The 288,358-nt window shown below is 40.4% G+C and overlaps 2 protein-coding genes across 5 annotated transcripts; one reads left to right on the plus strand and one right to left on the minus strand.

Moving 5' to 3' along the window:
- The first annotated feature begins 30,298 nt into the window (after positions 1–30,298).
- On the plus strand, positions 30,299–170,821 carry ADCYAP1R1 (ADCYAP receptor type I). 4 transcript variants are annotated; one of them, XM_056338255.1, is made up of 17 exons: positions 30,299–30,586; positions 63,260–63,427; positions 85,625–85,730; positions 113,951–114,058; positions 127,613–127,648; positions 128,291–128,332; positions 130,135–130,238; positions 130,797–130,894; positions 131,420–131,552; positions 133,737–133,890; positions 137,335–137,395; positions 141,518–141,587; positions 143,630–143,721; positions 157,768–157,851; positions 163,748–163,877; positions 164,100–164,141; positions 169,954–170,821. In XM_056338255.1, exons 2-17 carry the CDS (start codon positions 63,377–63,379, stop codon positions 170,161–170,163), a joined length of 1,521 nt encoding a protein of 506 aa, XP_056194230.1. In that variant the 5' UTR covers positions 30,299–30,586; positions 63,260–63,376; the 3' UTR covers positions 170,164–170,821. The 4 variants fall into 4 exon arrangements, with proteins under 4 accessions (XP_056194230.1, XP_056194231.1, XP_056194232.1 ...); XM_056338256.1 differs by having other exon boundaries at positions 169,967–170,821; XM_056338257.1 differs by lacking the exon at positions 157,768–157,851.
- A 13,339-nt stretch (positions 170,822–184,160) lies between these two features.
- Positions 184,161–216,139, minus strand: LOC130147317 (vasoactive intestinal polypeptide receptor-like). Its single transcript, XM_056334279.1, has 14 exons — positions 216,124–216,139; positions 215,251–215,315; positions 205,466–205,565; positions 201,687–201,794; positions 200,851–200,960; positions 197,976–198,073; positions 196,349–196,481; positions 195,749–195,902; positions 193,750–193,810; positions 191,789–191,858; positions 190,827–190,918; positions 189,866–189,995; positions 188,474–188,515; positions 184,161–185,998 (listed from the first exon to the last, which is right to left on the minus strand). The coding sequence occupies exons 1-14, from the start codon at positions 216,137–216,139 to the stop codon at positions 185,810–185,812; spliced, it is 1,368 nt and encodes a 455-aa protein (XP_056190254.1). The 3' UTR covers positions 184,161–185,809.
- Positions 216,140–288,358: the final 72,219 nt, after the last annotated feature.

A 288,358-nucleotide genomic window follows, 5' to 3' on the forward strand; every position in this document is an offset into this window, starting at 1 on the left:
TCCCACTGCCTTTGCAGGGATCTTTTATATCTCTATCAAAGCTACTTTTCCACTGGGAGCTTTGCAGCTGGGCCTGCCACGTAGCAGATGCAGGAGAAATACTTCCCTGATTCATGACCAACGTGTCCATTGCAATTGGCAAGACACATGGTGAGGGAACACCAGTCACAAGGAGAAGGGGCACCAGCTAAACCCTGTGTATGAACTGTTGGGATGGCTGGTTCTGTTGTCTGTCCCCCGGATGGGCTTCCCTGCCCCTCTCGTCAGATGCTTGCAATGCAGACATGGATGTGAGCTGCTTTCCCCGAGGCTTCCCTGACCACCAATGGACAGAAACAGGCAGCGTGCAGCATGGCTCACCTCACCTACATTAGGTGTCTAGTTGAGGATGACATGAATTGAAGCCTAGTGTCCATTGGCAGAATCGATCAGATCCTCTGAAGGAGCCCTGGGGAACTAGCTCAGGCAGAAATGCCTACTTTGCAGGTGCTTATAAATAGTAAAGGTAAATCCTTTCTTTTGTGATATATCTTGCCTCTTTTTCTTTCACACAGATGCCTAGAGTTAGCTATTTAGCCCAGAGCCTTCTGTTTGCTGTTTTAAATTAATTTTAATAATAATAATAATACTATTATTATTATTATTATTATTATTAAGAAATCTACACAGAAGATCTCTTTTTCTCCAGGAATTTCTTTCTTCTTCATTTTATATTCTCAGCTAGAATTGCCATATTTTGACCCTGGACTCATAATTATCTCCACAACAACTAATGGAGATTCTCAAACATAGGGCTGTTATTTCAGTTGAAAAATGAGCAGCAGAAGAAGATACATGACTGCAGCACCAGTTACTATCTGGTCTGCTGCTCAGAGATTTTGAGCATGCCCTGCTCTGTGTTATTGAAAGATATGACTCCAATGTCAGCTTGAGTGCATAGCCCTTTTCTTACATATTCTTGCTACTAAAAATCATTAATTCAGTATACACTGAAAAAAACCACTTGAATTCCAAAATATTAACTTCAAATTTAAATCTGAACTTCTTGTTCAAATGAGAAAAAACCCTAAAGATAATCCACCATGGATATGGAATTGTTTAAAAATTGTTTATTTTCTGATATGGTCAGGAAGGAGTAAGTTTTGAAGCTGATGCCTAACATTTACTAGCCAGGAAAGGGAAAAATATCATTCTAATATTTCACCAAAATGACAATGAAGGAAAAAGTAATACTTGCCATGTATAAAGGAACATGTGTTCCCAGTCGTCATGATACTTATTGTAAGTTTTACAAAGGAGGGTGAAGTTCATTTCTCCTAGCTATATAACAGCATCCAAACTACCTGTCTAAGCTCCTTCTATGGTCAGTGAAAAGCAAATGGAACCTCTAGTGTGTGGTTTTGCCTGGGTACCTTGTATCTGATATAAAAATTCCCTGTAAGATGAAATACTAAGTTTAAATAAAACCCCAATTATTTTTTTTTCTTAAAGCCCCAGTTCCTGTGTCAATAGGAATAGTGAAAACAGCTATAATTGAAAGGAAGAAGAAAAGTATCCACCTTTCCTGATTGGCACAGAAAGGCTTTAAAATATATCATGATGTCTCCATTGAAATCAAGAAACAAAATAAAAGGAACTATGGTATTTATTACTTCAGAAGTATTACTAGGTATTTCAGTGGTGCCTTTGAGTGGGGGTGTCCCTATAAAAGGTCGCTGTCATTTCAAGATCTTTGGGTGCAACTGCTAAGTAAGCATTCCTTCAGGGGAAAATTGTGACTTTCCATCCAGATCATATTTGACAGTGAAACCCTGCAGGACTGTAAGGTGGAGTGTTGACACATTGACTGGCAGTTCTTTGGATCCAGCCATCCAGTCAATCTTTGAGACCCGGGTGACCAAAAGGGACCACTGACTGCCTGTCAGGCACTTCATGTTTAGGCATTGCGTTGTTAGAAAGAAAGCTTTGACCGTGTTCAGACTCCAAATGCTTAACTAAAGTGCCCCTGTTACAGCAAGTCAGAGTGACCAGCTCTACATAGTACAGGGAATTGGGGGTGCAGCTGGATGGACACCTCCAACATCCATGCTGGCTGATGGACCTTACCCTTGATGTCACTGGAGGAAACCCTACTTTTGACCCAGACACTCTTTCAACTGCAGTTTATCAGGCTTCTCACAGGGGGGGCAGAAAGTTTGCCAGGGTGATTTCTTATTCAGCAGAAAGCTTGGTGACCTGGCTGAAGAAACAAATGATGTATCAGGTAAAGGTCATAGTGGTCACCTATTTTGCCAGGAAAAGCAATTACCTGTTCTTGTATAGATGTGGTCTTTGGCAAATTGGCAAATTAAATGATCAGCTACTGAGATGGAGTTTTCCTGGAGAACAGTTCAAGATGAAATTGTGCGTGCAGTGATCTTGTATCATCTCTGCTGTTGTAAAAGCAAAGAGCAGTCTAACAAGCTGGAAGTCCTTTGGTGAAATGATTGCTTTATGGCACAGCCAAAGGATCGCGAGTGACTGCATTTAGAGAAGCGACTATTTTTTTTGCCGCAGTACCACAGCTATGTGTTTACTGTTAGCTCCATTGGCCTGCAATCAAAATCAGTCCTGTCAGGACTGAAGAGCTCCCAGTTTATTTTGAATTGCCAGAAACTAGAGGTGTACGCATTGCCTAAAGTTGTATCTCATCTGTTAAGAATAGCTCATCAGCTGAGATTTTGTGTGGGTCCCTGCCCAGCAACTACACCTCAGACACTCCTCAGAGAATGGCTTGTGCTCATCTCTCAGCTCCCACAGTTTCCATCCATGCTATTGCCAAGACAGCTTGACTGAGAGGACAAAAGACCTTTGGGAACCCTACACCCCTCCTGAGTTGCTTTAGAAAAACTGGCAGAATGAAGGCAAGGTGGAGGAAAGACACAAACCACTTAAAAGCTTCAATATAGTGAAATCAAGGAAAAGGAAATCAAGAACACTGAGAAACAGAACCAGGTCCAGTCAGTGGTGGGACTGTCCAGTGCAAAAAGGCATAGATCAGGTGGGCAGGCTGCATCTTCTTCGACCACCAAGGATTTGGGCTTTGTAGTCTGTGCATATTTCAAGACAACAAACTCACAGAAACAACCATTTCTCAGGAGCAAAAGGGTAAACTTGGCTGGGCACAGACCTCATTGGAGTGGCAGATTTGGAGATTTCAGAGCAGCAAGTCTGCCTGATGCTGGTAACTTCTGCTGGGTTTAGAGAAACGGGACTGGATGAAAACTCCATGCAAATAGTTGGTGTTTGTTCACCATAAGGAAATAGTGAATGGAATGAAGTTCTGTGCCTTTTGCTGTGGTTCATCCAGAGAAATACCCTTAATCCAAGACTGTGCTTACTTCTGCACCAAGAATCTATGAATAATTATTCTGTACATTTGCACAGGCAACAACAGCATTTCTGAGATTCTAAAACTCCTGGAAATGGAAAGAGTCCTTTCTCTTGCAGTCTTAGAAAAAGAAAGATTTGGTGAAAAAATATTCAGATCCAGATACAGTAAGAATTTAAAATTTTCAACCAAGGACAAGATTAAGCATTTAATTTACTTACCTGTAAGAGGGAGTGCTGCTATTTCTCATTTCCTTGCTTCCCTGCTCCTACTAATAAACTATGCTGAAGGGTCTTCTGGAAAAAGAATACTAGGCAGAACAGAAATGTGTTGGCTGTGGAGTAGAGAGGTTATTCAAAGTATGAATCTCATCTTGGATCTCTCTCTACCTGTTGGTAGGATCCATATAAAATAACACAGAAGCCAGTTCATGGAGGAGACCCCTACCTTTATTATAAGTACTTACAAGAGAGCTTGAGAAAATAGTTTTCAGGATGCATAGACACCTAAATGACATATCAATTTGTCTTCTGATTTTTTATCTCTGTGGGGGTTAGGAGTATGACCTTGTTGCATCGTGACTTTGGAAGTTTGTAATTTAGGGGTATAATCATATTGGTTCCCTGCAGTGTGAAAAGAAACAACCTTTGCACGAAAGTTAAGCCTCCCTCTGTGCCCAGTCACATTTCTCCATTGCACTTATAGGTCACTCTTTAAGATCCTTTTACTAGAGGTCGCAGTTAGTAACTACTCAGAGACCATCTCAGATGCCATACTCTAAGACTGAATATACTCAAAAGTGGCAAGTGGTGTTTTTTAAATGCATATATGTTGACTTATTTGTGCATAATGTCTCAGAAATATCTTGAAAAATACAGCTTTCAATCCTTTGTGCTGGGTATCAGATCTTGCATTCTGCACAAAGTACACTTCACCGTCCTTTGCAATCAGAGCTGCGCTAAAAGCAGGATGACAACAAATCACCCATGCCAAACAATGCTGAGGAACCCAGGTTCCCCAATACCTGTCCTGGGGACCAGATCTTCATTCCTGTTAGTCATATAGTTAAAACATACTTTTTCTCTTTTCAAGATCCCTTTTCCCCCTGGACTAACAAAGAATGATCATTTGCATTATGATAGCCCATTCAGAATTCAACTGAGCTTCTCCTTCATGTGCCTTTAAAATGCCTTGTATGGGGGTTTGCTTCATTCCCAGCAACCAAGGTAAAGTATTTGGCATTTAGCTTTCTGTACCCTCCTCCTTGGCTTTTTGTAAGGAGTAACACAGGGGGATTTATTTTATTTTTTTACATTGGGGACCCTCTTAATCACTGCAAACTTTCAAAGAAGATGGAGAGTGGCAGCATTTTGTCAGTCAGTTCCCTGCTGGATACATCCCATCTGGCTCCAGGACTTGTACATGTCCAGTTTACCAGGTTCAGGAGTTTACCAGACTCCCAAATCCCCAACCCAGTCCTTGAATTTATTTTTTTCTCTGAGAAGAGAGATTTATTTTTTTTTGCTCCTCTCTGAATCCGTCAGCCTAATTATTATGAACAGCCACAGCTGAGGCAAACAATATCTACAACATTTCAATTAATGCTCTATTGAAAACACTTCGGGCTGCATGTATTCACTCCACCCCTTCCACTCCTTCTCCTTTCCGCCCTCCCAATCTTAAAACAAGCCAGATGGAAGTAAAATTGTGTGCAGTAAACCATACATTTCTTTCAGGTCACCACTGTAAGGCATGTAAAATGGATTGACATTGCACATAGCACAACAGAAGCTGATTTTACTGGTCTGTTTAGTCCCTACTGAGCAGCTGAATCTGTGCTTGACAGAACATGGCTTATGGTGAGAAGTGGCTTTGTCTGTCAATGTGGCACTTTGTTTAGCCCACCTTCCACTGTCCAAATATTTGCCTGAAACCAGGATGGGTTGTAGATGCAGTTGTCAATGAAGATTAGAACATATCCTGGCATGTTCTGTCTTTGCCCAACTGGCATATGGCCCTCAAAGGCCGTTGGAGACCCAAGTAAAGTCATAAAGTGCAGCTTGGGCTGAAAACACCCCCTTTCTGGCTTGGGACACCTGGGAGAAAGTAAAAATTTTTACCTCAGATAGAGGGAGATAGAGGCAGAAGAGCACAGCACATTTATTTTACACCAGACAAGTGCTCCCTGCAATGAAGAATTCATAGGTAAACTGCCCTTCTTCAGTCTGGGCCTTTTTGGGCCAATGCTACAGACTGAAAGGGCCAAAGCAAAAAAGGCGTCTGGTCTGTTACCTTCAACTGATGTTATACACTGGATGTATAGAGGATGAGCAGAATCTGGCTCACTAAAGTAACCACCAACATTACAGACATTTAACTCTGAGGTTGAGGCCGTTGACTGCTCCCTTTGTAGTCAAAGGAGATGTAGGGTAGGGTTCTGATTCCTAAACAAAATTGCTTGCTGATGTCCTGCCAGCTTCACAGCTGTTCTCCAGAAGGGCACAAAACACCTATACATCCTGCCGTGTTTGCCAGGCCTGGGGGGTGTCTGGTACCCTCAACATGAGAGCATCCCTAATGCCAGTAGGCACTTCCACGTAGGTAAATGGATCTCTCCCCTGAAGTTTGGTGTGGTAAATCCTACCCACATGGGCCAATTTATTCCCATTCCTGGCTGTGTCTTTCATTGGTCCCCACATGGTTAGAATAAGATTTCTGTTTTGTCAGAGGGGGGAAAAAAAATAATTGCTCCTTGATTAAGATGTTATTTTATTCCATTCTCAAAGGGTTCCCTAAATGACATGGGAAACAAGATGAAATTTTAACAATGACAAATGTGATTAATATGTTGGAAGAGCTAGTAATTTTACTTTTCTAATGAAAAGGCTTTCTCATCCAAACACTGGAATGCATTTAAAAATATATTTCTGGTGAAAAAATAGTCAAAGCTTCCTTTTTCTTCCTGGAAACACTTTTGTTCCAAAAAAAACTGGGGAAACAGAGGGATTACTTGTTGGTTTGCCTTTCTAGCTCTTTGCTTCATATGGTTAAATCACCCCTATAATGCTGAATTATGTCCCTATGGAAATGGGCTATTCAGTGTATTTCATGAAACAACCCAGCAAACCACATCTTAAGATACAGAAACTACATACTTTAGTGAGCCCCTTAGGATAAACTCACAAGAATATTAAATTAAACGAGTAATTAATAACACCTGTGTAGAAAGAGTAGAACCTATGCAGTATTTTACTTGAGAATCACTACACACAGTGTAGTGAATTTATCTGTATTAGCTTTGCTCCTGTGGGTCTCACTTTGCGACTAGAGCCTGTCCACCGACCTGGATGTGCCAGAAGATGCTGATGTGATGCAGAGATGCATGTTAATGCCCCCCAGCTACATATCAAAGCAAAACTATCCTGTTATGCTCCTTGACTTCTTTTGGCTGGAAGACCAGGCGTGCACATAGTAAAGAAAGAGGATCTTAAGGTACTGCAGGAATTCAGGATGGTCAGGATGACTGATCCAGGTTGACTGACTGATCTGTCCTGATCACTCCAGGATGGCCAGGATGATGACCTTCCTAGCAATTTAGACAAAGCTTTCCCTGATAGGCAGAAAAGCAAACACAGACTAGAGTGATATTCACTGTTCACTTGAGAATCCTCTAGATTTTACCAAACAATGGCCAGATTATGACTCTTTTTTTCCTGCAATTATTTCAAGAGAAGTCATGACCTTTTTTTTATTTTATTTTTTTTTATCTTTCTATTTATCTTATCTTTCTTAAGGTACACCACTAATAGTGCTGAAAAGGACCTGAAAAGCATGGCTAGGCAGTCCTTGAAGACATGGCTATGTATAAAGTTACCTCTTTTCCCACCTTAGTTTGCAGTTGCAGCTCTCAACAAAGTTACAGTTTGACAGTCGGATTATGCTGGTTTAACAAGGAAACCTGTACCTTTATGTTCTGGTAGGTGAGGGCCAAGCAGGAGACCATAAATGTAATTTTTTAGGTAACTAATGTTCCCCTTAATGTCTTCTTGGTGTCCTAAACGGTATTCTAACATCCTCCAGCTTCTGATCTAGAAGGCATTGGTCCTCTGTAGGTGCTGTGTAGTATCTACCAGTCCCATGTGGCTGTCTCATATAATCTAGGATGGCTGAAAAAGCATTAGAAGCTTGCATTAGGAACAAAGTTCTCAGAAATTAATAACATGGATTAAACTTTTAGCAAAGTTCGTTCATCTAGTTGTGAGCCCAACTGGAAGGGATTAAGAAAAAGGTCAGTAAAAACTAAAATTATGAAAAACTTAAAAATCAAAATTAAGGAGGACTACAAACCTAAAATCAAAGAGGATGTGACTAAGGTCTCTGTGTATTACCCAGACCTTCTGAAAATCTTATTTTCCTCCAGAACAGGACTTCAGATTGAAAATAAGAGAGAAATAAGGGAAAGTTCTTCCAGGGAAAGCAATAAAAATGACAACCTGCCAGAAAGCAGAGATGACACACAAGGGAATCATGATGATGATAATAAAAAACTTTCTCTGCATGTGAAAAATTTGGCAATATAAATGTTATTTACAGAGCACAGAGATGTCTAGAGTACTGACTATAACTAAGTACCTTGCTGTCAAATTATTGGCATTTTATAGAACAAAGGAGGTATGAAAACCACAGAAGAAGCCATTTCCTTTCAGCTAAGGTTACAGCTCATTTGTTTCGGTGTATATCTCTGGACTTCTTTCTTTCTTATTGCTATTCTGTCTCCCTGTCAGATGTTTTGCTTCCAGGGGCAGAAAGGCAGTTACAAATGCATGGCAAAGTCCCTGCCTGCCGAGGCTTGGGACCTATTGCTGCCGGAAGATCAGCCCTCAGGTCAGTCTCAGCACTCATTCATTTGAAGTATTGACTGCATAGAAGTAGAAAACAAGACTATTTCCAAGCAAAAGCAAGTGTTTGACATGACATTAGCGGTGTTAATGGGCCGCTAAATTCAAGGTGAGCCCTGGAACTTCTAGTTCCCCTTAAGGCTGTATACAAGCATCTTTTGGAGTACGGTAAATTCTTCCCTTGTACCTATGTTTCCTAAGGGGCTTAAAAGTTCAAAGGTTGCTTAAATCAAAGATATTTTCTGCATGGCAACATCTTTTGGTACCCTATTCTGCATCCACGTGTTCCGAATAAAAATCTTATGCCCAACATGGGCTGAATAAAATCACTTGACTTCTGGATGAGGTTTACAACCTTCTGTGGTTGAAAGCTCACCACTTTTTGAGGAGAGAAGCTTAAACACCAGAAAGTAATTCGGGGTAATTTTTCATTTCAGAGGGAAATGGAGTTGACAGCCACAATCTGATGTTTTCATGAAAGCAAAATATATTAAAAATTAAAAAAGCTCCATAAATGTATGACCAAAAAAAAATTTTTTCTGGACCAGGGAAAACAGGGGAAGAAAGGGAGAGGAGGAATAGGAGAAAGAATGTGACCAGAATCTCTTATTATATGGTCATAATTACAAATTAAAACTCTAGGACTCGAAGGTCATAAGATCTGTCAATTTGTTCTGCAAAAGGAGTCAAAAGTCTGTTTTTTGCAGAAAAAGAGTAATCCTAATCTCCACAATCCACAGATGGAGACTGCCACCCAGGAGTAATGAACACTCACAAAGTTTTACAGTGATCTTCCTCTGAGATCCTTTGCTTGAGCTCTCCCTTGTGCCTGGAAAGAAGTTCCCATAAGGATCCCCAGTATCTCCTGAACTTTCTGTAAATGTTCTTTTCATACATACCTGCAAATACATCGTTAATCTAGACAGCTGGAGATCGTGACCTACCTATGCTACTGATGGGTAACACTGACCAATAGCTTCTGCAGAAATTTCTTTAGAAATTAAATAATCTACAAACAAGGTTTTCTCTGTTTCACTGTTTGTTGTGATATAATGCTGTAGTTACTTCATAAACCTTTGTTCAGTGTATAAAAAATCCTAACTTTTAGTTGTTGGTCAACGACGTCCTTGGAGTCAGCTTTGTAGTTCTTGTCAAGGAACAAGTTAAGTGATGAGGGAGGGTTTGCAGCAGAAAAAGCAGGTTCTGGGCTTTGTGAAGGAGTGCTAAGTAGGGGATAAGTGCAAGAAATTAGGTGGAGTCCTGGGGCAAACAAAGGGGTGAAGAGGAGAAAACGACCAGACCATTGGTGACATTTGCACCATGTGGTGCTCTCCACATGTAGACTAATTTTAGGCGCATAAAATAAAAGCTTATGTTGTTCAGAATAACATTTCAGTCAACAGACAGATGATTTAAAAAAAAAAAAAAAGAGTTAATATAATCTAAAATAGTTTCTTGTTAGTCCATCCCCAGCCAGCACCAACTGATCCTGCTCTGCAGACAGGTTGGGTTTTGAGTGACCTAAGGGACCTGAAACAGCAGTGTCATGGGAGTAGAGAGGACCAGGCAGAGAGCCAAAATCTGCACTGCTATTTTTTGTAACACTTTTAAGAAAGACTCAGTGATCATCAGTGAAAAAATAAAAATAATAAAAAACTAAAATATTCCTGCAGGCAAAAGACAGATAACTTTTTTATACTGATGATGCAGTTGTTTAGTGGATAGTGGAATAATACAAGCACATACCTATAAAAAGGTTAATGTGTTTGACAAAATGGCAAAAACAGTCTTGTCAAACATGAGGTTGTTTTCCTAATTAATGACTTATAACATAATTATAATCCCATGTTTAGATCACAGTCAAGGTCCTTTGTTATAAATAATTCATTAGCCAGTGACCAAAATTCAGATGTAGCAGGTTATAGGATATTTAGTAACACTAGGTAGTGACAGAAGGTAGAAGCCAGGTTATAGGCAGCTAGATGTTTTGCTGAAACTTTGAGACATACGCAAGAAGGTATATGACCCAAATAGGATGATTTAATTAGTCTAAAATACTTTGTGAATCCTTTTACTCAGTCTCCAAGGATAAACGGGCATTTTGAACGATGTGCAGTATCTGCTTTCCTTTCCTTAAGCTCCGGGAAGACACTGAATGTGAGCTGCTTCTTCAGACCCAGACTTGGAAAACTTCTGAGGGAAAATGTCAAATTAAGCAGAGCTCCTCTACTGTCTTCCTTCTTTTCATATAGTGGCTATGTGATCATACTACCCCCACTAGCAAGGAAGAATTTGGTTCTTTGCTGTCTTGGATGGGGAGGACTTGGATCCACCAGCCCTGGGAAGATTTCTTAACCAGTAGCCCATGAGTTATGTCATGAGGGCTATGATGGACCTGTCTGCTTTGACTTTATTATGTTGCCCGAGTATCCTGAATGTAAAAGCCACAGACTTAGGTACCAGACCTTACCTTAACATATAAGCAGATCTGGGTGGGATCTTGTGTAGTTTGAGAGAAAAGGGACGTGGCTGTTCTGTGCAGTCTAGACTGCACTGGGCAATGTCCAGTGAAGGCACTGGTCCTCATCAGAGCAACAGTCTCTAAAGTTTTGCCAGAATTTGTGGCAATCACCATATCTTCCAAATATATGATATATTAAGTTCATGTTGTGTATCGTCCTTTCAAAGTGTTTGAGTCTCTGAATCATACGGAGAATAAGAGCCTGCTGAAGTGAACAGCTTGAGTTCTCTCTAAACCTACGCTAGAAAGTCTTTTAGTTGGTTTTAATTACTTCTGAGCCTTGGTATACGTCAGAGTTTAACACATATATTTAAAACAAAACAAAACAAAACAAAAACAAAACCGAAACAACTATTCAGGACAACTTCTTGTAAATCAGGAAAAAATATTCTTGATGAACAAGCAAAATGAATGAGCCTCCTTCTGTTACACAGTCTGTTAAGAAAGGAAAAAAGACAGAAACAGAAAGAAAGAAGGAAGGAAAAAAAAAAGAAAAAAGAAACAAAGTAGAAAAGAAAGAATCAATTGTCTTTATTTCAGATAACAGTATTTGACAGAGATTAATTAAACAGGAAATATAACATGATTTTTAACCTTGCATACCAGATAGCAATGATGAGAGCAGATCACGAGAACTGTGCTGCTGCTCTATCAGAATGTGCATCCCATTACAGATGGGGTAGGGCAATACAGGGCTTTCAGGAGTGCTTAAACTCAAGGGTTTAGGGTCAAAAATCATAACGTAACATGATTTTTCACGATTTAATATCATCCCCTGAATGCCCAAGTCCACCTTAGTACTACTGGCATTCATCCATGGTTGACAGGCCAGGTAAGTTGTGTCTTAATAATATTATAAGAAAAGCTGAGAAGGATCATAGTTGCTTCTTAGGACTCCATTTGGCATCCAGAGATGGGCAGCAGAGCTGGGAAAGGGTCTGGAGCACAAGTCCTGCGAGGAGCGGCTGAGGGCACTGCAGGGGGGGTGGTCAGCCTGGAGAGAAGGGGGCTTAGAGGAGACCCTGTTGCTCTCTGCAGCTGCCTGACAGGGGGGTGTAGGTGGTGGGGGGGTTCAGTCTCTTTTCCCAGGTAACAAGTGGCAAGCCAAAGGGAAATGGCCTCAGGCTGTGCCAGGTGAGGTTTAGGTTGGATATTGGGAAAAATGTCTTTACTGAAAGTGTTTTCAAGCATTGGATTGAGTTGCTCAGGGAAGTCACTGTTGCTCAGGCTGAGTCACTGTCCCTTGAGGTATTTAAAAGACACATAGATGTGGCATTTAGGGACATGGTTTAGTGGTGGACTTGGCAATGGGAGGGGTACAGCTGGACTTGATGATCTTAAGGGTCTTTTCCAACCTAAATCACTCTGTGATCCCATGATTCTATGAAACTCAACCTGTGCTGAGCCTGTGCTCCATGATTTGTGTCTGGCTAAAGCATCTCCTCCAGAAAGATATTAATTTTGATTTGAAGACATCAGAAAGGAAGAATTTATGGCTTGACTAAGAGTCGTTTAACATTTTGAGTACTAAAAACATGCTTTATTTCTAAAATTAAGTAATCTGACATGAACTTCCAGTCACTCCTCCCATGCTTTTACCATTAGGTTAAAGAGCTTATGAGAGGCCTGATTTCCTTCCAGTAGGGTATAATCATATTAGACCATTATCAGTCGTCTCTAAGTCATCTTTATGATAACCAAAACAGACTTTTTGTTGTCTTTCAGTCTGTGATTTATGCAGATTTATTTGTAAATAATCTTTTATAAGACATGTATAGGATTATATAATATTATAAATAATGCAATCTTTATAATTTAGTAATCTAAATAATAAATATTGTAAATAAGAATAAACTAATTTTTGCAATAGAAATAACTCTGCTGGTGTTATTCCCTCTTGCCTCTTGGCAGTAACTGGAGAGCCAGTGAAAACTGTCAGTGGAATCCAGGACACAATTTATCTCACCCTAAAATAAATATCTGAAATATGCTATATGGCTTCACCTGAAAAGTGTCTATTTCTTCCCACTGACTATAAAATGAGCCTGGTATGACCTGCTCATGTTTTGCAGATAAGTAATGTCAAACATTTTCTGTGAGCTTTAGTAATTTTTTTTTCCAGTGGCAGTGCACAAAGGCATGCAGTTTTCCTGGATGAATTCCATAGAAACAATATAGAGAGGAAAAATGATGGATTATTCTCCTCTTCATACATACAATAACTGCTTCCACCCTTTTTTGCATAGGCAGACAAAAAGGATCACAGTGAATCTTACCTTCTTTCCCTCTGAAACCTTTTTGAAATAACTGCTTCTCAAAACGCACACCCTGCTGTGCCTTTCATTCCTAATTGTCCGGTGTATAACTCTCCACAGAATTAATTGCACCGGTCCTTTTGGATTTAAGTGCCTCATTGGCTGTCATTAGATTATTTGCTGGGAAATAAACCCCATCTAGAAGTAAGGTTTTTTTCTTTCCATGAAAGCACAGATTAATAATGGTCAGCATCCTTGTTAATGCTGGTCTTACAGCTATCTTGCTCTATCTATCTACATTTAATCTTCCATCTAGGCATTATCAGGATGCTGCATTTGTCAGTTTGCCTCATTATCTGCAAGGAAAAATAGAGCCAGAACTGCTGGTTCATGTGATACCTTTAGTGCTGATTAAAAAAAAGATTTGGCCATCTGAAAACAATTCTATTTACAAGTGAAGAATTTGCATTTTTTTGTTACAGTCCTGAGTCCTTACCTGATCAATCCCTTTGTGTGAGCCTGGAAAGATTGCCTATACACTGTATGAAATCGTATTTACATTTATCATCAGTGAGCTGGATAGACAGTTAGCTTCTAACCTTCCCTCTTAAAGCTCTTGTATTTGCTGGCTTATGAACTGAAATGCTTTCCACATCTTTAATCTCCTTTAATAGATTTTTAGACTGTCTGCTGCCAGTTAGGATAGACAGTTGCAATATTTTAATATTACATTTTATTCTATTTAGAAAAACTTCCCAGGTTTGCTTTAATGGGAATGACATCTTTGATTCCTTCCATACCTCACTTTACATCGTTGAACAAATGTACACAGCAAGGAAATGCTGCTGCTGTTCATGAGTGATGTGAAAAAAACCCAACCAACCACACCACAAAAAATAAAACCACAATAATAATATAAAATAAAATACTATTAAAAAAATCCAAAAACAACCACCACAAAACCAAAGCTGTTTTGGAGCTTGGAGATCCCAGACAGCTCTTCTGTGCCATCATTGCTCTGCTCTTCCCCATGTTGCTCTGCACAGGCACACGATATGCAGCTCAGGGACACAGCAAGGCGGAAGTAACAAGCCCAGCTATAAACCTGCCAAAAACCAGACAAGCAAAACCCTCTGTAACAGATCCAAGGCTCTCAGGGGCAGTCCGGCTTCGATCTGCTGTGTGTCATAATTAGTATTCCAGAGCGATAATTCCCTGGCTTTAAGGAATATGTGAGGGTGGTGAGATACCGGCAGAGGTTGCTCAGGGAGGCTGTAGATTCCCCATCCCTGGAAATATTCAGGTCAGGTTGCACAGTGCTCTGAGCAACCTGGTCTAGCTAAGGATGTCCCTTCTTGTGGCAGGGGGTTGGACTAGATGGCCTTTAGAGGTCCCTTCAAACCCAAACCGTTCTATGACTCTTTCTCCAGCCATCCACTGCCATAGATAGAAAAGACTTCCATGATATGGGGCATGTTACTAGGCTCATGGAGGGCAACTAGATATTTTTTATTTTCTCTTGAAGCAGATGCAGGTACACATGTATGTCCTTGGCGTACAGTCTCACCACTACCCACCTCATGATGGGTTTATTTGTGGATGAGGAATTATAGCCTAGCAAGGTATTGCTGGATGTAATGAGTGATTTGTAAAATGAAATGTTACTGGGAGAAGGGGGAGATTTTCAGGCCGTGACTGAAGACACTGGTTATGAACCAAGCACCTACTCCTTGAAAAGGCCCTTGCCAGAATGAAATGGAATTTATTTACATGCTAGGAAACTAAGCCTATTTGATTGACATTTCTTTGAGATCAGAGGTGTTCTAGACACACTGGAAGTGTTTAACCTGACCTCAGAAAGAAGAAGCTGTAACAAAATGTGATTGGAAGTAACTGTTTCACTGACAAAAAGAGGATGAAGAGATAAAGTTGGGTCCCTAAGCTACACCACTGAGCAAATCTTGCATGATAAGACATTTGTTCCCCAGAGAAAGAAAGTCTGTTATGTTCAACATCTCTCTCGAACTTTATGTCAGATCCCTTCAATGGCATGGGCTATGGCATTTGCTTCCTACCCCTTTTAATTAGCTAATATTCAGATTATGCTACTCCTCCTTCTCAGTCTGAGTGTGTTTTATTTGGGATTGTGGCTTATTTGGTCCTTGGACACCATGGCTGTAGACATCGTGTTGTACAGAGTCTATTTGAGCCCAGTGGATTTGTTAGCATAGACCCAGCATGAATGTCGTGACATTGCCTTCAGGGTCACCTCTGCTCCCAGAAGAGATTATTGGCATTCACACAGCATGGAGCCCAAGTGTATACATTCTGAGAATCAAAGCTGGCTATACGCTGAGCACTACAAGCCTGATACCAAGACCCCCTTTTCCCAGCAGCTCTGCAAGTGGCCACTTGGGCATTGCTGCGATTGCTAACCCCGGTTCACTGCTGTAAACCATGTCTGATTCCTGAAAACCAGCTGGGGTGACTCTACACCGAGTCTCTTGGTAAATACTATCACTTTGTTATGTAGAGGGAAAAAAAAAAACAAAACAAACAACAAAACAACAACAAAAATAACCCCAGCAGTCTTCCTCCTTTCTTGTAATTTTCTCTCCTCTTCTCCCCGGAAAAAAACTGTGGTCAACTGTGTAAGATTAAGGGACAACAGCACTGTGCTGAGAAAATAAGAGCAAAGTAACATTGTGCACGGCCCTGTACAAACCTCTAAAGGTGAAAGTCCCAAGAGCATCACAAGAACCAAAGATGCTTTTTTTCACGGCCACCCTCCAGCAGGTGCCTCTCTGTGTCAGGCAGAGCTAACCACAGCTCTCCCGCTGACGGCGTGACCCCACGGCCTGACCCTGACCCAGCTTCCAAGGGGCTGGCTCAGGGGCTGGCAGCATAATTTCCTGGTCCAGTCCTCATCTCTTCCAAATTTTCCACTTCTTAAATTACTGCTTCTTCCACACTCTGTGCTGTCGTATCACACAGCTATGAATACACAGTTAACGATTTCTATGCACAATATGACTTTATTTTTGAACAGGGTAAATCCGTCTCTCTCCCACTGGCATCCAGAGCCTTCCTGGCCCGAAGGTGGGGCTGGTGTCATTGCACTCCTCCTTCCCTGACTATTCAGATTTTCAGTGCTCTGCAAAGTAATAATTTTGGATTATTCTAGAACAACTTTTGACCCATTTTCCTTGATGGCTGGTGGTAACTAATACAGCTGAGATGGTTTTCATTTAAAATTTGGTGCGTAGCACTGGAGGGAGAAAAAACCCCAGGGGTTCACAGATGAGAAGGTATTAAAAATCATTGCTTTAGGTTTATACTGGAGGAAACAAAAAAATTGGTGAACTGCTTACTATGGTTTTCTGGACTCATTCATGATGAAACAGCAACACTACTTCATGTTTCCAAGGCAAAGCTATTTAGGTAGCTCCCTGTAGGAACTGCTAGGCACCTACATGCCTTTAAAAATCCTTGCAATCTACAATCTGTCCTGCTAATTTATTTTTTTTTTCTCTGCCATGTCGACATTTATACTCACCTGTGCAGGAAAAGTACTTTTATGTTTGGAAAGAATCTAAATGCAAAGGGAAGAGTGCATGAGGCTATCTAAGCATGACTGTGAACATCTATCCCTCCTGTAACACTAAATTATTCAGGGGGTGATGTGCTGTTAGCAGGTACTGTGCTTCTCTTCAGAGACACGACTTTTTGGAGATGCAGGATATGAACCCTGTGCTGCCTGCCTGAGTGCATTGCAGGGCTGGGTGATGAACCGTGTTGCAAGCACAGGGGATAATTATTATATCACCAACACTTTGTTTGCTGTTCGGCAATCCCCAGGGTGTTTGGTTCCCCATGGAGCTAATTCCGATTCATGTCGCAAATTTCTCCTGTGATTTCTTCATAGATGCTATGAAGCACTTCAAATGAGAAACGATCACTGGCAATTTTACTTGGAGACAATTCTGTGCAGTGTGAAATGATTGTGTTAAGCCAGTCTGCTTGCCTGTCATGATGTGAGGAGCTCTTTGGGGAAAAAAAAACCAACACAAAAACACAAAAACCCCCAAGCAAACCACAAAACTGAAAGAGATGTCCACAAAAATTGCATCTCTACAGCTGATAAAGTCTTTATTGCTAGTGATGACATTTTGGGATTTTTTTTTTTCTAGGTTTCCAATCCATGTTCATTCAGAGCATTTCATTACAGTCCTAAGCGTAAAAGAGCAGAATTGATAGAATGATGTGCTTTGTTGCTCATAAAAAAGAACTAGGAATAAATAAAGGGAACATTTAGTGTTCAGAGGCACTGCAGCTGGAGTGTGTTTTCATGCTTATTGCAGAAAACTGCATAATGCTACAGCGTTATTGCCTCCATTGCTCATTGAAATATGTCTCTGCAAAACTGATGCTTCAAAATTATCTCTGATAGTCACAAATATATAGAGAACCAACTTGCATTTTGGCCTTTCCATGCTGATGGCAAATTCTTCATGGAATGTGGGTTAGCCTGGGCTGAAGTGCCGGTTTCTAGTCCCTGGGAGAAGAGCCGTGTCCAGGGGTTGTGCAGTTACAGCTGGTGTGTGTGTGGTCACATGCTGCCATGGGACAGGGGGAAAATGCTCAGATTTCATAGCTCTTTTGTTGGTGTTCACCAGCACCATAATTGCCAATTTTTAATGGGGAAACTGAGGAAAAGAAGGAGAAATAAGAATACAGTCCCTCAGCCCACTGTCACAACTTCTGCTCAGGTCTTTGACACATCAACTGTATCCATCACTTCAGAAAAAGAACAACCTTGGCTTGATTCTTCATGTAATTGCAGGATGTATATTTTTATTTAAAATATATTTATATATTTTAATTCTATAAATATTTATAAGTTGTTATATATTTACAAATATAAAAAGTATTTTTCTATATAATTATAAATATATATACATCCATTAAAAATACATGGAGAAACTGTTTCGGAAGATTAAATGGCACTATAGCAAATTTGTAGTACATAGACATATACCGTATTAGATCTAATAGTATGAAGTGTGCATGTACTTGGTGAAAAGCCAAGGATATTGTGGGAGACATCTGAGGGATGTATTTTAACTCTGGCTGTTAAATGCACTTATAAGCAGCATGAGCAATGTGTATTATAACAGAAATTATTGACCTTAGTTGTACTGAGTATGTGTACATATGGAAGAGGAGGCTGTAGTGATAGTCCCTCCACATTTATACATGTAAACATTTATACTGTAGACATCTTCACTTAGTGAAACAAACACATCTTATATTTTCACTTTCAGTGGAAACAAACGATTTAAAGAATCCTTTCACTGAGAGGAAATGGGTTGAATCCTAGATTTTTACCTCTTCCAGTGTTTCTGAAAGCTTTCATTCAACGCTTCTTGTAAGGATGTTGGTGAACTTGCTCCTGCAGGTGGTAAGACACTCAGCTGTGGCACTGCAGAGGGCTGCAGAGATAACATGAGTGAATCAGGCGGACATCTGACTGAGCCTCTTCTTTGGGAAGGTCCACAGGAGAATGAGAAGATGACAGAAAGGGGTGAAAGACAATACACAGGCAGATGAAACCAGCATCTTTAACGCAGCAGAACAGATGGGCAGAAGGCAAAGGAATGTAAAATACCAGAGGAATGCAAACAGCTACAGTTGGGCAAAGTGCAAAGATCAGAACTGACTGGAGAGAGGATGCTGTAGCCTTTATACAAGGTTTAAGACTAAAATGAGTAAGAAAGGAATTAGGCTGTAAGGCAGATGTTTGGTGTATTAATGATATGTTGCTGGAAAAAGAATAAAATTGTTTGCCCTGCACATAAGTAGTATTTGACTTTTGCTAATCTTGCTATTGCAGGGAAAAAAAAACCCTCATAACCCACTAATTTTTTAGGATGATAATGTGTTATGTCTACCTTATGTCATGTCAACCTGCTAGGATCAGACTGTGTTTTGATTGAACAGAGAGCAGAAACAAAGCTGGTCTTTAAAACAAGCACCATGTGAGGAACTCTTTATTTCAAATGTAGAATATGTGTAGAGTTAAGCTAAATTCTGAGATGTTATTGCTGTGACAAAAATACAAAAGAAGTTATATTAAACCTACCAATTTTATGTAGCTTATTGTAAGGTTATGTAAAAGAAGTTGAAGTGATTAATTAAAATGGAAGTTAGACAGTTCAAAGATAAAAGAGAAGGCTAAGGAATCATTTTTGGGAGCTTTTCTGAGACACTGCACCTTGTCTTGTTTCTGCCACGCTAGGGTGTGAAGTATGAGGTCTTTTGTTCTGCATGACTTTGATTTTAGTAATTAAGTAACTCACTTTCTGTTTTGCTTCCGCAACATGTATTTCTCTGTGTGACTCTAATAACAACCCTTGTCACTGTTCAAAGAGAAGTTTGAATTCCAGAAACCCATAACCTGTTTAAAGAAATCATAAGAACTTCAAAGAGCAAAGCAGTAAATCCCAGTATAGAACAGAAATCCAGATACAAATAAGAACGGAGGGTGGTTTGGGTTTTTTTGTTGATTTGTTTGCTTTGTTGGTTATTATAATTTACATGATAAAATAAGATGAATGGGTTTTATTTTTGGGAAGTTTGGAGAATATAGGGACCTCCTGATTATGTCAGACCCTTCACCTGTCTAACCAAGTCTTCATTTCACCTAAGACAAGGTATATTAGAGGAAAGTGTAAGAATCTAATGCCGAGGGTAATATGTTTTGCATTTTATTTTTGCCCTGGCCTTTAGTAATTAGGGACTGATTAAACCTTTCAAGCTGTAACATATCCTACTAGATTTATTTCATCATTATTATTGTTTCCTCTGGATAATCTCGGTATTTTTCTTATTTTCCAATTCCTTCCATTCTGATTTGTACTCTTGGTCGCTTTAATTTTTTTTAGGGAAATGTGTTCCACCACTGAAAACTTATCTTACAAAGTATTACCTTTGTCAGGGTTGAGTTCCTCACCTTTTCATTCGTCTGGCCATCATAAGCCACTAAATTTTGTTCAGTTATTGAAGTCAACAATGTGTGTTTGGATAAAGCATCTTCTGAAGGTGACAAATGTACCTGTCTTGAAGAAATCTAGAGTGGGATTCAGCTCATCCATCTTTAGATGTTGACAGCATAGGTACCTTTTCCTGATCCAAGGCTCCTTTAAAGTTAGTGGAGAGAAACACTTTCAGGATATGGTCTTTCTCATTTATTTTATATGCCTCCCTTAGGTTGTGGTGATTCATGGATTGACTTCTGGTGACTGTATGAACTAGATTTCTTCTGACTAGAAAGGGAAACAAGGATCAGTTCAGCCACAGGTATCTACATTGCAGGTACATCTAACCTTTGATCAGATGAATCCCTTAGAGATGAAGAACCTTCCCCTTCCTCTGGTACATTATTCCAGTGGTTGCTTTTTCTACTTATTTAAGAAAGCATTTTTTGTTTCCAAAATGCATTTGTCTGGCTTTTGCTTCCAGTCACTAGCGTTTCTTTTTCTCTTCTCTGCTAGGTTTGACAGACCCCAAGAAGCAAGCGTACTCTTGTTGTGAATATTTCATCTAATGTAATGTTTTCATACATTCATGTTCCTGGAGATGAAGACAGAAATTTTGTATGAGCCTGCTTTTGTTTGCTTGCATAGCATTTCATGGTCAGAGCAGGGAAGCGGATTGTCAGGGAGGCTACAGTCCCATGTAGGAGACCGCATTTGATGCCAGCATACACTAGACTGCAAGGAGTGTCATGAAGCATGGAAACAGCAGAAGAGATACCTACTAGAATTCAAAGGAAAAAAATTAGCTTTGTCATATTTGATTTAAGACAGCTGGCTTTCAGCCAAAAGTAAAGGAAGACAATTTAAATGGAAAAGAAAAAATACATATACAGGGAAAAAGCAGAGGAAAAAAGAACGTATCTGAATGTAATTACCAGTGTTGTTATGTTCAAGTGACAAAGCATATTCGTTTTTACAGTCTGGCTTACTAAATGATGACAAACTACAACTAGTAACAGCCACAGCTATTCCTTTGGTGCAAGTGTGAGCAGGAGATATTTTGTAATGGCTAAAGTTACATCTTTGTTCACTGCTAATGACTTCGACTGGAAGGTACTATTTCACATGATAAATGCAATGTAGCACCTAGGACCCAAGACAGTGTATTAAGAAAAACAAATATATGTAATAAAAAGAGTAAGAAATTCTTGTGGTGAAAAAGTCCTGGAAAAAATATAAAACAAACAAATTTCATTCTCTAAACAAAAGATGATTTCTTCATTCCACATCAAGAATTGCATCAGGTAAAACAGCCAGCAGGCATCAGTCCCACATGAGAAAGCTCTATGAGTGGCATGATGTAGCAATAAGCTCCTTCCATTAAAACCTTTTAATTATGGCTTGGCTTACACAGATCTGACACTCAGGCTAATCATACACCTTCTGCAGCCCACACTAGAGTGTTATTTCCTTCCACCTTCATCTCTTTTGAAGGAAAAGTGATTTCCTGGTTGTCTTCTGTAGCTGATTTTTTTTCCAGCCATCCTTCTTCAGCAGTAGAGAATCTCCCTCCAAAGGTATTTCATGCAAGACCACCAGATACTAGACTTAAGTAATTTTGAGTGCCGGAATTAATGCAATAGCCAGAGCTGGACAATCCTCACCTCACAAAGAGGAGAACAGAAGGGACTTCAACTCAAGACATCCTGTCAGAGAAATTAGAAGAAAAAACATTTGGCTGTAGGGTTAGGGGAGCCATATGTCTATGCCTGGAGATAAAGGAAGGCAGAATCATCCAAAGTGACAAAACCAGCTTATAAATCAAGATAGTTCAGATGGGAAGTGTGACCTTTGAATTTAGCCACAAGTTGGTCATTAATAACTCTAGTAAGAACTGTCTAGGGAGGATGTAATGCATCTTTCAGCTTCTGCAAAAGGAGACTGCCTGAAAGATGAAGGATGGTGTGTGTCTGTTGGAGATGGAAGTTGGATAGGTCAGTGACTTCTTCCTCAAATCTGCTTCACTAGTGTCTTTACTATGCTTTAATTAAGGAGAAGTTGTCTGGGTCAGGGCTTAGGCCACAAATTCTGGAGCCATCAACCTGCAGCACAAGAATTCTCATGTGGACTCACTTTCAACCACCTTCTAGGTCTGAAGGTCAAAGTGAAAATTTTCTTGGGTGGCTTTGGTTTTAAGAAAAGATTTAATAAATTCTGATGGGTATCCACATTCTTTGGATAGCATAAGCACCCTGAAAGGAGACTTCTGCTGATCAGTCACATTCTGATAAACGTCCATGAAGGTTTATGTGCTTGTGGAAGGTTCTTTCCATACTTGTTGGCAAGCAGGATCTACAGGCAACTTTCAGCTTTCAGAGGACACCTATTTCTTCTAACATTTTTGGCTTAGGCTTTTGATCTCATTACAATATTCACTATTCTAAGATAAATACTGTTAAGGTTTACTCCTTACAACTGTATTTATATAAGGCTGTATGATTATTTTTTTTTTAATCACAAATGCTTATTAATAGACTATTCATAAAAGCTTTGTGTATATTGAGCTTCTTTATATTTGTAGGTAAAAATTCAGAGGGAGTTATTTATTAATCTTTTTGCAGACCATAGCTACTGATTACTGGATTACAAGAAGGCACAGATGTATGTCTTGCTATATTAGTGCGCTTTTTCTGATTATTTTTACAGATATTAAAAATCTTTGGCTGAGAAATAAATCTTTTGCAGTAACTCTTTTAGTGAGACATGGGTTTGAATTTCTGTTTTGAGACATAACAAATACATTGTTACATTTTTTCTTATATCTGTTTTGGAAATTGAAAAAAAACCCTGAGTGAATTGTTGACTTCTGGTACTACTTAAAGATGACCCTCTCATCCTACTGTCCTGCCACTCCCCTCAACAAACATGACAAGCCAAGAAGACAACAAGAATATTTCACTGAAAGTTGCAATTTTCTCTTCTAAACCTCCTGCTGACACGTATTGTGCCTAGCTCTGAGCAAACTCACTAAATCAGTGGGAAGGCTCATGATAGCAAAGTGAAGGACATGAGGAAACGTTCTCAAGACCGTGACCCTAACAAGAGCCTTGATAGACATGGTGAGCCCTTCCCTGTCTCCACACAGAACATCTTGTGATGCACCTGTGCCTGCTGGCCTTATTTTCTCTGTGATGTGCTTGAGCAGGCCATAAGTCGCAGCTCAGAGGCTGGCCCTCAGAGCTTCTCAGCACTTCATTGCTGTTTCCATTTCTGACCAGAGCTAGGAAAACCCAGTGCATCTTCTTCTCCACCTCCCTACCAGGCATACCATGAATTTGTCTGTCATTATTTGTCCTTGGACACAAATGGTCTGAAAGCCAGACTTCCAGCCACAAAGTAAATTAAGAGAAATCGGTAGACTGGCTCTTATCTCAGCTGAGTAGAGGTAGCATCAGCTGCTGTCTTCTATGTGAAACTCGAGTATAACTTTGGGTATGACAACAGCAGGTTCATAGGCTCATCGTGACAAAACCCAGAGTCCCAGCCTGGCCTTCAAGTGCAGTTTGAACAACAGACTCTTTCTACACTCCTGTTGTATTTTAGGTTCTTATCATCAGCTTTGTTTTCTGGAAGAAGTACTGCATACTGCATCATTTTGTGCCCTGTGCTCTTTGAAGCATTGTATATCTATTCCTCCTGCCCTCTAATAAAGAAAATAGTGCTGTCAGAAGATAATACAAGTTTCCTTCGCTGAGTGCTGAGTATGGAGGCACACAGTGTAACCATTGTTGATCTCTTTTCCAATTCCAGTTTTATCCAGGTTTGGGAAAGAGAGAAACTCCCAGATGCTTTATCAAGGATATGGGAAAAGTTCCCCTTGGACAGCAGCATAGAGCTGAGTGGTAGAAGGTGGACATTATCTCCTGAGATTGTTCATTTTGACATTTCTCTCCCTTCCCCTTTAGCACTACCTGATGCCATGCTCCTTCTCACATCAACATACTATGGTTACATCTGCATGACTAGACAGCTCTTTACTGTCTAAAACAAAGATGCATCCACATCTGGTTATTTTTATTTATGCTACTCATGTTCCTCATAACTTCATTCCTCATGCAAAAATCAGAAAAAAAAAAAAAATAATCCCAGTCTCATTAAGGAAGGGGATGAAGTGGAGTTGAAATGAAGGAATACTCACTATAATCATTAACAACTGATTTATTTACACAACTTGTATTTTGTTTATTAGAAGCTCAAAACTGAAACAATTTTCATTGGTTTTGCCAGAGTTCCTGCAGAACTTTCGGTGGGTCAGACTGAAAGGCTGTATTGCAGTTTAGCAGGGCTAGTGAACCTTAAACCCTCACACAGGTGTGTGTTTGTACAATCAAGAAACAGAACTGTTGCAAAAATCAACTAACAATCAAACTAAGTTTTCTTAGGATTGCTATTGACTGAACATAAACATCTGAGTGCCTTCCACTCCAAAAATGCTTTAGATATTGTAATTACAAAAGTGGAGAGAGCAACAGACTACATTCAAGTAATTGAAACACTTGAGAGACAGTAATCTGTCTGAGAAGGTGATAGCTCAGCTACCAGAAACCCCACCGCTAAAAGTATTACTTGCAAGTTATTTGTCATGCCTAATCACAAATGAGACCTTCTTTTACAGATGGTACCTCTACAAATAATTTTCTCCTCAACAGTGATACCTATATCTTTTACCTGCAAGTGCAACTTGGGCTGTATATGTAACCACCATATGACACATTTGTCCCATATAACCCAAATTACTTCAATGCAATTTAGATACTGTGAGCTCTTTCTAACAGTCAGCGAGCAGGCAGGGATGTTTCAGAAGTACCTGGACAGTCACAGGAGGGATCCATCTCTAGAAACAGACCGTAGAGCATGGGAAGTCCTAGAAAACTCATTCATCTAAGTGCCTAAAATCGTGGCCCTGTAGTGATAGGGAGCTTATAAGTAGAACTGTAGGAATGCTGGAGCTTCAGTTCAGATTGAAATAGTAATTTACGTAATAAATTACATAACATACATTTATAGATCTATTTGTAAAATAAATTTTTATAATATATAAATCGTATATTTATATCGGAGTCAGATGAAGTGCCTGGTGACCGGAAAAAGGGAAATTTGCACCCATTTTAAAAGCAGTAGAAAGGAGAACCCTGGGAACTACTGACCTGAGCCCCACCTCTGTGCCTGGGAAGACCAGGGAACAGATCCTCCTAGAAGCTCTGCTGAGGCACACGGAGGACAGGGAGGTGACTCAAGGCAGCCAGCACAGCTTCACCAAGGGCAAGTCCTGCCTCACCAGCCTACTGGCCTTCTGTGGTGGAGTGAGTACACCAGTAGAAAAGGGAAGAGCTACGGATGCCATCTATCTGGGCTTCTGCAAGGCCTTTGACACAGTCCCACACACCATCCTTCTCTCTAAATCAGAGAAATAGGGATTGGAGGGGTGGGCTGTTCAGTGGATGAGGAACTGGTTGGATGGTTGCATTGAGAGACAAGTGGTCAAGAGCTCAATGTCCAGATGGAGATTGGTGAAAGTGGTGTCTCTTGGGGGTCCATATTGGGCCCAGACTGTTTAATGTCTTCATCAGTGGCATGGCCAGTGGGATTGAGTGCACCCTCAGCAAGTTTGTAGGTGACACCAAGCTCTGTGGTGCAGTTGACATGCCTGAGGGATGGGATGCCGCCTGAGGGACCCCGACAAGAACAGGTTAGCCTTGCCTGCACTGTAAACCAATTTTAATGTGTGTTCTCCCCTCATTTTTCTAAGTAGTTAACTACAGCATCTTTGCAGAAGAACATGTGTGAGCGAAGTGAGGGGAGTTGGTGAGGGAAGGTTGCAGTTGTTCTCCAATAAACCTCATTACAGTGCTGGGGGAGGCAAAGAAAGGCTGCATACGGGAATCAAGCAGGTTGATTCAATTAAATTCCCTTTGAGGAATTTGATCAACAGCCTCCTGTCCAGTCAGCTGGGAGTGAATTTACAGCACTTCAGCTTCTTACTAGCGGCTGCTATGCCACCTTCCAGCAGCCTGAGGTACACATCTCTGTGGGCTATGCTGCCTTACATTAACTAAAAGGTAAAAGTAAGAATACAACAGGATACCTGCTGCTCTTTAAGTTCACACTTGAAGATACTGCCTTCTAACACAGTGATGTAGACCTTTGCCTACACACCAAGTATGTCCCAGTTAATCATAGCAAGTGGGGTATTTAGCATTCTGCATTCTTCCCGTCTGTGGACACAGTTCCACTCATAGAAATGTCTTAAAACAGTACAGCTCGTTTTAACAGCTAGCAAGGGAACACATTACTGTCATTGTCTGCATAAATAGCTGTTTTCTCCTACTCTCTGCCTCTACCAGATCTTGTCCTCAGGAACCAGGAGATGTCTCTTTCTCACTGTTAGAAATCTACTGGTTGGTAGGAAGTGACTGAGGAATATGCAGAGCAGAGGGCTTCATCTGGCATGAGGGATTTCTCAACCTCACACCTCAGCACAGGAGATCTTTCTTTTCCTCTGGGCCTTTTTTTGATCCCCAGTACAGCTGATCATCACATCAGGGGATCTGCAGGCCAATAGGGTATGGCAGGTGGGATCTCAGGGTAGGTGGGAGGCTGTGGCACTATCCAGGGGTAGTTCTTGTCCTGGCAGAGGAGAAGCTGCCAGATGGGTGAGTCTCAGTATTTCAGGCTTGTCAGCTTGATAGTGAAAGAGGAATTAATCTCATTAAACCTTAGACGTCTACTTTGTGGGTGTTGCCAAGCTGGGCTAGTGCTCCCCTCGTGTCTGATGTCTGTGGAGAGAAACAGGTACATTTAGGACACAGTTCCTCCAAGCTTTCAATATCTCCTTGGGATGAGATGGATCTTGCCTTATATTCCTGTGACTGCACTGATCAGATCTGACCTTACTATGAAGGGAGAGATGGTTAGCCCATGCAGACCTAGCTATTCGGTTAACTAAATCACACCTGAGGTGTCAAAATAAAAGAACAACGACAAGGACCTTCCAGCAAAATACCTTTAACCCAGTCTCAATACACACTCCAGCAGCCAGCTTGCCCATGTCTTGCCCCTGTGCAGGATGGCAGATGGATGGCTCTCTAGGTCATTCAGCAGTAGCTCACATTTTTCTCTCAGGAAGCCGTCTCCTGCCCCTGTCAGTCTCTCAGGCCAGCCAGGGTAATGGCTATGATGCTTTACACACACTTAAATGATGAAAATCTATTTAATAGATGGCTCGTGAGGATAATAGTAAAGCCTTGTTTGCCTGAAAATGGCTTAATTGTTTTCTCCTAAAGAAAAGTGTCTTCTTCAGAGAACAAAGTTCTTAGGTAGACTCTCCTGATTACTTCAGTAGGAAACCTGGTATGAATATCAGCTGAGATCATCTAGGGCAGTCCAACTGCAGCTGGATATGGGCCACTAGATGATTCTTTTGGCCCATTGCCCTTCTCCGGGGAAAGAGAGGGAGCAGATGTTGGAGCAGCACATAATATATGAACAGCTGGGAGCCTTATTCCATGCTTAGTAACCCAAGACAACATTTCACAGTGGGGCTTCTGGTTTTTGAGGTAGGACTGCCATAAATTCTGGAAGTTTTGAGGTGACACAGCTGGGGTTTTGTTGTGGGTTTGTTTTTTTTTGCAGGGGGAAGAGATTCTTTAGGTCTGTAGAGCAAACATAGATGTTTTTTCATGAGTAGAACAAACAATTTGCTGTAGAGGTTTCTTTGTCCCACACCTTACCCTTTAGGATGCAGAAAAATAAGGCTTGCTGAGATACACTTGACTAACAACTCGGTGTCTGATTTAATTAATCTTGACTCCCTCAACATTTCATGAAAATATAGTCAGGTGTTTTATACTATGGAGACAGACAAAGTAGGTACAATAGATGACATCCTAGTAGTGCCTCTCTCATTCATGACTGTATAGAGTACACAGGCTGAATATCTCAGCTATACAATGTAAATATCTACATCTTTTGTCTGTTTTCTTTTGTTCCTGTCGTATTTAGTGAGGTTACTGAAAGCTGTGAGATGCGGCTAGAGAAGATGGCATAACTGGCAGAAAATGTGAAAAGGGAAGCTTTGAAAAGTCTAGCTGATTCTTTTTACTGCCCCATGGTGCTGGAATAAAACCAGAGCTGAATGCATTCACAATGTGTCTGTGCATGCTTTTCTGAAGAGAAGGCATCTCTGCAGCCAGGGGGCTGTTACGGTGCCAAGGGGCTGGGAGCAAGGCTGTCTGGTCTAGTGCTGCTCTTGTGGAGCTATGCCCCTCGGGCTCCTGCACCTGGACTGAGAGCCACAGGGACTGTAAAGTACAAGTAAGTAATTGGGTCAGGGATTTTTACACTGGACAGGTAATGGATTTAGATGTTTTTATGACCAAATTGCTTTTTTGGTCTCCTTTGTTTAATCTAGGAGCAGGGTAAAGGCATGGAGGATTTTATATTAATATACACGCAAAGGAAAATGGAAGATGGGAGATGCAGAAAATGAAGGGCAATGGGTAAAAGATAAGCAGAGGAAAGGGCTTCTACAAGAGGAAGAGCAACAGTGTCACTATCCCAGGTGCTGTGAAATTTCAGGGTAATTTGAAAAGCCTCATCATCAGGCAGCCGCTCTTACAGTGCGGGTGTCTGAGAATTTGGGGAAGGACAGGGGCATTCAGCATGTCAAGTGCTTGACATGGGTCTGTGGGGCCTGAGAGCAGCATGGCTGGCAACAGCAAAAGCAGTGTGGTGCCAAGTGTCTCCACGGGATGCCCTGGCAGAGGGCTCCTCGAGGCCTGCTGTAGATGTTTACCGAGCATTTCCCAGGTCTGGGGAGCTTCCCCTTGAGTGCTACCCTCTCCAGCCAGGAGCAGCGACTGAATACTTTTGTGCGCTTACCTTGCAGGAGTCATGTGCCACCCCATTCTTTTCCAGATACAAGTCCCAGGAACGAGCTGGACATCCCTTAGGCTCTTGCTAATCGTCTCAGCACTCTCTACAGCTCCACTTCACTGGTTTTCCTGCAACAGGTACCACTCCTGCACTGCCTTTGCAGGAATGCTGTTGCTGTGTAGCTCTGAGGCAATGCAGGACGGTGCAGATGCTGCTGTTCCTGTGCAGTCACTTCCCTTCCTGTGTGTGTGTCTGCTGTGGGAGGGGAGGAGATGCTTTCCACAAGCTCAGAGGGCTCATCCTGGACACGGGCCACCTGCCTATCCACAAATACCATCACCAAAATGATGCTTCCAGGTGAAATTCCTGCTCCACTTCCCCTCCGTTCCCCTCCCTGACAACTCCAGCTACTTTATAATTTTTTCTTTTTGCAATCAACTATTCTGCAGCTCAGGGAGAAATTGCCTCCCTTCTCCCTCGCTCCCACAGCCCCCTCTCCCTTCCAGCAGCAATGCCGTCCTCCTTCCTATCACCGCGTTTTGCTGACCTTGTCACACTAATTAAAAAAAAAAAAATCTCTAGGACGGCAGAAACGGTGCTTAGGTGACAAGGAGAAAGAATTTGGGGGAGGTAGGAGGAGAAAAGGGAACGGGGGTGGGGGGGTGTTTGATTTAAGAAATTTAATTTGAATAAACCCCTCCTCCTGCTCCTCCTCATTGGTTTCCTTTTCTTCCTCCATAGTAATGAGACCAGGCAAGGACAAGCTATTGGTTCCATATCCCCGTTCCTTTCCTCAGGCACTTGGGGGAGGAGGTGTTTGCATTTCTCCGCAGGACCAGCTCGCTTTGCAGAGCATTGTCTGGCTGTGAGAATCACACACACACACACACACAGAGAAACACAGGGGCGAGCACACCGTAGCCTTGACTCGCAGGCAGAGCATCTGATCCAGTTTGGAGACCGTCCTCCTCCCCCATCCCACCCCCTACTTCCCGAGCACATATAATCTCCACTAAAAAAAAAAAAAAAAAAAAAAAAGGGGGGGGGGAAGTCAGGGGGAAAAAAAGAAAAGTTTGCAGATCTCCTCTCTCCCTTCTTGATTTGTTTGCTTTTGGGTGGGGGTGTTGGCTTTTGGTGTTTTGGTTGGGGTGTTTGGTTTGGTTTTGGGGTTTTTTTTGGCTTTTTTTTTTTTTTTTTTTGGTGGTTTGGGTTGTTTGGTGGGGTTTTTTTTGGTTTTGTTTTTGGGTTTTTTTGTTGTTTTTAATTTAGCTATGGCAAATTCCTTCACGGCCAGGAGCTGGCCCATCCCCTGAGCAAAGGCAGCCTGGACATGACCGGCAGGCGAGGGAGGAGGAATTCGGATTCCCTTCGGAGGCGCCGACCCCTCCTCCGCCCGGTGCGAGCGAGGCGGGGGGAGCCCGGCCGCGGCCGCTCACTTCCAGCGCGGGCAGCCGGCGCTGGCCAGCTCCTGCCGGGGACCCGGCCAGTGTCCCCCGCGGCTGGCTCCCACGCCGCCCGGGCACCGAGGGGATGCAGCATCTCCAGCGCCGGGACGGATCCCTGCTGCAATGGTAAGTCCTTTTCGTCGGCCTCTCCCCCTCCTCCAGCAGGGGTAGCATCGCGCCGGCTCCGGGTACCGGGGTGGCAGCGGCTGCCCGGCTTTGCCCCGCTCGGGCCGGGTACCGGGGGGCAGCGGGTACCGGGGGGCAGCGGCAGCCCGGCTCTGCCCCGCTCGGGCCGATCCTGAGATGCCCAAGCGCCGGCTCCCGCAGCCGGCGAGGGAAAAGGAACCGCCGGCTTGTCTTAGAGTGACATTGATTTATCGGCTGTTCCCTCATCTTCCCCAGGACCTGGGAATACTTCTTTTGGAGGGGACTAGCATGCAGGCTTTCTGTCTTCAGCCAGAACTGCAGGCTTTGAGGATGCGTCCGCGAGATAGATTTGGTTCTTTTCAAACACATAAATCTCCTTTCGCAAGTGGTGACAGGTTAACGTGCTCGGTATGGGGATCACGTCTGTTTTTAACACAATATGGCTGGTAAATAAAACCTGATTGCTAACAGACCCGGTGCTGCTGTTGGCATTTTCGAGCTCAAGGCTCCCTTTGCAGTTCTGCATCTTCACCTGCCGCAGAAACTCTGATTCACCCTTCAAGCAGTGCACCAGGACTTCGCCGTTTTTACTGTGGGGCAGTAGTAAAAATTGCCTTAATTTGCCTTTGACCTCTGCTTGCATGCCTCTGTGCACTTCTCCTTATCAGTATTTGAACAGCTGGTTCTAGTAATATCTTTATGTAAAGCACATCTTAAGTCAGAGAGACAGCATACAGGACAGTGCTTACCGCTGGGCTGTGGATTGAACACGGGCACAGTTCAGGTGTGTATTGGAATCTGAAGAGTTTAGGGCTAAGGAGAGAAATGCAGCATGCTGTTCAGGACTGGCAAATGCATGGAAAAAAGAAAAGAGAGGTGGTTTTGTTTAGTGTCATGCCGGTGTTTATGGCTAGACGAGCATCCCACTTACACAGAAGCAGGTTTGGATGAACTCCCTGGAAGTCAGTGGCTTTCCTCTGCATCTAATCGGCTGGTAAACAGAAGCCTTTAGCTTGAAGAATATATTGCAGTAGCACTAGAGGTAATTATAATTATAATAACAATAATAAATTTTCGACAAAGTGAAAAAGGCAGCAAAGTGACCTGATTCTTTCCTAGGGTATTATGGATTACTGTCTGTCTTGTGTATTTTAATTACATTGCAAGTTTTGGACTGGTATGGCAATATGCAGTGTAACTGAAGCAGCTTTTTGGGTGGTGTTTGGGTTTTTTGTTTGTGGGGTTAGGTGGGTTTTTTTGTTTGGGTTTGGGGTGGGTTTTTTTTTTTTTGGTTTTGGTTTTTTTTTTCATCTGTTGGAGTGAACAAACAGCAAATGGATTTTCCTTTGCTGCTATTTGGGTACACAGCCATCTCACTTCTCCATTCAACCTATGCAACACTGGTCAGGTGTGGGGGGGAAATGTTTCCTTGGCTAGCATACAGTAATCAAAAGGCATGTATGGTTACTTAGGGTTACTGTCAGTGACAGCATGAAGGCAAACTCCTTACAGTGAGAGTGATACAGTTACAGAGAAAGAATGCATTATACAAACACCTATACTTGGCTAAAACATAACACCCTGGAGCTGCCTTGAAAGAAGTTGTCCTATGGGTTGAGGCAATACTGCTCCAGAGTTTGATGAATAATTAAGGAAAGCTATTCAGTGCAGTAATGGGAGTTGGATTAAAGTTGACGTATCTGCTTGCATGTCGGTTACAGTTCTGGGTTATGGTCTCCTACCTTCCCCCCCCCCTTCTATGTGCTGAGGGCAATGTTTGCTGCTTTGTTGTTCATTCAGGGCAGCTACAATACACATATTTGTCTTTAAACAGGGAACTAGCTTTGTGATAGCTTCTTGGCTTCAGCCTTCCATTATTTGTTGGGGTCTCTGAAAGAAAAGAGGGGGGGGTCCTTCTTCCCCATAGATTTAAGATGTCTGCTGTTTGCATGCTGGTGCCACAGCCGCATGTAGGTCTCTAGATCTTCTGTTGTCAGTGTATGTGTGAAGCTTGTAAACACGAAGGCAGAAGCTTTGTTGTGGGATGCTACCAGGGAGAGAAAACCCGAGATTTCTGAGATTGTGGGCTGCACTGTTGATCACGTTCAGACCTTTGTTCATCACATCTCTCTTCATTTGGCTGACTGAGCCAGCATCCTGGAGATATTTTTTCTGGGGTTGAGTTCCATATGTGCCTACGCCTTTGTTAAGTTGAGACCCATGTCCCCAAGCTGATTCATTTCAGTGTAGCAGATTTTGTTTTCCTTTCCTTCCTTCTGAGCACACTTAGTACAAACAGTCTAATTCCTAAATTAGCTCAGATTATCTTTTAATGAAACCAGAGTATTTGAGTTAAGAAGCACTGAGAAAAAGTAAACTCAGGACAGGATCATGCTTTAAATCATATCTGGCATTAAGATGGGCAGAAATGTCATGTCTTACAGTTAATCCTGATTTAACAGAAGTGTTATTTATTTGCCAGAGTTCTCAGGAGAGGTAAACTGATAACAGCTTATAGAAGTCAGTGGAGGTACTGAATTTTATTTCACCCACCCCACTACTTGGCCCAGAGAGTGCAGCCTCAACCTTTAAGTCGGCAAAGTGTATTTTTGTGTTGGCTTATGTTTCTTTGTTTCCATCCCCTTTCTTTCCACATGCAGCCATCCCATATCACTTGTGAAGACAGTGGGGGTGGGATTCAGTACATGCCGCAGTCAACAGGATTTTGGAGTGAGTTTTCCACACCAGTGCAGAAGTGGAACAACTCTACTGAAAGGGATGCAAATGCACCAGTGACTAACTTCCTCTTTTTTCCTATCTAGAACTTTAAAGTCATCTTTGTTCGTAATGTATCATCAAGGACAGCAACACCACTCTGTTTCGGAGTATCCTGCTACCCAATATATACAGCATCCTATGATGGGATACTTTTCCAGTTCCCTCAGTGCTGAATTTGTTTGTTCTTAAAAATGCTCTGCATACAGAAAGGTATTTGGTAGTCTTCCACAATGCTAACAAGTACTAGAATTCATGTGTCTGTGGTAGCTGTTGAAACGCTGTTTGGATTGTAACTGAGTGGACACAAATATATGGGAAGAAAGCCAGACTTTTTTGCAGAGTACTTCACGGCAGAATGTCAAGCCCTCACCCCATTGCTTTGCTTGTGCTTTATTCTCTGACCACCTTTGCTCTCTCAGTTTATTGATCTGTCTTCTTAGGCTTGAACTTTTATCTCCACAAGGCAAACTAGGAACTTTTTGTTGTTTAAACCTTGTTTACGTAACTCATTGCTGTTCATTGATTGTATCTCTATGCAAGCTAATGGGCTGATCTGTAGAGTAGCAGGACTAATAATTTCAGGGTAGAACTTCTCAGGAGGCACTAAATCATTCCATCTCCTGAAGAAAAGGTAGAAGCCTTGTCACACAGAGCATTTAAAGCTAACATGGCTGTTGTGCTGAGGAGTATTCCCTTGGAAAGGGATTCCTTGGAAAGGAAATATTCCCTGCAGAAATACACAGACGCAGTTACAGTGACTCTTGTTTGCTACTCTGGTTCTTTCTACAGTTGAATCCAAATTTTTCTGAGATAATCATCCCATAGAATGAGCTGCTTTGCATTTGCCATTAGAATTTATCTGCTCTGGAGACATCCTGACAGTCTCATTCCTGCTCATTCAGGTGTCACATTTTACTCTTGGATGGTTTAAGGTAGGACTATATTCTGAAACTGCTCTGATCTATTTAATAGACAGACTGTTTCAGAAATAAAGTTTTAAAAGGTGTTTAAACCTCTGCTTAATACCACTGTTTAAAAAAAGGCAAAAAAAAACCACAAAAAAAAACCAACCCAAAACTCCAAACCCAACAAAATAATTCTAGTTTTTCTTAGCATAACTCATAATTCACTCTAGTGCTAAAGGGGCAAATATTTATCTGGTCTAACTCTTCTTCACAATAGTTATGACAATAGCAATAATAATAATAATTTATTTTCTAATATTTTGGGAATATTGAAGTCTAAGTACTCCTTACTGAATATACAACCTTCTGCCACATACCTTTGCAGGTTTGTCCATCCCATGTTGATGCATTTCACAAAGAAGCCTCAATCACAGTGGCTTTTGCACTCCATTAGAGATGATTGGGTCATGATTGCTCAGGAGCTGCAAATGGAAGGATAATTATAGTCCCTTATCTGTGATTTGTTGGGCCTGCTAAATGGAGCTGAGGATTAGGGCAGGAAAAGCCCTTTTAATCTGCATGGTGGGTTAATAGGCTAGATATTTTTATTTTTATTCTTTAGTTCTGCAGAATGAGGCAAGTTTTGCTACTTTCATTTCCTGCAGGGGACAGTATATTGTCCTAGCTGATTGGGTGGGGATTCTTAAGGAAAAATGCCCTGCTGAAGGGAAATGTGACAGAATCAAGTTCTTTCATAGGGAGTAGATGTATCCTTAGGTCCATCTCTGAGGAGTGAAGGAGGTATAAATTTCCATATTCTCAAGGGGAAAACTTGGCCCCAAAGGATGCCCTGGCAAAATTACCATTCATTTCATGTGGAGGAAGGCTTTCTCGCTCAGAAGTGTTAAGCAGCCTGGGTGATGTTCATCTACTCTCACTTAAGCATCTGAAAACTAGGTGGTCATATCCAAGCTAATCACCCCAATCCACTATATGTGGGGAGGGTGGTTCATCTCATCCTGAAGTCAGCTGAATCACCCCATGGAGGCTCTTGCAGCAGCATCCACATCCAAAGTCAGTGGGATTAATCTTTCTGTAGTATCTCGGAGTGTAATTCCTCTCTTGCTCTCATCTGTGCTCAGGTGAAGACTGGTAATTTTTTGCTAGCTCATAGCAATAGCAAATTGTGATAGATGTTAATCTTTCTAAAAAGCCCAAGCTCTCTGTGGTAGCCCCCACATCTTCCTCACCCATATCTTCCCTTTATTCAACCAATGGCAGTCTCAGGCTGTCCGTTGCAGGGAGAATTCATGCCATGTGTCCCAGGCAACATCCTATCTATTTGTCTTTTTTTCTTTTAATTATTATTCATTGCTTATTTTAAATCTCAGTGGGTTCCTTCTGCGTGTATCAACACTTTCTGTCTTCAGAGCATCTCCAATTACAAAGACAGATTTGCCAACTGAAGCTTGTATATAATTTTGTGAACGGGGGGAATACATCAACACAGGCACACATCTAGGATGGCAACATGATTTTCTGCAGGCAGATGCAAGCTTGTTTTGCTTGTTCTCTGAGCTAGCCAGAAACTGTGCAATGCTCCAAGCTTCATCTAATACACCCTACTTGTGAATAGCTACACTGTAAGTTGCAAGAAGATGGAGATGAATGCTCACTGGACCTTATTAGCTTAGGGTTGCACCTTGTGAAGTACATTTTGACCAGCTTGGAGCACTTGACATGCTTAGGATTACATGATCTAAAAGCCGGCTTTTTGCCATAAATCAATAGCTCGATGCTTTTTTTTAATAATACATCTACCCTCTGTCCTAAGCTAACAAAATCCCCCAGTCGGTTGAAAAATTGATTTAACTAGCACCTTCCTCCTTAACTATGACATTTAAAAATATTTACTGAAATCCACATAATGAAAAAAAATATATCTGAACCTCCCAGAACACATTGATCAGTAGACTGGAATTAAAGTTGCAGTAGTAAGAGATACCCTTCTCCACTGCAGAAAGAAACTATATTTATTTAGAAAGGCAGTTTAAAAAAGCTAAGATATCCTTAACTATTAATTCTTTTTCCTGGAATGGTAAGACTTTATTAAGTCACAGCATTTCTGTTTCTGCTCTTACTGTCGCATTTTTGAAGTAGGTTTATAGAAGCTTTTTTCATTTCTAGCAAAACCATAAAATGGAACATTATGGTCATAAGTAAAAAGCATTTCCTTTTAAAAAGCAATTTTTTTTTTTGTAATAAGGACATTTATATGTGTATCTAAAACCTTAAAATAATGTAACTAGTACCAAAAGTCAAATATGAGCTTGGGCTTAGTACATTTCTGAGATGTTGGACACACAACAGAACTTCCTCTCTTAAGAGCTGGCCTAGAAACAAATTATATAAAAAAGCCAGCACAAGTGCATTATGTAAAAGCCCAAGTTAAAGTTAGTAAAGTTACTCATTTCCTGTGTTTTAGAGAGCTGGATCTTTGGATTCCTTCCAGGAGTTTTGTGCTCTAACTTAAGATGCAAAGGAGATGAGAGAGCATCAGAAATACCGCAGATGCTTAAGCTCTTCATGACTAAGGCTGTGAATGTGTCACAGCTGTCACTGGAGCCTTGGATTCCACAATCCACACTCATTCATTCGAGTTGCGTGGAGTTTGACATCTTGGGTGGTTTTGTGCTAGTGAATGGGTTAGTTAGCCAAGATGATTATGTACAGTGGGCGAACAGCTGGAACAAACTTCATCAGAGAATAGTACTCGGTGACTGCAGAGGAGAGAGCAGCATGAAAAGCCATCATGAGCCATGTTGAAGTTGTTTCTCTGCAGCAGTCAAGTCTCTGGACACTGCTCTGCATTCTCTTGCTTTTTGTTCTCCGACTTGTTTTTTGTACCACAGCTGGGTGTAGCACTGATGGTCATGGAAAAGAGCCTTCAAAGACTACAAATGTCTGCATGTTATTCAGAAAAGGAGAAGAAATTAATGTCACCAATGTTTTGGTTCCCCCAGCAAGTGTAGCCCTGACAGATTTTTACCTCTGGCATTCAGCTTACTCCCTTTCCTCTGTTTGGAAGACTTGCATGTCTTTTTTTGCTAGGATTGTTTCTACCATGCTGACCAGAAATGGGATTCAAGTCATAGATTAAGACACCTAAAGATAGGTGTGTGTTTTGAAATGGTTACCCGTACCTAAGGACAAAAGCCTCTGCTATAGTCAAAGGAGATTTAGGACATGGTTCAGCCCCCTGAACATAGGTGTTAGGTGCCATCTGAGGTTCCCTGGGGTATCTAAGATCTACCAGGGATCTGTAGGTACGATGCTTATGTACACCACATCTTTTACCCTCCGTATAAAGGCAGGTAAAATACCCTGGGGCATTGGTGACACCAAACACCAGCATTCAGGCTACTGATTCTGGCCCCAGGCCAATGCCTGATGTTGAGATAAACATAGGTATCTACTATAGAGTGAGCTCTGTAACTCATTAGCTTGGAAAGTCTTCAATAAATGCCACGGAGACAGTTTAATCTGCAGTCTAAATCCTGTCCTGGGTTTCTGATCCCTCCTGGTGATTTCAAATGAGACTGCTCAAATCTTGGCCTCAGTGCTCTTACCCCACACAGAAGGAGTTCAGCTGATTTTCATATACTCTGATGCAGGACTTGGAAATGCCCTTTGGTATTGCTGTCTTGGGACATCACAGTTAAGATACTGAACCACAAAAGAATTACTACATTGCAGGTCTATCTGTATAGCTCCACATTGTTCCTGGAATTATTTTCCCTGAGGTACCTTGAGACTGCATTCACCTTTCTCCAGATTCAACTACCACAAGCAGCTCCTGTGACAGAATAATCTAGAACATGTTTTTCTTCCTACATAATTTCATGGATACATAGAATGGTTTGAGTTAGAAGGGACCTTAAAGATCACCTAGTTCCAGCCCCCTGCCACGCGCAGGACCACCACCCCCCCCCCCCCCCCCCCCCCCGCCCCCAGCCCCGGTGGCTCCCAGCCCCATCCAGCCTGGCCTTGGGCACTGCCAGGGCTGGGGCACCCACAGCTGCTCTGGGCAGCCCGTGCTGGTGCCTTGCTGCCCTCGCAGGGAAGGATTTCTTGCTAATGTCTCATCTAAATGTACCTCCTCTTAGTTTAAAACCATTACCTGTTGTCCTGTTGCAAAATGCCCTGCTAAAAACTCTGTCCCCATCTTTCTTATAAGCCCTCTTTAAGTACTGAACGGCAGCTATAAGATCTCTCTAGAGCCTTCTCTTCTCCAGGTTGAACAACCTCAACTCTCTCAGCCGTTTCTCACAGGGAAGGGTTTCCATCCTTCTGATCATATTTGTGGCCCCCCTCTGGCCCCCCTCCAGCAGGTCCGTGTCTTTCCTGTGCTGAGAACTCCAGAGCTGGACACAGCACTGCAGGGGGGTTCTCACCGGAGCGGAGCAGAGCGGGAGAATCCCTTCCCTCGACCTGCTGTCCATGCTGCTCGTGATGCAGCCCAGGATTTGCTTGGCCCCCTGGGCTGTGAGCGCACATTGTCAGGCCATGTTGAGCTTTTTGCCCACCAGCACCCCCAAGTCCTTCTCCTCAGGGCAGCCTCAATCCATTCTCTGCCCAGCCTGTACTGATACTGGGGGTTGCCCCATCCCAGGCGCAGGACTTTGCACCTTTACGGCTGAAATATTCTCAGCCTATGCTTCATCTTTTATTATGTTGCCTTGTACAGCTCACTAGTCCATGCTGGCTCTGTCCTGTTACCTTAGACATTGTCCCTCCATCCATACATCATCACTGTCCTAATCTCAAGCAGGGGAAAAGGTCAATCCATGGCAGCTGTGCCATGATCTGATGTCAGTTTACATTCCTTATGACAGCCTGACTGAATATTCTCATTTTATCTTGGCACTTCTGGGTGTCCAAGACACAGATCTTTTGCTGTCCAACTTTCTTTCCCCTGTTACTTCTGACTAAATGACTGTATATTATATGCTGCCTTTATAGGCAGTGGAGTCCAGATCTCAATTTTTTTGATCCCAAGTAGGTTTCTAAAATAATTCATGTAAATTGGACGTCCTTTTTACCTCCATTAACTATGTGGGAATACTGGACAGTGAGTGCTGTGGAAGAGCCAGGTAAGCTAGACAAGATGATCTGAAAAATTTAAATGAGATCTACTGACTTAATCTGAATTGGCCAGATTGAAGACTATGCAGGCATGTCTGACTGCATGTCCAAGCTAATCCATATCACTCTCTTTAGCAACATGTACAAACTTGCATTTTGTAAATCAGCTTTGAGAGCTTTAACCCGAAATGTTAGAGCTTGTGAATCATGGGCTGGTTCCAACCTGTAAAATTTTTCTATGCTTTCTGCTGTGTCCTTGCCATTTCCAAAATGCATCACCCTAGTGTGCTACTACTTCTGTGTGTCCCTGAAAAATCACCAGCTTTAATGCCTCAGTATTTACGTTTAGCCTGGAACAGGTGAAAGGTCAGCCTGGAGATATAACCCGTACAACAGAAAACAATGTGCCTTTGTATCAGGAATGACAAAGATGAAGATGACAGACTTGAAGATGGCTGAACTTATCTTGCTGTTTCACATCTCTGCAACTGCTCTCAGCATAAAATAATCTCCATCTTTCCTCAAAATGCATCTCAAGACTTAGCTTCCTTGGCTGGTGGAGCAACTTAGATCAGAATGTTGTCCATCATCCTGCTGCCTTGACTTTCAGCACTTCTAAACATTGTATTAACCTTTGTAGCAGTTTTTTCTCCTCTAAGATCAAGAAGGCTCAGAAAAATGACTGACGTAAGGGAACACAAAGAAAAAAAAATCTAACAACATGCTCTAAATTGAACTGGTAGTAGTGACATCATCTGAGGCTGACCTTAGCCTTCCACAAAGACTTAGTCCCTAAAAAGATATAAATTCCTCTGTGCTCAGCGAAATGAACCATACTGATTTGCCATCCCATTTAATAATCACATGAGCAAAAGAGCAAACAAATGCACATTTCTCCAAGTACTTTCTGCTCCCTTAAGTGCCAAGTTTGTCCAGTACCCTTTTTGCTGTGTGCCCTCTTTGTTCAACTGGGATTCAAGCTTTTCTTACCAATGTTGTGACTTCAGCCAACATTAAAATGAGATCCATGGCTGGCAGCTCTGTATTATCGTGCCTGGCTTTACGAAATGTTCTGTACAATTCCACACCTTATTCTTTGTCATCTATATCTGTAGACTACTGTCTTTAGCGACCCCATAAGTAACAACAGAAAGCAGGCAAAGTTCAGTGTGACTTACGCATTGCTCCACCTGTTATTTTGCATTTTAGCTTCCCATGAGCAGTTTTGGAAGAGCTCCTACACAATGTTTTGCAATGAGCTAAGGGAAGGAACCATTGTTATTAATGTCAGCAATGTTGAAATGTTTGTCAAGTATATTCTTCTTGCTTGTTGCAACTTGGCCTTGCTACAATACCATTGAATCAACAAGATGACCCTGATTTCTTAATATGTCTGTCAGTAGACAGTCTACTAATGTTATTTTAATTCTTTTAAAGTAAATAATTTAAATAAATCAGTCTATATATTGAAACCTGTTTGTTCATTTGGTGACTTCTCCAACATGTTGCTCCAATAACAATGAAGCTCCATTGCAAAAGTGCAACAACTTATGCAAGACTCCTGGAGAGCTTACAGTTTAAATAAATTCCTACAATATATCTACCTGAGATACATCGAAGAAGCATAAGAATATAGGGTTCAATTAATTTTTTACCTGAAACAGTAATTTAAAATAAATCAGATGATGCCCCCAAATGATGTTTTTTCCCCACTGTCCATTAAGGGAGTCTGCGATCACTTGGTTATCTACAAACATCCACAATGTATATGTTTGAAGTTACTGGAGGGAAATCCGCTTTGATTTGCATAAAGACATAGAGAAAATTTGAATAAAAGCTGACAGCTGAGTACAATTTCTCTGAGGTTTTGTGTACTGTTGCTATCAAAACAATCTCTTAACCCTCTTTACAATACAAAGGCCTTCCATGTAAAGGATGAGGCACTAGGGTTAATAGATTTAAAGTAAAAAAAAGGTAAATATATATATATGTATGTATGTATTTCCTTCATAGATTTAGAGAATTTAAAAGTGGATACTTACTCTTCTTCTCCCAAAGGATTTCTTGAAAGTATCACTGTCATTATCCTAAATTGGTAGTTAACGAGGAATAAGCTGTGGAAAACTCACAACCTCAGAGCTCTTAGGTGCTCAGAGAAGCACAGACCCATTGCCAAACATTTATCAATTGCTTAGGTATTGCAATGTGCCTTTTTATTTTTATTATAGGGAAAGTCAGAAATTTCTGTTGTCTTTTCAAGATAAAACACAACTCCCTCTACATGGAAGAAATAGTTTTCAGTAAGATCTGTTCAGCAATGGTGCATTTGCTAGACTTAGCATTGGCATGAATACCAATTAGACTGAAAATGGTTAGGAAAACATAATCATTTACAATGCTGTAGTATGGGAGGGAAACAGGAAGAATCTGCAGTAACCGGGAGAATCTGATTTCCAAATGAGTTTCTCTCTATGCAGTGTTTAATAAATAGGATATATAAGAAATAAAGGCAAACACCACAATTACAAACAATGCTCAGGGAAAATCATGGCCCAGAGGGTGTTCTCATAGGCAGTTTGGGTGAGGCCAGTTTAATTTGTGGTAAAGCAGTTTAACAGGATGGGTAAAAATGATTACATGTTACTTGACCTCAAGGTCAAGGAACGATCCCAGACCCTATGTATTTAGCAGTGTAGCTGTAACATTAAAATCTGGGTTTTTTTCCTCTTCTGCTATGAAACCACCATTGGTGGCTGTTGGCTACTCAGTTTGCTTCTGTAAGCTCCTTATACACAAGCAAGGAGCTGACAAAACACTTTGATACAAAGGTAGATGATGAATTCAACATAAAAGCAAAGGCTCCTGGCTGGCTGGGCACGTAGATTTTTACCTTGGTAAAGGGTTGCTCTGTGGTTATTGAATTGTTGCCATTGACAGATGGATTCATTGTAGTCCAGCTGTTTACTTGGACATAACAGTTTTGCTTTTAGACCTTTTAAGCACTTTTGGTCTAGAGGCCATAGAAAGGAGCGTTACAGAGAGCCAGGTTACACTTTTTACACAAGAGGAAGTGGAAGAGAAGAGTAGAGACTGCAAGGAGCTAGGGGCCGCACCAGAAGTAAACTTATCTACTGGGAGATGTTCTGGTTCCTGGGGAAACGTAACTGTACATGAGACCTCCTTGACACTGCCAAGGAACCTTAGGAAGTGGGATCTGACATGGACTCCCGTCAGTGGTAATGAGAAAGTATTTTCAAAGCTCAAATGCTCTGAAATGTTTTTATATTGGTGAAGTCTTGCCATGTATTCTATTTGGACCATTGTCTGTAAGTCTTGGCTGAGTCCCTGGAAATTAGAGCAAATGATTCTGTTCCATAGTTGCTGCCTGTTATAAGCTATGTCTCTTTTCAATGGATTTAACTGCTATTTCATTTGCAGTCTGCAGGAGAACTGGTGACAGGGGATATCTGTGTGCATGCTCCTGTTTGAATGTGTTTCAGCAGAATATGTTGTTCATCAAGTTCTTCGGGATACAAGGGGCTCTAGGACTATGGAATACATTGGCTGTGCCAATGCTGAGAAATTAAAAACCACTAGGGAACATCCTGGACCTCTCAAATTTGGTCACTAAACTGTTATTAGATTATTATTAAATTAATGTTAAATTATTTGCATGGCATGTTGAAAGGGTTTGCAGACAGGTCAGCTAAGATTCTTCTTTATAATGCCTGCTCATGGTTCAGAGATTATCAAATTCCATATATCATTCCCAACAGGCAGTTTGTGGATGGCTACTCTATTTGAAGGGATGAAAAGGTTAAATAACCTATACATACCCTCTTGACCTCAATGCAAAAAAAAAGCATGCATCTAAATTATTGGAGGGGCAGGGGAAGAGGGGGTGAAGTATGGCTGAAAACACCACCACAAGTGAACAGACAGAAAAAATTCTGCCTTGTGCCTCCCACATTCCCTAGCTCCTGTGCTGCTCTAGGTCTCCTAACCGTGCTGTTGGACTGTAGCGGGGAGTATCTTAAGGCAAAATCCCTTGGCTTAGTCATGGCTTTGTTTTGATATCTCATGTTGTGGCAAATCTGGACTATGGCTTTTCTGGAGCATTAGAGTTCAATCTGCTTGTGAAGTAAGGACTCAGCTGAGACAGAGCAGGAGAGAGCTCCCTTGGTGGGCAGAACTGATTCTCCAGAAAGCTGGGAAGCATGTTGAAAGAGAGAGCTGGCTGCACATCAAAGCGTCTGTATACTCAACTTGCAGATTCCTAGGAAGTTGTTTCCTTAGTGACAATAACAAGAACAATTTTAGAGTATTTTCTTCATGCCTGTTTTAGTGTTTGAGATATGTTCAGATGTCAAAGATTACAAATGGCACTTCTCTGCAGAAAGGGGTTTTTTTTTGGTTGTTTTTCTTTTTTCTAGCTTACACATAGGAATTCTTGTTTAGAATAGGGATCTGTCTGTCTAATACTGTTAGTATTTTTAAATCCACAGACACTGTGGGAGCTAAAGGAACAGATCTTGCAGGATTCTTAATATGTCTAGTAAATGGTAGCAAGTTGGGAGGTTATCTCTGTAGTGTGAGTGCTATGGGCCTTGTAGTCTAGACATGAAGCTTACCCAACTCCAATGACAAGGTGCTCACCCACTCTCAAAACCAGGCTTCTAACAGGAAAGAGTAGGAAAGTGAGTGACATAGTAAAACACAACATTGTGTTTAAGAAACAAATCTTGACATAAGCCAGCAACCTCTGTATTTGCCACTATACACAGTAGATTTTGAAAACAAATTTTGGAACCTGTTTTTTGGGGAAAAAAAAGATAAATTAACTGCAGAATGGGACTGCTCTACCAATGAGACTAATTTCTTGGTTTAGTGTATGCTGAAAAAACCTGGTAGGATGAACACCCAAGACCCTGAGCATGAGCACAATCAGAGGAATTTAGTGTTGATTTCCAAGAAAAACAAGACTGACTGAAACTGGCACCAAAAAATGCAGTTTGGAACCTGGGAGAACTTTTAGAGGTCGCGAGGTGCCAGTGAAACAGAGGCATAACAAGGAAAAAAGTAAAAGGATTTGCAAGCTATGCCAGAAGGAAATCCTAAGGAGTGAAACCATGAAGATGGTACTAAAGAGCAAATTCTATTATCATGTCTGAATTAGGAGTGCAGTCAGTATAGGATTCCTCTTTAACCAAAGAAGAGAGCTAGGCATCTGCAAAGAGTGACTGAAGTCAGAATATGATTCATGCAATGGAGGTGTCTGACTTTTTATTAACAATGGAATTTAAAATATCTCTGCCTATAATTTAAATGCTAATAATTAACTGGAGCGAGCTCCAGTCCTGGTGACCAGAAGCAGTACAGTCAGTTTACTCACACCACATGATACTTTCTTTGTTCAGGACATTACAAAACTATAAATAATATTCAATGTCATGATAAGCTTTAGTTTTCCTCCCTCCGTCAAGGTAGTGGGCCTTAACACTGTGTGTGTGTGCATTTCCAAATGTGTTTTTAACTTCTGTTCAATTCTGACACAGTAAATCATGATTAAATTATCAATTGTATAAACTTGTTCAGAATGCATCATATGGCATGGTCTAATATAGCAAAATGAATTTTAAAATATTAATTAAAATATACATCCATTTAAAATCTTCCTGAAATACCTTCCCCAGTTACCAAAAAGAATTTCCAAACTGTATGTCCCAAATCAGTTATCATCAACCTTTCTTTTGGGGAAAAAAAAGCTAAAAATATAAATGACAAATGGAAATAGTACTTACGACTAAAATATAGATTGGCTATTTGCTATTTTAACACTTTGATTTGAACCATTAATTTCAATGGAAATCCCTGATAACTAAGCGGCAAGGTTAATTAAACTCAAAGTCCTGTTTTGGAGTACTTCTGCTGATAGTCACATTTCACACCAGTGGTTTGGAGCCAAATTTCAGTCTCTCTAGTGAACTGTTCATTGCTCTTATGCAACTACTTTTTTCAGTAACTCACCATTGTTCAGTGGTTCCAGCCTAGACTTAAATTTTTATCCTTTCATCAAAAATCTGATCAGGTTTGACTTGGCTCTGAAAGACACGGATGATAAAATCTGAGATTACAAACTGTGCACTGCATGTGTATTTTACATTAAACCACTCAGTAGTATCTAAGAAAATGAAAGTGATTTTTCTTAGCTTCAGCCTTCCGGGCTCTTTCATGGGTGAATGTATTAGAGCAGAATACCAAATTAGGAATTAAAAGCTTTACTAGGTTAAATCACAGAAAACCCACATGGGATGCAAAATGATACGTTAGTTATGTATTGAGGAAAGGGGAAGTAAGTGGGATGAAAAAAAAGAACCACAATAAGAGTTTAACAAATTAAACTGAAAATGGACCATTTAATGTACAGGATAAGAACACATTGATTAAATGGCAAATGAAATAGCAGGAGAATATGGTGCATATTTCTTACTGAAAAATGTTTCTCATCACAAAATTAGAATATATGCATGACGAAGACCTTTTTTCACCTGCTCTATCAGTAGTGGCAGAAGGAATCTACTAGTTGATAGTCAAAGTTATGAGCATCAGGAGTAAGGAATAATACATACATGAAAAAGGAAAAAAACACCACCCAAACAGTTGTGTATGGGAAGACCTTGGGTTTATGAGTTCTGTTGTCTGAAGTCTACGCTACGGCTGTGACGTCCTGTAGCTGTCTGAAGACATGACCACCTTTAGCCAAGTCCACCATCTTGTCACCACCTCTTGAATCTGCCAGCTGAGTGCCTGGTGTGAGTGCTTCCTAACCTGATTGAATCACATTGACCTTGGTTAGAAAAGCCTTATTATTTAAGCTAACCCAATTTATTTGGAGGAAATTGGGTTAGGCAACGCTCCTAGGATCAGCTCGGCAGGCAGATTGGAGGCAGTGCAGCACGGATTAGTGTCTCTAAGCTAACTGGGAGTAATGTTCTTTTCAGCATGGCTACAGCTGCAGAGAGATGTCCACAGCCTAATGCAAGTGTCAAGAGCTGGCAGTTGTTCGAAGCACTCCTTGGGGATTTATACACGTTGGTTGGCATCTCATTTCTACAGAGGATCAGCAGAAGGAAAGAATTCATGTTTTCATGGAGAAATCAACTACCTTTCAGCTAATGCAAATGAGTTCTATTAGCTTGCTGGAAAATAATCAAAAAGGAAAACATTTTGAAAGAATAATAAAGAGAATTTTGTGTTATTGCCTATATTGGTGATCAGAGGAGATACAGCTGGTATTCAGAGCTAAATTAATCCTGTGTGTATTGGTGATACTGGAGCTATCTAGACATGAAGTACAGGATGCCCTCAGTTCTCACTCATGTCACTTAGCAGAAGTTGCTACATTTGTTGTCAGAAATGTGGGTCTTTTATTTGCTTTATATCTTTGTTGACAAGCAAAATAGGAGTGGTAAGCCTAGGGCAAATATGCACTATATTTTAGTTGAAGATATATTCTTCAACTATTCAACAACTTCAGTCTATTGAATTGTTGATAAAATAATCTTAAAAGACTGCCTTCAGGATGACTTTACATGTGTAAGCAAACTGGGGAGGGTTTTTTTGCTTTGGGAAACAAATTAAAAGGTCAGAGTTAAAAAAACCCCACGTTCATTTCTATTTTAGAGACATGCTGATCTGTTTTAGAAGGCAAAAAAGGTGCTGGCCTATTGAACTGGAGCTGGATGACTGGCACCAAATAACATATTACTGTACTTGGGATTTATTCACCTACATGTTTATGACCTGGAAGTCCTACTGTTATGGTCTGGTTTAGAGGTTTTTTTTGGCAGAATCATTTCAATTTAATTCTGCATTATTTTGATTTAAAATTATGATTATTTTCATTACTGGCTTGAAGACAATACAGAATACCACCAGTCCTTTGCAGAACATAACCCAGAATTATTTCCATAAAACCTGTGCTACTGCCCATCAAGGAAGATTTTGTGACCAATTAGAGCCAAGCAATGCTGGATGAAATTAAACAGTCTAAAGGACATCTAAATCCATGCCACAAAAGTTTGGTTTCAGCTAAGTGGGAGACATGCACACACCCAAAATGTGCAAAATATTATTGGAAAAATTATTCTCTGCCTCACACAGTGTTTTCATTTCATGGCTGTTTCTGAATAAAGCAGCCCTCAATAAAACATCCAGTTCTTTGGCCATGTCTAATGGCAGCCAAGCTGTGCCCTGGAAAGTCCTCTAGTTTATTGTGCAGTGACTGGGTACCAGCCTATCCTGACTCCCTCACAAAATTCATTCTGCTTGTCCAAAACAAACTCACACTGTGCCGACTTCAGGTTATCAGACATTTCATTTTATTTGCCAAGAAAGGATCGTTCTCTTCCTTTATGTGTCCCTACCCTGGTCTCCTCAGCGAGTTACACATTTCAGAGCAACATACAAACTCATCCCATGCTTCATTTAGTCCCGCTGACAACAAACTCTAGGGACAGAAGTGAACTCTAGGACATGGTGAAAGAAATACCAAAAAATGTGAACTCACTTTTCTACTGCATGTGAAAGATTATTTTTCTTTGTGTGTGATTTTTTTGTTGTGCCTTTTTTTTTTTTTTTTTTCTTCCCTGGTGCCTCAAATGAAATGCCAGTCTTTGCTGCAGATACCCTCACAGGGAACAGCAACAAGAGACCCTAAGATGCCAGTTCACTTGTCTGGGCTGAGCCAGAAAATAAATGTAAAGGTAATTCATAGTTATTCAGAGCTACCACTGCCTAGTTCCTAAGGTTGCTTCCATGTTTAAAAGCAAGGATGCCTCAGAGGTTCTCTGGCTATTAACCACTGCACAGATGAACCATTCAGCTCTGGTATATGTTTTCTAGCTGGCTCTCATATGTCACTGGTGGTCTTTCCTTTACTTTTGTTGTCCTGGTCCATCTTTAATTCCCTACCTTACTGGCAATGAGAAAAGCCAAGAAGACTACTTGCATGCAGCTCTCTGCCATCTGCAGGCATGAGGGTCATTAATAATGCAGCCTGCAGAAATGAGGGCTTTGGGACATCTTTATTTCTCATCTTAATAAATTGCATCCTTCGGAGTCTGCTGAAGTGGATCTCCCAGTGCTAGAGATCAATATAGCTTTCTCCTTCCAAGGCTGCTTTTCTTTTTAAAATGTTTTTGTCAAGTGCTGACTAGGATGGGCAGGTACGGTGTTTTTGTGAGAAACCAACCTGTGAAGCGGTGCCTGCCCACAGCGATGTTATTGTGGTTATTTTAAGAGCTTAGAAGAAATCCTCTCCACAGAGCATAAAGGGAAATAGGAGAATAATGGAGAACTGCTGTATTATACACTACAGTGAAGTTGTGAAATCTTTGGCCAAATCTTTTGACCTAATAAGTTTCCAAAGGGTCAAAGTTTCATCCCTGAAGTCCTTGAAAGGCACATGATGATCATCACCATGATTGAGCCATACCAGCACTTTAAGGCACAGATTTTAGTTAGTTTTTCTCAGCAGCTAACATAAATATCTTTGCATGACTGCATCACCTGCTTCTCAAGCCGCTGTTCCTTCCGTGTCATTTCTGCTGAGCTTTAATTACAAATTTAACTCAAGATGGGTGCAGAGGGAGACCTGAACAGAATTTAGACTTGGTCTAATGTGTGGAAAGTGAAGGGAGGAGGTTAAACAACAAGAAAAAAACTTCTGTTACTGAATACTTAATGTTATTTGACCTTAATTTGCTGCCCAATATAAGATGCCACTAATCAGCTGAGTGTAGCTTTGGCAAACTTTTACTGTTTGGGCTGAAATGTTTTATGCTGTGTGTCTGTCTTAAATCTCTCTCTTCCTTTCCCTTGCTTCCTCTCTCTCTCCTTCCTGAAAGAAAACATAGAGATATAGGGCACAATTCATCTGATGCTCTGAGATACATAATTTAGGATGATCTAACTTGTGCTCTGAGCTCTACTGGATGTGCTGGCTATGTCTCAGTGACTATACAAGGAATCTGTGGAAAGTAGCTCATTTTCAGAGGGATACATTTTAATGAAATAACTCTCATCCAAGGCTCTGAAAGAGCACCCATGGGGAAGAAGCATTTTCACTGTGCCTTTGAAACATGAGTCAACCTATTTAAAACTGAGCAGTGGGCACTTTGGAGAAGGCAAGGATTTCAGCCTGATTGAATTTACATCCTTGTATCCTAGGTTTTACTGGTGTGCATGACAATAAAATGTCAAAGCTAGCCAATGGAAAGCAATAACATTTTGGTTGTCTTCTGGGCCACATGGAATATTCCAGTTCCACATGATTTTTGAAGGAAAATGTGAATCATACCAAGTTAGTTGCATCTGATCTGATGACCATCCTGTCAACTTTATCACCACACATCTTACTATCTACAGTCAGGGTTTTCAGCTTTTACCTCAACAGCCAAGTTCAATATGGCAAAATAACTCACTTTTTTAATGGAGCCCATTGACTTCTGTTCACACAGCCTCTGTATATAAGAAGAAACCTGCTGTAGTAGATTGGAGTTCCACAGAAGTAACAACCGTGCTATAATGGATACAACTGATCTCTTCTAGTTGTGTTTTTGTGCATTTCTTTTGTTTGTTTTTGGATATCTCTTGAATTAATAGAAAAGGAGAACATATACCTTGGCTAAAAAATTCTGCATGTAATTGTATGTTTATGTGTGTATGTGTGTTTATATTGAACTGTTTTGATCCTGAATTGTTCAAATCCTCCCAGGTATTCACTTAGGGCCATATTATGCCACCTTATAGGGCACCATAGGGGCAACTTATCATGGAAATCCATGAGCAGATCACGAAGATGAATACAGAAATCATCAGGTTAATCACAGTCTGAGAAGGTGATTAAAGGGAAATGAATAATTTCCATTTATTTGTATTTACTTTTTTCCTAGGGGTGGCAGTGCTGTATTTTTTCTAGAAGCAGTTTAATTCAGAATAATAGTGAAGCAGTGGTGTATGAATTAAGCTGAATGTTTACATTATCCAGATTTTAGTTTTTAAAAAGTAATGTCCCTAAGAAGCTTCACTGCTGTAAGTCATGGGTATTCATACCTTTTTAAGGCACTGGGCACCCTGAAATGTGACCTTGGCTAAGATATCTTAACTACTGTGAACCACGGCTTGGTAAATCAGTTTTACAGTGTGGAATAATTGTGCAATGCTACCCAGGTTATTAGGTTTTCTTTTTCAAAAGGCAAACTATCTAGAGACAAGGTAAGAGAGAGGGCTGAAAGGGTTGGAGTTACCTGCAACATCCTCACTGTGTCACCTGAGTGTCCTTGCTTCATGAGACAGGATGCAAAGGTCTTTGTGACCTGCTGAAATAAAGAAAAAAAAAAATAGAAAAAGAAGTCCATAACATTTCCTCTAGACTCATTCCTTTCTATGTCAGACCAAAGGACTGTGTGTGTACTTACACCTTGCGTGTAAGTAGGAGCTTTCCTAGGAAGGACTGAACTCCCTTGCCTGTCCATATGTCTAAGCTACCATCAGCCTCAGCACCCACTACCAAAAAAGCTCTGCAGCCTTCACTGCCTCCAGACTACAGGGAGCAGGAAAGACCAAGAACACGTTGCAGTCTCCTCCTGAGACACGAGTTCACTCTGTGCTTTAAGGTGGCTGGATGGGAGCCAGCTGTGAGTCAGAGGCCATGTGACTGGGAACCTATGTCTATTAGCACTGCAATAATCTACATATCAGTCGATTTACAAAATATTCACGTTACATAAAGTCCTCCTTTTTTGATTATCCTCCTACTTCTGGAAAGTACTTCCAGGGCCTCTTTCTGCTGATGGTCCAAAGCTTTCTTCTAATTCCCAGCTTAACATCTTCTTGTCCCAACAGACTTTAATTTCAATTGCTTTTCTTCCTCTTTTGTTTATACTTCTGCTATGCTTTTGGCTGTCCCTACTCGACAGAGTCTTCTGAGCTAATCAAACTGGTTTTCTGCTTTATTAGCTCTTTCTTTGCAGCACAGTGTCCCAGAGCAAGGCAAACCCATGTGCTGCTGAGGTGAATTGCTCATCTTTTGTTCACTGCAGAGGGAGCTAGGGGAAACTAGCTTGGATATAGATGTTTCACTTTTAGACAGCCAAATTTACGTGACATGAATTCCATCTCTGGTGTTGCAAGAACATGTGCTGTGGAAGGTCCTAATATTGTCCAAATGTAGTGAGTCCATTAACCAGAAGATGGGATACAGCTGGGCAAACTTAGGCTGTTTGAGGTGCAACAAAAAAGAGGACAATAGGATATGTAGGTGGAAAAAAAAGGAATTATGCAACTTGCTAATGCTTATGCAGTGACTTAACCTTATCCTTCAGTGTAGGAATGAAACTGCTGGGGGGGTGGGAGGCAAATATTTTCATGTTCCTAAGGAGAGAAGAGGCAGAGTTGTATTCTCAGGCTTGTTCTGGGACACATTTCCCTGAGAATTGGACATTATGAGCTTGAAGAATCGCAGTTGTAAGGGGATCATTTTCTCTATCCAGCAATAAATCAGGAAACATATTATAGCTGAGGTTTTGGGTTTTGTTGTTTGGTTTTTTTCAAGATGGGCTGAACCTTGGCCCATGAAAGCTTTCTATGTTGTTGTTTAGAAGTGTAGCGGAGGCCTATGGATATTCATCTGGGACATCACCATAGGTCGCCAGGTCAGAATGCTCAAAGAAGTACATGCTGTTGTATGCAGAATGGCTCTGCTGTTTGCATTGAAAAATGAGAAGTTCATATAAGGCAAAGAAAGATCATTTGGTCATCCTCTCTGAACACCCTGGCAATTTTTCCATACTTCCAAGCATCAGTCTTTCAATGCCAAGGTTATATCAGACTGTTTTCTGCACACCACCACATATTTATTCCTTTGGCATCAGGCAATTGCTCGTTGTATTTACCACCTTTCAAAGTAACAGGTAACTCCCTTTCATTGCTTATTTTACTACTATGGCTCTGCTTTCAGATGAGCAGGGTAGACTTGTTTCCCAGAGACAATATGATGTTGGTGTGCTGTTACTGCAGTTCAGAGACTGTCTCGCCCATGGGTCCATCACCAGCTATAGGGCCTGGAGTCTGCCTGTACTAAATAATGGAATGCCTTGTTAAAGATACCCCTGATATTTCCTCACAGCTGAGAGCACGTAGTACCTTGCACAGCGACTACCTTGGGTCTGGGGAGAAATGATAGTTTCATAATGGCAGCTTTATCTCAAGATAATCAGTTCAGCACATCAACAAAGCTAATTAAGGGTGTTAAGAGTGGCATCGCACTCCAGTAAATATATTATTTTGAGTTGAGTTTGAAGGTGCTATAGAAGTACTGCACTTAGGATGCTTTTCAGACACAATGGGAGTAAAGGGCTTTGGTCCAGAGGTGCATTTTTCTGCTTTTACTCTTTCCTCTGGCTGTGACAGATGTCTGCTCAACAGTGACACTGTTGAGCAGACATATATCCAGCCGTATATGTTCAAAGCAGAGAGTGATGGCGATGTTGATGGATGGTTAAAAAAGAGTTCTTACAAGTTCCTATGTAATACTGAAAAACAATAGTGAAAGCTATAGCCAGGGCAGAAAATGCAGATCACCACTTGAGGAAAGCAAATGAATCAAGTAGCTCTTGCAAAACTTTGATATGCCAGATAAAGAACACATTTTACCGGTAGCAGAGTAATGATTTTGAAGGACTTTGCCAAGCAGCACTTAAGCTCTGCTGGAATGGAGCAGCACGTAGTTACCTCTATGTTTCCATATTAGTTGTATATTAGCTATAAAGTTCCACATACACCACAGATGCTTCAAAAGAGTAATTGGCCTGCCTATGAAGATGAAAATTTCTCATATAATTTTTTACTTTACCTACTAATGCTTCTTAAATGCATGGTAGTTTATAAATATTTCCCTGCGACTGAGTATCTGTGGTCTTTAGTTAAAAAAGTCATGCCATTTCACCAGGTCTCTGGGGATGTCAACAACATAAGGCCACAATAAATCTGATAGATAATACAATAGAGAAAATAATTCCAATCAAGGCAAGAACTGCTGCATGCATTTTATGGGTGATGTTACATGGGAAATCTGCCAAGAATAGCAATCGTATGCACAGGGAGGGATGAATTGTGTTCCATAGTCTCTGCTTTCATAAGTCTATAGCTGCTCTAGTTGCAAAGACAAGCTAGAAAATCCTGATCTGTAGATGAATGATCCATTCATGTATGCCTGAATTTTCAGAAAACCTGAAGCAACAGTTCCAACAGACGTCCAAAGTCATTATAATGTCAAAATACTCAGATAGCTAGAAGAATTCTTTAGATGTCAATGACCTTCAAAGTTTTATCATACCCCTATGGGTGAAGCAGCATAATATGAAGGAGAAGAATTGTTATATCATATTTTTTTTTTAACTTATAAAAGCCAGGCATTTTAACTGGAGTTTGTTTAAAAACCTCAAGTGCTGTTTAGTTTTACACACCATGTCCAGAAAGGCATAAAATTTCAAAGTTTAAGAAAGGCTGGGTTTTATGGTCACACATATGAACGGATGAGATATAGTGAATTTGGATTTTCAAAAATTTTTTGATAATATTCTTACTGAAGAAAGCAGGCATCAGCTGGGATCAGAAGAGCCGAGTGGCTCACATGACTGATTTACTTTGATTTAACACATTTCCAAACATATGCTTACCTATGGTAACTTCTTATGTGAGTTCTTTGCCTATGGTGAACGCAGAAGAATGAAACTTAGCTTACCAACAAAACAACCAAAACTAAATGATCCTGCCTTGAATTTGATGTAAACCAAGAGCTACATACATATTTACTGTGCATCATCTCTGGCATAATAAGTTTGCAAGCTGTAAAAGTTTTGCTATGTGTCTGACCCCTAAATAAAGGGAAAACAAAGCAGCAAGAGTGTACAACTTTTTCTCAAAAGTAATACTGAATGCCACAAGGAGCTATGCTAGCCTAATCTGGTGTAAGGTCTGAAAGTGAACAATGTGATAGCAAAATTTGCAAATGATCAAGAAATGTATCCAATCTTCAGAAAGTGTAAATTGGGATATCTTTCTTAAATTAGCTGAGTGACGCTCATTAAATCTGTTCTAGAATAGTTTTGAGAGGTTTTTTTAAATGTTAGGAAAATTCTATAAAGCTAGAGGACTAGGAAATTCAAGAGCTGTCAGGTTATACAGAAATGATAAGGAGCGTACTTTGTAAGGACAAATTATAATACTCTTACATCTTCAGGGAATATCAATTTAATTGAAACCATTCAAAGGAAAAGAAAAAAAAAACCACACTCCACCAAAATTATAATCAGGGACAGCTGAAATAAAACATACATGGAAGTTATTAGGTTGTGTTAATAAAAGGAATAAAGATAGTACTGAAAATAACAAAAGGCCATGACACAGATGGAAGTCAGTATTCTGTTTTGCTTACCATTAGTGCCTTGGTGTCTGAAATGTTGGATATGGAATTTTCTTTGTTTGCCCTCATCGGCCTTAGTAAGCAGAGGAATGAAAAATAGACTCTTTCCAGGCAGTAACTCTTGTTGTCCAAAATTAGTTATCTAGCATTAGGGTATAGAATTGCTCCCTGAGGATACTTACCATACTTACCTCTTCTCCACTGACTGTAAAGAGAGCCTGGGTAGACCGGGCTGAACTATAATGTCTAACTTTTGAATGTGACCAATGCTGTTTAATGTTTTCATTAATGATGGGATGATGGAGCAGGGTGCACATTCAGAAAGTTTGGGAGGAGTGGTTGGTCATACTGTTATTCAGAGGGAACTAGACAGGCTGAAGAAATAGGCAGAGAGGAATTCAAGAAAGATAAATGTGAAGTCCTGCACCTGGAGAGCAAAAATTCTATGCACATGGACAAGCTGGGGATCAGCTGGCTGGAAAGCAGTTTTGCAGAGAAGGACCTAAGGCTCTTGGTGAACATGAAGCAGATCCTGAGCCAGTAATGTGCCCTTGTGGCAAAGAAGGCCAAAAGCATCATAAACTGCATGAGAAAAAGTATAGGCAGCATGCCAGGGGAGTTGATCCTTCTCTCTCTCAGCCCAGTGAGACACATCTGGAATGCTGGGTCGAGTGCCAGACTGTGAGTACAAGAGGGACATGAACACACTGCAGTGAGTCCTGCGCAGAGCCACAAAGATGATTAAGGAATCAGGAGGAGAGTCTGAAAGAGCTGGGCTAGCTGTTCAGCCTAGAGAAGACTCAGGGGGATTTTATTAATGTGTAAAAAGACCCAGGCTCCCCTCAGTGGTGGCCAGCAGCAGGACAAGAGGCAACAAGCACAAATATATAGGAAATACAACTGCAAGATAACAAAACACTTTTCTATTGTTAGAATGGTCAAGTACTAGAACAGGTTGTGCAGGGAGCTCATGGAATCTCAACATTTGGAGATAATCAGAACCTGATTGGAAATGGGTTTTGGATAACCTAAGCTACCTGCTCTAGCTGACCCTGCTTTGAGCAGGGATGTTGGACTAAACAATCTCCAGGGTTCCTTGCCAACCCCCAGTTCTGTGAATCCCCTGATCTGTTATTCTTCTTGCAAAACTGCATTGCTCTGATTTCTTTCCTACAGAAGTCCTCACAGAAGACAATGAAATTGATAATCCTACTTCAAGTAGAAATATTCAACCATCTGGACTCTCATATACATACAGGAGTCACAGCACCTGCAGTTTACCAATTCCTATTTTTGTAATCACATCTTTATCTTCATTTTTAGAAAGGGAGGACTAGAAAAATTCATAGGTGTTTTCTGCATGCTGTGCAAGGAAAAACAGAATTAACCCCCCCCATATTCCTCCAGATGGAAAAAAGACTATTGCTGAGCATTACTGACAGACTTGGTTATTCTTTAACACTGAAGTGTCTAAGCCAGGCAGCAGGTTGAATATGTTTCTTTCAACTATTTCCATGCAAAATTACTGCTAGCACTGTATCAGCTCTTTTTTAAAAATTTTGTTTCCTGAAGTCAAAAGCAACAATTTTCTTGAGCAGTGAAAACACTGGATATTAGAAGAGACTACCGGTTTGCATCTGTCATTAACGGACAGTTTGCAGCACTTGACTCCACAACAGTTTGTCTTAGAATGATGGCTAGATATCCTACAGTCTCCATTCCTCCTTGTGGACAATCCTGTGACAAAATCCACGTTCCTGGTTGTAGCTCTTTCAGGTGAAAGGGTGGCATTTCTGCCTAAGAGCCCCAGGATATTCACGTGGACCTGAGAAGTGCTCACTCATTCCTTTCTGTAGAGGGATGAAGGCAGTGGGTTGATCAGCATTGATAACATGCAGCTGTGGCCTGGCCTCGAAGGCAGTGGGTTGATTGACACGGATAATGTGCAGGTGTAGGTCGTTCCCCCTAAGTAGTTAAATAGCTCTGAGGAGTGGGGGAGAGGGGGTTGGATGGAGGAGATGAGACAGTATGGTCTGACCTATAGAGGAAGGAGAAACAGTGGGGACAGTAGACTCTGACTGATGGTAAAGCCTTGTTGCAGCCTGATAGCTTGCTTGTGCTGCAACACCTTTCTGAAAATCCACATCTTAGGCCTCCTGCTGTAGCTGCCCTTCAAATCCTGTTTTGTGATTGACAACAGACATGGTGAGTGGAAACAAGGAGACTAGGGTCTCTTCCAGTGAAGCATACAAAGGGATAAAAGTGAATAAATGACTCTTTGATTTTTAAAAGAAAGATAGAGTTAGATTCTCAGCTGCTGTGATCCATGCAGATACTTTAATTTCAGTGAATTTACAAAGATTAATGAAAGTAAACGAAAACAACCCAAAATAATTAAACTCCAAGAAATGAGAAGTGGTATATTAAAGATACTAGAAAGGCCACAATGTTAATCTTTTTGTTTGCTCTGATAGGATTGCTTTTTACAGGCTAGTTTCTAAAGGAAACTTTAGAGCTCTTGCAGTCTGATATTTAGTTAAATTTTCTTTTAGTTTTTCTGTTATCTTAAATATTTCAGTATCAATGTTTTGACACCCTAAACAGTCCAATTCCTTCTCAAGCCTTTATGGTAGGTCAAACTTTGCTATGTTGGGTTTCATATTGCTGAATTGTATACTTCAGAAAAGACTGGAAGTGGGGTTATTCTGTATGAATTTAGATATCCACAATGTATATGTCAACATATGAGGTAGCTGTTAAGAATTCCTTCACACTTAGGGAAGAGAAGTAGAAAGTATAAAGTACATACCTAAAATAGGTCAGACAATTTGCTTCCTTCATATATCTACTTTCCTCTGTTGACTACATAAAAAAAGACTTGACAATGAGCTCATATGTGAGTATGTGTCTTCTAGGTTTCTAAAATTAGGTGGTGTCCCAAGTCTCTGATGGGCTATTTCCCCAACCTGCTTATTTCTTGCTAGCAACTGTCTCAGTTGGCATGAGGAAGGTTCACCGTGCCATTTAACATAAATTATGAAGCTGTTATGCTACATTTGGGAAGTTTTAGGAGGGAAATAATAAAATGCACTGGATTTCACACTTGGTATTGAAAGATTGTAGAAGACAGAGGATCATCTATATCAGTATAATTACTTGTTCATATATAAGCCAAAGATGCCCATCTGGCTAACTTTGTGCCATAAACAACTGTGGAGTTCCCTTCCTTGGGAAGAACTTTGAAATGCCAAGGGAGCGGTCTGTGAGCCAGACTGACTGGTGAGGGCTGGAGTATTCTCCTCAGCACCTTTTTTCCTTTGCACCCCAATGTTCTCTACCCATGTGTGTTCTGCATAGGGAAATATTCCTCATGTCACTAGGAAGTACTGGGGTAACTGTGGAATGAGTGACTTTGTGCAACATAGAGTATTCAATGTGCAGAAGCTCGGTTGATCCTGCATGTTGTCAGAAGCTTTCAGATTTCCACACTTGTGTAGTGGCTTGGTGTGCAGGAGAAGGATGTGGGCAGCCTTGACTAGACACAAAATTAAGATTAATTAAGTAATGAACTTGCATTTGATAACTGCTGGTCTAAGCCATTGTGGGTCAGCTTTGAAATTTATTGCCTTCTTTCCAAACCACTGGCATGCATCCCAGAGGACCATACCAAGGAGCCTAGCAGATCAGCTTGTTTCTTTCTTTTGGGTGAGAATGCAGTTAACAGCTCATAACTGCCTTATAAAGTCACTAAAAATCATCTTTCATTCATCCTACATGGGTATGTGCTGTCTAAGATGCTGCATAACAGTTCCACCCATTACCTGAGATGGTGAGGTTTTGTTAAGAGGGAACCCACAAGGTGCTGCAGTTACTGGGGGTATCCCTGCTTTTGACAGGGAGAGCCTGCAGAACTGTCTGGTAAGAGTTCCTGCACTTCCTACTACTAAAAATAGTCATGTGGTAGCTTTCCCAAAGGGTATCTTGGGAAAGAAAAAGTCTTCTCAAGAAGTCAACATGTAGAGCTAGTCTTGGTTAGCTCACTTCTGACAGCGGGAGCCCTGACTTCAGAACAAGGCAGTATTTGCAAAACAACTGAAAAGAATAACTGATATGACAGGTAGTGATGTATGGCCCCCTGGGAGTGGGCACATCCTACTTGGGAAGGACTCGCTCTCTGTTTTTGTTGGTTACTGACATAATGTTTTGTACTTTACACTTGAGAGCTTCTGACTGTGTAATTCTCCTCATCAGCCTTTAGGCTTCCGTAAATTAGTCCACATATGAGCTAAGCACTCCAGAGCTCCTTTTTAGATAGGGGAAAAACGGGCACTTGTAGCAGAATGGGTTTTGTCAAAGTTTTTCCAACCTGCCCTTGGAGTACCTCACCACTGAATAATACAAAGAATCTGCTGTGGCACTGAAAGTGTCTACGAAAGTGTCTACAGTGGAAAAATCAATCCACCTTTGTAGGTGATGAATTTTTTTCCTTAAGTCATTATGTGACCAAAACAAGTCCTTTTTTTGGCTGAGTGTTTTTTTTCCTTCTTCGTATGTTTCAGCCATGCTTGAAATAGCTCCCTGAAGCCCAGTGCCTCTTAGTAACAATCAACTGATTTTCATTGTCAGAGACTTCAACAGCTCTTCTGTTTCATCAGAGATAATTGAAGTTTTTTTTTTTTATATTGGGGAACTGTTTGCATAACTGAAATGTGCAGCCCCCATGCTATTGGCTGTTCTGACTTCTCCAATTTTAATTACAGTAGCAGATGCAGGTAAAACAACAACATGGAGCACTAGTAGCTCTAATTTTCTAATGAAATTACAGGACTTGGCTACCAGTGACATCAGAAAACAATATGATAATTCAAGCATTCTTTCCAAATCCCATATTCATATCTTTATTTCTTTTTCCCCAGTACTGAATGGAAATGCTTTAAGAGCATTGCCTGTATTTTTAAAAAGTTTATTTTTCTAGTATATGATTGTGAGATAACAAGCCTTTTATTGGTAGTATGTGGACTCTGCACCTATGTTTATCATACATGCTAGGAGCTGCTAAACAATATATACAAGTTCACTTCAGGTCTAGGGCATAATTTCACAGAACTGGCAGTTGTTATTACCTAATAAACACTTAAGTCTCTGTGGGCGATATGAAGGCCTCAGCCCAGTTTTTGATGCAGGTTTCCATGACTACCTTGAAGGCAAAAATGAAGTCAATTCTTTTACTTTTTCGGCAAAATGTGAAAGAAAGTCAATGAGATGCTTTGCAGATGTTCTTGTCTTCTCTTTAGAAGTTTTTTAAAAACTAAGATAAAACAGAAAGCATCCACTCCACATCTCCAACCTAGTGAATGTCAGGGAAAAGTAAAACAGGATCTTCAAATATTGGAAACAATGTATTCTAGCAGTTACCACTTCCTCATGGGGTATCTGTCCATCTCTTTAGTCAGGCATCTCCTACCCCTCCACTGTATTTAAATCTTATTTTTTCTGATGCATTACAGTAGCAGAACCCAAGGATAGAATTCAATCTCCACATCACTCCCGCCTTTCTGGACTGGCCTGCACACAAGAGTGCAAATGATCAAGAAATAATTTCAAATCCAATGTCTGCTAATGCATCTTTTGTTTTTCTGTTGCTTCTGTTAATGGAGTGACTTTCTTTTTCCATCTCCTCACTGCTGAATGTCACCATGGATGTTTGCTGTCCTCCTCAGCTGAGATCTTATCAGTCCCTCATTATTTGATAAACCATCAGAAATACAGTTAAGTAATTAAATTCTGTACCAGAGCAGAGCAAAATTGACTGATTGAGTGAGGATGGAAGAAAGCAGATCAGTTTAGAGGGAATTTTATAAATCATTGTTCTCCATTTAGTCAGGGTCTTGATAGAGAAGACAAAAATTTAAAGAGCTTAATTTTCCTTCTTTTATTTTTTAATTGAAAGACTCCCTCCTTTCGAAATGCTAGTGTCTTGGCAGTATGTTGCAGTCAGTAAAAAAATTGAGTGTCCTGTGATCATAAAAGTTCTTTTACATTTGCCTTTGTCATTTTTTGTTTACTTTCTGTTTTCTTCTCAGTCTTTTCTCTGTTATATTTCCTCGCATTCCCTCTGATATTTTAAATGTTTTTCCAATGTACCCTTGTTTTATTCTTTCTCTAATTGTTTGTGTCCCTGGTTTGTTATTATCTATGATCCCTTTTCTTTTCTCAAATATTTACTTACTTTGTTTAAACATTTCTCTAGCTGTGAAGATGTATGTCAGTTGTGTTTATGCCCGTGGAGGTCATAGGTGATGGTATGTAGGAAACCTACATCAAACAAGAAGATTTTACAAGGGGCCTCAGCATTCAAAAGCTTCATTTGCACTTTGAAATAAAACAGATGAGACACCATTCTCTGGCTCCAAGACAAACTGGTGTGGCACAGCTCATGCCAATGGGGCTAAACTCTCATACCTTCCTGAAGCAGAGAGCTTGCACCTAAACTGCTGTAGACATTGCCAAAGGACTGCTGGCTGAGCTTACCTTGGAGGAATTAAGTCTATAGGGTAGAGATGCACTGAAGGGGTGTGGTGGGTTGACTTTGGCTGGACACCAGACGCCCACCAAGCCGCTGTGTCACTGCCCTCCTCAGCTGGGCAGGGCAGAGGAACTGCACCCCAGGCTGCTGGGCCGGGGTATGGGCAGGGACATCCCTCAGCAATGGCTGTCGTGGGCAAAACAGGCTCAGCGTGGGGAAACCGGTTTCATTTATTACCCATCAAATCACAGCTGGATAATGAGGAATGAAACCAAATCTTGAAAACACTTCCCCCCCCCCCCCCCCTCCCCTCTCTTCTTCCCGGGCTCAACTTTGCTCCCCATTTCTCTCCCTGCTCCCCACCAGCAGCACTGGGGATGGGGAATGGGGCTGGGGTCCGTCCATCACGTGCTGTCACTGCCACCCCTTCTTCTGCAGGGACAGGGCTCCTCACCCCCTGCTCTGCCCCAGTGGGAGTCCCCCCCATGAGTGCCGTCCCTCAAGCCCAGCTTGCCCCAGAGGTGTCCCCGCAGGGTCCCCAGCCCTGCCAGCAGCCTGGCCCCAGCAGCACTGGGGGAGTCCCTGCCTACCCCTGCCCTGGCGTGGGGGGCTGCAGGGCCGCTGCTCCCACACAGTCTCGCTGCTGCCCTGGCTGCAATCGCACAGGTTCCCCCCTGAAATCTCTTCTCCCCCTGGCGCTGCCACTGTGGTGGCTGGGCTGGGCCTGGACCGGCTGGCATTGGCTCCTCGGGCATGGGGGAAGGTTCTGGCACCTTCTCACAGATGCTGCCCTGCAGCCCCCACTGCCAACACCTTGCCATGCAAACCTGATACAAGGTGATCCATCTCAGGCAAGGGAGAACCGGGGAAACACAACTAGTGAATATGAAAGTATAACTCCATGTTAAAAACTAAAAACCTGGCTGTAGGTAGGGCACCAAAGGAGATCTCTGTGTCACCAGGATACCAAGACCTGAAGCAGGATCGTGTTTTACGCTGTTATGAGGATTGCATCCAGCCAGAGATTAAGACAGAGAGGTTCTCTTCAAGGAAAAAATGTTTGAGGAACCATCATGATTTGGAACGAGTGGGAATGTTTAAACACTGTTTTATGGTGGGAGGTGCTAGGACAAAGCTAATGTCAGGTGCAGAATTGTGTTATATCCTGGCCACCTGTCTAGCTTCTTGGCAGAGACCAAGCAATGGAAGTCACAGACATGCATGACCTTGTCATCCACATAAGTCAGTCCTGTCTAATGTCATGGATGAATCTTTAGCCCGGCTGTGTAATTCATTCTTTTGCACCTCTGTTGCTGAGTTCTCAAAAAGCTATCAGGCTGTTAACAGCTCTGGTCATGGATTTTGTTATCTGAACAAGAGATCTCTGGGAGTAAATTATCATGTCATGCAGTCTCCTAAAAAAGCCCCCAGACAGTTGTGCTTTTGAGACACTACTGAAAATCATGACGGGCAAAATCATGACTTCAGAAATGAAGCAGACAATTAGGTCCTTTTTCTGGTTAAAAATAATCCATCATATCATTTCCTTGGGGTACAATCTAGGTCTTCCCAGCTACAGAACCTTTTTCAGTAGTTTCTATGATACAAGTTACTCATCATACAGACATTGGCTTTGAATTAAGTATCCAAGACCATCTATAGCACCTATCATAGCAGCAATCCAGACAAGTATGGTTGATCTCTAATGTACAGCTCACAGTTCAAGTGCTGGGTTCTCTGTTTTCTGTTCATTTCTTTTTCATTCTCTTCATGTTTTCCGTATTTATAATAATGTTCCTCTTTCACTGCAGAGATCTGAGCCTTGACGTGTAGACCTTAACAAAAAGATCTTCAGAGAGTGTGTGCTTCAGCCCTAACAATAGTATTAACAAGCAAAACGTGACCAAAGCTGAACATTAAGAGAGACGATGGCTGTCAATTGGAAGATCTGCTTCTTCGCTCTCATATTGCTTCCAGTGGTAAGGAAAGATTTTTTGATTTCCATTGTACTGATATACTGGTCTGAAGGCCAGCACTTGCTAAGAGTGAAGGATCTGTTGCTGACACCGATTCTGGCTTTTCTGTGTGACCGCATAGCCTACATAAAGACTTTCCCTACTTTATGGATGCCCATCCTGTAGAAGGGCAAGTCAGTTCCTTGAGGGGATTTGTTCACTGTTTGTACTTGAGATTAAGAATAAAATAAGGTAATAATTTTTTTTAAAAAGTGGGGTTTCTGTTTCAAATCTGTTGGTTTAAGATATTTTTTTTTTCAGGCAAAGGGAATAAAGTTAGAGCTTCCCATCAGCCTGGTGAAACCTAAGCCTTGAGATATTTCAGCCAGTGCTTTTGGGTGCTTTTATTTTCAGAAGACCAATTTCAAGTAACCATAACCTCTAAAGATACAGGCACTCAAATTGTTTGGTCACATTCTTGAAGATCTTCAACTCTTTATGAAGATTATAGGGATTTTTTTTCATTGTAACTCTTTACTTACTATGTAACGTGTTATCCCGCGAATCACTCAGTCTGAACACATCTGAGGACTGTAACACTGTTCCTGCCCATTATCCCCCTACACATTGCGGCTGTATCTAGCCTCACATGACAGCCATAAGATCCCTGAATAAAGCATGCTTCTGCATTTGCAGCTGTGAGGTATGGTACACAACCCCTATAATAAACTCATCTTACATTTCAATCCAGTTCTTTGCTGGACTATTGATCATAACTGTGCCCTTCATCACTTCTCAAGAAGCATTGCACAGTGAGATGCTATGACACTAGTATTTAAATCCTTTATCTTGTTCTCATTAATAACCTTCCATAACTTCCATGCAGATGCTTTACAATTGCTTAATATACAGATACTCTCATGTTACTGCACTTTAAAAGCCAGGTATTTCTAAGAATTCTTGATACAGATTTTGTTTTTATTTTTTAAATGAGGACTATTTAATATGGTAGTCATGTGACCCCAGTTATCTTTCAGCAGATTTTACAGTTTCTTGCTCATGTGTATTGATTGTGTGACCTGTCTTTTACAGTCCATATTGGTCAGCATACAGGACTTATTTTTATTTTGGCACACAAAAACGCACATTCTTTCCTCTTAGGTCTTACTTAGAAGCAACTTTAATTAACTGCTTATCAGAAATGTAGCCTTATTCAGCTAAATTCTGCAGAATTGGATTGGAACTGCTAGTATACTTCTGTTCATCCAAATAATACAGTCCCTTACTATACAAATACCTAGTCTTTGAATTTCTTTCTGGTACATGACTCTTGTGAGCATTGCCTAGTTTTCCTGGTGAGGTAGAAAGCATTACTTATTAACAAAGTGAATGTGTTTAATTTTTACACTGTATCTCTGAAGTAGTTACACTAGATTTCCCTAAGCTAATGCAGAGGGAAAACACCTCTCTCCACCCCCACCCCCACCCCCCTTTGACCTGTTTTAGATGCTTATGTTAGCATGAGATTCCTGTATTCTTGACTATAGAAGGAGGTTAGCTCAAATTCATATGCTGGGGTTTTGGCCATACGTTAGATTATATAAATACACCTTGTTGCTTCTGGTTTGAGACCCAGAAATGACAATTGTCATGTCACGGTCTCTTAGGAGCTCCCATCTTACAGCTAAGCCTTTCTCATCAATATGTGTTGGTCAGACACATCCTACACCAGATAAAATTGCAAAGTAGATTGGTAAATGGCCATATGAATGGAAAGGCAAAAGCCTTTCTTTTTAAATGACCAGTGATCTTCATAGTTTCAAGATTTTTAGTGTTCAGCTTGAGACAGCTAAAAGGTGTCATTGTATTCAGAGGTGAACAATTTTTAATTAAGGGAATAGATGTGCCTGAACATACCTCTTGGGCTTTCAGATGGACGACCTTCCTGGCAAATGTGGAAGGACAGCAAGTTTCCAATTCCTAGCATTTCAGGACGTAACTGTGATCACTGAGCTGGATAATTAGTGATCAGCTTTAGCTTTTGGAAAGAACAGCTCTCTAATGAAATACTAGGAAGCAAAACAGAGCTAATAAGAACAAGTATGCCTTTATATATGCTGTTTCTGCAATGTTTATGAGCGTAAGGTTTTATTATGATCTCTTGCAGGAACCCAGATACTAAAGTTAACGATTTTACACACATGAACTTGTACACACATTTCTTTGGCCTGTGAAGAGATTTATGCCTATGATGGATTGTACCATAATTTGTATATAGTACTCATTCCTTGTTACATACCTTAAGTTTCTTTTCACTGTTCAGGAATGATATGTTATTTATACTTCTTCCCTCACTGGGACTCTTTTATAACACTTGTGTTAACACATTTTCTCTCCATTGGGACACACACTTTCTCTTCAAATCACCTTTAATGTGCTGTGCTGATGTTCTCAAATTGGTACTTTTCTGTCATTCAGATTTTCAGGTTTTCTACAAAGGGAGAATCTGCACACCTGCTTGGATGCCCAGGTTTTGGCTTCACCAACAGAGGCCCATTTTACCCACAGAAACCCAAAGCACTGGGACTAAGGGCTGCATTCATAAACAGATCAAGAAAAGGCAAAAAAAGGACAAACTGCATTAACAGAAAATTATTGGTGGCTTCAAGTATAGACTCAGAGCAGACAACAAGAAAATAATATGCTAAGATATATTTAGAAAAGGGCATGTCAAGCCAGTTCTAATTGTCAGAGACTAAGGCTGGTTAGATTTTTTCACGTGTTTAAGAGGCTGTTCTGTATTTGCTGACCACAAAGGTATTCCACCTTATTATTCACTTGGGACTGAAGGCAGGAACTAGAAGCATGATACCTGCTAGGCTTTTTAGAGGAATTCTTGAGCTTTATTTCTTTCCCCATTTACTAGGTATAAATGCCTATGTTGCTATTTCAGCTCTTTTTAATCCATTTTTTGTTAGCTAGCCTGCTTCTTTTCAATCACTCTCTTTTCTTTGTTTTCTCTGGACATCTCCTTTTTTTATTTGCACATCAGTTTTCTTCATCGTACCTATTTTTTGCTTCTGAATTCACTTTCACTGCCATTTTGATTGATTTCTCATTCTATTCATCTATGATAACAGTGGGCTTGGTTTTTTTTTTTGAAATATTAACAAAATTCATCATAAAATTGTTGAGGAGATAGTATCCTATACCATCGTTCCTTTGTCTGGTTCCAAATGTACTTGAGAAACAATGAAATTCATGACTCACAAAGTTGGCTTAGTATATGAACTGAATTTTAAATGTAACTGCAATGCAGGTGTTCTAACTGTCTGTAATAATTCAATCAGATGTATTTCTTCAGCTAAAACTTGGAGTTTCTTGTGGATGCATTTTTAATATTAATAAGCTTAAATGTTTCAAGTGATAAGACAGTCTTTGTAGGGTTTCATTAGCTGGCAAACATATGTTCACTGACTTCCTTAAAAATATATATTTATAAAAGAGAGAGATGAAAAAGAACAGTGCAAGTGATGTCTGTTGTATATCAACATTGAGTTGCGATCACTGTATGAGGGTCAGCTGGGCAAATACAGATTTGGATACACAGACAGCATCTCACAGAACAGAGTATGAAACCTCGATCTGATTATGTTTAAGCAATATATGAAGAGAAAAAAACTAGATCTGTTTGCTCAGACCCTGTTTACTGAAGGGGGTATATTTCTCAGTCTTTTAAGGATGTGTATAATTTACAGAGCAGAGGGCTGTCTGGATCCTCCATTATTCATCTGTAGCTGTCACTTTCAGTGCCAGGCTGTGTTCAAATAGGATCATCTACATTTCAGTCTCTGTCATTTTTTTAAAGATGAGAGACAGTGTATTCAGACACACTATTCCATTAGTTTCTCTCCAACCCTACTATGCTTGTTAGAGCATCCATTTTCTGCTGCAGCTCAAATGTGAGGTTCTTCAGGCATGGATGTAGATGGTTGTGTTGGTCCCGGCTCTTTAAGCAAACTATTTTTTTCCATGCAGCACTTAATGAGACAGCTTTTAATGAGTTTATCTGCCTTATGATTTGTAACATCTCATAACCCTATTAGAGAAGTCAAGTTCTCTGTAGGATTGCAACTGCCTCTAACATAATGCATAGTTACATGGGACTTCCCTGTTACTTATGTAATGCAAACATAATTATGTACAAATATAGCTAGGGAACTGCTGGGAATGTTCTCCAGAGGAGAAAAAAACCTCAGCTAGCCAAGACATTACTGCTGCTATAGCTTTTCCTTTTTAATATAGGGAGATGGTGCTGGGACAATCAAAGAATATAACAACCTCTTAAAAGCTTATGCCTGGTTTAAAAAAAAAAAAAAAGAAAAAAGAAAAAAATGTCTCAGGGTATGTAATATTGGGTAAGGTAGTTTTAAAGAGAAGGTTCAGAATTTCTGGTAAGTTGTATCACAGAAAGTATCTGAGAAAATTGGTGTTACAAAATGATGACAGTGCCCTTGATATCAACCAAGTTCAAGTACCTTTCAGAGGTGCAAAATTAGGATTCTAGGTTCCAGGTGGTCCTTAGCCTGTAAGCTAGGTGGGATAAGTACTTACAGAGACTGACAGAGTGATAGGTATCTCAGGGTGCTATCTTCCTGGGCTTTCCTGAGAAAGCCTTACATGTTGACACTCCTGTCTAAGATGCCTGAAGCTGGTGTGAGACCTTGATGTTGTGTTGGTGCTCCGTCTAGTACACTGGCACTTGTAATCTCACGCTGAGCACATCAGGTGTCAGTTATGGTTACAGCAGAAGCTGAAACTAGACACAATTTGTTAAAATGTTTGTAAAGTTATTAAGTTTATTTGCACAAAACATGAATGACAACCAAAAAAGGGAAAGTCTAGAAATACATGTATTCTACCAACACGTGGTTCACAACGCTATGCACAGGTATCTACAAGCAACTTTATTTAAGCAGGCAAGATATCTAGGTCTTAGAAATGCATGGCAGCAAGTTACAAAGCAGAGAAAATGGTTGTTCTACATTAATGTGTTGACTTTTTTGCCCTCTGGTACTAGTAATAATTTCTGTGACAGGCAAATAGTATGATGACAACATTGATTTAAGGACATTAATATGATTCTTGTCCTCGTTGGTTTCGTATTCATGAGTTTGGAGGAGAGTTGGATAAGCAGTCAAATAACAAATTGGGAAATGAAAAAAAGATTTCTTAGAAAAGGAGCCTGTAAAAAAAATAAATCACAATCAGTGATTTTTCATGTTGCTCATCTATTAATATCCAGCACCTGGAGGGATATTATTTAAGTCTCTAGCAAGTGTGCTGCTGGTCTGCTCTTCCTTCAGTTTGCTGAGTCAGCAGCCTAAGAAGATTTACTGTGGAGTCAGCTTGAAGAGATAGCTGTGATGCAGAACCCAAGCTGTCTTAAAAGGATGGGGGAAATGGAAGCAAAGGAGCAGGAAGAGAGGAAAAGAATATTAAAAAAAAGACAACCACATTTGTATCACTGCACTGTTAGGGATTTGGTCTTTTGTATGCCCTCCTGCCCCTCTCACCATGGCTTGAAACAAATACTTTCTTCCCAATCTGTGAAATAAACTCTGCTGCTTCTCAGAGTGAATGTATGTCCTACGGCAAGAACTGGGGCCGCCTGGAGGATCAAGTAGCTCTTGTAAGCTCCTGTAAGCCTGCCTGGGGGAGCATACAGGATCAGTGCTTGCCCCAGGGTTACACACCACAGGGCCCTCCAGGTGAACTGTCCAGACGTTGTCTATACAATAACCATGGGGTTAGGAAGTAGATGCAAGCCAGAGTGTACAGTGCTTAAGGCTGCTTCCAGGGCTGCTTTTGCAAAGCAGTTGCTATTTAATCAAAAACTATGAGGCCCGTTACAAAGCACTGCCAACCATAAAAGCCTAAGTGTTGCTATCCTTGCAGTCCCCAAGGGCATGGAACCCAACTCAATAAACCCCTCTTTGTTTCTCTGGGCAAGGAGTGAATAGCTCACTCCAGGCTAACTTGTGCTCATGCTCCTGAAAAGAAAATCAGGTTTCCCTCAGGTTTCTTTTTTTTTTCCCCCATGTGGAAATCACTTGGAAGTGAGGAATTTGGAGATATGGGTCCCGTTCTGTACAAAAATACAGTAATTCCTGTGATATGCTTATTCCATACAATATAATGCTAGTGGTGCCCAAAATGGATGGGACCTGCCTCTGCACTTTCCTGTGCATGTTAGAGGTGAATTGTGTCCCTAACTGATATCAGAAAATATACTTAGACCAATTTTTAGCCGGCTGAATGTCTAGATTATTTACTTATATTAATATATACTAATAATGTTTCTATACTCAGTGGCAAGGGCCAGAGATCTCTAGATATTGGTATAACCCATTCTGAAGTCCCCTAGTGCTCTCCATACTGCAAGTTCATCCAAAATTAGCTTTGACTAGACTTTGGTTTATTTAATATTTAGAAACCTCATCTTCATTGAGTAGTATGCTACATTTCATGAATGTCATGTGGATGATGAATAGATGACTGTAAGTCACTGCTGCCCAATTGATTGTCTTGCATTATCAACATCTTGTGACTCATCTTTGTAGGGCAGTTTGCAAGGTTATCACAAATCCTGTTTATTACCTTTCCTGGAATACATTTTTAAAATCAAGTATTGAATGTTTGTGCTTGTATGGGTGAGGGCAGATACCAATGGATCACTGTGTCTGTATTGAAAAATAGAAAATATATACCATTAAATATTCAGGATTTTTAAAAAATGAAAGAGGAACCATTTTAGAGAGAACAGGAAAAATATTTTCCCCACATTTTAGAAATATGCTGTACTAGTTTGATAGAATTATTCTTTCTAGTAAAGTTTAAAGAATTTAATCTCAATTTCAGCCACTGCCTCCCCCTTTTTTGTTCAAAATAAAATTTCTAAATAAATATTGTCTTCAAACAAGACACTATGGAAAGGGAGCACTTTATAATTCTCCCTCTTTCTAAAAAGGAACAAATAACATTTCCACCACCACCACCACTATCAGTACGGTTTAGACTGTAAACTTAATCAACATGCCGTCTCCTGAGGGAAAATACTCTCAATGAACAACATCTTTCAGCCAGACTGCATTTGTGTCACTTGGTGGGTTTAATGGTTTCCCAACCTTTGTACATACTCATTGGCTGTGGTCATTGTTCATATACTTTATATATGTACACTTATGCTGAAAAATTCTGTTGAGGATTGCAAAGTGATAAAGGTTTTTTACTGTTCCTGGCCTTCCCTACAACACATTTATGAAATATCCTTTTCTGTCAAACGTTGCTCAGCAGACTTATTTTGGAGCATAAAATTCTTATCAATTCTCTAAGAGCTTTAGACAGAAAAAGAAAACACTTTAGCTTCTGTGTACACTTCTCAAAAATGCTTTTGGTCCTACAGTCTCTCTCTGACTCAGCATCTGTGGCCAAAGGGGTTATTTAGACTAAATACAGAGTGTTAATTTGGTGGTTTGAAGACTCCTGAAATAGTTTCTCAATAATTTGAACTACAAGTATTTGCAGGTTTGGGAAGGGTAAGTACAGAGATATTTTGTTTTAATTATTCTTACTTGATAGCCACTTCTGAGCATGTTATATATTTTGGCATAAAACTATTTGGGACCTTTATTATTTGCTAAGGGCTTGCAGATAACTGATAATGCAAAATGCATGTTGGATAAAATTAGAGGTATGATAAAGCTCAGGGGTATAAATTTGTGTTTACTTCCTCACAAATATTAAAATGTTCTTTCCTGTTGCTGCCCTCTGGCTGAGCAGTTTTTAGTTATTATATCTGTTAGCCAGCTTTATGATAATTTGCCCCATTACTTAAAAAACATAACAAAATACATGACATGTTTGCATTGCAATAGAAACTAAATTCTCTTGCAATTTCAGGCTAAGCTGCTCCATTTTAGTACCTCTTCCAGCAATGCAGATGTACAAAACCTAAACCTTTTTGGCCATCATGTGTTGTCTCCTACGTCTGAGCTAATGCAGAAACACCAGGTGAACAAACCGTATGCTAGTTTAAAACAACTGTTGAATCTCACTGCATATTTTTAGTCTAAAAGCTTTGACATCAAAAGTGATGAAGTTACTATTATCCTGTAACTGCCTGTAGCTGTAGGCATTCCCTTGCACACTCCCATTTGCAGAGCAGCTGTGGGAGCATCAGGAATTTTTACAGGCAGGCAATATCGGTGGGAATGGACTGTGAGATGCTGAAGGGCCTTTGATACCCAGAGGAAAGCAGACTAATGTGATCACATCTATGCTTATGTATTTATTTTGCTATTCCTTCAGGTCATCTATTTACTCCTAAATCCTGAATGTGATGGGTGGTTTCAACTAAATTTGACAGGAGGACTACATTCTCAGACAAACTGATTTTCTAAGTTTCATATGATCATTTAAGCAAAGACAGAGGTTTTGTTAATTCCCTGCAGAAAAATGAACTTCAGCGTAAGCTCAAGCCTTATTGGACAGCAGAGTATCCAAAGAAGAGACCATCTAGAAGTCACTACTCCATGCAATCAATGGCTAAAGTCTTGTGCTACCACTCGCAGAACTCATCAGCTTTGGGTTTTTTTTTTTTGTTGTTTTTTAAATCTATCAACTAATTCAGGTTCCTAGCAATTCAGGATTACTGGCAATTAGGGTATTAACCTAAGGCATGAGAGCTTGGAGATCAAATGTTCTTATTGCCCCAGGTTAGTGCCTGACTTGAGCAATGCTGCAGCTTCTTGTTTTTCACTTCTCTGTGTCAAACAAGACCAGCTGCACTGCCCTGTCTCTAAAAGGTGTAGAAAAGATAAATCCACTTTATGATAAACTATGCTTAGGTATTAGAGCAATGATGCCAAAGACAGATGTATGACATATGAGAAGTTTGGTTTATCTTAGTGATGCACTATGGAGAAGCATGTGCTGGTGAGCTGCCTGGAGATCTGTCCGGGGTTAAGGAGCTCCGTGAGACACTTGGCTTCCAGAACATTCTGAGATTCATATCTTCAGTTAATCTGAAAAAAAAATAATAATGTTGGGTTCTGTATTCCATGCATTTTGCAGCTCAAACCATAAACAAAATCATCAGTCATATCTGAGTGAATCATGACATTATTTCAACAGTTCACTATACTGAACTGATGATATCAAGGATCCCAATTTTTCTTCCTTTTCTTTCATATTTCTTTGTACATGAACTGGTGTCTAACTTATTCTCACCCGTAAGATCCATGTTCATGTATAGTACATGTCATAGCAGCAGGGAGGCATCCCTGGGTGCTCTGGAAAAAGCACAGATGGGGATGCCCAGGGCAGGGCACAGTGCCTCTTGATTTTCTAATACTGGTGTGAAGTCCCATGTAAATTTTCATCTGATGAATGCCATAGAATCATAGAATCATTTAGGCTGGAAAAGACCTTTGAGATCATCAAGTCCAACCATTAACCCAGCACAGCCAATTTTACCACTAAACCATGTCCCTAATTGCAACATCTACACGTTTTTTAAACACTTCCAGGAATGGTGACTCCACCACCTCCCTGGGCAGCCTGTTCCAGTGCTTGACCACCCTTTCAGTGAAGAAGTTTTTCTTAATATCCAGTCTAAACCTTCCCTGGCACAAGTTGAGGCTGTTTCCTCTCATCCTGTTGCTTGTTACCTGGAGGAAGAGACCAACCCCCACCTGCCTACACCCTCCTTTCAGGCAGTTGCAGAGGGCGATAGGGTCTCCCCTGAGCCTCCTTTTCTCCAGGTAAAACACCCCCAGTGCCCTCAGTTGCTCCTCATAAGACTTGTACTGATGGAAATTATATTTTTCACTTTTGTGTTCATGAATTTTTCCTATATCTCTGTTAATAATAGCACCTTGAGGGTGACAGTTAAAATTCAGGGGGCAGGTCATCTTGTACTGAGGTCAGCTCCCCCTACATGGCCCTGCTTACGAAGGGAGGTTTTGGGATGCTGAGCAATGTGAAGTGGCAATCTTCTAGCTGTGTTCATGGTTTTGGGAAAAACCAAACACCAAACATCTGCAGAAGCCATTGTAAAATAACACCATTAAAACTGTGGAAGAATGAGATCCTGTTCAATGTATTATAACAACAAATAAAGGGAAAGTGACAGGGATGTGTATGAGCAACATTTGTCTAGAGAAAATTCTGTTTTCAGTACTTGTGGTTTGCATTTGGAGGTAGTGGCTTTTATTGAGGTTGGTTTTTGGTTTTGGGGGGTGTGTGGGTTTTTTTTTTTTTTTAGTATGTAAAAATGTGAAATATCTGTATCTGTTGTCAAAAGTGTAATGCAGAAATTTAGAACACAAGTAACCTTGAAACTCAAATGAATCACAGTTAACATACACTGGAGTCACCCAGAATAACACGAGGGACAATATAAAATAGGTTTCACCAATTTTACTTTCAAATCTCTGTTTACCTGAAGTATGACAGCAATTTGCTCTTGTGGCAAGGGAATTGCTTCTGTTTCTCATTGTCAGTATGTATTAGACATACAGTATTTACATGTGTTAATTTTTTCTGCTGATAGCAGGAAAACCCAAGCTGTCCAAAATATCTGCTCCCATGTCTGACCCTACCTTTCTCCATCGAAAATGAAACCACCTTTCTTCTAACTTCAATCTGAACCAAATTAAAAGATTACTGCAATTTAATGTTGCCATATCAAGGGTTTCAGAGCTATATTTCCTTTTTTGACATACTACAATTCAGAAATAATTGGAGAGAGAATGCTTTACACGTCTTTATTCCATTGTGCATTTATGGCTGTAGGATGGTTGACAAGGGTCTCAGCTCTGTGGCAAGTAAAAATAGTGAAAATTGATATCAGTAGAGAGCTGAAAATGAAGCTGTTACAGTTAATAACTGAGAAATTCTGGCCACTTCAGGTCCTGGCCAGGCATTTATGTGGGAAAATTCATCTGAACCTGAGCAACAAGCTTTTCTGAGGCTTTTGGCTTGCTAAGAGCAGCAATGGAGGGAAAGACACAGGCATGAACTCGTGGCTCTCATGCAAAGCAAGGCGTGTTTTCTGAGGTCGTGTTGCAGGTATTGTGTGGCTTTCACCCGCCACCACTGCTAACTATGGAACCAAAATGTGACTTGTACTGCTGGGATGCATACTACGTCAAGACACATCAAGATGTGAGGTAATCTAGCAAGGCTGAAGGTTTCCGAACGAGTTATCAGTGAGGCTATGGTGTGGTTATTGTCACAAATGAAGTAGGATCCAACATTTTCAAGCCCAAATACATAACATTAGGCTCTCTTAGTCAACATACAAGGATGCTATTAAATATGACATGTATAAATACTCCAGCAGAACCCTTATGTCTTTCTCTAGGATGCCAGTTTAATGATTCTTCCACCCATTTAGCAAATTAAATTTGGGAAGAGAGGCTTGAATGTATTGGCCAGCACTTACTATCTTTAGTGTAGGGTAGCAACCATATATGCTTGGGCTTTAAAGGCCCCTTTTTTTCCTTTCCTTTTTTTTTTTTTTTTTTGACGCTGAAAAATTGTCTCTTGTTTAAATATGCAAAAGATTCTGAGTCTTAAATGTCTGCGCATTGCAGTCAGCTGCAAACAGCACAGCTGAAGCATCTGTTAACCTCAGAGAGAGCCCCTGTGCCACCAGTTCTGCATCAAGAATGCCCTTGTACCTGCCAACTGAGGTGACTGGCTTAACACTTCAGAAGCCTGCTGCATTTTGCTGGAGCTGAAAACAACAGGAGGTGTACCATGTTAATAAAATGCATCCTGAATCTGTCTTTATTCAGTAAGATATTCCTTATCTGTGCAAATTTCTGTATAGCAGCAGAGCAGAAAATGCTGGAGCAGAATCTGGGTCATGACAAGACTCTGAAAGTGAGACCTGTGTCTTATCTGTCAGGGTTTGAAATGCATCCAAGTCCTGCTGGTTTATTTGGAATGAAGTCACCCTTTAAGGGGGAGATCTGTTCTTAGAAGAAGACCATCTCTATCACTGCATGTTGTCCCTCCTTAAATCAAATCCTACCCTGCAGTGATATAAGTGTAAAACAGGAATTTGAGATAGGGTAGGCAACCTGGCACTGTGTTTTGTTGTTTTGTTTTGTTTTCTAGTAATTTTACGATGTTATTTTTGAAACACGTTGTGTTTCTGAGTTACCTGCAACCTGCCTGAGGTTCAGCTCATGAAATATATTCTGGTCACTGGTAGGATTATCTAAGAGCACCTCACGAGCAGTGCACATATTGCTGCATGCATTTTATGCTGCTAACAGAGCACTTAGCAGAGCAGAAGCTGGGTCCCACCTATTTTCTACCCACATGATCATCTCATGGGCAGTCGCTGTGCAGCTTATCTATCCTCATGTGATGTGAAGCAAAGCTTTTGGATAAGGAGTCATGCAGGGATATAAATGACACTTTTTGGAGGAGATGGCAGCATTCTTACATCATGGTTCATAAGAACTTTGAGTTAGAGTTTATAATGGCAGAGTATTCTTGATACAAGTAGTAAATAATAATATTAGCAAATAAAATCTTGGGGTGGGTGGGCAAGAGGAGACTTTGGGAAGGAGAAAGAGGGAACTGTGTGCCTAACACATCTGCATCCAGAAATGGTTTTAAACACGCCATTCCACACCAGCTCAAACCTTTTATATAGTGTATTACCCTTCCAAAACACCATCTTTGCTTTTGGGGATCCTATCCCACAGCAACATGAACAAAAAACCCAAAACAAAACAAAAAATAAAAAGCAGGAGTGTTCAGGGTTGGTTTCGAACAGGGAAGATGTACTGGGGTGTAAGAAGGCTATAGCTGGCCCCCTGTCAGTGTGTGGTATTGCTGAATATTCTGCCTAGTGCGTGATGTGGACTGGAGATTTCATCACACATTGCTGGTTCTTATCCCTGCTTTCCTTCCATATAGCTACTGCTCTCAACTTCTCCGAAAATGGATTTAGGTTGGTGGATCTGGATTTTTTATAGTGTGTAAAAAGAAAATCCCGCATGTCACACCTCATCTAAGATGTTCTAGAGTTCTGCTCTTGTGATTAAAGAAAAGAATCGGGTGTGATTGTATTTCTGCATCTCTCAAGGTCCTGTGAAAATGTCAGTTATTGCTGTCTGCCTATTGTGGTTTTATTGTGGCTAACATATGGATCCCTGCTGATAGTGAGTCTGGGCATGTGCTTGTCTTTTATGGCATATATAAAAGCCGTATGTTTTTATTGTTCCTTTGAAATATCAGGAATAGGGAACTGAGATCCAAAATTGTACTCCATCACTCATTCACTGCATATTCTTGAGTGGGGCACATTTGAACTGCATTAAAATCGCAAGGCATGATCCTAGTTCAGAGGTGCATGTTCTCAGGTTTCGAAAATGTTGTTCATAGGATTAAAGGCAGAGGCCAAATCTCCCATTGTGTAAGTCCTTATTTGTCAATATACAGTAGCTGAGAAGTTGACTCCTTTAAGGAGACAACTACTATACAGCAGGTAATGTGGCTCCTTACCTTCAGTGACGCCCAGGGCATCTTTAAACACGTATCATTTTTGAGCTTACAAATGCCCAAGGCAGAAATGTTGCATGTGGCTAAATTGCTACAAATGACGAATGTGCCAAATGCCGTCTGCTGCCTCAGAGGAGGAAATTGTGTTGGTGGAAATGATCACCCCTTTAGCAATCACTTGTCTACCCAGAACGAAGCTACTCACTGTCACGATATAACTGCATATCACCAGAGATTATGTTTTCTAAGGATTACGTTTAAATGTTAAAGAGCTCTTGCCAGATATTTAAATACTGGTGAACAGCTGTGATTAAATTGTGTGCCCAATGACAGTGCAATATTTTTGCTGGCCTATAAAATGTGGGGTGCTTAAAGAGGAAAACCAATGCAAACACTACAGATTCCAAGCAGGATGGGGATGAGATTCATCAGTGCAACATCTATAGCTGCACAAGTCACCTTGGGCTCTTGTTTTTGTTACTAGCAAGAAACAAACACTGACACTGCAAGTCTTTCTCCATACCATGTCTTTCACCCAGGTAACTCAGACCATAAATATTGATCAACATAGAGTGTCCAAAACATTAAATAGCTGTGAGAGGAGTATCTGCTGATGCTTCTCAGCAGCACGGCATCGATGCAGGACTGAATACACGCAGATAAGGTACTCATCATCAGGCAGACAACCTATTTTATTAAATCACCTAATAAAGGTAGCATTAGCATCATTCTCTGTGGTATAAACCCACACCGAAGGATTACAGTGGTTAATAACTTTATACAAGAAAATTTTTGAATCTTCTATCATGTGGAAAACTCAGTTGTTTCAATATCTGTTGTCATCCTGCAGGAATATGTTCACATATCTAGACCTTTTTTTTCCTCTTTTTTTTTTTTTCTTTTTTTTTTTCTTTCTTCCCCTCCAGAGCAGATTGCATCACCTTTTAAAATTTTTATTCCAAAATAATAAGATATTTCAGTGACATCTTTAAGCAGAGCAAAAACTTTCCATACCCCTGACCTGGATTACTTGAATGACATCTCAGTTCCTCGACTGATCAGTGCAACATTTTATATCGTATTTTGTGTTTGTATCAATGATATATGGCTGTGAATGTGGCCAGCGCACAGGAAAGCGCAGCTTCATCATATTTTTGACAGTCTTAAATTGGGAGGTCAGAGGAACAAGGCACTTTACAGCCATTACCGTACTTTCTTCCCAGGCAATGTCCATAGCCCAAGGACAACCAAAGCTGGTCATAAATGCTCTTAAGGTGACTTTTCTCTTTCTCCAGTAACTTGTTGGTGTTCTTTTTCCTGTGTATGGCCTCACCAGTCATCATTAGGAAGTTTTCCTACATTGCCTCTCTTCCTTTCTAATCCCCTCTGCTGAGTTCCAATGCTGGCTCGTCTCACCCTGTTGCTACTCTGGCACACCATTCAGTCTGCTCCCTTCTTTCCTTCATGAATATGTACTTTATTCCCCTCCTTGAGTTTTTACAGCTAAATAGTGGTGAAACCCTCCAGAGACAGGAAGGAGAAAGAAGAGTTTGTTGAGAAAGCTACTCTAGGCACAGTCTTTTGTGCGAAGATTTGATTCCTTGTGGGATTTGAGTGGGTTTTTTCTGTTTTGGGTTGTGGGTTTTTTTTTTCCCCTCCACTTTGGCACAATATGTGAACCAGCGTCGCTTAGCACTGAAAGGAGGAGGGAAATTGAGAATGAGCTTGCTCACTTCCCATTACCACTGCTGTAATGAGCTCTTTGCCTCCCTTCTTCAGAATTATCCCCAGTCCTAAAGCCTCTCTGGGGAATATCAGAGTGAGAGCTGTAGCACGACTTGCTGGAGCCGCCTGCGGGGAGAAGTGAAAGGGAGGAACGTGTATGATAGTTGAGGGCAAATAGCTTTAATTTAATTAGTAGATTAATTAAAGCTTTCTCCCTTGGGTAGGGTATATGTGTGTGTGTGGTGAAAGTGTTTCTACACCCTCCTGTAGCTGTTCATCACACGTTTCTGTTCCAAGTGTGACTCAGATGGGGTTTCTATTGAACTTGCTTGGAGCCTGCACAAAACAAATTTCCTGTCTAAGATCTTTTCTCTTCAGGGTTTTGTTTAAATGTAATGAGGTATAAATGGGCAAATAATCACAAGTAATAACAAGAACTTGCCTTGCAAATGAATGTGGCAACATGGCAAATGCAGAACTCCTAAAAGCTTCTCTGTTTCGCTAGGTCCCCACAGTGAGAGAAGTCTTACATTAGCACAGATTCCTTCAGCCTTCAATGAATGAAAATCACCAAAAGTTTTTTTCAATGTGATAAACCATTCGAGACTACTTCGTACCCTTGCCTCTGCACGGTTTACATGGGTCCTGAGGAAAGGTTAAGGCCAACAGTGTCCTGGGCTGTATTAACAAGACAATAGCCAGTAGATACAGGGAAGTGGTTAATCCCCCTCTACGCAGCACTTGCTGGACCACTTCTAGAGTATTGCATCCTGTTCTAGGCTCCTCAGTGTATTAAAGATATCAATCAACTGTAGCAAGTTCAGAAGAGGGGACACCAAGATGGCCTGTAAGGAGAGGAAAATGGGCTTGTGTAGCTGGTGGAAGGAGAAAAACTTTTGGGACAACCTAGTAGCAGCCTTACAGTGTCTATGAGACATCATCAAGAGGGAAGAGCAATGCTTTTTGTCATGGTGATGGCAGGAGACAAATGGACTATGGTCATAGGTTGAAACAAGGGAGGTTTGTACTAAAGAGAGGCCTTTTTACCCTGATGATAAAGATTCTGGGAACCCTCAAACAAAAGGAAGCTTACAGATGTGGTAAAAGGGACAGGCGAGTTGGGAGGAATATAGGGATGTGGTCAGAACATGCAGAGATGCGACGAGGAAGGCTAATGTCCATTTGGGATTTATCCTTTGAGGAAAGAAGAAGGAAGACATGTAGCATGTGTTATTTGGAGTTATACTTCTAGATTTTTATCTTTGGAGAAGAAAGTCTCAGGAACAATAGGAGAAAGCCATTTTACATAATATAATCAGCAATCAGAAAAGGCTACTGAGCCTTTAGTTTCACCTCAAGCACATTATGTCTAGCAAGATTTAAAAAAAAACTTTTCCAATTAGTGGTTGCATCCTACCAGTGCAAGGCTTTGAGAAACGTTGCTTGGTATTGCCTGCTAATAGAGATAATAGGCTAAAGGTACACACTCGTTTAACTCAAGATGTCAGTTCCTGTGGAAGTTATCAACTATACTGAGAATGCCTCACCATACTCGGAAGGAGGTTTTTCAACTGATCTTCAAGATAAGAAGCTAGTTAAGGCAAACCTCGTGGTTTAACTCCAGCCAGCAACTAAGTACCATGCTGCCACTTGCCCACTCCTCCTGCTGGTGGGGTGGGGAGGAGAGTTGGAAAAAGGTAAAACTTGTGGGTTGAGACAAGAACAGTTTAATAATCGACATAAAATAATAATAGACTAATAACAATAATAATAATGGAGAAAACAAAAAAAAAAAAAAAGAGAGGAGTAAACCCCAAGAAATCCAACCGATGCACAGCACAGTTGCTCACCACCCACTGACCGATGCCCAGCCAGTCCCCAGGCAGCAATCAGACCCCCCAAAACAACTCCTCCCAGTTTATATACTGGGCATGACACTCTATGGTATGGAATGTCCCTCCAGCCAGCCGGGCTCAGCTGTCCTGGCTCTGCTCCCTCCCGGCTCCTTGTGCCCCTGCTCACTGGCAGAGCACGGGACACTGAAAAGTCCTCGGTTTAGAGTAAGCACAGCTCAGCAGCAACTAAACCATCAGCGTGTTATCAACATTATTCTCATCCTAAACCCCAACCTCAGCAGTGTGCCAGCTACTAGGAACAAAGTTAACTCTATCCCAGCTGAAACCAGGACAGCAAACTCAAAAATAGATTTACCCTATGTTGCATAACACATCTTTTGTCCAGAGTTACCACTTGAGAAGGCATCCATTGAGTGAACTGTTGATTATGCTGCTGTTATTTTCTAATCTGCAGTGAGACATGCATCTCTCTAGGAGCCATCAGTGTAGAAAAGTTACCATAACTTAAATTCATGTAAGACAGTTTGAAAGGGATCAGTGCCTTTTTTGGCAGTGTGCTCTGTTTGTGGGTTTTTTTCTGCACAATTTTCTTAAAACATAGTGTCAAAACTATGCTGCAGATTGTACAACTGTGCCTTGGTTTGAATAACTTCCTAATCGTTTTACCCTTTCACTTAGTCTGAAGTGTTTTGAAATTACAGTAGTTTGGGTGCTATTTACACAGGCAGACAAAAACGCAATCAAGCAACAACGTAAGGCCTTCCTGGAGACAATTTGTTCCACCGCCAAGCCAGTGTTGTGTGTACCAGTAATGATGTAAATCAGTTCTGAAAAAATCCAGATAATCAGAGCTCTTTCCCAAACACCTCTATTTTTAACACAACATTGTGCAAGTCTTGGCCCTGGTTTGACCAGTTGAATCATTGCTTGATAAGGGATTAAATCTAGTAATGTTTCCATGACAAAATAAGCTTCTTTGGGGAATGCTCACATAATAATGTATCAGTTTTTAAGCTAACTTTTTAAAACTGAAAGTCATGTACCAAAGTTTCTACGATGCTGTGCCTAATGTGAGGCACAGCCTGCGCTACACGCTGGGAAGAGGTGCAGAGCCACCACTGTGCTCTGTAGATCTTCGTGCACCGAAGCAGACAGCTAGGCATGCTGCCTTTCCAGTGGAGGAGGAATCTTGGGGAAAGGAAAAATTGCTGTCCAAGTTACCTTCACTTGCCTTGCTCCCACTGTTTGATATACTTCAACCAAAACAAGAAGAAAAAAGTTTATTTACATTTCCTGATGGAATAAACTGGCAACATGTGTTTACTTCCATGAGCAGGGAAGTGTATGATGCTCTTCTGATCCGCACAGCTCCTCCCATGGGGTTCTCTCCCTGAACCATCTGTATATTTGAGCAATTCCTTGCTTAAACATGACTCTAAAATTTGCTGATCTGATTTACCTAGCTGGGGCAGGTCTGGAAGCAGCAGAGATGTGTTCACCTGGTTCTCTGCTTAGGTGTATGTACCATCAATAGCTTTCCTAATGGAACAGTTCACAGTAAAGCAGTACCTTGAGGGTATGTGTCAGAGAATAATGTAGTTTGTTACCTAATGACATCATTGTTATTAACTTTACCGTAATGCCAAGGGAGCAACAAAGAGTTAAGTACTATAAGTTGCATGCAGCACATGCCGGGTTATTTTTGTGGTGGCCACCTTAATAAAAACAAATGAAGAAAAATGAAAGTTTTTAATTTGTTGTACAGCTGTAGTGCGGTAGCTAGCTGCTGTTGTCTTTTTCTGTTCCCTCACAACTAAACAGACGTCAATTCTATTTACTGTATTTGTATCTAGGCAAACATATGTCTTTTCAAAACAGGTGTGAGTCAAACTCCTTCACTCCACTGAGAGTAATTTTTTTTTTTTTTTTTTTTTTTTATAAAAGAGTGAATTTCATGCACTATCTTCTTAGTTTCTTGATTTTTCTAGTATGTGTCAGAACATTCTTTAACTGCACATATCACTGATATCTTCTGGGAAACTGAAACCAGCCTGTCTCTGCTGAACTCAGGAAATTGCAAATGTCCTTGAGGCAAAAGAAATGAAATCAGGAGGCCATGAAGTTCAATCTCACACTTCCATTTGAATTGTGCTCTGCAGGGCAGTTGTTGAAGACTGACTTGACAGATTAAAGGCTCTACCAGTACGTAGTTAATGAAGAAACACAAAACATGTGGATCCTTTCAGGAAAACGTGAAAACATTAAAGGATCTCTACATTCAACAGCGAAACCTTTTGCTATTAGGAATCCAAACCCTTTTTTTTTTTTTTTTTTTTTTTTATTAGCAAAGATGACAAGCAGCTTCTCTGGCACGGAGGTTAATGTTTCCTCCCTTTCTCTGCTTTTTGTCTCAGTTTCTGTGTTCCCCAGTGTTTTGGGGTTTTTTTTGTTTGCTTTATTTTTTTCTCCCCACGCCCCCCCTTTTCCCCTCGTTGATGAAGAGTGCCACAAAATGGCATAAAAATGATTATGGGAAGTCACATCAAAATAGTCTGCCAATAGTGAAAGCTTAGCTACAGGGGCAGGTGAAGCCCATCGCTCTAGTGCCGTTTGTGCCCAGCTGCCTGCATTTCAAATACCTCCTGAGCCAGACTTACTCAGATACAATTGACTAAATTTAGTCAGTTCAGTCAGAGACATCTGACCAGATGTGCCCGTCTGTGAGGAAAACAATAAAATCTGAGCTCTTATCCTTAGGCTTTCTTTATAATCAAATCCTTAGGCTTTCTTTATAATCAATCAAGTCCTGGCTTTGGCTTACCTCTACTAAAGCAGACACCAAATACAAGAAGGATAAATAACTCTTTTGTCTTTTCACTATAGATTGAACTGAAACCTTCTCAAAGGTCTATGAGTGCCCCACAGGACATCAAAATCTGGGCATGGTGGGTTTCTTAGTGTTTAGTATCCTTTGATGAACTTTGCATAAATACATACATGCATATATATATGTATATGTTTTGACCTCCTGTAACATTGAACATGCACAATATCAAGGTGAAAGGAGCTCTTCAGGTTAAAAATAAGTGTGTGAAGAAACATTTCTTTTTGTTTATTTGTATCCTGCTTGCGTAGACAATATATATTGTAATATTACTATTACAATTTTTATTATTATGACTACTATTACTACATGAGAACTTTTCTAACCTGTACAGAAACTTCCATATTCATGTACTGAGACAACCCTTAGATACTCCTTTCAGACCTGAGTGAACCAGCACCAGAACCCTGATTTACTTGCTATTTCTCTCTTATCTTTTTTAACAGACATTCTAAGAACTTGAATGTCAGCCAATGCAATTTTCCCAATCTTCTCTGAGGTTTAGGGGACGATGTAGCAAAAGCCCTTATGTTCTTGGGAGATCCTAGAGATCTGTGACAATATATATTTTCCAGGCCCATGGGAGCCCTTAAAACAGAACAGTGTTTGTTTTGAAGATAAACGAATATAATATGGTTATGCCTGGTGCATCCCACGAGGAAAATAGCTGAAATGTATTACTGGGATCTTGGAGATGAGACTATGTAGCATTATCAGTTCTAACAAATGGTGAGGAAAACTTCCCAACAGAGGTTCCTAAGGAAACCGTCGCTGTCTTTGAAATAAGGCTGGTGGCTTATAACTGTTATAAGGCCAAAAGTGTGCAAATGGCTCCACACCTCCTAGCACACCCAAAAGCACAACGCAAGCACCACCAAACTAGGATTACTTGTGCCTTGGCATTTACTGTAAGTGTGTATTGAGTGTATTGTGGCGTTTCAAACTGTTCACTCCATTCTGCCTATTGGGAGGCGGGGGAAGTGAAGTTGTGTAGACGGGGCTCCAAAATAAATTGAAGAAGATTGAATTCGGGTATTGCTTTCCCCGTTTGTTTGTTCCTACATAGCAGGCAAGGCAAAACAGACCACTTGGCAGGTCAGGTACGCTCTGCTTCCTCTGTAGTTCTCTATCGTCAAGAGTGAAGGAAATGGGATGGGAAATATGAAACAGCAAAATTGTTTCAGTGAACCAGGGTGACCTACCCCATCTTCAACCAGTGCACTGATTTTCACGGTGCTTTCCGCGGTGTGATTTCAACCTTAACAGTGCCCCTGTAAAATGATCTAATGAAACCTGAGATTGTATTGCCCTTTAATTGATACACTCTGGCCACTGTCTGTGATAGGAATGAAATCTTGTATTGATTTCTGGGAATGGGTCACATTTTGTTGCTGCTTTGGGATTGCCTGCACTCTTTTGGCTGCAATGTTCCTCTTATAAACTAATTTCTTTTTGTTTTCATTTGCTTTCCCCCCATTTTTTTTCTTGCAGTGGGCTGCCTTAGAGCCCTAAAGATGGCAGGGGGTGGGGACACGGCGGGGAGAAAAAGAAGAGATTTGGATCAAGTCACCTCACTTTAATTGGCATTGCATTCTTTTTTTGGCAAGAAAATTGCCTTGTGTTCACTAGGAATAAAGGAAGAAGGAAACATTAAGGAATGGACAGGGTGAAAGATGAAGAGAAAGAGCTTTTAATTTAATTCTGAGTCCTGAGTGATGTTAATGGATTGTGCAAGACTCATAAGAAACTGGTGTAAGATCAAACTGAGCCTCAATTGATTTCTGATTCTTCTTTAAATTATTTCTCCATTTAGAGGTACCTTTGCTTCAGCCTTATATGAGGAAGGAATAAAATAAAATAAAGCAAACACATTAGAAATTATAGTTTGGCAGGGAGAACAACATAAAACCCCCCAAACAATTTATAAAAATTGTAATTCCATACTTTGGCCTTAAGCCTCCTGGAAGAGGTATTGAAATAAAGGAAAGAAAAAAAAAGGAAGAAAGGTTTGTTGAAAGGTTTTCTGCACTTTTCTCTCTTACAAGGATGCTTTTATTTCTTTCGCATTTTAGAACAGGACCTCAAAACTTACTGATGTTTCCTGATAAACTCACTAGCTATTTTTAGTTTGTAATTATTCTTTCTCCACATTTTTTCCCCTCCTTTCAGGTTACAGCAACCCATTCCAATTGCATCATTAAAAAGGAGCAAGAGACCTGTCTAGAGAAGATACGGAGGGCAGCTGCCCTGAACCCTTTCAATGACTCTTCTCCAGGTGAGTTGCAGCTGGGGACAGACCATGTACGTTGAAGTCATGCGTTCGAAACATTCCTGTCATGTCTGCAGGGGGTTTCAGCAATGTCCATGCAAACATCTTACGGTAATAGGTGCAGTCACTGCAGCTGAATGAGCTTAGAGAGACATTATAAGGACAAAAAATCAATCAATGGGGATGTACCAGAACAATTGCTGGTTATTATCAGAGGTCAGGAACTTGCTTCTGTACTTTAGGTGATGCAGTGACATATGACTGCAAAATTAATTCAGAAAAAAAAAAAAAAAGGAATAAAAGAAAAGAAAAGGAAAAAGAAACAGTATGCCTGGAAAGGCCTTGGTAGTGTTTGTGTCCTCTGCTTGTGCAGGTGGCAAAAGTTATTGGGAACTGGACATAAGACTAAGTGCATCGTTGGTCTGTTCTGTGACAACTCGTTCCCCCTCATCAGCTCAGTGATAACTTGTGCCTGCCTCTCTCATGATCTGAAGACCTTTACAGGGATTAACATTGTGATGACCATAATCTTGATGAAGAATACTTGTGCTGTTGCTGAGCTAAGAAACTGAGGCAGCAAGCAAAGAAGAAATTAATAGTTTAATATCCTGTCTCATTTCCCACTGACTGCAGCAGCAGCTGCCTATGGCCAGTGCCAGTGAGAGAAGGGCAAAGAATGACAGAGAAACTAATTGGAAATCAGGGTCCATTTTCTGAGTCCTGTCCAAACAGCTTCTACTGTGACTAGAATTGGTAAAGCTGCAGAGGAAAGCAGATAAAACACATAGTGTGTGATAAGAAGGGAGATTTCTCTCCCCTTTTCCTCACCATGTATTTTAGCCCAGAAGCAAGGGAAGGCAGGATGCAGATATCTGTGTTATCAGAGCATCCTCTGAAGCAAGCTATTCCTGCATTTTAGCTGCTAGTATTTCCATCAGAGTCCTCCTATTATTCAGCTCATACATAAGGTCATTTTTGTTCTGCTTCCCAGCTTCGGGGAAACGAACTGTGTGGTTTGGCGAAATTGAGGAAAGCATGTACTGCAGGCAGTTCATTTCAGCCCCAGTGATGTGGGTTTAGGATCCTCTTTGTTCATTACAGAAGATCTTCCCAATTCTGCTGAGGTCCAGAAGTGGCTTATGCAGGGACAAAAGGGAAAAAACAACGTGTTCCTCCTCCTGTACCCCCAAAATAATGTCAGAAGCTGACCATGAGCCCTGCTTCTTATGATTATGCAATGACTAAGATTCAAGAATTCATAGATTTTCTCAGTTCAAGAGAGACCATTTTACCAGCTAGTTGGTACTTTATCACTCAAACCCAGAATAACCCTGGCAGTTACGCCTGTTCCAAATTAAAGTCCATTTCTACTGTTGCCTACTAGAATGCCTGTTCCAAATCCAAAGCACACAGCTCAGAGATAGAGGAGGTCTGGAGCCATCGGAAAGGCTTTTGCATCTCCATGTGATTAAAATGTATCACCTACTCAGGCAGGCAGGGACTGAATCCTTTCAAGTAGTAGCTCAGCAGCAGAATCCAGATGCTCTTTATTCTGTGCCCCTAGTAGTTTTAGATTGAATTACTGTATAGAAGATTTTCCCAGGCTTATTGTGCATCTTTCAGTTGTTCACCACATCCTGTGGCAATGAGTTCCACAGTTTATGTGGCTTTGGGTAAAGAAACCACATCACCTCCAAGGCATTTATTTTCCAGTGAAGAATTCTAACATGTTTCTTGTTTGAAAGACATTTCATTCCATGGATCCTGTTTGTTGCTTTTTCTCTCTACCTTTTTAAAATTAGTGTAGATGTGTTTTATAGGTATTTCATTTCACCTCTGGGACTACAGCATTCCACTTTATCCCCTTTAAGTCCTGACCTTCCAGACTCACCTTTCATTACATGATACTTATTTCAAACCAGATCTAGCCACCATCACTCCCAACAAAGCCTTATCTCCATAGTTAAACGATGGGACATCAGCAGAGCTCTACCACCCTCACTGTTTGCTCAACATCCTTGAGATACTACTTACTGTATTTGGAACGACACCTTGCTGCTGCCTGCTAACACGGGGTGTATCAACATGGGATACTCCATACATGATGGATTCACATACCACAGGATTTAAGAAAATACCACAGTTATCTGTTTACTCCAAAAGCACTTTTGCTCCTGGTCTATTACTGGAATGGAGCACTATTCACCACAACCGATCCTGGCTTTTAGGTTAAGTTATCAAGCATTGGTTGGAGAAGTTTTGTTATGAAACTCCCCGCAGACATAGTAACTGCCCATAAATTAAGCAGCCTTGTGCAGTGTGTTGATTCCTCTCTCTTTTCACTTGCTGCAGACAACCTATTTTTCACCTGGGAGAAGTGAAAATTGCCCAACATTTGTTTTTTGTCATTCATCTGTAGCAGTAAGACATGTTAATGATGGCGGGTAGGGGAGAAATATGATATTAACTTGTTTCCTTCAAAGAAAGAGAAACATAAGAAATAACTCCCTTGCTTGTCAGAAACAGCTGAAAGAAAGAAGAAATCCCTCCTGGCTGATGAATAAACTTCTGTTTATTTAAGAGCATGGAGAAGCACAAAACTGCCTCATCTCCCTTTGGACTATTTCTGCATGCAAATTTCCATAGAACATTTCAATATATATGTTTTTTTCTGAGGATTTATTTCTCCTCAAAGGGGCTGCAGGGTATAAAATGGTATTGTGAGTTTTTAGGGAGTCTGTAGAGGTTTGGGCACATGTTCAAGTTCCTGCAGCTTAAAAAAAACACCCACCAAATCAGCTGAACTACAGTAACCCATGCAAGCAAGGTAGCTACAGTCTTCTGTTGCATGTGAAACAAAGTCAAATGATCATGTATAACATTTGGGTCTGGGACATGAACAGTCCTTGTGATCTGTATTTCTAGTGTCTAGAACAATAATATTACACATCATGAAAATTATCCCAAGGTGCCCACGTGGTGCAAAAAATAATAACAATAATAGTAGGTTTTCTGCTCCTGTTTGGGGACCTTGTTTTCTGCACTAATATTTCTCCTGTTTAAAAGTACTGCATGGAAAGCAATGCACTTTGATGTCAAAAGAGAAGAACATCTTATGGCTTCCTACATTTTTGCAGTAATTCAACTCTCCTGCCTTTGCTTTGGCCCCTTGCTGTGCTCAGCATCTGTGAACACAGACATAAACTAAATGGTTCCCCAGAGTTCCTCTGGGTGAGGTCCAACCCAAGCACAATGTTGATGCTGCAACTGCAACCACAAGTCTTGAAGAGCAAGGCTGGCACTGTATTATGGAAGGCATCCAGCCCTGACTTGTCAGGGCTCTGATGTTTTCCCCTTTCCCTCCTGCTGTACCTCACATACCCAGATGTTATGCTCATTACTGTTTTATTCTTCACAGCACTGTTTTCTCTCCTTCTGCTGCTGTGTAATGCCTATAATGCTTCAGAGACAATGATTGCCTTGAGATTTCTGTTTGTTTTTTTCCATGAGTTTTATGACATCTTCTTCCTCTGAAATGCTTTAAATTCTTTAGGAGCCTTCATATGAAAAGAAATAAGGGGTATGTGCTGACCCTAGGTGTCCCTCCCTGCTCAGCCATCACCTACAGCCTGAATGAAAAAAAGAATTTGAAGAAAACGAAATCTCAGCAGGACCCAGAATCGGAGTCTTTTGTTCTGGAAAGGGAGTTAAAGAGATAAAGGGGAATAATGAATGAAAGCCAAAGGCCGAAAAGAAAGGAAGGAGGGTAATGATTACTTCATACTCAACTTCGCCAGGCAGTGGAGCCAGGCTATTTCTTACATCAGTGTTTCCGATGTCCTTTGTTTGAATTTTTGTCCTTGTTCTAGTGTAGAGCTGCCCCAGCTCCTGCTGGACCCTCTTGTAGCTGTCAGCAGTCCTCAAAGGACATTCTGCCAGATAAGAATTGATAAAGCTCACTGACAAATCATATGCATCCTTTTTCGGTTTTATTTTTTCCCATCCAGACTCTACTGACCTGTTCCCTGCCCTGGGGCTAGGAAAGAATGGCACAGGAGTTACTCAGATACTTAATGACAGTTTCCTGGGTTGTGTACACTTAGCATGGGATTCATCTAATTAAATGTTGATACCTGCAAATGCATCTGCACTATGAATGATGAAGTCACCTTGCTCATTTTGTAGCTCTGGATATCTAATAAGTAGAGCCTGAGACATAATTCATTTCATCCTCAAAGTAGATTAGATGATGCCCTTTTTTTCTCTACAGACATATGTGGAAGTAAAGGTGGCTATCTCAGCTGTAAATATTTACATTGTGGATGTCTACATTTTATCAAACAAATCCTACCTTTAGCATCTGGCTCTGCTATACTGAGTAGGTCACGCCAGAGGTCTGGATTACTCTATATTTACCATGGGATGTTTTGATGTGTAGGTGTCTTCTTTATGACATCCATGTACTAAACTGTAGTGGATCTACTTAGACTTGTGTAAACAAGTTTTGCAATCAATGTTTCCTTGAGTGGTGACCTCCAAAGACAGGCAGAGGTGTTCAGCAGCCTGCACATTCACACTTGCCACACACATGCACTGACAAAGTCAAGCTCCCAGCTGTCTTCCGCTTCCAGGTGGGTTTGTATCTTACCTAGCTGTAATTCCAAGGACCATACACATTTGTCTGGCTTGATCTGGGATCTGCTGAGCAGTTTAATCTGATACTGTCCATGGGGGCACAGGATCACAGCCAGCACACATGCCACTCAGAGAAATCCCATAATGGTAAGAGCCCTGTTGATGAAATGTAGATTTCTCCAGCAGTAGTTTGGCATAACAGACTTTTCCCAGCCTGTTACCTGTTTGTCTTTGCACTGTTGGAACTTGTTTTTCCAGACTTTTCCCCTGAATGTGGTGCTGTCTCAAATCGTGGGGGAGTTCCTTGAGTGATCTGCAGATTTGGGCCTCTGATTTAGTGTTTATAGTGCCTAAAATGCACTAATCTGGAATGAGCCAAGCTATGATAACAGTGAACATAGTGCAAGAATTTGAATAGAAATGGAAGTGACGAGGACTCATTGGTGATTATGTGGTTCATGACTCACTGTCAAATTAAATTTTAACTTGTAACCCTGGTAAGCTAGTCCCACTTCTGTCCTTCCTCTGAAAAATGTTGAAGGGCAGTTGCACTGCCAGGCAAGCCAAGAAATTCAAATGAAGTACTTGCAGGGATGTGATGTCTACAATGATCTTGGTTAAGAAGAATCCTATCAGCGAGTTATCCCATAAATCAACAGGAGGGAAACTGGTAGGGACACCAAGGGGGTAGGAGGCAGTAATTAGAAGATAATGGTGGTAATGCAGGGAGAGTAGATTCTGAAAAGTGTTTCCATGTTCATCTAAAGATGGAGCAGGTTTCTTTAGTTTTAGATTTTTATTGGGTGTCTTGTCAGCCTCCTGTTCTTTCAGAGCCTTTTAATTATCTGCTTTTATTTCCCTTGGTGCCACCAGGAAGACATTACTTTGTCGTGTGCCTGCCTATGTGTGGATGTATCTCCCTTATTGATGCAGCTGCACACAAGAACAATAGAACTAGGATTGTTCGTCTCACACTCAGCTTTTAAAAACTATTGAAATCCTGGAGCTGGGAGGGTATAGCTAAGAATATGTCTCTGTACTTAATTGTTTTCTACTTGGCTCCTATTTGAGCCAGGATGCTGACCAAGATAGCTTTGATCTGCCTGGATACATCTGTCTTTGGTCAAAGTGGCTTTTTCGTGCTGATGGATTTAGCCATGTGACACTGCATAAAGTGTCTTCTACTAACCTCAAGTTAGAGATGGTAGAAACAAGCAAAAAGTTCAAGGTAGATGTTAGGGACCATGTGGCACCAGGGTTAGGATTTGTGCTCATTTCAGACATCTATACTGTAGAGATCTGTATCTGAACAGGGCACCCATGCAACCATCTGTACCCAAGCTGTGATCAAGCTTTACTCTTTCTCAGGCAAATGCAAGAAAAAGAGCTTCACTGACCTCTGTTTTCCAAGCATTGCCAAAGATTAGCTCTTTGCTGAATGTCTCTGAGTTTATCAACACAACACTGTTTGTTCATCAGCTGCAATGGATGAATTAATGTTCCCTAAGTATGGGTTTATAAAGTAGAAAGGCCTTTATCAATGCTAGTTATTTAAACTGTACTTACGTGACTTAAATTTGCCTTATTTTAGACATCCATCTTACATTAAGTCTATGACGAGTGTCCATTTGTCTCCATTGCCTCTTAATGCAATCATTATGGAGATCTGAAGTTGGGTGGTATGAATTCTATGGATAATAATGTAACAGAACTGGAACGAACAAAATCTTCACAATCCAGGCAGAAACCAAGCTGCAGGCTTTATAAAGAATCTTGTTCTCAAATGCAGCAGCAGAAGCTAAAAAGGATGTTATGAGCCTACTATGAATTCGGTCACATTAGTGAAGCTGAAAGCCTGGAAGGGCACTGTTATTGAAAAAGTTCAGGATCAGCTTTGGTAGGGGAAATAAAGGGTGCTGTGTCACAGCCAAACTGCTTTGGAAAGATCTATGAAACTTTTTCTTGCTAGTCACGGCTGGAGAAAAGAGAAATCTCCAGTGGGTGAACCACTGGCATGTTCCTATTTCTTGGGAAAGCCTCTACCCTGCTTCTCATCCCTCTATAATATACAGCCAAGCTATACTTCTATGTGTGGTCTGACGGGGAAGACAAATAGTGTAAAAACAATAATTTTACTGGTGAAGAATTCCTAGTAACAGGGATTAAAACCCCATCCATGTACCCTAGATATAATGTGAAGCTGCACGTATTAATGCCAGTTGAGCTGGGGTGTTTATTTGGCGTTGTAACTCTCAGCTGGGGTCCTGGTCCTGGTTGCAGGAATAGTTTGCTGCAGGGCAGTGCTGTGCTTGTGCAGTCCTACAGCTTTTGCGTCCAGAGCTAGCTGGGTTGCCATTAGACTGGGGATCTCTGTACCTAATTCTTCATTAGCAATTACAGAGTCTTTGGTAATCTCTACGTGTCTCAGTGTCAAGAAAATCTTTCCTTAATGTACTATCCCTTTCTTTTCAATGCCATGTGCTACCCACAGTATAATGCTAACCCATGGCAAATTGGTGGAGTGTGTAGGGCCATAGGTGCATCATGCAGAACCAGAAGAGAATTCTGCCATGGATTTTTTTACAGCACATATGATAGGTATAGATACTTTAGTCTCTGTCCTGAGAGTATTAACCCCAAATCCTACTAGTTCTTACTCTCTGCTTTGTCTCCAGGGATGTGTTTTCTCTTGATTTTACTAACTAGCACCTCAATTATCTAGTCTAAACTAAGTCTAAGTAGCCACTGAAGAGTTGTGGGTCATTCCTTAGCGTTATTCCTTTCAAACTTCTATGAGTTCCTGCCATTTGTGGGATAAATTGTTCTCTGGAATGACCTTTTTCTTTTTACTGACTCCAGAGGAAAGCCAGAGGACAAGTTCAGCTAGATGGACTCTAAGAAAGTTAAAACTTAGGCGAGGTGATCATCAGCCTGGGAACTGTCAGTTAAGGTGACTCAGAAAAGATGCAAAAATTGCTGTAATGGAGCAGATATCTCTATTATCTCCTTGGGCAGCATGAACACATTCTGCCAACAGATTCAGCAGCATTTTGGTGGTTTAAATGAGGACTGCCTCCTTTGCAAGCCCTGCTAATAAATCTAAGTTTAGTCATCTTCTGAGCTTTTGCTGGACTTCCATTCAGATGGGAAACGAAGGGAAGGAAAAGTACTGGAATTTAATGCCTACAGCTCTGAAAGCCATTAACTGCAAAACATGTGTATAAGCTACTATTCCCATCCCATAGTATATTCATTGCAATAATTCCTACTTGGTTCTTTCAAAGCTATTACTTTTGTAATCTCCAGAATTGCCAGGAAGTCCTTCTTTAATAACTGAGGAACATAAGTTAAAAGAAAATAAAAAGCGGAATGGAATTTGTCTAGGCAACTGGGTAAGATATTGACTTAGATAAAATTAGTTTCTGGGAGCAGGGCTGTATAAAAATATTTTTCTGCAAGCAGTTTAGTCATTGAAAAATGCAAGTTCAGGTTAAATTCTTAAATAATTTACACCGAAAAAATAATAATAACCATTAAGAAATTTGGAAAATAAAAATCTATTGACATTTCATGACAGAACATTGTTTCAGAAGTATTGCTGGTTTAGTTAGGGTTAAAAAATCAATAAATGTTAAAATTAAAAATAAAAAGCTAAAAATAACATTTCTTATCTGCCTATCCAACTCTGTATTTCACATCAGCCAAAAAGGAAGAAAAAAAATGTCACTTAATTGAATAGAATGAAGGTTTTATTCTTCTTTTTTGTTTAACCATTGAAACAAAATATCAATTTACACAATTCCACTTGTGAATTGTGTAATTCAAACAGTAGTTCATTGTTTCTATGGTGACAGCTAGTTCATTAAAACACACCACCTCTCTTTTTTTGTCCAGAGTTTAATAACATCACAAAGTCTAGTCTTACCTTCTGCTACATGGCACACACCATGTGTAATGAGAAGCTGATCTGGAGTAAGCAGGGGCAGCTTCTTTACAGAATATGCAGAGGCTATCAGTAAGTGAGGGTTTGCTCCATATACCTGTTTACTTGGTTTTGGGATTTTTTTTTATTTGTTTGTTTGGGATTTTGTCTTTGTATTTCTTTTTTTTTTTTTTTAATGAACATTTTCAAATGCAAAGTGTAGTAGATACATTTGCAACAGATTTCACCTGTGGGGCAGGGGAATTGTTTTAATTCATGTTGCCCCAAACTGCAATTGTGAGCATTACATGTAAACTGCAAGCATGATATAACCAGGTCACTTTGGTTAAAAAATGAGCCATGAATAGCAGTAAAAGTTATGCAATGAAATGAGTGATGCTCTTTTTTGTGCTGCTGTGACCTGTTGGTATCTTCAGTCATGGACAGCTGGCAGCTGTGACAACCTACAAACATTTAACTTTTTAATGTCTACAGTACCATGGCAGAAAAAAATACCCAAAAGTCTATTAACATGTCACCTGAATTATAACTGAGTGACCGTCTATGATTTTAGTTAGAATTTCCTTGGATTTTATAGCTCTTTTTAAATTATGTGCTTGTGCTATATCCTGTCAGGCAGATGCTGCAGTCTTCTGCAGAACCAAATATGTTTCAGAGCTGAATTAGTTTCCTTGCATGCAAACTGTGTTTTCAGGAAGGTCCTAAAAACATGTTATATTTCTCTAAAAATGAGTGTCAAGTGTCAGACCACTGGATATTCTTTTAAAAGGTAATTCTGTGAAAATACTCTTTTGTTCCTATTCCCATGGCATATCCTGTGGCTGGCTGCTGTATTTTCTGACAAAAGTGAGTCTTTATTGCTTCAGTAGATTGTCAGTCTCATCGAAAAAAACACAGCAGCAAGAGTGAATTCGATTCTTGCTGGAATCAATGGCACAGTTGACTGGTTTCAAGGATCTTTATTTCTAGTGATGGAACATGGATTAAGACAGCACCGACTATCTTTGAATTTCTCTGCACTGGCAGTGACTACATTTCAGAGAACTCCTAAATGAACCCTAGGCTTTGCCTGTAAATTTTAGTGTCCAGAAAGTTCCTGAAGCAAAGGAATTAGGGAAATATGTTGGAGATTTTTAGGACCAGCTTCAGGTACACATAAACAGCAAGTGTCTCTACATTCCTCAGTGTATCAAGACATTGTGACACGGGGCCTACAGAAGATCTGTGTCTGTTGGGACTGGCAATTCAATCTCCTGAAGCATCTCAAATTGCAGTAAAGCCCTATCTTTGTGAAAATAAATCCTTTACAGTGGAAATATTTGATGTAGCTACGTAAAAATTCCATGTTCAGTCTAAGTTTGTCACCCCGTCTTCATCAATAATCAGTGATGAAAAACAGAAGACTTCAAAGTGCAGATCATTACCCGCAGACACCTTCATTTTATCACTGGAATTACTTTCAGGGCTTCAGTAAATACATCAGCTTGGTGGGCTATAGTGGAACCTGAGACACTGGGGAAAGTGTTTTAATATATAGAGTCAGATATTCAGTGTTGTCTGAGATACCCACACAGTGCTGGAGGAAGGCACAGGCATACTGGAGTAACAATATTGCAGTAGAAGCAGGAGGTCACCTCAGGTGGCACTGAGGCAGCTGAAGCCCACCTCAGCCTGCATACAGACATCTGTATTTAGGTTTCTTAGTCTGAACATAAAAAGCTATAGGATTCACTGAATCAGGGTGATGAAACATTGGAACTAGTTGCCCAGAGAGACTGTTGATACTCCATCCCTGGAAACACTCAAGGTCAGGCTGGATGGGGCTCTGAGCAACCTTATCTGGTTGAAGATGTCCCTGCTCGTTGCAGTGGGGTTGGACTAGATGACCTTTAAAGGTCCCTCCCAAATCAAACCATTCTAGGATTCTATGAACTTGATGGAAAGAAATAGGCATCTCCAGAGAACCAGTCATGCTTCCTAAGAGAGCCCTCTCAAAAAATGAAGGAAGGGTTGTTTGCTGAAGGATGTTAATCAACCTATGCAAAAATGCCTATCTTTTTGCATTGATTGCAGAGACAAAGAAATAATAAAAAATTACTGAAGTATTCTGAGCACTGACTAACAGAGATATGTTTGGTTTTAAACAAAGAAACCACAGGATTAATGTACATACAAACCCACAAAAGTTTGGTTGTATTAGTCTTACCTAAAGAAAGGAAAGGACAGTACAGCAATTATTCATGATCTCTGCTTGAGTTTCTAAAACCCTAGAACGATGCGAAAGATACTGGTACATATGGTGATAGCTAATAAAGAGAAAATACAAATGTTGATGCTTTCTGTAATTCCTTAGTTTTGGGCTTCTGTTGGTAACGATTTCATAAAGTATGGCCATGGAATATAATCGGATCTACACATACAGACTGAGAGTTGGATTCTTGGCTGTGCTAAGGGTATGATTTATCACCCTTGTATGATGAAGGATCTGTAATATACCTACTGATTCCCATTCTACCCGACAATAGCTCCTCAAGATAATGTTTCCTGTTGCTGGTAATGATAATCAGGATCCTTGTTCCTTCTTCTGGCTCTGTGATGGAAGAAGCACAAAAAGGGAATAAAGACACAGTGTATGACACTGGTTTTTCATCAGCTGACAGGGCTATGAACTTGTGGAATGCACAAAGCTTTTCCAAGGGAAGTGTGTGTGGGAAGCAGTGCTCCAGCCTGGGGTATGCTGCAGAGAAGCTTGACCAGAATCCCCCTTTTACTTATACATGGTGACTGTGGACATTTGCATAAGATGACAATGACGGTCGTCAAGCAGCATGTATTGTCCTCTTTCTGCCTTGTTTCTCACCAATCCTTCATTTAGTCTCTCAACAGAGGTAGATTTAATAGGCTTAGCAGTGGCACAGCCCAAGAAGCAAACTGGTTGGACCTGATTTTCTGGGATATAATGGGACTTTTGTGAGCTTGCTATGAAGGTGGTGTTGCTTGAAGGTCCTTTGTTATTCTTCTGTACTTTGATATGAAGATGAGAACAATATCAGCGTTTTCTTTCTACAGTGAGACAGCATGGAGGTTTTCTCATGGAACCTGAGATTTCTGTGCTATAGGTATTTTTATCTCAGCTGTTGCCCCAAAGCTGCCTTCATGGTCAGTGGACAAAAGTCGGCTTTTTGAGGGAATGACTCTTCAGACCTGTTTCAAATGTCTGCTTTCAGATGAGAGACATTGTTCTCTAGGATTGCCTGTTTCTATCTATTCCTACAAAAATACTGAGGGCTATTCAAATGTGGAATTGGCAACTGGTCATTTGTATCTCACTCTGGAAAGCACACTTGCCAATTACTGCTTGCTGTGTTAATGAGAGCGGTTGCCTGCACTTAGACCACTAGTGGGAGAACAGTAAATGTGATGGGAGCAAGAAGGGGTTAGAAGAAACTCCAATGGCTTTCTGTTAATAACTGTAAATGGAAGAACTTCTGTACACTCCTAAGAATCACTCCCTTTTCGCCAGTGTATGGGCTTCTGCAGGAACATTCTGATATACCATATTTTCTATATTTAAATTTCTATATTTAAAATCACTCTGTTTGGTATCTGTGTGGATTGCAGGATCACTTGGAAAGCTCTGGTCATGGATCAAGTGTTGTTAGACCAAAGACTCCAGAGAGTCATTTTAGCTGGTTCTTTACCGTGAAATGTATTTTTTCTTATAGGGCTTCAGCAAGTACTGATAGTCTCACATAGGTGGCCAATGACTAAAATTGCCCAACTGTACAATTTAATTTCTTTTTTCAGCTTATTCTGAGCTTCATCCACTACTTCTTAATATACCTTACAAACTTAAGCCAAGAACTTTATTACAGGAAACTACCTACTCAATAATACATGCAATTGAATAAATGTAATAATTTGGACTCCTGACAGGTTTTGCATATTGATTTTTCCTCAGCAAAACAAAACCAAAGAACAGTAAGTTAAATCATCTTCAGACAGATAAGCAAGTTACAGTACTATAACAAGTTATTAAATATATCCATCTGCTAAGTGGTAGAAAAATACTTGTACGTACTCCTCTCACCATGGCAAAAAGGACATAATTCAGATTTACTTACCCTCAAAAGCAGAAGTACGGAATAGCTCACATGAATAACAACACCTTAAATATCAACTCCTGAGCTGGCCCTTACTAAGCTCCATTTTTTCCACAAAGTTCTTCATATTTCTACTTCATTAGACACTTAAGCTATGCCATTTCTTTGGTTTGAAATTAGAGTGAATCAGATCTTGATCTCCTCTGCAGGATGCTGAAGAGATTTAGAAAGTGGAGACAGCCCTGCAGTATCTGCTGAACTTTATAGCCTCTTCCATCACTGGAAGAGTAAAGCAGCAGGAACTGCATGTCCAATATTAATTTTATTTATTTATTTATTTATGCATTTATTTATGCATTTATTTATGCATTTATTTATTTATCTATCTATCTATCTATCTGTCTATCTATCTATCTATCTATCTATTTATTTATTTTAGTTTCTTTGGCAAGGGAGGGTGGGGGTGGGAAAGGGGGATCCTTGGCTTTGTCCATGAGCTGCTAGCCAGCACTGCTGACTCAGAATGTGCATGGTAATTTGCTCCTGGCAAAAGGGAGGAAAAGAAAATGTGCAATTCTTTCCCCAAATTCCTCTCATGAAATAGAAGGAGCAGGAAAGGAAAAAGAGAAATACCTCTCAATCTCATGCACTTTTCCAGCCTTTTGTAAAAGAAATTAATAAAGAAGAGCTCTTCTCACATGTTTTGTTTTGGGGGACATAAAGCTTAATGTGCTGAAATATTTAATTCTAGGGAGAAGGATTTTGTGTGCTATACTAGAAAAAAATTAACTTGGCCTGTGCTGCTGTTATGCTTCCCAGCTTGAGATTTCATTTTCCACATATGTATTCCACCATAGAAATAAGTTATTCTGTGGTGCAGGAACACTTTAGCAGTACCACGCTGAAGTCTGAAGGTGAAATTAATCACACATTAGCTGGCTGAAAGCAGAATGTTTGCTTAAAGTGGACATGTAGGGTCCTCCATTGGGGGAAAAAAAAAAAAAAAAAAAGAAAAAAAAAAAGGAGGGGGTTTGACCAGCTTGTCTTTGATATATATTTTAAGATAATTTGCTAATTTTAGATGCTTCAGAAGTAGGGTATTATACCTTCTCTTCTGTCAATACGTGATCTGTTTTTTCTTCATTTCATATCTAAGGGAACATTGAATGCTAGAGTCCAATCCTAAGTCAACTTTTGGTTTCATTTATTTTTGCAAACATATGCATCATTCCAACAACATAGTTGGAAAGGAATAGAATTTAGAAAATTTGCCAAGCAGAATTCAGAATACTGTCAGTTAAAATAGATGTTCTTTCTTCCTAACGTTATTTCTGAATTTTGCTCCTGGATGCCATGAAGACTCATGATTTTGACAGCTTGATGAATACATAGCATTTTATAAATTATTTACAGATGAATCAAAGTAATTACCTGCCTCTTTCACCATACTGTAAACATGTAGTTTAGAGGCACTTTTGCTTCTAACATGGGTAGGTTTGAGCCTCAAGCCATCAGGAAATCTCCAAACAGACTCGCCTCCCAGCTAATAATATATTTATGACTACAATCGGCTAATTTTCTGAAAAGATCACTAACAAACTACACTTTTAAGACTTTGATAATTCTTAAACTAAGCTCACTACCAAAATAAGAGCAGCAAATACCCAGCCAGTGTGGGAGGGTTCTGCTAACAGCTCTTACCCTTCTCCCGGTGTAATTCTGCTGCTGTCAGTCTGCAGCCTCAACCCCCACTGAATTCAACAGGCATTTTCAATACATGTTTCAGCAAAGAGAACTGTACCAAGCTCTGTATTTAGGGGAAAATGGCCTCCTTGGGGAACAATTGCATCACTGGATGTTAGACATCTAATTTATTGGCTAAATTAGCTGGCTAGTCTCCTAAGACTCCTTGTGGAGTTGATAGATACTGAGATTTACATTCAGTTTACATATTAAAATATCTAAATTAAGGTGTCTTAATATGCAAGCTGAGTCCCACTCAAAGTGTACCCATAATCTCAAAGAGTTTAGCTGCCTATTTCATTTCCACAATTCACTATTTTATTTTCTGTCGCCTTTTTTTTTTTTTTTTTCAGTAGACTAAATGGGATCCCTACTCAACTAGTTTTGCCAGGTAAGGCATGTTCATGAAGCTAGATGATGCAGTGTTCACCCTTCAAAAGCAGATAGATGAGTCTTGTGGACAAGCACCTGGAGGTGCTCTTCTTATTGATCCTTTTCTTTGCCTTTCTGATTACGCTAAAAGCTGTTTCAAAGCTGTTTCAGGCTTCCTGAATCCCTGCCTTCCCAAATCGCTTGCACTTTTGATAATCAAGCCATAAATTTCATGCTTACACAGTTGCTAGAATTGATTGGTTTGCCTCCCTTTCAGAAAAACAAATCAAAGGAAGAACAATGAAACAAGGCTACCAGAAATCACAACCAAAAGACAAGGCAAGGTTAGAATAATCCATTATTGAGTGACTAACCAGGACCTGTGTGAAAAATAATACCAGACATAGAAGTCAACGCACAATTAAATGCTTTAGAAGAGAAAAACAATTATTAAAGTGTGCAAGAAGAGTATGCCCAAACCATGTGGCAAGAGCAAAGCCAAACTGAAATAATGACCACAAACAATTAATTAAAATGCACTGAAGGACAGTTGTATTTGAGAAATTGAGTTTGTATTTGAGAACATGCCTCACCTTTTTTCCCCAAGATGTGACAGTACTTGAATCTTCTCCAGGTTTTTGGTCATACAGCTAAATGACGAATATAATCCTACCCCTCCTCTGCTACCCTGCAAACTACTTAAAACAGGACCCATTGTTAGCATAATTGAATAAGCTAGAACAAAATTAAATACAGAACTACCAGTTAGTAGAACTATTTCAGAGTTGTCTTCATACAGGATATACCAAAATCACCAATTTGTTTCCATTATTCTTCTTGATTGAGAACTGATAAAGAAAAGTTCAAATGGTATGATAGCAGCAGCTGATTGTTCCTGTCCACATGAATAAGATTTCTCATTTGGGTTACAAAGGAGCGTTTTTTCCTGCACTTTCTAATTTTTCTTCTACATGTAACCTAAGCAGTATCTGAGGATATATGTAAATATATAACTCTATTCTATACCTGTATGAATACATACTTATACCTCTAAATAACTTCTACATCTAACTGAGTTTTACAGTAGGGGTAAATTTTATATCTGCTAAGTAATGTGACCTCTGTTCACTCTCAGTATATCATGAAGGAATTTGTTACCATGTTTATATATGACACTGATGCTATCAGAGTCCCTGCAAGTAAAAAATTATCAAATGATTCAAACATAAAGAAACTTCTGGACCTTTAGTCTGTAATTCAAGCATTCAGAATTGTGCCCTGTAATGTACTTTTCTCATCCTTTGTCCAGCTAATGAATGTCACAGACAGCGAGAACTCCCAGACTTCCTTTTAGATATTTTAGTTATGGTTTATTTTTCCTGGGTGCAAGGAATAATCTCTATGAACTCCACAGGTCCCTTTAGGCTTATTTTCTGTTTTTCTATAATTATTCTACATTACAATAAATACCACAGTGAAAGAATATTGATTATATGTATTCAAATTTTCATAGTTATTTATTACTTCAGAAGGGAGTGTAATTACCTGCTCACATGTATTTGTGAGTAATACCACAAAATAATTTCTCTTCCTAATAGGTCTTTAACTTTTTGTAGTAAGAAGAGAGGGATAAAGAATAATATAGTTAATGAATTTTTGTATTTCTTTTTTAACCCATCTCTAAATTCTCTACACCAATCAGTCTCTGACTTATAGCAGCTTACAGATGTTACATAGGTATGTCTCTGACTTACAAGCAGACTTATAGATGGTGTTGAAGAAAATCATTGACCATTGGAATTAACTCCTGTCCTCATTTCAGCTGGGATAGAGTTAACTTTGTTCCTAGTAGCTGGCACACTGCTGCGGTTGGGGTTTAGGATGAGAATAATGTTGATAACACGCTGATGGTTTAGTTGCTGCTGAGCTGTGCTTACCCTAAACCGAGGACTTTTCAGTGTCCCGTGCTCTGCCAGTGAGCAGGGGCACAAGGAGCCGGGAGGGAGCAGAGCCAGGACAGCTGAGCCCGGCTGGCTGGAGGGACATTCCATACCATAGAGTGCCATGCCCAGTATGTAAACTGGGGGGAGTTGTTTTGGGGGGTCTGATTGCTGCCTGGGGACTGGCTGGGCATCGGTCAGTGGGTGGTGAGCAACTGTGCTGTGCATCAGTTGGATTTCTTGGGGTTTACTCCTCTCTCTTGTTGTTTTTCCTTTTTCATTACTATTATTGTTGTTGTTATTATTACCATTTCTATTTTATGTCAATTATTAAACTGTTCTTGTCTCAACCCATAAGTTTTACCTTTTTCCGACTCTCCTCCCCATCCCACCCAGGGAGGGAGGAGTGAGCGAGCACTGCTGGTACTTCACTGCTAGCTGGGGTTAAACCACAACTCCTCATTTACAGGAGTAAGCACAAGGAAAATGAGGGTCTGCAGACACTTTTTCCCCAGATGTGGTTAAAATCCACATTATTCCCAAAATACCACTTCCTGCGATGACTACTGTAATGGCTTTTATGGAGGTGGTGACTAAACCAGCAGTGCTGGGGGTTTGAAGCATATCTCTATATGTTACTGATGTTACTGGTCATCTACCATAAATTGTTAAGTAGCGATGGCAGCCTCAGTACTCTCTGATGACTATCCCCTGTTTCTTCCTGTATCCTTCCAGCCTTTAGACAGAGAGACAGATCCACCACGCTTGTTCTGATCTAAGGGCAAGCAAAGGGAAATTATCTTGTCTGTAGTGATTCAGATTTTGCATTGCCACCACTGTAATTTTGGGCCTTTCCGTGTCCACTTTCTATGGCTTTCTGGGCATTTTCAGTTTCATCTAATGTTTCATGTGTCTAAACATCAGAAATGTTTCTGACCTCTTCCTGTGTCTCATAATATTTATGGGGTTTTGTTTTTCTTGTTCTTTACTACAAGCTCTTGGCAGATTTTGTATTTTGTACCCTACACAGTAGAATTGTGAGCAGTCTGTACACATTTACTTTTTCTGGATTAAATTTATATGGCCTCTGCTTGCTGGTGATAGTGCTGGTCTGGATGTGATGGCACCTCTCTTTTCATGTATTGATACTCCTCACATTGCCTTTTCACTGATTTAGGATTGTAACCTGTCCAGAACAAGGTGTATCTCTTTATATACATTTACTTTTGACAAGAAGGCATCTAGAAGTTGGGAATTTACTGAATATTAATATAATTTCCTTTAGTTTCTTTCATAGTGACCAAAATTTCCCAGACGTATGCAAATCCTTGCGAGGCTGGATTGCATTTAATTTTCAGTGTTAATTTTTTCTACTCTCTGAATACATTGCGGGCAGTCAGAGAAGTCTGATATGAAACAAAAGACGGGCTTTGTTAAATTCTGACATTGTTATTGAATCACACCTTCGCTTCAAGATTTCTTACTCAGTTACTCCAAATGCTTGAACAAAATACGGCTTCTGTCTTCCTGTTCAGGAGTATGAAATGTGATGTGTTAACATGCCTCTTAACAGAGTATGAACTGGCTTTTTATAATGTATTTATTTCCTTTGTTTCCTCCACTACATCATAAGGTCCCATGGGCTCTAATAAGGAATTTTTTGACTCACCAGTAGAACAATTTCCAGGAGAGTTTATGGAATTTACACACTGGAAAAAATTAAGTTAATTCAGTCATTGCTCATTCTCAGAAGATTTGAAGGAGTAAACAAGGAATAAATGCCTCTCAGGAGTATCAATGTTGGCATCACCCTGGTTACATCAGGAACGAATTTGGCCCAAGATCAGTTATAAGTTATCTGCTACTACAGAAGTGCCTTTTCCATAGATATAATTTTATTTATAAACAATAGAAAAGCAAGAAAGTTGGGATGACAGGAATCTGACTGTGAAGGGGCAGCTTGCTTCTGAGCTCGGTTACAGCTCTTCTTCTAGAGATTGTTTAGCTTTCAGTGCACCATTTATTTTGTTTTCCAGTTGTAAAAAGAGCAGAAAATCTTCTTACCTCCAGAGCTACCATGAAACCTTAATAATGATACTGTGTAAATTCCTTTGAGGTAACTTTGTATATGTATAACAGACTTTAATATAAGATTTTAAATTATCTGTGATACAGACTTAAGGTCAGTTGTTATTTTCAGTTCTTTCATGTCTGTCTACCTTCTTTGGTCTAATTAGCCTTTAAGAAACAAGTCATAAGTCCTGACAGATGTTATTGATTAGGCAACTGTTGATCTCAGCCTGTGCCTGAATAAGTCCTCTTGAAAATCCTGTTCTACTACATTGGGATTTTTCTAAGACTGAAGGGAAACCCCATGCCCAGAGACTGTTTCAAGATTTGTGTCCCATTTTAGTCCCACTTCAGTGATGCTGTGAGATTAGTTGGAAACTAACGAATCAAAAAGCTGTGTTATAATTTTTTTTCATTTGTGACAGAACAGATTTGAATCCCTGAATTTGTTACTGGGAAACCTCAATGCTCAGCAGACCTGCTAGTAAATCGTCCCATCTTCTCCCATGCAACCAAATGGTCTCTCCATTTTCAAAGGCAGGCATACTCCAAAACACCAAAAAGATGCTGCAAAAAAGCTCTGCTTCCTCTATATCCATAGAAACTAGTTATCCTAGTGATCTTTACAGATGTTTTCTTCACAGGTCCATAAATCTCATAATGGGCCAAGTATCACGACTCAATGGGTGGTGCAAGTGGCAATGAACTGTTCAGCTGTACAGCTTGGAAAGATTCCTTACCTACAGCCCGAGTTGAAAGCCAGGGTTCACTGTGAGGTATTTCAATACTTGTGGGGAAATAGATTAAAAAAAAAAAAAGTTTTAAAATATATATTATATATAAAAATTATATATAATATAAATATAATATATACATATATTTATATATATTAAATTCTATCCAGCTGCTCCATCACCACAACCAATTCTAGGCTTAGTTAATATTGTTAATTGAAACTATTCAAAAAGGTAAGATGCAGCTGATGGCACTACAACCTGTTGTCCTTAGTTAATCGCTTTTTATGGGGCAGGTTGTGCCTGTGAAGGGGAGGATCTATTCGGGTAGGAACTGACAGAGGAAGATAAGGCTTTGTGGAAGAGGAATACATCTTTCTAGTTCTTACTCCATTGCTTTCTTCTAAACTGTGTCTTAAATTTGCAGACTTCAGCCAGTATTTTTACTGTGCTCTTCCCAGAAATTACTGTGAGCCCAGTCACTCCAGGACTAAAATTTGTAGCATTGTGGTGTCTTGCGAGGCACTGGTGGAATCACCTCCTCTTGTCTCAGCTTGGAGAATTAATGAAAGACAGATTTGATAAAGAAAATTCTTTGATCTCCTCTTCTTCTAGGAAGGGAAGGAAGTGAGTCAGAATGGCGTGGTGCTGGGGTAGAATGACAGTGGTTCCAGCTGCCACCAGCAATTAAAGAAGTGAGGGGTACCAGCTGCTGCCAGGCAAGGCTGCCTCCAGCAGTACCCCATGATCTCACATAACCCGTGGCCTGAGTGATGCCAGATCACCTGCAGCTGGTGAGCTTGGCACCAGCTCAGGTTCTGGCAGCTTGTAAGTGTCATTCTGTCCTCCAGCAGTGTTGGAATAAAATCTCCCAGGTTTTTGGAGTAATTTCACGGTCTCTCTACCTCCAGAGCAGCAAAGTGGTAACATTCTTGTAAGTGAATAACCAGTCTTTTGTATTGTATTTAAAGAAGGTTTGTTTTGTTGGTGGTGGGATTTTGTGTGTATGTGTTTTGTGTGGGTTTTTTTGTTTTTTGGGGTTTTTTTTTTTGTTTGTTTTAAATACCTCTCCATTTCCCAGATTATTGGCTTTTCAATCTTCTGTATAATTAGACAAATAAATGTTCCAAGGATTTTGCCCAACTGAAGTTTCCCTTTAAAACTCTCCAAAGCTCACCTAAGGCCAATTGGTTGGCAGCACTTAAAGCATTCTGGAGATTTTCTTGGCAAGTAACAATGCAAGAACAGCAATAAGCATGAGCTTAGAATAAATATCCTGTGATTGTAAAGAATTAAACAGCTTTAGAAGAAGGTTTATACCTCTCTAATTACAGATAACAGCTCCTGTCATTTAAAGGCTGATCTTTTTCATGTATAAAATGTTCAAGGGGAAAAAAAACCCACCACCTTGGTGTTAACATTTCCTTTTGAGGTGTGAATGTTTCATGTGGGACATAGACAAAATGTTTCATCCTTTCGAGGGCGGTAGTTCTAATGGTTCAATTTTTATACGAATGAGGTCTTCATTCTCTTTTTGCCTCTGTAGATCATGGTCAAACGGTGACTTGTGTGTGTATTTGTAACTACTTTTCCCCCCACAAAAATAGTAGGAATAAAGATAGAGTTCTAATTTATAACGTGGTGTGTGGCTCAGTCCCAAGGTGGTCAGAAGGTGAACCAAGGTCCCCGAGTGATGCAAAATATCCAAACCAGGTGACATTATCTCTCAAACTCTGGTAAAAATTACTAGATTTCAGTTCTAAAATACGCAATTTATGCTTGGCAAATGCAAAGCACTGTTTGGGAGCTGAAGCCTGCTATCTTCAGCTCATCTTTTTTAACTGTTATACTATGAAACCCACCATTCCAATCAAAGAAAAGCCATGTTTCTATTTCTTTCACTTTTAGTTTTTATATAATCTAGGATTAACTTGGTACATAAGAAGAGAAATATGTCAAATAATTTTGTCCAATGTTCTCCTTCATAAATTAAGCTGATATTTTAAATAGTTCTTTGAAAACAGTGCTGCATTTGATGTCTTAGATCTCTGAAAATGTCATCCCATAAAACAACTCACTTTACTGATAATGATGTACCAGTACAAAATGCTATCATAGTTTATATAATTATCATTATGTACGCAGTTGCTTCTAAATAGATATCATATATATGGTTGCATAACTTTATACCAGTGGCAGCAGCTGTCTAAAGAAAGGTAATGGAAAATATTAAGGTGAGCCGACTGCTGGTAAGCTTTACCACAGTTTATTTTTTTTTCATGTATGGCCCTAGCTGAGTCGCACTATATATGTTGAATTCCACAGATCTAATTACAGCTGTTTTAAGCCTAAGATTAAGCTTTCTCTTTATGCCTCTTCTAATCAATGGAAGAAAATATGTATTGCCATAAGATAATTTATCCTAGAAACCCTCTAGCAGTGCCCTCCAGAGATGTCTGTTTTTCTTCATGCGCTGTAAAAGCAATGTAGAAGAACTCGGCTCAGGCTTACATATGTATTTTTTTATATCATTAAGATGAATGAGTACAACTAGACCAAGTAACAGTACAACAGTAACAAAATTTGGACAGATGAATAAATTCTTAGTGCAATAGTTGGTCCAGATGACATATATGCTGAGAGGATCAATAGGCTTTGTTCAAATAATTCCAAAATCTCCAATCGGGAGCAGAACTGGGAAGGAAAAAACCTGTCCTTTTTCGCTGCTCAGCTTCCCCTTGTACTCAGTTTTTCATGCCAGCTTTTTATATAAGACATTTTAAGGAAGGAATAACTTTTCTTTTTCCCTGTACATGATCAAGTATTCTCTTTTCCAACGTGAAATGTCTTCCTTTAGTATTTTTTCCCACTTTTTGTGGGGGATTTTTTTTTCCCCTCCCCTTTTATAACTTGGTCTAGAACTTCAGTTGATGTTTCTTTTCTACTCTCTTATGGCCTGGACTTTCAAAAGAGGTTATTGAATCTGAAAGTGTTATAAACTTGCTGCCTGACTCAAAACACTTATAGAACCACCACCTCTGTAATAGAGGCTCCTATAAGATACCTTTACTTTGAAATGTCAATTACTTTTGAAAATCTAGGCCCCATATCCAGGCCACACTTAAACCTTTATTTATTTTGGTATTTACCTAGATTTATGAAAGAACAGAGAACATCTAACCCATATTCCCCCTCTCTGAAAGGCTTGATATGTAGTATGCCCTTTCAAAGTTATTGTGCATCGCATAATTCAGTTTAATATGCTGGCTTGTAACATTACGTTTCCTTTGATATGACTCTCCTGAAGGCAATATGACCTTGAACGTAATATTTTAAACTAATAAATGAGGAGAGGAACTGAAAATCAAACCAAATGCTGTAAGCCAAAGGGATGGATTTTCATCTCTAGGCTTTTTTTCCATACACGAAAAATACAGACGTCTAACATTTATGTGTTTAATTTTTTTCTTGATTTTCCAGGGAGAGATGTTTTATGCAAATTCTTGTCTATTCCCTTTTGTCTGTGTATGAATCTAGAAAACCCTTTGGCCATTGTCCTGCCATCCCTTTTTTCATTTCCCCCTTCCACCCAATAATTTTGAGTCCACTGAATAAAGCCAGCAACATCTGACAGAGGTGAACTACTCTCAAAGCTACAAATTCCTATATAATTTGTGAAAATGGTGTACTGAGTGCAAGAAAGATGTCAAAATAATTATTTTCATGGAGAGGGAGACAGGCAGGACTTTTACCTGCTTTATTAAGAGGAGTGAATGGGTGAATAGTGAATTACTACCCAGGGTCTTGCCATCCAAAAAAATACATCACTCTTTTTGCACGTTCTCTTGCCAAAAAGCAGAGGCGAGAAGGAGGCGTTTTGCACTAGGGCAGGATAAAGACCTGGGAGGATGTCATGGATACTGTAAAGAGGGTGGAGTGTAAATGATGGTATTGTGGTAGAGGCACCATGAGAAAACATGACACAAATCTATAGAAAAATAAAGGTTTGTACATAGTCCTGGTGGTGTAATGGCTCTATGCTGGGGGAAGAAAACAGGCTTTATTATCAGGGGCTTTAAACTGAGGTCTATTCCTTGAACTCTGTGAACTTCAGCTATGTGGCTGCCTAAAACCTGGTTTTAAAGCTAGCCACTCTCAAGGCAGCCCTAGACAGAGGAAAAAAAGAAGGTAAGGGACCATAAGCAATTTCAGAAGAGCTCTTTATTACTGCTATTCTGCCAGCATGGCTTGTTTTGCGTTTTAATTTTTTTTTCCTCTTGGTGCTTGTCCAGATCTTTCAGGTAAGAAGGGAGCATTTCAGCTACTAGAAATAGCACGTTCAAGAGAAAGTGTTTTGCTCAGAGGTGCCTAATTTGAAGCACAGGATGGGATCAAGGTTTGTGTAAACCTTCATGGAGAGGAGATGACTAGAATGGTTTTAGTGCTAGGTGTAACTTTAAAAATGCATAAGAAGATCCTGAAAACAATAAATAACATAGTTTCCTCGTTATGAAATTTGGCCTTTCTGTGAAAGTGTTGTTCTATTTCAGTGGCTGCCAAGTCAGGTCCATCCTTAGGTATATAAGGCAACGCCTCAGCTTCAACAGTATTGAATTTAAACTTAGGTGTCATGGGCTTCATGTGAAATCTATATTAAATCCATGTTGTGCTTCAGCTGAAATCAGGACTCTGTTTTTTGCAGTACATTTCTCAAGAACAGTAAAAAGTGCATCCAGCCACAGGGGCTGTGCAGTCTAAACACAAGTTTTATCTTGCGTTTACAAGAAGAAGCTTGAGACAGAGATGTAGGGTTTATCATGTGACTTTTTGTAAGCAGACACTGTGGTTTGCCTGTGGTTCCGATAATAGCTCAGGAGCTGTATAGCTATGCTGGCACCATTTACGGCCTGCAGCAACGTGTCTCAGCCCTCACCTGGACTCCTTCGCTCAGAATCAGAAGGTGGCTAAGGGAGGCTGCACAGCCACTGGCCAGCCCTCTGCCCAGAGGGCACAGCTGGTTCCTGTCTCCTCCAAAAAAACGCATAGACCCTATAGGGAATACAAACTATATATAGGGAATACACACTCCAGCCATTTAATAGGCAGCTGTCTAGACTGCGCTATTCCCTAACCTTATTCTACCAAGTGTAGTCAGTGGAGAGATGGAATTAGACTTTACAGGGTGGTTCACCACCAATGCCACCTTGAAAATGGGGTTATATCTATCTGGAGTTTCTCTCTCCATGAACAACAGAGGAAACCTTGTTTAGCTGAATAGGGTAAAAGGGTAAGTCTTAGCCATCCAAAGTTAAACCAATCCTGTGTAAACCTATAGTAGAATCATCATTTTGTGTTTTCTCAAAAGTCGGTGACAAGGAATACGGACTCACAAAGAATAATCCAGCCCATGGAAGAAGAGGTAACTAGCTAAATAAGATGAAGCATTCTTCTGTCCATGCTACAAAGAGGGCATAAGTACTTACTCAAGACCAGATGCCAAGCTTTACACCACCTATGTTAGCTGAGATGAATCACACAGCGTTTACCAAACGAGAATTTCAGTCTGCAGGTTGCAGTGCAGACATGGGAAAGGAAGCACAAATTCTGCCTTCCTGCACAGTAACTTGTTTTCAAGACCATCCTATAGTAAGGTCACCGCTTTTAATTTCTTTTTTTCACGCTGGTCCACATGAAATCTTAATCTTTAGAACTATTTCTTGTTACTGATTTCTAACATGCTAAGAACAAGGAAAATTTGCCCACTTGAGCCAGCACCTTGCTGCTTGCAGTATCTGAGCTACCTCTTTCAAAGCTAGCTTGGGCATCACTCCGTCACACGGCAATGGAGACATTCTGTCAGTGCCAGAGGAGAGCCCCGCTGTGCAGTTTCACACTCAAGTCACATTGATTTCCGTGGGCAGATTTCACCCAGCAGGAGTTGCTGGCTATATCATGGTTTACAAATGTAAGGGGATTGTGCATGCTGACCTTTATTCCATGTAAATTTTTTGTCATCTTTTTGCTCTTCAGAATTGTTTGTTTCAAATATACTTTTCCAGCCAGGATCAGGCAACATTCTCACTGACAGAGAATTCTTTCTGATCTCCATCACTCACGTATTTTAGTAACAAATTACTTGACTCTCTGCTTCTCTCTCTCTTCCAGTGTCAGCACATCAGTGCTTTCTAGCACAATGAACTTATAATGTCTTTTTAAATGGGGTTATTTCTTAGCTCTGCATGATATTACCACAAAAGCAGCCACCTGGCATAGCTGAATTTGATACACAGTGCTATAAAATATGTATTCCATGTCTACGCTATCCTTTTTACAGTATGAGGATTTCTTTGCGTTTCTCTAGGAAGATTTGCAATATCTATTAGTATCACAGTGTTTGGAAGACAACCGATGTCAAAGTAATAATAAGGAAGCTTTCCCTATTCCTATCAAGCCCATTTAATTTGAGCAAGCAAGGCTAGCAGGTGTTTCTCAGAAGATCTCATTAGCCACTTTGATTGTCTCTAACACCTCTTGTAAGCAAATGTCTCATTACCATGGATATTTACATATCCTCTACTTTTGTACAGATTGCCGTACATCAGTAAACTATAAACCTATTACTGCATGTCTTCAGATTTACATGGTAAATACAGTTCCTACTGTGTGGACAGACACTAGCTATCAAAACCAATAAAATCTAACAGCACTCAATGTGATCTTGATTTCCATCTTTAGTATATTAGCTGTATCATGAAACTTTTCAAACGCCAGTGTCTGAGCCTTTTGGAGATATTCTAGTGAATCACAACACTTACACAATGAGATCCTCAACTGGCAAAGGAAACAACCTGGGGTAGGAGTAGAAAAAAGGGAGGAGGAGGAGGGGGAAATGTAAAGGATTCCTTTTTGCCAGCTCCTGCGAGGATTTAATGAATATTTTTTCAGTAATATTTTATTTTGGTGGGTCTGGCAAGGCTGAGGGATTTTTATCGAATAGGGCCAGGATTTTATACGGTTATTAATTTATACTATGTAATCTGACGCTGCATCCTTTACTTGGAAAGCGTGATTATCAGCTGCTTAGCATATGCCATCATTGTGACATCCTAACAGTGTTGTTTGACCCTGACATAATTCTTAAACACTGTAACTGCCCTATCTACCACACATGGTAGTATCTGGCTTATGTTTTTGTGAGAAAACACAGGGCTTGATTCCCTGCCACTGAAGATGATGGAAAAAATACAATTCCAGCTCTGTCAGCATACATTCTCCACTGACAGAAATCTGCTACTATCACCGAAGTTGAGAAAGCCCACACTGTTTTTATAAGTTTATCACCCATACCTCATTATATTGTACTTGTGCCAGTCTGAAAGTATGACACTTTGCAGTAGTATCCACTTTTACCAAAGATCTTATTTTTCTTGGCACATAGCCAAAGAGAGAGCATATTAACAGAAAAACGCTTAGAAAATCCTGGAGCTCGCAGCTTTTAACAGTTGATAAGATGATGTTATCTTAACCTCAAATGCAAATAAGCAGTGGAGATATTCAGATGCAGTTTTCCTTTCTTTTCCTGCTGAGGTAGAAGATGATTCTCATTTGAGATTCCTGCACTAAGTCATTTTTGTAAACATAAATAGGAAATCTGAGAGATTGTGCTGCATTTTTTCTGTGCAATTCATCTGTCTTCTGGGTTTGTCAGCTTGGAAGATGGAGGTTTACAAAATTACTGGAGGGCTTTTGCTTCCTGAAAGGTAGTGATGGTTTGTCACTCTGACACAGTGATCAGAAAGAAGCAGGAGCTGGGCTTTTTTATTCTATTTACAATAGCACATGGGACCTGAATTTTTCCTGTATACTAAACTCCCATCCACAATGGTATCACCTCCTTTTTCTGCATGCATGTATCAGGAGACTGGTTCTTTATCCCTCAGTTTTTAGTTCAAAACTTGTTACCTGAAGCCTAATCCCTGAACAGTTGTTAAAGGCATGACTCTGGTTTTAGCTTGTGCAAGAAACCATTAGAAGTCAAAATCATCCTTTTGACATCGTGAGTTTATAGTCTCTAGAGCAAAGACCACAGTAAAGAGAGTGAATGATATTATAACAGTTCTTTACTGAGGAAGGATGTTTCTATTCCCAGTATTTTTTTTAAAGAAAATAGCATGAAAGAGGTGATCTTCTCTCGCATATCCACAAAACTGGCTGCAGGATGAAGCAGAATCAGTTTTTCAGTTTCCAGTCATCTCCCTAGGTCAAATTCCAAAATGTGCCAGTACCCAACTTTTGACGAGGATTAGGGCCAACAGAAATTCATAGAATTTAAAGCAAAGGTGTGATCCATAAATAAAGACGCCTTAACCCAGCACTACTGAAAAATAGTTAAATGGCAGCAGATTTTATGCTCAAGGGAAATTTTTTTCCTAGTATATGTTAGAGTGATTTAACTGGGACTAAGAAGTGTCATATGTGAGGGCAGAGCCTGGCCATTAGTGTTCCATGCATCTACATATTTTATGCTATTTCTATGCTATTTATTCCAGGGATAGCTTATTAGAAAATTATTATTCTAAACAAGAGCATTTTAATATATAGAAGAAAGAACCAAGTATAAAACACAACTATGTGAAGGAGTGAATTTCCATCACTAATGTATATTATTTCTCCTTCACTTCTATAGGATGCCCAGGAATGTGGGACAATATTACATGCTGGAAACCTGCAAGTGTGGGTGAAATCGTCTTTGTCAAGTGTCCGGCACTGTTCAGGTTTATCATCTCTGAAGATGGTAAGGTGCTTTCTCTTTGTTCTTTGCCTCTGCGTGGTAAAGCTGCATGACCAGCATGAGTGTAAAAACCTCACTTAGATACTTGCTATAAAGGAAATCCAAGAATACCACAGTGGCCTGGATCTGGGATTCAGTTAAAAAAAAATACTGTAGAAACCCAGGATGTTTGTGTGTAGAGATGTGTGTGTGTGTGTGCAAGGCTGGGAGGGAATGTGTGAAAAAAGTCTTCACAGACTATACAACATGAAAATACCTCCAACTCCGGTTGCTACAGGGGGTGTTCTGTCCTCGAGTCTCCAATGAAATCAATGAGACCTGAAACCGTGTTTGGGTGTTAGATAACTAATCACATTCAAACCTATTTTAGAAAATAACTAAAACTCAGAGTGGGTTCTGCTCATGCTTAAGGAGAGCATAAGCATGAGATGATCAATGTGAGGAGCTCCCATGTTGGGAGTCCAGGGAAGAGTCAGTGGGAGTTAAAGATTCCTGGAGAGATGCAGAAGGTCCATCGTGCCTTTCTGTGGTCTGTAGAAATTAGACTTCAGCGTCCTTCTGTCCCTTGCAGCTGGCATCAGCAACTAAGCAAGCAAATGAAAGATCGGAAATGTGGGCTGTTCCTGCTTCCAGAATGCATCGCTGTCTAACAAAGTTGTCCCTTGTCTTGCAAAAAATACTGCAGATGGTCAGCGAGGCTGGTGCATTTTCTTCTGCTACCACTTCAAGCCTGGAGCAAAAGTCCCATGCACTCACCATGCTTGTTAACCAAACTCTATTAGACCCCAGCTTCAATCCATGTACAACCAGTCACTGTTCCCAAATGAGCTGGTATTAAAAGGAGAACATATCTTAGCAGTAAGACTATTTGACCTAGTTAATAATATTATGTAGTGCTTTTTAATGGGAAGCATCTCTGTGCAAACTACTGTTTGCATGATACAAAAAAACCCTTGTCCTTTCTCGATTGTTTTCTAATTTTTTATTTTTATTTTTTTACCTTTGAAATGCATGAAAAATTGCCAGGGAAAAATGCGGATATGTGGACAGGAGGCAATAACTATTAAGTTGTTCACAGCAGATATATAGATTGATTAGATGTTCTTTTGAAATTTTTTTTTTTTGTGTGTGATTTCATGACATCTCCTTCCCAGCTGAATGACTGAGAGAGGCTGTCCTCCCATCAATGTATCTAACAACAAGCTTTTCTTTGCAATTAACACAATTTTGTCCATCACCTCCCAGAACCCATCTCTGCTACTGCAGATCACTTTATTGTCCATTGAGAAACAAGTTCATCATTGTCCCCAAGGATCCTTTTCCCTAAAGATTATTTTCCCAATTAATTATTCATTTATAGTTTTGAGTCCAAAATTTGCCTTTTCTGCATTGCCACACACAGAACGCTATTTGTGGGAGATGGTGTTTCATAGACAGCTCCAGGAATGCTGAAATCCTCACCTTTACATACATCCATTTGAACTCATCCAGACACTGAAGCAAGTAGAAATGGTCTTGTGAAATGGAAAGGAATTTGATGGTGATCATTATCTCATCTAAATTTGACCATATGAAACTTGAGGGGTTTAGCTATATGAGTCCTCTAGACTCCATCTGCAGTCAGTGGAGAGAAAGAGACCCACAGAGGGCAATTTCTGTTATTCCAAGAGACACAAGGCGAATCATGCCTTGGAGATACTTCTTTATCCAGCAAGTACTAAGGGCAATTTGCTTAAAATAGGCACCTAACTTTTGAATGGGCGAAGATTAGTTCCTCTTTAAATGATCAGGTATAAAAATATACTTTATACTGTAATTCTGTGTGTTTTAGTTATAGCCAGTATAATTAAACACAATCTTTATTGCTGTAATATTGGTTTAGTATTGACTTGGTGGGTACAATAGCACTTACTGAGCTATCTGTGTTTAGCGATAATAGAAAAAAAACATCATGCCAGCATTCATTAGGGTTTGTATCTAGTGTGGGTAAGGAAACGTCCATCCCTCTTTCAGGCTGGTTGCTTTTTGGTGGGTTTGGGTTTTCTCAGTTTCAGTTCTCTGTGATTTTGTAATCAATTTTTGTTGACTACTTGTCATTCAGCCTGATGGTCAAACCAATTCTGGTCATCCTTAACGCAGGATACACACCCAACCAAAAGTTTTCACTATCTGGTTAACAGTGATGCTTGCAGCCTGCAGGCAAAATACTTTAATGTTATTTATTGCACATCAGCAGATGGCTGATACATTGTCATCTTCTGATATAACTGCAGGAGGCCTGTTGCTCTAGACAGTCCGTCTGAATTTCCATTAGGACCTCTCCTTTTCAATGGTTTGTAATCTAAATCCCCTACATACCCTCAAGCTACAGTGTGCTAACACATGGTAACATCACTTTTCTCTCTCTCCCTGCCTGTTTCGGATGCAATCACTTTTCTCTCTCTCCCTGCCTGTTTCAGATGCAATGCTTAGCGTTATTGCTAATTTAATACTATGGAGAGTAGTGCCATGTACATCTACGGCACAAAAAATCTCCCCCGCTGCCAACCAGTCCACTCAACTCTGCCATGGACACTTTAACTATTCTCTATTTCAACAGATGTCTCTGACACTTTAACTGAGCCATGCCAGCCTCTTGCCTTCCTTTCCTGTTCTTTTACACCTGGTGATCAAGAGCTCTTGCACCCTATGGAAAGCATCCTTAAAGATCTGCCAGCTCTGTTCTGCCCCCTTGCACCTGAGGAGCGTTTCCCAGGGGTTCCTATTAATTCCTTGAACAGCTGGAAGGTTGCTTTCCTGAAATTCAGGGTTCTGACTTTACTCTTTGCCTGACCCATATCCCTCAGGACTGCAGACTCCACCAGTGCATGATCACTGCAGCCCAGGCTGCCCCTAATCCCAACATCACCAACGTCACCTAACCCATCTCCCTCCTCAAGGACAAGCTTAGGTCACTGTGATCTGTTCCAGAGCTTAACTAACCTGTTAACTGTTAATGGGACTTTTTTTTTTTTTAAAAAAAAGTAATATATGCTTAAATATATATATATATATAAATGAAAAGCTCTTCATAACTAGAGCTATGTAAAGTAACAGGCTGAAATAATATTTTTAAATTATTTGCCTAGGATTTACAGACTTGTTCACATACTGTACTTCCCATTTGACCTGTAGCAGGGTGATAGTATGACCCTAAGGGAGGAGTAGTCAGTCCAGTGTAAACATATGTCCAGATTTTTTCATCTCCTCACAGGATCATGAACAAAAGCGACAGCTGTTACCTCTTATAGTGCTGGGTTTGAGGGGGTTTTGGACATCTGTTCAGTAGGAACAAACCCAAGATTCATAATTCATTAGATAAACAAATAAACATTTAATCTGGAGTAGTTTGAAATCTCTACCGATCCAGCTGGATTTGCACTAGTGACCCCAAGGTGGAAATATCTACATCCATAATCACTCTTGTGGTTGAATCAGCATGAATTTTTACTATCATTGTTGCTAATTATAATTACCTGAGTATATTTGTTTCAATGAGGGCTTAATGAAAAAAGTCACATTTTATGACGGTTCCTTAAATAAAGGGTTATTAGATAACTAAAATGTTTCAAAGACACAGCTAATCACATTTTATAGATTGTTATAGTATCCTCTGGCTGCTGCTATGTTTCTAGAATATGTAACTAGGCTAGGCACTGACACTAATATTTAATAATAGTGCCTTCATTTTTTTTAATACAGCAAAATTTTTATATGACCATAAATCATTTTTACAAATAGTAGCAATAACTTTAAATTATACTTTTAAAAAGTTTGTCCTATGAAGCACTGAAGCACCAGCTGCTTGTATAGGCAAACCATAAGATATGTCAATCTTAAAGAGGGAGTAGGACTTATGTCACTTGGTTTTGGATATCTCTAGGTTATATTTGTAAGTCTGAACGGATCACCTGAATTTCTAGTTTGGTAAATGGAAAGCAATGGGTACTTGTAGAAGATGTTTCCTCTGACCTATCTCAAAGGTTTATCTTAAGATGAAGGAAATCGCTGGAAGGGGCTGTCTGTTTTATGAATTTCAGAAAGGAATTTGGCTGCCTCGGCTCAGATGTCTGAGTTCCATATGCAGTAAAATGGGAAGGGAAAAAAAAAAAAAGACTGAACTGTCATCTGGAGAGGTTTTTGTTGAAAAAATATCTATGGATTTGGCTAAAACTACCAGCTGTTACTGCTTTTAATTTTAATTAATAATAATTATTTTAATGAACAAAATAAAATGAAATAAAAAATAATAATTATTATTAATAAGAAAATCCTGCTCTAGCATTCACTGCAAGTGAACTGCGGAACAGCATTGGAGCTGCTGTCAACATCATACAGAAAGCCTAATGTTAATTCCCGTGTGGTGTGGTTGGTGAGCCTTACTTGAAACATTTCATTTCACCTCTCTACTCCTCCAAAATCCCAGAATTTTTAATTTCTTTTCAGATGCAGAATGTGAACAAATATCTCCCCATGAAAAAAACATTATTGGGTCCTGAGAGTTTTCTCATCTAGTAGGTTAAGGATTTACAGTGGCATTCCTTCCAAAGGGTTCCTAAATATTAATATATTTTCCACTTCAGCACTGATTCCTTTGACTGATATACGTGAACTCAGTTTTATTCTCACTGGGAGCTACAACCTCCATGGTGGTGCTGTTGTATATCACGCTTTCTCTATGCCTTCCCGGTACTGACTCCAGAGACGACCACTCTAGAACTGGGTATATTTAAAGCATTCTAAGGCATCTTTGCAATGAAAGGGAAAAAAAATAATTGTGTAAAGATGTGATGTTGCATTTCAGTATGACATAGCAAGACCTAGAGATGGTCCCAGCATAATGATCTGTGTTCCCAGCTGCAAGTTTTTCTTTGTTTTGTTCTTTTTCCCTTTTTCCTACAGACAGAGGTGATACTGCATGGCAGTGGAAATCTACAGAACAAGTCTGTGCTTTTCTTTCTTTGCCCTGTGCAGCTGAGACATTCTGGAACATACAAAGCCACATGACTCATATGGACCAATGGAAGAAACCCAATAGCCAGATCAGAAATGAACATATTTTTAGATCTTAGATTTGTAGTAAAAATGAATACAAATTATAATAGGAAATTGCTGAACTCCACCCTGAGAAAATACTTTCATTCACAAATTCAAATAATATGATTAGCTGTTACTGAACCTTCCAGCAATTTAGAATATTTATCTAGTGCTCAGTTTAGGACGCTACCTGCTGCACCCAAAACAGTATTGCTACAACACCTGGTGTACTATGTAAATGTACATAATTTTTACCAAAGACATAAACCACATCTTATCTTGATACCAGGATTAAGGGGTCCTAATTAAAATCCAGTAGAATGAAGAATGTAACCAGGTATTATAGAATTTCAGAGGGAATTATATCCTGTGCTCACCTTTTAGAACCAAAGCGATTGGCTCGCTGCTATTCTGGAAGTTGTATGGCTTCCGTGCTCAGCCAACAAGATTTATTGTCCCTGTGAACAAGGAACTGAAAACAAACTGTTACTGATCCCATCAAAACCACTGGGAGACACTCAAGTACTTTGTCATAAGAACATCAAGCCTCGTACTCTGCACTAGAGATACCATGGGTGGACCATGGGATTTATGAATCAGGGTTAATTGGATTTGGGAAGCTATCTGTGGGCTTGCTTTGTTTTGTTTTCTCTCCTGTCTGAGTTTAAGTGTTATCCCTAATCAAACAGAATAAGATGACAAGAGAAGAGTTAATGAGAAGGGAAGTGATATTGCATGTTCATATGTGAAAAGCCTTTCTGTATCATTTCTGGGGAAATAGTTCTGGTAAAGTCTGTCACTGCTGTCTATATACCACTATGAAAATAGTACCTAACTCCCAAACTGGGTGAAAAGACAAAAGTCATTTTCTTCCCAAGGTGAAAGCTGCTGAAAATATTTGCAAGTCACAGTTTCTATTAGTTTGGGTTATGTATTGATATTTTTTGATACAGAGAGAAAGAAAAGGTGACTGTTAAAGGTCAGGGGCCTTCTAAACAACAAACTGTATCTGGAAGATTGTGCATTTATTTTCTACTGAAGTAGAAGATGTAGGTTCTCTTTGCTACTAGCTGTAGCATCGCAGCAGACTGAAATTGGAAATTACATTTGCCTATCAAGTAGGCAAGGCAAAAGATCAATGCAAAGGTCTAGATTTCTATTCAAGTATATCTTACCCCTGGTGGGTATTTCAACATCCTGCATGAAAACCGAGGGAAGGAAAACATTGGAACCAAGCAGTAGTCTCTGAAAAACAGACATGACCCATTCCCTAGCGTTTTCATCATGGGAATAATAATGAGCCATCAGAGCTTTGTTAGTCTTTGAAGCAACCAGGACTCTGTGCATACCTTAGTTTTATCCTTGGCTTTGTAGAAGATCCTATGAAGCATTCAGAAGCAAGTTCAATACAAAAGTATATGGGTTTATATATATATATATATATATATATATATAAAATGCGCACACGTATATATCCACACAACAGCTAAAGGTTTTCGGCAGCTTTCAAAGCTGTCTGCAGATTGCATATGTGTTATTGTCGCTTAGTGTTCAGCAAGTCCTAGAAAGAATTGTGTGAAGAACAGGTACAAGAGACCTACCAAGTGTGGATGTAAGAATAATGCCTTGCCAATAACCAAGATAATAGTGCTTACTAGATAACAAGTCCTTTCCTGCTGGTTTTCACCCCTAGGCTTTTCACAGGCAGTAAAGCCATGGGATTATTTCAGCTTTTCCAAGGCAAGGAAGACAACCTGTAATTAAGCATACCACCTCAGTCACAGCACCGAAGTCTATCTGCAATGCAGAGGGAAAGGGGAGGAAAACATTGCCATCAAAGAAGAGTAACTTTACCTACATGTCCAATCAAGTAGTTAAGGCCTTGCAGATGCTTTTTACAGAAAAAGGACATTTTATGGCCTTTCCAAACAACTTATGGGAACATAAGACTCTGTGCTTCTGATATTCGAACATACAATGTGACCAAGAGCATTTCAGCTAAAGGTCAAGTCTTTGGTCTTGGCAAGAGGACATCCTGCAGTGGCCAGGCGAAAGCTGTAATGGAACTCAAGACCTTTGTCAATATGATTTGAAAGCTATTTTGACCCTGAAAAATAAAAAAAATCATGCTCCTCTGGGAAGCATGCAAGGGTAGAATGTGCTGAGAACCGCTGAGTAGTTTGTGGAACACCTGGACAGCAAAAGGCAGAACACTGAAGTATCACTGTACGTGCAACATGGGCAAATGCTTCAACCTTCACTAGCAGTCTTTGCTCTATCCTTGTTTCTCCTCTTTATTCAAATAAATGAGAAAAGAGTTCCAGTTGATTGCAGGATTTTAGGTATGGTGGGCACACATTCTTTCTTGCCGTTAAGCACATGATATAATATGCTTTCTTCTCTGGGACTTATTTCATAACTGATAATCTTTGTTGGACACATTTCTTATTTTCTGTGTTTCTTGCTTGAAAAACATTTGCTTTTCTCTGAAATATGACCCCTGCCCTCTTCAGAGCTAGAAGACCCTTCAATAGTATTTGTGTTGATCTTGTACAATGACGGACACTCCTGTGACAGCCAGCCTCGCAGGCAGGATACAGATAATGTTTAGATGATGCCTAGCAGTTGCTATGGTGACCTCAGGCCACTGCTAGTTTCATAGCTTTTGATAGGAGAGAGGAAGAAAAGAAAGTCGTAATTTCTCTGACCTGTTATTGATCATAGCTGTATGCCAATCCTGCCTCAGCCAGCGCTATGTGCTATGGCCTGTATGTTCTCCATATGGGACTTCCCTGGTATTCTTCTGTGATCTCCAGGCATGATTCACTGGGTCTTCTTGTCCCTATGTCATGAAACCATGTGCCCTGAAATTTGTATGACGTATAGGAAGAAAGGGCTTGTATATCAGTTCCATCACTGCCTTTACTGCAGTGTTTTGCACAAACCACTGAAGTAACAAAGTTGCGGAAACTAGTTCATCTCATACTATGGTAGATGTCTAAAGCAAACCACTTAAAAACAAACTTCTGGATGTACCAGTCTCTTAACCCTTTATGGGAGGAGACGTAAAAAAACAGATAAACCTACATTCAGCTGAACAAGTTGGATGGAATGAATTTGCCCCATGGGACAAGTTCCTCAGATGTTCTTAGGCACCTGTTGCTATTCAAACATACAAACATGGACCAGGCTTCCTAATCTTACCCTTAATTTCCCTCTGCCTCAGTTTTCTTGTTTTCTAAATACATTTAGCAATTCTACATACTATTTAATAATAGTATTTAGTATTAAATACAATAAAATAATAGTATTTAACAATACTATTTCATTTCATGATGTCTCTGTGTGAGGACTATGTTCACAAATCCCTCTGACAAGGCAAATGGCAGTATATGGTAAATGCCAAGTGACGATAATGACTTGCAACCTGTAGTTTAAAGTATTATCTATAACGCTGGAGAGACCAAACCCCCTGGAAATAGTGAAGGGAAGCACATAACATAAGGAAAGGTGTGGGAACCTCTAAGGCCATGTACTCTGTAACCTTGCCTGGCTGCCACTTTCCACGGATCCAGTTAATGAGATTAGAAAGACCTAGCAGCTGATCCTGGATCACTTTCCCCCAAAAAAAGAGTTGTAATGAAGGGACTGGGATGGTTGGATAGTGTGCATGTGGGATCATCTGTGCTCAGATCCAGGACTGGGCAGAGGGCATTAGGAGCAGCGGGCAGAGTATGCAAGGCGGTATCTGTGTGAGGAGCTCAGAAAGCCCCAGAAAAGCTGCTAAGTAGACTGCTGTTCCCAACTGCGGCTTTGCCAGCCGGCTGAACAGATTGCTGGTGCATAAGAGCAGCATGCAGCAATGAGGAAGGGAGTGAAATGGCGCAGTGTGGTGGATGCTGTGGAGTCGGGTGTGAGAGCTCGCCGATTTATTTCATCATTATAAATTAAATGTTAAGCTTCTAATCAGTGCTATATAAAACAGGAAAAAAACGGAATTCCTGCCTCACCAGCTCATTATCCACATAGCTGAGCAGCACGATAACAAGCGATTGTAAGAAATGTTTTCTGTAACCTCTCTCTGCCCCACTCTCTGCACTTTCTGAAGGGACAGAATTAACATGCAGTAAAAACAGTGTGAGCTTTGCCCATTGATCTCAGTGCTGTCAAAATCCAACCTTTTGGAGTCTAACCTATGTGGACCAGTCCTCCAGCTGATAATACTGAGACGGGAACAACAGGATCAAGAGAAAAGTGTGGGCAGGCTGTTTCAGGCCAGAATAGTTCTGGAAGCCCTTCTTTCCCCAACCTGCCACTTATAAGGGACAAATGCTGGAACAAAAGGGTTAAATGCAAGTTGTGTTCAGATAAACAAACCTATGGGAGATAAAGCAGTTGCCATGCCAGCTGACACCAAAAGCAGCCAGCACAAATTTGGCACAAAGAAGATCTAAAAGGCAGCACTGAGCTCCGAGGCTCATCGCGCACAGGCTGTTTCTTGGCTTTAAGCTTTGCCAGTCCTGTTCAGTTTAAATCAGAAGCAACAATTGCTTGCATCAAATTTCTTATCAGTTGGAGGATAGTGAGGAGGTAGTTATGTTTTCTGGGACTCAGCAAATGGAAACCAAGAAAGTAAGTCCCACAAACATGCAAGAAAAGGGCATGAAAGATCTGGGTCTCTGCCACTAACTCTATGGGAAGCCTTTGGCAAGTCCTTTGACTGGGTTGTTGGGTTTTTTTCCTTCTTTCATCTCTTCATGTAGAAAATAGAAATTAGCAATATTGTATGTATTTTAATTCTGTTTTGTCTTTGGAACTGAAAATTCAGCATTCTGATGGATCTTCTTTAGGTCTCTAAGCAGTACTGCAAATAACATCTAATTAATCATGGCAGTTTAAACTCTAAAGGGAGATTTGCCTTACTCCCCCAAAAGTGACACTTGCCTGTTCAGACTGGTCAAACAGTAAATTACACTATCTGTCAACACACTGGATAAACCATCCTTTCTCAAGGATAACATTAGCTTCCTCAGGAGTTTATTGACTAATGTGAGCAAGTATTGATTTAATAAATGGTGTTCTAAGATACCGTTTAATGTCCTTCCTTCTGTAGTTTGGGCTGTGCCGTTATTTAACCACATGTGAGGAGCACAGGTGTCATTCACAGAAGCCAGGAATGTAATCCCTGAAAAATGGATTTGCAGTGAAAATGCAGATGAAAAGCACATTTTAGTTATTCTTCATTTCTGGGAGAGTAACATATTCCATCTAGCCTGTTGTATAATCATCTTGACGGGCTTTCTCTGCGTCATCAGTGAAGTGTAATGCACCAGTTTCTCATTGTTTATGTCCTGAGTAAGGCAGTGAGAGGACTTGTGTGAAAGCCCATGCAGCGAGGTGCCCTACGGTTTTGCCCATGACATCACTGACACCAGAGTAAATTTGCTGAGGTCTTTCTAGAGTCAGAAAGGCACTCAGGTGAAAAAAAACCAACACAAGCTCAAAACCACAAAAACCGAGTTTTTAATCGGAGAAATGAGAGGAACTGCCCTATGTCTGGACTTCCTACAACCCCAGCTCAAATGCAAGCTCAAGCCTTCTCATATATGTAGGCATCTTAAATATTAAGCACAGAAATAATGCAAATTAACTCCCTTCGCACTGTCATGCATGTGAGCAAACATAGCCATTGGCACAGTTATCTGTCATGTAAACATCTGTATTCTGGTGCAGGGGACATGAACATGTGGTGTCAGAGAGAAGGGCAGTGGCAGCACACAAGAATTTTAAGTCAGAAGGTGGCTGCATGTTCCCTTGTGTACCTATATACATATATATGTGCATACACACACAAATATAATTGTGTATGTGTGTATGTTATCCCAACACTCATTAGACAGACTTTGGCTTTTAGTTGTAATTCAGGGCATAATGTTCAGTGTAAATCTAATTGACTTTCCAGTAGCTTAATTTATTATTGAAAATTAGGGTGATGGATCAAGCCTAAAAGCCTGTATAGCAAAAGGTTGTACTGGAACTTTCTTCAGTACGTTAACAAGGACTCAGATGTAGAAAAATATGGTTAAAAAAGGCCAGTTTGCTCCTACAGCAATCAGAAAATTAACATTGTCAAAAATATTAACCTCTTCCTAATGCCCAGAGTTAAAATGCAATCATTATTTAAGTATATATTAAAAAAAAAAGCCTCTTCATTTCACAAAACTAATATGATATTTTGACTGTTATCACAGATGTAATGAAATTCAAAATGAACTAAAATCTAATATTTTAACATCAGTGTGACTACCACCGATTATTTAGAATGAAATAATGGAAATTTTTATTTCCTTCTTTTTAGATTATAGGGGGAAAAAAGCTCAATTTAAAACATTTAAATTTCAAAAAAGTTTTTTTTCTCAGTCATCAGTGTAATATGCCAGGATGCGAGGAACATCATGCTTCAATGTACTTTAACATTGCCTGGTCTTTCTCCAACAAGAATTATGCAAAGTTTATAGTATCATGTCTCAAGATGTAAGCCACACTGTACAATTGATAAACTGAAACTGGAGTTTTATGAGTCCAGGAGGTTTTGCAGCTTTTCTTGCAGCTTCTTCTTACCCTGCTTCTGTGGGTCATTGTAAGATACAGGCTAGTGAGTGAGGTGACATCACGTAGGAGCCAGTGCCATTATAAGCTACTTGATTTGAGTGGCAGCAGGCTATGAAGAACATTATGAAAGGCAGTGATAAAGGAACAGCAGCTTATTCTTTGATACTCTAATTGCATAATAAAACCACAGATAAAATTTCCCACAGGATATCCTAAACTTGCTATTCTGAATTCAGATTTTAGCAATATAAGCATCTATATCTGAGCTAAATCACTGTTAATAAACCTGGGGTTTGGTAGACTTGGGAGGGAAACTGATCTGTCCACAATACCCTGCAGAGGCATCCCTGTTATTCTGCCAAGAACCTGGAGCACAGCCTTAGCGCTTCTGCAGCATCTGGTAATTTAGACTGATGCAGCAGGTTGAACAATCTTTGCTGGAAAATGTTTGCTCAGAGCATTGGTGACTTCTCTTCAGAATTAGTGGACTTACCCAATATTTGCAAACATCCAAGAATTCTCAGATATGAAATCTCGAAAGCAGCTGGAGTTGGGTGGAGAAGCCAGGAGACCAAGGGTGTTCTCACCATGGTTTTCAGTATTAACCCTCTAAAGTAACTGCTGGGTTGAGTGTGTAGGTTTGATGTTGAATACATCCACTCAAAGACACGCTACAGTCTGCCTGATGCTGCAGCTTAGTTTTCTAGACTCCCTCCATGATCTTCACACTAAATCCTCTGCTTTCTGTCTCAGAAAATCAAAGAGCATATCTGATTTATTTTAGAGGAGAGAGAGAAATCAATGAATTTAAAATTCTTACATGATAAGGATTTTGAAAAAAAGTATAATAAAATAGGAAATGCATTTTATGCTGTACTGAGAAGACTGCCTTTACTGTTTTGTTTCCTTAGATGCTGTCTCTCTCCTTTCCCATAGGACCAAAATCAATCTTTGTTTGTATTTTACTTTAAATACAAACCCTCTCATGCAAATTGGTGAATGGCTCTTCCAATCCCTAGTTAAGACCTGACCGTATGTTCAGGGTTAAAGAACAACCTGAAGCCCTGTGGTTACTCCAGAGGATACAGAACTAAAGCTAATCTAAACCTTTAACCTGCTGTACTGGTCAATGAAATGTTGGAAACAGTTTTGTGCTGGTGGGAGGGCCACTGGCAGAGCTATTTGCAGGCAGCTCAGTGTCTGTGCACGATGCAGCAGCACCACTCGCTGGCATAAGGCAGCTCCTCTTGGTGCATCTCCCTACACCCAGCCTGAGCCAAAACCCACTGAGGTGTTGGGAAAGTCTGACTTTGGTGCCATTTGTGTGAAGTATTTACTTGGGTGTGGGGGAAATTGGTTTGAGATAATCCCCAAAATATATTTTGGAAGGACGAAAAAAAGGAAAAGGGAAATTTTTAATGCGAACTTAAACTTTTTTATCATTACCATTGTAATATTTTTATTTTTAGTACACAAATCAGCATGGATTTCAACACAATATTTTCGATATTGGTAGGTCTTTCTTATTTCAGAACCTCCCCCCTCCTTTAAAAAAAAAAAAAAAAGAAAAAAACCCCAAACACAAAAATGCTTCCTCATCTCTTTTTCCTATCTTTCCTAGAGTCTGATGAAAGTCCGTGATAACCGGAGATTTAACAACACAAAGCAATCGACCATCTTCCGAAAACTGTTTTCCAGCCATAAAGATACAGCACTGATTTTGAAAAATGGATTTAAACAAAATTTTTTTGCAGTTCTTCTCTGGCCTCTGCTATAGCCATTCCTCATATGGAAAGCAAACTGTTATCAAAATCAAATTGCAAAGCATTATCAAGATCAAATTAATTATTTTTATTCTTCTAATTTCAGGTTGGGAAGTAGACAATTTGGGCCAAACCCATGCAGGTAAGAACCAGTTGTGCTGACTGCCTCCTAAGTACCTCTGTTCTCAAAAATTGTATGCAGTACATAATTTCAGGTTATTGAAAAGTTGTGTATCAACCATGATGATGATGAATACATGTAGCTGGTTGTAACACCGATAAAAAGTGAAAATAAGTATCTAATAAGTTTCTAGAAATCATTGTGCTCTAACCTAAAACCATAGAAGTATACTATCTCACTTAATATCAATTAATTATTGCTTTTTGTCATTGATGGATGGAAATAATTTTTCATTAATTCTGTGAAAATTGACCATACTTAAACATCCATGGATTATAGATGTAAATTTCTAAAGATACAATATTTGACTTCTATATTTTTACAATAAAATTGGTCCTGGTTTGATTGTATGTGTTTTTAGCTATGTGCTCACTGCTTGTCATAGCAATTTTCTAATTTCATAGGTTCAGCTTTGATTTAAACTCACAAGTAAAACTGTGTTTACCTCCAGAAAAGACAGTATCAAGTATTTATTGCCCTTGGGCCGGATCCAAATAAATAAAAATCAATTGGATTCTATTCACTGATTTCCGCAGAGACCAGTTTGGGTCCTAATAGAAAACACAATCAAAACAATTTCATACCAAATTTCCACTTTTATAGGTGATTATGACCTGCTGGAAAGCACAGCCCAGTCTCCCCTAGGTAAGAAACAGAACCGCGGAATGTTTCTCTTTTTCTTTTAACACTGTTAAAAAGGAAGCTCCAAGATATTTCTCCTACCATTTAGGTATTATTTTCTAATCAGTTCTAATTACAGTGACACATTTTCTGGTATGTTACTTTTAGCAGTATTATGAAAATTTATTCCTCCACTATTAAGCCTTGCAATCTAGCAAGTATGATGTTATAAATTATATCTACCTGTTTAACAGTAATTACTAAATGGTGTTAAAGAAAGTCAACACCATGATTCAGTGGTTATTTTCCACAGGAAAACTGGGGATGAATGTGCAAAAGCAATTTATCAAAATTTGCCAAGTAATGCAATGTTCTTAAATGAATGCTGTGATTAGATAGATATATTCTGCCGCATGGATGGCAAACAGATTCTCTAAAAATAAGGTCACTGCTAGTGTTATGAGCTACTTGACTAAACTGCTCTAAGAATGTGAAGCAGTATAACATTAATAAATAAATAATAATAAAAAAACAACAAAAAAAAACCCCAACAAACAAAAAAAGTCCCTACAACTTGGAAATTTCCATCCGTTTGGTCAAGGTACAGTTCATACTCCAGAAACTGTAATAGTTCGATAAATGGAAACTGTTCTATCACACTGGAGAGCAATAACTGCAGCCAGCAGCCCAGCTCTAATTTTTCAACCAGGTCACTGAGCTCTGGCAAGAATAACGGTGCTTAAAGAGGGCACCACGGGGGCCATCCCACCTCGGGCAGCCTCAGCAGCAGTGTCAGTGCCAAGAGACACTTTCCTCTTCTACCCCCAGCTCTTTCTTCTCCTTACAGTTATAAGCCTTTTCACGGTTGTAGCGAAAGCCATTTAGGAGCCAGCCCTCATAGGAGATTAGCCAAAGAGAGGAAAAAGAGAGAAAAAGAGGACGATGTTTTCCCTGAGCCAGTTTCGAGCCTCCTTGCAAACACTTGCTTTAGAGTAAGGTTGTAAGCTGGGATTGGAACGGATAATAGGCAGAAGAATGTGAGAAGCTCTGAAACAGTTTTGAATTGTCAGCTGAAGCCACACTGGGCATCTGGAGATGTAAATGAACATATTGCTGTGAAAACAGAGACGGGAAAGAGATTCCCACTCCATCTTTCCTTTGTTTTCCTACAGAACCTTCTCACAAAGTCACTCTCAGATAAGAGCCTAGGCTTGAAGATAAGTGAGTGGGATACATCTCATCTGGCTATAGGAGAACAATCCAGCTGCCTCACCATAGATGTATAATAGCTATTTCAGATATCCTACAGTGTCCTGCCTGGCTTCCAGCAGCCATTCCAAAAAATCACATTGGCCTTGTGGTTTTTGCCAGTCCCACACATATGCCTCAGATACAGATCATATTAAATACCGCAAAGTGCCTGTATTTAAGCACTGGACTTACCTTTTAGCCATCTGAACCATAGATGTCTAAGTCAAATCTGTATTCCCTATTTCAGAGTCGATACAGGGAGATGGACTGACCCCTGTTTTAGGTACCCACTTGACAATGAGAACCTTGGTGGCCTGGAGGCACTCACTATACTGCTTAAATCACTGTTGCTCTCTGGTGACCAGCTTTAGCAGTAGACATCAGTAGGTGCCTGTTGTAAAACTGGGACATTAAAGATGGCATTAAACTTTCAAGATGCCATTAAGGTCTTCTACGGACAGGCAGATAAATAGCACCCCCAGTAGTACTGTGGGGTTTTCTTTGGTCATGTACCAAAGGGGGGTGTCCTGGGGTTTGCTTCAATGATATCACATTCACAACTGTATTTGGCATAGGGGACATCAGCAGAAATTGCACTGAAGATGGCTGGTCTGAACCTTTTCCTCATTATTATGATGCCTGTGGCTTTGATGAAAATGAAACAGAGTCCGATAACCAGGTAGGAATTAATCTTATAACTAAAGACAAATGAAGGGGGGGGGAGCGGCAGGCTGCTTTTTATCCAGCCTCTAGACATGTTCTGATTTGTTGGTGATGAGAATGAAACAAACAGGTATTTATGGGCATAAAAATTTGAGAAACAAGATTTAAATCCTTCCTAGCCCTGTACTGAATATTGCATCCACAACATGAGTGTTTACTGTTGATACAGCTTGTAACTTCTAGAAGCATAGGTTAGCCCCCAATTCTTCCCCTGTTGACTGAAGAATCCCTTAGCCAACCACTTTTTTTCTACAGATACATGAACAGTGGTCAAAGAAATATAGACAGCCTTTGCTAGCTCACTGACAAATAAGCTTCACGGTATGCAGACCCAAGGGCATGCCAGGCACAGAGGAAGGCTCTAATATATGGTGAGATCTCAGGGGAGCCAAGAGGAGAAAACAACAGGCTGCCCAAGAAACAAATCCTGCCTGTGGTTGCGCCTGCACGTTGAAAGGGTAAAGAAGATGTGGCCGTAGACAAACGGTTTAACGTGTGTTGTTTGCCTCCCAAGGATTACTACTACCTATCTGTGAAGGCTCTGTACACGGTGGGATACAGCACTTCTCTTGTTTCCCTCACCACCGCCATGGTGATCCTGTGCCGTTTCAGGTGAGTCAGGACATGAGCAGTGAGCTGTTCAGCCACTGGAGGAAAAAAAATTGGAGCTCATCTGCCCAAAACCATGTTTAAGCTTTTAACTCACCAGATGTAAAATAAGAGAGAGACAACCCCTTAGCAACGTTGTTCCCCCTGCTTGGACACACTCCAGCAGTCACATCTCAATAGACTGTAAATGCAGCTGCAGAAGCTGTGGGTCTCTTTTATGCAACTGCAGAAGCTGCATCAGACTGGGTCTATTTTATAGACCTTTTATATATATATATGTGTGTGTGTGTATGTATACATATATATATATATATATATATATACCCCCTATATGCTTTTGCAGGAAAATCACCAAATCCTCCTCTTAGCCAGGTTTAGTGTCAACACTATCCACAGTCCTGGCTTTCAGACACTGCTATTCTTAGCACCAAGGTGCTCTGGCCATGTGTGTTATTTCCACAAAAGAAAAGTATTGCCTTTTTTCCCCTCCCCCTCTTCTTTTCCTCTCCCTTGCTCTCTCCTCTCTAGGAAGCTTCACTGCACTCGAAATTTTATCCACATGAACCTCTTTGTTTCATTCATCCTACGTGCAATATCTGTATTCATTAAAGATGGGGTTCTTTACGCTGAACAGGATGGCAACCACTGTTTTATCTCAACGGTAAGTAAAACCAAAGCCAAAACCTTTTCCTTTAATTTTTCCAGCATGAGATAACAAAAAACAGTGAGGCAGGCAGCAGTCTGTTGAGTATCATAAGCTGAGAAGCTATTGGGGGAGAAGGTTATTGGTGGTAAAATTCCCTCCTGGTTCACAGCAAAACTGTGGATGTATCATCCTGTGAAGTCCTCAATGTGCAGCCGTCTGTCCTTCAGGACAAACCTACGGGTTTTGGTTTCTGTCTCCAGTCAGGTTGTTTCTCCCTTTCACAGATCTGCACAGTGACAGGTGGGATGAGAACAGGCACAAGCAATTTCCTTCATCTGAAGGTCTGGTTTTTCTCCAGAGCCTAATTTTTTCTGGATGTCAGGCAAAGTCATGTGTAAACAGGGTGACCATTCAGACATAGAAAATACTCCTGACAGTCACACTCTCAAAAAATCATTGGTATTAGCCAAGTGTTTGCCTCTGAAGTGTGGTTTCATGGAAAGCAGTCTCCCACACAGATGCACTTGGGTATATATTACATGTAAATCCCCATTCCTTTCACATTTAAGGCTAGTGTTTGATTTGATAAATCAGCTTACTGAGTGTAATTATGGTGGAATTACAGTGAGTTCCCAAACTGAGATCTCCTTTATCCATCTAGTTATGAGCTAAATTCCCTGTGAGTCACTTCCACAAGGAAAGTGCAGCTGTGTAATTTCGTCAGCCTTTTCTTTGTCATTTAAAATAGTTTTTGCTTTTAATTCTTCTCCATAATAATGCTGAAGCCATGTTAGATCTGTAGTTCATTTATACCACTTTTCTGATAGTGGCATCACCCCTTTTTTTAAAAACACTTGAAGGATAAACCACATTAAAATCAGCCATCTTGTGTCTAGGTCTTCATCTGTGGTACAGCTTCTATGAAGAAACTCAAGATCTGATATCTCTAAACATACTGGTTGTAGATTTGGCCCAGAGGACGGAGTGCAAGTAGGAACTAGTCAAAATTATCAGCCTTCCACTGCCCCAACCAGGACTTTCCAGTTTACACACTGATTCTGCTCTGATCTGTTGAAAAGTCCTACTTTTGTAGGATTAACGATGTCTCACTAGGATGTAACACTGGAAAAGCAAGTGTGTCCTACCTTACAAAGTCAGGGTAGAGCTCCGTTTCCACCTAAGACTTTCTATCACAGAAACACAGAATTGTTTAGGCTGGAAAAGACCTTTAAGACTATCTGGGTCCAGCTGTAAACCTAACACTGTCAAGTTCAGCACTAAGCCATGCCCCTCAGTGCCACATCTACTTGTATTTTAAATACCTTCAGGGTGGTGACTCAACCACCTTCCTGGGCAGCTTGTTCCAGTGCTTGACAGCCCTTTCAGTAAAGAATTTTTCCCTAATAATCTATATCTCTCCTGGTGCCACTTGAGACCGTTTCCTCTCGTCCTATCGCTTGTTACTTGGGAAAGAGACCCCCACCCGCGTGCCGCAGTCTCCTTCCAGGCAGCTGCAGAGCGATAAGGTTGCCGCTGAACCTCCTCTCCTCCAGGCTGCACAATCCCCATTTCTCTTCCCCACCCCCCTCTTTTTTCCTTTTGTACGCTGCTTTTCCTCCCCAGCAAATGAATGAAAGCTGCTATCAGTTTTTTACAGTAAATCACTCTGCTTTCTTTACACTTCAGCTTACTTTCATTTTCTGTCCCTGAGTGACAATACCCACAAATAGCAAGGCAGTGCAGTTCTAAACCTCGCACAGGAGGGAGCATCTTTTCTGATCCCACTCCCAGGGCTCACCACAATCATCCTGCCATTTCACATCCTTCCTCAGGTTTCTCAATACACAACTGGATTCTTTTCTTCTCTGCACTTAATCCTTGGAAGGGGCCTTAAATCTAGCAATTAGTGTTCATTGACGATGTGAACTCCCACTAACGCATGATGTTCTCAAGCTGTCTGCAGACGCTCATCGACCACCTCCCATGGGTAAAATTGGCTACCTGCCCTTTCAAGCTTTGCTCCCTAAGTGGCACCTCACATTCTTCTCATGCTTTTAAAACTTTACTGTTAAAAGTCTATAATACTAGTCCCAGCTGTGTTCCATTCCATTAAGAGATTTGGAGAGGCTGAAAGCATTTTCTCTATCTGTTAGGAGGAAACAACATGGAAATAACTTTGTTTTTCTTGATTCTCTGCAGGTGGAATGCAAAGCGGTGATGGTGTTTTTTCATTACTGTGTCATGTCCAACTACTTCTGGCTTTTTATTGAGGGATTGTACCTTTTCACTTTATTGGTAGAAACCTTTTTCCCAGAGAGGAGATATTTCTACTGGTACACTATTATCGGCTGGGGTATGTGCCATTTCTTCTCTAAAATGTGTCTCAGTGTGCAAGAGATCTCCAACAAACTACCTAATATTTCCACATAGATTTTCAAAGTATAGTTTTAGTCTTCATACAGAAGTACCACTGCAGACCGAACCGTGTTTTGCTTTTTTTGTCTGTATAGAGTTGAACTGCAATCTGGACAACTCCGCATCTTTTGCAGAGATGTAGTCCACAACTGAAAATTGCCTTCTCCAAGATATGATTTTAATGCCAAGTTCTTTAGCTTAATCAAATCTGAAATGCTAAGTCTGGTCCATTTTCCAAGACTTTATTTGTGCCTTTCTTCCAGCTAATAGCTAAACTGTAAATGTTTCCAAAGGGTAACGACATATGCTCATCCTACCTGGATGGGAAATGGAAACTTGCAGTGGAAAGAAACAAGATTTGTTTCAGAAAGGCCAGCTGTATGATGACAACAGATGTAATTATTTTTTGTTCTGGCCTTCTGGAGATAAACTAATTCCTGCAATATGTTATATCAAGCAGTTCTTTGCTGATGTTTCTGTGCAGCAGTCAGATGGTGAAAGCAGAAGAATACATTCATTTTCAATGTACCCTAAGAAGGTTAAGCTCAATTTTTATAGTTAAACAAACGTATTTTTTAAATAATCTGGAAATAATCCTGTGTATTTACGTGTAAAGTCTACAAACAAACCACATGCCTTCAACTATTGTCCTTTGAAAAAAAACCATCTGCATGTAACCTGAACCTTCAAGTAATCCACAGCTGGTTTTGGGTTTTTCCCTCCTGAAGCAGCTGTATATACACAAAAATTCTCATATCCTGGCAAAGTCTTCCTACAATAAGAGCAAAGGTATAGAGAAGAAGTAAGAGGGTAAGTGATCAGAAATAACCTATGGCACAAAAAGGCTGTTGGGAAATGATGGCTGTTGGAAAAGAAACCATTGGAAAAGGATGTTCAAAGTTCCCTTTGTACTATCCACACATGTATAATCACATTACAGCTGAGATATAAGGCTGTTTTAAAAGACAGCTTGGGGATTATGTACATGAAAATGTAACAATTACAAAAGAAAGCAAAGTGTAAATCTTTGCAATATGAACATAAATCAGAGGTTGAGTTCCTTTAATTAAGTTTGCACAAATTTCATATCTGTAGTTTTTTCTGAATGTCAGAATATTGCAATATAGCATATTAAGTGAATTATTTTTTTAAAAAAATCAGTCTCTGTAAAGAAAGAACTACACAGATTAATTCATTCGGTAATGCAACCTCAAGATATTTGATCTTGAGTTGAATATCATAAATAATTTCTAGCTGTTCAGTTTATAGATATCACATCATATTCAAAGCAGCATCAGTAACATCCTTTAGTGACGTTAAGAGAATCTCCAGATGTGGATGGTTTGGTTTGGTTTTGGTTTTTAAACCACATTTTCTCAGCTCCTGCGTATTTCACCTTGAATAGCAGTTCCCCTGACCTGACAGGAGCAATTGGCACTTGGCAAGAGCAGAAGCACTTTCAGACTCTGGATGCGAGCAGCCCCTCAGCTCAGAGCTGGTGTGGAGGGGGTTGCACTGAAGCAGCAGTAAGCAAGAGCTCGGCATTTTGCAGCATCTGGGTGTTTATCTGTTTCTTAAAATGTGCTGAGCACGTCAGCATCCTCATTTGATTAATGAGAACTGCATATGGCTGTGCTGATCCAGACAATTTTTTCCTCTTAAATATCCAATATGCTGGAAAGTTCTCCGATAGACTGTTGTCGTTCTGGGATCTCTCCTAATGCCCTCTCCTAACTCAGGGCAGAGTCAGAGTCAGCAAGAGTAGCTCTCTTCTCAGCCTTTGGGGCTTCTCTGTTTTCTAATGGTACTTAAGAAGCTAAAAAGAGTGTGATAAAGTTATGTATCTGTCTTTGGATGGAGAGAAAAGTAATGTGAGTATATGCATATTCATATAGCAGATGGTTCAGAACTCCAAGCTGATCTAAAATGTGCTTTTTGAACTATATTTTTATGAAACATTTAGGATAAATCTGTCTTCCTGACCATGTTTCAGACTTGGAACGCTATTCATACCATCCAAATTTCAGTAGTGCAAATCAGTGCAAATTCTAGATAGCACATAAGACTCAAGTTTGATTTTTATTATTTTTATTATTGTGTATCTGTTAAGAGCGCAAAGATCTCTATGTTTTCTAGCTAGTCTCATGTGAGAAAATCAGCCTTCCATTTAAATTAAATATGCATGATTTCTTATCCCCAAAACCTATCATTTTTTTATTCTTATCATTTTCCTTTCAAATATTTCTCTGTGAGCTTTTTTAAAGTAGGAGGGCTTCATCAGTCACCTAGGTCTAACAGGGATATTTTTATTTCTGATAGAAGGAATATTGGATTTGACAGAGACTCACTTAAGTAGATTCAGTCAAATGACTAATTAATGTGACATCAACACAGCCTCGCAAAATGTATGAAACATAATTGTTCCTGTCAACTGACGACAGTCTCGCTCACAGCCGCACGCTGGGGTTATCAAGGGCCTTGTTCTGTTTGCTTTTTAGCACTTTATCATTCCAGTGGTGCCTGAATAGATGTAGGCAGCCTCCTAGTCAAAAATTTTATGTGCCATAAAATGTAGATCCAACTTACCCAGAGTTGTCATGCAATATTGCACTAATTTATAAAAATATTTCCAATGAAAAGCCACACTTTAAATGTTTTCAGAAAGAAAAATAAATCCAGATTTTTCAGTGGTTTCTATTGTTTTGATTTAATTTGTATTTTACATGCATTTTTTAAGGAGTAAGGAATTTTCTGAAATAGAAATTAAATTCTTGCCCTCAATATTCTCCTTTGGGGATTTTGGTTTGTTTGTTTTGGGTTTTTTTTCAGGGAAAAAAAATGAAATATTCCTGTGAGTAAAGGAAAACTATCCTCTATAGATTTGGTTTGGTTGAATAAGTAAAGAAAAATCAGTTTTTCACACAGTAACAGAGAAAATGCAATATATGCAAATCATTTACAACAAAACCACATAAGAACACAAAGAATATAATAATGTCATTACAGCTCAACATCTGCCACTCCGCAATTATTGCATAATTACAGTAGCTCTAGACACGGGAGCTGATGTCACTGCTTTTATTTTGTACAGACTATGTTTTACTGTTCGTGCAACAAGATGCGGTACAAAAACTTCAAGCACTAATGACCTGAAACACCATTCTTCCCCCGTGACCAGTTTTGCTTCTTCAATCCCACCAAGACTAACCTATCCTCTGGCTGAGATAGATGTTTCTAGAATCCTGAATTAATGCAATGCATTGTTTTCATGCACAAGTGCTATTAGGAAATAAAACCTCAGCGGAGAGGATGCAAAAAGTGCTGATTGCTAAGTATTAAATGTGTCTAGACTGCTAATGATATCACCATCTTACCCCTGCAGGTACCCCAACGATTTGTGTCACTGTCTGGGCAGTGCTGAGACTTCACTTTGATGATACTGGGTAAGTATCGCTGCATGGGACATCAAGTGCATTCAGCATGGTGGCAAGGATGAAACAGAAATATGGTGATCGAAAGACATGACTAATTTCTCCTTCCGTTTCTGACATTGATTTGTGTAGTTTAGGTCCAGTGTTCAACCTGTTTTCCTATTCATCTGCATAAATAGCCATAGTTTGGGGTTTATGGCCCTATTGCACCAAGGAATTCATAAAAGAAGATGTAGGCATCTACCCTGTAACACACAGCTGAGCCAGTGGCCCTTCGTTCCCTGCTCAGTTAAATTAGTGCAGCCCAGGATACGGTTTATCTCATCTTAACAGGTCTTTCAAGTGAATCACACCTGTGATATCTGCTCCTTTCCAACTGATTATGAAGGAAAATGAAGGTGGTGAGCTCCGCTGTAGAAATTACTGCAAGTATCTCTGATGTGAAAAGTGAAATCTGCACAAGGTGGTGCTGAGCTTTGATTTACAAAGGCAATTAGGAGTTTAGCTTCCTCTGGAAGAGTTCTTTTCCCACAAATCTAGTTCTGGAGATGAGTAGGGGTGAAACAGAAATTCACACCTTGTCTTCTGTGCAAAAAAAAGAAACAGTGAGGGAATGGAATAATTTCAGAAAGAAATCAAAACGGTAGAGTTCACCCAAATGGTCTCTTTCTGTAGGGAAAGGTCCTGCAAATGTCCTGTATCCTTTTCTAAAGGACCAGCAGGAAGGGCTGCTCCCAGAGCTGGTCCCGCACCTCCCAGTAGTCAGTAGATTGCCTGGTCTGGTAAAGCAGCAGACATAGCTGGTAGCAAAGAACGTGTATGTACACTCTGAAAATACAAACTTAGCAATGTTTTTTTCCATGACAGCTATGTTTGAACTTGGTGAAATATTAGAAAAATGCTGGAAATGAGGGAAGCTGAACAAAACTTCAAAAATCCAGCAATGGTTCTTTGAAAACCCTGATTTGAGTGGAAGACATCATTATGTACCCCATTTCCGAGAGATTTAGGTTTATGTTTTAATTTTGCCTTATACTAGAGATACCTGGATCCAAAATTTGCACAAGACTCACTGTTCTGTCAGGTTTTCTTCAGGTTTTCTTCATCCTTCTTCTTTCATGCTCTTTTTAGAAAGCACATAAAGCCCTTCCTCCAGTGGGGATGCTAGTGCTTTGACCCAATGTTCTATTTTGACTTTAAGACAAATTAAATTATTTCTTTCCATGCAAAACAAGCCAGAAACCCCTGTTGTGTCATTATTATGATCACAGCACTGGTCCTAAGTGCATTAATTTCTTAGGAGCCCAAACAGTCCTTGCATTTTGCGGGTAGGGGGAATGTCTCACAGAAGGAAAAAGGAAGGAAAAAAAACAACCAAACAAAAAACCCCAAAAAACACTTTTCTTTCTTTTAGCCAGAGAAGCTATTTAGCATGCAACACATTTAGACAGATTCTAGCTGAGCGTCTCAGTGGTTACTTTTTAAAAATCAGGAAGCATTGTTTTGGGGGTGGGGGAGAAGCCAGCATGAGCCTGAAAACATTGCAGAAATTACTGAACTGGGAAACCACAGTCGCAAAGGCATGGACTAAAATACAGACTCTGAATCTGAGTCTGCTCCTGCTTGTTCCTTATAAAGCTGGCAGAGCTCCCTCGACTTCAGCTTCTGATTCACATCACTGTAAGTGACACTTCTGTGGAGATAAATGCAACTGTCTGTTTATCCAGAGCTGTGCTACTGAATTCAATGAAGTTATTCCAGATGTACACCAGAGATGTAACAGAGATCAGACTCTGGCCTTTTTAAATGAAAATCGCATCCCTCCCCCAGCCTTCTGGCTCCCTTCATCCACTCTGAAAGAGCTCTGTGTGTCTGACCTCTGCTGTAGCAATGCATTTGAAAGAAATTAAGGAACCTGTTTACGTAGTACAGCTTGCTGGCTGATGCTACAGACTGATCTGTTGTGCATTGCTTGTTTTTCCTTCCGGTCATGTTCCATCTGAGGAGAAGATGGTGTTTCTTCTAGCACATCTATCCTATAGGTGTCTCAGGGACTGGATGGAAAAAACCTTTGTGTGAGCTTGATCTGATTCATTCTTGACATCTACAAGGTAGAAATTGGCAGCTGAATTTTCTGGGGACATATCCTGTAAAAGGAAAGGAATAGGTCTAAAAAGAACAAGCATTTGTAGAGGATGATATATTGCCCCAGCACACACATTTAAAATACATCAGTGTGGAAAAAAACCCACCCAGCCTCCAAGTGTCTCTTTTTCTTTCAGGGTAGGTATAATGTGCACCTTAGAGAGGCTGAGCTCTGCAAATAGCGGGTAATTTTCAGAAGCAGCCTATTTTATAAACACATACAAATAATTTAAAAGATAATTGGTGATTTTAGGTGCTTTTGTTTTGTGGCACACAATTGTTGATGACTCGAAAGAGCCTGCTTTCCAGACTGTGGTTGACTGTGGGTCACCTTTCCAATATTTTAACTTGAGCATCCATAGTAAGATCACTCAGAAATGTTACGTTGCATTTGAAAATCTCAGACATCAGTCCTATAGATTTTGGGAGATTTTAAGTTTCTAGGCTTTGCAGACAGAAGCAGAAATATGTAATTTTGTGCAAATTTGACACCCTATCTCCAAATTTTCATTCCTCACCAGCTCTACCACACACATCCTTCTTGTTAGTTTTATGGGAATCCAGTAAAATGTTGTTCAACTGAAATATAATATTGCTCAGCTGAAAATATATGTTCCACTGAAGTTTCTAAACCAGACATCACCCAGAGAAATGTGGGACTTATCTCACATGCACTTTGATGATGGAATTTTAGCTCTGCCTTCTCACACTTACACATGTATATAGTTTTGTTTGAAGTAAGGATTTCCACTTTTCCCCCAGATGCTACCAGACTACCATTTAAATGACACAGAAGTTGCATTAAGCTCTTATAAGATCAGCAGTGGTTTATTCCTCTATGTTCTTTCAAAATTGTTTCTTGGCATCTGACAAATGCACCATGACAACCACTGCTGGGACTTTTGGCTGTTGTCCCAGTGGGAGGGAAACCCTCCTTCTCAGAACTGCAGGTACAAAGCAGATACTTGTCTGTGATTTTATTGGGTTTTTTAGAGGGAAGCATGAGGGGAAGAAAGAGAAGACAAATAAAAGAAAAATTTTAAATGACAATCAAATTCTTAATGACTTAAAATAGTGTAGCGGGGGTGGCGCAGTGTGACAGGGGAAATAAGATTTTTTTCATTATTCTTGTTTTTCTAGCTTTAAAAATATTTGTTAACTTTAAAGCCCTTTATGTATATGGGTCCTGTAATTCGCTTTCTTTACAAATGACTGTCCAAATGCACCTATATGGAATAAACTTCTGAAGAATCCTTTGGTGAACACAGAGGAAGATTTTAAATGCTGAGGTAGAAATGTCAGCTTACTTATGATCACTCACTCCCAACAGCTTAAAAAAGCAGCTGATATTCAACTGTTGCCCAGTACTTGAGCCTTCTCAGATGAATCCTGGCTCCTTGGTAGGACTTGAACCCAACGACTGGAAAATCATTCCTATATGTGAATACAACCAGTATCTAGTACACCCTGGTGTACTAGATGTGTGTAAGAAGACTCATGTCAGGATCAGGAAACGATATTCATATCTGTTAATCCTGGAAAAGTAACTGAGACATCAAACTTTGGAATAACCTTCTCTTACCCTTCGAGGTACCCCTATCTTTCCCTGCACTCCCACCCCCCACCCCTGCCTTCCCCTTCTACAGAGAAGTTAGCTTGAAGGGAAAATGCTACAGTTGCATTGTAGACACAGAAACACACATAAAGGCTTTTTCCAAAATGTCTAAAATATTTAGTAAAAGGTACCATGGAAATTGCCACAAAAATATTCATTTTACTTTCAGATAAGTTGGGTTAAGGCTGCAAATGAAAGCTACAACATGGATAAGCTAAAGAACCTTTGAACTCAAAATAATGTAGCTACAAGACCAATCGTCTCCTATGCTCTGCTCCCTTAAAAATTGTTGTAAGTTTATTAACTCCCTTGTTATATCTCTATCTTATCTTTCTTTCTCTTTCCCCACCCCATCCTTTCATTAATGACTGCAGCTGCTGGGACATGAATGACAACACTGCCTTGTGGTGGGTGATCAAGGGTCCTGTGGTTGGATCAATTATGGTAAGTAGCACTTGGAAGTGTTTCCTCAACACTTCTGAGGGCAAATAACCAATGCAAATAGCTTCAGATGGCTTTACAAACTATGCTGCATGAGCTGGGCTGGACTACTGGCCAGCTTGTCTGAGTGTCCATCATTTGCCATCCACAATGCCAAGTAACTCCCTTGTCGCAAAGAAGGTTTAGCACAAGTTAAACGATGGTGCACTGCCTACTGCCTACAAGCAAAGACTATGTAGACAGGGAGTATTTCAGCTTCTTAAACATAGATACCAAATGCCATAAGTAAGACCCTAAAGTATATGGAGCATTTGCCTGGGGCTGGCAGATATGACATAGGATGTATGGGGATCCTGTGCTATTTGGGGTGGCAGCCAAAGGGCAAGTGGGACAACCCAGGGCATCTAAAATAGTACTAGATACCAGTGACTAGGAAACTGGACTGGGAGTGGTCAAAGGAATTAATTTCTTAGCTACATTTATTTATCTAATATTAGCTTTATAATACTCTTCTGAACATAGTGCAAAATGCTCAATTGTCCACAAGGTGTCTAGGCTCTCTTTAGTTGACGGAGGTCTTGGATTTGACTCAAATGATGCTGGATACCTGTGTATGGATGACTGAGAGGTTCTGAAGTACCCTGTTCAGGCTCCAGCTGCTGCCACAAAAGAATACGGGAGTTTTTAAATGGTGTCAGGCTCCTCCAGTTAGGAAGTTGAATTGAGCCCCTAAACAATGTGGTTAGTGGCACCTGAAAAGCTGTTTGGCTTACCACATGTAGGTGTCTACTGTGGGCATGCTAAGCTGCTCTTATGCCAGTGGCAGCATTGACAAAGTCTTCATTGACTGTTGTAAAAATCCAGACATGCAGCTCACAGGTAGCTGGCTGCAGGTAGGGGGGTTTGTCAGGTCAGGTTCCTTGTAAGTATTTGGACAGTTTTTAAAGTACAGTAACCTTCAGACACATTAAAGGCAATTCAGCCAATAACACTGGAGAGCATCAAGACGGAGAGGGTCCACTGGCCTGTTTTTTTTGTGAAACTGATGTATGTGAATTTCCATGCTTTACAGACATATTCTATGAAGGATCACATTCTAGCTTAGGGAAATCAGTTATACCTGCTTCTGTTGAAGGCATTAAAGATTAAAGCAACTAGCAAGGAATGACTGGGTGTCTCCATTTGTCTGCAGTTCTCAGATTAGATAGAAAATTCTGTAAGAGATGCTCACATCTGGTTTCAGTTCTTGGTCTTCTTACAGGAGCAAAAGGTTGTTAAGAGACCAACTTAAAGACCAAATTTCCCACTGTTTTCTTCTTGCATTAAGAAACTATGGAGTTGGTGACAGCCAAATCTGAAGCCAAAGTATCAAAATAAACTGTTATTATTAATCTCCAGATTTCTAAATCTATACCTGTAATTACATGAGTCTATGAAAGAGAAGATGCCCAGGATGACATAAAACTAAAAGACAGGAGGATGTACATTAACACCCATGCCCCCCCCCCCCCCCATCTCCCCTCTCAAAAATATGAGAGGCCATGCCATCCTGGGCCAGATTCAGCCAAGCAGAGGGAAATTGGCACAGCTTGGGACTTTCAGGAAAGGGGAGACACTAAACTGTGGCAGATAAATACTGCTAAACTGAGAAGGACCTGAGTTCAGAGAATGGGAGTTAAAGATGCTTTTACTGTTGAGATCTTTGCTATCTGGTTTTGATATTCAGGGATCTTTCTTTTTATTCTTTGCACTGGCTGATAATGAAAAACGTTGGAATCTTTTTGTTTATGCTTGTCTTATCTGGTGCTTGGGACTGAAGAAATTCTGTCTTGCTTTAGCTGCTGCAAGGGAGATATTTTTGCCTGGAAAAGGGGCAACAACACCCTCGTAAACTTACCCCATTACTCTTGACCCTGTAAAACTTCTAGTCTACAGTTTGGAGAAGAATAAGGCAATGGAGCCAGCAAGTCACTGAGAATGTCTCATTCTCATACTTTAAAATAAAAATATTACTGTCATCATTTTTTCCTTTCTTTTTCCCCTAGATAAATTTTGTGCTTTTTATTGGCATAATTGTGATACTTGTGCAGAAACTCCAGTCACCTGATATCGGGGGCAATGAATCCAGCATTTACTTGTAAGTACAAATAAAGCACTAATCAATTTAGATTTCTAATATACACATAGGAAAAAAGAAAAAGTAAAAAAGACACCTCAGCTGAATCAATCTGATTTTCAAAAAGAGTCACGGGATCTATTAAATTGCTTTGGTTGATTTTTCTTTCTTTCTTTTTTTTTTTTTTTTTAATCCAAAGGCCATTAAAGTACATTTTAAAGTACAACTTTCACCATTATTTAAAAGGCCTAAAAAATAAGCATAAACAAAAGATTAAAAAAAACAAACAACAACAACAAAAAAAACACACACCCAAACCTGAAAATTCTTTACAGGTCAGTTATCTGGAAATTAAAATGCTGACCAGGCATAAATATTATACTCATGGGACAGTCTGCTGTGCTTCATACTTTTCAGGGACATTTTGCAAAATTCATTGAAAGCAATAAGATTTGGTGAAAAGATTTCATTAACTTTGGACTGAGTTCTACTTGGGGAAGATCTCCCGAAGTTGCCTATGTTCATGTTTATTGCAGCCTTGTATGCATTCCACTTAAAGCAAACAATTCCCCCAGACACCCAGAATTGCTTAAAAAATGCACATCAAATCCTAAAATCTTCCTTTAGAACGTTTAAAACTTTGTTTGTGATTTACATTTTTTTTTAAAGCCAGCATAATTTGTATTAGTTTCCACGTCATTAGAGGACAGAGGCTGGCCATTTGAGATGGCTGTCATTCCCATTGGCAGTCATTCTCCATATACAATTATATAATAATTTTGAATAACAAGGATATGTGGCAGCATATTTGGTGTTTCTTGGCTTTTCAGCCTAAACATCACACACATTCACTTTGCAATTTTTTGTGAGCCCTAGTGATTTCTAGTGCTCATAAACATAGGTAAGGCTATTTGATTTAACACTGATTTACTAGTGAAAAAAGGCAAGTCATGCAGACCTTAAATAAAAATATCAGCTGCCAGGGTAAAGTAGGAGATGTTTATTTTGTAATTTACTTTTTTTGTAAATTACCCGGTGATCAGTTTCACCCCAAGTAACCAAACTCATAGTAAAATGATGTCATTCATGTAAATGACAATTTTCAGGGAAAAATATGTCCTCCAGCTGCCTATTTTTCCCCCTTTCTTTCATGTTGTCTTGTTTGCATTTACATGAAATGATAATACTTTATACATCACTTTTCCATGTCCGTAGTCAGACATCCACTTACTTACCGGAGTGCCCTTGAAGCTTGCTCTAAACTGTGTTTCCACAGACAAAAATAATGCTTTAAATTCATTCTGCAGGTGGATATATCTCTAGAATTCCAAGTCAGGAGAAAGTGTAGCGAATAGGTTAACTGTATGCATGGTTTGCCTAGGGCTTGCGTGGGGACTTCCCATGTCTCCCACCTATTCTTAGGTTGTTATTAGCACCCAAGATGTGCAGAGCTAGTTCTGGTTACGACCCAGTGAGTGCATGTTTGGTGCCTGCTGCACACCTCTCACATATGAAGCAAAGCATGCCACAGACTCCAGTGATTTACCTAGATAATAAAACATCCTTGTCATTTTTGATCAATATGGTGACTGAGTTTTACTGATGTTTTTCCTATGTGTATAGTTAGCCACCAAAACCAAAAGAAAACATCATATTTTCTGTTTCATTCGCTGCCATTATTTTTCATATTTTTTTGCAACTTTATAAATGGGTGTGTATAAATTGATCTTGCATTTATGTATGTGTTATGAAGTGGAGTGTTGTTTATCCAAACAGATTCAACAACAGAAAAGTCACACAAAAATGATAAAAAAGAAATGCAAACAATAAGTCTGTGCAGATATACAGCAGACATACTCAGTATTTGTGCACACATCTCCTGTAAAAAGAAGGCTGTTGTAATGAAGGAAAAAGACAGATCATAGTATGGTTATGTCACCATATTGAAATCTCTGTGGCATTTAGACTGTGGCCCATATTAAGCATTTTTCATGCCCTACTTTCAGTCTATTAAACATCATGCCATTAGAGCAAATTCTCCATCTGGATCTTTATTCCACACCATATTTAAGTACTTTGCCTTTAGCATGTGAGACAGCCCTGTTGTGGTTGAGGAAGGATGTTCAGCCTGTTTCTGAAGGTTATATCATGTGGTATCTGCAGCAGTTATTGAGATTTACTCTACTATGAGTCTTCCACTTTCTGGAATAAGGCTTTATCTAGGACTTCCAGCATCAAAAAAGAAAAGACCCCACAAAAGCTTGAATGACTTTGCGTAGGATTTATTTTCTTATATGTGTGGTATATGTTTATGTTCAGGCGCTTTTAATGATCATTTTTCTTAGGAAAATCTACTCCAGTTCTATTTCATAGACACCGTAGTCATGGTTCTGCAAATCACTTAAGCCTGCATTTGACTTTAAAAAGCCTTGGGGATGTGTTTCAATTCAAAGATTAATTATATATTGTTACCACTGTGCATTCCTACTAGCGATGTTAGCTGCGAGCTAGGACAGGCACGCAACAGAGGAGTGCACTACTGGGGAGCTAATGCTTAATTAGTACAGTGTAGCCAATACAGAACATAAGACTTGCTTTAAAAAAATCGAACAATAAATTGTATGATTTGCAGCACAATAATGCGTGCTTTACTCCCCTAAACAATCAGACTTTAAATAACCTGATGGTCATTATATGCAATAGCCTTTACCCTTAGGCTGACAAAAACTTGGGAACATGTAGCTAATTCCTAACAATTTTCTGCAGCAGTCAGATGCTTTAGGGATTATAAACTTCCATTTTATCAACTTGTATGTTCAGTCATTCATTACCAGTCTCATGCCCAAGCGACCTTTCTTCACACATTTAGCTCCCCCTCAGAGCTGCCTGCAAGCTGCTGATCCCATTTCAGACGGAACGGCTCAAAACCTGCCAGATGCTGAGAGAACAATGACCCCATCTTTCTTTTACTGATGTTTTAGATAGAAACTCCTCCCTCTTGCTGAAATGACTGGGGGCTAGGCATCAAAAATATCTAAGCAGCTGAGGTAGGAATTAAAAAGGAAATAGAAACCACCTTTTTTAATATTAATTTTAATTTTATGATAATTTTTGTGTGTTTGTTTTCTCCCCCCCCCCGAGAATCTTAAGCTACTTTCATACTTCCTCCCAGTAGTCATCATAATCATTATTTACTTGTTAGTGTCAGGAGTGAAGTGCCAAAGGCATAACACCCCACCCCACCCCGCCCATGTTTCTATTTCTTGAACTATGTTCTGGTTTCAGTTAATCTTGTGTCAGTGCTAAATAATTCCACCAAATTAAGCATCAAACCGAAGCAGGACCAGTGAGAAGTTCTGAGATCCTCAGGTGCTGGCGAGGCATAAATTGATATTGATTGTATTCCTAGTGTAATTAAGACAGCTACCCGTACAGTTCAGTCAGGTTTCTTGCCCCATCTGGTGAATGAATTGTAAAACGATTGTAATGTGCCATGTTTGTACACATGACACACTTAACCTTGTAGTAGAAATGACAATGTCTTGTACTTGTACCTGTATATTCCATCCAGTTAGATTTTATTTAACGGGCTTCCAAACAGAAAGCACTGCCTGATTATTAGCAATCTCTAATTGCACAATTTGTAAATATTTTGAAAAAGTGTAGATTATTTAGGGACACTGGTCCACCATACGCCGCAAGCCAAGTAGCACCACGACAGAAGCCCACGAACCCAACGTGCACTCGCAGCTCTGGGGACTGGGAACACGTAATGACAACCCTGCTACAGCCGGTTCAGCATGCAGGGTGTCACATCAGACCCACATCCTTTGCATGGATTTTCATACATCAGTTCCTTGTCTGGAATTTTAGGAAACGGATAATAAATTGGCAAGGTTTCACTGTTTTTTCCATAAGAAATCCAGCCACTAGTGTGTAACGTGGTATGTCAGAATCTGCTTTCAGGCATCCTGGTTTTGGTCAAGTTGTTGTAGAGAGAATACATTCACCACCACCCCTCCACAAAAGCCATATCCTTCTAGAAATGCCTACACAAAGCTTAAATCCATGCTATTATTTTCATGAGCATTTTTGCACTGTTGAAAGACTCATTATAGGTAGAAAATCATCTAACACTATCACTACCATAAACCACCACAGTGTTTAAGTAGGTATGCATGATGTAGGTGCATGCTGGGATAACCCTTAAGGTTAAAAAGGCCCACACATTTCCATCAAGTCTTTGCTTATTCATTCGTTTTCAAGGATCAACACATTTAAATGAAAAAAATCTACTTTTTTTTTTAAATTTTATTATTTCCACTTTGTCATGAATAGTATAATTTGGGAGGGGGAAGCTTGTTTCTGCTTTTGCTTTAACAGATTCTTCATAAATTTTGTATCACATGTTGAAAACTCAATGAAAAGAAAATAAACCCCACATATATCTAGCTAATTCAGGTCTACGTCATTCCTCCACTCAGCATCTTGCTGGAAAGAAAGGAGAAACATGGCATTTATCATAGGTAGGTATGATTTTACATACGGTGCAACCTAGAGGGTTAGGGCAGGAAAAGCAATGTTGTAACACAAATGTTTTGGTAAACAACACTCCTCTACAGCTCACCTATGGAGTCACTGGACACTCAATGATTCATTCTGCTACCGCTTTGTCTTGCTGCAAGTGCTCAGACTGCCAGCATAAATAATTATTGACAGGGTCTTGATGCCAAAAATCTCATTTTTGATGAAAAAAATGGCAAATGTATGATGGACAGTATATTCGTTAGTATGGCACTTTAATTTCTCAACCCCAGCTACTACCAGTTGAGTGCTGGAATGCCCACTCACCCAGCAATGACAGGAGCTCATGTCCCTGGGCTGATCCTTTTCTGTCACAAGAAAAGACAACAGAAAATATAGACGATGGTCATTTGGTATCAGTGCATGATCAGCAAGGACCTAGTTCTCATTTCTAAGAAATACTAGGAGAGCAGGTGTTTGCTACTGAGAGTAACACAAATTCTACTGTAGAGAAAATGCTCTTGTTCACAACTACTATACTTTTCATTTCCATTTCCCAAGACAAATTATTATTTTGGGTCTTGGCTTGAGGGGATTTTCATTTCTGTTTTGGATTGGGTGGTGGAGGTGGTATTAATTTGTGTCAAATCTTTTCGGATAGTGATTGGAAAAAAACTGAGTGTACTTATTAGGAATGTAAATTCATATAGGCTATGTACCATAATTGGCAAGAGTATAATTATACAGGGGTTTGTTTATTCTCAGATAAAGTAATTGAAAACCCTATTCTGCTTTGATTATCTGTCTATAGATTTGCTGTGTTCTCAACTACTATAAAACCAAACAGCACAGAATATTTAGTGTGTTTATAACATTCCTGTAAGCTGCTATTCCTGCTGAACAGCTGATACACAAAGGGGGCTACCCAAAATCCCCACCCCACACCTGTGGCAGGTAAAGAAACATGAACATACATTTTCAGTTGTCAAATCTAGCTTCCTAACCAAAATGCTGGCCTCTCAACCAGTATGCATCTTCAACATTCTTATGGTGGTCATGGGATCAGATCTAAAACGATGTCCACCTTGAAAGTGGTTTTGTTATTTCGTGGGTCACTTGCCAAAGAGATGTTCCAGAAGAGCAAATCAATATTTTTAAAGGAAATTCCATCCCTTTCCAGTGACATACAAGCACTTAACTGAAGCTTTGACAGGATCTGATTTGGAAATCATTGATCGCAAAACTTATTTCTTGTGGTTACAAGATCATATGTGAAAAGTGTAGTGTTAAAAACTCCTCTGCTTCTGTTATTTGGAGATCCTCAGAAGGTGGTTAGAGTGCAAGTCCATTGCGCCTTGGCCTGCACAGGTGATGTCTGCATGACGGACGCTGACTCCTGTTATTTTCTATTTTGAAGTAGTAATGAAAAATAGGATAACTTTGTCTTTAAACACTATTTGTGCACGTTGCTGTAGGGCATTTTGATGGGCAATTTTATGGTTTCAGTGAATACACGGACAGAGGAAAGGGTACAACACTGATTCATGTAGCTGATGAACTAGCTGACTTTTTTGAAATCTGCCTGAGTTTCATGCTTAACAATTCTCTAATGGTGACTTAACATTTCCACTTGACTCCCTGCTCTGGGGCAGCCTTAGAGAGCAAAGCTCTTTGTCCACAGATTGTGTGTAAATGAGCAAAGCACAGACTTTTTTCCCCATCTATTACAAGACCAAGCCACAAACTGGAAAAGAGAAGACACTAACAGATGGTCCTTCTCTAGAAAGATCAAGGAGGTGCGCAGGTTAGTGAGGGAGAAAACAATGCCATGTTATATTTAACAGCATGGTTATCTTGATAGAAATGTTCCTTCCATTGTGTAAGAAGACACAGTAATGCAATGCTCAATGTACCCTCAACAGTTCTATTAAGGATCGGATTAGCTCTAACAGGCTTGGTTTTAAGGAGGTTTAGGCCCCCAAAAAGGCTAAATAGTGTCTTATGAATTCCCCATGAAATATTAGTATCATGTATCTGGATATTTCAGACCTAAATGTCTTTCAAAGCCAGTACCTAAAACATTGTGGCTTGACTGCTGTAACTGGTTCAGAACAAGACTCATCTGAAGGATCAAGCCAGCGTGATTTATATGTAAGTGTTTGTGTCTGTTGAGTACCTGTGCAAATACAGGTCTTTGCCTACACATGTACTGTCTGAAATGCTATCTCTCTCTCTCTCTCTAAAATTGTTCCAGCACTGCTTTTTAAAAGTTCACAAACACTTCAGCAAAGTGCACAAAATAAACTGACTACACTTAACCTCTCTGCAACATTATAACTTTTGCCACATATTTAAGTTTACTGAGTAGCGAAAATAAAGTAGCCTTCCTAAAGAAAATGGGGTAGAGACATCCAATGTGTTTCTAAAGTCACTGCAGTTCATCAAAGTGAATAACCTAATTTTGATCTGTATTGATAAACTTCAGCTGTCACGGAGCCCAGCAGACTAGAGAACATCCAGTGCCCAAGGCCAAGGATCTTTATGAATTACCCGTGGATTTGGGTGCAGTGTTGTATCCTTTGTCAGGGTAGCTTACTTACTGGGAAAGACAAAGGTTTGGGAGATACAGATAGTTTTTCAGAAACCTCAAATCGAGAGCTAACTTGGGAGTACCCAAATTAGGCCCTTCTGGCTGCTTTCCCTTTCCCTCCCATGTTGCTCATAGCTAGGTTTGCTGTCTTGACTGCATAGCTAGGCTGAAAGGGATAGATCTGGAATTTTATTTGTCCCAAAATCAGTTTGTAGCTTTGCTTCTTTGAATTGGTTACTTAGAGATAAATGCAGAGTTGAAGCAACTTATATGGAACTATGCTTATTATTATTATTATGCATAATAATAATAAAAAAAAAAAGATCTCACATGCAGCAGTTGTTGCGAGACTGCAGACAACGGGGAATAATTCTGACATCTCTGATCCTGAATGTGCTTTCAATCCATACCAAAGCTTGATGCACACCAGCATCCGTGGTCTTCCATTGACTTTTTTGATACTATTCACATTTTTGCCTCTGCCATATGAGAACCCAATAATTTTCCCTCGGTCTCTCTGCTTCTCCATGCCATTGATCTCTTGTGTCTCACTTCAGCAACTAGCATGCTTCACATCCAGTGGTTTTAGTTTTACGTCTGAAGAATTATCAGGATGTACTCCAATCAGGTACATAGCCTTTAGAGCCTGCAGTGTGGAAGGGACAAGAAAGACGGTGCTGTCACAGTGCAGAAGGTTTTTTGATCTGGAAGGGTGAACTTCTCATAGGGCTCTTGTAACTAACACTGTGCATAAAAGGGACTGTGTGGTGTAAATGAGGAAATTGGTTAATTGCTCAGGAACAAATTCTCCCTGCCTTGGAGAGTACACACTCAAAGGCTACCAGGTCGCAATGGCTTAATATTGAATTAAGACTCAATGAAGGTGGTTTAAATAAATGTATACTATCCAGATTGGACATATCCAAAGTTGTGCATATGGTTCATATCATAGTCTTAGTGCCTCATTTGCTGTGCACCTGTACCATTACTGAGACATTTCCAAACTCTAATTCCTGTTGTATATTTTCAATGGAAACACTGGAGATGTTCAGCTGATTACACGTCTGCAAGCCCAAGCCTTTTCAATAAAGGCAGCATTCTTTTTTTTCGTTAAGGAGGGTTATAGAGATGGGTTGAAACTTGGATCGTTGTCTGCGGCGATATCATGTAACATGTAAGGCAGGTGAGGCAAAGCAGTCTGACTGAAGCTTCAGAGCTGCAAATTATCTGCAGTCAGTGTAGCTATACTCATGCTGAGCTCTGCGGGCTGACAGGACCAAGACCTGTCTGTAATGCTTGAAAATCCACTTCTTGTGGCAGACTGTGACAACAAATACTCTGTGGGTTTTGCTCATTTGTTTAAGGACAATGAGCTAATCACATTCTCAGATAACTTATGACTGGATTTGGCCGGGCATATTGTTAATTCAAAAGAGTAAACCTATATTCAGAACCATTTAAGAATTTTCATTTGGTGTAGTACATTTTTCTCAGTAAACATGCTGTTGTCTCCTACGCTACTGTTATGTTACTGCACCTCCATCAGAATTATTCCGTAATGCATGGCATCAGCCTGTGCTCTGGAGTCAGTGAGAATAATCTAGCTTGTTAAAGCAGGATCTCCAGAGTTAATACAGAGGAACGATCAGGACACATAACCTTGAAGCTACAGTCCACTGAAAGACTGCTTCTGATGGAAGTATTCTGCCCTCTACTTTCTTCTCTAGAGCACAGCTAAATATTAAGCTTTATCTCTTCATTATTTGATCTCTCAGTAATAGCAATGGCTTTCTCCATCCTTGTATGCCCACCCTGTAGAAGTTAGCAAAGCCAAGAACAAACAGTGTTGAGATGATTTTTGGCTCTCTTTGAGCATACCGTTTCATCTTCAAAGCTCAGATCTGCACAAAGGTCAGAATTACTGGACAAAAAGTTCCAGTTCAGATTCACAGTTGTTAGACATTCGTTTCCAGCCACAGCTACAGTCTGCAAGCAGTAATCCATCCTCAGCCTCTGGAGAGGTGACAGTGGTTTCCTCACAGACACACTGTTCCTTTGTCAGATGATTGTTGTAATGACCACGCTAGATTTCAGTTACAATAGATTACATCTGACTTTGCTGGAATTAAAAGTACACTCATGTAAAGTGTATAGAGAATATTGAATGTTCTCTGTAATACGGGAGCTTTGAAATCCATAAAAGACCCTTGGAGGCTTCCTACATACACCCAAGGTTTTAGCTTGAAGTTTATTGACTTTACAAGTACATAGACACAAAAGATCCAAATCTTCTTTGTGTTCATCCAAATCGCTGAAGGGAAAAAAAAAAAAGCAATCCACTGGGCTGTGTAAGACATGCCTACTCAAAAGTGAAGAGCTACTCAAAAGTGAAGAGAAGCAAAGCTGACCTCTTACATGTTAAACTAATGCCAGAGCCTTAAAAAGTAGCCACTAAAACATCAGAAGAAAGAAAATTACAGTCAACTGATTTGAATGCATTTTGGATAAGGACAGTAAAGGAGACTTCACACTTTCGCTTTTTTTTTTTTTTTTCCATCTTGTTTTCACATTATTCCCAAGTGTCAGAAGATGATCCTGGAATACCTCAAACCTTTTAGAGAGGTCAGGGGAAAGGTGTTGCTGGTTTTTTTGTTTGGTTTTTTTTTTTTTTTTAATTTGGTGGTGTTAGCAGTAAAAAGTAGAGTTATAGGTAACAAGACTAAGACTTTTGGATTTGTTTTCAATTGAGGAGTGGAGAAAAAAAAAAGAGCTGCTTTTTTTTCCTGAAGAGCCTAATAATGGTTGTACTTTTAGCAAGGCAGCATGGGACCCACCTGATTTAATAAAATAATCATACAGGGCTCCTTCCACAGTCAGTAGAGATCTACTCAGTCCAGAGAATACAAACATTAGTACAATTTATTTTGTTCTGAACAAGATGTTTAAAATAGGTCAGATAAATCTCACTGTACAGTGTATTTCTCACCACCAACTGCAAAGCTAGTGTGTGGTGACAAGGTAAAAGACTATAACATTAACTTCAAAAATTAGATGAGATGGAACTAGATAACAACTCTACTGGGAAGCATCCATGCTTATTCTGTGTCTGGGTGAGAGAGGTGATACGAGTCCACTTGCACAGAGCGGACTAGGGGCCATGGTCACCACTGCAGGACGGAATTGTATAGTCTGTTTTCTGCTCACAGAACCCATTCAGTTTTCCAAACTGCTTCCATCTGATCTGCAAGTCCAGGGTTTTCAAAAATGTAGTTGGTGTTCTGGCTAGGAAACAAGTTTGGCTTCAGGGAATCCTTGCGTATTGAGCAGCAAAGAAAAAAAGTCCCCCAGCCTAGAGCAGTATCAGCTGTATGCAAGTAGGTATGTAGAGTAACTGATAGGCTATATGGATCCACTTTTCAATTGTTTTCTCTCTCTTCCATATAATCTTTCTACTTTCACTTTGGTTAACTTTCTGCTGTATTTTCAGTACTTTATTTCACTGATTTTTTCCCCACATTCCTTCTCCTACTACTACATGGTTGCCTGTGCTACTTGTAGTGAGGTTACATAGAACTACTTGAGCAGGGTGCTCAAAGACTCTTCACGAGGCACAGTTTTAATTTGCGTGAATCAAATTCTACCTTTGCTGTGTCTCCTAAAGGATTCCCCTTCGGCATATTCAGAGACAACCCACAAGCTCTGCAATTCCCTGTGTGTTATTAGTGACCTAAACTCACGTCACTAGTTCATTTCATTTTCATGATGGACCTACATGGCCTTGGTAAGAGAGAATAACGTTGTTCCCCTGAATCAGCATGCTCATTTTAATTCTCTTAAGCACCTCTTAAAAAATTCTACAAAGTCTTTTGAATTGAATCGCAACTACTTTTGCCTCAAATTTGTGTACTCTCTCATTTGCATTAACTTGCCAGACGTTAACATGCTCAGTCTGACAAGATGGTTATCAGCCACATCATACATCACTCCTTTGACCCTGGGAATATGTAACTGTTTTCTTTCCCCTTCCACCCTAGCACTCTCCCTCTTCCTCCCCGAGGCAGCTGCACTCCATGCACAGGACACATGCGGTGAGACTCAGCTTGTTTGCCTTTAGCTGTCTAAAGTCTCGTATTTAATCTAAGCAGTCTAGTCGTCATCTGTGGCGGAGCTGAGAGACCCGGGCACCTCTGTCAGACAGTGCATCCATGTGTCTGAGGTGCCTCTGTTACACAGGTCAGCTCAGCCTCTGGAAGTGGCTGTTTCTTTCCATGAGTGAGTGAATCAAAGGTGACAGTTTGGTTTAAATTCGTCTTAGGTACATATAGTTCAATGTGACCGACTCCATTCTGTGTGTGCCTACAGAGATCTAGGGATCCTACCCTAATTCATGTAGTGTTTTGATATTTATAATCTCATTTATATTAATTTTCTCTTATTTGGCTATTTTTTCATCCTTCCTATTTCTTTCTGGTTTCTGCATTTTCTGCCTCTTCTCTCTTTCTCCCTTTCCTTCCACCAATGTTTCTGCTTTCATAATAAATAAATAAATAAATAAACAAACGAATGAATAAAATAAAGAGGGTTTTTGAAAAAGGGAGGGGTGTGTGGAAGGAAGGAAAACTTCAATCAATTCTGTATTCAAAAGATTTTGAGTCACTGTACAATACCTAACATCAGACAGATGATTCTACCTAAATTAGATGAGTGGCAGAAAAAATGCTAACAGCACTAAAATATGAATGTTTTCCTGAGAAGTGCTAGCAAAGTTTTCCATCACAAACCCATGGGTAAATGTCCCTTCATTGGATAAGGAGCAATATTAATTCTTAGATAATATTTTCAAAATCCTTTTTTTTAATAATTCTTGCAAATATCAAGTGCAATATCATGTTAGGTTTACTCACTAGAAAAACCTGTAATGAAAATTAATCCCTGCCAAGTAAAACAAGACATAAGCAGTAAGGGAATCGTGGGTGGGGATTCTTTTTTTTTTTCCAGATCACCACAGCAATATTAAGCATGTAACTGAAGAACACAATCCTTTACAACAATCCACAGCTAAGATTTTTCAAAGTGATTATTGATTTTTAGATGTTTCATCTTCAGGTTATGTACATTAAAATGCCTTCATAAGCACTGCTTTTCAGCACATGCTGAGCACCCCTCTTGTGGTAAAAATCGGTCAGATAAAATATAATTCAGATCAGGTGATCCAAAAAAGAGTGAGACACTCAAAATCCATAGTCACTTCTGAAAGTCTCAGTCACAGTAAAAAGCAACTCTCTCTAAAACTTCCCTCCTTCTTTTTGATTAGTCTTAGCTGACAATTAATTCGTGACTCAGCTCTCTGAAAAACAGAGGCAGTGCAAAATTTTACCACAGAAGTGAGACTGTAAAAGGAACAGTCATTTTCAGATGTACTTCCTTAGCATCATCCAAGAATTGAGATTAATTTTGTAAATTGGAACATAATTACCTTTTCTATTTGCTGGATGTGTGCATGCCACAATAGTCTGCTTTCTGGCTCTTAGGCTACAATCTTTAATAACAACACAGTTTTCAGGTTTTGATTACCCAAAAGGAAACAAAACAAAACTAAACAAAACTCTAGTAAATGGGATTAGCCTAAAGGAGTTAAGTTAATCTGTTTTCAATTCAGTCTATTTTACTATTCAGTTTATAAGCTGTATCTTCCCCTTATTTAGGTTAGGTGAACAAATCTTGGACCAAGCATATTAGCAGAGCAACAGAAACAGAGTTTGATTTGTTTGAATATTAGGTTTGCCTTGTAGGCAATTGCTTTTAAAAATCATCTTTTTTTCCTGTATAGTCAATGGTGATTTAGTCAGGATAAGCAGTGGTGTTTGGGATGCCGTTCATCCCATCCTAAAGGGTCAGCTGAAGGAGGTCAGTTATAGCCTGAACAATAGCTGTATATTTCTCTCTTAACTACTTATTCTCTCTGATGATTCTCAAGGGACTAAGGATGTCCAGTTTACTTAGACATCGACACTGTAAATATCCAGTCTTCTCTGAGCTGAATCCCACCAAAACAACCATGTGTTGAAAACAAAAGAGAAAAAAAAATCCTCCCCTTAAAAGCTGACAAGAAATTAATGTTTTCAATTCTCATGTTTTTCAGCCCATTGTAACAGCTATAAAATCTGTTACAAGATCCCTCACAACGCCTTCCCATATTGTTTCAGATCACCCTTCTTGACAGCTGATGTAAATTAGCCTCTCTCAGGCTGGTTGTAAATGTTTCTCCATAGCAGCTCTTTCTAGAATACAACGTGTAGAAATGCTGGTCCTGGTTCCTAGTAGATGTGCCTGCTGCTTTTATGACCACACCAGTCTTAGTGTGTGTGACAAAAAATGAGCGGTCCCTCTGAATTACCAGTCAGACATGCAGTTTCCATCCTGAACTTCCCTCCCCCTGCATCACAGAAGCTGGGCAAAAAAAGTACTTTGGTGTCCTTACTAGTACTCTTCAGTAAAAAAGGGATCCACACTGTCCTGGGTACTTCCACCTGAAAATGAGGAACAGTAGATCCAACTTCATCTTAGATTAATCTTCATCCTACAATTCTATGTTACTCTCTGACTGTCCTGCAGAAGCGTGCAGCCAACTTTCCTTGTCCTGTCACCCTCCGCACGATACCAGACTGCCAAGGTCACGTGTATTTTGGATGCGTAACACTGCCCGCCTGCCTCCGGGCTGTTCAATCTTTGCTTTGTCTGTGAATCAACACATCACAACCGCCAGCAGCAGCCAGTGTATTTTAATTTTTTTGTTTCTTTTTGCTTCGGTCAAGCAGCTGGTGTTTGCTGTGATTTCGTTCTGTCGTATCCGCTTTCCATCTTTGTGATGTGTCTCATGAAATGTGTTGAAAGTGACCTACCTTGGCCTGTTCACAATATGCTGAAAAAAATGCTAATCTTGTCATATTTAGCAGCTGCGTTCAGAAATGCTACTGTAAACCTAAGAGGGCTAACCAGCACTCTTGCAAGATGTCAGAACTATCCACCATTACCCTGTAAGTGTATGCAAACCTGTGACATTACTGTGTGTGTATGACGCATGTTGCAAGTAAATGACTGGATAATTAGCAGAGGGGCAATAACCAGAGAGCAAGCCTTCCCTTATTTCTTGTTGCATGTAGAATTTTTTATTGTTCTGTGCTTTTGCTGATGCATCACGGTCAAGTTTTTTTAAGGTTGGTTTGGTTTTGGTTCGTTGTGTTTGGGTTTTTTTGTTTTTTTGTTTTTTATAATTTTGTACTTATGGCTGATGCTATTTATAGTTCTGGGTAGTGTCTGTATAGAAACTATTAATAGTTGCTCTTTATTATACAGCAAAGAGGTGAGCACTGGTCAAACTGAGAGTAAATGTTTCACCCAAAAGTTTGCTAGAACAACCAGGGCAGGGCAAGGCTGGTTGACTCAGCTGGTGTAAAGCATCTTATGTCCATTTAACTGAGTGAAGTTGTGTTAGTATACACACAAGGGTGAGGAAAGGTTAAGGTAAACCAAATACTAAAATATTATGTGTCTAGTCAGAAGGTGTTGTCAAAGCTACACCTATGGAGAGTGAGGCATCTAGAAAAGTGAATAAATGCCATTTAGTCTAGAGACATGTGGATTAATCACTCTCTCGTAGTGCACCTCACTCTCTGTGGCTTGTGTGAGAAGCCCACAGATTTGTTTAGCTGAGGTGTACCTTTCAGAAAGATGTTTCCTGATGAACTTCCCCCTGAATTTCACAGCAGCCTTATAAGTGCAAATCAACACTTTCAGAGATCTCCTGCCACACAGATCCAACAGCCCAGCATTTTGCTGAAGAATACTTAGCTGTTATCTTTGACGCCATTAAGGAAAAAAAAGGCTGTTTTGTAACACTACAGCTGCATATGTTGTTTTCAGGTAGAAAAAAAAGTTAAACATGAAAATAGATTTCCTCTGTGATTTTGCATCTCCTCAAGGTTTTTAAGGAATAGACCAATGAAGATGCTTAAAAGATTCAGTCAACAGACTAACACTGTGCAAAAGCAGATGGAAGAAACAGAGCACAGGACAGTCAGCGGGTCCGTGTTCTACACTGAGAGAAGCTTGAAGTCTAAGAGCAGTTAGGTAAAACTAGGACCTGCATTTAGGAGGAGACAGTTTGAAATATGAACTTTACTACTTAACCTACAACCTGATGCAGCACAGACTTCACACTGGGCCTTTGCAGAGAAACAAATTTCTCTAGTGCAGTGTTTCAGAAGGATGGCAGACTGACAGCTCTGTAAGGTGAAATCCTCTACCCAGTCAATGGGAAGTATTCAGCCTAAACAGGAACCCAGGAAAAATCTGTACATTTCCAATAAACATAATTAAACCTTATTTTTTTGTTAAAATAGGGAAACCTCAGTAAGCTTCCCCTGCTTTTCAAGTCCTTAGTCTGCAGATGTGATTTATGCGTTGGACAATTCAAAAGCCATAACCAATTACTGTATTTAGGTGTTACCTCAGGTCTTTGATCTACCGAACTAATGAAGCATTTGGAAAAGACATGTATCTGAAGTTCCTGAAAGTCCTGTTAACCATGCTTAGCATCTCTGTGATAAAATAGCTACTTTGGTTTATTAAACATGCACTACTTTAAGCATTTCATCACTAATGGCATCCTGTGTCTTCATGGTTTGCTCTTTATCCTTCTATTTGAGATATAATCATGATTATTTTTTTTTACATATTCATCACTGAGTTACAGCCAAAGAGATGGGATTCCTCTAATCTAAACTACAAGCCTACAGTGCAGCAATTATATGACAAACTCACTCCAGATTTCCTCTGTAGTCAGTGGAGAGACCTGGGATGCGATCAGGCCTTCCTTAGGGACAGATGAGGGGCAGCTGATTCGTCCTTGTGCCTAAGCGCCTGTTACTCTTCACAGAAAATAAAGGGAATGTAGGTGTGGAATTAATTTAACTAAAATAGATATCATCATTGCAAGTATCTAACAACTTTAAGCTAGTAAATATACACAGAATAGATGCATTCAGTACGTACCCATGGAGTTTACAACAGGAGTCAACTCTTCTTTAAAAGCCATCTATAGCAGGCAAGAAATATGCCTTGAAAGTGCTTCTTTATTATTATTATTATTATTATTATTATTATTATTATTATTATTATTATTAGCTTTAGAGACACTAAGTTAATAATTTTACCATAGATTATTGACATACATATCTACATGATGTATGTCCAAACCTTGGTGCATGAATGCTGTTCTGCATGTCTACCACAGACCTTGACGTCTTCACTGCAAAAGTTTATTTGATCAAATTAATTTCACTTAAGACTTAGCAGACTACTACACAGTCTTCTTCAAAGGCTGTGGTTCAAAGATCTTTTGCTTCCTTTGACAGTCTGTGATATTTTGTCTCAAAAAAGTTGGATGGTGAGAACCCCTAAGACCAAGGCAACAAACTCTTTGCCAGAGTAAAAGTTATGCTGTATTTTATCATTAGCTTAATAGCACTGTGTCATCTGTCAAACCTTATGCAAGTTACAAGGGCTTTTTCGAGCTACACAACTTTGCAATTAGTCCAACAGAAGCAGCTGCAGTCTGAGCAGAAATGGCACAAGACACGTCTTCAGCGCAGTGGAGATACCTGGAACTGATGGAAGAGTAAGCTCAAAGCTACGATTTTCACCTCTCTCTCAGAAAAGAATGACAACCACAAATTTCCTTACACAATTACTTCTGGAGCTTCAGGTCTCCTGATGTAGAGGACCCATGTTTTCTGATGGCCTCCATTCATTCCAAATGGCATCAGCACGTACCCAGCTCAGCAGTTCATACTGTTGTGTCTGCAGGTTCTGAAGCTAGAGACAGATCTTTGTTCCATTCCATTCACAGGAAGTGGAAGAATCTATTTAGACCATTTAGAATCCATTGTTCCTTGTTCCCTATTGCACAGTTGCTCAAAATATAGTTGTTGGGTGGGGATTTTTCCATCTGTTATACAGTTACTATGTTTGCCTAAATCACAGCATTATTTTTTCTTCTAGAAGCCTGTTTTTAATTGCAGAATAGGAAAAAACTGGAATATTCAGTAGAAATCACTGGAAATTTTACTCAGCAATGCCATGTGATTTCCAATTCGTGCCCAGTTTCATCCTATGTAGTATCCATAGACACTTCAGCAGTCTCCTTAATAACCATGGATGTGCAATGGAAAAATGAAGACATGGTTCCTTCAGATACTCGTCAAAGTTCAACAGCCATCCTACTTTCTATCCCTTTTACTATAAAGATGTCTTTTGATAATTCTATAGAGGAGTGAGACAAAACAGATGACACCATTATCTGTGTCTTTTTGTACTAACACTTTATGGAAAGGCCACATTCATAGCCATGCTATTGGAGAAAATCTTACATTTAAATTGTTTTTAAGGAAAATAACAGCTGAAAAATGTCAGCCTCAACAAAAGTTGAAATACAACCTACTTTTTTTAAAAGTAACCTTAAGACATTCCTCTACCTGTTATAATGTGATCAAGGCTTTTGCTAGTCGTTTTGGAAAACATACTGCTTCTAAACTGCCAGTTGGAGCCCACCTGAGTAATTATTGCCCTCAAAATTTTTTGATCTATCCCCTGAGTTTCTTGCTTGTCTGAAAGAGTGTAGGAAAAAAAGACAATTAATATCTTTGACTATTACAATCCTGAGAATTTTGCTCTATCCTTTAACATTTCACCATTGCACATAAATTTACATTTCTCACGGGTGCTGCTTTAAGTCTTCTTTCTTCCTAATGCAACTGAAAAAAACACAATTTGTCATCATCCACACAGTAATTAGTATCTCCCAAGATTTTCTTACCATTACAATCTTCTTCTCCACTTTATAGATCTTAATGATCTATAAACTTCATGTGTTATTTCTTACTGTTCAGGTATTGTCTTCCTGACTTTTATGACAGTATTGAAGGCAGCATCTCAAATCAGTTGAAGACATTATATTTCATGATTCTACAAATGAATTGCCTGATTAATCAGATATAATTAATGCCAGAAAACTGACAATAGAAAAAGTCTTCCTCCACACTTTTCCCAAAGTTACTCTCCTATGATTGCGGTGAGATACAACATACTAACAAAAAATTCTACTCTGACTTTCAAATCAAAATAACTTTTATCCTTTTGTTATTGTTGTAATTAATTCTGAATATAAAATTTAACAGATTTTGAGAGGCAATACTTCTTTGTCCAGTTTACTACCTCTTTTTTTTTTTAATTCCATAGCTAGTTTAAGACACTTAAGTTTTTTACATACTTTTTTTCTTTTTTATGGAGATAGCTGTAGTCTATAATCTTTTCCACAATGCTTCTGTTCCTTTTTAATTATCTGATTACATGTCCATGGAGAAAAAGCACTAGAAGGGACCCTGAATGTTTTTTTAGTCCATTACACTGTCCATTATACAGGTCCCTCCTGTATAGCTTGAATCTTCTAGAGTTTACCAAAACTGGAGACTCTGCATGATCTTCATCAGCCTCTTCCAGGGTTGTTCCTTTCTTATGAAAAAAACAAAACACTTTCAGTCAATGTCTAACTTGTTAATTCACAAGAACTGTGTTCTCTGGTTTGTTGGGTTGTTCACCAAGACCTGAGATTTGGTGCACATCAGATTAATGACTCATGTTTCGTAGAACCTCAGGGCAAGGGCTGTGATGTGTTTATCACCATTAGTGCAAAAAGTATGACTGAGGGACACCAGCAACGAACAATGTCCCATTTCCAGTTTAGTGTTGGGTGTAATATGTTCACAGAGTTCTTGGAGATGTATTATCTCCACTTTCAGTAAGACAAATACCTTGTTTGGGGGACATTGTTGAGCATGTATTAACAAATTCAAACATGTCTGCAATATACAATATAGATATAATCAGTGTGAACAGTTGAATTTTAAAAAGTATGCTGCTCTTGCAAAAATCTTTATGGCTTTTTAGCTCCCTTTGTCCTACATCCATCTCCTTAACTTACTTGAAGGAAATCAGTCATGTTTTTCCCCTGTTGAAAATGTCCTGGCAGTTATTTCAGGCCACTTTGTTTATAACAAAACACTTGCTTTAAGTTCAAATCAACACTTGCCTTCTTTTGGGTCTTTTTTGCTGTTCAATCAGCAAAAGACACAGTCTAAAACATGTATGTCTTGGCTGGACCCCTGTTTTGGGGGAATTTCATCCATACTGAGTTAAGTACTTACAGGTACATACCTTCGTTTCCAGCCCTTTTGTTTATACCTACTGAATTTGATTTCCCCCTGAAATATCTTTATTCTGATGCAATGGAAATTAGTTACACAGTGGAATTACACTTAGGTTTCCAACAGTATATATGACACCAAAATCAAGACCTTGAGAAGTAGTCATGAATATGAGAATATAGGGGGGTGGTGGTGTTTAGCTTTTTATATTGTATTGATGTTCTGGAATTTTTTGCTATGCAGAAATAAATTCACACACACACACAAAATGATTTAAAACACTTCACTGGGATTAAGCAATTGGGTGAGAGGTTTATTATTGTGTTATGGTAGCAGTCTGAATCCCTTAGCAAGATTACCCTTCTCATGTTTGGCACAGTAGAAAAAAATCCTGCTTATAATAATGCAAATTAAAATAAAAGCACAGAATATTAAGCATTACTAACGTGCTATTATTTTATCAGTGTGAAGAAGTGGGAGCAAACTACAGTGTGTGTGAAATCACTGTTTGGGAACAAATGGGAATGTTGTATATTTGTTTGAATAATTATACAGTGTATGTATTTCCCAATAGGCAGGCAACAAAATATTTTTCTGTTTTCTTCTTTAATTAACATGCAAGTTATTTATTACAAGGCTGCATTAAAGTTCTTTCACTCTATTATAACAGGAGGCTGGCTCGCTCTACACTACTGCTTATCCCCTTGTTTGGAATTCACTACACGGTGTTTGCTTTTTCTCCTGAAAATGTCAGTAAGCGGGAGAGACTAGTGTTTGAATTGGGACTGGGATCTTTCCAGGTGATTATACAGTGAATTCTGCTTTTGTTAAAAAGAAATCTCTGTTCATTATAACTGCTCTGCATGCACAGTTCTCAGACTGTGTGTTTATTAATTTATGTAAATGTTTAATATACAAGGATTTTGGTTTTGTTTTTTGTTTCTTTGCTTTAACTCCAGCTATTTTCTGGCATTTACTGAAGCATTTGAATTACATTTTTTTTTTCTCTCCCATTTACCTAGGGGTTTGTTGTTGCTGTTCTCTATTGTTTCTTGAATGGGGAGGTAAGACTTTTAATATTTAACCTCACCCACCCACCATCTCCATCCCATTTCCTTGCGGGAGTAACTGCTGTTCTAAACCTTCACTGTAACTCATCATCTGCCATATTCCTTTATACCTTAGGCTGGATCTCACAATGTCTCAGCAAAAGAAAGAGGATGTATGATGTCTTTATTAAACCAAAAAGTTGGCCCTGCCAGAGGTGACGGCTCAGATTAATGCTCCATGACAGGGGTAGGGACTGTACTGGTCTCTTTGGTCATGTCATCCCAAGTGCAGAACTTTGCACTTGTCTTTGCTAAACTTCATACAGTTCTTGCTAGCCCACTCTTCCAGCCTCTTCAGTTGTCTCTGTAAAGTGGCTCTCCCTTCTGACATGTCCACCTTGCCATCCAGATTGGTGTCATCAGCCAGCTTGGCAAGGGTGCTTTCAATCCTGTCATCCAGAGCATTTATGAAGATGTTGAAGAGTGTGGAGTCCAGCATCAATCCCTGGAGGAGCCCACTAGCAACAGGCTGCCAGCCTGACTAAAAAGCATTGTTCACCACCCTCAGAGTGTGTCCTGTCAGCCAATTTCCTACACGTCTTGCAGACCACACAACCAATCTGTATCTTGCCCGCTTGCTTAGGAGAAGGTTCTGGGAAACAGTGTCAAACACTTTGCTGAAGTCCAGGTAAACATCATCTCTCCATGCCAACATAAAACATTATTTTGCTGCAGAAGATGGTCAGGTTAGCCTGGTATGATTTGTCTTTGGTAAATCCTGGCTGGCTTTTCCCAATCACATGCTTCATTTGGTCTGTGGTAATTTCTGGGAGGTTTTGTTCCATTATTTTCCCAGAGACTGAATTAAGACTAGTAGGCCTTTAGTTTTCAGTTCTAGCTGAACCTTAGCCTTCCTGACTGCATCTTTACATGCCCTAGCAAGGTTCTTGTAGTCCTTGATGGGTACTTGGCTGCCTTTCCATGGCTGGTATGCTTCTTTTTTTGTTTTTAAGCAAAAGCTTATTGTTAAGACAGTTGGTCTCTTGTTCTGCCTATTTCCTTTCCCTTTGTAGGGAATGAACTCTTCTTGTGCTTCCAGCTTCTTTGCTGTCCATGGATACTTCCCATGGAATCCCTTGCAGTTAGGCCCTGAGCATATTGAAATTGGCTTTTCTAAAATACAGGGTCTTTGACCTTCTACTGGTCTTTAGTGGGCTCAGCAGCACCTTAAACTCCACAAAGTTATAATCACTCTCTCCAAGGCTAGCTTTGGTAGTCAGTTGTGCTGTGAAGTAAGACTCAATTTGTGAGCAGTAAATCTAGCAATCAAAGAATCGTTTAGGTTGGAAAAGACCTTTAAGGTCATTGAGTCCAACCATTAACCCAGCACTGACAAGTCCACCACTAAACCCTGTCCCTAAGTGCCACATCTACACATCTTTTAAATACCTCCAGGGATGGTGACTCAACCACCTCCCTGGGCAGCCTGTTCCAGTGCTTGACAACCCTTTCAGTAAAGAAATATTTCCTAATATCAAATCTAAACCTCCCCTGGTAGAACCTGAGGCCGTTTCCTATTGCCCTACTGCTTGCTACTTGGGAGAACAGGTCAACACTCACCTAGCTACAACCTCTTTTCAGGTGAACAGCAATGTGCTGTTCTAGTGGGTATATCCAGCATCTCTAAGTGGAAGAAATCCTCAGTACACTCCAGGAACCTGCTGGCACTATGTTGTTTTCCCCACAAATGTCTGGGTTATCTGAGTTACCCATGAGAAAGAGGTTCTGATGGCCTGAGACTTCTTTAAGCACCTGATGTAAGGTTTTATCAGCCTTGCCATTCTTCCTGGGAGGTCAGTAACAGATACTTAACAAAAGATCCCCCTTGGTGACAATTCCTCTGATCTTGATCCAAAGGCATTTCATAGAACTTTCATGGTCTCCATAATTCACCTCCAAACACTCAAATTTCTATTTTACATAAAGTGCAACTCCGCCTTTTCTTCTTCCTTTCCTATCTTCCCAGAATAGTTTGTAGCTATCCATTGTGGTCTTCCAGTCATGTGAGTTTTCCCACCAAGTTTCTGTGTTTTCTATAATATCATAACTCTGTGACTGGGCATGGAGCTCCAGTTTCTCCTGTTTGCTGCCCAGACTACACACATTGGTATACACAAACTGGAGGTGATTGGACTTAGGGGTCTTGCCTTAGAGAGGGCTGGGGGACCATTCTTCACTACTCTGATAGTAGCTGAACGCATCCAACCTGCTGCTTATGACTAGGCAGATGTCACAGCTTTGGACACTGTTCTGCAAGTTCATTAGTTTAAAGCACAATTCACTGAGTCAGCCAATCTGCTAGTGAAGAGTGTCCTCTTCTAGGTGGGTGTATCCCATTCCTCCCCAACAGGCTGTATTCTTTGAAGAATGTCCTATGATTGTAAAAAACAAACCCCTGGCAATGACACCAGCCACAAAGCCAGGTATAGATCTGCACGATACGTTGACTCCTGCCTGCATCCCTAGCATCTCTGGCAAGACAGAGGAGATCACTCGGTCATCGGTCCCTTTCACTGGCAGCTCCAGGGCTCTGAAGTCCTGCTTGACCTTTACCCAGGCTTTGTCTACTGTGTCATTGGTGCCCACATGGAAAAGAAGTAGGGGGTATTAGTCTGTGCTCTTAACGACTTGTGGCAATCTTTCTGTGACATCCTGCATCTTGGCTCCTGGCAGGCAGTAAAGTTCACCTGACTGTATGTCAAGCAGGAGCTGAATGCCTCAGTGCCTCTCAGCAGACAGTGACTAGCACTGGCCACTACCTTTCACAGCTTTCAGAATGTGCTGCTGGTGCAGTTCCTCCCTGTGAATATTGCTTATTGGTTTTGTCTGCTGACAAGGTTTAATATCTCTTGCTGGTTGGTACATAAGAAGAAGGAAAGTGAAGTGATAACCTGCTCCCACGGGTCACCAGGGACCATGGCACCTCATTCTCCAAGGTGCTGTCTGTTTGCTATTAAAGCTCTTTGTCCAGTAGTCCTTGGAGGTCAGTGCCGCAGGGCCCTAATATGTCTTTTTGCAAATTCTCAAATAATTATCTACTTCTTATTTACCCTCTCTAATATAGCATAGCCTGCTAACTTCCTCCTACAGCTCTTCCACCTGCTGCTGGAATGACTGGCTCCATGACAGCCCACCTTGAGCAGGTGCAGCTTCCACGCTCCTCCCCAGGAGGTGGGGTCGAAGTCTTTGCATCCCTCCACCTGAACAGCATCTTTCCTGATAGGAAGCTCTGGGTGGCTGCCTCCACTCTTCCCAGGCTAGCCTTGCTAGATAGCTGATTCCTGTCTGCTGCAGAGCTCAGCCCTTGCCTGGTCACTACCACTATGCTTCCAACAACCTCAGAGCACTGCTTATAAACCCTTCAAATTCCCTGGTGACCTCAAGCTGCTTGATGGGCTTTCAGAGCCACCAGCTAGCTTGGGTGACCATCAGGGCTGCAGCCTAAGCCTGCAGGTAAGTAGAGCAGGCAGCAGCCCAACAACTGGCAGAGTGCACAACCTTTCCTGCATGAACTGCTGCACAAACTGCTGATGCCACTCCCAACAGGTGCCATGTCCTGTTGCTGATGCTGCACCCAGCAGACACCATGTCTTGCTTGCGCTCCTGGTTGCTGGTGTTCCCCAGGAGCCAGTCATATGCGGCTTTTGCATGGTTTGACCTGGCTGTGGGGACAGCGGGCACCACCCAACTGATCTTGTAAGACCTGCCACCTACCAGCCGGTCCCTCCACACACACAGCCCAAGGGTGTCAGATGCCCAGAAACCCCCTCAGGCACCCCCTGGATCCCTTGCAAACCTCACACTCCTCTCAGCACATGGCAACTGCTGCTGCTGCTGTTAGTGTCAGCTTCCCACATTTGTTTTTTTTCTGATTGACCCATTTTGATCTGCAAATTGAAATTCCCCTGCCTTTGCTTATCAGACTGAGTACCTGAGATAACCATTTTCTGAGTTATTGAAAAAAGGCTCCCTCCTCAAGGCTGCCTTAAGAAGAATATCTACAGTTCATCCGTTCCCTCCTCCACTGATACACATCTATTGTGCAATTCAACAGGAGAAGATTTGTCCTAAAGTCACCTTCTTTTTTTCTTTTCAAGGAGGCTGAAATCATCTATTTCTACCAGGTTTAGTGCAGTAGGTGTTCTCTGCTTGTACACACATACATATGTGTACATACCATGCCATAGCTGGTCTCTAGTACAAAAGGTCTGCACCTCCTTGATCCAAGTGATCCCTTCTCAGATAAGCATAACAATCTCTAAGGTCATCAAACAAACTTATTGGTCATCTTTCCTCATAGGCTTAATCAAGGCGACTGTTAAAGGACTCGCAGGTCTGTTAAAGCACTATTCATAGCTCTGTCCTAAGCAGCTCAGAAGGTGAGTTCTGGATCGTGTCTTGCTGGAATTAGTGGCTGCATTCATACTTCACCAGCTGGTGTTACTGGATATCCGCCTCTCCCACCTACAACTGTTGTTTCATCTATTATCTTCCATGAGTGCTAAAAGCATAGCCAGAAGGTCTTGTCTAAAACCAGCGTGGAGATAAACACCTTCCAAGGTAACATGCAAAGTGTGTCAGCTATCCTGTAACCCCTTGCAGGGGGTGTGATGGTGGTTCTTAGCCAAACAAACACAACCAGATTAATTAAAACCATTTTAATTCTCAAGACATTAGAGAATGTCTTGTGCCTCTGCTGAATTGCTTAGGGTAATAAAGAGTTTACCTTTGGTATATTATGCTCTTACACATGCAAACACTTTTCTTTATACAAGAGTAATATAACTCCATACTTTACCTGATTTATACCAATCTATACTTTAACCAAAATAGGAATTTAGAGCTACTAGAAGGAAAATGTAAGTTTTCCTTGGACTTTTACTCCCTGTTGTTCGTGTCCATGAAGTTCAAATGCTAGTTTAGCATTTTGGCATATGCTGATCCATTTTGACAATTGTATTAATCTAGGAAAATTTAGCAATGACTGTTAACAAGAACATCTTTGACACAGCAGCTTGTTGGAGACTGGAAGAATATATTGGGAAAATATCTCCACATCCTTACTCATTCTTCATTCAGAAATATGCTACAGGGTCCTGTCAGGAATGAGTAATAGACCAAGTAAATGTTGGTCTGAGCTAGTATGATCTTACTGATATTAATAACTTTTATAACTTACATATAGACATACACACATGCACACCTAGCAGGATTGCCAGGAAATTGGTGATGAATGAAAAGCAGAAAAGCTGCAGAATTATGTGCTTTTTTTCCCAATTGAGCTTTCAACCGTGGATTGTTTTAGTCTTGGTGATTCTGTGGGTGCCCATGAAAAAATCTCAAAGGAAAGGAGGTCACAGGTGTCTATTAACCCAAAAGCTGTTGTCTGCTTAGACATTTCATTCCTGTCTAGTACCTTTTTGTTGCTGGTTTCTTTGGCTTCTTGTTATGTAATTGGTACTGGCCATTGATGAAAACAGGATCTAGCTCAAGAACGTTGGAGTTTGTGTAGAACAGGTCTTCTACGCACCTCTGGGCCAATCTTAAATTATCTAAAGTCAGAGACACAGAGCCTGGGTTGTTCCCCCTGCATGCCTGGATCTCTTTCAGACATGGAGAGGTCACTTCAGATTTTGCTGAAGTGAGGAGTTTGATAATAGTCTTAAAAATAGTTCTTCAATTTGTGGTTGTTTTTTTTTCTTCTAATCTTGATAATTTGTCAGCATGTCCTCGAGCAGCTAAGTACATAAAAAATGACCTTTTGAAGTTTCTCCCTAAAGGTGCAATCAGAAATAAAGAGAAAATGGAGGAGCTGGAAAGTCAACCGGTATTTTGCTGTGGATTTCAAACATCGTCATCCTTCTCTAGCGAGCAGCGGAGTGAACGGGGGGACACAACTCTCCATTCTGAGCAAGAGCAGCTCTCAGATTCGGATGTCCAGCATAAATGCGGAGAACCTAGCGACATGAGCAGCTAAGGAAAACAAATCAATCAACAAGCAAACCAAAAACCATCCCTCTAAAATGAAAAGAAAAAAAAAATCATAGTTTTGGTGGTGGTGTAGGTCTCCTTTCCCTTTCCCTTTCCCTTTCCCTTTCCCTTTCCCTTTCCCTTTCCCTTTCCCTTTCCCTTTCCCTTTCCCTCTCCGTCTCCCTCTCCGTCTCCCTTCCCTTCCCTGATGTTTGAAGAGGTGAAAAAGCAAAAGAAACGTGTGTATATATCTCTTTTTAACAATCACTGTAAATACCCAGCCGTACTCGAGGCCATTAATGGAAAAATGTTTCAAAGACAACCAACAGGCCAAGCCCACCCGCTCAATGATTTACATTTCAGAGCATCTGCAAGTAGTCCGTTGTCAGTCAAAAGTAACAAGTGATCGCTGTGCAGTTGTGATCCTCGGTTGCCAAACTGATACTAATCTGTGAATGGACGTGACCACTGTTATTTTTCCAATTGGTTTCCATTATGGTTTGGATTTGCCTTTTTTTTCCCCCTAGTCAAACGTATCTCAGCCTGTCCCTGTCTTTTGGCATGTGAATTTCTGCAGTGTTTCTCTTTTGAGTCTTAGGATGGAGCTAACATGCTTGGGTTAACCAAACCAGCCAATTTGGGAAGAACATCAGAAAATTAAGTTCAGGGCTTAAAGAAACTGCTGTGCCAATGTGAAGCTGCATAGCTTCCTATCATCAGTGTGGGGGCTCCAGGCAAAAAATGGGATCAGCTGGCTTTTTCCATACCCAGGGATGCTTCTGAGAATGCTTTATGTTCTAGCTAAGCTGTGAATTTTCTAAAAGGGCCATGCAGTTGAGATATATCTATATTTTTGGCATTGACTGGCCGATTGATTGATTGATTGGATTCTTTGAATACTAAAAATAACTGTCCCCTCCCTCCCACCTTAAAAGCAAAAGTCAGTTCCAGGATGGCCTTTCCCCCCAAGTAACCTTGAAACCTCTGCATCTGTGTCCAAACATGGCACGGTTTTGGGTAGTGCTGTCACAGAGTGGGGTGCCTTTGTAACCTGGTTGACTTCTGTGTGTTGACTCTTCCCTGCCAGAACAAGAGGTACAAGGAGGACCTGGCATGATCATCTCGGAAGGTAAAAGTCATCTGCACTTGGTGAGCAACTAAAGTGAACAATAAGATGGTATGGAAGGAAAAGATAGACATTGGATGACTTCCCACACCTGGCAGCTTTCCCAGTCTGTGGCTATTCTGTTTGTTTAACCACCAATGGTCTTGCTGCTTTTCTTTGAGAGGAACTAAAATGTTCGTTCAACCTTTGCCTTGTAGTAAAAGCCATGACTGGTACATATCTACTTCAATCAAATGTCGATGATGTCAATTCTTAAAAGTCTTTATACAGTGCATAAAGGCTTTGAGGACCGTCCTAGAGCTCAATTCATTTTGGATTTATGAGCCGATATATATATATATATATATATATATATATGCGTGTATGTGTATGCATATATTAAAAAACAAAAATTAAAATGACATTTTAAATGTGAAATTTTGAACTGAAGCTAATAACAACCAGAAATTCAAAACTGAGGTTTGTCCTTTGGTGTTACTTGACATGATCATGCACTTAAAAAAAAAAGAGAAAGACTTGGAATTTTAGTGTCAGCTGAGTGTGAGCCCTTAATTTCACTAGGTTTTGTTAGTTTAGGTAAAAAAACGTTTTAATGTCATTTTAAGCATAGTTTTTTTAAAAAAATAATGCTAGTTTCCTTATTTTTAAAAGGAGAAAAAAAAAAAAAAGGTCTCAAAGTTGTGAAAGAAATGTTAATTATAGTTATACTTAACACATATAATGCTCTATGGGACATAATCTGCTCTCACCTGCAGCAGTGTAAATGAATGTAAAAATAATTCAAAACAGACGGAAGAGTTGACTGGCAGCATATTGGTACAGGAGCATGCTCCTAAGAGATGCTTACAGCCCTGTCAGGTGAAATTACCCTTGAACAGAGGACCACCAAAGTTTAAACCACTTACATTATACTCCAGTATCTTAAGTGGGAGTTATATGACCCAGACAGTCTTTTTTTTCAAGTCTTCAGCACTGGTTTGCTGCTCTGAGAGCAGGATTTGTCCTCCTCTTCCAGACGCTCTGCAAAAGTCACTGAAGTATTTTTAACGGATAGATCAGAACTGCCTCTATCATGAGCTGCTGCTCAAAGATATTTTAGAAAGTTTCCCAAGGAACCATGCACTTTGCAGTCCAGAAAGATGCTCCCAGAAAATGGGAGATGGGGACAGTCAGATCTATCAGGTAAAGGCATACGTAGACATTTTTTCAATGAAACTGTCATGTTAGATGAACAGATAACATTTAGTTTTGTATTTTCTGCAGAATGAGCTTTCACAAGGTATTATATTGACAATACTGTAAGTGTATTATTATTTATAAAAAATCAAAAAGTATATTTTGCATGAATGGCTAGTAGCCAAATTTCAAGCATTAATAAATGACAGCTTTTGAGAAAAAGGTGTTGAATAACTGCCTCTAACAGGAGACTTTTTGTCATGCTTCAGTCCAGAGCCAGAAGGTATTTGGATATATATTTTTTTTCCTGTGGAGGCTTTTTCTGAGCTTACTTTTAGATTCTGTCGTTTTCCTGGCTATTGTACAGTGCTCTGCAATTTGAGTTGGTGGATCTCAGTCCAGTGCCTCGTGGGCAAACGTCCACATCGCCAAAACCACCCTCCAGACATGCACACTGGAGACCAGGTCCTCAGCTAAATTAAAATCAATACAGATAACCGTTATCATTAGAGCAAAATCACCTCACTTTGGCTTGGGATTTGACCTTAGCACATTATTATTACTATTATTTTTTGATGGTCTCAGCAAACTTGGACTTGCCTCTTAAATTCCTAGAGCCAAAGCTCAGGAGCAAGACAAGTTGGAGGGCAGCGGAGGGGAAATTTCTGCTGTTGCAAGTCCCTGTGTTTCTTGTTCAGGGGACAAACTGAAGTCTTTGGTACCTTTCACCAGCACTGAATTTACTAGAAGAAATGGTATCTCTCAACATATTTAACATACACAACATTATACAAGCAACCCCTTTCAGTTAGGATTTTTTTTGTTGGAAGTGTTGATGCACTTGCAACTGTGTCTTTCCTTGGTCACTCAAACTTTCTTAGTGCTACTGGAAAGATCATACTTCAGGTTTATAGAGTTATTTAAACCAGACTGTGATGTCATCACACAAATTAGCTCTCAAGAAATTCATGCTGAATGTAAGCTGAAGGTGCTGGACACGCCTGGCCACCATTCACAGTGGCTGTCAGTTCTATTTGTTTCAGGACGGAGGAAATCAATGGATGGTTTGCTTCTAAGTGTGTGTAAATATCAATTAAGTGTAACAGTGCTTTGTTTGATTTTTCACTGTGAAATATATTTTGGAGCTAGAAAGACTGTGTTATTAAAAATAATACACAATTAAAAGAGAAGCAAGTGTGCAATGCTCCTTGAGCCATTTTTTCTACCATGTCCATAATGTATTTCTTGTCTAATTTTCTTATTTTGCTTTTGTAAATGTACAAAAACTTTCTGTGCTGCAGCTTTTGTGACTATTTACTGTATCTAATCACTGTTTGATTATTGACTTTTTGATGTGGAGTGCTGGTACTACAGGACAATTAACATCCCAAAATGAAACCTACCACCTATATTTCAAAGGTCAAGGCTTGTTTCATTGCTTCATGGTGACCTCACCTTTTACCTTCACTCACATTTATTATAGCTAGAACTCAGAGCCCAGATAATGAAACTTAAATGCTTAGTTGTGGGAATTTTTATTTCAGAGACAAAAAAAACCCAAGTTCCTCTGCCTTATTTAAGTATTTGTATTTGAAAACCAGGTGTTAAAACGGGTGGTGGGAGAAGGGAGAGAGATGAAGGCAGGTGAGTCCAGAGTGAAATGCTAAAAGTGCAGTTTGGAAGTTAAATTCAGACACTGCATTTGCTGTCTAGCTCCTCCTTTTTAGCAGCTGTCCATCATTGCAACTAAAGAACTGTGTCTTGCAACTACAAGGCTAAATAACAACCAGAAGTGGGCAGGAACTGACTGTGCTGAAAATTTTAAACTACATTTGTAAAGACGACTGTCCCTAGACTCTCCATCATCAATGGCAAGTGAGAGACCTTCCAGAAGGGAATGCAGAACAATTCACAGAATCATAGAATCAACAGCCCAGGCTGGAAGGGACCTTGAACAACTGCCTGGTCCAACCTTTCATAAGAAAGGGAGCCTAGATGACGTTATGTAGCACATCTTGAAAACCTCCAGTGATGGGGACTCTACCACGTCCCTGGGGAGGTTGTTCCAGTGAATGGTTGTACTCACTGTGAAAAATTTCTTTCTTAAGAAACCACTCCTGGTGCACCTTGTACCTGTTCCCCTTGTCTTCTCCTTGTGAAGAGGTAGCCTCCATCCTCTTTGTAGACACTCTTTTAGTATTGGAATACTGTGAAGAGGCCCTCCCTGAGCCTTCTCTTCTCCAGGGAGAAAAGTCCTAACCCTTCAGTTATTCCTCATCGAGCAGGTTGTCTATCCCTTTGATCACCTTCATGGTCTTTCTTTTGACCTTCTCCAGTCTCACTGTGTTTTTTTTGATTTATGGGGACCATAACTGGCCACCATGTAGTGTTTGTTAGACTCTTGTTCAAAACCTGACCTGGGAGAATCTGATCCTTTTCAGCAGTGATGAAAGGATTAGTTGACATAATATGCCTTGTCCATGTCATTTTGTAAAATTGCGGCTTTTCATAATGTTCTCATATCAATGATGGATAAAATTCTGCTTCTGCATTGCATATGTTCTGTGCTTGCATATGAAGGGCTATGCAGGACCTCTGGTTATCTCAAAGATTCAGTTTGTTGATATTTTTTTTTTTTAAATAAATCCCTTGGAGAAAATAAATCAGTAACTAAAAATATGCAAAGCCAAAATGATCAAGAACTAAACATATTTAGCAGAGTTAGAGCTGTTGGACTCTGATCCTCCGGCGTTCCAGAGCAGCACAGTGCCATAAGGACCCTTAATCTGAAGGAAACTCTGTAACTGCCGTTATTTTCACAGTTTATTATTCTCATTCCTAAACTGATCAACTCCCCTTTTAAAATTTACCAAGCTTTTCTTATTCTCACCTTCTCCTTCCACTGGAAAGTTATTATAGAACTTCACTCTTCTGGCACTTAGAAACCTTTTTTCTGAATGCTAAATTAAAATAATTCCTGGCTTGCTTAAACTCCCTGTCATACTAATCTCACCTCCAGTTCCTTTCTCCCTTCCTGAAATACAAACAGCTTTATTTCAGATAAAGTCTATAGTTTATCTTTGATTATGCAGCTGGAAGATAATCATGCTAAAAATAATCATGCTATTAAGATGCATATGTTTCAGCTGTAATCTCAACTTGGGCGGCAAAAACAATGCAAAGAAGCAAATACAGACATCCATTGAGAACAGCAGGAAAATTATCTGGAAGCAGCATGTGAAGCACCCTGGAAAAATAAAGAGGAACAATAAAAACTAAGAGAGGTATTTCCAGTTCTTGAATGTATATAAATGAGATTTGGGTTTTGAGCAGCTTTCATTCAGTCAGATCTAAAGGGAAATGATCCCAATCTTCTCCTTTTCTGGTTTCAGTTATAATCTTGCAAATGAAGCTGTATTGCTGCTGTTTCCAGTCAAAGTGAGAGGACACTCATGCAGTCTGCATACTCACACTGCAGGAAATCAACATTCAAGCGGGCAAAAATACACTGTGTCAGCTTGCGAGGTTTTAGTGCTCATGTGTCTGACACTGCTACTAAATCCCTACTACAGCTGGCCTGTGAAGCATGCAGATATCTAATTTCACATTACTTTTCCAGCCCAACCCTGCCAGAAATTAGATATAAAATTTTCAGAGTGTATAACAAAAAAAATATGTCCAGAGTGACTTTAGTAAACACTGGCAATAAAAGGAATGCAAACCCCATTCATTTAATTGGCTTTATCTCGTTAATTACTTTTTTTTAAAAATAGTTTCAGAAACAATTGCTTATGGCAGAGGTTTTCGACCTGTGGTCTGTGGAGACTTCACAGCCCGTAGACTATTTCTGAAGTGCCCACAGAAGATAATTAAGGAAAGTAAGTTCATTCTTTGTATGTAGCAATATATGCTTGTTAAGGCTCCTGAAGGGCTTTTGTCTTACTTGCAGTTATGTGAATGCTCCTACAGATAAAAAAAGGTTGAAAAGTACAGCTGCAGACAGTTGAGGATGAGTTACAACAAGCTATTTTGGCAGGAGAAGCTAGATGATGGTTTTTCAGATTGTGCACATAGCGTCATCCAGTCTGGTGAGCCTCTCAGTGCCTCCCATCCAACATCCACTTCGACAAGTAATGTCAGAGAGGACGCGGCGAGGAAAGCGTGACCCCTGATAGCCAGCTATAATCACAAGGAGTATCTACATCACAACATTACCGAAGGGCCGGGATGAAAGAGCAGTGTAACCAGGTCCCTTCGTAGCCTTTTCACAGGGAGTGGCTGGTTTGAGAAGACACAGGTAGGACAGGCGCTGCACCCTGGATGAAGCTACTGTACTCACACTTCTGTGCCCTCAGCATCAACAGAAACATGCAAGCTGTGATTACACAGCTGCCGTGAAGTCCTATGGAGCCTTTACAGGATCCAAACGCCAAAGGTGATCCTCAGTTTCCACAGAGTGGATGCACCTAGAAAGTTCAACAAGTTAAGCTTTTCCTCCTCAGTTTGATTATCTGATTTCATGACATTAAGGAGCTTTTTTTTTCCCCCCCCCCAGAGATTTTCTTATGTGGGCAAGGCTTCCAGAGAAATGTAGGATGCTTAAAACCATCTGCTACTTGACACTGCAGAGCAATAAATATGACCTCAGCAGAGCTATTATAGTGTGAAGGTCTAAAGTGAAGCAAGACAAGGTAGTAAGAACAGATAGAGCAGGATATATGGGACACCTCATGGGATCCTGCTTGGCTTCCAGCTGCCAGACAACAGTGGCTCCTATAGTTCCTATTTCGTATCTATGAGCTCTGTGTGGATATCTAGGAAACTCAGATAAACCCATGGAGTGGGATTCAGCTTCAAACTCTTATAGCTAGACCTGTGTGAAGGTAGTGTCTCTTGGACTCCTGAGTCTACAACTGTAGAAATGTACATAATGCAAAGATACAACCAAATATCCGGTTTAACCTGACTTTCTTTCTTAGAGGGTTAAATATCAAGGGCTATATTAAATATGTGTCCCTTTCAACATCCAGCACTTTCAGCATTAGGCATTCTGGCTCATAGGCAAAGTCCTGGAAAAGATCCTGTGTCACTGAGCAGACAGCTAAGGAGATATCCACAACACTCCACTTCAGACATGGGTAGTGAAGATCTCTTCCTTTGATCTAGTTTATCTACCTTGCCTTTGTAGTCCCAAGAGAGAAATGAGCAATTTTGTAGTACAAGCACCAAACGGATTTTTGAAATCTTCTCAAGGGTGATGTGATTCATACTTTGCAAGTATCTGTTCCTTTCCACCAGGAAGTCTTGCTGACCAGATCGGAGACAGATGTTGACACTGTGGAAGTCTACATGTAGATGACTCTTCCCCTGGCAATTTTGCCTGGTCACCGTTGTTCTGTTTCATGCATGCTGAGAAATAATGGTCTTGAAAAGCTTGGGGGTGGCTTCTGCTGGGTATTACCAACCAGATTTGGTGGAGGTGCATGCCTGATACAGTCTTGGTAGCTCTCACCAAGAGGAGTTTTCAGGAAGTCTTGTTCTCTTAGTCAGGTTGTGTCCATATGACCAGCTCTGTGTCCAGAAACAATCTATGGTATATAGTGCACATGCAGTGAAAAAAGTGAGGATTTCACCTTCTGCTTTTAGCAGTCAGGCACATGCAACCGGTTCAGAATTGCATTTAAGAGTAACATTAGGAAGATCTGGAGTATGCAGTAGTAGTTAATGATGCTCTGATGTTAAGCTCCGTGTATATCTGTACTAAAAAAGCTAAGTTCAGCTAAATACACATTGTACTTTGTGTATGAAAACACACCAGCAGAGCTTGAACTACGTTTTGATCCTTGTGGTCTTACACCTTCTTATGATTAAAATTGTAATTTCCCATTGGCTTTCTTTTGGGGAATTCATCCATATCAAGAATTACTGTGTGATATGACACTGTGTGATATGACACTCTTCGGTGTCTAAAATGACTTAGGCTTCTGGACATGCCTTTCCCAACGGACTTTGTGTTTGCAGAGAAGTCTCAAGAGGCCTTTGTGTACCGGTATAATCTGTAAAAACAACTGTTTAGTGTGTTCATTCTCTTTCCCTTCTTCTTGTCAATTTAGTGGCGACGCAACATGCTATAGCTCTAAGAGAAGTATGAAGTTATGGGATGGAAAGCTGTATTTTGGCTTTTGACTGTGTCAAGGTAAAAACTTACTGGCCTGTTGGGTCTAACACTGACCTTTTTTGGTCAATTTGGTTTAATTGGTAATGGGATCCGAGGTTATTCAGCTTTGTTATGAGGTGGAAAGACAGATATCAATTGCTGCTTTCTAACTTTTTTGTGTTTTGAGAAATTGTTTTTAACATGTATACTGCTGTAGATGACACAATAAATGTATTACCATTTTGTATAAGTCTGTTCTGATATAAAATTGCACCAAAGAGAATTTTTCTTTTTTGTCTGTGAAGGTACAGGGTAGCTTATTTCTTCCTGAAGCAGCAGGGTGGAGCTCTGGGGGGCTAAAAGGGTTATCTTCCTTCCTCATGGGAAAGACTTTCTGGATTCTGCTGGGCAAAGTCAATCCTGGACAAACCAGGTGTGAAATCTTTGCCATTAGTGGGCCATGCACACTCCTCCTTCATCATCATTCAGAGCAGTTACACGACAAATGCATTCAGCACACTGCATCAGTATCAAGCATGGCTGTGGTCTAATATTGCTGATACAGATGCAGGACACTCTCCATCACAATTAATAGCCCCTGTGGCTCTGAGCTTTGATCCACAGGTCCTTTGGGGCCTGCATATTATTCCTAAGAGGCCTAACAGGAAAAGAAAGTCCGTTGGCCTCAAACAAAGGCACTGCCCGTTGGTAAAGGTGGGACAAGATTGGTTTCTATAACATCTGATATGCTTCAAGACTTAATTTCTTTTATAGTCAAACCTCAAGAGTTTTATGATCAGGTTCATTTTCAAGAGATCAGGTACATCCACCCTACTGGAACCGAGGACTCCATGTTAGGTGACCTGTTTCTGTTTCTTCTCCCATCTTCTTCCTTAGCTTCAGCTACAGTAAGACTTTGTCTGGCCCTCATGGATCTCTGAACCCTCCACAAAGGCCACATCTTTCCACGGCTCTTCTCCCTCATCGTTTACCCACAGTACAGGGATTTGGAACCTTGACCTTTCACAGGAAAGTGGACATATATCTATTGAAACAGGGGTAGAGATGTGTCAGGGAGCAGCCAGGGCCAGCTGATCCTAAGGGATGGGAGCTGGGAGACAAGGGGCATGGCATGGGCCAGTCACAGCCCCTGTGAGGAGCCAAGAAGGGCCTGGAGACAAAGAGCGGGTTCAGCCAAGAGTCCCGGCAGGCAAGTTCGTGGTGTCAGTGCCAGGCCAGGCCAGGCCATCAGCCTATGGATCTGTCCCAAATCCGTGGAGCCCTTGGTGGGGCAGGGCTGTTGCAAAGCTGGAGATCAGCATCCTACAGCATCACTGAGGCAGGGCCTGGGCTGAAACAGGGTCTTGGGCCCATGGGCAGGTTGAGAGCTGAGGGGACAGGGCAGATGTATGGATTTTAATTTTTGCTATATTTTAAATCATTGTAAATACTGTATCATAATCCATTTATATGGATTTACTAGGTGATCCGAGGCAGCCTCAGCCACTTCTTTGAGTGATAGAGGACAGGACACAGGATGTGTCTCCCCTTTCCACCATGTGCAGAAGGGCTGTATCAGTCATTCCCTTACAAACCATGGTGACCAGCAAATGTAGATTAGGGACTCTGTTAAAGGCCTTATTTTTAAAAGTTACATCTAGTCTAAGTGATTTTTTTTAGGATCATTTTATACTTAAGAGGCACAGAAAGAAAAGGCATCTCCAAAAGCATTTCAGGCCACTCTAAAAGTCCTATGGTAAGTATCCACAATTCTGAAGAAACAATAGCACACTATAGCACATTTACTCCAAGAACCAGACACTGGGAAAAACTCATTTACTGGGTCTGTCAACACACTGAGAAGAGTACTGCCTCAAATCCAGCTGTATTTTCTGAAATAGAGAAACTCTCATTCAGGTACTCAAAAATTTCTTTTACATATATATATATGTATATACGTAATATATATATACGTAGAGGGATTGTGGAGGAATGAAGGCAGGTTAATTAACATTGATAAAACACAGCTGTGGGCTGGCTTCAGGGGCGGTGGGCTGGCTGACGTAGATAAGATGCAGCTGTGGCTGGTTCCTACTAAGTAGTTAAATAGCTCTAAGGGGGGTGGAAGGGGAGCACTGGGTGAAGGGAGACCTGGAAGAAGCAGAGGGAGGAGAGAGTGTGCCCTGGGGATGTGGGAGAGACAAGGAGAAGAATGCAGCAGAGGTAAGCAGGGTGGATTGGCCCGAAGAGTATGAAGAAACAGCACAGACAGTAGATGAACTTTAGAGACCTTGTGGGGGTTTGAGAGCTGTGCTGGGGCAAGGTGTGCTAACTACTTATTGAAGTAACCTGGTATGGGGTGATAAAAACCTTGTTGCAGCTTGATAGTTTTGATAGTGCTGTGACAGATATATATATCATGTAATTTCTCCCTATCTCTAGTATAAGTTTATTTTAAAGCACTCTTTAACCCTATGTTGTCAAAACAAATCAGGTTTCTGACTTTACCAAAGGACTGTGTCTGGCAACCTCTAGCTAGCAGAGCACAGCCATCAAACTGTATCTGGCAGTTTCTGTCACATGTTTCAGCTGCTGAGCTATCAGTGACCACTGGATTTCCAAAAAATGTTGGACCCATGTGCTTCATGATTTAGTCACTTATCCATCATTGGACTAAGCTCCCCTAAAGTCTGTTTGTAATCCTGGATGTGGATTCAATCAGCTTTGCCTGCTCAACATGACTTGAGATGGAGTGTGTTAGGGAGGAGTTATTTTTGCACAGCAGTTTAGGAGAGGACAAGAAAGTCATAAGGTGCTTGTGATGCAACTGCACAGGTAGCCTTAATACACAGAAATCAAGCTGTAATGCTTCTTTAATGTGCTTTAGCGTAGGGTGGGGTTTGTCTCGCGAAGTAGGACCAAGGGAATAGGAAGGCACGTGCACACAGAGTAGGTGCCCAAGCTTTCGTTACAGTTAATAGGCACCAAAAGCAGGAACTGGCTGCTTAAATGCAAGTAGCTAGTGTGATTCTGGGAGCTGTGTGGTGTCCTGCCTAGCCTCCAGCTGCTCTTCCAGAAAATGTGTCCAAAAATCTGATCATATCTTGAGGACAGCACAGATGTCTTGGATTTCCCGAGATATCTCAAATGGCTTTTGGTAGTTATGTTCATGCAACAGAATCTAACTCCAGATCAATAACCAGTGATGTCTAGCCAGTTCAACAGCTGGCCAAAAGCAGGTGCTTACTTTAGGGAGAGCTGAGTGGCTCATGGATTTCACTGACCGGATTGCTAATACTGCCACCAGCTTAGACATCCGAACCATACACAGGCTGCCACACAGATGCCTAAATTTAGCTGTCATATCCTGGGAGCTGAACACCACCTTTGCTTTGCAGAAACAGTACGACAGTGGATATTTCTCATCACCACATTTCAGTTTTCCTCTGTCATGCCATGTGTACTTTTAAACTGACTAATTATTTCATCATTTACTTTGAGATGCACTGAAACATTTTGTGGTTTTCAGGCCTTTGTTTTTTTTCCAGTAGCTTCTACCATCCCCCTGTACTGCTCTGAAAATCCAGGTCTAGGCGGGTTAGACAACCTTGGGGAAGCTCAGCATTGGCAAAGTGGGTAAAGCTGCTTGCTGGAAGGATTACTTTGAAACTGGAGCCCACACAATCAAGCTTTCTGAAAAAAATGCTGACACTGTAAGGGTTAAAAATGTACCCTTGGTGAGAAATTTCATTTGTAACAACCTGTCTTAGTTGCAACACCAAGAAAAGGAGCTGGAACAGTTGTTTCTGATCTTTCCAGGTTTTCATGTAGTCTGTAAATGGATTTAAAAAATAATACTTGAAGAGCTAAACTGTGTAAAAGATGGCAGGGGATGAGAGAAAGAGCAAGCGGCTTTTCCTAGCTGATATAACTTAATGATATTGCAGCTGTCATCTGATCATCATCCCAATCTCATTCATGAGAGGGAGTATCCGCAGCTCACATGGGGCGCCCTGGCTGTGAGTGGGGGGCAGTGTCTGGGGGCGCTGCCCGGGCTTCTGCTCTCCCCCCCGCCCCCGGCCGGGCCAGCACACAGGGTACCCCACGAGATGGCAGTGCCTCCACGCAGACCGCACAGCGCTTCCACGCAGCCTGCAGGAACCCTTGGCTGCCTTCACAATATATCCCTGAAGTGTTCCCTGCTCCTACGCGTGCCAGTGTCCTCAGATATGCCATCCAGCAGGGATCAGCAGCCTCTTCACAGCCCAAACATGAAACTTTTGCACCCTCCAGGATTACTAACTTCATCATCAGGTTGTCCCAAAGTGTGCCCTTTATAAAAATTATGTAAATAGTGGCTTTATATATATGCACAATATCTTCCTATAGCCCTTGTTTCCAGCTTACGGCTTACACATCCTGATCCAAAATTTTTGGAAAGTAAAAGGCTTGGCAATGTCAGAAGCACTGGGAGGGATGCAGGGACAGTTTAGACAGAGGACAGGTAGAGCAGGTGGTCGTTGTATGGCTGAGGTTGCTGGAGAACATTTGAGGCACTGGATGGATCTCTGCGAGATGAGTTGTGAGGGCAACTGGAAAGAGCTTGAGGCAAAAGAGGTTATCTGAGGAGTTAATGCAAGCTGAATGCACATGGTGGTGGTATATGGGTACGGACTAGCTGGTAGGGTCTAGTAGGAATGGTGGGGTTGCTCAAGCTTCTGAATTTTTATGAAGAGATTGAGCACTGAATGGCTGATGGAAAAATCCTTCATGGTGCACTGGGACCTGTCGCTTTTCTTTGCCATTGTTTTTCCTTACTCTGGTTCCTTGGTCCAGTAAAGACTTTTCCTAGTAATAAATGGTGTATCATGAGATAGTTGGCCTTAAAGTCACATGCAGGCCATCCTGGCAGCCCAGCTGGGAAGCGGGATTGCTGTGTGACACAAGATGGCTGATACATGCACCAAATAAATGATGAAGCTAGGTGGGAGAAAAAGTAAAGGGGAAATTGTTAGGGAGACTTCTTCTCCCAGTACATAAAGCCTTAGCCCAGGTTTGGGGTGTTTTGTTTTGGTGGGTGGGGTTTTTTTTTGGTTTTTTTTTCAGAAGAAATGTTCCCAGGTCAGCTAAAAGCAGAAACGTAATTCACTCTAACTTTGTTCCTCCCCAAAGGCAGATGAAGAGATGTGGGTCAATCTCTTTTTCTAGAGAACTCAGTAATGTTTACCACAACTATTTCCTCAATAAAATATTCAGAAGTAGTCAGATACCTGAAGTAATGGTCTTCTCTCAGAAATGGATAGAAGCAGGGCACTGCAGGCATGTCTTAGTGACAGTGTCTTTGATGGGGAGTGGGGCATTAACTCGGGCTGCAGGATCATGTAATATTTATCTTTTCTTGGATGGAAATGTCAAAACTGTACATATTAATTGGCTTCAAAACTATATCCATACTAAACACAATTATAAGATGGTCCTTTTTTATAAAGTCTCAAAAGAAGTATCCAAAGTGACATAATTAAAATTTACAAACTCACAACAGCTGTAATTATCACTCACATTTTATAGATATACATCATACAAATGTGTTCACATCACTATGCTAGGCAACAAATTCAACACAAGAGCAAAGGTCATTTCTACAGGAAAAATTATAAGGAGGTCAGAATAGACAAAGTAATGCCTTATAGAGGGCATCTAATTCATCGGGACAGATGGTTAAATGCCTAATTAATAAAGGACTAATCTGAATCGTATAGAAATCTGGACAATTAGTCTCTGTTCTAGTAATGGAACTAGAGATGAAGCACCTAAAATCAACAAAGAGGTTTCTGTGAACTGTCTCCTCACCTAAATTAACCAAGAGCAGAGTAAAATGAGGGGCTGGAGCCCTAGTTTTTGAAGCCAAACTCAAACTGCAGTTCACAGAAAGCCAACATGTACTTCAGTGGCCACAGTCTCTAGCAGCGCTTTCAAGCCTGAATGCTGGTTGTCCTGGGAATGGTCCTATCTTGAAAGGAACCGTAGCTATGTCTAGTGTACCTTGCGTGCCCTGTCTATACTTTTGGAGGGTTTGAGGTAAGAGTCCAGCTCAGTCCTGAATAAAGAAGGCAGCCACCCAAAGAAGCAATGCAAGCACAACATCGGTTCACTCTGGTTTACTAGACCATACTTTGCGTCACTAGACCACCCTGCTGTGTTGGTAATTCTGACCCCAGGAACATCACTGAGTAGTGTGATAATGAGCTGAGAGAAGATGGGCAGGACTGAGACAATCACAGCAGGTTAGTCCTCAAAGGGAAGTCTCCAAAAAAGCACAATTTAATTGTGTATTTTGATGGATCCAGCCAGTCTTCAAGATTAGGTTGGCAGAAGGTCTATTCCAGCTAGGCAAGGGCCAGCATCTGGGCACTGAGATAAATTATTTTTTATTTCAATTAAAAACTTGAATTTTGAGTAATTTAGAATAAAATAAATTCTGAGCTCAAGGTAGCCAGGCTGGCACACTGTATTGGGTTTGCTCTAATTTCTTCCTCCATATGCACATAATCTGCCTAATGTTCAGCTACTCCATGTTTTCCCACAGGGAAGAAAAGGTTTGTGGTCCTCTGGCCTAATTTAATCTCTGTTCAACAGGCATGGAAGAAAAAAATCCTAGCAGATAATGTAATTTGTTCTCTTCTTGTGTCACCCTTGAGACACCTTGAGATTCCTGTTGAAGGAGGTTGCTGCTCCATAGGTAGGTGCTTAGCAAGTTTCTGTGTGTAATTCCCACCAAACTGGCTCATGTTTTCTCAAAACAGGTAGTAAAATGACACCAATCACTACAGAAAAGTAATGGTATCGCCACTGTTTCAAATGAAGATTAGGAATAATGCTCTTGAAAATTGGAAATTTTGGGAAACACAAACATGCTGGGCCTGGAGAAGTTAATGTAGTTCCTCTCTTTTGGGTGCTAACCTGTTGATCCACACTAGCTTAGAGTCTGGCTTTTTACCAGATAAATGGATTTTATATGCTTAAGGGGAGAGAGAGACAGGGTTGTGACACTGATCTGGACCTGGTGAGAACAGCAGCTCAGACAAGAAATTCACAGAAAGCTCTTGACACCATGGAAAGCTGTAAAGGATCCAAGTTGCCCATCTTTTAGGTAGTATGTTACAATGTCACAACAACTCCTCCTGCTAGAAAGTCTCAGACAGAAGTTACACCATTCTGGCACACAGATGTTTTCCTTTTTGGACTAAGTTTTTCAAGCAGTGACAACTGGGTGACATAGTTGACTGGACTGTTTTCTCTGGACAAAGTCCCATGTTTGTGTGTGAAGTTCAGGTATTCTTGATACTGCCATCTGCACAGCTGTTTCTTCAGTTCACTTTGAACCTATGGAAAAGGAATTTAAAAACAAAGAATCAGAAAATGAAGTCCTGGTGGACATTGAAGGTAATATTTGCCAAAATGTCTGCCTGACTACTTTGCCCAGATGCACAAAGGCACCCAAATCAGTCAGGATTAAGCCTTAACACATTTTTAGAACTTAAACTATGACCCTATTCACTTTTGAAAACAAATAGGCTTAATTTCCAAAATTCAGAGGGTGAGTAGCTTTTGACTGCAGTTTCTTTGTTTATAGTTGTAGGTCTGCTTCATAAATACTTTTATTTTTCCATATAACTTCTATTTTTTCCTCATACTGAATCTTTTGTGCATCCTGGCTATGCCCATGTATGGGTCCCCCTCCAGGCTGTCAATTTATCCAGATTGAAATCCCTCTTAAAGATCCCTTACTGACTCTGAAGGATGCTGAATCAACCACAATACATATTACACTTGAAAGAAATCTCAGGGATGCTCAAAAGCATAGGAAAACTGACTTTTACCACCTGACAAACAACTGACCCATAGGTTGACCAACCTGAAGGTCCATGGCTTGCTGTTGACATTACCAAGACTGCAATGAGGGGGCAGGGGGGGAGGTATGTCCTGCTGCCCTCCACTGAGCAGCTCACACTCAAAGCTGTAGCAGAAGGAGCACAAGCAGCTGCAGGAGACATCCAGTCCTTGCGACCATTCACACAAGCAGCCTGCTCCTGTGAATTAATTGTTTGCCATGCCCTGTTACCACTGCTCATGTTCAACTTCATTTCTATTTGCTTCTCCTGCAAGGGGGGTGGCCCTGCTGAATGTCCAACAAAGTGACTTACAAACCCCATCCTAAACTGAGAAGATGGGTCAAATGCTGATAACACAGCTGCCAGCTTCTGACTGTCATTAGTGCTGAAAATCCTATGATTGTCACCGCTGTAGCACCATTAGCACAAACACACTCCAAATTAAATGCAGAACTAAACTATTAAGTGAAACTGTGAATTGTTATAGGGGACATATGTAAGGAAAAATGTGATTTAAGTACCTTGAGCTTAGGAACTAATCTAGTAATTCTGTTACATAACCCTCTGTTAGGTATGGTCTTGACATACAGAAAAGAGGGTGGGACATGCAGAAGTACATCTTGGATGTCAGGGCTCCCTTGAAGTCACTGGCAATATTTGTCATTGAGATGGCCCCTGTCCTGCCTTTATTCTCCCTGTTCACCACACAGAACATACTCTGTCCTCTGAAGCTTTCAAGACTCTAAAAATTAAAAGAGGGGCTTCCCCCACCAACCCAGTACTCCAGTAGCATCCCAGTAAGCTCAAGGCCCTTCAGCACTCCTGCATACAACACCCGCCTTCAGTTTAAGCCCATACCACCCTGCTTGGCTGCAGCAGTCTCTCACATTGTTGCAGATACTTTAAACCAAAGAAATACACACAGAGAGAAAATACTAATTAATTTTTTTATGATTGTAGGAAGCTGTAACAAATGCACTGCCAAGCTGTAATGAGTGGCCAACGTTCCAGAAGCAGTTATCCCTAAGCAGCATGGATGCAAGCCAACCCACACCACTTAATCCTAGGGCCAGAGATCACTCTCTGCCTGTCCTTTTTTAACACCTAGTAGGTCTGGGTGTTGTGTGGTCCAATACACAAGCTATTCAAATGCTGTTGGCAAGGAGTCTATGTAGACAGAAGGCAGGTGGGGAGTAGAGCATTCTGTATTTACAGTAATCTTGAAGGTACTCTCTCTGAACAGCACTAGAACAGCCATTATAAATTGCTTTCCTAAACAGCAAACATATTTTAGGTGTTATTCATCCTTAGGTAGGATTAATTTCAATTAGCTATCCCTATGAGAGGTGTCCAGCCTAAGCTAGTAGGGAAACTGAGGCACTATTAGTGGGTCACTCTTCTCATTCAACCTACACACTTTTCTGAGGATGTGTTCCACGTTTTCTCTTGGCTTTTGATTCATTTTGCTTTTGGGGGGAAAGTGCAAGCAAATTTTTTTAGGTTTTATAATGATTGGTTTTCTAAAATGTACTGCAGGGAATTTATCCGAGAACCAGGAGAGAAAACCTTTGATCAAAACTACTGAAAATGCACAGGCTACCCAAGGAAAGGAAAAGTCACTAAGAGAAAATAAACCTAGAGAAAGGAAGGAGTGTTACAAGCTTTCCATTGAGATACCATCATGATAGCTATCAGACATAAAGCAGAAAAAGTCCCCGTCAGGAAAGTCACCAACTGTTTGTAAAGGGTCATTGCTTCAAAGCTTATTTTGTGTCCTTCTGTCAGAACTGTAGGAATACAAATAAAGTCAACAAAGGTACCAAGGGAAAAAAAAGATATGGGTATTTCATGCTTTCAGGAGCAGATCAAAGCACAGTTCTGTTCTGGAAATGGGGGGGGGAGATGCAAAACAAGAAAGGCCCATGAGTTTAAAAGGTTTTGATAATCTAACGTACTTGCTACTCACCTCTGCATTTGAGAAGCAATATAGAAGAGCGACAACAAAACCCTAGGAGAGGTAGGGCAGGGGAAAAAAGCCAATCATCAGGATTTATAGCACAGAATCAGAGAAAGAAATCAGGTTTCATTCAAAATTTAAGTAAAACAGTAAAAAATACCTTTTTTTTGGTTTTTATTGTTCCATTGGAATTCAGGTGATGTGGCACTATTTATTGGGTTTTCATAATAGTATTAAATTCCTTAATGGACTGGCAACACTGTATGTACATTATTGCTCTTGTGTGGAGACACTAAGGACTAACTTACTGTTTACTGTATCCTACAAACAAGTTCTCCCTCAAATGAGGTAGTAGGAACCTCTGCCTTGTTCTAGTCTATACTTACAGTAGTGAATAAAGTGGGTGAGGACCTGCTCTTGGTTTGCATCTTTAGTGCTAAGCTATATTCTTTCATTCACAAGAGGTTGGTTGGGTTCAGCCAACAACCTATTGGGAAAAGTCTTGGGTTCACGTTCACCCAGAACTGCAGTCGGGCACTGCCTGGGGCAGCGGGAGCCAAGCCGTGTCACAGGCTGTGTTAACACCGGCAAGCGCTGCACAGGGTTACACTACATGTGTAGTGATAGTAAACTGGGCAAGGCGCAGCCCTGGATACTGGCCTTTGCTTCTCTGTGTTGTTAAAATGTCAGCACGGCCCATGACACAGCTCTGGCTTGGGCCAGCAAGTATTTTCCCTAACAGTCTGGCCATAGCTGAGAGGTAAGTATGGAAGAGGGATGATTTTTCAATATGCATCAATGTGGACAAACTATTTGGGGGTAGAGGGGGAAAAGGGAATTAAAAAGACCTCAGCTATTTATTACAAAATGTACCATGCCCAGGCCCTGGCTCTCTTACATCCAAGACACTGTTCTGAACAGTGGTATAGCAAAATAAACAAACAAAAAAAAACACACAAAAAAAAGGTATCAATGTGGTGGATTCACTACTGCTAAAAGGATAAGGGTAGAACAGGTTGTTACATATTATCCTTATTTTTTCCTTCCTCTTATCACCTTTACTATATGTGGCATTAGTTTCAATCAGTTCACCTTAGTCCATAGACTGGTCTTCAGGGCACTCTGTCATTATTATTCAATAAAGGTAGATATTGTATTGTTTCTGTGATTATTAATATGAAGTCTGACTCAGAACTCTAAAGCAGTGTGATATTTCAAATAATAAGATAAGGGAACAAACAAGAAAAAGAGTTTGCAAAGGAATAAGATGGAATGTGTGTGTTGAATTTAGACGCATTATTAATACTACTCTAATAATCAACCTAAAAATGTAAAACTCCTAAGAGTCTGGTATTTTCAGACCAAACCTCTTAGGACTGATAAACATTTTGTCCATCTTACCTGGAAAGAACCCAAGCCCAGCTCAATATAAAGGCGAGCTTCCAGGCCGGTGCTTTCTGGGAAAAATGCAAATACGATGTAGTGCACTCCAAAGAGGGGAATTAAGAGTAATGTGGATTTAGCAAGTCTCCTGGCAAACCAAGAATTGAAGAACAATGCACTGTTAGAAACAGGGAATTATTGACAGCAATTATATGTCGGAACAAATGTTGATACAGAAGAAAGCTCCATAATGGAAACTACTACATCCAGCAAAGTTATGGAAAAATTATTTTCTGCCACTCCCACCATTGACACCTGGTGAACAAAGCTGAACAAAGCAGCATGCAAGCTTTCTGGATTGAACTTTAAAGGTTCTTCTCCATACTATACATGCAAAACCAGAGGCACCACACTAAGTACTCTGATCTGCTCTCCTGAGACTAAACTCCAGCAGGTGTAGGTAACCTGTGCCATAACCAACAGCCGTATCTTATGATGAGTTAAATAGCTCACTAGAGTTCTCTGACTGCAGAGATGAGATCCCCATTGATTGCCAAGGGGATCATACACAGGAAGGTCTAGGTTCAGTCATCAGAACATCAGCATCATGTTACTGCTACGAATTTTAAGGAAATTATCTGCAACTTTCTCTTGTGGCCATTTGTGTGGAAACGACTGGAAGCAAGATGGATGGATTACCTGACATTTAGCGTTTATGCTTTCAAGCTAAGTCCTTTCAGAGTTGTAACACTTTATATTTTACTTTTCTCATTGTTCCCAGCACATCCACCCCACCCTTCTTCCCCTGAAGAAAAAGAGAGATCTGATATTTGGGATGAAAAGGCAAGTTTACGTTGTTATTTCTTCTGGGGATTTCTCTTTCTATTAGTAAGGAGTAGAACATTCTGTGCTGCTGCCCATAGAACATTTCTTAGAGCAGCTAGAATGGGTCAGTATCAAGGGACCCAGAAATACTCACACAAAGTGGCTTGAATGGCTCCCTCCTCCCTCTTGAGATTTCAATTTATGGACTAGAATTCTGATCACATTAATAAAGATAATAAAATTAATCTGAAAAGACAAGACAAAACCTGTAAACTTACTACAAATCAGGACATATCTTCAGTTGATACTAATTAACTAAAAATCCCCAGGCATAGGAATTGCACCACTATAAACTGGTGCAGATCTGCTCTCAAATCAAATCAATGGCATTAGAAACAGTATTCATTTTCCCCACCAATATGTAGCTATAAATAAAGATATGCTGAAAGTAATGTTCCATTAATATAGACCTACCTATCTCAATATTGGGTTACATCTGATATTAACCCCTTGTACTTGTTGTCAGGACCTAAGCAGATCTTATAGAGCCCCAACAGTCCTCCCTGTTCCCTTCGTTGTTTGTAACAGAAATTATAACAGATACAGACCTAAATAACATACTCTTTCCTCCCTGAGTTTAGATGGAATAAATGTGTGCTGGGTGTGGGTGTGTATGGTTGTCTTAAGGTTACATCCAAAGAACTCATTTTAAAAATATACTAGATAAAATTATGTATTTGTGTTTCTTGTATTAAATCAGTTTCCTGTTATCTAAGAATCTTGCCAATATGGATTGCTTTTCTTCAGAAATTACTTTAAAAGACACAGACATGACTGTAGTATGTGGAATGCAGGTGTCAAGATGATTCCATTATGTCTAGCATGATTCTAGAAAATATAGGATTTACTTTTTAGGTTGTGATTTATGGTGGGGTTTTTTGGGGAAAACCCAACAAAAACAACAACAACAAAACCACATGCTATACAATAAAGTCCCGCTATTTGAAATTCCATACCATAGCATGTGCTATTGCTTTTCTACCAGCTTACTGAAAGGAGATGCTAACTTAGCTTTCCCATTTCAAAAGAAACTCAAGACAAAATGAAAAAACATACTAATACAGTCAGCAGGATGGGGCCTTTGATGATCCATAGCACCACTCCATGTTCATCATCGTCCCAACATCTGAAACAACAAGGAAAGCAGTCATGTTATCTGTCCCATGTGAGATTTCCACAACACATGACAGTTCTGTCACAGAATAGGAAAGTGATGGACACTAAGTTTTTAATCACTATGCCAAAGCCCCTGCCAGTACTGGTATCCTGATAACTCTCTAAAAGTCCCTGTGCAGCCTGATCTAAAGGGAGTTTATTCAGTAAGAGGCAAGGGTTGGAGAACCAAAGCAAAGTCAAGGAACGCACATTTGTATTTTCAGGCATCTTTCTTATCAGCCTTTTTTCCTCCCTGTTGAAAAAGTTACTGTTTTACAGAGTACAGATTGGAGACTAAGCCACTGTGCACCCACGAATGTATTGACTTTGGGGTCTTGAGGAAATAGGCAAGAAAAATCCAGAGTCCTAGTAAAGGTGCCCTGAAAGGACAGAGCAGAATGGGCATTTAGTCTCTGTTTTGAAACTATTCATGTATTTAACATCAATAACAATGCAATTTAACTCCCTCCAGCCAAGTGCCATACCTGCTAGGTTATATTGTGCTCCCTCTTCCTGTATCTTCCCTTCCAGTTCTGTGACACTGAATATTTGGCTGCGTAACAAGAAACCTTACGGATGGTAGCTTATCTCAGCATGTCTGCACGTAAGGTATCTTTGCAAAGTAAGTTCAGACCAGCTGTGTCTGAAGAACTTGGGTTTCCCATTTACTAGGTGATTAGGTAAAAGATGAGTGGTTCTGGTAGTATAGGGGTTTTATACATCTAATATTATAAGACCAAGCAAATGAATGGAGGATCTGCAATGAAATTCCTCTGACTGTAGATGTCTTCATTGGACCTGTTCAACTGTTTTTCCTTTGCAGTCAAAGAAGATCAATACAACAGGACAAAATTCAACTCATCCAAAATACTTCAGAGAAGTAAACTGAGCAGGTCAGTGCTTTGCTGGAAGAGTACCCGAAGTTCAGCCACTTTTCAGCCCCCTCTAAGCCTGTGAGAGCTTGTCGGAGCTTTTGTTCCTGCTCTCCACCTCCCTCTGAACTATGTAACTGGAGTATCTTGTGCCATATTCTTCTGCTACAGATCCAACAGATGAACCCAGCAATTCTTTGGAAAAAATGCCGTGGGAAAGAAGGAAAAATGAAATCTTCCTTGCACCTCTCCTGGCTACAAAAAGGAAGCATGTGGTGTGGAAATATAAACCACTTCCACTTATGAAACATTACAGTAGAGAACTTCTACAGATGTTCTCCAGTAATATTAAGAAAGGAAAACAGGATGTGTCAAGTGTAGTGGACCATAGAACTTACTGCTTCTACATCATTAATCCGAGTCCTGAGGTGTAAAATAATATCTTTTTGAATTGACCATTGATGTGAAATGACCTGAAGGCCTTCAGGGCATGTTTTAGTAAACAGTCAGCTGCTTTGTGCCTGGCTGTCATATAAAAGATAGAAATAATAAAAAAAACCCACCACCAAAACAAACCAACAAAGAACTGAATGGAAATGAAAGAAGAAACTGCTTATCAGGACATAATGTGGTTGTTTTGGGAAGTACTTATTTGAAGAGATTAGGGTTAGCAATTTATGGCTGATTTTTAACAGAAGCAGAAACTTTCTTAAAACATAATTATTTCAAGGACTAGGAGTTAGGAAACGAAATGATAGTTCAATATTCACTATGATGTTTCCAGGTTTTATTACTCCATATATGCACATCAAAACCAGAAGGACTGAAATTATTTTCTCACTTACTTGCCTATGAAGTGTAAAGATTAGAGGCACAACTTTGGAACAATTTCTTCTGCCTGTTTTTTATATATACTCTTTCCCCACCAGAAAATCAAAATACAATACAAAATAGGATATCCTTGACTTCCTTATTCAAGCTTTAACTTACCCAGTATTTTGTTGATGGATTCTTGTGAGGACCCAAGCAAACATCACAGCAGTGGGAGCTCCTGGACAAATCAACATGGGACATAATATAACTGTTTTGAATACAATGTCCCATGGAAACTTTATTTCATGAAGTTTCACAGTGCAGCAGATTGGATATACATTAAAGGTCAAACAGTGGGTCAGGCAATTTTAAGTAACATTACAACAGAACTGAACTTGCAGTTCAGGGAAAGAAAAAAACCAACCAAACAAAAAAGCAGGAGAATGATATCAAAACGAAGGCAAATAGGGGATGCTGTGAAACCATGATGTCAAAAATAGCAGCTGATTACTTGAAGGTTTGGCCATGAATTACAGGCATTTGTGAAGCTGGAAGAATCACTTATTTAGCTAGAGCTCTTTTATCTTGTGAATTGCAAGCATGCAACTCTTTGTACATTAGCTGGAAGAGTTCACAGTTTTGTCCGGAGGACCCTCTATTAATCATTCTAGACCCATCAGCCTGTGAGCATTCCATGAGAATTTAGCTAAATCCAGGATCTGGTGATTTCTAGCCTCACTTTATCACTGCTTACCCTTCTACATTTATGACTGAAGAGCTATTAGCTTTTTTTTTTTCCTCTCTCCTCTTTTTTTTTTTTTTTTTTTTTTAACAGGCCTATAAAATAGCAATTGCTTCTGGTCTTCTCCTGTGGAATTGAATTCCCAAGGACTAAGCGACTTTCAAAGCTGCCACAAAAGGGACTCCAGTTTGAAGCGGGTGACATTTTCACTGATAAATCTATAGAAATATAGGTTATATCTTTCTAAGTATCATTTGAGATCTGTAGGAAAGGCCCAGAAGTTGTCCTTCCTAATTTTATACTTTTCTTCAAGGCCTTTAAGCTGGGACCACATTCAGTTCAAGTTACCTTTCTAATTAAGGAAGAGAAATATTTACATCCTTATCACCCAAAAGCTGAGTTGCCCCTGAGATGTAATAATCCTTATCTCCTTCTATAATCAATGGAAAATGAGAGACATTATTAATTGAGATGTTTCCTTTGTTATCTCAAGTTAGCTGTGATTAGTCAAGGTCTAAGCATCTAATTTCAGGCAATCATAATTAAAATAGCTCAAAAAATTGAAATAAATAAAAAAAAAGTCTGATAATCTGAAGATTAAGGATAAATATTTATTTCAGAAGAATTTGGATTCCATTTCTAATCCAAAAATCTCAAAGTCACCACTGAATTTGAGTGCCTCTACTTTAGAAAGCCAAGGTGAAGTGAGGTACAAGAACATCTGATCAGTGAAAGAAATGTAATGTATTATATGCATATATTTTGACCATCAGAGACAATATCAGTTTCTGCAGAAACTTAAAAGCTAAAAACTTAAAGCCAAGAGGTCTCTGAAAAAAACCCAAAATAAAGTATCATTTGATTACTGGGCCTGAACTCACATGGTTTAAGATTAATCTATCTAATTCTGCTTACTCAAAGCAAAATGTCAACTTGAAGTTACTCATTGAAATGTTTTTCGTCAGTGGAGAAAGGCAACATATTTCCAGGGTGTTACACAGCCACATTACTCATCTTGTTGGGAACTGGACTAATCACCACCACAGCATGCATGCCTCAACTGACTGCAGGAGAAACCTGGAGAGATCATTTGGATTAGATGGTTAACATTAAAATTACTGTAGTTGCAAGAAATTACAGCCAATGATAAAGATGAGTGCTGCAGTCTTTTGAGCAGGCATATCATAGTGCTTCTAGTAACACGTCCATCCTATCCCCTCCTTCAGATATTTGAAGGGTATAAGTATCTAACAAGGTAAGAAGAAAGACAGTACAATAGTATGGTTTTGGTGTAGTAGTACTGGATGAAGAGCCAACTTCTATCAGAAAGGTGGCACCTTTGATAGGCACCTTCTTACCTCAGAACAAATATTTTATCTAGTTCTGAAAGTAGATGACAATATTAAATAGCACAAAGCAGAAAAGAGTACTAACCCCAGCCAGTAAATATGAACCAGCATACATACTGCTTGTCCGAAACAAAGGTCAGCAGAAGCAATGTTTGCAGGTATATCCCTTCTATAAGAAGCCAGAAGAAATTGGCTAAAATGCTAAACTGGAAGAATGCCACAGCAGCTTTACAAGCAACCTGGAAGTGCAGAGCAAGAAAAAAAAACACCAACCTATTAGATCTGTTCACCATTGTGTCTGGATTTTCTACAAGTAAGGACAAAATTCAAAGTTACCACACAAGAGTGAAGAAATCATTACAAGATTATAGTACGTTTGGGATTCTATAGTTTCAATGGACTTCACTTTAGGTTTTTTGGAAGGGAACCACTGGCCCTTTCTTATAGATTAATTTCGTTACTGATAGAAATTGTTACAGCTTCATTAGAGTCAACAGACCTGCACCTTACATATCAAGACTGAGTGTAGCCATAGCACTTGGTCTTTGGGTTTGTGTAGTATTATTTGTTTTAAGATTTCACTTCTAGCAAAGTAAAGAGAAATAGGCTTAAGAAATCTCCATGTTCTTTTCAGGTAAAGAATTAAATGTCAAATCAAGGATAAGAGAGAGGCGAAATTTAGTACCGTTGACATTAGGCAGTGGTCCATAGTTTCATCTGCAAACAAAACAGCATCTTTGGTGAAAACAGCAATTGCTTTCAAGATAAAGGAGACAAACAGGTGCATATGGATGTAATTCCGTGTACAGTGGAATTTTCTGACATGGAAAGAGAAAATAAGAATTATTCTTCGAGAGAAATTTCCCACGGTCTTATCAAAACTGAAACAGGAATACACATGACTGCAAACACCTTCCAGAGAAAATAAATGATCTTTCACTATTTGAGAGGGAGCTAGACATAGGGGAGCAGAGCAGTTATTATCTGTTTAAGCTAATAAAAGTGCTAGTATAATTGTCCTTGAATCACCACACATTTAAAGGAGATGCCAGAAGAAGAGAGTAACTCTGGGACTCTTGAACTACATTACAACAATGCCTTTTAATTATTCTAAATATTATTTTTTTTTTGTTGAAGAAGCTTGCAACAGGCTCTTCAACCCTTTTCTGGCCAGAGAAGAGTACTGAATGGGTGTCAGCTGTGTGTTGTGGGATGGCTGAGAGGGATGTAGTTGTCTTTAGTCTAATGCATTAGTCTAATGAGGAGCACCTGAGAGCACTGGGGGGGGTCAGCCTAGGGAAAAGAAGGCTCAGGGGAGACCTTCTCACTCTCTGCAGCTGCCTGAAAGGGGGTGTAGGACAAGAGGAAACAGCCTCAAGTTGCACCAGGTCAGGTTTAGATTGGATATTAGGAAAAAATTCTTCACTGAAAGGATGGGTAAGTACTGGAACAGGCTGCCCAGGGATGTGGTGGAGTCACCATCCCCAGAGGCGTTCGAAAGACATGTAGATGTGGCACTTAGGGCCATGGTTCAGCAGTGGATTTGGCAGCATTAGGTTAATGGTTGGGGTTGATCTTAATGGTCTTTCCAACCTAAATGATTCTGATTCTATTTCCCTAGATTGCCCTGTCCCCAGTTTTACCTTGAGCTGAAGGAATCTCCTTCAGGGTTTGAACATATCGCCTTCTTGGTCCTGGGCCTCTCTGTAAGTGATATGACCTTTGGGACTGCCAGTCCACACCAGTTAGGAAGCTGATTCTGTGCTCAGCACTCCTGTCTGCAGAGTAAGCTTAAGGCTTTTGTTCAAGTGCATTGGAACCGATCAAACCAGGATCCATTTCCTAATATCCATCATCAAACACAACACTTAAATTTCTTTAAATCTCTTTCTAGAGCTCCCAGTTATGGAAGCAATGGTCTTTCACAGAGAGAATGGACAGTTTAGAATTACTGCTGGTTCAGGGGCATGAGACATTGTTTCTGCAGGGTATGTCCAGCTATGCACTAGAGGAACAGTTCTCTTATGTTAACAGTGATAACAGGTTGGAGCATTTCCACTGTACACTGTCATTAAAGAGACTTAGGCAGACTTCCCAGCCAGCTTTATTGTTCTAACAGCTGCAGGGAAATGCTACAACATGAATAGAGAAGGACCCATTGCCATAACATCAACAGTGTTATGCCTGAGAAGGATTTGAAAAAAATAAAAAAAAAAAATAATTCCCACAAAACAAAAACACAGAGGGTTTGAGGGGAATTAGGATGAGGCTCTCTTAAGACATCCTGGAAAAGAGACCATTTGTTTTTTTACCTGAAGGCAGCAAAGACAATTAGAGCTGTAGTGAGTGAGGTCACTGATGCTGCATAGCCAGCAGTGTAGACACGCCAAAATGCAGAATAATATGATTTCTATGAGAAAAAGAGAACACAGACCGATGCTGGTGGTTGTGCAGCATGCATGCTGGTGTGCTTATTTCACTAGGATACATTTTCCCCTGCTAGTCAGTCCCATCACCTATGTGCTGCTTTGCACGCTTGAGATCTGCTTCAGGTTTTTCCCTCTGTTGCTAACACAACTTTTATTCCTGTTGAATCCTACCTAACCTTACACGAGACAGGTTTCACCACCCAGGTTCATCTGCAATAGTGACCCCTCTGAGCACGTTCAAAAGGAAAATGTTAACTTTAAGCAATCACATTTTCTCCTATAGGTACGTAAAGACTCTAGGGTGCTGAAACCTGCTGATGGGTGATTGGTGAATCCATCACTTTAGACCTGGGCCAGATTCAATAAGTATTGGTTCTCATAAACAGCTATAGATAAAAGAAACACAAAATTTACATTTTTCAGGTGAGGAAACTGAAACACTGTGAAACAGTAGAGGCAAGAATTTTAAAGCCAAGAAAATGACCTCACAGTCTTTAATTCTTTGGACAAACAGTTCATTCAGTTGTTATACACTATAACACTCTAAATTCTTTATAGTTAATTTGTTTGCTTCTTTTGTATTTAAACAACCAATATCCTAAGAAAAATGAAGCATGTTTACATTGCTTTATCTATGAAAATTTTATTTTGATTCACTACAAGATTAACTGATTATTTAATCCCAAGAAACTAAATTCTCTGAATCCAGGCGAATTTTCTCCTTGCAAATGCAATGGACACTTTGTTCTCTGATTAAGCCAGACTGTGTTTATCCAAAAGATAAACAATTAGCAATTTTAAATAGATCCATAAATAAATCATGCAACCCTGGCAACCTGGGAATCATCCTGATGCTTCTGAAATAGTCCTAATCTTTTATACAGTATTTTCAAAACCCAGGTGAAAATTAGAAAATGGGTTTCTCAATTAAACAATTAAGTATTTCAAGGCATTTTATCTGGTTTTGTATGGTAGCTAAAAAAGCCCACTACTATGTGCAGAAGACCTCATAAGTCCTCACTGCAGATACAAAATGCAAAACAAGTGGTTCTCTTAGAATATAAGTGGGATTCTTCTTACTTGCTTCCCTATGTTTACAATGCAGCAGAGCTTACTGATCTTATCTTCTGTTTGCAGATCTTGTGGGTTTGACTGGAATAACAAACTAAACACAGCCGCAGCACAGGCATGAGCTCTGCCCTGAAATCTTCTGTAATGTTAAAATGTAAATATAGTCCTTTGCTTGATTTCAGCCTAGGCCAGCTACAAACTGCCTGGCTTAGCACAAGCCAGGGACAGCCTGGAGAAAGCCACCCTGGAGAGTAAGAGTTTAGTGGGCGAGAGCCATGCCATGGCAGCTGGCCCCAGGGCTGGAGAACTGTGCTCCAGAATACAGGCCACCTTAGGAGTCCTGCATCCTTTCTGAACTCTTTTGCATGGTTTCCAGCACCTTGCCAGAAGTTCTTTAAGCATCTATCTTTCTAGCTTCCCTGAAGTGTAAAGGAGTACAAATATTCTTAGCTCACAGGTGGAGAATTGAGCTCCAGCTGTCTATACTGTCTGTTACAGCTGTGCCTGAGTTTCTGAGCCCATGGAGCCAAATGGCTGAAGCCAACTGTGTCTACACTTCCTAAGGATTCAGATACCTGAACTAGTACTTCTGTGCTTGAACTCACATGCCGGGAGAACTGAACAGTTTATTCCAGATAACACCCAGATTGTTAGTGATGATAGCCCTCGCCACCTTACTGTGTCTTGCTCTGACCTGTGACAAATGGCCTTTTTCCAGTGTTGAGTCATGACTGCACACTGGCAACGAGCTATGTGACTTTTTTCTTTCCTACATTGGAAGGAGTCCACCGCTTCTATCAAAATACCGCAATAGGAGGAGGAGGCAGTGAGGTACCCCATCTGGCACTTACACAAGCTGTATGAGCTTTGCCCAATACAGACTGGAGATGAGGGGATGGAGACACCCCTATTCTCTCTTGCTGGAACTGCCCCATTTAGCAGAGGCCAGAACACAAAGGCAGAGGTGGTAAACGTGTCTTTGTTAATCAGCAACCTTCAGCCATGAGACAAAGTTCACCACTGAGGCACTACCACCACCACCAACGATGTGTGAGACGTTCCCATCCTCAGGCCCAGTACAATGACGACGAACATGGGAATTTAAATCATACGAAGTTGTGGGTGAAAGAAATGCTGCTGGAGTCTAACTGACATCAGATAGGAAAACCAGAGGTTCACTTCCTACTCCACTGAAACCAAAGATGAAGTGTGGCAATACTCAATGGCAGCCAAGAATAGCCTCCTAAAGATGTGCATCGACCACCATGCTATAAAGTTATGGAATCCTTTTCTCTGGCTCAAAGAAAATCTGGGAAAAAAAATCAGCAGGAGGGATCTAAAGGAATTTTCCCTGAAAAATTTGCCCCAGACAGGTTGGTAAGATTTCCTTGGGAGATGGGTGTGTGAGGAGGATTCAAACCACCTCTGTCAGAGAACCCAAGTCCCTGTTAGGCAGGACAAGTAAATTAATCATTACTCTACACATTAGGTGGGGACAACTGTATGGAGATGAAAGTGCTACCTGCTACCCCTTTGCTTTCTATTAAGCCTAAATGGTTTGAGCTTACCACTGAAGATGGGTAATTACTAGATTCTGACAGGGCTCAGGTGTGTGGGAGCATCCAGCTACTCAGCCCACTCAGAAGAGGGTGCTCTGGAGATGTCCACAAGCAGCAAATAAACTCACCTGTTCCTCAGGCCCTTTGCTGGAACCTTCATCAAATCCACAGGCAACAGTGTACGGTGGGAACGGTTCTGACCAATACGCCTCCTGTGTACAGTTTCTCTGAAGGAAGCCTTTAATGGTAAAATATATCAGAGAACGAATTATGGGAGAGTGTTCTTTAAGTTTTGGTGAGAAACAACACATTTTTATTCCTACTTCAGTTCTTAAGCACTTACAGGTCTAGTCATGTTCAGCAAGATTAGCTACAGTTATAATATTCTATATATCTATCACTTGAGAAGTTGAGACAGATGTTCCCATTCATTTCAAGATGCAACGCAACTTACACATTTCACATAGGAAATTCATTCTGCAGATTCTTATACAGAAGAAATCAAATTATGCGGTCTGTCCTGCATTTCCAACATGATTTGTGCTTGTGGACAAAGGCCTGATCCACCTGATCTAGCTTTGAAGTTAGATACAGTTTTTGAACTTGGTCCGGCTGTGACTGGAGGATTGGGCTAGATGACCTCAAGAGGCCCTTTCTAACATTAATTACTCGATGACTTTATAAATCAGCAATTCTATGACAGATTCCTTTATAACCTTAGCAATGTAGTGCAATTACCCATAATTTTTAGACCAAAGAGACTAGACAATTCAGTACAGCATAACACAAAAGTGTGTCAGATATTGATCACAAACCAAAATGAGTATATGGATAATCACTTTGTGTCGACTGACATAAGACAGTATTGTGAACCAGGAAAATATGCAAGTTACTGAATCTTTAACTATTAGAATTTGGTTTTAAAAATAGGTAGGGATAAAAAGAACATGAAAAAAAGCCTTGCCGTGGATATTGGTGATTTCTTCAAAAAATCTTGGACAGGGCACTTTAACCACTTCCCCAAAAGTGGCTCTGGGCCAGCAGGTTAGCCCATCCCAATCTCTGGTGCATCCTGAAAAAAAAAGCGCCTTTAAATAAACAAACACATACATACAGAACATCACACAGTTGATCTTCCACAGTGAGATTGTGGTTCCCCCACTAATTCACATGCAAGAAGAGCAACAACAGAACATGCAGCTTTGCAAATGAAGGATTGGATTATTTTCCTCTTCTTGAATGCCTTTCTCACATATGCCTTTGGCATTCCATCTGGACCTTCCCCCACCTTATCTCATGGCAGAATGTACCTGCAATTCAAGTAGGCACAATCTGAAAGTCAAATCAAGTGGAACTCCTTTTATTGTCAAAACAAAAGTCACCAAAATCAAAATATTGAATAATTATTAGCACTTGAGATTTCTCTTTATTGGTTTCAGATTCTAACTGAAAATCATCAGACTTAAAAATTAATCCTCAGTCTCTTGATTCCATGCTCAAAGTCTACCAATTTCACCCAACTTAAAGAAAATAAGGGCTGAAGTCCTGGTCTTAGGCAATCAATGGCATTTTTACAATGGACTTCAACAGGGATTAGATTCTTCCCAAACGAAGAACATATCCCAGCATCCTATAAAATAACCATCATCAGGAGTAGGTCTGACTGGTTGGCATTCACAAGGCTCCCTAAACTAGACACTGCCAGCTGATGTTGCAGGGCATGCTTCTAGCTACGAGTCCAATAAAAAGAGTTTTCAGAAGTTATAGTTGATCACAGCCTTGTGGCAGATGCATCACATTGAGACTCCAGGTGTGGTCATGCAGTGTCTGCTGGCAAGTAGGTGTAGGTGCAGGACAGAAAAATGATCAGCGCGTAAAGGTGCCTGAACCAATAAAAAAAAGCACCGTGTTGTAACTGAAACTAATCTCTAGGGGTCCTAAGGTGGGTATAAAGCAGTGCACGAGTTTCGTTTGGGAGGCGTTATTTTCTTTCACTGATTCTTTTCTGTTTCATCTGTGACTGATGACAAGGCAAATCTAAAATTGTTGAGAGCTGAAACGTGGAAGCAATATTACTTGCCTGTAGCTGAGCAAAGTTACTCTCTGGCTTCCAAAAGGATAGTCCTGAGAATCTCCCACAGCATTATCCTCACATCATCCTTAGGAGGCTGAAATTCCTGGTATCCCAAATTTGCCAGATGGGAAAAATCGAACCCCTGCTTCATTATCTCTAATTTTAATTGTTTAAAATATGTCAGCTAATCTTAGCTATGTTCCCTCTGCAATCAGTAGAAAGAGACAGGGACTTCCAGCGCATGATTCATCCCATACATTAGCGGCTCCTTTCTGAGAACAGGATGAATCACCTACTGCAAATACCTAGGTCTCTCTGATGATTATAGCCTAAACTAGGCTGTTAATTTTCAAATTAATAAAGTCAGGTATTATGAGTCCCACTTAGACACGCAGTGGCACACACACTTTGACTTAGGGACTTAAAGGGTCTGTCTCAGAGGAACTATAATACCTTTGAGGAGCTGGGTCTAAAAGTCTATCGCATTTGGCAATGTGGGGTTAAAAACAAGAATCAGGTGACCTTATGTGGGAATGGAACTTGTATGTGTTAAGTCTTAGTTTCCAGTGACTTCTACAGTTTACATCAAAGAAACCACTGAGCACAAAAGCAGCAGGAGCATTTTGCATGCTGAGGTTCTCAAAAGACTAGCGATTGTCCAGGTCACCTGAGACTCCATAAAGACAACTGCAGCAGGAACTGTATGAAGTAATGTTGACTTCATAGTTATTTAAGTCTTTTTTTTTTTCGGTAACCCAGGGCTCTCTTTTTCAGACAATGAAGAAAAAGAAGCATTTTTAGAGCTTGATTCAATTGACCTATTTTACACATCTACTTCAAGATGACAGGAATTGCACCCTGGACTCTAACGATGACACTCATTAGACACTGCTCTGTACAAGAAGAATAATGTGGAACTGCTTTAAATTAAAAAGCCTGCAACAGACTAATTCCAGCACGGATACTCTGTGGCTACTGAGAAGTAACTCTGTACAAATTGTGATCCTTCAGTTTGTCTCGTTGCATTCCTGTAAACTGAAATGCAACCTAGGGACTTCTACCAATTTTAGTCTAGTTTTAAAATACCCCAGATGAAATACTGGTGATGAATTGTTCTTTAGGATCTAGTGTTTCATTTTAAAATATATTGAGAAAGTCTGTAAATATCAGAACAAATTTTCATTAAAGTCTTTCCATCTCTAGAGAAAAAAAGTCGGAAAGGAGAGGTTTGAGAAGATCAGAATTGACAAGGTTGAAGAGTTATAAATAGTTTAAAGAATTTTGAGGGATTTTTATTTCTTTGAGTAACCTTTGCTACCAAGAGGATTTCAAAATCATGTTAATTATTTTTCCAGTAAAGAGAAAAATACTCAGAATGTCATCCTGTAATGCATGTAATAAATCATTATTGAAAACACCTGATTTTTGCCAGAACATTTTTGGGTAGGTTACTGGGTATTCCAAGTGACAAATGTGTCCAGGAGGTATTCTCAGCTTGATTAAAGGGGAAGGGAAATACTACTAACATAGAGTAGGCAAGTACAAGAAGAATATCAGACACAGAGGGATTGGAAAGGCTCTAGGAAAATAAATATGAAGGTAAAGGAAATATCCTAGGGGTTAGTCTCTAAATTTCATCTAAATTTCGATGGGCTGCTAAAGGCAAACTGCCAGGTGGTTGCAATACTTCTGTTCATATCAAGCGCATGAGGCATCTTTGTCTCGTAACTCCTCTGCAGAAAATGAATATTCAATACTTCATGTAACTGAAAAGTCTCACTGAGGTGGATTCATACTTTTCTAAGCAAAATTGGCCAGAAAGAATATGACTGAACTTTTGAAAGAGTTTGAACATTTTGAAATATCACTTGGAATCAATTCAAAACATGTCTCCAGAATGCCAAAACCCCAGCAAAGAGAACCCCCTCAAACAGCACTTTAAAAATATTTTACAGGCTTTCTGAAATGTTCATTTTCAAAATTTATGTTTGAGCATGTAACAGATTTCAAACCACCACCACAATAAATCTTTTTTTATAAAAAGGAAACAAAGAACCTCTAAAAATATAGACACAGAATATTTTGAAGTTGGGATGATGTTTTTCTTTTGGTTTTCCACAAAGAACATTTTCACCAGATTGGAATGATTTGCAGCAGGAATAATTTCAGTGTTTTCTGTGGAGGCTTCTTGAGAGTTTTGGATAGAAGTAAAGAACACATCAAATACTTTAGGAACGTAAGACATGCCAAGTAGGGTTTTCCTGCCCTAACTAAGCATCTAAACTTGTCAGAATCTGAACTAATCACCTTAGTCTCGTTCTTTAGTTAGTAAAGAGAAATACTATTCCAGAGAATGATTCATCTCATTCTAAAGTAAGCATCTAAACCAAAGGTCATGAAACATATTCTAGGGACACCCATCTTCCTCCATTTACTTTAAGGGAATCTAAGACGACAATTAGATTGACTGACTTAGACATTGAGCTTTTAAAGATGTCTAAAATGAGGTAAAATCCCAGCCTATAGAAGGAACACTTCAAACTATGAAGAAACCAAATAAAATAAGAACAAAACCTTGACTCAAACGAACAAATGGCATCTTTATGTTGTGCCCCTGAAATTATATACAACGGATATTCACATCAGAGCTCAACGATCAGGACTGTTACCTTTCAGATCAGGTGAAACAGATTCATTCTTTTCTAAGCACAAAGCCTCCTCTTTGACCACCTGCTGGAATATCTTGCACTCCGGATGGATTCCCACAACCTTGGTGAGAGAAAGACAAAACAAACAAAGAAGTTCTGTGACTAGCAGAGTAAGAGGAGCCAGGTTTCTTTCTGTTTTGTACCTTGTGGCTGGTGCTTTGAGGTCTTAGAATGTGAAAAACCCAGATGAAGATTTTTCTGCAAATAGGACATGTAAACAACAGGAGGAGGCTGTGTTCTCATCCATTTATCTTTTTGTATATGTGCCTGGATATGCCTACTCATATGGATTCTTCAGTGTATCATAAAAGTTAAGGTCATGTAGCACCTCTTCTCCAACCTGGACATACACACCACCTCTCCTTTACACCTATGTTTTTCACAAAAGTCCAATAGATTTCACAGTCTTTGGATCTCTACCTCTTTGTCAACTGGCAAAATTGGATGAATCAATCAGCTACAGGAATATTCACACCGAGTGCCCCAAACATACATGCAGTCAGACCATATACATGTTTCTTCCCTGTAAAACAGAATCAAAACATAATTTATTTAAATAGACATGCTGTGGTGGCGGGGTTTTTTGGTTTCTTTAGTAAATTTTTCTGGTGTTCAGAACTACCTATTGGCAAAATATTACTATTTCAATTCTTGGGAGCTCTCTTTATTGGAGAAATTAGCCCCCAAGTGTGATAATAAAGTCTTACTCATACTTCAGGAGGGTGAGCCTCCTCTGCTTTGATGGTGATACTAATAAAATAGGCTCCTGGTCATCTTTGAAACCTTGAGATTATGGCGCCATAGAAATCACTCCACTGGGAGACCATGGTGTAAGCTCTTCCTTTGTGAATGCAGCTGGTATAATTATAAAAATAGAAGCAATAAATACAAGCTGATGTTTCCGGGTCCATTGGGGCTTAAATAAGAAATACTGAAGTCCAAGAATTTAAAGAAAATAGAAAAATTGAAGTCTTGGCCATAATTTAATCTGAGTGATTACAAAATTTTATCACCATGCTATCTGAAGATGCTACACGCTCCTTAGAGGCACTCTTTCCGTTTTACCAGATGAAGAAATGAGAAAAAAATCATGACTTTTTTGGGGAGCTTAAGGAATTTTATTTATCCCACAGATTAAGACACGTACATTTAAACAGCTAAAGGGATTTCTAGACATCAGTTGTTGAATGGGGTCTACATTCATCTTAAATACAGATATTTAGTGTCATTTAGCTGCTGTCATGTATTTTGCTCGGCCTCCATCTCACACTCCATAAAGTTTCATGTCCCCTGTAGTCCTGCATCATATCTGCTGCGACTGTGAAGATGTTCTTAATACCCTAGAACACCCCCAAATTGCCTCTAGGAAGGCAATTAAATTCTGAGAAAATCTACAATGTCAGTGTCTACATGTGATCTTCTTACCTGAGCTTCTTTTGCAGTCCATGGAAATTCAAAGGATGTTTCACTCATGCAGGAACAGTTAGTGCTGTCTGGGCTGCTATAAGATATCTCAACCCTCTTGTGCAGATAGATTCTGCATTAATTTTGCCAGCCCCCTACAGAAGTGTCAAATGCATTATTTGATGTCTGAGCCATTTCTACACACCCATGTTTAAGGAACTGAACTAAACCCAGAGACAATAGAGTCAACGGAGTCTAGAAAGCAGCGGAACTTTATTCAGACAACTGAATACTGCACTGAAGCCTCCTTTGGGATATTGGGATCTTCAAGACATAGGGAATCTTACATGGAGTACAGCAGATGGTTTGCTCCTTTGCAAGATATGCTATTCAAGGCAGAGCCAGGTGCTCAGGGGGTGGTGGGTTTAATGGGAATGATGGATTGAAGGCTTTCCAAGACATTTCTGAGGAAGACTGTAGGCCATTCTAAACCTCTAATGACTTTGAAAACACAGTACAGATGAAAACATCACTGCTATATTGCCTGTTCAGTCTCAGGAAATTGAGTTATTGGCCTTCAGCATGTTTTGTGAGCAATGCTACCAGCACTTCTTTTAGCCTCCACAGAAACGTTACTGGAAGTCATGTGGACTGTTACATCTTAGCAATAACATCTGCCTAGGGGAAAAAAAATCAGACCACAACTTTATCCTTAAAAACCTTTAAAAACTCTGCCTGCAGTTGGGTTTTAAAGTAGCATAGACAGACTGCTTTTAATTATGAGGCTCTAGAGATTTTTCAGACATCCTAATATTAGAACAGAAAGAGGATTAAGGACACTGTTTGAAAAGAAAATTAAGACACGGCTTTTCTCATGCATTGTATTCCTCCAGTGGGTAATTCAAAATACATTTTATAAGTCAGCATGAGTGACTCTTAAAATAGTACTTCTTGCTGTTCAACTACAGTAATACAATTCCAAAATTTTTTTTTTTCAGGTATTAATAGGATCCTTGCTCATCACTTTACATTTTATCATACATTTCACTTTGCATTCACCCTACATAACAAACAAATTAGTAGTAGCAACAAAATGATTGCTACATAAATCTCTCACTATTTCAGTTTATGAAGGTGGATTCATCTGGACAGGAAAGAAGCAATTTCTGTGCTTTCTGGAATATCTGGACTCTGTTATTGCTGAAAAACTTTGTATTGGGAATATTCTTAGGCTTGATGTTTAAAAGTCATGACAACTTGATGTGCTGCTATACAAATTACCATCTACACTGAGTCCTCTGGTAAAAGGCTTGAGAGCAATGCCATTCATAACCCAAAATGAAATCCAAATCATGAAAAGGAGATCTGAAATGCCTTTGACAAACTAACACCTGGGAAACATGGGTTAATTTGACTCCCACCTCATGCCTGAGGTGCTGGAAATGGTGGAAACAGACACGTAATTAGTTATTAAAAGGTTCAGAGGAGGAAGGGTTATCTTTCTCCAAATGTCAACTTAAGCAACACATGCAGCTGATGCAGGTGGAACATAAATGAGGGACTAAGCAGCTGAGCTCTCCCAAATGGTACATCAGACACTGAATATGTACGCCAGACTGCCTGCTGCTCAAAGTAGGCTGCATCTCCTTTTTGCTCTCCTTTGGTAAACCTCCACATGCTGAACCAGACCCTCAGTCACCATAATTCAGCAGAGCTGTACTGAAATCAATGGAGGTCTTCATTTACTGTGGCTGGGGAAGCCCATACCCTACCCGTAGGGAAGCTGTACTACAATGGTTTTACACATGACAGAAGAATTGTTGTAACAGCTCAGATCCCTAGTCCATGTAGTCCAGGCCCCTGCCTCTGAAAGCAGTGATGAATCACCAGAAAACACGATTTAATGATTTCTTCTAGAAATCCTAACTGACTGCTGGTGATACCAATGGTGAGCCTGTAGTCAATCCCACTGCCACAGATAGGTAAGCAATTAATCAGCATGTTCTGTTTGCTTCTGGGTTGCTGGATTTAGGGTGGGGGTGGCTATACCCACCAGAGCCCAGATTTTTTGTTATATGCCAGTGCACAGGTTGATTACTGACACTTCAGTGTTAGAAAAGCAAGTGCAGATGTAACCTACAAACTATCCTGTAAGAAGCAAAAATGAAGCTGGTGTTGTTACATTACAATCATGTAGACATACTGGCAGTAATCCCACTGTTACAAAAAAAAAAAAAGAAAAAAGGAAAAATGACACATACACTAGAAACTGAGAACAGTGATGATGCTTCAATTTGTTGGTTTTCCTCAGGCTTTAAGAAGAAGAAAGACGTTAAGCTATTTTACAGTTAAAGAAAAGCCTTCTGGGTGGAACTTTATTTGTGATTTGTTGTCTATGGCTTACTTATTTTTTGTTCTTCATCTTACATGCCCTGAAAGAAAAGTGCATGCTGTTGCCCTAATTTGCATACAAATGTTAGGTGATGGGGTTTTCTAGAAAACTGGGGCTCTGCATTTGTTACAGAGACATAGCATTGTGATTTGGGAGGCATCTGCTGTGATGTCTCAGCTCTTACAGGAAAAGAACAGCTCATGTTCCCCTTAGAAAAGGATAATTTAGGAACCAAAACAAAGCAGAGCTTTCTCAGGCAGGGATGTCCAATCTGGCAGAATCTTCCCTGCCACAGTAATAAGTATAAGAGGCTGATTTAAAATGCTACTTCTTGGATCAACATTTCCTAGTAGCTAGGTGGTAACCTGGCATGAATCTTACTGAAACCCACAGTGGGGTGCCTTCACCCCAAGGCTTATACAGAAAACTTAGAGGTTTCATGCAGTGTTGTAGGCAGCACTCAAGGAATAGAGCTTTGCATTGCTGAGATCGTAACACAAAGATCTTTTTGCTGGCTTGAACATTGGTGACCAGCCAAAATTCACAGGGGCGTTTTGATTCTAAGTCCTAACCACAGAAACAATCTTGCCTGGAACAAATCAATCACATAGTGAACATCAAAATGTTACCTGTGACGGGCATGCTAAAAACCTGAGACAGTCTAGAGAACCTTGTTTTTAATTTTAGACATTTTTAAAAAAAGTCTGTAAGGTTACTGCATTGAAACCTTAAGTGGTATACTCACTGATATTAAGTATAACATCATTTCATATTTCCTCTGTTACACAATAGTTTCTTTGCCCAAATCTGAACAGAAAAATCACAGAACGGTCAGGGTTGGAAGGGACCTCTGGAGATCATCTATCCAACCTCCTGCTCAAGCAGGTTCTCCTGGAGCAGATTGCACAGAATCGTGTTCAGGTGGGTTTTGAATGTCTCCAGGGAAGGAGACCCCACAGCCCCTCTGGGCAGCCTGTGCCAGGTCTCTCTCACCCTGGAACTTCTTGTGTCGCGGTTTGTGTCTGTTGCCCCTTGTCCTGCCACTGGGCACCACTGAAAAGTCTGGCCAAATCAAGCTAATGCTACTTTGGGCTTTGATCTGCTCTTGCTGGACATCAGACTTAGCAAGGCAGTGCTAGCAACTTGCTCCTGCTATACTTAATGCAACTTAGTTAAAAGCAATCTTTCCTGAGAGCCCACCCAAAGATGGTGCCCCTAGGCTGTTGCGGTAGTAGATAATCTTTAATTTAGATGTCACACAAAAGACAGATCTTCACTCATTAAGAAATCCATTAGCACACTAGGGGAAAGGTAGGGACATTTTCTGTGCTCTCTGAAAACAAAGGAATTGTTTCAAAGCTGAGCACCAAATAGATCAGTCACTTTTGAAAAAGCAGCTCAATGGGATCAAAAAGCCAGAAGTAAACTGATAACAGTCTTTTTGAAAATTAATCAAAAATTGAAGAAGTAGCTGAATTCATTGGCAAGATGGGAAGGTTTCAAGAACTTGAAGGGTGCTTCCAGTGGTCCAGTTTGGTTGCTGTGCAATCCTAAAACCTCACAAATAGGTTTTGCGTCAAGTGCATAAATAATTTACCAAGAATATTCATCACTGTTCTATTTGCCTCTGTCTCTACAGCTTGCATTTGTGTCTCAGATCTGCTCTGAAATCATCTCTGTACTCCCTGTTCTCCCTGTCTGTGCTTCCCCTGTTCAATTTTTCTGATGTGACTCTGATGCCTGGATATTTTAGCTCTCCCTTATACAAAACCAGAGTTTTCTGCCACTCACATCACATGCTGATTCCCAGCTTGGAGGATTAAAACTCAGCTGGTATTTTAGGATACAGAAAGGCACAGCAAAGACATTTAAAACTCATGCATCCCTTGCCGATTTATAACTGTGGATAGAGTGTTCAGTCAGTCCTGAATGTTGGCCAGTCATGCCAAAGATACCGTGCAGAGGACTAGGATATGCTCTGGAACGCATATATTTTTTTCAACTGAAATTTTGATAAACAGGAAAGGCTTATAGGATGGAAGGAAGAAAAATGTCAGAGAGTTTACACAGTTTGAACAACTGAAGACAAATAAAACCTCAGCTTTTTTCCTAGACTTCTCAGTCTGCTGAATATATCTCATCAAAATTTTCCACAAGGCCTGTCTCCTACGATCTGCTTAACTCCTTTCTCAAAAAGCCAAGTGCTAATTAGAAAGCTGTGAGAGTGGCAAGCACAGGTCACCAAAGTCAGGGCCAATTTTCACACGTGCTTTGAAGGGAGCTGGGACCAACCTCCAGCTCCATAAGCCCTTGTCCATTTCAGTACAGCTACATCCACCATCATCGCAATAAGGATCTGCCTATACACTGTGCCCTGTAAGTAGTTCTGGGGTATTTATAATGTAATATATGTAGTATTATGTTCCATCAGAAAACTACAAGAAACCACCAAAAATAACCGAAGATTGACTATGCAGCAAAAAACCACCACTCAAACGCACTTGTAAAAATAGACGAGCATCCAGTTTGTTTCTACCATACCCAAGCCACGTTTACTGCTCTGGATTTTGCCTGACTGTAAAGCATGAGGTCACCACAGCAGTGACATGACCCCAGCCACCAGCAACATATTTAGCTGTCTTAGAAAGTCCTGCCCTCTGGCACAGTCTTTATCCCAGAAGCTTTCAACCCCAAAGGCAAAGACCTATTTACAGTCTTTCTCTTCAGCCAGTTAAACAGATTATTTCAGGAGTCTTTTTGGCTGAAAACGACTACCTAGAGGACGTTTTCAGTGCTTGTTTTCTCTTTCTAACTCGATTACCTATGGAAAAAGAGAGCTGAGACACTGATTGCCTTACAGTCATTTAAAGGAATATCTTTTCAAGATTGTTTTTAAGACATTTGAGTAATGCTTGAATGCTCTTCTGTGTATTGGATTGTATTTATCTGACTGTATTTAACTGCATGGCCTTATACAGAATAGTATTTGTTATACATACAAATCCATGTATATCATTATATATATTTACTTGTAGGTATTTTGTATGTGACAGTACAGCCATACTAATTTATTTTGTGTATAAACCCTATGTAATTAGTACTATCTTGAGAAAAATGAAACTGAATTTATTAGCTCCATACTAAATTTGGTAGAGCATTTAATTATCACTAAGACTTAAAAAATAACAGAACTCTAATAACTGAGGATCCTCATTTTCTGCTATTGCAAATATTCCTCCAAATTAAAGAGAAATTTTTCCCTTTCTGAATGTGTAGCACGTTGGCCTAAAGGTGGTGCTCCTGTCACCTGATCCCAAAGAACTGAAACCTAGATGTCAAAGTCTACCAGCAAGTTCCTCAACTGAAGCCATAGCCATTGTTCTTGGAGTGTTTCCACCTCTTCCCAGTAGTAATGAAGGAGGCTAAATGAGTGGCCTTAGACAAGATTCTTAATTTTAGATGATTAATCTGAATTCCCCCATCAAGCCTCCCTTAACAATCAATGAAGGCAGACAAGCAGTTGCAGGGAAGGATTCCTCCTGCCTCTCTCAGACACCTATTTGAGGACAGTGACTCACTGTACAGGAGCCGTCTCCTTCTATTAACTCCCTCCAGGCTAACGAAACGCCTGAACAAACTGATTCTTCCACACCTCCAGTTGCTTATGGAGGGCAATTTAAGGTCTGTGGGGAATGGATCCCTAGAAGAAGCATGTACATCCCTCCAACACAAATTAAACAGTCCTGGCTCTTGGGCACCCAGCTCTGTTTTATTGGGAGCTCAGCATCTTGCCATGCAATTGGATCCATATGCCTGTTACCACAAGAAACACTTTGTTAAAGCAAATGTATAGCTCAGCAATAACCCATCTATATTTCCATTTGTACCTCTATTAGATCAGGCTGGACCCCTTCCCCAGAAATGTGAAAAGCTGTTATGTGTTTGAAGAGAGCAGTTTAGCTCAGCAGGAAGGACAGGGAATGCAGAGTTCCCCATTCTGTTTCCTGAGACTCTGAACTCTTTAAGACAGAAAAAGTCATTTTTATGCATTTCAGCACTCACCACTGCTCTCAGTTCCTTGTCACTTACAAGTGAATGGTAATTTTTAATGTCAAGGGCTCTATTCTGCCAGGCACAAAGTATATCCTGTGCCATACAGCTCCCTGTGGAGCTGGTAGGAGGTAAAAGTACCCAGTTTCACTAAGGAAGTTTTCAAGATCACCCTTCTGCTTTATTTTCATATTGGAAGTACAAATTATTTGCAGAATCCACACTAGAATTATTTGTCTGCTCTGACATAATCCTTTGAAAAATGAAAGGACTGTTTACTCAATACATCCTGTGGATCTCTAGCCTTCACTGTCTAACTTAGGGTGCAAAACTTCCCACGAGACTAGTCTGAGACACAAAAAGCACTGACATTTAGAGCACTGGCTCTTACCAGACATGCGGTTGGAGTTCATATATGAGCAACAGTTTGAGGCCGAAAGCTACGCAGAGCATGCCGTTTGTAGAATTTCTTTTATTATGGGCACAGTCTGCTGCAATATGCTAAAATGTTAAGATGACGTGTGGCAGCCCACAGATGTGCATGATACATCACTTCAGGTTAGCTCCACTCTGCTGACAGCTGCAAGAATAAGTTCTGCCTTTATTATGGATGGAAAGGCTAGTCCAGATGCCAAAGTCACTCTACCTGTAGCACTGTAACACTTCAGGCTGACTAGATTTCCCTGAAAGAAGGGCGATACACATGATAATAACCATATGTGACAAGATTTACATAGCAAGGACCTATATCCTATCACTTGTACATAATGCTGTGTAAAAACAGAGGAAAAAACAAATCCCAGAGGATGCGAGCTGCAGGTGTGAAAATTTCCATCCCATCATCCACCTTTTAAAACCAAAGGGTCAAGACCAGTCTGTAACCATCTAGGCTCTCTCTATTACCAGTGGAAGAAATCAGGCCCTAGAGAAACATTCACCCATCTGTCTTCCTCAGGGCAAGATGAAATGCCTTGACTAGAGCCAGAGCCTGAATCCCAGCCTACACTAAACATTTAGCTGTGAAATGGCTAAAGTTAGAATTAATGAGTCCCTGGGAATCACACCCATAGGGACGTTTTCAAACAACTCTGAGGCTGAAGATTGAGGGGAAAGTATATAGGTATATAGTCTTATATATGTATATACTTGTACTTACACTAGCTTTTGCCAACCAGCCCAGGCAATGCCAGCAGTAGAGCATGGGGCTTAGGGAGGAATATACATGCTGGAAGAGTGTCTCTGTGCTCATACATCTTCCCTGATATTTAACGTTACAATTTCACCTGCTGCCTCCAGGGCATACCAGACATAAGACAGTTTCTGCTCCTGCTCGATGGTATTATAAGCAGATGCCTTTAGCAGTAAAAACATCAGTGCTCTCTCAAAGAGGTAAATGTCCCAAATCCATCAGGCAGAAATATTTGGGTTTAGGTATCTTCCTCAAAGTTGCCTTTCTCAGGGCAAGTGGTACAGCAAGCTGTCCCCTTCTGTCCCTCTAAAGCCACGCTACAGCTATTCTGACCTAGGGATGCTTTTCTGTCCTTTGGAAACTGCAATTCTAGTGAATGGAATCAAAGACCTGTGTTAATAGCATCTTAAGGCTGGGAAATTTTAAGGAAAAGAGCTGTGCCAAACCTCTAACTCAGCAATATTTTTTCTTACCTCCCCTCCTACCTCCCTGTTGTCCTTTTTTAATCCTTTCTTTATTTTGCTTTCTTTCTACCTGCTCCCTATTAGGAGAAAAGTTACCCTGCCTCTGCAGACACCCCCACCACCAGATCCTGCAGGGCAGCTGCGGAGCACATCCAGCTGTGGTCAACGGTGTCAGAAGCCAGATGTGCAGTGCCCCACCCCTCTCTCCCCAGCCCCGGACCCAGAGGGACCGCTGCCAGGCACTCACCAGCGGCAGCAGCAGACAGCACAAACTTAGCATCCTCCGCAGCAGCAGCCAGGTCCTCCCTGCTCCTTATGCCTGTTGTGAAGCTGCCAAAAGCCGATGCTCAGCCCGCCTCCACCTGCCCAAGACCCGCCCCGGAGAGCCTTGCACCTCCCTTGCCCAACACCCGAGTCCCTCCTGGGGGACTCCAGCACCCCCCCACAGGACCAGGCTTGGGGCAGAGGGAAGGGCATCCTCCAACATCCCTCAGGGATTTTGGACCTAGCTCTATGAACCTGTACTCTGGTCACCTGCCTGCAAAACTGTGGGCAGCTGGGGCACAGACTGGTCTTTTTAGGGTGGATTTGGAAGCACATGTTTTCTGTGCAAGAAGAGATGCTGGATTCACCCCACCGTCTGCTAACGAGACTATGCACCTGGCTGGGGGTAGCAGGTTTTCAAGTGTTCTGGGTTTTCAGGGTCTGACAGTGTGGTAGTCCCTGGGGACTCTTGGAGATGGAGTTTCCAGGGTTTGGCATCCCCTTCCTCTCAGATGGAAAAATTTTGAGCAGTGACAGAATTTCCTCCACAACTTACATAAGGTCTTTCTGGCCTTTGTGTTACAAAGGTGCCTCGGATGTAGCTTTATGTCTTGGTGCAACAGGTAAAAGCTAAAGTTCTTCTTGCCTACAGCTTGGATTTTGTGGGGTAAAAAACAAAGGCAAAAACATGATTTTTTTTTTTTAAATGTCAGGGTTCATAGGACCTAGGCACCAGTTCTGGGGTTTTGCCACAGTAAAAATTGCACCAAGCTATTTTCAGGGCCTGGGAGAACAGGAAATGTGGACATGACAAAAACATCTTTTTTCTTGATAAGATTTAAGTGCTATTTCATACCTTGTTTATCATCCATTACTTCCCAGAGGTGTTAAACACAAAAGTCCTGTATAGTCAGAAACTCAGGGCTCAACTAAGTTACCCCAAAGTAGGCATCTAATACCATTAGAAGAAATATATATTCCTGAAGCTTTTTGCATAAGTGTATAGCTCTCCTGTAAGTCCTGCATGTTGTTTTCCAGCTCCATCTAGATATTTCAGACATACAAGGTCACCTTGAGTGGCATTCCTTACTTATGTCTAAGAAACTGAGTCATGTCAGTGGTATCTATTAATTTCTCTCTTTGCACCTTGATAGTCCTGACCAAATCACTCTGTCGTGATGGGAACCTAGACAACTTGTCTATGTGTGGACAGCTGTATTTAAATGCTGAATTATGAGTGCTTTGTATCAGCACGTACCCTACCTCAGTCTTGCAAATCAAAGGGATTTGGGTCTAAAAATCAAATATTATCCCTAGGTTCATGCTAGAGAGACATCCAGTTCTACAATCTTTGCAGAATAAAGAGGGACAAAGGGATAGGTTTGTGGGACAACATCTGTAACCAAACTCTCATTTGCCTCCTCTTCTCTGTTTGTTTTTCATTAGTGTATAATGGAATCTGATCGCTTACAGATAAGCCTCAAATGCTACTCCAAAAATCAAGTTTGTTATAAACCAAAGAGATTAAAAGCTCAAAAAATAATTTGAAGTCTGATTTTGGCTGGTTTTCCCTATCTGTAGTGAATGAGTTAAAGCTGCGGCCAACTTTTCAGTAAGGTGGTTCTCATCATAGTGGAGTAATTTTTAGGTTCCCACTACAAGGCACCCACCACATGGTATCAGGCAGTTCCTAACTCTAATGCAAAAAAAAATGCAAAGTAGAGGCCTATCAAATACCCCCAGGATAGGAACAAATTATAATTCCTGCTGAACAGTATTCAACCAACTTGGGTCTACAAGATCACAGAATAAAAGAACAATTTAGGTCCGAAGAGACCTATGGAGATCTGGTCCCCAACCGCCTCCTTCCCTCGAAACAGGTCGTGACATGGGTCAAGTTGCTCAGGGATTTCGTTGCTGTGTTTCAAAAAAAAAAAAAAAAAAGATTGCTCTTTGAAGCTGCACTGTAAAGTCAAAGATACAATTAAATGAATATCAGCATGACATTCCAGTTTACAATATTTCAGATGGATTCCATCACTTAAAGCCTTTCATGTCACGCTGATGAAATCTTTTAGATCATCATAACCAATCTCCCTGTTTGGAGCAAAACCAAGTAAGAGCCATTTCTATCGGTAGTTTTTTGTGTAGTTTCTTGATATGGGTGTTCATAAGCTCTCATTAGAAGCAGACATTGCTTCTTTGACTAGGCATGATTTCTCAGTGCTTGCTTCCTTATGTATTTTTTCTACTCTGTCTGCTTTTCCTAGCTGATCTCCAGCTGATGCAAAAACCAGGCCACATTCCAGCCTTTGAGGTTTAAATTAATTAGCTGGAAACTCCTCTTGTGTTTTTGTCCATGCTAATAAACAAAACGAAGTCTGCTCTTGGGTTTTTGTAACATCTCACTGTAGTTAATGTTATAAACCTTGCCTACATTAACGTCTCTGAGTTCCTTAGTCTAATCCCTTCATTACTTTCAACAGATCCTTTTGTAGGTTAAAACCTTATTTAGGCTAAACCCTAATTTTTGTTTATCATGTTCATTTGCTTTATTCATTCTACTCTAATTTCTCTGCATGTACCCAAAGAAGATCCAGTCATGAAATAATTCAGGAAAGCAACCATACTTCTCATAATGTCTTGTATACCCCAATGCATTTTGCTACTTTTTATCACACAGGAGTTCCTTGCCTGGTAAGCTGGCTATAACCAAGCATTTTTTTTTTCTTTTCTTCACCAATTATAGGATAACTAATCTAATCTAAGAACCAGCCTTGTCTTCCTCCTGCTCCACAGCACCAACCTGCGCTCAGAATATAACTCTGATGTGTATAAAAATGCCTTTTTGTTCGCATCAACAAGCAAGCTAGCCATCATGATGGAATGAAAATTAATCAATAAAGCAATAGACTTGAGATTCTTCCTAATCCCCATCATGGATATTGTGAATCAATTGATGCCATTTAATGAAAATGACTTGACATTTACTGAGCTGCTTAGAACCTTTGTAGAAGCTGGAGAATGTTTTTTCGATACCATATGCTACCTGAATAAGGCTTTTCCATAACAGAAATATTTCAGAAATGCAACTGCATTTCCTCCATGTGCATACACAAGCACCTCCTTAGACAAGAAAAGTATAGAGGACCAGCACCACGCCACAATACCAGCCATCAGCCAGAGAACAAAGGTGACTATATTGACATTTCTAAACAACCTTCTGATAAATCTGACTAAAGATGCAAAACAAAAAGCCCCAGGAGGGTGGGAAGAAGGCTGCAATTACTAAAAGCATGTATGGTTAGGTAGAACATGACATTACTGAGAAACATATTGCAACTATAATGACAAGCAAAACTCCGCTGTATCTAAAAAACTGAGGGTATATAAAAAGACTAGCTTTATTCCTGAGGCTGATCTCTGTGTGATGTTTGAGAGGGTGGGGTGAAAGCAGGAACTGAAGGAATTGGTTTTGAGATACTAAAGAGGTAAGGCACCAAGTTTCAGAAAACAAGTTCTTAGAGCTGCATGAAGATGGCTGGTCCAATTAATTTTCTTTGCATACGTTAGCTGTGTTATCTGCTTACTATTTTTCTTGAGTAAAACTGACTCCTGTCATGTCCTAGGCATCAGACTCCGTATGCGCCCATACTCTGTTACTGCTCCCTGGCCTGACTCCAGGGACACCACAGAAATACAGGCAGGGCTTTGTCAGGCAGTCACGGACACCTGGCTCATGTGGATTCTGTCCCACATGTTTTAATCTGTAAACTCAGTTCTGCCCGAGCATCTAAGATGTTTTCTGAAATTGAAAAATGTATCTTATCTGTACTTATCTACTCATCAGATTTTTTAAAAAATCAATTACTTTAATCTTTTCAGGTTTTCCACTTAAAAATAAATATAAAAATCTGTCAGCAATCCCTTCTCTACTTCTACTTTACTTATCTGTTGAATAAGAAAGTAATTTTTTCAAACCTAAGGGAAGGTACTTTTCCTAGTGACACACAATGCAATCTTCATTCCTATTAATAGTCTCTGAAGAGTTGACAAACCAGCTGTTCCTATCCTCAGAAATAGTTCTATGCATTACATTATTCATTTTTTTTTTCTTGCGTTCCTCTGGCTGTTTCAACTCAAATTCATTTCTGTTTGTTTTTCAAGATGAGTAGAACAACACTGATTTTAATTCACTAAAACGTTTTAAGACTAAGCTTGCTCCTCTTATAGAGGCCAAGAAAAGATCTGTGTTTCTCCTATATATAGGTTGAGCTTACAAAATAGAGGATAGGTAAACATGAGTAACATGGTTTTTATTTTTATACAATATTTTTAACAACATAGAAGTCAGTTACTAGCGTATACTGGTCTCTGTTTCTTCTATTTTTAACAGAGAGAAGGGCATCTTTTGTCAAGATTATTCTCTTTGCTTATGCCAATTCTTCGACAGATTGTAGAGGGGGGTCAAACAGCTCGCTCACCCCACACCCCTATAATTCCAGACATTAAAAGTGTAAATGTGAACCGATTATTCCAGGTTACTTTCAGTCACAGACACTGTTGAATGCAGTTTGCCTGACATAATTTAGATGTCTACAAAGGACAAGATAATCAGCTCCTCAGGGCACACTCCTCTCCACCATCTCTGAAAGGAGGATAGGATCATTGTTGAGATGTAGATGCTTACTTTCAGTGTGAAATTTCACACACTGGTTTTGATACCTAATGCAGGCATCCATCTGGATGTGTAAGCTGGAAAAGTGAGCTCCTGCTGTGGTTAATAGCTAGTCTAAACTAATTAGCTAGGCTGCCTTTACAGTTATGGAAAAGACATAGAAAGTTACTGCTAGAAATTCATGTTACTGTACTGTGATAGCAGGTACTGAGTCCTAAGCCATTCCAAGTGATTTTAAAGGGAGATGTGAGGTGGAGGTTGTTAAAGGCATTGAGAAATTCAGAGATCAACATGTGGACATCCAGATGCAGACTGGATGTTTAAGCTTCCATTGGGGTCAATAATAATCTAAAATGGCACCTTCATGTAGTCTGTTGAATGTTTTTTTAGACTCCATTGACTAAGATCCTGTATAATTCGGCCTTGAAGTTTACAAAGTTAAGTTGCCTAGTAATAGGTGACTAGTGCCAACTGAGATGCCTTAGTATACTAAGCATCCACAGGAGGCTGGTAGGTATGAAACATGGGCACTGAAGCCATGGCAGGTTGAGACTACCTGGTGTAAATGGAACTAGATTCCTTTGTGTAGGAAAATAAATTAAGTCCTGAAATCAAATAAGATAAATCCCGACCAGGTTGACTTTTAACATTCATCTTCAGTAAGATGAATCCAATGCTATGTGTTTCTTAAAGATGATTTGAATTCCATCAAGGCCTGGCTGCACTCCTTTACCTAAAGCTGGTTTTCACACCATCACAACTGTTTATCCTTAGGATGCTAAGCTTTGTGCGTGGTTGTATCATCTGGTTATCCTACACTTCACCAACAATTTCACCTCCTGTATTTAAAGCAATCTCTTCTATCTCACCTAAAAATACACACACACACATATATAGTCTTTTGCTGTGGGGACATTATAATTAGATTTTAGTTTCTTGCTTATTGTATTTCTGCATATTGCAAGAAGCCACTTAAGTAAATTTTGTATTACTCACAGTTGGACTCCCAGTAAGAAAGGGATGGTGTCCATGACTTTACGAGCACACCGTTAGCCCCTTCATATATACTAAAGAGCTGAGAACATGTGAAGGGCCCCAAAGTGTATTTTCTTCTTCGGCTTCCTAGGTGTGACAAAATACCCACTCATAACAGAATGTAGTTTGTGATGACTGTAAGGATGCATGGATGTTAATACAAACACTTGCAGTTGAGTAAGTATTGTTGATGTCACTCATTTCTCTTCTTTCAATGGACGATATTACTGTATACTTCTAACAATCCCAGTGCGCGCACAACGCACAAAAACAAGGCTTGCAAGGGTAGATGATAAGAAAAGCAGACCTGTCACAAGAGCTGTATCAGGAGATCAGTGGGATCTACAGAACTTTCTGGCAGTGGCAAGCCAGAGTGCTCTGCTGTCAAATCTGAGGGTAGAGCCATTGTTGCTGTGCCTCCCTGTGTTACTGTTCCCATTAAACAAGGAGACATGGTCAGCTCTGTCACGCATGTACACCAAGAGACAAACCCTTCTCTGAACAATGAATAGGATACTGGCTTTCCACCACTGATTTTTCTAAACAACAACAAATGCACTCCTGAACATCATTCAGGAGATAAGGGCGCAAATATATTTGCAGAAGGTTTTAATGTCTACAAGAAGCATTACTTCAGGGAGGAACAGTGTAAAGAAAGTGATATATGGGTGTGATGCAAACACCTTATGCACAAGTTAGATGAGTTGGCCAATTTCTTAATAGTCATAGGACAGTGTAAAGAAAAGCCATCTAGGAGAATGATTAGCTAAGAATTACACACAGAACAAGATGGCAGTATGTAAACACATTGATTCTTTTTTAAAGGACCAGTTACTAGAAAAATAATGCAAAATATCTAAACAACAATAAATTTGGACACCGTTCCCAGGCGATCAATTCATCCTTGATCCCAGAAATATGAGTTAAGTTTTTATGTTTTAGATATGTACATCTGAGCTTCTTGTGCCATAGCTTTATTTGTAATGAAAGAAGAAAAGCAGACATGCTTAACTGTCTTTTTTTCTGATTTTTTTTCTGATACTTTTATTTTAGCATTAGACCAATTGGATCATGTATGCCACGGGCTATACTGATTAAATTAATCCAATACATAAATCCTTTATGTGATCTGCCCCTTGGAGACTCACTATACTGAGTGCTGGCATTTTGGAAAAGAATTAAAGAAAAATGAAATCATAAGAGGTACCAAAAGCTTTCCTGTGAGGGAAATTTTGTGTGCGCAAGCTAGGCGTAGGGGGAAATTAGTTTAGTTTCTGGGAGTGCAAAATACTGTGAAGATTTCCGAGTCACAATCCTCAAATGGGACAGAATCTTGCAGGGATGAAATTTTCTTGCAGATCTTCCAGCTAAAGTTGTAGTAATCAGAGCACTAGGTATTTGCCCTAAAAAGTAACTACTTTGGGAAATCAGGAGGGCCATCATTCTCCAGGATTAAACAGAGAATTATTTTGGTATCTATGTAAAACACATTCACATCAGCCTACTCTCTTCAACATAAATATTTGGCCTATGGAAAGAGAACTGTGAATTACATCCATTTACATTTAATCTTGGATGAAAGTCATAAATTAGTTTCCTCTACAAAGGCCCAGTCCCCAGGAATGCCAAAGTTAGGCTTCTGCTCTGAACTTTGTGGAAAGGCATCTCTCTCCTTTTCTACTGACTGTGGGGTACCAAGGGAGACCCTCCCCTTCTGTAACACACCTCCAGTTTGACAAAGTGGATGCTACAAAGTGTATTCCCTAAATGCTACTCCAAGGAGCATATGTGAGTAACTGCACAATCCAAGCCACCACACATCTCAGGAATAGCAGTCCCTCCAGCCTCTGAGGAGCTGAAGTGTTTTCTCTTTCACAAATAGTATCTGACAGGCTAATAATGAAAAAGGATCAAATATAAAACATTAAAAAAACTCACCATCAATTTTTACTATGAAAACTACTACAGGGAGACCTTTTTTCTCTTTTATTCTCATCCTTATTCCCCCCTCCCTCCATTTCTTTCTCTTTCATTTGCTCGTATACGAGTTTTCCCCCAACCAGGGGAGATTAAATACATTAAAAAATATATCTTATGGCTGTCAAAGGGTTTTCAAATAACTGCTTTTAGATTTGATGAAAACCGTATTTCAAATAACACATCTAGCTAAAACCACAATCCAAACCAATAAGTAATGAACAGGTCCATTTGTTAGTGGCAGAACAACTTCATGAAAAATCCATGACAAAAGCAATATGGAATCCCTTTTCTGCCCCCCCCCCCCCCCCCCCTTTTTTTTTTTTTGAGCTAGGCTTTTGTTTCATGTTAACACAAGTGTGGTGGGGCCAGATAATTATCACCTTACCCCTGATACATAAGTGCAGGAGGAAAAAAATCTATGAACATCCTCCGGGAATAGACCAATGAAACAAAGAAGAGTTTTTATCCTTCAAAAAATTTTGAACTTCCAACAGTTTAACTGATCTGCAGGAAAACTGTAAAAAATTAAATTTGTCACTATTGCGGGGTTCATGAGGAAATTAAAAAGAAATCTTGATTTGAATCAAAGTGAGAATATTGTTTAAACTTCTGGCAAATCAGTAAGTCAAAATACCCTCCGAGGTAAAAATTAAGGCTGTAATTGCTTAATTCAGATTCTGTTTTGAGCAAACAGTATTTCAGAAATATAGATTGAATACTTTACTGCTGTATCTGCTACATTTTTTTTACCATTAAAAATTTTCTGTAGTAACTGAACAGTATGAGGTATTAAGGGTAGAGTGGATGCAATTTTGAATGCTACTTGGAAACCCTTATTTTAAGAAAACAGTAGTAGCAGAAGTAGAATGCCACGTGAGGTAATTCCGCAACTCAAGTGACATTATTTGAATCCTATCTAACAAATTGACCATTGCTTGATTTAATAATTCTCAGTGATCAAAATCTAACTGTACGGGTTTTTGTCATGGCTATGTGGGGTAGATGCTCTTCTCTAGTTATGTTTTTGTGTAGAGCTTGCCCCTTGTTACCTTTTCTCACACAGTTTTATGTCTGTTATTTATAATGGCCCCTAGAAAAATAAAAGTATCAAAGCCATTTTCTTGCTATTAAAAAAATCATGTAATTCAAACATAAGGTGGTTAGGGGTTTTTTTTTTTCCTTTTTTTTTTTTGCAAGAACTGTGCAATAGTGACAGTACTGCACAATTATATTCAGAGAATTAAACTATTTCCTACAGCATTAGTTGAATAATATGAGAAAATTCTTATTGTAAATACCAATGAAAAATAGTTGCATGAAAACCAAGCCAGCATTAGGATTGATCTACATCCAGGAACTAATGAATAGAAACTACATAAAAACTAACTCAGCATTATAATAGGTTTACACCCAGGAGAGCAGGGCTAAGAAGCAGCATAAGTGTACCACAAAGCACAAAAAGCAGACAGACACACAGACTTACCCTCTGGGATTGTGAGGTTTCATCTTTTCAGAGATCCTATCATACAAACTTGGTTATTTGTCAAAAATTCACTTTCTTTTAAAGGCAGCTGTGATTGCCTTCCTCTACTTCCTCCAAAAATATTTCCAAACTAGAAAAAAACTCATCTGACTTATGATAGTCAAGCCAAAGCACATACAACTTTAAAGATCCTCTTACGTAGGAGTAATTCCATTTATACTTATAATAGCTAGTTTTCCATGCTGAACAGTTCATCATTTATACATATTTACTGAACCCCTTTTCCTGTTACTTTTTTCTTTATAAATGGGTTTTAATTTTCCTACGTTAATTATCTGAAATGCCAGAAGAAGAAGAGGAGGAGGAGGAGGAGGAGGAGGATGAAAACTAAGATCACACACCACCCTTAACAAATACCTGTTTTTAATAGCAGTTAATTGTCAATTTATAGGGCCAAATGGATCAACAGGTGTTCAGATGTGACCAGCTGAGCCTAATATATTGTGTTTAAGGTGATTGACTTGTGTAATAAATAATTAAGGCATTGACCAATTTGGCCCAGAACATTTTCAGAACTTGCTGAGCTGTAGATTGCTGGAAGTCAGCCAGATATTCTTGGAAGAATCACTGCATAGCTGTTGTGCTCTTATACCTCTACTGAGTTTTCTGCTACAGCCACTGTCAGGGAAAATAATCAGCCATTAATGCCTTTGCACTGAACTGTACCACTGTTTTTCATGCTCTTCAGTTTTAAAAAGGAACAAAAAACCCCAACCCCAACAAGCCAATGTCTTTTCTCATTTTAATTATGCCAGGATTGGCAGGTTGATTCCACTATTTAAATAAAAGCTATTTAAGCAATAATATTTTTAATATTATTAAATAACAAAATAAACAAAATAATGTTTGCCATTAAGAGATCCTGATTTTTTCTTTGAGATATTATTTAAGGAAACAATAAAACAACATTCCTATTTACACTCAGTAGTAGATCTTCCACTCTTGATGCAAAGCTTAACCATCAAATCAAATTAAATAGAAGCAGAATGTAGGAAATGGTGAATGCACAGGCCAACACAGGCTGTTCTGCATTGTTTATTCTTAGAATTGCTTTTCAAGCAGGCATATGAATCTTGAAAAGATACATGATTACATCCTTGAATACAGGTCGGGCCTGGGTACACATCTTCAGATCTTTTCTTGGAAACGTCGCCACCTTAATTCAGGTTGAAATGATCCAGTGATTAGTAGGTTATTTCTGTAGCTTCCAATTACAAAGGATATAACTGTCAGTTGCAAATACAATCCTCTTCTCAGAAGGACCAAAACAGCTCCTGTGGCCTCCGTTAATTAATAGATGGCAATGAGCGTTGTATCAAGGACTTAAATGTTTCTTCCTAATGCAGGGTTTGTTGTTATTATTGTTTCTCCTCCTGACAGTGGAGAGCTTATTATAGTGGAAAAGCTACTGAGGTAGAATCACCGTAATTAAAAAGACATTTCATGAAACACCAAGCAACAACAGGAAGACTGTCCTCTTTTGTGTTCATTAAACGTAAAACTCCCTAGTGGCCTGAAGAGGCTGAGGGGCTGGTGGTATGTGCCCAAGTGCTGTTTGGGGTGGTGTACTAGCTGTGATGATGAATTAAACAAAAAGAGATTTACACAGCAGAGAATTCAAGGATCTAGTAAGAAAAAGAAGGCAGAGCTGGTGACCTTTAAAGAGGCTGATAACGCAGGCAACCCATGCAGATCCCCTTGCTGCTGCTTAGGGCATGTTCTCCCCTGTACGTTGCCTTCTGCAGCGAGCCCTGACAGGCAGGTGGGTTGGCATCACCTCTCGTTAACAGCTTTGTGCTGCTTTGCTCTCAACTGCCTGTGTAGAGACAAAGGTCTTACATCTGACAGGGAGCTGACACCTCAATCGTGTACTACCAGAGAGCAAGTGCTGTTGGTTAGGAAGGAAAAGAAAAAGAGTATGCCAGTTAGGGCACTACTGAACTGAAATTTTTGAACTGGAGGAGCAGGAATAATTTATTTTACAGCTTGCTGTCAATTCTTATAAATGGAGAAGGTGTTCAGGCCAACCTGGCTGGTTTTTCCCCTTCAAGTATACCAGTGAACCAAAAAAAAAAAAAAAAATCCAAGAAAATTATAGGTCAGAACAAGTAGGAATAGTTTGCTTAGATTGTATTAATTCTCTGTTTCTTAAGTAAAGTTCATGGAAAAATCACAACATGTGAAATGTTGCACGATAAGTATCAACATACTGTAAACTGAAAACCATACATAAATCCTCTCTGATATATTTATCACCTTAGTTTATCTCCTAATACCTTTGCAAAGCTAAAACAAGAAACTAGGAGCCAAATACTGCAAAGTGTTAGAATATAAATGCTATATGTATGTGCAAAACTGAGATGGGTCAAGCACTTGGAAAGGTCTTACGAGCTCAGAAAGATGCAAGAAAAAAGATGGTTTATTAGCATGCAGTTGCTAACAGAAATCACATGGACTAATTTTAAAACTGACAAGTGATCATCTTCATTGTGGAACCCATTACAGAAATTTAGGTACACCAAGAAACATCCACGTAATGCACATTTATAAATATTTACTGAACCCCTTTCCCTGTTACTTTTTTCTTTATAAATAGGTTTTAATTCTCCCAGATTAATTATCTGAAATACCAGAAGAAGAGGAGGATGAAAACTGAGATCACAGTTTGTACGAGACCAACTCTTTAAAGATTTGCTCTACATAAATGCTAAAGACAAAGGAAAAAACTACAGACAAAATTAAGTCATAGATAAAAGAATCATAAATAACTGAGTTTTTTTGAGAAGAACCAATTAGCCTGATAACAAAAAATAATCATCAGATTTTATTGTTGTCTGGGCTTTTCAGAAAGGGTGTAGGTATCCCATCCACGGAAAGCATTCATTCACACTTTGAATCCTACATGTGCAACCAGACCAACAAGGTGATATTTGGGGACACACCCTATGGACTATGTCTTGCTCATCACTGTACCTTTAAAGTATGATTTTTCTTCTGATGCAGTATCCAAAGCTAGATCTGAAGGCAGTGGAAGTTGGTTATTTTTTCACTGGATCCAGCAGAACACCACCAAAGGAAGGCTGACTATAATCTAAATGAAGTGTCATTTTATCTTCACCCCACTTCCAAAACAACCCTAATACAAGCACTGTGCTTTAAAATTAGATTATAAATTTTCCAACTAGATAGAACTTTTTTTTTCCTCCCCCAAATACTGTAACTTATTTGTCCATGTGTTTTTTGTGAGTGCTTTTTTTTCCTTAGGAAAGAGTTCAAATGCGTCACTGAAACCCCCCCAAGTCAAAACAAAAAGGCAACATTCTCACCACAGATCTGAAAAAATAATCTTTTTTTGGTTTTCTCAGGAAACTGCTTAAAGAGTAATTCAAGTGCCTAAGGATGGACATCTGGCCCCATTTGAAATACATGAGGACATTCTGCCTGGCCTCCAGCTGGGGCTCCAGAAGGACATACAAAATCTCTGTTGAGATTCTGTGGCAGGATGGGGGAAGAGAATTGGAAGGGTAAAAGTCCAGAAATTCGTGGGTTGAAATAAAGACAGTTTAATATGGAAAGCAAAAGCTGTACACAAGCAAAGGAAAACAAGCAGCTCACTCACTACTTCTCACTGAAAGGCAAATGTTTAGCCATTTCCAGGAAAGCAGGGCTCCATCACACATAATGGTGACTTATGAAGATAAATGCTTGTAGAGGAACTGGAGAGGAATTGTAGAGGAATGAAGGCAGGTTAATTAACATTGATAATACACAGCTGTGGGCTGGCTTCAGGGGCGGTGGGCTGGCTGACGTGGATCATGTGCAGTTGTGGCTTATTACTGCTAAGTAGTTAAATAGCACTGAGGACAGAAGGAAGGGGTGAAGGAAGCAGGGAAGAGAGCCCCTACATGTAGGAGAAGAGGGGTGGCTGGAGGGAGGAGGAGCTGTGTGGTCTGGCTTCTGGAGGAAGGAGAAACAGCATAGACAGTAGGTGAACCTTTGAAACCTTGTGGGGGATTGGTAGCCATGCTGGGGCAAGGCACGGTTTCTATTTATTGATGTTAACCCAGTATAGGATGGTAAAAGCCTTGTAGCTGGCTAGTTTTGATAGTGTGGTGACAAATGCCTGAACATCCCCCCCATTCTCCTTCTTCCCCTGTACAATTTTCTAACTGTGGTGCTGTATCTATTTTCCTTGTGGAAGCCTCTGAGATGTCCCTGGACATCAGCAATGTGATAAGATACTCAATTTTTCATGTCTGAACTGCTTCTGTACTGTGAAATGGATCATCAATAAAAATGGTTTTGATTAGAAATAACTGAGAAAAAATAAATCCATATTTGCAGAAGTAGAAACCAGGCCTTCTAATAAGTTCCAAGTACTGGAACAAAATCTATGAGATGACAGCAAAATGCAGGCTGAAATTGGTACGGAGCATCTTAAAATGAAAATGCTCTGTGATCTTTTCAGTGGTTTCATGGCAGATAGAATGCATGATCCCTGTCTACTTGTCTGCCCTCACCTGTTCTCTCTGAAAAATTTTAAAATCCAATGTCCCGTTCCAGCCACTTCTCACAAAGTAACAGAGGCTGAACAGCATTAGGTTTTGCCCCTTTTAATAACAAAAAACCAACATATAGGGGAGCATGACTTTAGCACTCTTTATTGAGAGAAAGAGCAGTGCATGAGACCAAAACTTAGAAATCACAGAAATCAAATGAGAGTTCAAATTTTCAGGCTCATTTTCATTAAACACCAACATGTCCTTCACTGTTTCCGCTAGTCACAGAACTACTTGTGTTATTTAGGCTCTAACCATTGAGTATAAGGTGATGATCTTTTTTATTAGGAAGTACTACTGGCATAGAAAAAGATCACACAGCAGTATCATACATGTCAGCAAATCTTTGTCTGCAAAGACACCCTTGTTATTCATGAAATATCTGGTTACTTGAAAATGGCAGAAACTTTTTATTTATGTTTGCATTGAGGCACTGTTCACTGTTTCCTCTACCCAGTTTTTCTGGGGGAAAATACAGAAATAGGCTATAAAAATAAGCCATTAATGGGGGGGAAAGAAGGTAAGCCTGTCATGCTAATTCATTTAGAGATGAATTGTCCTTCTGACAATCTGAAACTTCAGTTTGATTGACAGAACACTTTTGTGAAATAATGGTAACTTCACCATTTTCTTTCAGCTGAATAAACACAGAAATCAGAAGAAATATTGAGGGGTCCCACACTGTAAAATCTTTTGTTTTTAAGTCAGAATAAGCAACTGCTCAAAATTTTCTGCTTTGCTTTCTCTTCTGTAATCTTTGGGGAATTTCAAACCTTGAGTTTGAAGAGACCAAAAAGAGCTTCAAATCGAAATGGTACAACCTTTCAAACATGGAAAAAAACCATCAGGTATGTTCACATTTGACTTTGACTTTAAACCCAACGCTTTTCCTAATTTCTTAGTAATGAAAACTAAACACAAAGTCAGTTATTTACATGGCTGTATTTGCACACACTGAACGAATACCACTGGGTGTAAAATCAATTTTGCTTCAAGTTCGAAGTCCGGTACGTCTGACCTCTGCCTGCCTGTATGTATCTTACACAGGATTGCTTGTACATCTTCATGGTCATAGGAAGCAACCACAGATTTGGGAATAACTTGGCTCACACTGAGCTCAGTGGCTTGTTCTTCTCTGCATAATGTCATTGCTTCAGAGGAGAATGGAGGGGAGGTGCCCCTAGCAAAGGGCAGCTCGCTGCCAGCAGCAAACCTGCCTCACTGGGAAAGGCCAATTTGAGTCCACACAGACTGAGGTGATGGCTGCTCTGGGCTATCTCCCAGCACGTGTGTGTGCTCTAAATAAATACCTATTTCTTTGAAGGGAGAACTGCACCTCCAGAAGCGTTCTGTACCCTGCATCATTAAGTGACCTCAGAACATCTGCAAGCTCACTAGAAGCCTCTGAGAAGGATGTCAAAGAAATTTCAGTGTCAAAGAGCTGTCGGTTTGGGGGTCTGAATTGGACATGATGATGAAGGCTAAAACTCCCTCAACACAGGAAGACTGAGTGCTTCTAGGAATGAAAAGAATAATTAAAACCATGGTAATTTTTTAAAAATCGTGTGTTTATGGAGTTCTGGCCTATTCTGTACAGGGATTTTTTTTGGAACTGTAATTTGGACATTGGTACTTAAATTTTTATAGTTTTTCTGTGAAATGGCTCCCCTCTCCAGGGTTGAGTATCTTAGGTATGTTCTATAGTTCCAAGTACTCAGCCTTGCTCCCATTGAATTCTCATGCTGTGCTTTCCACTAAAGGCCCAACATGCTGTCCCTGGCTAGGAAAGCTCACCCCAACGGTACTGCACTCCTGTGAGCCGCTCCGTATCTCCAGTTCTTGTAGACATCAATTATCCCTTGCAAAGATAACGGGGCGGGGGACGACACCTGTAGTTGCAAGATCTTAGTAAGATAACCCTTTCCGAAATTCTGTTCTGGTTACGGTCCCTCGCTCCGTGTCTGGGTGACACTAGATGGAGCTGCGGACCCGCTGAAGGCGCCGGGCTCCACCGCTCCCGCCGCCCGGAGAGGGCACCCGAGCGCTTCCCAGCTGCCCTCGCCCTTCCCACAGCGGGATCGAGAAACAGTCCTGTGACCGAGTCAGGGGTGTGGAGAGGGGGGGACTGGCAACAAGTTTGATTCGGTCCCTCTGAACGATGATGGTCCCGAGGGGAATTTTTCAAACTGGGTCTTGAGCAATCCGCATTTTTGGAAAGCGACGGGGAGGATCAACAAGCACAAAGCCTTTGCTGTGCAAATGTAGTGTATTCGGGGTAAGCACGGCTTTGGGATGCTTTCCCAAGCTGAAGAATGCAAGATGGGAAAGCAAAGCACAGGATGGCTAAAAGCAGGGTGTTTCAGCAGCTGCATCTCTGCAGAAGTGTGGGAGGCAGATGGATTCCTCCCTGCTTCCCCCCACCAGCATGGCTGGGGGGACAGCCCTGAATTGCCATCCCAACGCCTCTGTTATTCCATCCTCTCTCTTTCCTTTGCCACTTTCCACCAAACTACAGAGCCGGCTCATGCAATTCTGTGGTCTCAAGTTTATCCACAGCTCCTTCACCTGTGTGCAAGGTCTCCAGAGACCCAAGATACTGGTCCATCTCAGCACTGCCCCATTTCAAAAGGAAATGTGTGCAGCTGCTCATCACTCAGGTCCATTTCTAGTCTTCCTACCACCTGGTTATGTCTATTGGGTTTGCGTGGCAAGGTGTTGGCAGTGGGGGCTGCAGGGTGGTGTCTGTGAGAAGGTGCCAGAACCTACCCCATGCCCAAGGAGCTGATGCCAGCTGGTCCTGCTGCTGGCCCAGCTCAGCAGCCACAGTGGCAGTGCCGAGGGGAGAAGAGATTTCAGAGGGGGGGGAAATAGCAGGGGAGCAGTGAGACTGTGTGGGGGCAGGGGGCCCCAGGCACTGCAGCAGAGGCTGCCCCCAGCCCGTGGAGCCCCCGGCCAGGCAGGCTGTGCCCCCAGCCCGTGGAGCTCCCGGGGAGCAGCTCCTCCCGCAGCCCAGGCAGGGACCCCCGGGGCAGGGGGTGCCCGAGGGAGGCCGTGACCCGCGGGCGGTGGCGCTGGGGCAGCTGCGGGCAGGGCCTGTGGCCCCGCGGGGAGAGGGGCCCGGGCTGGGGCCTCATTATCCGGCTGTGATTTGATGGGTAATGAATGAAGCGGTTTCCCCACGCTGAGCCTGTTTTGCCCACGACAGCCATTGCTGAGGGATGTCCCTGCCCATACCCCGGCCCAGCAGCCTGGGGTGCAGTTCCTCTGCCCTGCCCAACTGAGGAGGGCAGTGACACAGCGGCTTGGTGGGCGTCTGGTGTCCAGCCAATGACAACCCACCACTCAGTAAAAGTGGTGGAACTTGATAAAGAATGGACCAGCTTCAATAAGAGGGCTATAAGGTGATCAAAGCTTCCAGGTCCGAATAACATGATGCATGATGATAATAAGATACAAAATGGCAATTCTACAGCAATGTTTAAAGTTTATTTCCCATTTCCAAAGTAAATCAGGCAGATGCACTTTGTCCTTATCAGATGATAAAAGCACTGTGAAAAGATTTAATGGCAGATGGCCCTGGTAAACCATACACTTTGTGTAGTTAACTAGTATACAAGCTATACAAATTGTATAGGTCTCTGTGTGCTTTTATCCATGTATATACACATCTGTACATATTTACCTTCCATTGAAGATAAACTTTGCCATGCTTACTGCTTATCCAGCTTAGAAACAGCAGTCACTAATTAGAGGATATGTTTGTGGAAGAAAATTAATTGACTCTATTGCTCTGTCTATCATGATAAGAAAGTTAAGCAAACTTGGCAGCTGTTGGGGAAGACTTTTGCTTTTTCTTTTGCTGCATGATTCTGATGTAATTTTTTGGAATAATGTATAGGAATTCTCATTTTGTAGCCCTCAGGACATTTTTTTCCACTGACTTCATACGCAACAGGTCTCTGCCTTAATGACATCCAATAGGCCTCACTTTGAAAAGGGCATATTTGTGAGTAGTTTGACTCACACGTCCATTATCTGTTTCGTGCATGATGTTCAACAGCAAGACTGCTTCCAGCTTTAATGAAGCAAAGCCTGGAAACACAGGTGAAATCTTTCATTAGAGTGGCAGGCACAACAGGAAAAGCAAAGATTTTGAGCACTCTCTTTTCTTCAAGTCTGAAACAGCAGTAGCAACAATGTTCAACCTAGGGAGGGCTAGTGGACAGTTCTTCCATGTTCAGCTTAGTTGTGCTAATCAGCCTTAACATAAGCAGGCCCTGGAAAAAGGGAGAAGTCATGTTTCTCTCAGTGTTTCTTTACTCGCTTGCTGGTAAATTAGATGCCTGGAATGGTTTTTTTCCTTAAGTGTGTTCATTTTTTGGTTTTTATTTGGAAAAGATGATGTCATTAATCTTTTTAAATCAACCCACATTTGGTCTGCAGGCCAGGTCAGGTGGTTTGTACCAATCCAAGCTGTATTTACCTTTCCATTATGTAAAGTCCTTTGGACAAGGAAATAATGAGTCATAGAAACAAAGTTCCTTTAGAAAAAGGAGAAAAAAAGAAAAGAGGGAAATGCCTTTTAGCAGGAACTCTAACAAGTTACCAGGCTGGTTTACTGCCTTCAACTTCTGTACTGCTCCAGTGCATCATAAAAAAGGCATGTGTTGCTGAAGGCACCTCAGCAGCACAACCAAAATCAAGTGGTTTGTCCCATTCCTTAAGTGCTAAAGCCCGATAGCTCCTTCAAAAGGAACGTAACACTAAAGACCAAAGAAACACAACAGGGGAGATTCAGAAAACCAGGTTTCTGCATTCCTGTTGCTCCTGGAGAATAGGAAAAGAGCTCCTGAGGCCATGGAGCAAGGGCTACTGAAATGTGTTGTTTCCCCACAGCAGGGCGGCTCCTGTGCCTCCAGCTTCTGCCCTTCTGGGGCTAAGCAGGTAGCAGAGCCTTAGGTTCTATTTCTCTCTGTGTGTATTGGAATGTTGTTTGTCTTTGGGACACTTCACTTACGCCTTTAATTGGCTAATATTTGGAGACTGATCTTTCTTAAACACCAGGGAAGTTTTTTCCCCAGCGAGTCCTTTTTTTTTGTTGTAACTGAACATTAAACAACAAAATACAATTCCAACCAGTAAGTCCAACTATGATTTCATGCCATCAAGTTAATTAGAGGAACAATTTAATAAGCTTACACAGGATATGCTCAAAATACGGGGATGCTAGAGACTTCGGAGAGAAGAGTCAATCAAACAAGTTATGGATCAGGGAACATGTCTTGGTTTGTTTTAACTCTAATGGGTACATTTTTGTGCTGAGTGCTGTGTGAACTGACTCTTTTTATTTAAGCCTTCTGCCTGATTGCTTTGAATATCTTTTATATACCTGCTCGTTGGTGAAGCAGGAAAATATTTCGTTTTAAGAGTCTTTCCTTGCATTAAAAAAAACATTTATGCTTTAATCTAGGATGACCACTGATGGCAGGAATGGAATTAAGACCCTAATTATAAGGAACCCATGCTGAGTGAGGCACTGATTTCTCTTGCTAGCAAGACTCTCAGAGATCATTTATGTTTCCAGTTTGCCTGCTGATGATTAAGGGCAGGCTGGCAGAAGAAGGGACCAAGAAAGAGATCAAGCTACATCCATAAACTAGCACAGTTGATTAAAGCAAGGCATGTGAGACCTTGATATTTTTAAATAAATTTTTTAGAACTTGCTATGTTTCTATTCATTCATTATTATTTTTATTATTTTATTAAGTGCAAGCAATTTTGCAATCTTGCTGATTATTTTTTTTCCTTTCACATCTGCCTTGTGTTTTCAGGAAGTTGATATAGAGACATAACAGTTTTTACTGTATATGTTGACATATAAGGAAAAAAGCTGTTCTGTCAAACCCCAACACCATCATAGCTACAGCATTACACTGCAAAAATAGATTGTCACGGTGTATTTCCTTCCTTAGCGAAGCCCACTTCAAGGTGTTGCCTATATATTGCCAGACCTTAAGTTCCCTTTGACATTGAAGGGATAGTCCCAAGTCCAGACTTCTCTTCCACATCTTTATTTCTCACTGAACTGAAGCCAAAGAAACCTAAATCTATCCAACCAGCCCATAATTGGGGATTTTTTTTCCCCAAAAACAAGCCTATGTATTTGTGGATTTTGAGTAGCAGAATGGAAAAGCAGAATTAATGTATATGACTGCCTTTACTGACAGGCATGGAAGTTCATGACCTCCTTAGCCCCAGGCAGTGTATTTGTCTTTCTCAGTGCTTTGATGCTGCCTTCATACGTGCTGTCCCTGTTGTTGACAGTTATTGTATCTGCAGCCTAACACAATTCAGATGTTAGCAGACCTTGAGTCCACCATGTGAAGTTACCACCAAGCAGCTGTTGGCTGCTGTTCCAAAATAAAATATGAATTCTTTCAGTCCTGGAGAGTCACCGTCAAAGACAGACAGAAAGCTACATCAATTTGTTATTAAAATAACATGGACACATCCCACACCAGTAGAACTGGACAGAGACAAGGGAAGTCAAGTCCAGTCAATGTCATCTTATTGATATTTTTGGGAGATTTTGGTATGTTTCTATTTTTGTTATGTATATTCTTTATTTTTGAAAAATAGAACTGGGGGGAAAATAGACATTTCCTATCCAAAAATCAACAGGGTGATAAATGTCATCCTCTCACACAAATGGAGTGAATGAGGAATATTGAAGGACATGTTTCAGCTCTTTGTTTTAAACAATAATAACAGATTTGTAACAAGGATAAAATCTGGATGCAAGGTCTTTAGGGGAAAAGTAGTAGTATTTATTTTTCCAGCTGTGATGAAGATAAATGAAAGCTTGTCCATTTTTTCCAGCTGTATCAGCTGCAGATACTGAATGCTGAAAGGAATCTCGTCTAATTCTTGTATCTTTTCCCCCATGTACTGGAAACAGACTGGTGTGATAAATGAACTCTTGGTCTTGAATTTTATGTTCTTATAGTCTTTCTTGCACTGCTTACTTTATATATGCAGATGAACAAATCCATGCATCCTTGAAAGCATGCATATGTCTAAGACAACCGGTTAGACTAGTGTGTTTCCAATAAACTCCAATATTACAATATGCTAAACACATTTGCATATCTCCATTGCTAAACCCACGTATTGGGATTCTTCCCATTGCTGTGTCAAATCCAAACACAAGTATCTGGAAAGGGCTGAGACAGCAGTCATTTTGTCTTTGCTGGAGAATGGTGAGGTCCAGCTCTATCAAATCCATATAACCACTTGGTAAAACTTTTTCTGAGTGCTAATTTCCTCTTGCACTAGTCCAGACAGCATACTTCCTCCAGCCAAGCCCAGTAACTCCACACACCAGAACTGGATGTATCCTGTGACTGCTTGGTAGCCATCACAGAGGGGTTTTCCTGGCTATCCCCAAAATCTCCAAGAGAGGCTTCCAACAGCTCAGACTAAGCATGAAATTTGAAGCACCTTAGGAGGAAGTCAGAAGGTCTCAAGCCCCATCACCCGTTCATGAGATGAGAGCAGAATTTATCGTTTAAATATGTGTCTTGAACCCTTATTTTGAAAACAAAGTCAAGTAAGAACTTCTGGGGCTGAAAAAGATGTTCAGCAGATTCATTAGAGTCCTCAAGTTGTGTGCAGGCACAGAAGTCCACAGTGGGGATTTTGCTGGCAACCTCCAAAGTTGCAGAGATGGACATATGTCAGCTTGACCTGAGTGCCAAAAGGCACATGCAGGAGAAAATCACAAGATCCTTTAAAAAGTAGAGGCTGTTCTTTCTGGCTTACAACTTTTAGTAACTAAATATTCCCATCTTTTTACTATTGCCTTGATAATAAATAGCCTACACTGTCTCTGTTTTGTGCAATTTTGTTCTCTTAATCATCTGTTAGTTTATAAGCACACACAAGTCTGATACAGATTTTTCTGTTGCCATCCCCACTTGTTAAAAAAACATTAGAGCTACTGATAATGGGTACGTCCTTTTGTTTTACTCTAATTTAGATAGTTGCTGCTACTGTGCCTTTTGCTTTATAGCATCCCATCTGGTGACCCAGATTAGTTGGCTTTTTCCCAGACTTATCTCACTTCTGCCTCATTTGCCTAAAATATCTGGTTTATACTAAGCACATTATCTCTTCTACCAAACACCAAGACTAGGCTTTTGCTGAGGGCTGCAGTAACTTTCCAGAATTAGCCACATTTTTTTCCCCCCCGATGAAATCCAGAAGCCCTCTTCAGAATAATCCCCTCTATCTAACCATGGGCAGTAAAAATGAGGAATAACCATCAGGGATGCAACTGATGGAAAAGACTCCACATTTACGTGCACCACTTAAATTCAGTTCTGGTGTAAAAAAAAATAAATATATGGACCTGTCTCAGCTGGGTCACTGGCTGAATCTGTTGGAAAAGCTAAATGCTTCCCTCAAGATCAAACATACCAGCATGAAAAAAAAACGTTAATGGGCTGTTAATGATCTGTTAACATTGCAGCACTGTAAGAGGATGCCCATGGGACACTGAATCCCTGGGTCCAGGGATAGGTTAGCACAGCCAGCCCTCTAGCACAGCTTGCTTGGGAGCTGTCGGAGACACACAAGAAAAGAAGCAGCATGGTCAACTTATGACTACATTTAAAACTTTATGGCCTCCAAGACAAAATCAACAAGGAATCCTGTAGAGAAGCCTCTCCAGGGAGAAATACAGGTTTACCAGGACTGGTCCAGGCTCCTTGCAGTATGTCAGTGCAGGGAAAGTGTTTGGCACTATTGTCCACGGTGTTTCAGAATATAAATAATGATATTAAGGAATGATTAGGCTTGATAGTTTGTGCCTGTCTCCTAGTGAGGCTGAAGGAGGGACAGTAACGATTAATAACCTATCACTGCAGCATGGACACTCTCTCTTTAATTCAGTAGATGGCATCAAAACAAGCAGCCTTAAGCAGACATCCACTACTTCATTGCATGCTGAAGTTCAGCCCCCCACATCCATCTCTAGCTTTTAGATACCAGCCTGTTCCTGCTGTGGGCTGCCATTAATGTTTCTCTAACCCCACTGATCTTCTTGCCACCTCCTTGCCATCCACTTGCAGATTCTAATGGGAATTTTGGCTATGGAGGGAGAGAGGGGCTAATTTATCAGGTCATTAGGCTTCTATTGGGGAAGCCTCCTCAGCTGTAGTATCTATTTAGTGAATTGTCTCCAAGCCTTTGGTCATACTGGTTTAAGGCAGTTAATATTTTAGGGAGAGGAGACACGTGCTGAGCTAGGAGACAGCTCTAATTATGGCTGCTGACATACAGAATCTTGCCTGAGGGTTTAAAGGTGGGGAGGAGAAGAGGAGGACCATCAGATACATACTGTCATAATCATGATTTCCTTAGCTAGCTCATTTAGTCAATGAAGTGGTCTTTGCTGTCCAGGGGACCTTAATAACATTATCTGATTCTTTTTTTCTCCATTAAATTGTTTCATTTCTAGCTTTTTACAATTTTTTCCCCGCTCAGTTACAAGTTGTATTTGCACCTCTCCTTTCCAATTTCAAAAGTTTATATTCTGCCCTAGCCAGAGGTTGAGCTAATTGCCTTCCAGATTTGGATATATTTCATAGCTGCTTAGCACACTCCAGACACAATAATGAATTAATATTTTCCTATTTACTTCTTGAAGAATAGTAGAAAGATATGAAGTGCTTCTTTATAGGCAAACATTTGCTGCAGTCGGGCTTTTTGGTGTTTGCTTCCTTTTTTTTTTTTTTTTCCCCTCCCCCCTCTCCTTCCCACCCTCTGCATAACTACTGTTATGATACTGAATATGAGAGCAAAAGCCCATATGAGTCTCAGGAAGATCCCGAAGGATACAGATTCCAACTTTGGCCAGGTAAGAGGAACCACTTTGAATTAACTTTCGTGTCCCTCTTTGGCATGCTTTGGCATCAAGGCGCCTGATAAGTTCACAGCACACTGTTAAGTTGCCTCATCCAAGATATTTTTGTCCTTTTGGAGAAGAGCACTTATTTTTCTGGAATAAAAGTGATAGTAAATGCAGGACCTAAATGTTGATAATGAAAGCTACTCCAGATGAAGTGTTCTAGCAAGTGTCATAGGGCACACAGAAGAAAGACTGAGCAATGTGCTATTTTCAGCAAATGGTGTTGTCCTGTCAGCTTCTGTAGAGAAAAACAAGCCTGAAGCAAGCTTTTCTGACGCTGTGACCAATTAATAAGGGATATAGAGCTAGCATTAAAGCCGCTGGAATGATAGACACATTCCCCTGCCCACTCGCACATTAAGTGACTTTCCTTGCACTCTAATGGGACTCACTTGGCCTGCTAATCTTTGTGGCTTGCTTCTGAAACAGCTCCTCTGAATTTTATTTATTTTGTTTCTTTATATTTCTGTTATTTTTTATTTTATTTATCTGAGTTTTATTCAACACTTGTTTCCTCTGCTGAGATAGTGACCTGCTTGGGAAAGGGCTCACAAGCCTCTGTTCAGCTTTTTTTTATTTGATTGTTTGGGTTTTTTTGCTTCTGATTTGCTGTCCCTTAACATTCATTTTAATTACTGAATTTGAAGTAGCTTGCAGCGTAATTGGCTTCTTGTGCAGCCTTTACAATTAGTTAAAGATTTTCACAGAGGTGGACCACTGGTTGAAAACCATTGTTGCATGTGCTTACAGCTTGATGGACTGTTTCCTTACGCTGGAATGTGCAAATGTTGTCAGATAATCCGCTAATTTCAATGAATATGGCAATAAAATTGAGCACCTACTATTCTGTGATAAAGTCCTAGCAGACTGCTTTCACACTTGTCCAAACACAGAGAAGATGCAAACAATTTCTAAGCAAGAGGAAGAACAGAGTTCTCCATCTGTGGCATGTTGCACGGAAGGAGAGAGAAAGAAGATAAGAGTTCAGTGGAGTGCTGTACCATAGGCTTAAAAAACAATTACAGGACATGCTTACTCATTCTTCGTCCTTCTCCACTGGTTTCCACTTGAGGAAGTTAAAGCAATTACTCCCTATATTTCATTAATGGTGAAATCTACAGAATTTTAACGTTTTAATAATCAGACATTGAGGTTTTTTGTTTTGTTTAGAAACATTGATCTGTCTCAAGTGATCCACACAAGACTGCAAAAATGGATAGTGACAATGCCAATATTTACCTGCTGATCTGCACAGAATCACATTTCAAATCTGATACACATCTAAAAATGCAAGATACTTCCACAAAACCTAAATAATTATATCTTGGGATAAATCAATGGGAGCCAAACATTAGGTGTGTCTGTATGCTGCGATGGAGAGACAGGATGCAGCTTGATGCAAGCAAATGTCAATTTCTTGTACAGAAGCACGAGTTTATATACACTTTCAGAAGCTGCGCATTTTAAACAGATTGGTTCTTGAAGCTAAGCATTGCATACTAGGCCATCCCCGATTGGTGGTTAACTACCATCAATTAACAGCAAGGTGTTACCTTTCCTTGGCACCATCCGTCCCCCACTCCCCCATGCTCTCTCAGCATGACTCATCCTGTTAATTGTTGTGTCTATTCACACTCCTTGTCCTCCCAGGGTTCGATACCTACAAGCTCGAGCACATTCCCCTCAGCTAACTGATTGACACACGTGGTCCTAATTTCCAGCCCGCTTCTGCATCTCTAAGTCTGAGTTCTACCTAATGACGACCTCACTACATCTTACATGCATAATGTGCAAGCATGTCGACTTTTTAAAATCCGTTTTTCAGCAAGCAGCTTCGAAGTGTCATTATTAATGAACAGAAAAGATGGAAAGCATGTTTAGCAGTAATAGTGGCAACATCTTATAGTTATGGTGTTCTACAGAGAGAAGCAATAGCAGGTTTGCAGGCAGAGGCTTTATTAGCAGTAAAATTTTATTGGACTAGATAGTATAATAAAGAAAAAGTAAGAAGCTCTTCAGGACTTCAGTATGCTCTGCTCTAATGAAAAAAATCAGCTTAATTGATAAACTCTTCTTACATTAGAAGTCATTGTTTCTGCCTCCTTGTCTTAATCATGAAAAGATTTTCATTATTCTATTCTGTTCTGTTCTATTCTATTCTGTTCTTATTATCCAATGTCGAACTGTGGTATGCCATTAAAGAAAGACTGGAAGAAGACATCTTCTGCATAGTTACAGGTGTGAAAGCATTTTATGAATCAGCTTAGGAACAGGGACATAAGGCTTCATTTTTTTTCCCTACACTGACATGTTATGACCCAGAAGACTTCTTGAGTCTCCACGTGCTCAGAATTTTGTGTGAGGTCTCTCACTGATTCCAAGTAGGAAGGAGTATAAGGGTTATGTAGCAAGAACACTAGCTCTAAATTTGATCCAAGTTCCCAAGTCTGATTGATTTGAATAGGTTCAGAAATATTTATTAAACATCTTCTTTCTTGAGTTGGTGAAGGCACAAAGATGCAATTTAAACCAAGCATAATAAAGCTGTCAGCAAACTGGGCCTGAAAGGTAAGGTAAGAAAAAAAGAAACCTTATTGTGTGAAAGAATCTATGGTATGAGCAATTAACATGCCTTTTGATTTGTTTGCCTCTAAGCAGCCATCAGAATCTGTAAGACAATTATATTCCTTCCCGCCTGTGGTTTATATCTAGTCAACCATCCCTAATCAGTATTTCCTGGAAAACACCAGTAGCCTTCTGCATATATAGTTTTCCTGCTCCTGTCAGAAGGAGCATAGCAAAAAAACAAACATCTCTGCAAGGAAGCCAGTTCAGCCCCTGACTGACATAAATTAAAGACAAAAGGATTGATTGTGCTCCTAGACATAACTGTAAAGATCAAAGGACCTTTCAGAAACTTGTGCTGCCTGCCTTGAAAAAATCCAGTACTCTTATTCTGGCCACATTCCCAAGGGAAACATTACCCTATTTTATGCAAGGAAAGGTTTGGACGGAGAGGTATTAGTTTTTTATGAGGCCATCCAAGACAGCTGGAGAGTACAGGCGAGGTGTTTGACACTCCTGCCTTTCTCTGGGTCCGAGGAGCAGCAAACTTCAAACAAAGAGCAATTGATCCGAGTTTAAATCAAGCAGGCTGGGCAATGAGACATTTTGAAAGGAGAAAGTGGGAGATATCTGAGGGACAGAGGGATGTCAGCCAAGGGGGACTGAGAGAGAGGAGACAGAGACAGCTAAAGAATTGTCATTTCCATGAAAAAGTTGCTATGTACTTTCTTCTATGAAAGGTAAGAAAGGGCTCTTCAGTCCTGACAGAAATCAAGTGGAATAAAATTGTTTGTGGTCTTGTGGGTTGTAACCATGATTAATTTCAGGGATGTGATCTGTGAAGACTACTAATATGCTTTAGCCCTTTGGCAAAGTTAAGACCCAAGGGACAACTCTGAAATGGCACCTGAGCAGCATCTGGGTGCCTATGTTTAAAACTGCCACCCTGAAAACACCTGCACATCTGCCACTTAACCTTCTCTACCTTTCCATGCTGAAATGCCTCAGGCACCTACACTTACGGGCTGCCTGTCTCTCAGCATCTAGGCCTTGACAGTGCTAAGGAGAACAGTGACTGTGTTACAGCTCTTTTCCTCCTGACAGGCTTCATCTGATAAGACCTTGCTGGAACTACAGATTATTCGCCATGTGAAATGGTGTCCCAGTTTCCTGTTCCTCTAAAACAGGGCTATAACCACACTAATGACCCTTTTTCTCCCCTCAATATGAAATAATTCATAGGGGCACAGTGTGGTTGGTTCCCTACTGGTGCCTCAGTGAATCTGTTCTCGCATTTCTGTGGAAAATGCTGCAGCCATGAGGATCTGAGCTGAAGAAGCCTGTATTGCTTTCCTATGCAAATCCCTTTCATGTTTTTCTCTGGTACTAAGTACACTGGCATATTGCTCTGTGACTCTGCTACTCTACGTGAACCTGCAGTGAAGCTTTCAAAGTGCCTTACTATAAGCCAAAAGTTTCAGGCCTGAAATACCTTGGGCTCTATCCCTGTAATTTGTGTTCCCTCTGCTTTTTAGTTTAAGGGGCACCCCTGGTTTTGTCATGAGGCTAAATCCTGAATAAGAAATCAATTTCTTCTTTTAACAAACTTTTTGACTCAGTTTATCTTTGAAGCACTCTCAGTTTGCCTAAAGTAATCTTCTCCCTAAACAATGGAGTTAATGAAACAATGGAACTAATTATCATAATTCTGCCTCAACCCTAATTATCTACAGCTGCAATAATACCTACTTCTCCTCATTGTAATCCTCTATCCATGCCTCCCAGCCACTACTTCCTAAATACTAGGAAAGCACAATCTGTATGATGATTAATCCAAGTTACATATGTATTGATTGGATTGCTAGCACTTGCAAATTAGATCAAGTGAAATAACAGCTGATCTTACAGGGAAGGTCTTCTTGTGATGTGAGGGGTGAGTTTGGGTCTTTCTTCATTGCTCAGATTTTAGTCTTCTAAGACTACAATAAGATAAGATTTATGAGCGTTCACTAAGTGGATTTAGTGGTTCTTGGGAAGTGGTAGTGCATTAATACAGGTTTCTGAGTTTTGTAATTTGTAATTTGACACAGGTGTCAAATGCGGTTTGTAATAATTGTTGGTCTAAAAGATGTACTCAGACATTTATATTGTCTGTATAACTTAACCTGTATATTGCCTTTTTGGACATCGGATGAGGTGTGAAGAGGCTGACATTATCTAAAAGTTTTTGGGAAAGGCGTTACTCATTTCCATTACCACTTTGTATGGGATTCTGGGGTTTCAGTCTAGCTGATAAACTGAAGCTCTTCCATCCAGCTGGTTCAGCTATTGGTATTACCACGGACCAGTTCTTCTCTTTTTTTTTTGCTTTTCCCTTTTTCCCTTTCCCCCTTCCCTTCCCACCTTTCCCCCTTCCCTTCCCACCTTTCCCCCTTCCCTTCCCACCTTTCCCCCTTTTCTTTTTTCCCCCTCCTGCCCCCTCCCTCCTGCCCCCCCCCCCCCCTTTTTTTTTCCTTTCTTTTCCTGGAAGTTGACAGAAATATTTAGATTGCTGGATGTTTTTAGCGCTGTAAGTGAAAATACTGACTGTCCCAGGTGAGGCTGCTGTCGGTGAAGAATTGAATGAACTAGACAGTACAAAAGGCTCAGAAAACCTGAGTGCTGTTCTTGTGGGACATAGTTTATTGCTATCACCATACTGTTCCCTGCTCCCTCCGCCGGAGCTGACAGCCTCAAGAGTTTCTTATGTTGCTACATCTCCACAGGTGTCAAATGCTTTTTCTTTTGAAGCACCTAGCTAGCATAGGTCAATGGCACATAGATTGTACGATTCCATTCTTCTCAGCATCTATTAGGCTTGAAATGTGCTACTTCTGTTTCAGATCCACTTTGTTTTGCAAAAAGTAAGGAAATGTGAGTTGTCAGGCCTTCAGGCCTGGCTTTCTTAACAGGGTTTAGTTGTTTGTTCCTTCCATGAACTTTTTAATGTTACAAAGCAGAAGTTGCATGTCCTTTGCTCATTCTGTTTTGTCTTTGATTTTAATATCACTACTGATATTGACATTTATCCAAGTAATCTAAACTCAGTTTGATCTTGCTAGATTGACTTTTGTATTTATTGAGAGTAACACTAGGAAAATATTTGTATAGCTTAAATGGATCTGTAGAGACATGCTGGACTCTCCATACAGTTTTTATACAGTTTATCAACATTGTCAGTTCTTATGTAATTCTGACACTTACATGGTCCCATTATTGGCAGATCTGAGCATTTTTTTTTTTATCTTGACAGCTCTTTTAAGAGAGAGGGGCATAACATAGTCTCTCATTTACAGTTGGCTGAAACACATTAAGATAAAGCCCAGATTTACTAACTTATTTTAAGCAATGATCAAGTTACTGTGTTTCTCTGACTCAGCTATTCATTCATTTAGGGACCACAGTCCAATTAAGAAGCAGATTCTGAAAGGTAGGTAGCTTTGCAAAAGATACAACAGTGTGAAATATTTACATGGAATTTATCTGAAATGTCTCTAAATCCTGTTGTTTTTTTTTTTAAAAAAAAAGTAAAATGTTTTTGGAAAAAAGGGATTTAAGAAAATATACAGTGCTTCATCATGCAGTATTGTAAGACCTGAGAAATCACATTTTTTAAAAACCTGGTCCCAAGTGGCTTGCACAGAATAATTTGGTAATTCCGTTAAAAGTAACTGGATCTGAACTTTTGGATTAACCACTGTTCCAGTCTCTGTTCACATGTTTTAATGTTCCGGTCTGGGGCTGTGTATCTATAGACAGGGTGCCAAATGTCCAATTCCTCCCCTTATCATCAGTCTACATCTTACCTTTCAGAACATCGAGTCCTAAAAGGTTAAGCAGAAATGACCCCACAACCATCGTTACCAGAGTGGCCATACCCTCCCCGAGTAATTACCAACTGTCAGTAGCTGATGTTTGCGCTTGAACATGACCAAAAGCATCTGCAACAAGCATATGTTGCTTAGACAAAGTTATGTCGCCTTGTGCTGCACCTTCAGTTTTAATAGCCGAAGCCTGAACTTCAGTATCTACCAGGAATGTTACTGGTACCAACTTAGGTTCCACAAAACAAGTAATTAATAGATCACCTCGGTGATTTTCAGTGAGCTGCCTAGTATGTACCCACCCTTCACTGCCCCGCTCGCTACAAGGGCCAAAGCTGCTGGTTTCCCATCGGCCCGGGGGATGCGGTTGGCTTTGGTAAGGGGGCACTGGGAACTGGGCTCTCGTTCTTAACCGGTGGGCTTTCAGGCCATCCTAACACCAGCTTCTCCAGTTTGTCAGTCGGCAACCTGTTTGTAAGATCTCGGGGAATACCTTTCTGCCACCCCATGGTCCACAGAGCCTTACGTCTGTGTCCTATCTCTCTCCCACTTGTGATGCTATGGGAGGCATCCTTTTACTGTTAGTTATGTGTGGGGAAGGCTTTAATTCTGTGAGCCTTAAACCTTCTGGGTCCATTTTGGTGCATGGAGCACTGACAGGGCTGTACTTTCATCCAAAAAATATTAAATCTTGAGCAACTTCTCCCCAAGTCCACATCTTCTTTTCCTGGGGTTTGTGATTAGGGGTCACTACCCCTTCTAATGTGGTGACAGCCCCTTTGCCCAGGGATACCACCTGTATTTTCCCCTGTAATTGAATACCAGTCGCTTTGGAGTTATTCTGGGTTGACCGGTATCATCACTGGGGATTTCTGTTTAGGCCTAAGCTCCCAGTCATACATCATTTGCAGACATGCTGCCTTCTGTCTGTTTTCTACCAGTGGGTCAGCTGTCCCCACAACAGCAAGCGGATCCCCCTTTCCAAAGGGCAAAGACCCCCAGCCCAGCAGGCTGCTCTTTGGGTCAGGGACCAGAGTGCTCGGTAGTTCCCAGTGGCTAGGAATCCCCTGGCCCCCAGTAGCCCTCGGCTTCCTTTTTTGCTTAACAGTATCTGATACCCCCAGATAGTGACACTCCCCCAAACATATTCTGTGTCTGACTCCTTATGAGTCTGGCTAAACTCTTTCTTCAATTTAGCCAACTCACTAGCAGAACATGGAACTTTTTTACTAGTAATTCGAGGATATTCATGCTCACCACCCTCATGTTTAAGCTCAGCCTTCACCAATGGTTGCAGAGCACAGTTGGGGACCTCCATTTTGTCCCATTTTGACTTTGCTTCCTCCAGTTCATTACTGGGATAGTATTTTTTGGGGGGGAGCAGAGAACTGTCTTCGCCCATGAGGAGCTACTCTGTCAAAGCGGATTGTATATAATCTGCCTGGGCTACTTGCCCTTTCAGCTGTCCCTTGCAAGGGCTGGCGCAGGCCTTGTGAATATTCTGTGAGTGGGGATCCTGCCTCCAGCCTCCACAGCACTGACTGGGTGCCAGTGTGGCACAAGCTGCAGCTTCCCCCTTCCCAGCTCGAAGCCCGGTGCTACAGTCCTGCCCACTCGGTCACACTGTGCAGCTGTGCCCTTGTCCCTGTGCCCAGGATGGGGGTGTCCCCCGGGTGCTGCACTGCCCCGGTGCGGGGCCGTCATGGGGGTACTCGGCTGTTCTACAGACCCCCCCGAACGGCCCTGAATGGCGCGCACCTGGGTCAAAGCAAGTGACAGTGCGCGCTCGCACCTCAGGGCGGCCGCCTCTGGGGAGCAACTCCTCAAGCACCCCCGGCCCCAGCCGCCACACTCGGGACCTCGAGCGGCTCATGCCCCAGCGGGCGCCAGGCCCGCCCTGCCCATGTAGCGTTCCGGTCCGAGCCGGGGGCTCGGTGTGACACCCGGAGCGGGATGCGGTCGCAAGCGGGGCCAAACGCCGCCAGTCGGGAACGTTTCCCGGCGCAGAGCGGCGGTGGGAGAGCGCGGGGAGGGCTGAGGCGGCGGGAAGGGCTGAGGGGGCGGGAAGGGCTGAGGGAGCGGGAGAGCGCGGGAAGCGCTGAGGCGGCGGGAAGGGCTGAGGCGGCGGGAGAGCGCGGGGAGGGCTGAGGGGGCGGGAAGGGCTGAGGCGGCGGGAGAGCGCGGGAAGCGCTGAGGCGGCGGGAAGGGCTGAGGCGGCGGGAGAGCGCGGGGAGGGCTGAGGCGGCGGGAAGGGCTGAGGGAGCGGGAGAGCGCGGGGAGGGCTGAGGGGGCGGGAAGGGCTGAGGCGGCGGGAGAGCGCGGGAAGGGCTGAGGCGGCGGGAAGGACTGAGGCGGCGGGAGATCGCGGAAGGGCTGAGGCGGCGGGAAGGGCTGAGGCGGCGGGAGAGCGCGGGAAGCGCTGAGGCGGCGGGAAGGGCTGAGGCGGCGGGAGAGCGCGGGGAGGGCTGAGGGGGCGGGAAGGGCTGAGGGAGCGGGAGAGCGCCGGGAGGGCTGAGGCGGCGGGAGAGCGCGGGGAGGGCTGAGGGGGCGGCGGTCTCCGGATCGCCCCGCCCCGCCCTGTGGCGCGGCCCGCGAGGGAGGGGGGAGCCCGTTGCCCTGACAACGGCACGTGCCGCCGCGGGCGCGCGGGTTCTGAGGGGGCGCGCGGCGCTGCCTCGGCGGGCTGAGGCGGGCGGTCGTGCCCGGACGCGGCCCCGAAACAACCTGGCGGTGCCCGGGCCCGGCCGGCCTCTGCTGTGGGGCGGCTGTTTGCTCCGGGCCGGCCCGTGGCTGCCGAGCCCGGTAGCAGCGCCGGGAGCCCCGCACCGAGCCTGACGGGTGTGTGAGCCAGCTGTAGGATGGTCTGCTCACAGCATGGACACATTGAATTGCCCTGGGTGATGAATCTGAGACACTGCACCAATGTGGTACAGCTGTCCCATTTCACAAACAGGGAACATAGAGAAACATCTTGAGCTCTCCTGTTTCCCAGTTTGTGTCCTTAGGAGGAGTTCTTCTCATCACAGCTGCTTCCTTCTTCAGAAAGTTGTATGGGCTGGAGAAACTCTCACTCCTGTCCTTTTGCCCCCGGGGCTGGGCTCTCAGTCGAAGGAGTGATGCAGTTTGGCAACATAGACCATTTCCAGTCATTTTTGCCCTTCAACTTGTAGGTTTTCTAACACTCTCCACACAGAAGGCAAGAGCCAGTCTGTCACGAGGGTGCTGTTGGCGAGTTGGTACCACAGGCTTTTGAAGACTGTGACCCTCCTCTGCAATCTGTGGGGCTGTAGAGACAGAAATACAAGGGCATTCCTGAAAAGAACCCTGTAACTAAGCTAAATATCTTTTGAATTTAATGTTGGGTTAGGATCAATGAAGAAGGTAGCTTGTATCTCATATAGTCACTTGGAACCTAGATTTCTAATCTAAGATGGTTATTGAGATTCCCTCCCATTTTGATGGAGAACTCCAGAGGGTGACTGATCCCAAGTATGTAGACTTACAAAGAGAGAACTGTATGTCTCCCTACACTGTTTTTCTAGGCAATTGGTTTGGCTGTATCTTCTAGGTGACGTCCTATATCCTGCCCTAAGAAAAAAGTGAGACAAATAGTGTACACAGACTTCCACAGTAATTACAATAATCCATACTGGTAAAAGTTTCTGTCTGAATTTCTGCTGAAACATCATTTTTTTGTTCCATAAAGGTCAAGCAAAATGATCAGAACATGTGAAATACAGTGATTGGGCTCCTTCTACTGAATAAACAAACTATTTTAAAAGAGGTTTGGGGTTTTTTTTTAAGAGGTTTGTTTTTTTTTTTTTTAATCTGCTTTGACTTGTTCTCTGAAGCTGTGTAATTTTGCAGAAAGCAGCAATGAAGAGAGTGAGAAATATGGCTCAGGAGGAAGCCTTCATTACTATTTCTCTTTTGAGATATGGACATCAGGCCATCTCTGTGCTGTGTTACGCTCATGTGCAACCACGTATGCTCAGTCCCTTGATAAGAACAGTGTTTATGACTACATAGAATGGTTTGGGTTGGAAAGAACCTTAAAGATCATCTAATTCCAGCCCCCTGCCATGGGCAGGGACACCTGCCAGTAGACCAGGTGGCTCCCAGCCCCGTCCAGCCTGTCCTTGGGCACTGCCAGGGATGGGGCAGACACAGCTTCTCTGGCCAACCTGTGCCAGTGCCTCGCCACCCTCACAATGAAGACTTTCTTCCTAATACTTAATCTAAATCTATCTTCTTTCAGCTTAAAACCTGACTGTCTCACTGAAAGAGTAGTTATTAATTATTTGAAGTGGTGTACTGTTGACCTGACCATGGTCGGTATGCTTTTTATATCTAATAGCTTGCCTCAACTGGTGTCTTTAGGCTGCAAACTTCTGCTGCAAGAAACAAAAACTGCATGTTTGCAGTAATTGCACAGTGGCATTCAAATAAAGTTTAGCGTTCTCCTGCAAATCATCATCATTGTGGGGTTAACAGTGGAGGTTTGATTGGATCGTTTATTCCCAATAAGAAACTTTGTTTTCTGCATGTTACTTTTTTCAATCTGTTACAAAAAGTACTTAAACCAAACCTTATAATTTTGAGAAAATTGAGACTATGCAGCTGCTGGAGCTGACAGTGTCTGACAAATACTTCTCCTTCGGGGTTATGTCAATTATGTTGTTACAGAACATGCTGAGCCTGGATCCATCCTGTCTTTTTTTTTTTTTTTTTTTTTTTGACATGTCGCTAGAACTTGTCATTTGAAATGATGGATGAAATGGTTACATTCAGGCAGCACTTGCTCCAGAAAGGAAAACTTTCTTTAGAAAAATCGGTGTTTAATTGCAGGTTGGAACCATTGTAGGTTTTTTTTTCATTACACAATCTGGTAATTGAACAAGCACGGCTCTTAAAATCTATGACTGTTTGGATAGCTGCACTAAATAGAGATTCAGAAAGCTGCAGTGTCCTTTTTCCACTCTGAAGCTCTTCAGAATTTCTTTTGTTCTTGTTTTTGTTTTGTTTTGTGGTGGGTGTGGGTTTTTGTTTGGTTTTTTGGTTTTTTTTGGGGGTGTGTGTGTATGTGTGTGTGCGTGTTTGTTGACTTGGGGGTTTGTTTTTTTTCAGGCTTTGGTGATTTTTTTTCCCCCCCCACTCTGGATTTCTGTAACCGATAGCATTCTGAGATGAAGGCATAGGACTTGATCCAATGCCTTATAATTTCATTGAGCTTCCATTTTTTTTATTGGGTCTAGGATCAGAAATGTCCAATAGTTTGGGGTTTTTTTAAATCAGATGTCATAATTTCTGCTTAGCCAGTTACCCAGGGCCAGGGTAGAGCCCAAGCATTGACAGGTTTGATTACCCATGCAGCTGAATTATTATTTCTGGCATTGCTTTGGCCATGCATTTGAAATAATTCCTAGATTTGTTCACTTTAATTAGCACAAGGCATTGGTTATTTTCAAGAAGCAGTTTGGATGAGCCCATGTGCCCTGAGGGAAAGGTTTTAGGATGGGAGAAACATTAGAATGGGAAAACAGTACCTGCCCTATTGTTAGGTATGCTACAGATGGAGCCCCATAGTCTAAACCACAGTAGCTCATAACATTTTCAACAGATCTCAATGAAAGATAAGAAATTTTAGGACTGAGGTGCTTAAGGGGCAGGATACCTTTCTCTTGCCTTTAGACAATCACAGGTATCTCCACCAAGGCCAGTCATGTTGACTCCTTAGGCAATAGAGAGAAATGGGCATTTTTAGGCCATGATTTGCTTGATTTAATTTAGTCTTGTACACTAGGATGAGAGAAACCACACATACAAAGTTTTATGATCAGACATGAGAGCTGGAAAGGACCCACCAGAGGTAGATGCTGTAGTAGTGTATCTAACTCCCTGCTGAGGATTTGTAGTTGTCTGGATGACACAAATGGCACCCAAAAAGTTTGTTTCTCAACACTATTGGGGAAGTAAGTGGGGTGACTGTCCTGGATGCTGCTTTCTCTTTGGAACTGGAGCCATAAACTTTTAGGAAGGTGTTTATTTTAAAGGTAATGTGTTAGCTGCTTCATTCAAAAAAATCCCTCAGTCTGGATTTGGAAAAAGTAAGGACGCCTACATTTGTTAAAAGGAATCTGTGCGACTGTGCAGTTAGTTTAGAGACAAGATTAAATATTTCATTCCTTCTGGATGTCTAATATCATTGTTATAAAACATAGACAACACTGTATCCCAGACCACCAGAGTGAAGGCAATTCATCAACAAATTGCATGAAAGGAAGAGAAAAATTCCTGCAAAGTGTACTGTTACTGTAACCAACCTCACACTGCAGTTATCTCTGTGTAACAGCTTATAGGTAACTGCATTATTCCTGTGCCCTCTTCAGATGTTTGCCACCTGTTTAAAATTTCCTTAGGTTGCTCCCTTTGAAATTCCTACCAAGTGCCAAAGCAGTGAATCCAAAAACCAATGTGGTATCAATCAATTTCTTGGCATCTTCTTTCTAACCACAAGATATGAGAGTTCCGCAACTCCTCGTGACACATCCTGTCTTGCCTTTTGTTGTCTCTGTCTGATCTCTTGTGTTTGCTTTCTCACTTACTTTGTGACTACATGATGACATTTAACCCTCCTTGAAACATTAATGGTATAAAAGAAGAATAGCTCTGCTCTTAATTTTGATTTGGTAGCATTACACTGGTTCCTGATGTAAACAAATCTCAAAATAATTTGATATGTAGAATTTTTCCCTTCTTGGTACAAGAAAAAAATATGAAAATATAATGCTCCTGCTTACAGTTAATACTTGGAATGATATAGCATGACAAATCTGTGAGAAAATTCTGAATCTCACATTCATCTCCAATGCAGTCAACTGGACAAACCCCCAGATGCTTCTAAAAAGCAAAATTTGTGGGCTCTGTTTCTGTGGAGAAAGGAACTTCTATCCTTAAAGTAATAGTCCAGGACTTGTAATTCGTTTCATATAAATTTTTTTCTCCTTACAGTAGTTCGTCCTGTGACACTTCACATATTACTGATATTGTAAGCCTGACTCACTGTTTTCCTTCTGTTTTCATACCTTCTTCATCAGGAAAGCCTTTTACCACAAAGACCACTGCAGTTTCTCCACACTACCTTAGCAAGGTTACTAGCTTCGCAATAAATGCACCCAGAAATTTCATACAGGTCTCCATCCCACTGTAGAACAGATAAACAGTTGGAGAAGTTTAAGGCAGAAGAACATGTGTCTCTAGTCAATATGCATATACACCTCTGATCTCACAGATAAAGGCAAGATACTCAGGCTGGATTATTCACTATTGTGAGCAGTGATGTGTATAATCTCTCCTGTTGCTCTTGCACTCTTGCACCTGTTGGAGCCCTGAAACACAAGCTATTATTGCAAGTAGGGAATAAGAAAAGTGATTCTTATTGGAGCAGATTTTTCTATAAAGTGGAACCAAGCAAGATCTTGGTTCATGGCTGACCAGCTCAGAAGCGTGAGCAAAGAAGCTCACAACCCTCTGCTTCTGCCTGTTAAAGCCTACCCAAAGCCTAGCCTGGGAGCATTACAGTTCTTAGAAAGAAAGTGCAAGTGCAACTTAAAACAACAAAGCTTAATCAAGATACCTGACACAGCTGACAGCCTGATTAACATAAAGATAAAACTGGAATTTTAAGGTAGTAACAAAGGATTATTTTTTTTAACAGTCATTTTTATGACACAGTAGGTAAACAGATATGAGGTATCCAATAATTGCCACCTATTTGTATTCGTAAGTAACTGGCCCCGCAGAGAAATCATTTCATTATACCTATTTATCTGACAGTCTTTGTAGGTTACAAATTTAAGATTCAAATAGTCTATTCACTATTATGAGACAGCAAACTGCATATGACTTGAATGGGCCACTTCAAGAAAAACTATAGAGCATGAAGATGTCCTCAAATGGACTATAAGCTTACAAATCTGTATTGGGAACTGGCTCACGGTAATGCCCTGTTTGCTTCCTAGGATCCATGTCAGTGCAAGCTAGTTCCAGGCCTGAGTGAGGAAAGCTCTACCTTTCTCTAAGCTTACCCTGAGTTCAGCCAGAATTAAGGTGCTCGCTTCTTCTTGAGGCATGTTGTCCTCAGTAAATCCCAGCAAACATTCATGAACTGCTCCTGCTGGCAACCTTTTTCTTGTTCCAGTTTTAGGCATTTTAGGGTATGTGGTAGTTGGAGACTGTAATTGCTGCATAAATGCCCATCATGTATAGGTCTAGTGAGGAAAGCTCTTTGATAAAGTAAATTGGGATTTAAATGTTGTTGGGTAAGTTTCATCTCATTTAGCTTTAGATGCCTGCAGTTGATAGCTCAGCTGTTCCTCCTGGGAAACTCACAGTCAGCAGAAAGAAATGAGTACTTCCAGAGTGATTCATCACGCCTTTTTAGATGTGTACGGCAAAGTGAATTGTACCATAGACTTCACTGATGGTGTTGATTAGATCTCCCATGAAGAGAGTGCTGGGTCAAAAAATAACTTTCTATCTACATGGGCATTTGCGTTTAGTCAAATGCTTTTACTTTTTAATTCTTCATATCTAATAACAAGTAGAACATACATAGAATTCATGGAATCATTTAGGTTGGAAAAGACCTTTAAGGTCATCAGGGCCTACTGTTAACCCAGCACTGCCAAGGCCACCACTAAACCATGTAACTGAGGACCACATAAATGCATATTTTTTAAACACCCCCAGGGATGGTGACTCAGCCACCTCCCTGGGCAGCCTGTTCCATTGCTTGACCACCCTTTCAGGGAAGAAGTTTTTCCTCATACCCATTCTAAACCTCCCCTGGGGCAACTTGAGGCTGTTTCCTCTTGTCCTGTCACTTGTTATCTGGGAGAAGAGACTGACCCATGTGGGAAAGGAAGATGTTACTGTTTCAGTGTTTATGGGCATATTGGTTCAATCACATCTGAATTCAGCAAACACAGTTTTAACTTGTTTCACTCAGAATTTTTCTTTAGTTTTGCCTCGTGGTTAAATGCTATGATTACTAGGCTGTAGGCTATCCTTGAGAGTAAGATTTTGAAGAGAAAAATCTAGCCTGCATCTCAAACTATCCTTATGAAAACATTTTTTTGATGTTGAAGTAGCTCCATATAAGTTTGCCTTTACAAAAATACATGTCTGTGAGGGGTATGGGTGTGGACCGTAGCTGTTTTGCTCAGTAGTCACTTTTATACAGCTATTAGCACTAGTATGTATTTGGGAACAAGAGGCAAAAGAGAAAAAAAAAATCCTGGACTTGATCCATTCAAGACTTTTATTTTACCTCAGTCTTGGAAGTGACTCAGACCATAGGTTATTGGAGAGCTTGATATTCATGGAGAACTTGATATTCACTGTTTTATAGCACAGAAATAAAGAATGCTTGTGAAGGGTAAATATGCTCATCTAAGCCTACCAGTTTTAACTATCCTGCTTGCAGCTTTCTTTTGGAAGATTATGCAACATCTTATTCTAGTTCGCCTAAGGAAAATTCCAATGAAGTCTAAATGACCAGTAGAAGCCCCCAGTTACAACTGTTTACATTTGTTTAGCTGATATTTGCTCTGCAGGGAACTTAGACCCAGACCTTTAAGTACAAATCAGCATATCTCCATTTCATTATTTCTCTTTGCAAATTGATATGATGGCTGAGTCTGGTCTAGTGTTAATTGATTCTTACATAAGTTACTGCTTAAACCAATGTTTTCTTAGCATCACTGAGGCAACCAGGCTTCATTTATATCTGGAATGTTTGCTTAACAGAAATTACTCTGTTTTTTCATAGTGATATTTTACATATTTAAAGAAATAGAAACAGCCCTGTGTGGTCTCTTCTCCGTCACATACTTCATCCACCTAACCTGCCTTAGAAAAATATGTCACAGAAAAGATGTCTCTGTGTTTCCTTGGAAAGCTGAATTCATTCCTACAAATGTTATAGCCAGTGATACAAAAATCCGTTTATTCCTTAAGAACCTTTGAAAACGTTGCTTTCCTAGATCTCAGGCAATGACTACCCAATTAATTAACTGAAACCCCAAATTAATCCCTACAAGTTATTTAATCATAGCAAGTAGACTTTTTCAGATGATCCAAACAAGCCTGATTACTAATAATTCAGTGGTTTAGAACAGAAAGACAATGGACCAGAGGATATAAGTCATTTGTTATTCCTTATCAAGCTTACAGCCCAATTTTACTGATCAAGGAAAGATGTGGCAATCCATCCATTTCCATTTTCTGCTCTTAAGTGAGCACTAGATATTAGAAAATTAAGAACGGCCCTAGAAAGTTTTCCCAGAAGTTACAATGACAGTAATCTTAAAGAAAATATGCATGGCTCCATGGTTTTCTGCCTCATTGCTGATATCAAGAGTAAGAGGTTTTGGAAAACTTGATAAAAAAATTAACACAACTGCTTATAAAGTATATCTGTGCTCTGTGCTCTAATTGTATGTAATGAGCCATGATCTGTACGGTCAGCATGTTTATGAATCTTACAGGATGTGTCATAATGAATAAGCACTGGGACTGTTACTTTTGCATGCTGAATATATACACATACTGGAGTGAAAAAGGCTCTAGTGCATTTTCCTCATGCTCATCCTCACGGGCAGCTGACTATAACCGTTGCCACTGTACTGGCCAGAGCAGAAAGGGAATGGGATGTCCTGAGACAGCCCAAGGGGTCCACAGTTCTGCCTAAGCCAAAACGGCCAAATGGCTGTAAGCTGTAATTAACTGTCTCCCAGCAGCCCTCAGAGTCTGAGGCAATAATGCGTCCCATACCGGGGAATCCCAACCAGTGGTCATTTTTCTTTGTAATTGAAGGTTTGCTTCAATAGCTATTCAACTCACCTGCCCATTTGAGGGAGAGTGGTTTAAAAACACATTAGAGAGGATGTCAGGACTCTGGCCTCTTTTGACCATGTGTCAAATGAACCATTTCCATTCTGCTGTACATTCAACCTGGAGAGAAAGAAGTCCATTAGGGATAAGCTACCTCCTGATTTCCCCCAGCTTCCCCATGATAGAAACAAACTTGAAAATTGCTTTGCTTTAAAGCCAGATTGCTAGAGTCTGTGCTGTCAGGGAAAAGACAGCATCATTTTCTAAACAATGAAACAGCCTCACTTATGGGATGTGGGAATGAAGCTGTGTAGCCAATTTAATCCTTGCAGAGCTCTTACTTTATCAGCCTACACACTATTATCCCTTTCACCACTGGCTAGAGCCTGCATTATAGACTTGTCACTCCAGCGAGGACCTGGAGGGATTATATTATCTCTTGGGCTGTTGCCAGGATTCCCAATGACCTAGCAAAACACAACCAGGTTGGGTTTTCAGCTTCCTTCTGCAGTTGTAAAGGCAGGTTCTGCTGTAGTTCAAGACACTGTCCTTGTGCGATCATCCTGTATGTGACATTTCTGTTAGGAAAGCAGCAGCGGGGTTGGATTCGAATTTAAAATGTAGGTTCTAGCCCTTGCACTCTGAACTCAGAAGATTATTTTCTACTTCTTGCAGCAACCCGACCTCCCAGTTTAGAAACTTATAACTTGCTGAATGGTAAGAGCTTAAGTTGTAAAGTTCTGTTGATATTATTTGTTTCCATAAGCTTTTCACACTCCTCCAGCTGTGGCTGTTCACCATGCCTCACATTGCTTCTTGTTCCCATTTACTTCCATTTCATGCCACTTTGTTCTGCTCAACACCTCTTAGATGGACCTGTGGTTGTGGTAGCTACTGTAAATTCAGAAACTTTGCTAACCATTATTATTTCAGGTAATAGAAGAAGAATTAAACCATCTCTCAGGTCACAAGAAAATCTAAACCACTTTTTCCTGTCCATCTGCTTACCCTGAGAAAGCTTCTCACACAAATACGTATGTTTTCATTCTATATTTTATGAACTTTGAATCTAAACTTTATATCTCTGTGCCTTACAAGGCATGACTAACTTGTCATTTCATGGACATGTAGATGTTGATAACTGCTCTAAACTTCTAAATGTTGTTGTAATTGTGTAATGATTAGATCATTTTAACAGAAATACCTTTCAAAACAGTGAATGTGTAGACAAACACATTTTAGTTCTGGCCATTGTTTTTCCTCCCACTTCTCACATTGATTGCACCAGGCAACAGAATGCCACTCTTTGTAAGCTTCCCACTTGTAGCTATTAAGGTTTGTTTTGCCTTTAGGCATCGGACTTGCAGATGGCTATCTGCTCCAAATAATATCTGTGCATTAGATCTATTGTTGAGTCAGCCTCCACCACAGGAAAATCTGACTTCTCCTATTTATGCCTGATCTGCAAAACTGCCTTGGCTGTAACACTTGGCCCCCAAAATTGGTGAAAGGCTTGGAGAACAGGGGATGGAGGAAGAAGCATGGTTGGGAGCACGTTAGGAGTTAGCAAGGGTTGTATGCAGGAAAAAGGGGAGCAATATTTATTAGTACTGGTCTGTGAAGGATGGGAAGGGGCTTATGTGACCAATGTCCCCAGTGTGATGTTATTATTTTAAAACAGCTTGTTAGGACTCTATTGTGGAGCAAAAATTATTACAGATAGACTATTACTTTAATAAATGTTGGATTTAGTAGTCTGATTAAAGGTTTAAAAACTTTAAATTAAACTTCTAGTATACTTGATCCAACAACTTCAGTTTGATTCTGAAGGGATGCTATAGATAGTCCAGAGCTTATAATTCAATTTTATGTAGAGCACAGGTTAAGCCAGCTAGTTCAGGTGAAGATTCCAGGTCTAATGACCCCAGCCTAGACAAGTGTTTAATTTTGCATGTAACTGACCCATATTCTTTTTATTTGTACACCGCAAAAAAAATCCCACAAACCTGCAGATGTTTTTTGCATCTCTAGATGGGCAGAATGTAGCCCCCTTCCTGGGGTAGCATTTTATTTGTATTTGGTCATATTTCCAAACAGGAATTGCAGTTTCCTACTCATGAAAATCATTACAGAGTCACTCCAGTAAGCTCCAGATTTGTGTCAGTTAAGGATATGACTATTTTTCGTCTGAGCCATTATATTGCTGTCCTCCTCATCATGCCAATTTAAACCAGTGCCAATCTATCAGTGTTAATGGGGTTATGCCTGATTTATAAAGTTGTGCCACAAAATCAAACTGAAAACCCATAAAACTTAATTAATCATTTTAACATGCAGTAATCAATGTAACCTACTTTCATGTGAATTATTTTACTTAGAGAAATAGATCATCATGAATTAATTCTGTATTTCTTCAAGACAGAAATGACTGCAAGCTCTTTGCTTGTGCTCAGGGTGCTGAAGGACTCTGCAACGCTTCTGCATATTCCTTATCTGCTACAAGTGATTTTATTCAGATTTTTATACTTTCTGCAATCTACAATAATTTCTTAAAAATGTCATCAACCTGAATAATTCAAACAACATGTTTCATCTTCTTTAGCATTAACCTTTCAGCCTCGCTTTCCCATTTTTGGCATCCACTTTAAGACAATAGAGATATCCAATTGACTGAAAATACTTGAAGAGAATAATAAGCTTTTGAGATCAAATACAGCGAGGCAAGAAATTGTGTTTGAACTTTGTTCTTTGCCCTTGATAGCTTTCTAATCTTTTGTCAGGCAATCTCCATCCATCCAAGTCATAGAAATCAATAAGGAATGCTGGCAGACTCTGTCTCTAACTGGTCCCAAAAAGACGATTATGTACCCTGAAGTTCAGCTGGTTCGGGGTACACTACTACAAGGCAGTTGTGAAGCTTCAGCACCATGTAAGATGGTGGTTGCCATCATCCGGGCTTCCCAGATATGCCATGTGGTGTGGCATTGCACTGCAAGTGTGTCTGACCTCCACTGTTCCTCGGCTTCTGACATGGATTCTTAAGTCCAAGAATAAAGCAGATTAATTCAGCTAGTTGGTAAATATTACTCTGAAAGTCAATTCTTTTTCAGTGTTTAATTTCACACATACATATGTAATGAATCACTTTTCCTCACTGAGACCCCAATGTTGTTTCATCTTAGCTAGTGAAACAGAAACATTCACAGTGAGCAACTAAAAATATCCTAATAGTGAAGCTGAGAAAAATGTGCATTAGTAAATTACAACCAGACATGCTCTCCAACTCCCAGTAAAAGCATGAATCCCTATCTCTTCTTCACAGTTGCTGTTACACTGGATGCTTTATTTTCTTTCCTCAAAGGACAGAAGCTTCCAAGTCACCTTGTCTTTTCTTAATTGTTGCTGTTAGAATGACCACTGCAGCTTTGCTCTGTTAATTCTACTTCCTGATTCCCAGCTGTAATTTTAGTTACTGCTGTAATCCTTTTCACCATTAGACAATGCACTTTTATTTATCCCTTGCCCTGCTTGCATGGACCGTGGGGAAATGCCAACAGTTGTTCTGGAGAGTCTTCTCAGGCCACAGCACTTCATAAACATCATTAAATAATGTCAGTTTTCTAATGCTTCTGCAAAAGTTACTGGTCTACCATAGTAAAAGAAGCAGAAGATACCAAGCCAGTAGTCCAAAAGGAACACTGCTTATCACACTAGACAGTTTTAAACCTACCAGATACCTTGACTCTAAAATTTCGTATGCATTTAGAACTCTGCTTCTAGAGGAACCTCCCAGTGCTTGCGCCATCCCTGTCTGAGTACAAGGGAGTCCTGAAGCTACTTGTCCCTGTGCCTCAACTGCAGCAAAAGCCTAATTTCCTCATTTTGCATAAAGCATAAAGTCTTTCAAAATGGGACTGCCTGCAAGCTAATTTATGGCCATTTTATTTTAAAATGCACTCAGGCTAGCATATATCCTTACAGCTTAATGACTGGCAAAAATTATTATGAATGGGGAAGGTAAAAGCTCAAGTCTCCCTCTTTGCTTTGACAGACTTAACCTACGTCTTGATGTCTAAGGCCAGTTATAGTCTATATAAATACGTATTTCCGCTAACCAACCTTCCCTGTGATCAGCCAGCGAGTGGAACAGGATGAGACTCTTGGTACTGTCTGTGCTTGCACAAGTGCTGTGTTTTCTTTCCGTGATGATCTGTATGGATTCCACATGGTTTATACATGTGTGTGCCTATTGGAAATACACGCCCAGCCTTGCTACTGACCAGACCTGGGGACATGGGTCTGCAGCAGCTTCACCTCCATGAGCTACCAGATTTAGCAGCTCCCTTGCCGGCAATGAAGTTGCAGTTAACTATATTTCCAGAGTGGTCCACAGGAGTATGTTACATATAATAGCAGCACATATTATATGTATAGGCAGAAGAAAGCTTTAAGCTGGACCAGAATATTAAATTTTAAGAATATGAATACTGAAAAAGGTAGAAATGTAAACAAATTCTTAATACATTCTTTTACCCTTCTTCTGTGCCACCTAGTACTTTTTTTTTCTTCTGGAAACATTCATAAAATCCATGTTCCGATAAATAGCAAAAGGTCATTTCATAATTATTATGATCATTTTCATTAAACTGCCCCCATCTAAACAACCCTGGTGTGACTGATGCAAAATGAATTACCTTTTCTAAATTAGTTCTACCAAAAGCTAAATAGACTCATATAAAACCAGAATGAAAATTAATATTAGAAGAGATTTTGTATGCTTTAAATACTGTTGTGATCAGCAGTTTTAGGACAATGTGTGCCATTTGGGTCTGCAATATAATTATAAATGCAAGTTGTACTAACAAAGGTAAACAACTGGCAGTCCAAGGAAGTAGTTCTCAATCATCTTCTCAAATCCACCCCTTTACAGCATGTAGTGCGGGTCTGCATTAATTTGCACTTTACTGGGAAAGGAGGAAGAAAAGCCGCACAAGTGGCAAACTCCTGGATGAGAGTATTCATGCCCAATGCAACAAAATTCAGATGCTGCAGAAAGCAAGAGGCAATAAATCTATAAACCATAAGGGAACTAGGGACCAGGAACCATGATGAAAACCCTGTATTATTATTACTTTTTTTAGCAGAAGAGATCACAGGCATTTACAATTTGAGCTAGAGGAAAAATTTACAGGCTTATGCACAGCAAGTATAGTTTATTCCCTGTGTTTCAGAAGTAATTTTCCTTCACACAAGCACTCCTTGAAAGTACTTATATTGCTATAAGGTGAATAATGCAGTTATAAGCTGGTGAACTGAGACACACAAACCTAGTCTACAGTTTCCAAAACAGTATTTCTGCTAGTGAATTCAGCAAATGTTTTAAAACAAATTCTGCTTAATCCAGTCTATTCAGTAGGGGGTTCCCATGTAAATACTGGGATTTAGTAACACTCATGGGAAGTATCAACAAAGTTTAAGCCCCATCTTACTCAGGTTGGTTGACAATAGTCTTCATCAAGCTTCCTTGTTCAGACTTTAAGGACTGTAGCAGTAATTATCAATTATCAAAGCCAATTATTCCTTTGCCTCCTAAAGTAGGTGAAAACCACCATATTTTCAGAGCTTCTGGGCTTTTTTCAGTCCTTGGCAAGCTGTTGGCCAGGACAGCATCACTGGAGTTGGTGACATAAAGCCAGGTTGTCCTGCCTCTGTTCACTGCTGGTCACCTTCTGCCATACCTGCTTTTTGATTCTCTTCCAGGTTCAGGCCAGGTTGTGTGGGGCTATGAACAACCTGATCTGGGACATGTCCGTGCACATGGGCATTGGAACTAAATGGTCTTTAAAGGTACTTTCCAACCCAAACCTTTCTATGATTCCTTAGGAAGAATGCAGAAACAGGGGGATTCATATGGAGATCTGTCTGTGGTGGAAAACTCCCTGAGCAGAATCTGTCCTTTAAAAATAAATTAATAAAAATAAAACCCTCCAAACTTACTTTCCCTACAACTTTTCACCCCAAAAGCAGAATCTGCAACTTTAAATGGTGATTGCTTTCTTATGCAAGACTGAGATGTTTTCTCCACCTAAGTGTGACTGTAATTGTTAGGGTTTCCTCATCTTTGCACATATGTTCCTTATAGCAATATTGGAAAGTACTGAAAAAACAAGGATTAATGTGTTTTAGTTTGGGTCCATTCCTGTGAACTTTCCATCTTAGTCTTCAAAATGTCAACGGCAAGGATTTCCTCCTGCGTAGGGAGGTGAAGTTGCTTTTTTTTCTGTTTCATAACATTAGGCTTCTATCAGTTCATTATTCTTTCTGCACTGCACCTGTTTCCAAGCCTTTTTTTCTTCCCAGTTTTATCATACAGTATAGCTCATACTTTTTAGCCCACAGAAGTTTTTAGTCCCAGTAGTATTTTCTTAACAGACACTGTCATGTACCTAATCCTTGACTGCTGTATTTTTTTTTTCTTCTGAGGAGATATGGCCAAGTTATTAATTTCTGTACAAGGATGATGCTTTCTGTTACATTCCTGTTCTGCCAGAAGGCAAACCCATTGCCATGCATTGGATTCAAACATTTGCACTGGATGTATAAAATTGATGTGCTGGACCATGAAAGATATTAATTATCTCCAAGGACTTGTTGCTACTTATTGCTGATGACTGATTGTCACATAGGCTAAGAGCATTACACACCCCTGCAACTTCTTTTGCAAGATAAATTGTCCCCACCAGTCTGACTCCCTCCTAATGAGTATCTGAGGACTCAGACAGAAGTCAACAACACTTTGAGCAGCCTTTTGCTGAGAAACCCTGTTGTATAAATAACTGGAGAAGCAGAGAAACTTCAAAGGTTCTCACTTTATACCTGCATGGTAGAAAATCAACTTGAGGTCTCTTACAATACTCTGTTACTAGATATTGGTTTGTTGTGACTATGAGTTACTTGTAGGAAAAAGAAAATAAAATTTAAATTAAAAAGAAGATTCTCTATAGTGGGAAAACCAATACATTGCACTAGCAGTTGCAAGATCCCTGGGGAAGATCAAGATAAGCTGTATGAGGCAAACCTTTGCTTAAACCTTTGATGCCTCTGCTCTAGTCAGGAGACCAAAGACATCGCGTTGACACTTACAGGCTTTTTGTATGTAAGAAGAGAAGAATGAAATGAGTCTGAAGGATGTCCAAAAGGGATCTTGGGAGGCAGACCTCTCTGCTGAAGATAGGCATTAAAAAAGAACAAAATGTTTGTGTCAAAACAACCTTTTTTACTTAGTAATGAAGTGATAAGAGTACTCCCCTAGCAATTAGTATGTCCAGGTCATAGTCAGTACTGTTACCTATACCCAAACTGAGTTAGATGAGCCCTTCTGTTCCAGCTTTTCAGTTTTATCAAAATTATCTTGAAAGCACAACAGCAGAGAGTAGCAGATTTTGGACCCATGATGGTGGTATATACTGATCACAGAAGTTGGGTATATTTAATATAGTCAAGCTTTGCTGCTTAGCACAGTTACTATTTGAAAATTAGTCTGGGTTTCTGCTGAGCTGGTACTTCAGTCTACATCCTTCAGTAATTTAGTAGAAAGGACCAAAGCAAATACACGCTGCTTTCTCCTTCTGCAAGGCACTACCAAGCCATTTTATTCATTTCTGTGATCCTATCATGCACTTTAAAAGGACAACAGTTAAGACATCAAGCAAATTTGAATCAATGAGATTCAGAATCATGTCTGAGTTGACTAAGTCTGGGACTTTCAGAGGACTCTAAATAAACAAAGAATAGAACTTTCTTGGTATTTCAGTGGGACTTTGAGAGTCTGATACTATAAATGATGGTCTCTCATACCTTCTATGCTTCATCCAACATTGGAATCATCTGTTGTATTATTTAATGTTGAGAAATGTGATAACAGTATTTTCCATCACCATATAGTTTTGCAGTACCAAAACTATTCACTATACTATGCTTATTTTTGTTGAGGAAATTGTCTCACTGGTTTTTTGTTGTTTTTTTTTTTTTAAGCTGTAGATGAGGATGCTGTTTAAACCCTAAAGGAAAGGAAGGTAAACTGGCTGGTAGTTCAATTCTATTAGATATTATTGAAGGCAGTTAAATCCCTAGTCTTGGGAGTCTTCAGCTTTTGAAACAGGTTTTCCAGCTCTGGGGATGAAAAAGAATGAAGCCTGTTAAAATGATGCATGTTTAATAACAATGTTTAATTACCAAGAAGATGCACACGTTGTATTCTACAGTTTCATGCATGTTAGTTTCTTGTTCACTTTAATTGATTCCATATCATACACAGGTTAGAATATAAAATTTTAATGACTAAAATATTATATGTAGTACTTACATGTCTGTGTTGTCAAACCTCTTTCTTCTCAAAGACCTCTTTTCAAAACTGTTTTCAGCTGAACTGCTTGATTGGAGGAGGATTAATTTCTCCCCAAGGCTAAGCAGTTTGTAACAAATCTTATAAAAATATTCAGGGATGCATGCACTTTTACCGGGATTTTTTGTTTAGAAACACACAGGGGCAGAAAGGTTTCATTTGACTCCTACAACACAGCAAAGAATTGAAATACTAAGAAGACATGGAATTTATATTACACTATTCATTTTCAAAGCACTTGGAAAATATTGCAGGTAATTAAATTCATAACACTGCTGTGGAGTTAGAGAGTAAAATATTATTGTGCTGAGGACGTGAGGGTATATGAAGGCAAGATTAGGGAAATGCTACTGGATGAGGCAGAACCCCAAGCCTGCACTTGTAGCACTAACGTCTCTCTTTGTCCCAGAAGACAATCAGGAACAAAAGTCAGGAAAATTATTTCACAGTTCAGTGTATAGTACCTAGTTAGCTTAGATAATAAGAACACTTCATCAGAGGTATGTACTAGCAATCAAAAAGACCCCTGTAGAAAATAAAAACTGAAGTACTTCAGAGTTCAGACACCACTTGGAGCGAGCTCCTTTGAGGTCGGCTGAAGAAGCCAAAGACCTCAAGGTGGTGTTAGGCTTTTATAGGTACGTTGGTGATAAAAGGAAGAGTAGGGAAAATATGGGCCTTTTCCAGAAGGAAACGGGAGACCTGGTTACCTGGGACATGGAGAAGGCTGAGGTACTCAATGTCTTCTTTGCCTCAGTGTTCACCGGCAAGTGGTCCAGCCACGCTGCCCGAGTCACAGAAGTCAAAGGCAGGGACTGGAAGAATGAAGAACCACACACTGGGGGGGAAGGTCAGGTTAGAGGTCATCTAAGGAACCTGAAGGTGCACAAGTCCACGGAACCTGATGAGATGCATCTGCAGGTCCTGAAGGAACTGGTGAATGAAGTGGCTAAAGACACTGTCCATCATATTTGAGAAGTTGTGGCAGAATGGTGAAGTTCCCACTGACAGGAAAAGGGGAAACATAATCCCCATTTTTAAAAAGGGAAAAAGGAAGACCTAGAAAACTACAGGCCAGTCAGTCTTACCTCAGTGAATGACAAGATCATGGAGCAGATCCTCCTGGAAACTATGCTAAGGCATCTGGAAAATAAGGAAGTGATTGGTGACAGTCAACACGTTTCACTAAAGGCAAATCGTGCCTGACACAATTGGTGGTCTTCTATGATGGGGTTACAGTGTTGGTGGATGAGGGAAGAGCGACTGACAGCACCTACCTAGACTTGTACAGAGCATTTGACACTGTCTCGCACAACTAACTTGTCTCCAAAATGGAGAGACATGGATTCAGTGGGTTGACCACTCAGTGGATAAGGAATTGGCTGGATGGTGACGCTCAAAAGAGTTGTGGTCAAAGGCTCAATGTCCAAGTGGAGACCAGTGACAAGTGGTGTTCCTCAGGGGTCCATACTGGGACCAGTGGTTTTCAACACCTTTATCAGTGACATGGTCAGTGGGATTGAGTGCACCCTCAGCAAGTTTGCCAGCAACACCAAGCTGTGTGGTGTTGTTGATGCTCTGGAGGGCAGGGATGCCATCCTGAGGGACCTTGACAAGCTGGAGAGGTGGGCCCATGCCAACCTCATGAAGTTCAACAAGGTCAAGTGCAAGGTCCTGCACCTGGGTCGGGGCAACCCCCGGTATCAATACAGGCTGGGTGGAGGATGGATTGAGAGCAGCCCTGAGGAGAAGGACTTGGGGGTGTTGGTGGATGAGAAACTCACCATGGCCCAGCAATGTGCACTTGCAGCCCAGAAAGCCAACCAAATCCAGGGCTGCATCACCAGAAATGTGGCCAGCAGGTGGAGGGAGGGGATTCTCCCTCTACTCCACTCTCATGAGACACAACCCGCAGTGCTGCATCCAGCTCTGGGTCTCCCAAAATAAGAAGGACATGGACCTGTTGGAGTGGGTCCAGAGGAGGCCACAAAGATGCTCAGAGGGCTGGAGCACCTCTCCTGTGCAGACAGGCTGGGAGAGCTAGGGTTGTTCAGCCTGGAGAAGAGAAGGCTCCAGGGAGACCTTGGAGCAGCCTTCTAGTACCTAAAGGGGCTGACAAGAAAGCTGGAGAGGGACCCTTTACAAGGGCCTGTAGTGATAAAACAAGGGGCAATGGTTTTAACCTAGAAGAGGGTAGATTTAGATTAGGTAATAGGAAGAAATTCTCTACTGTGAGGGTGATGAGGCACTGGCACAGGTTGCCCAGAGCAGCTGTGGGTGCCCCATCCCTGGCAGTGCCCAAGGCCAGGCTGGATGTGGCTTGAAGCAACCTGGTCAGGTGGAAGGTGTCCATGCCCATGGCAGGGGGTTGGAACTAGATGGTCTTTATGGTCTCTTCCAACCCAAACCATTCTTGGATGCTCTGGTTCTATCTTTGAATCCTAAGTATAGTTTTGGGGACACCTGAATCTGGGGAGGTATCTAGTGAGTGAACAACCTCCTGATCTCGTGGAATGTGTCCCTGCCAATGGCAGGGAGGTTGGAACAAGATGATCTTTATGGTCACTTCCAATCCAAACCGTTCTGTGACTGTGATTATGGTCTGGACCTGTATTTGGAATTTACAATCTGGGATGTCCTTTGGAATTTACAATCTGGGATGTCCTATTTTGCCATAGCTCATGCAAGCATAAAAATCTGCACAGAGTACGGGAGGAGGAGGTGCAATGAAAGCCTAAATCTTCCTGTGAAGAGTTTGAAGATTCTTTCATGTGAATGAAAAGATAATGGGCTACTTAATCCATTAATGGGCCAATAATGGATTAATTAATGGATAGCCATTAGTATATAATGGATCTATCTCACAACCAAAGAAAGGACCATACTGCTACGGTAGCTGAAGATCTCATGTCTGCTACTGTATACATCAACACTCCCATTAGGCAGGGGACACACAGGCACAGGGAGATTACAAGACTTCCATATAGGGCTTTAGATGGAATTGGGGCACCAAGCCACCCCACCCCTGAACTTACGGTATTTGAAGCATTTGAACTCATATCATCCCTGTAAAAGTCCAGAAACACTCTTGTGTTCATGGCCTCGAGCAAACCAGTACCTTGCTTGCACTGTGGTGGCAGGTTTTGTCTTTTGCTTACGTGAAACAACCTAATAGTCCCTCCTGGCAAGCAAAAGCTGGGCTCTTTCTGTAAGTATTAAATATTTGTTTATGATACACACAGGAGTCACATCCTGGTTGATGTGCTCTACTTCAGAAGCTGGTGCATCTTAGGAAGAGATTTACACACCCACTGTGCACACAAGCCACAGATCCTTTTGCTGCCATGGGAAGCCTAGAGTCTACTGATGTAAGATGGGACAGAGGACTCCTTTCCCTCTATTTTGCTGCTGGTTTGTTGGACAGTTTGAATAGGATGTAGTGTATGTTTCTCTCTGTCCACCTTGCATACCTTCCACACTTCATCTGTAAGAGCATACAAAGGTGTCCCTTGGTTGTCTGCCGGGGGGGAAAGAGAAAAAATATAAATCATACAAAAGAAAGCAAGAAAAAAACCAAATTTTTAAAAAAATAACATAAGCCAATTTATGCTAAGTGTAGTTATTTGGGGTGGAAGCCTGGGACCTTCTTTGGATACTAAGACATGACCTTCTGTCCTCAGATACCTGCAGCAAGTGGGATATAATTATTTTATGAGAATCAGTAACTGGATTGACATAATTTATTGGAGTGGCTCTAGAAAACTGGGGAATGTACTCAAATTCTTTAATAATGTATGAATCCTGTGACAGCTGCTTTACCAAAATGCTTCCCTGACTCATCCATTGTAGTCTTCTGTTTTTGAATCTGAAAGATAAACAGAAAAGAAGAGAAATTTTAGAAACTTACAGATTGTGAACTTGGGCTCTTTGGATTTTTGGAGAAGGATTTTTTATTGCTGAAATTTTTTTCCCTCTTTCTGTTGCAAATCAGTGAATAACGTAGATACTGAAAGAAGCTACCTTAAAATAAGTAGTCTGTAATCAAAGCTAAAAGCAGAGGGTTGTAAAGGTTGCATCTGCTTACATTCTACTTTGAAGTCTGTTACCCTGTTTTATGTATTCAAGCCAAATCTATTAAGCTGAATAATTTGAGCTTTTTGATTGACAGGCTTCTCAGCATTAGGTTTTATTTCTGTTCATATTTTCATATTACGAGTATTATCACTCCACCAGAATAGAAAGAATTTCACTTTTAGCTGTGCTTCAGTGCTGCTGAATCATAACAGTGGAATACTACCTTCAAGCCCATCTGTCCAAGGAGAAAAAGAATCAATTTGAAGTTTATCTGTGCACAAACTGTTCATAAATCACTGAGTTACAGAAGCACCCTATCAGCTTCAGAAACTACTTCATTATCATTCCATTTTGTCAGTCACAACTACTAAAAATATATTTATATTTAAATAACAATGGTTTGGGGGGAGATTTTTTAAATAAATCTTGGGATTTTTCTGCTTAATACTCCCTTCTTAAAACTTGAGGCTTTTATTACACCATAATACTTACCAAGCTTGTCTCTGCAATAGTAACAGTTAAAAATTTTGGTGGTTGTTGGTGGCTTTTTATTTTCTATGGTAAAGTTACTGTTTCACGTTATTTCATGATTTCAGAAAGTGATGTTTCTAGAAACACAACAGCTGTCAAGCCTTGAGGAAATCTCGTGATTTCATCACAAAACCAAAAGTGTGTCTTGCTCTGCTTTACTTGATCTCTTGTGGTGCCTTCAGTTTCACGGTTCCAGGATTGCAGACTTTTCTTTGCAACAACCAGAAAAACAGCAAAAACCCCTAATGAAGGGAGAGATAGATGTAAGCGATGCAAAGCCTAATCCAGTGGTTCACAGGAGAGGTTTGCAGCAGATAAGTGATTCAGACGTGTCCTGTGGACTTCCCTTGATCCTTGGCTTCAGTGGACTCTCCATGGTGTCAGTTGGTGTTCACACAGCACAACGGTCCCTTCCCAACTTACCTCATCTTCCAGTGAGGAACCACACAGCGAATCCAGTTCTGCAGCTTCTTTCCCAGTTCAACTTAAACTAGCATTAATCACTGTGCTAAAGCATGATGCTGTGGAAATTTTAGTTCACTCCATGGCAAGGAAAACTCTTAGCCCTCTGCATAATACTTTTCCAGTATCACAGGATATCCCACTAAAAGCATAGGGAATTAAATGATGCAAACCCAGCAACCTGACGTGGATGTATTTTAATGAGATCTTCTTTACTAAATAAAGTTCAAAAGCCTTCAAAAACCCCAGGTTTGTAATAATACGTTTGAAGGAAATTACACTGTCTTAAATATAAAGCAAATTATTCCCAAGATCTACCTGACTTGGAGACTGATCTTTATGGCTTCAATGAGTATGTGGAGGGGAAAGCTGCAGACAGGGAATCTTCTTACATGTTTAAGAAATATAACTGCTGGTACATTAGGCCTTCAAACAGTTCAGGGCTGATTTTCCAACCATTCAGTATCTTCCTTTATCAGATATTGATGTAGGCCGGAGAAGCAATCTAAATTTTCAGACCTGGGATGCTGTGAAATGTATTTATGCTCATTTACTGTTGCTAAATATCATTGGAAAAAGGACAGAAAAGCATTGACAGAAAGATCTGCATCACCAGAAGAACCTTGGTATATACTAATTAGACTATATTTTAGATACAGAGGACAAGAAACTTCAGAAGTGAGGACATGACTGTATATTGTTTTTACAATTGAATTTAATCCTACTTTACTGAAATCCGTAACTGAATAAAGGATGCAGTGAGCCTAAAATATTAAAATAGACTGCTTGGTGTTTGAAAAATTGCAGTGTACCTCTACTTTTTCATTTGCTAAGATCAGTTAATCAACATGACCAAGACCATCAAGTACATATGCAATAGCTGTATGAAAATATCTCAGTATTAAATAGTACTGAACGCAGTGTGATATTTCAGCTTGCATACTGACGTTAATAGAACTCCTCCAGGCCATGCTAAATTATGTTTTATATGCTCTCGTATAAGGAACCAAAAATAGCTCTGATAAGCAAATAGCACAAGTGAAATATAGCATACTGAAAAGATAAAGAAAAACTTCTTGCACTTTGTATCCTACACAGCCATGGAGCCCATATAGATTACTCCATCAGCTCTTTCACCGCTTCTTGAAATCATGATTTAAAAAAAATACTCAGATATATGGAATTCATCTGCCCACATGTGGCTGGTACTGTGTCTTGGTGTAGTAGTAGTAGTGTTTGCCACCCACTTCTCCCTTTGTGGTCAACAGAGATCTAACCACTGTAATGAATGGAGACTTCAGTGAAACTCCATGCTAAAGTAGATATTTTGCTCAGATGCTCAAAGGCAGAATAATTGTTAAAATATTGTTGTTGTTGTTGTTGTTGTTTTTTTAAAAAAAGTTAGGATATCCTCATAGGACAATGTTTACATGTGAAATCAAATCACTCAAACTGGACTACTGTTTGCTGTCATATGGTCACAGGGGTCTGTCTTGTAAGAGACCTTGCAGCAGCATCTTCAGCTGCATCTGGTGAGGCTTCCCAAATCACTTCTCTGTCCGCTTACAATCTAGCTGGCCTGTGGTCCTGTGTGGCCACCCGATCTCACCTACAATCCATCTTTATCAATAATATTAACCACCTACAAAGTGTGTAAAACTCTTAGCCACCTATAAAAGACTGTCCTACATGATTATTTCTACATCCACTGGAAAGTTTGTGTTGCTTGTTTACAAGTATCCGTACACCTCAATAACATTGGCAGCAAGGAATTGCCTGGAAATCAATGAATCGCTTTACGCAGGTTGTTAATCAACACACTGAAGCGTAGAAATTGGACGGGGCTGAGTAGGGTGTGCCTGGTGGAATCTCCAGAACTGTATGAAATTCCTACCTGGAGGGCTCCCATAACTCCCAGTTAGATGATTCATCGTTCAATCGGTCCCCTAGCTTCAGTTCTGTCCAATGCCTCAAATCAGTCCGTTATCTCACCTGTGCAGGCAACTGGCTGGGCAGCCCCTGAAACAGCCAGGGAATTAATGGCTTAAATGCACAGTGCAAGAGCAGGCACAATCCCGATACGCAGCTACGCCATGAGTGTAACTAAAGAACAAATTTTAATTTTGTGCCTGCAAGTAATTTATCACTCAAGTCCCATAGCTCTTGCCACACCACCAAAACCTGGGCAGAGGAATTGCATACAGAAAGTGCTTCTTTCTCACTTTCTCACTTTCCCTAGGGAGTCCAGAATAACTACTTAGCTGCAGATACTTCCACTGTGTATGTCTCCACTTAGTCTGAGTCCCAGACACTGTGACTTTCAGGCATGACTCACTGTTATTTTATGACAACTCTGAACCATATGCTAACGTCAACTGGAAATTAAGATGGGAGTGTGAAAGTTTTGAACAAACACAGAAGGAAATTGCTGGAACAGCTTTCTGATCAGAGCAGTGCAAGCTAAAAAGCTGACAGAATTGTCATTCTGTGATGAACTTCTATTCATTTTTAAGGCATGGTTGCCTATGTAGTAGGAATCAGAGTATGATAAGCGCATCACTCCAAGTAGCAGTGTTTTGTGGTGCTGGGACACAGTTATCAGTGTTGCTACACTGCTGGAATGGTTCTTGACATGTCTTCCTCCTGGACCAAATAGCAGTCTCTCAAACAATTCCCAGGCACAGGAATCAATGTCTATATCTATATTAGCAAGGTGCTCAAGTCAGTGGAAGGAGTTACGTAAACAGAAATAGTTGTGATGAGAATTCAACAGCTAAAGTCTACACCAGCGGGGCTGCATCAGATTAAGTCTAGTCTGGTCCCGTGGATGGGGCTGCCTGTTTAGTGATGAGAGCACATTCGTTACACTCTTGGGAGTCTTCAGATTTAGCTTCATCTGCAAGGACCAGAGCTCACGCTTTTCAAGACCCCTCTACAAGGTGAAACAAAGCATAGGCATGGGTCTGATCAAGGGAATCTCAAGTAAATGCCTGAGCCAACTGTAGAGTTCCAGTGACTATTGCCAAAAAGCAGTTTGGAAGAAATCATTCTGGTTTGGAAGCTCCAGGAATCAGCCAGCATAGACGCACACACTGCTGTTGTGCCAAGTGACCTTGATTCCCAAGGACTTTTGTCAGGCACATGCAGCATGCTGGCATAGACTCCAACCACCGCTGACAGTCCTTTCCAGTTTTCTATTGATATAAGCTGAAAACCTGTTATTTAACTTCATTATTTCTGTTACAGAAATTGAAACTATCAGTTAAAATCTGGGCTTCTGAAGGGTCTCAGAGTGATCCAGGGTGGATTTCTGGTTTAAATACATGCTTAATTTTGGCTTAATTTGCTCATTTATTTCTCTGATGGGGAAAGAAAATAATAAGTTTTCGTATATCTCCATACCTCAGGGAGTACCATACTGGTGAAGTCTTGGTAAAAGAGAAAGGAGAAAAAGGGAAGCAAAGTCTCTAATAGTCTTATTTGTTGTTCAGAAGTTCGCTACAAGAAGCAGAGTTACAAAGGCATTTGAAATACTTGGAGATGAAACAGGTAGCAAGAGACAAGGCAGAGACATGACTGACAGTTTATGATTCAGTGTTTAGAACAACTTTAGTGGTCCAAGACTGATAAACGCACAAGAGCTATCCCCTCAAATTCTCTGTTGCACAAGTAATGTTTTATCAGAAGTCTTCAGAGGGTTCTGATATATATGTTCTCAGTTATTAGAAAATGGATTTAACATGATGGATGTTTGCTGCCTCTGATTCTGTCCAGGCATCGCTCCACCCCCCGCCCCCACCCCACCCCCACCCCGAGAGATCAATGATAAACAATTTTCTACAATATACTGGAAGGAAGGCACTTTCTTACGCTCCAGTTTTCCTCTCCCTTGTCACTCATGTATTGCATGACATCTAAGGAAAGATGTAGTGTGTTATTGTTTTTTGCTTCCTTTTTAATAATTTTCTTTTATTGATTTGCCCTAAGGTTTCAACAGGAAAATAGAAGTATAGAAGAAGACTAAAGAGCATCAAAAGCCTGACAAAGACAAAGCACATAGAAAAGCACCGATCAAAGAAAGTCCAATCTTCGTCTTTGATGATGGCAATGAAATACTAAGAAGATCTCGTTCTCTCTGGGGTTATATTTATCATTTTAATTCATGTCAAGGGAAGAAGTGTGAAGATGTATTTTGTCTGGATTTGCCAATTCAGATCCCTGACTGGCTAAGCCACAATGCCAACACCTTCCTGAGACTAACAGAGTCAATGCTTCTTGGTTTCAGCCAGGAGGCATTAGAGGAATATTTGAGTCACATTATGTGCAAGTATTTAATATCCACTAGATTTGCATGTCCTGGTTTTAAGTATGACACCGAAACTCAAAGCAAACTCCAGCTGAAACTACCAAAGCATACCTTGTTTCTAGTTCAAACAGTAAGGAACTCTTGGGGTTCTTGCTGTATCTTTAAAGAAAAATCAATTTTTCTTCCTACTAAGATTAATTTTATAAGTACTTTATAAGGCATGAGTACATTTCAGTATACAATTTAGCCTCTGTAATACATAGCTGGCCAAAAGCTACTGAGAAAGGATAACTGGAAGCTCTCCAAGGATCCAAAAATAATGACAGGTGCAGAGCACTTAAAATGGACAGCTCGCTACCTGGAAAATGTCACAAGTTCTCTAACTTCAAGAGCTTCTCCAAGCGTACCAGAGAAGAATTTCTACCTATCAATAACACAACTATGGTAACAGTCACTTACCTCAAAAGCAATTTAGGCAATTTAGGAGCAACGCAATGAAAATGTGAAATGCAAGATCAAGTGTATGTTATATAGGACAGACAGCCAAATCTGCTGTGTTCAGATGTGGATTTTCAGTATGTCACAGTCTGCAGGCTGATTGTCAGAGCACATGGTCTTTACCCAACATTAAATGTGAAGCTTTTTTCCTTTTGTCAAAGAGAGAAAAGCTACTTTCCAACCAAATAAAATTAAAAGTAAACAGATCCCTGTTGCCAAGTAGTTAATGAGCTCTAAACCTGCATCTGAAATGGTTTTGTGTGCAAATCACTGGGGGTCCAGGCTTCTATATTATTGATAAGTTTTCAGACATCACTGAGGTATCCTTCACTGACTTCTGGCTTTGTTTATTTTTAATAGGGTATGAATAAAGCTTGATAATTAGGAAGACAGTTTTTTCCAGACAACTGCCCCTTACAGAAAGCCATGGAAAATGCTTCTGAGGGTGACTGTGTCGTCACTGCAGTCACTTCAGTCTGTCCAGACACTAACCTTCATGGTAACTCTACTCCTGGATTTCCTTTCTTGTTTTTAACAAAAATGTTACTCAGATATGAATGAGGTGACCTCCATTTGTGTGTTTGGGTTGTTCTTTGCTTTTCATATTTCTTCTTTAGTTTGTTCCATCCATAAACTAGCATCATCAAACAAGATTCGAATCAGAAGTAAGAAATGCAAAAGAGGTATTTTGTATCTATGAATCACCAGAAAAATTTCGGAACCTTCTAGGAAAAGTGGCATCTGCAGGAAATGTAGGCCAGGTATCTCATGTGTTCTTGCCATTTTGACTCAGAGCAACTGCAGGGTTTGTTTTGAAAAAGGGAAGAAAAAAGAGAAAGACTTGAGAGCATTGCATTTCACTGGATAATGATTTCTACAGAATCATGAGTAATGCTTATGACAAAAAGGATGTCAACATATGTAAGGCCGGCATCATGGTAAGCATTATCACGGGATGTTTTTTCTGCTTCTGTAGCAATATTTTTTTACTCTGACATGATGCCATGCCAGCTGAGGTGGAGGGGTGTTTCCATGGTATTACTTCTGGTTCTGTACTACGTTATACATACTTGGGAAAACTTATGTTTTAAGCAGACAGCATGAGGTGAGCGATGTCTGTGAAGTGAATGACGTTAAGACTTACCTCCTCCATAACACGACTTAGCCTTTGCATGGAAAGATGACGTACGTTGTGTCAAGTGTGTTCTCACTTGGCAGTCCGTGGGGTGACAAAGCTCATGTACTTGATGTCTCATGCACAATTTGTCTTCCAGTGCAAACACAAAGAAGATGTAATAAAGATAAGTCATATTGTAGGAAAATAGTATCTTCTAAGTGTTTGATGAAACTACTTCTGATCATGCTTAATCCTTCTTTATGGAGATTGTGCTTACCCAGTCATGGAACAGAGATACCAAGTGACTGGAGCTGGCTGAAAATCCGTCATTGAAATTGCACTATTGAAAGTTCTTTTTTTTTCCCAGTGATACAGCATCACTCGAAAGAAAAGGAATGTATGTCTGCCTTCAATAATAACACTTCACACTTCATCCAAGAAGAAAAAAAAAAGGAATACTACACTATTTCTCTTCTGGTTTTTTTGTAGTTTCTGGGCACAGCAAAACAGCGAGGAGAAATTAGTTTCACTGTGAGGGAGCCTGAACTGATTCAGCTTTGGTCCTAAAGCCAAGTAGCCTTGTTAGCTGGGCTTCAGCTGAGTGATATTTGCTGTCTCTCACCAGTGTGTATAATATCATTATAGTGACACTCCTGAGTCCTTTGACTTATGGTCAGAGACATTTTTTTTGCACCCCCACTGTGTCGGAAGGCAGAATCATGGAAGGTATAGCAGACAGAAACTTTTTCTTGCAGTATGCTAGAAGTGCTACTTTAAATGCTGGTTTGGCTCTTGGAAAATATTTTCATTCAATATTTGGTTAAGAATCAATGCTTTCTTACCAGCTATTTCCATGACAAAGACAACCACATGCAGAGTCACTGATGACGAAGGGGTGGGTACATTTAGCCAGCTCACTCCATCTTTTGAGCAAGATGCCTTTTGAAAGGTGTTTTCTTTAACTGTGTATCAGAACTTTTTGAAGACGAATCAAATTATTCTCAAATTGATCAAATGAGTCTGCACTATGTCCAGAAAAAAGGAGACAAGAAGGTAAAGGCCATGCCATTTTCTCATCTTCAGTGGTTCCTAGATTCTAAGCAGAAGAAAAGTATTGACAATTTTTGATCAATTTCTTATTTCACAAAACAGCAACCAATTTATGTCCAAAATATGTAGAATAATTATGAGATTAATTTTAAACTAGATTTTTTCCTGGTTATCATAATTTGATTCTAATAGAATTACTATCCTTTCCTCCCTGCCTCCCTGCCTTTTTTTTTTTTTTTTTCCTTCCGGTCATCCACTGGCAGTCCTCAGGTTTTATTTCATTACCAGATTGCCATCAAACTTCACAGCCATCCTGCTGCATATATTATTCCTTCAGCATATGTTATTCCTTTTTGCAGATGTCAAGGTGTGCTCTCATCTTTGCCACGACTCTTACACTAGCATTACATTTGTATATGCCATATTTCAGCAATTCAAAAAGTTTTTACTGTTTTTTGTCATACCTCAAAAAATCTTGTCTTCCTGGGCTCTTTATTGTTCATTTTATTTATTCAGAACTGCATTTCAAATTAGTTTATTTTTATCACACCAAAGTACGTATGCATTCAAACTTTAAAAAGGAGCAATTACAGCTCAAGGTCAAGTCTCAGAAAAGTTTTGATTCAGACATTGTGCAGTTCTGAAAGATTAGTTTTCTCTTTGCAAAATGCCATTTGCATTAACTGTTGATTTTGCTCATTTTTCTTTCTTTAATACATTTGTCATTCTTGTAAAGAAATCTCTGTTCCCTTTCATTAGAGATGAGCCATCAAATGTACTGGTAATTCAGCTAATGTTTACATCGGTAATCTGTTGACTAGAAAAAGCTGATCTTTTAGTGAATGCATTAGCAACATGAGAACATAAAGCCACTAAAAAATATTGGTATTACTTAGTGTGACACAACTGGGATTTACTAATATTCTTTGTTTAGGGGGAAAAAAAAAAAAAAGAAAAAAAAAAACAACACCCAGAAGGAAAGGAAGGGGAAATTCCCTGAGGTGTGTTGTAGTGGAAAAGAGACAGTATTTTTTTTTTTCTGCATGCCTATGGTTTCTGTCCTGCAGACCTTCAAAATCCAAGTTGGACCACATCCCTAACATTTTATGGTGTCATAAATTGAAGCAGTATGCAGTGTCCTGTAACATGGGAAAACATCTTTACATACATCTTAGAAATCTGCACAATTATATGATTTGTACTGTGCTGTACATAACACATTTTTTCATTCTCCTTTCCTAATCTAGGCCCCAGTAAATCTCAACATCTCGAATGCTACAGATACAGAACTAGGAATCCTGTCATGGAATTGACAAATGTCAGTTAAGGAAGTTAAATTAATGTAAAAATTTAATTTTGCTTTATCATTGGAATTCAGTTCCAGAATAAAAATGAAAAGTCTGTATTATGTGAATGAAAGTGCTTGGTCTTGGTCCCTGTTACCATGTGTCAATAGTGAAGCATATGGACCAGTTCATCTTGTCCTAAAACGGTCCTGAAACCATCCTGAAAAAGATTGGTTTGGTCCATTAATTGCAAAGGGACACCTGGGCAACCAGGTGTGCAGGCTGGGATTGTCTAGCACTGGAAAAAAATGTCACATCCAAATTAATAATGTAATTATTCAATATCCAACCCCACCTGTGTTCTAACTGTGCCCAGACTGGCTTGCTAGATAGTGATTTTGGGAGCCACAACTGTCACATATAAAATTAAACATCTGGACACTTATTTTCTAAGGATTCATTGCCTGCTCAGTACTAGCACCCTCCACTTCTGGATGCCAGATAGCGACAGAGACAAGAAGAGAATTAAAAAAAAATAAAAATGTATGTTATACCTTTTATATTTATATACAGTGGTGGACTTGGCAGTGTTACGTTCACAGTTGGACTCAGTGATCTGAAGGGTCTTTTCCAATCTAAATGATTCTATGATTATTTGCCTGTGGTTTACAAATCCTGTATTTTTTATGTCTTCAGCACAGGCAGAAAATTATTTACTCACCATCAGCTGAACCCTAACAATTTGGCTTGAAATAATAACTTTTTCCCAACACCCTGGTGATTCTTTCAGTTCATGAGAGATATGTGGAGCTTTTCTGTCTGTCTTTCTCTGTCTTTTTCTCTGCCTTCTTTAGTCCATGATCTCTGAATTACAAACCATGTGGCTTATGCAGACCTAAATTGGTTGGGAGGAAGAAATCATTCCATCAGTACGATAGGTGTTGTGGTTTTGCCGTTTGTTTTTTTTTTTTGGATTTGCCTTGGTTTAAGATGAGTGATTTGCAGGTTCTATATGCAGTTCTACAGGCCAACAACAAAATATTTCCCCAATATCGTCTTAATAGAAAGATTCTTTTGTATAAAACAAACAGATCAAATGGCTAACTAAAAAAAGTCTTTTAGCACATGCCAGTATCATATTCACAATAAGTAAACATGTCTCTTGGAATTAACTGTGGCTATTACACAGGTGTCCAGAAGGCAAGCAGGACAGATTTGAGTGCTTCCACAACTGAGAATGCCAGTTCATTTTCCTGGATCTAAGATCTGAACAAATTATGGTGAAATATCTTTGATTTTGTAAGCATTTACTGTCTTCTCCCTCGTTAAAACCCTTCCATATGGAGAATGGGCTTGCGTAACTTAAACAAATAATTTCATGAAAATAACAAAACGTTGGTAAATGCCTTTTTTTAGTAATTGTTAATCGTCATCACTCATCAGCTGTCAGTTCAGACCCAATCCCTAAATCTAGCCCAGCATTCCTAGCCCAGTATTCCCATGATAATGAAAAGTAAATTCACCACTTGGAGCTAAAAGCACACTGAAATATTGCCATGAAATTCCAGTAATCAGGCATATTTATCTGCTCTTCTGGACTTTTCAGCTGAAGTTGCAGGCCAGGCTGGAGGAACTGATAGCAGAGATATCCAGGTCGGTCAGGGGAATGGGCGGCTCTTCAGGAGCGAGAGCACATTGCACCGCGTGTGCTCAGCCCTGCAAAGCGAGGGCTGGGAGGAAGCACGCTGGGTGAAAGCAGGAGGAGCGCCGTTTAACTGAAAAGCGAGGTAGGGTCAAGGTAAAATGGGTAGAAATGGAATATGAACGCATGTAAGATGGAAATGACAGGGTTTTTGGTTTTCAGGGCAATCAGGTTTTGTAACAGCCTCTCAAGGAGAGAAGGAGGGATGAAGGCCAACTACATTCAAAGCAGAGCACAACAAGTTTTTGAAGGTAATGATATTGTATCAAGGCTCTGGCAAACAGAGCTTGAAGAGGATTTTTGAGAAGTCTCCTATTCTTCCTTCCATGTCCTCAAATCAGAGCACTCCAGAATTATTTAACTGGGAATAAACCACTGGACTTTGGGTATAAACGAGTATATATATTAGAACAGGCTGTCCAGGGAGGTGGTGGAGTCACCATCCCTGGTGGTGTTCAAAAAACATGTAGACACAGTGCTCAGGGACATGGTTTAGTGGTGGGCCTGGCAGTGCTGGGTTAACGGTTGGACTTGATGATCTCAAAGGTCTTTTCCAACCTAGGTGATTCTGATGTTCTGTATGGAGTGTGCTTACCTTACGCCTTTTTTAAAAAAACCCAGCCATGGGAAATGTCCTAACTGCAGTGGGAATGCAAGCTGCTACCCCACTAACACCAGGGCATGATGTGTACTTCCCACTGAATGCCAGTATACAGTTAATATTCAGAGTATATCAAGATATGATATATCAAGGAGGTCAGAGAGCAAAGGGCCTCTAAATCAGTGAGATTTCTTCAAAATTTCCTCAGAAGCAGAGGACTGATAATGGCCACATTTGCACCCTATTACAGTTAGGGAGATTTTAAAGGACCCATTATTCAGTTTTAAAGCAAAACACTGGGACTTCTAATAATATTCTAATAACTGTGAAAATATAGAATCAGAGATGAATTAAAGACAAAAAAGCTGATTTTAAGGCAAGAAATGTCCTAAACACAGCCCTCAAGAAATCTTTGGATGTATATATTTTAACAATCCTTTGGCACATTCCAGTCTGAAATTTCTAGTGAAATATTAGCTGCTTGTGGCATAATATTGTTTGACAACAGTGATACAGTATTTTGATGTAACACCTCTCACCTAACTACTGATGAACATTTATAAACAATTAATTGGGACAGACCATATGTCTTAGGTGGAGAAATATTTTTGTCCCATTTTTAAACTATGAGATTTCACCTGTACATCCATACTGGTTAAATATGAACTAAGTCACAGAAGTAGTGAGACAGGATCAAGCACAGGACCGAATCCAGCTTTAACCTCCGTGTAGCTAAAATCTGACTGATGCAAAATCCAGCAGGAATATGTGCCCAGCAGAACATTCCACAAGGTTCCTAATTCACACTTCACAAACGAGCAACAGGTGAAACAGGGGGAGCTGGCTTCCCATTGCCAAATTGCAGTAAAAATACAGTTAGCAGCAGCATCCTGCTGTTTATAGGAAATGGGAATATTTTAGTTTAGAATAGTGTCTGCCAGGGATTGCCATGTCCCAATTCTTCCTGATAGCCCAAACTGCACCTTCCCTGACCTACTGAAGTCCTTAGCCCTGGAGAAGCTATAATCCAGGAGAAATCTTGGCAGCCAAGGTGCATTAAGGGAAGGAAAAGGTAAGGAAAATTATAAGCTTTAGTGGAGAACGGGATCTCGAGGTGGTGGATCTAGACCTTCCAAATTTGTTGAGTGTGAAGGAATGATTTAAAAAAAAACCTAGATATTGATTTTATTTTATTTTTTTAATTATAAGTCCTTGATTTGTTTCTAGCGCACAGTTTCAACAGAAGATTCTGTTTTTTATGGTCCTACAAATGAGTAGTTTTTAGTTTTAGGTGGAAGGCTCTCCTAAACACAAGGGAAAGAAGCTTAAATACTATAAATGCTTCCAACACTACTTCTTGTTACATTTTCATCTTTCCCAATATAAATTAAGGGTTGTCACAGTAAATGTACTCGATCTGAAAACAGCTCAGAGCAAATCTGGGTCACTGATTTGTGGAAAGATCTGTTCTCTGTCTGCAGGTTTTTGATATTTTTATAAATAACTATGACTCCAGTATTGAAAATTGTATATTTCAAGCTAATAGATGAAAGCTTCAGAAATTAGGAGTAGCAAGATAAAGAAAAGCAGGAACAATTTAAATACAAGATCAATGCTATAGGTAGAAATGGGCTCTAATTCAGATAAAGGTAAAATATTCCCCTGTGGATCAAACACTGACAAAGAGCATGTATTATATGAAAGAAGATGCTAAAAAAATTTGGAGAGCACTACAGAAAGAAAATAAAATAGCACAAAACAAAAGGAGATGCTGCATGGATGACAGAAGAAAGGAAGAGCTAAATAAACTTTTGTATGGAAAGAAATTAATTGGAAAATTCCAAAATTTGTTAGCACTAAATCCTTCTTGCTTCAAAGTCAAAGTCAAACCTGCTGTTGGTCAGGCCAAGAATGAAATTTTAAAACTTCTGGCTATTTATAAAGAATAAATATATAGTAATTTCAAGCGGAGATTTGATGGGAGATGACGGAGTTTTGCGGGAGTATCTATTTTAATTAAAGACAGTAGCAAATCCTACTATATCAATCACTTTTGCAAGAAAATGTTCTGCTGCCAGCTCTGACTTCCAGCTATTTTAGTTTAGACTAAAAATATCACTGTAAAACAATGTTCATTATTGCTCTGATCCGCAGAGTTTGAAGTTGTCAAACATTTGTTTTCTGTATATTAAACATCTGCAGTTATGATGAACTCTGGAGAGCAAAGTGCTATTTTACTTTGAGGCTGCTGCAGCCTGTTATGAGAGCAGACACATGCATACACACATGCTGGCTTGTTTTTTCTCATTTTCCCCTCTTCAACCTTAAATACCTCATTTAAAACTTGAAATTCATGATCTTCTGTCGCACTGTGCCAGACCGAGGACATTCAAAGGCACGTTTTTATTTGGAGGGTCATCACCCACACCTCTTGCTCACGCATTTTTATGACTGCACTGCAAATAAAGGTCATGATTCAAGTGAGTTTACCGTGTAACATACAGAGAGATAAAAAGGAGGATGTGAGAAGTAGCCCTTTATGAGCATAAATAGTATCTTGGTGTTCAGCACATTTTTGTAACTCGAGGGCGGATTTTTTTCCCCAGTTTGAATCAGGGCCTCACACTCCTGAGAAATTAATATTCCACTCTCCAATTTGCATGTGGGTAAAGTGAGGCAGAGTGAGATTAGACAATTTGTCTTGCTTTGCAGAGGCGGTGCCTAAAGCTGAGGAACTCAAAAATGGTTCCTATGTCTTGGGTTTGCGTGCATTCCCCGGCTGCATCCTTTCTTCCAGTTTTGGTCCTGATGCTCACCAGCCTTGCCTCCAGCCCCGCTTCCTTCTGACAAGAAGATAAATAGATACAAAGACCAGAGAAAATCATGGGATGCAAGAATTACGGTCACAGAAGAGCAGATATTGTTCTTTGAGGTTTTCCCTTTTGATTTCAGACTTCTTCCACTATATCCCCTGCCTTTCGTAGTAGGCATTTAGGAACTGGTACAGACAGAAGACTGAATTTGTGGTAGCATGATTTTGATTCCTACCTGAGATCTGAACAGTGCAAATTTGCCAGTTTTGTACAGTTCACCACTTTAAATGCAGCATAACTGCACAGAAATCAGAGTTACTTTAGATTTGCAGAGTTTAAGGGGGTCAGGAACTGACAAGAAATCTGTCAAAGTAAATCAAGCTGTCCTTTTCTGTGCATAAGAACTGAAGAGTCTGCCTAAAGCAATATTGTGTTCTGACATGAAGTAGGGCAGCTTGGATCAAAATATATTTGAGAGCGGAAGCAACAAGGTGTTTTCTCTTCTGCATTTATTCGCTTCATCTCCTGTGAAAGAAAACTTTCCTCTTTCTCTTCTGTGCACGAGTGTCAGTACGTGCACAAATGCTGACATACAGGCATTGGTGCCAGGTGATGTATTTCAAACTGCTAAGGAGAATAAGCAGGAATACAGAACATATTCTGGTATTGTCAACAATATATTGTGGAGGCATTTGGTTGGTGATTGCTAACAAGGCCTTAAAAAGTGAGTTTGTTTCAGTATTTACTGCTATTTTGATGGTAGGCCTGCTACAGTCATCTAAATCTCTTTCAGATTGGATCGTCCATGAGAAGAAATCACGCTGGGTTTAATACTGAAAGGCTTACTGGAATAACAGGCTGTAAGTGCAAAATGGTAAACGAGGCTAAACCATCTGTGTTGCCTTGATGGTGATCAAAACCATGGTGAAGCACACATGTGGTCAAGAAGTAAGCAGCAAGCACTAGCTCTAGGCTCCAGCCTCACAGAAATGAACTTATCTGAGAGATGATTTACTAGGGGAGGTAAGAAAACTTGCATCCAGAGATTATTCCACTCTTCTCTTTTCCCCTTCCTCTCCCAGTTAAGTGCAGTGATGTCCTACATGTTGGGGGATACACACATTACTCTGGTCTAAATATCACAACCTAAGCATCCACACAGCACCATCCTAGGAATGCCTGGTACAAATTACTGTCTTGGTTTACATCTTTTATGTTCCTGGCTTGGCTTCAAGCCATAAACATAGACTGATTTAGTTTTAAAGGGACCTCTGAGGATCATTTGGTCCAGCAGCATGCTACAGCTAAAGGCCACTGAATGGGAATACACAGAAACTGGCAAAGAAGAAAACTAGTCCCAATGGCACTTGAAGGACCTGTCCCTCAGTCTCCCCCGAGCTTCTTAAGCCACCTCTCTGCCCCAGTCTGCCCAGCAGGATACGCTCTTGCACTGTCGCACAGGTCGAAATAGCTTTGCCTCTGCTCTCGGAGCAGAACCTCTTTCACAGGCAGTTCTTCTGGTTTCTGTGGGGTCACTCAAAGAGTAAGTTGTCACTTAGTTTGCCAAAGGTGTCACATGCTGGCTTAGACTCTACAAAGAAAACACCTGAAAACAAGGAGAGCCATTATCTGGCAGTCTCCATCCCCGTCTTGTGCAATACCTTCCACTTTTATGCAACACTGGTGCACTCTGTGTTGTTAGGAGCAGTGCTCTGCTTTTCTTTGAATCAATTGAGAGAAGATAGGAAAGTTCACACTGAAGGTGAAACTCATTCAAGCATAAAGAATAAAATAAAGGTGTGTTTCTGCACTTTGAAAAGCAAAATGGCTTAAGCACACACACGCTCATATGGAATGAATCATTCAGATCAAAAACTACCCTAGAAACAGAATAGCTCCTTCTGCTCAGCACACCGAGGAGCCTTGTATTCCTTGTAAGTTTAAGTCACTTTTTAAATGTTGCATTACATAATGAAAACAGTGGGAGGGGGAGCCAGTGCCCCAGCACTTCATGTCCCTCCTTACATTTCAGTTCAGTGATGATCCATTCCATTTGAAACTGGAACAGCCTTCCTGAAAGATTAGAAGAGCTTGAAGCAAATGGTAGCATCAAAAGTGACTGTGGCGTTACATAGAATGGACTGGATCAGGATGCTCTTAAGATACAGCTAATTCTGAGAAACAGAAAAGGGGTAATGTAGTTGCTGTGGGGCAGATCGGTGATCATTTCTTTCCCTTCATGCATATTGTCTATGATTTCTAGCAGACCACCCAGCTCCTGAGAGGTGTGTAAGCACTCGCTTCCTGTTGGAATACGTTAAAGCCAAGAGGAACTAGATGCAGAAATGATCTTGGAGACCTGGGTCATTTCTGTCCCTGAATAGAAGGATGATAACTCCTAGCCCCACTGAGGCATGCCAGAAACTATGATACCCCAGGGTCTTGTGGGGAGCCAGGATTTTGCAGAACACCAGGTCACTGGGCAGATGACGTGCAGAAAGGTGCATGGATTGGACAAAACAAAATTCAAGCAATAAAAGGATGCCCATCAGGGTATGGGTGTGATCAGTATTTTCTGTTTCAAGATTTTGCCTGGAGACAACAGGGAGGACCTATCCTTTTCCAAGGGGGTAACCTTCCTCTTCAGTAAGTCACAGTTGGGTAAAAGCACCCTTATTTGAACAAAAGTCCTTATGTAGCACTCATCTTCAGAGACACAGTGCCCTGAGGCGGTCACCTGCAAAATGAATGTAGAGATGGGGCCAAACAGAAACAGCTGTTGGAAGAGACAGGTCAAGCTCTGAGGAAATAGGTGTAGGTTGCCAAGGAAAAACAGGTCAATAAATTCACATATATGTATGTCTGTGTGTATAACTTTACAAGTATGTGTCTATGTTTGTGTTTGTATATATGAATGCAGTTACAGATACATAAATCACATTGCTGCTGAATTACAGGTTTTCTTACAGATGACGTTTGGGTTATACACACTTAAAATATTGTAATTCCACCATGAAGAATTGCAGGAATGTCAATGTTTAGAACCATAAAATAATTCATGGGACTTGACCTCTGGAAGTCTCTAGTCCAGCCTCCTGCTCGAGGTGGCATTGACTACAGGGTCAGTTCAAGGCTGCTGGGGGCTTTATTCAGTCCAGTCCTGAAAACCTTCAAGGCTGGAGACGGCAAAACCTCCCTGGGCAACTTGTTCCCCTTCTTGACTGTCCTCATGGGGAAAAGGTTCCTTCCTATACCCCACTGAGACTTGTCCTGTTTTAATGTATGAATTTTTGAATGCATTTTGGCCTCCTAACTTTCAGGAGGTTCCTGTTGATCAGTTTCCTTGTCCATAGCCCTTTGAAGGAAAGCCTTGCCCTTAAGCATCCTGACTGCACCCATTTGTGTCATCCACAAACTTGATTTCAGGAATTCAGTCTTAAAAGCAATGTCTATAGCAGGCCTGGGTCATGCAACCTGCATAAACATAGCCTTGAATAATCCTTCCATTCTATGGATTTTCTTCAGAGGAATTGGTTAAACTCTAAACACAGAGGAATATGTTTGTGTTTGTGCCTCGGGCAAGCCTGCATTTGCAACATCCCATTTCTCTGAAGTTTAGAGAACCTGTTGGTTTGGGGGTTTGTTTTTTAGGGAGTTTGCTTGCTTTTGTGTTATTTTTGACTAGGTTTCACCCAACTCCTCACCTCTAATTTTCTTAGGAAATATAATCAGCATATGCTCCTACTGGCTAATTTATAGCTTGATAATTAAATCCCTGGCATACCCACAAGAGAGTAGAGGGAAGAACATTTCAGATATTTTACCACTTGATACCATTTTCTTGGGTGAGGATGAGCCATATTTTAAGGAATACAGGTGTTACAGAGACACAGAGACACTCTACATGGCTCAGAGTCAAAATGAGTTGTGGAGGGCACAAAATAATAGATGCTGTTTCTCCGCAACTTAATTTTGCCTACAAATTTGAACATGCTATTTTCCTGAGGGAAAAAAAGAAAAAAAAAAAAAAAAAGAAAAGATGGAAGAGCAAGGCCTTTTGGAGACAATTCAATCTCTGTCAACACCTTGTCCCGAATATTTAGCCGTGTCAGTAAGGGCACCATTGTTAAGTTGTTATTAAGTTGTTATGCAGGTACATTGCCATGAGAATGATCCACCTAACTGTTTTAAAATTTCAACATTAAATCTGAGTAAGCTTTCTGTACTTCCTTTTGATCCTTGAAGAGAAATAGCTCCACACAGAAGGATGGGTCAGGGGCCAACAAATTGGAAAGCAGCTTGTCAGAAAAGTCCCTCCGAGTCCCGGTGGACGAAGAATTGACCATGACCCTGCAATGTGCCCTGTGGCAAGACAAGGCCAACAGCATCTTGGGCAACACTAGGAGAAATGTGGCCAGCAGGTCAAGGAAGGTGATCCTTCCCCTCTGCTCAGCTCTGGTGAGATACATCTGGAGTGCTGGGTCCAGTGCTGGGCACCCAGTATGAGAGAGACAGGGACATACTGGAGTGAGTTCAGTGAAGAATTGCAAAGATGATAAAGGGATGGGAACATCTGACCTACAGGGACAGGCTGCGAGAGCTGGAACAGTTCAGTCTGGAGAAGAGAAGGCTCAGGGGGATCTATCAGCATGTATAAATACCTGATGGGGGGAGTAAAGACAGACAAAGCATCTTCTCAGTGATGCCCAGTGACAGGACAAGAGCTAACGGGCAGAAACTGAAATACAGGAAATTCAGTTTAAGCCTGAGAAAAACCTTCTGCAGTGTGAGAGTGGCTGAACAGTGGAATAGATTGCCCAAGGGTGTTGTGGAGCCTCCAGTCTTGGAGATGTTCAGAACTGAACAGGACATGGTTCTGCTCAAGTTGACTCTGCCCAAAGGAGGCCAGTACGCTGGAACCAAACCTTCTCCAGGGGTCTCTGCCAAACTCAGCAGTTCTGCGTGATTCTGTTTGAAAATATACTTGAATAACCACGCTGGAAAAGCCCAACTTCCCAACACCCATAGACTTTTGGGTCTCTGTAGCTGAGTGAGATGAATCCCACTCAACAATAATGAGAAGAATCGCCCCCAATGGGACTTGCTTTCTAAACAAAGGCTAAGTACAGTGGGGGCACACTAACAAACAAAATGAATA

The sequence above is a fragment of the Falco biarmicus genome, chromosome 4 (genome assembly GCF_023638135.1).
Source record: "Falco biarmicus isolate bFalBia1 chromosome 4, bFalBia1.pri, whole genome shotgun sequence".
NCBI classification, from domain to species: Eukaryota; Metazoa; Chordata; class Aves; order Falconiformes; family Falconidae; genus Falco; species Falco biarmicus.

Coding starts and splice junctions, on each gene's coding strand:
- LOC130147317 (XM_056334279.1), bottom strand. Junction 200,961..201,686: donor AGAAATCACCAATATCCACG/GCAAGGCTTTTT, acceptor TTACCATTAAAG/GCTTCCTTCAGAGAAACTGT. Junction 191,859..193,749: donor ATCCATCAACAAAATACTGG/GTAAGTTAAAGC, acceptor TTGTTGTTTCAG/ATGTTGGGACGATGATGAAC.
- ADCYAP1R1 (XM_056338255.1), top strand. CDS start 63,377: ATGGCTGTCAATTGGAAGATCTGCTTCTTCGCTCTCATATTGCTTCCA. Junction 127,649..128,290: donor TTTGGGCCAAACCCATGCAG/GTAAGAACCAGT, acceptor CCACTTTTATAG/GTGATTATGACCTGCTGGAA. Junction 128,333..130,134: donor CACAGCCCAGTCTCCCCTAG/GTAAGAAACAGA, acceptor TATTTGGCATAG/GGGACATCAGCAGAAATTGC.